This window comes from Ascaphus truei, chromosome 9 (genome assembly GCF_040206685.1).
Source record: "Ascaphus truei isolate aAscTru1 chromosome 9, aAscTru1.hap1, whole genome shotgun sequence".
Taxonomy (NCBI): Eukaryota; Metazoa; Chordata; class Amphibia; order Anura; family Ascaphidae; genus Ascaphus; species Ascaphus truei.
Genome location: NC_134491.1, coordinates 28,133,759 through 28,389,453, shown reverse-complemented (window position 1 = coordinate 28,389,453; position 255,695 = coordinate 28,133,759). Strand labels below are relative to the sequence as shown.

Below are 255,695 nucleotides of genomic sequence, written 5' to 3'. Positions count from 1 at the left end.
GCTGGAGGAGTGGGAGCAGGGGAACCTGGTTCAAATTCCAGTGTTGGCTCCTTGGGACTTTGGTCTCCCTGTGCCTCAGGCACCACAAACTTAGATTGTAAGCGCATCTGGGCAGGGACTGTCTGTAACAAATCTATGTTCTGCATACATGCGCTATATTCTATGATGTGTTTTGAGTCCTATTGGGAGAAAAGTACTATACTGTATCAAACAAAGTTATTATTATGGTAAAATCAGTGCAATTTGGATCAAACCATTGATCAATATATATCAAAGAAAAAAAAATCCTATTGAAATCAATAGAATGGTTTTCTTTGATACATAGGGTGCAATTGTTTTGCCCCAGAATTGCTCTATTTTTGCCTTGATACATATATCCCATTGCCTGTAAAATAACTGTACTTGCCTGATACTTTTAACAGAGCATCACATAGCTTTAACCTATCACTACCTTCATTCTTGCCCTACATGAAACTGCATCTTTAAATCTTGACCTCTCACTTCTTGTTCTCGGCAGCGATTAATGAAACAGTTTTAATTATTCTTTAACACAATACTAGGATGTTTCTCAGTCTAGATGTATGTGTGATATGTAGCACGGAAAGTGTAACTTTCCGCATTTCCCGCTTTTCATGGTGTGAGTCACGATGGCTGGGGTGGAAAGACCTGTGCTATGTTCTGCAGAGCACTGTAATGTTTTCAAAGCAGCCAGTTTTCATTTCATTCAGTTGACTGAATTAGGTATTTTCTCTCTTCCTCCCCTCTCTCCCCATCTTCTGTGTTTAGATATATGTTCATGGATGTTGTTATTACTATTTGTGTTATGATTATTTCCCAGGCACATGATTTATGCCCCTAATCAGCACAATCAGTACACCGCCTCCAGTTTCCCGGACTGGCTGCTGCACTGTTTGATATTGAAAATGATCCAAACCAGGGGAGATGCTGGCAGCAAGTCCAAAAGGATATTTCTATAATTTCCTGCACCATAACCTCCGCTGCCAGCCCCATACAGAACCCCAGAGACATTGGTGCAGTTAGAACACAACACTGAAGCCGACAGAAAAGCACTGGATCAACACTATCGCAGCTCACAGGAGAAGGGCCAATTAATAATGTCAATGATAAACAAGCAAAAAAATTGCAGGAAACAGGGCAAAGAAAAGTTCTATTGTATAAGTGGAAAATACAATGAAATGGTCTTGTATGAAAAATGTAATCTTTTCTGAAAATATTTATGTTTAGGTAAATCAAAATGAGGAAAGAGTGGAACAAATATCAAACAATGGGAGTTGGAGTTGCATTTCTTTTTTTTTGTTCTTTAGGTAGCAAAACACTGAATAGAAATGCAACACAATACACACATTACTTAATGATTTCTCTTTTGTTGCTTTACAAATGTGCCTGTTTTGATATTCCTCGTTTTACTCTGAGATCCCTATCCTATACATATGCCCACTAACATTTTTTGTCTTTCTATATGGTCCTCGCTGCAAACTTACTTCACTGCAAACTCTGACCGCACCTTTCCTTTGTAATCAATGGCATAGAAAAGATTTAGGCATTTTACATATAGTCTATGCACAACTTTACATTTTCACTCTAAGAAGCTTAATATATATCAGCTGAAGCGACCAATTGGGTAGTTTTTCGACCACAATTCCCCATTGAATTTTGTATGTAATCCTCCTGCCACTTTGGGTTATATAGCATGAGCGAAAATGAGTGAAAATGGAAAGAACAGGGAATGTCCCAACATATTCTGGTACACTTCCTTATGGAACACAATGATGACAGAAAGTACAATTTGCTTGCTTGTGTGTCTTTAATTCCCCCATGTATAATATTAAGGCACTGATTGTGCAGCCTGTTTTGTGCCCTAAAAATAGAAAAGATTTATGGATGGTACTGTTACCGAAACGCATTCAACCGATGTTACATTTATGTAAACCAGGATCCAGAGCGCAAATAAGTCCAGGATTATGTGAAAAAGAAAAGAGCAAAATATAGTGCAATAAAGAATAACAATTGGTGAAACTTGTATGTTTAAAAGTATCCCACTCACATTTATTGTGAGTAAATCAGGCGGTGCGGTTATTAGGAGTGACCAGCTCATAAGATCTTCAAGGCAACCTCGTCAATCATCCATCAGATCGAAAGGTAGGGAGGGGGGGGGGGGGGAGGGGATATCCACAGAGAATAGCAATAATAGTGCTGATGGCTTTATATCAATAAAAGTATCAAATATAAGCATCACACTCACAAACATAAGCAGTGTCAGGCATTTAGATCACCCAGGGTCAGAGGCAGAGAATGGCAGCATTCCCTCTCCAGCGGAGTTCCCGCCATCGCAAGTTTATTCCCCGGGTGACGTCACCACCGAGGAATATGAGGCTTCTAGCTGTAGAGTATTCCTGAGTGACTCTCTAATGCTGACCAGGTCCTATGCGTTTCGCTAAACGAGCTTCCTCAGGGGGATTCTTTTCCATGTTACTTTAGATCCATATCCTATTTATGTATTTACAGTATATTGATCGAGATGATCAATTATCCAATGCTGTCTCATAAGGAGAAACATTCCTTCCTGACTCCAGTAATGGCAATCAGATTTCTTTGTGGTCCATATTTTTCCTAGACAAATTTAGATTTGTTCTAGATTGTGATGATACAATTTCTTGGACCAATCTGAGGGTTCTTCGTAAATTAAATGTCAGTATATCTTTTTGCCTGTCTGTTTTGTCATGCCGCACAGACGCAGGCAACACAAAATTATTTGTTGGTGCTGGGTGTCTTGTTGCCCATTTTATTATCTTTATACATAGCTAGGAGATGGGAGGAGGAGTGGCTCAGTAAATAAAGACACAGAGTTTGAAGCAGGGAACCTGGTTCTAATTCCCTTGTGACCTTGGGCAAGTCACTTTATCTCCCTGTGCTTCAGGCATTAAAAAAACAGATTGTAAGCTCCACGGGGCAAGGACCTGTGCTTGCAAAATGTCTCTGTAAAGCGCTACGTAAAACTAGCAGCGCTATACAAGAACATGCTATTAATATTATTATTATTTATATCTCAGAGAGAGGGTTATTTCTCAAAATCTCTCAGCTGCAAAACGGGAAACAGAAAAAACTGCACCCAATTAATCAAGGAAAAACATTTCCATTAAAACTAATAGAATTTTCTGGTTTGATAAATCTGGTATTTTTTGCACAAGTTTTGTGTGTTTTACAGCCACGAGACTTTGAGAAATAGACACCACAATGTCCCTTTGCAATAATAGCTACATAAACACTGTATACATAGCACTCCTAATAAAAAAAAAGTACTGGGGTCTGTTTATCAAGATGTTTGGAATTAAAGGGTATGTTCAACTTAGCAGGTCAAAACATTTTTAAAATAACTTATCTGTGCAATTGGCTTCCTTAGAAAGATCCAATGACCCTTCAATAAAACTGTCTTACTTATTTCTTTCTTGTGTATAATAAAGATGTATCATTTCTTGTCAGAAACACTAGATTCAAGAATATCAGCTACTTACATCTGTTTTACCAAATGATGGCAACATAATTTCTTTGCAAACAAAGAAACAGTTAACAATTATTAGCTAACAATTTTGATGACAGAAGGACATTAGTAGAAGATTGGGAAAATTCTCTGACGCATCTGGTTACCATGGAAATGTTATACTTGTCAACACATAACCTAAGCTACTGTCCTTCGTTCACTGTAGTCCTAGGCAGATCTGCCCTTTAAATTGATGCTTACACACTGATTTGAACATTTATCTCTGTATTAAGGTATTTCCCCTTATTTTGACTCTTATGTCAATCATATAAACAGAGGGGAACCAGACCAAACAACCTCAATAGATCAGGGCTAAGAAATAGCGATTCCTAATGACTTCCTTCATGTCAGTTTAATGTTAGAAGACATGTTTTGAGATTACACACACATATCCATGGACTGTAAGTGGAAAATGACTTAAAGACCTAAAATGTATATAAGTACATCCCGAAACCTTCACCTAGTTTTTCAGAATAAGCCGGGAGCTGTTCGTCTCCGACTCCCACTATGGTCAGCAGCAATTACGTGAAATGTCACAGGTTAAAAGTAAAGATTGCAGTGCTATAAATAGCCAAGGGGAAGCAGCCTTTTATCTTCTGTAAAGGTGACAGCTCATACAGTAATTACTAGTGAGGGAGAACAATCAATTGGTGGATGAGTTAATAAAGAGATAGAAAGAGCTGTCCACTATTCCTTTTCGTGTGGGAGGAGCAACGTGTGAGACTGCTTTGCTTCATTGAGGAATGCACCAAATGATGCTAATTTACTGTAGAGAAGATGTCCTCATTAGCAAGAAGAAATAACCTTGTGGTTAGTTAAGACACTGGCTTTTGAGGCGGTGGTCTGTAACAGGGACTTACCTCTGTTAAGAAACTTGCCTCTAATCCAGCAGTGTGCTGGTTAATTGCATACCAGCAATTAACCAAATGCACCTGGCTAATTAGAGCTCTCTCAGAAATAGCCTGTTCTGAGACAGGAAGAGGGATTCCTGAGTCTCACAATTGGAGTCTGAACCAAGGAAGGACAGATGTCTTGAGCTGCATAGAGACTGCAGGCTGACAGCAAGATATAGGGGAGCAGACCTCTATACCTGGACAGACATTGCCTTAGCACACAAGGGTGCTGACCCAGGAGAGCCAAGAAGCCTTCCCCTACAGCTACAAGAAACAGACAAGACTTTCTTATGGGACCGTTGTATATATGTATATATGTATAAATGTATATATATTTGGGGCTGGTAATTAGCTTAGCTAACCACCCAGTTAGAGAGGGCTGGACTACATGTGTAGATATTCTCCAAAGTAGAGTAGGTTTTCTTTTGCTTCATTTAAATATTTGCTGTGTTAAAGGGACAGGCGCAATAAAGCCTAATTTTAGTTTCACTTTAAACGGTCTTCATTGCGTACCTCTGAACACGTCTCTAACAAGGTACATGAACCAATTCTGTGTAATATTGAGCAATGTCACTTTATCTATCTGTACCACAAATACTAAACCTGATATTGCAGGCTAAGGATGTGGCCAGAACATGCCCAGTGGTTGGCCTCCTAGGTGAAGCAGTGGGCTTGAGTGAAAAGTCCAACCACTGGCCATGTCTCTCACCTGCTTTCTAATAGTTTATTGGGGTAAGGGGAAAGTAATAAGTTTCAGTCATAAGGAGTCACAATAAACTGTGAGGCATGACTTTTCTAGGCTTGGCATATAGAGGCTGCCAATCACTGCCATGCCCATGAAAGCAGCATACCAAAATCAATGGCTGCACCACGCTACTTCAGGCAACGCGGAGATTGGACTCTGTGGGCCTTACTCTGTAATGTGCGATAGTCAATCGGGGGCTATCCTGGTGGTATCTTTCAATAACTCCTCACTTCTGCTGTTCCACTAACTATGTGGAGTGATGTTAGGTTAGATGTTATTTGACTAGGATTAGGATGACATGTTTCCAGCTATCTAAATTCTTTCTACATCATTAAATCTTTATCATAAATTGGCCTTCACATAAGTGCTTGTTTTTGGTTGCTGTACGGAGTTAATTTCAGAATTGCATATGCTGGGCCCCACCCTGTGTTGCCACAGAGATTCTGACGCCACAGGGGAGTATACAGAATAGGAGGAAGGTTCTGGAAGACAGGTTCATGGAGGACAAGAGAAGATGAGCCTTGGGGGGTGTAGATAGGGACAATACTCAATAAGTAATAGAAGAGATCAGCCGTATTGATTATGTTACAGAAAGGGATAATGCCCTTGTAGTGAGGATACCAATTATATGACCAATGGAAACACGCAGGTACCATACAGCGAGAAACAGACAAGCCACAGTGGGCGATATGCAGAGGGCCCCTTTTGTGTCACCAGATCAGCTCTACAGGCGAATCTGAGTTTCCAGTCTGGAATGGAGTATAAATGGTACCTGCTCAGAACTGGTTGGGATTACAGAAAGTGCTAACCGTAGATGGGGTACAAAGAATATTACTCCAAAGGGAAGCACGATCCAATTCATTAATGCAACCAAGTAAATACACCTCCCTATGAGTGTTAAGAGTGAGCACCTAAGGAAGCACTGTGTTCATGAGGAATCATGAGTGTATAAAATACCATACAACGTTGTCTAGTGTTTGATGTGTCCCAGTGTCTGGGGATGTGAATAAAGACTGAGTTGTAATATGAAAGTTTCTGGCGCCCATCATTTTTCACCCTTGTGAACTATGCTGAGTAGCCATTTACTCTGCACTGATGTAATCTCCCTAGAAGCCAGGCAGGGAGGGTTACATAAGGCATATTGATAAATGTTATCATTTCTCACCAGTAATGGAAAACCACTTCTGATATTGCATAACTGTCAAGTTGCCACGACCCAAATAGGTGAAATAGTTTGATTTGTGGACAAATTCCAATTCAATGTCAACTGCTTTTCTACTAGATGAGCCCCTGTGATGATAGTGGTAGCCAGACTTCATAATAAAGGTGAAGCCTGACTGGTTAACCCTGAAAACCAGGGGTTCCCGGTAGCTTAGAAGCACCATAAGCCTGTGTGTGTTATAAACCTGCCCTGTTGGTTATAACTTTTCCTGTTACTGTATGTAATAAACCTGGGATTTGAGAGTGGAAGTTTAAAGGTGGAAATATGATTAAAACATATGTACAAGTTCGGGGGGCAAAGTTACCAGTTGTCCCCCCATTCGACCTGCAGACATGTTTTGCTCAATCATATGATCACAGTAGTGTTGATAAACCTGGTCTCCAGTGACAAGGAACGCGTCTGCATATTGTCCCCCTTATATCTTCCCCTTAGAATATGGTATTTTCAGGCCGCAATGCTTATTGTAATACTTCTAGTCCCGAGCCCAGGTTAGAGTAAAAATGTTTCATATTAAAATGTGTATTCACTGTAGGGGCTGTAGCCAAAAAGGTGATATGCTGCATATTTGGTGGACTCTAGTCCAAACAATTATAGATACAACAGAATTGTCCATTCCGCTGGACCCTCTGACTTTTTTACTGGCAAAGCCAGTGGAGAATGTAGATTGCCCTATGAGATGTCCAATATCATTTATACTGACGGCGGCCAGATGCGCCGTTGCGGCCTCTTGGAAAAAGATTGCCCGCCCCATCCAGACTGGCTGTTGAGAGAAGGATAAACGAGGTGATGCTAATGGAAAAAATGACAGCTTTTCTAAAGCAATCAACAGATGAATTTGATAGAACCTGGGAACCATGGATACAGCAGTGAATTAAACCAAGCCGGTCTGACAACCAAAGACCAAAGTAGAAGCAAGATAAAAATAACACACCTTAACCATTAAGAACCCAACCAGACCCAAAGTCTACCAAAGGGAATGCCTGGGTACAATTCGCTAATGAGTAAAAGTGGAATCTCAAAATATTGAGAGGATTATACTTACCGACAGATGGGTTGGCCTTGGCGGGTGTAGGGAGTCGGGGGGGGGTCAGTACCCCTCCCTCCACCAGCCGATCCACTCGCTCCTTCCCCTCCTCTGCCCCTCCCCCCTTCTTCCTTCTCCAGTTCCCTTCTATCTCTCCTTCTCGTTTTGTCCTTCCTATAAGGACATCAACTAGACAGCGCTTTTAGATAAGCCCCCAAACCACATGACCGGAACTGACTTACAGTACTTACTTCTGAATATATGACAAGTGCTATGATACAATATGGTGTACAGAAAAGCAACCCACTGTTTTTTACAACCCCCCATGTATGTATCTGAAAGCATTATATTGTGTATCGCTCTGTTCAATGGTCATGGATGTGGTTTGTAACCCGCTATCCCAATAAAAATATTTGAAACAAAAAAAAGTGTATTCATCTCTATATAGACAGTCTTGGTAATCCGCAAGGTAGCCAGGATGTCTGCATAGAGATTGGGGATCAAAGAGGAGAAGGGAAGTCGAGAGGTGTTAGAACGTTTGGTGAGCGGGGAAGGGAAGAATACCAGGACTGGGAACAAGTACTCCCCGTGGGAGTGACACTTTGTTCGCCCAGACTCGGTGGAGCCTACCCAGCGGCCGGTATGGGGCTGGCATTGGGAATCCTTTGATAGTAGGCATTATTCCCATTGGCCAGTTGGAATTTCCCGCTGGCCGGCGTTCTGACATACTGTACCTCCTCCTCTGACACGTACAGCCAGGCGATCCCTCAGCTCTGATTGGCTGATACAGCTAAGATCCGTTCTCTGATTGGTCACCAGCCCAATAAGACCATGGAGACCATGTTGAACATAGAACAGCGAGGTCTATGTAAGGGTACTGGCCGATCAGAGAACCAGACAATCTTGGGCTTGTGTCGGTGAGGCACTGGCGGGCTTTACAAAAGTGCTGTGCTCTGAATAGCAAAGCACTCGGCATGGAGTTGCCGGAGGAGCCTGCCTAACTGAGACCAAGTTCTGAATATGCAGCCAAGTTCCAGCTTTTGCCTTGCTCACAGTTAGCGGGTATAGCCAGGTATCATCCTGGAGGAAGGTACAGTGAAGGTTCTGGACGTGGAGCGGACAGGGTAAGCCTTCCGAAGCAGGCGCCCTGCACCTAGTTTAGGCTAGAGACTCCCCCCAGACCTCCAGTTAAGTGTGTATTCTACTGTATTTTGTGTTTCATTGTGTGTCTGCTGGTGTCACCAGAATAAACCTCATTTTATTCCACTGCCTTGTTCTGCCTACTGAGTTAATCCCTGAAGGTAAAGGTGTTAAAAGTACTGGTCTCCCGTGACAGCCCCTTTGGCAAAAAAAGGTGTTTATGGAATAAATGTTTTTTCAATGCTTAATAATAACTAGATAACCTTTGAACTTGCTGAAGCTCTCAGCAGTTGCTAAATTGGCTAATGGTATTATGTGTACCCTCTAATATCACAGCATATGTATGAACAGACGTTTACAAATGCACGCTGTGCACACATATGAACAAGCACATTGTACACTGTCCAGATCTTTAACTGCAGTTGGCTTGCACTACCTTATGGTTTCCTGTTTCTCAGAGTTTTGTTTCCAGAGCAAGGAGGCATATCCTTCCAAGCCTTTCAGGAAACTGCATATCTAGCAAAGCAGAGAGACTTTTCTAAGTACAGTACGTGGCTGTAAAATGAGAGATATGCAGCCCCCCTGGGTACTGCTAGCTGTGGCTCTGTGCATGGCACCCATGTTTCTGGGGGAGGACATACTCTGCTTTGAATCGGGTAATTGTTACATGCTCTACTCCCAGTCACTGAACTTTTCTGCTGCGCTCACTGCCTGTGGATCTAAAGGATTTCTTGCTACCATGAAGGATGAGCAAGAAGAAAGGGAGATCATGCAGTTTCTGAGCCAGTTTCAAGACAAACTGGCTCTTGGCGTCTTCTGGATTGGCCTTTCCAAACAACCCAAATCATGTGCAGTTAAACAGAGTAAACTGTATGGCTTCAACTGGGTGACAGGGGGAGACAATTCAACAGTGAGTTACTGGGCAGAACCACCTAAAAAATCATGTACCAGCAAGCGCTGTGTTGGGATACAGAGCGGAAGTGGTCCCCTGAGTCCTGGACCGGGAAATCGCACCTGGGGTTGGAAGGATCACAGGTGTAGTAAGAGGTTTGCTTCAATTTGTCGATCTCATGCTCCCTGGAAGTTTTCTAATCTACAAGGGGCAGGATATGAGACAATACTTCATCTTTTCACAGACCATTATACATATATGTTCTTTCCAGAAGAGTCAGAAGTTACTATACTTTGTGGTGGGTTTGGAGGAAACATAACCCTTACATGTGGTGTTGTGAATGGCTCCCATACATGCATGAATTCCCAATGCACGTGTGTTGAAGTGGATGGTAAAGGAAGAGGCTCCGAGTCACGAAGATGTAGGGAACATGAGCAGGTGAGCTGCCTCCAACTATGTCTGAACCCCTACAGCAATGTCTCATGCACTTGCACTGCTGGACATAATCCGTGTGACAGCACTGGGACGGAATGTCCATTCACCATCTCCATCTCTCCACCACTCCAAACACCTAACAGCACTGTGAAGTATGATTTAGGCTTGACTACTGGTGTGTCGGAATATGGGGAAGAAAGTTTGTTTGATTCATTATTTATCCCTCTGATCCTGGGACTCGTAGCTCTGGGGATGCTGGCTATGCTCGTGTGGGGCGGAATCCATATGTGCTTGATTAGAAGGAAACCACGAAGGAAGAAATCAATAGTTCCTACTAATGAGCCAGAGGGTAGTGAAACTGACTTTACGGATCGGTCATCCAGTGACGAAGACGAAGAGGTAGAAGACGGGACAGAGATACCATGATTTCATCAGGCACAATGTTTTTTTGAGTATGCATCTTTATGTCTGAATGTGTGTGCACTTGCGAATGTGTTCAAGTCACAAATGATTGTCCAGATGTGTGTATGTGTACGCAGAAAAGTATGTACATGTATATGTGCAGATACTTTGTGTATACATGGGAATGTGTGTTCATGTATGCATGTACATACATATGTGCTTGCATGTTAATGTGTGTACATATAAATGTGTCTGTGTATCAGTGCATGTGTTAAAGTGTGTGTGTGTGTGTGTGTGTGTGTGTGTGTGTGTGTGTGTGTGTGTGTGTGTGTGTGTGTGTGTGTGTGTGTGTGTGTGTGTGTGTGTGTGTGTGTGTGTGTGTGTGTGTGTCTATGTGAATAAATACTTGCATGTACAGTAAATGTGACTTAGGTTTGTTTGTAGATTTATGTAGGTTTATTTAACACCAGATTATGTAAATAGTGATTATACAATAGGATCCTTGTATCAAGGCCAGACAAAAGCTAAATCGATCCAAAGAGAAATGTTTTCATCTTGTGTCTCAGAACGCCAGTGTATCCAAGTATTTTTCCAGGTCTGCTTTATTTGCTGCAGCTTGTGATTTGGCATCCGCAGAAGAATTTAGAGACAAGGGGGGTTATTTACTTTAGGCTGCAAAACTGGGTCTGAGCAAAAGAATTGCACCAGATTTATACCATGAAAACTCCCATTACTTTCCATGAGATTCATTTTCTTTGATTAAGATTGCTCTGATTTACGCACCGGCTTCGCCCTACTTTTGCAGACGGGAGACTTTAGTAAATATACCCCAAGGTATATGAGCCTCATATCACAATTGGATGTATACAATTCTCAGCCCAGTGAAAGACACTTGATTAAAACGTTTTGTACACATGATGCTGCCAATAGCTGAAAAAGTTGCAGAGCATCAAAGCAAACAGTGTTTCATTGCTACATCTAGTACCAGTGTATGTACAGTAAGTGTTTTTATTGCTGCTACCATGGGTGAAACAGCATATTATCCCCACCCTTTCCTTGCGTGCAGCTGATTTAAAACAATGACCGCTTCTCCAGCTGGCATATACAGCGGAGTTATGTCGCGCTGCAAACCGCCAGCGGGAGAAATAACGTTGGCTATATCTATACTCATTTTATCGTTTTTGAAAGATTTTTGGGCTATACTTACCAAGCAGAGCTGGCTGGGAGTTTTGCCGGGATCGGTGCAGGGGCCTCTTACCTTGTCCGACATGGCATCTCCTCTTCCAACGGCGCGGCGTCATGACGTGGTGTCACGTTGTCATGGCAATGCGACAATACGTGGCATCCCATTGTCATAGCAACACGGCACCATGTGGCATCACTGCACTGTGGCACTATACGACATTGCGGCGCCATGACAACGAGACGTTACAGTAGGAGATTCCACCGGACAAGGTAAGAGACACTTACAGAGGCCCCACGCTAACTGTGGTACTCAGTGCAGTGGCACCAATGGCACTGCATCAAGCCGGCCCTGTCTAAAGCTGTGCTAAACAATAAGATACCTTGCAGCTGCTTCCAGTAAAAGAGCTGTAAGGTGCTTATGGTTTAGCACTATTTGGTTTTATGGCCTTTTGTGTGTACAGATATTTAGGCCTATGACCAGATGCTTCAAACAGCTCCCCCACCCAAGATAAAATCCCCATGCTATGTTTGAAATGACAATTTAACTAAAGAAAGACATTGGGGCCTATGTACTAAGCTTTACATTTTTGGTAAAATATTGACACATGGAAGTCACAGATTATATTGTGCGTGCCTATATATTATGAAGAGAAAGCCCAACTTTTGCGTCAAATGCGTGGGAGAACATAATCTCTTTGGGACTACCACTTTCAAATATGTTCCAATAAAGCCTTCACTATTGTTTCTATACCTGGTTTCCTTGACTTTTTGAAATCGAAGATTTCGTTACGCGAGTGCCTGGATCTCCTGTTACGGATTTAGGGCCTATATACTAACCTTTTTTTCCTCAATGAGCACCTTAAGGGATGGGCATGACACACAGATGTGAATGGTATGTACTAAAAAAATATCAAAATTGTCTGTCAAAACCTGCTAAAAATCCTAAAATGGCTTTTCATATTGCTAGCGCACAATAATGTTGCTATGTATCAACCAAAAGTTTATTTGGCATAGTGAGTGTTTTGTTTTATAGGTTAACAAAATGTACTATTTTCACAGTATGGCTATTATAAGTAATATTACCATGCTAATATATATACATACATGTAGAGGTATCAGTACCGTGTTAGTCGAGCTTCAATAATCAAAAAATAAATAGATGATACCGTTCTGTGGCTAATGAAATGCTTTTATTTGTGCGAGCTTTCGAGATACACTGATCTCTTCTTCCGGCGATGTTACAATGAATGAAGCAAGCTTTTCGTTAGCCACAGAACGGTATCATCTATTTCTTTTTTGATTTTATATATATATATATATATATATATATATATAAATAAAAAAAATAAAAATTTAAGCATCTTTGTGTTTTAATTTAAAATTATATATCAATCTGGTATACATGACCCAAGAAAACATTTTAAAAAATCTAAGTAGATATGCACCTTTGAGTGGCAAAAAGAAAACCTTGGGTTCAGAATAACCACCTCCAAAATGAGTTTCAGCTGATGCAGAAGTAACTCAGTGGAGGAAAAATGGGCTGTGCTTTTCTTCCCAAGCAGGACTGTGATATGTTGATGCTATTGTATGTACTGTTGTTGTTATACCAGGGAACTAGAGATTGCTGGCACCGACACTGTGCTCATTTGCATGGCATTACCCAGAATCCCTGGCTGCAGTGGAAGCACTGTTTGTTAAGCAATAATAGTGAAAGTCAGGGTTTCAGACCTGAGACATGCTAATGCACCACAAGTTGTATTTGTTATTTACTGTATACTGTACGGTGGATGTTTTTTGTCACTTTTTTTTTTATACCCATCTAATCTTTTTTTTTTAATGTATGGGACTGATAAAAACTGTGAGCTGGACATAATAAAGCTTTGACTCACAGGACTGCACTATGAAAAGACGGTGATTCTGGAAGATTGTGATACAGGACTCAATTTATAAAGCCTCTTCAGCATCCAGTCATCACAGATATGTTACTTATCTACACCTGTTACTCCATGCTTTAAAAAATGGTCATCACTCCAATATTGTAATGCAGGCCTGCACAACTTGTAAAGCGAGAAGGGCCGAACTGCTCCAAGGAAAACAGATTCGGGCCGCACGTTTAAAATTATCATCATCATCATATCTCCCCCAGCACCTTTCATCATCATCATCATCCTCATATCTCCTCCAGCACCCCTCATCCTCATATCTCCTCCAGCACCCCTCAATCTCTCCCAGCACCCCTCATCATCCTCATGTCTCCCCCAGCACTCATCTTCATATATCTCCCCCTGCACCCCTCATCATCAACCTTTGCGAGACTCACCCTCTATCTCACACCCCATCTCTCCCCCTCACCCATACACAATACTCCCCCTTCACATAACACACAATACCCCCTGCAGACCACACACATTCCACCCCCCTGCACCTCACCTCACTCTCCCCCCTGCATCTCACATCACCCCCCTGCATCTCACATCACCCCCTGCATCTCACCTCCCTGCACCTCACCTCACCTCACACCTCCCCCCTGCACCTCACCTCACTCCCCTGCACCTCACCTCCCCCCCTACACCTCACCTCCCCCCCTGCACCTCACCTCCCCCTCCCCCCTGCACCTCACCTCACTCACTCCCCTGCACCTCACCCTCCCCCCCTGCACCTCACCTCCTGCACCTCACCTCCCCCTGCACCTCACCTAACTCACTCCCCTGCACCTCACCTCCCACCCGCACTTCACCTCCCCCCCCTGCACCTCCCCCCCCCTGCACCTCACATCACCTCCCACCCTTGCAACTCACCTCTCCCCCCTTGCACCTCACGGCGGCAGAGCAGGCAGGAGTAGCACACTCGTGCAGTCCTGAGAGCAGGCTCGCGGCTCCCGGGCGGGAGAGGAGGGGGCTCGCGGCTCCCGGGCGGGAGAGGTGGCTCCTGGGCGGGAGAGGAGGCGGCTCGCGGGCGGGAGAGGAGGGGGGAGAACAGCTCGCGGGTGGGAGAGGAGGGGGGGAGAGCGGCTCGTGGGCGGGAGAGCAGGCTCGGGAGGGAGGAGGACAACAAGATCAAACTGGAGCAAACAAAAGTTTTGAACAATCAGATCAGTCTCCAAAAAATATTAATAACCATCTTGTGTGTCATTCATCAAATACATAGGGCCTCATTCACTAAACAGTGATAAGTGGTTTATAGTACTACAAATGCACTTATAGCACGATATTGCCTGCTTTGCTATTCACTAAACAGTGATAACAGGCAGTATTATTACTTTTAACACTGAGCAAAAAAAGTCATCCGACAAGCCAAAAAAAGCCCAAAATCGCCTTTTTTTTTGCCAGTAATTGCTGGCCGTTATAAACTTATCGAACTTTAAAATCTTGCAATATTTTGCGCCAGCAAAAGGCTGGTGCTAAATATATGCAAGATCCATCAAAGCATTTTAGTTTATTTTTTACTGCATAGAATTGATACCAGAGGTCGGCAGGGACCCATGGTCCAGTGTGGGGTCCCCCCAGGTCTGGGGGGGGCATGTGGGTCTGGAGGGGTCCCCGTGGGTCTACGGGGGTGTCCGCGGCTAACCGCTAAGGTCATGAAAGGGTCAAAAAGCAGGCACTGCTTTGTTGTTGGTACAGGGGGTAGGTGAAGCTTGTATTTGCCACAGGGTGGTTGTTTAGGCCTTGCAGGAGGGTGGCAGTAGAAGTTAACTCCTTCATTACCTTAGTGGTTACAACTGCTGGGGTAATTAAGGGGTTAACCCCTTGCAACTACCACCTTCACCCATCCCCTGTACCAACAATAGGAATGGGTAAAAGTGCCATTAACCAAAGATGCGCTTTTACCAATAAAAAAAAATTACAGTGCAATACATAAATACAACCCCTCCCCCCTCCCCCTCCAACTCCACATACAGTACAGTAATGGGCAAAATTACTATTATCCAGACATGGATAATAGTGCATGTGCCCAGTAAAAATAAAACCAGCCAGCATAAAGTAAATAAAAGTTCTACTAACCACTGCCAGAATGAAGGCCGCTCTCGTCCTCATCACCATCCTTGTCCTCCGTTAGTAGCAACATTACAATAAAATATAAAATAAAATGGCCACTAACCCCTTAATCACCTTAGCGGTTAGCAACCGCTATAGTAATTAACGGGTTACATAGTTACATAGTAGATGAGGTTGAAAAAAGACATGGGTCCATCAAGTTCAAGCTATGCTAAATTTACACAACAGATACTTTATCCTATATCTATACTTACTTAACTCCTCATCTCAGCTACCCACCCGGGATGCCTAACCACCCACCCGAAGGCAACTTCCCCCACCCTCCATCCCCACTCCCCATTGATTACATATAATATGGGCATGATTTGCCACTATGGCAGTCAATGGGAAACCTAAAAGAAACAAGCACCAAAAATAAACAAGAATTGAAAAACCAATTGTAGCCCCTGTAAGTAAGAGCGAGCTACTTATCCTTCTCCTACTGGAGTAAGCCCTGGTAAGGGCAGGCGCCAGTAGTAACCATGGGTTTTCCCCCCTTCAAGCCCTGCCTGGAGTGATAGAGGAGGTCCTGCTGACAACATGAGGGGCAGGGCTGACTCTATTTAGTGGGCTGTCTTGTGTGTGTCTGAGTCAGTTGGTTTTGTCAGTTCGTGTGTGAGTTGAGTCAGAGCTGAGTGAAAGAGGTGGCAGTTCAGAATGCTCAGTTCTGTGAGGATGTCAGTCTGAGCTGGAGCAGAGTCTGGAGAGCAGAGTGTCAGGACTGGCAGTCTGTGGAGAGCCTGGAGGGAGTATGTGGAGTGATGTCCTGGAGCGGAGGAGAGTGCTGGTCTGAAGTGTAGTAAGACCGAGCAGAGCGCATGCCTGACCTGAGAGGCCATGTTCAACGTGAGAGTGATATTTGTAGGAGATACCTCAGAGCCCCTCTGAGTAGAGCGGACAGGACTATAGAGGTGGACCAATGCCCCTCACCCTGTTCAGGGGGTGAGGGGAAAGATTATAATAAAGTGCTTAATTCGACAAACTATTGAAGTTATTCAGGAACACCCTGTTGGAGTCTCAAGACCCAACCTACTTATCTACACAACATTAACCTCTTGTCACTATGGATTAAGGATATATGGACATATATTAAGTAGGATGTATATTAGATCATAATATTGCTATATATAATTCAGCTCATGTAATGATAAAGGTATTTCAAGTACTATTCTAGATGTTTTTATTGTTGATGGTGTATTTTTCAATAAATGTGTATTTCATACTATACTTGTTTTGAATGCTTCATCCTTAGGCACCTCGACGCAGTAGGCTCTGCATTCGTTAGAGATAATTGGGTTTATGCGCCAGAGTTTTTTCCTATTTGCCAGCTCAGGAGACCCCCTGCTCCCATACACTACTAGTAAAAATCACATTAAAGCAGCTTCATTACTTTAGCAGCTAGCCACTATGGTAATGAAGTTTTTATTATTTTTTGTGTTTTAATACTAGTGTGAAGGAGCAGGGGGTCTCCTGACCTGAACCAGATTGATTTCAGCCTCAGGGACCCCTAATTCCTGAGATACAGGCCCCGTTATAGGGTGCCGGTATCTCCTGCAGTATTTAAATTCCACGATCACGTGACGGAGGATTTAAAAATGGCGGGGATACCGGCACCCCATACCAGGGCCTGTATCTCGGGAAGCAGGGGGCCCCGAGGCTGAAATCAATGCGGTTCAGCTCAGGAGTCCCCCTGCTCCCGCACACTAGTATTAAAATCAATATTTAAACTGCACGATTGCCTGCAAGAGCCATGCACAGAGACGCAGCGTCTCTGTGCAACTCTTCCAAGCTGCAGTTTCAACAATTGTGACAGTGAGGGGGTAACCAGGCTCTTAATAAAGGTCAAGCCCTGTTTTGGTTACCTCTGATCTGAGTATAAGGGTTCGGGAGTATCAGCTCTTGAGCCCAGTACTGTTTAATGCATAAACTGTAATGTGTGTTAATAAAGAATGTATGTGTTTTTACCATTCCAGGGATGCCAGCAAGCAGGGATTGAGTTTCAGGGGGAGGGTGGGGGAGGTGAAATTATCAGAATGTGCCTAGGAGGTTGGGGTCCGAAGTTGCCGGTTCCCCTAAATATGTACCCAGGAATCATGTCTGATTCCCGGATACATGTAGGCACATTTTCACGGCAATATCTCCCCTTGAAAACACTTGCGCGACTCACCGCTAGGGTTCCCTGGTTCAGCATAGCCAGGAAAGGTAAATAGGGCAAATGGATGCAAAGAGTCCATGTAACTATGAGGAGCCCCTAGGTTAAGGGGGGTACCCAGTTAATGCCCAGGTAGCCCAGAACCTGTAATCCGGTTCATGGGCACTCCAACCATAACTATTCCTGTGAATACATTTACAGTTTATTTCATTATCTTGTTTTGCTCAATGAATGATCCTGGTAAAGGTGTACAATAAACCTGGTCTCCCATGACAACAATCAGTTGCCGATAGATAGAACTTATAGCGCAATTGAACTTAGAAAAAAAAAAAACAAGTCGTTCGATGCTGCACTTTTTACCAAACTTTAAAAACTTGTGTTTTTTCTTAGTGACCCTTTTGACCCACATATTTAATAGCGCGATAAAAAATGCAAAGTCTATTGGCGGTTCACTCATTTTATTGAAGTTTAGTGAATAGCCCCAGAGAATGAAATGTCTGACCGTGTGCATTTACAAACCGGTCATCACTCGTGTGTGTGTGTGTGTGTGTGTGTGTGTGTGTGTGTGTGTGTGTGTGTGTGTGTGTGTGTGTACATACACACATACTATACATACACACACACAAAAAAAAGAAAAAGAAGGTCTACATAAAGCACTCAAAATTGATGGAAAATTAGATTCATTTTATTAACAAAGAAAAAATAAAATATATAAAACACCAACCGCTAATCTCCTAAATAATAAAGCTGCAAAATATATCAACAGAAATATATAAATCCAAAAATAAACTAACTGAATATATAAACTAATAATGACTTAACCACCTAATGGACACATAAATACTGAGGAGAATACAAAATATCTACCAAGATATACATGGATACAGACCAGGGGAAAAGAGAATTCCCCTGGGGGTGTAACCGAGACCAAACAAATTTCTCCTAAGTAGAGTATATGGTGTTAACGTGATGAAGGGATATAACAATCCCAAGAACCCATTGAACGGAGGATTTGAAGAAATCAGTTAATCTGAAGAAACGCACAGAGTTATATGTGTTGCTAATACCAGGGTGGTTGTGAGCGGTGTACCCATATGAAAACATTAAGGGAATCCGCTGCCCCATTGAAAACGTTCCCTAACTGAATACAGTCAGGGCTGCCAAGAGGCGGGGGGGGGGGGGGGGGGACGACAGCCGGTGTTGGCGTCCCGGGCCCCGTGAGTCATATATATTTTTAAACTCAGTGTGGCTGCACCCGGCACCGGGTTCTCCGACGGCAGCGGCGGAAGTCAGCTGAGCTAAGCTTCCGGCGCGCCGGCATGAGAGGGAGGCCAGGCGCATGCGTGTGAGCAGCCTCAGCGTGGGACAGTTGATTGCAGTGGGGCAGGGCCGGTGGCAACTGCTGTGACCAGCCGCCGGGCGCCTGCAGTCACTGCCCCCCCTGCAGCACTGCCAGCCACTGGGCCTCGCCACCGCAGCACTGTCAGACGCCGGGCCTCCCCCCTTCATAGCACTGCTGGCCACCCCCGCCACAGCGCCTTACACCTGCTGTAAAGACCAAAGTTTCTGAATGTCTCTTTGCGATATCATGATTTATGGCCCTCCGCCAACTTAAACATGTCAATGACAGAGCTCCTCATATTTCATCCAAAACCTGACCCCACTACCTCCTAACACATTACTATTGGAAGTTCTGTCATGCACCCAGTAGCGCAAGCACACTGCCTAGTGGTCACATTCGACTCCTCTCACATTCAAAAAGTATCTAAAACCTGTCGCTTTTTCCTCCGCAATATTACAAAGCTACGCCCTTTCCTCTGTTGCTCGACTGCTAAAACGCTGACACAGACCCTCATTCTCTCCCGTCTCGATTACTGTAGCCTCCTGCTGTCCGGCCTTCCTGCCTCTCACCTGTCTCCCCTACAATCTATCCTAAATGGTGCTGCTGCCAGAATCACTCTAGTATTTCCTAAATCTGTCTCAGCGTCTCCCCTGCTGAAATCCCTCTCCTGGCTTCTTATCAAATCCCGCATCACACAGTCAATTCTCCGCCTCACTTTTAAAGCTTTATACTCCTCTACGCCTCCTTACATCTTAGTCCCAATTTCTCACTATACACCATCCCGACTCTTGTGTTCCGCTCAAGGATGTCTTCACTCTACCCCCTTTGTATCTAAAGCCCTCTCCCATCTTAAACCGGTCTCTCTGACTGCCCCACACCTCTGAAATGCTCTTGCCCTAAATACCTGACTAGCACCCTCTCTACCCACCTGCTTAACGAAACATATGAGTAGCTCCGTGACTAATACTATACACCCGATACATAAAGCTTGGCCCCTTGCAGATGCACTTACCAGAATGTCCTCCTACTGTTTCTGTACATTCTTACTGCCTACCAATTAGAGTGTAAGCTCTTCGGATCAGGGACTCCTTTAACCAAATGTTACTTTTATGTCTGAAGCACTTATTCCCATGATCTGTTATTTGTATTATGTTATTAATGATTGTCACGTGTATTACTACTGTGAAGCGCTATTTACATTAATGGCGCTATTTAAATAAAGATATACATTATCTACATGCATACACTTAACATTAGTGAAACCCTTGGGTAGTTGGCATGTTTAAAAACAAACATTGACTGAGATTAGCCAAAAGGGGTCTGCAATGCATTTCAGCGCAGTTTGGTCAGAGATGATAACTTTTAAGGACTGAAATCGGTGTGATTTGATGGTTCTGGACCAATAAATGTAAATTAAATGGGGAAAAAGTACTACATTTGTTTTAATGTACTGTAACTTCATTGCTGCCTGCAATGCATATGCAATATGCTGATTATCTGACACCGACTCAGTGAGACTCACAGAATCGGAGAGTCTTTATGTTGCAGCTCCCTGTGGCGAAAGAGTGGGTTACAAAATAGCTGAAAATGGTAATACCTTGTTTTTCTGTGTTTTATTCATCTTAATCTTTATTGGATGATACAGTATGTACATTCAAACCCTGAACAATACAATTTCCCACCTCAATAGCACAGAACAATTGTTCACAATCTTCATAGTCATTAATGCCTATCCCCCACTGAGAGACTTATGAAGTTACAGTATGAGTAACTACTTCCATGGCACTGGCAATGCTGTTTTACCATACTCCCTATATAAAAAGCACCAATTAACCCTTTGTTGAACACACACAGTGAAAGAGAACAGCCCCAGCCTGACCCACAATTAACCGTTGCTTGAAAAGGTTACAAAATATTAACCCCAAATGTGATTAACCCCGTCCTGTACCAAGTTAAAGCAACAACCAAATCGTATATTGGCACAGAAAGTAATGATGACGTTGGAGACCCATCAACAGCACAATTAACCCCACCCATTCATTTTATACCAGTGGTAGTCCCCTCCAGTCCTCAAGGGCCACCAACAGGTCAGGTTTTAAGGATATCCCTGCTTCAGCACAGTGGCTCTGTCATAATGACTGAGCTGTTAAACAAAAAGAACAACTACTGCTCAGCTAGAATGTAGATTGTATAAGGAGTGCATGCTGGGGTAAAGGACTGATAGCAAACACAGAAAAGTAACCCCTATGATGCGTTCACTCATTCTTTGTTTGCATAATGGCTGAGCTACCTGTGCTGAAGCAGGGATATCCTTAAAACCTGACTGGTTGGTGGCCCTTGAGGACTGGAGGTGACCACTCCTTCTCTATCCTATAATTAGTCAGGGCTCTTCATGAAAGACAAAGTGATGGTTAACCCCTTCTCAGCCATATACTTAGCAGAACTCTTGTTCCAGGCATGCAAAATAATTGGTACTCTTGCTCGTGAATCGGACAACAGTGATTAACCATTCAGTGCCAGGGTTAACCATTCAGTGCAAAGCGATGATTACCGCCTTCACCTTGTACGCACACCCAATTTAAATCCTTCATACACATAACGATTGGGCAACAATTGTTCTCTTGCATCGTAGCTAATTGGCACTATTATAGTGAACAGCAACTGATAAGCACCTTACCCACGGAATAGAACAGAAGCATAATTATATTTTCTGTGACCGTTCTACAGAGCAATATAATTAACCATTTTAATTTCTTTTGTAGAGCAACCTATACCGTGTTATTCACATCTGTCTGGTTGGAATTGGCAACAAGAAAAAGCTGCAATGTACTGGGTAACACTTTGAGTGCATGAGAGATTAAATAATTACCTGGCATGCTTTCAATGCACCGTTTAACCATTTCCCTGATTCAGAGCTCTACAGAGCATATCTCCCCCGGTTATTGAACCTTTAGAGTATTGATTAACCTCTTCCAATTCCTACAGGCACACTGTGTCCTTCCAGGGTTTTGCAATGTGATTGTTAATCTGTAACGCAGCATTATACATCTTGTCTTCGGTGAATTGCATAGCAGGGATTAACTCTACAGTCAGAGACCTGCAAAGCAACAATTAACCACTGCCTTCCAGAGAAATGTACAGGGCAGTGATTATTAACCCCTGTTAACACCAGTGAATTGAAAGAACCCTGTTAAGCACAGATTAGCATGGTACCAGCACAAAACCCTCAGCCATAATTACCCTTTTCTGAAAGATCTGCTAGGCAACAATTAACCCCATCATAGCCTTTGCAGAATAATGAAAACTTTTACATTGAAAGATACCTACAGAGCTATGATACGCACCACAATTAACCCCTTACTAAAAGACCTGCAACACAATAGCCAACCCCTGCCTTTCCTTAAAACAATATTTGTTTACCTCTTTACAGACTCTCCAGCATTGGGTACATGGAAATACTGTAGGTACACTCTATTTCCCCTTGACTTGCAGTGTCATTGTGGGATAAAGGAGCTTACACGCAAGTGAGCACCTCCTACGCTGCCACTATAGCACACGTAATAATTTACACGCAAAGATCATTTCAGGAATAACACTTGTATTTCTGGATTTATTTATACAAAAAATAAAAGTAGTGATAAAATCCCCAACAACCAGCAGATAATTTATCAAATCAGTCATTGTTATTCAAACTACAGTAATTAGCTGAAGGTTCTGAGCTTCAACCAATGGGAGACAGACAGTGGAGCACGACTTAGCTCTTGCACACAGGCAGACATTGGTACAAATCAGTACACCTGGTTTGAAGACACCAAATATAACTACAGTACTTGCTAAATAGGTACCGATTGAGAGTATCTCTTTCTAGTTTGAATTAGCCGCGGGGTGTGTTTAATACCAGAGAAAGCTGCAAAGCGATGGTAACCCCAATATCAAGGGAGAGCTGAATAATAATTAACCACTTCTTGGCATGTTAAACAGTGACACTTTGACCTTGACCGGAAGCACTTAATCAGTGCACCCTGAACCTGCAGCATACAGATTAAACCCGTCACTGACAGAGAGACCTGTAGTGCGACAGTTAATCTCTTTCACAAATACTTTCAGAGCAATAATAAAAGGGTATCATTTGACAGCAGTTAACCCCCTTAGCCTAGTACAGCAGTAATTAACCGGTTTAGATGGCGGATGGTTACCATAATTAACCAGTTTGGGATAAAGGACCTTACATGCAAGTGAGCACCTCCTACGCTGTCACTATAGCACACGTAATAAATTATAAGACCATAATAAAATCCTTCCCCATCAGCAATCTGAATAGTAATAACCCCTCCATTTTTCTCCAGAAAATGCATGCAAAATACCCTGTTACTGCGAGAGAAAACTGGACGTTTTACATATTGATACGAGCCAGAGAACACTTTACAGCAGGGATGCTCAACTCAAGACCCCCTTGACCCCCCTGCTTCAGCGCAGGTGGCTCAATCAGTGGCTCAGTCAAAGACTGAGCCATCTGTGCTGAAGCATGGATATCTTGAAAACCTGACCTGTAAGGGAGGTCTTGAGGACTGGAGTTGAGAACCCCTGCTGTACAGCATTGAGTCATTCTATTCTGCAGACATGATTAACACATTCCCTACCAGTGAGACTGTTTTAATTCTCTCTCTCTCCCCCCCCCCCCCTTTCTGCTCGGTATGCAATATATTCCCTTGTAGCAGAGAAACCGCTAACAGCATTTCAGATTACATATCATAAATCCATACTATGAATGGCACGGGGTCAAACAGCAAAGCACAGGCAATTACCCCTAATTTTGTAACGCAGGAAAATACGGGTACGCTGCAATTATTCACAAAGATCAACAGAAAGCAGCTGTGAGAAGACTTTAACCATCTTTAACGAGCTCCACAAATAAGACTTGACAGCACTTTTGCTTTGAGATATATATATATATGTGTGTATGTATATATATATATATATATATATATATATATATATATATATATATACATACATACATATATATATATATACACACATATACATATATATATATATATATATATACATATATATATATATATATATATAAACATATATATAATCATACGATACCATTCCACAGACAATCCGCAGTCAGGAAATCAGGAGACAGCACTCAGATGTAGAACAAAAATAAATGTATTAGTATATAATATAATACATCACGAAACCCTGAGGAAGTTCCCGTTGTGGAGGACCGAAACGTTGTGTTTCGTGATGCATTATATTATATACTAATACATTTATTTTTGTTCTACATCTGAGTGCTGTCTCCTGATTTCCTGACTGCGGATTGTCTGTGGAATGGTATCGTATGATTATATTATCAATATGGGACATGCACCTATAGCTTACCAACATATACAGGAGTGCCAACTGACTCTTTAACTATATATATATATATATACATACATATATATATATACATACATATATACATATATACATACAGTATACACACACACACAGATGCAGCGGCCATTATTTTAACAAATCACGAGGTGTATACCTCGGAATACCCATGTCATGGCGCAGGATTTCTTCCAACTGTACCGCCTTAAGATGCGAGTGCATAAAATGGCATTTTAGTGTTCTGGCTTTAAAACACCTGAAATTGACACAGTAACACAGTACTGTACAAATTACAAATTATTCATTTCATTGCATATAATTGCACACAATCCATGAAATTCAAACAAAGCAACCGCGATAAACACGTGTGCCTGGGGCGATTGGCGGCGTTAATGCCGCGTGGAGTACAGCAGCGCACACGAAAATGGCGCCGTGATCCCTTAAAATAACGTCCGCTGCATCTGTATATACACACACAAATATACATATAGTGTTTTCTGCATAATATTAAGCATTTTATATATTAAAAAGCTATCCCCAAATTGACCAAATTGTTGACAGATACAGAGAAATAAAGAAAGAACAATTGCTATGGAGGAGGGTGAAGGTATATGGGTTGGCATATTGTGATATTCACAGTAGTTCACTTAATATTTTTAATTCGAGGGGGGGTGGTATTTTTTTTACGCAAGAGAAAACTTAAATACATTGCAGACTCCTCTGGCAAGAGAATGGTAAATTAACTTTTTATTCAAATTAGTTTATTTTAATTGGCAATGCAGATCCATGTTAAAGAGCATTTTCTTTAACTCAATCCAGGGTTTAGGAGACAAAGCTGTAATCCCTTCCCAATGAAACACACATAGCACAAAGATTAATCCTTTGACTGGAAGATCCATGATGGATTATATCCATGTTGGCGAAACCCTCAGAAAAGCCAAGGATCAACAATACATCTATTTGCTCTTTCAGAGAACCAAATAAATATATATGTATCACACACCCCAAATGCACACACCTCTGACCTCCCTCCTGTTGTCATTTCAAAAGTATATGTGATTCTACCCACTTTAAGCAGTGGGAGTTAGTCTTCAAATAAGGGTGTCCTTCTGGTTAATAGGTAGTATTCCAGGTACTGTTGCCTATTTTATAGAAGATGATAGTCCAAAATGTGCCAGGGCATGAGTGTTAATGAGTTCTAGAAGTACAAGTCCCATTGTGGTACATGCTGCCAGTTGTCAGCATGCCATTCTGCAGGTCCTCAGCACTGTAGACCCTGGTTTTTAGAGCTGTAGCATAATAGTCCACTGGCTCCTCAGTTGCATTCTCCATCCAGCTGAGGCATAGCACCTTCTGAAAAGAGCGTTTAAAGTTGTCAGAGAGAAAGCCATATAGGAAGGGGTTGGCGCAGCTATTGGCATAACCAAGTGCGACAGAGAGCTGGCTGACTGTGGTGTCACCCTTCCTGGCAAAGACACCTACCAATTGCACCACGTAGAAAGGCATCCAGCAGACCACAAAAACTGTCACCACTACAGTCACCATGAGTGTGAGCTTACGCTCAGAGCGACGGCGTTGCTGCCAACCAGCCTTGAGTGCTACCACCCTCATCTTGGTGATAATAAGGATATAGCAGAGGCAGATGGCAGCCATGGGGAGGAGAAAGCCCATCAAAAAAGTGTAAAGCACAAAGACCACCACCCAACGTTGTGACGGTTCTGGCATCAGCACATTGCAAGCCACTGTACCATCACTGTTAGGTGCAGTGCTGGAGAAAACTACAATGGGCAGGATAATGAGAACTGAGAAGAGCCAAACTCCAACATTCACCATCTTAGCCACACTTGGTCGGCGGTAGCGGGCAGCACTGATAGGATGTACCACAGCCACATAGCGATCCAAGCTGAGCACTGCCAGGCAATAGACACTGGTAAACATGTTCATGGCATCCAAGCTGAGCACCAGTCTACAGAGCAATGAGCCAAATGGCCAGTGACGGAGAAGAGTAGATGTTACGAGAAAGGGGACACTCAGCATAAGGAGCTCATCGGCAATGGCCAGATTCAAAATATAGATGTTGGTGGCTGTCTTCATTTTGGCATAGCGCAGGATGACATATATGACCATAGAGTTTCCGCAAAGTCCTACAATGCAAACTAAGGAGTATACAAAAGAGATGAAGATAGCAATGCCCGGTGACTCGACCAAAGTGCTATTGTGAGAGACATTACCCCAGGTGGACTCTTGTGAATTAACTCGCAATCCCATTGTGTTTGTGGAAGTGTTTGGCAGAATTTTGTTGACAAGTGTTGGTGTCTACCACAACTGACCTCTTCTTATATATCATCTACTTTTGGTATCTCACCATTGACCTCTTAGCTATCGTTTCTGATTTTCAAAGATCGACAAATTACAGCTAATTAGATGATGTGCAATTATGAAATCCTGCGCCATCTTTGTAACACATCTGTGAGTTGTAGAATGAAACTTACTGCATTTGGTGCTGAAACTCTTCCTCCCAATGGAGATTTTCAATGTGACTTTAATTCTGTTGCCTTTAAACTATCTTCTTCCTCCATGCTTGTAAAGTCGCCCAGTTCTGTGTCCATCCCTTCTTGTTAATATGTTGATACAGTGATTATGCTGCTGAGCCACAGGAAAGACTGCCAACTCTTCCAGCCGGTCTAACCTGGAGCCTGAATATCACAATAACCTCTTATCCGACCTCAGATGATCAGGATCTGCAGGTTTCATTGCAGTCGGTGGCTGGAAAGCAGAAGCTGGAGGAGGAGCTGCATCTCTGGCTGAGTAATTCACTGATCTGAAAGCATCAGAAGCCGTTAATAAATAACAATAATACACACAAAACCTAAGAGAGTAGCTTTGGGGCCGTGATGACACCACTACTGCTGCAGGTTGAGACTAACAGGATGTGTTAGATGCTGAGGGAGAGAATGGGGAGGTCCTACATGTGCTGAATGGGGAGGGGAGAATAGCTCCTACCTAATTTATTGACCCCCTCCTTTGGAGCTCTCTATTTGTCTCCTTTTATATAATTTATTCTTCTTCTTTTTTTAACACTTTCACTGCCACTTAGTAGCAGCAAAATGGTTAATGTCTCAGTCCATATACTGTACATATTTTTTTTATTTTACCTATTGCTCCAATTTCTTTCAGCATCTTTCCAATTCCTTTGTCTCTTTTCTTGTCTTTTGTCTTTTGTCTCTTTTCTTGTCTTGTCTTTTGTCTGCGTGGTTTTCCTTTTTTTGTTTCATTAACATTTTCATTGATTGACTTCAATTAGAGAGACTCACTTGAAATATATGTAGAGAGTGATGGCGATGAGTACAATGTGCTGTTCACCACACGACTGAGACTTAGAATATTTGACTTAAAGGAGACTAAGGGCTGCACAGCTGGGACACAACCAGTGTTTCAATGGGTTTGCTTTTCTTTTATAAAGCTGGGCCTGTTTTGCACTGATTTTTGCCCCAGTTTAGCCGCTGGGAGTCTTTAGTGAATAGATCTATCAGGACATTACACATCTCCACTGCTTTTCATTTCCTCCCCCTGTCTGTGCAGTCTGCACACGATTATTCACAGATTTATAACACTGAGGATCAATTTTACTAAACCCAAGAGGATAGTAAAGCCCATTTGACTGAATAGGCTTGATGGTGCTCTGATGCTTAGCGTCACTTAGCAGATCTGGATTTAAATGGTTTACATTTGTGTATCACATGAGCACTTGCACTATTTGTGGTGGAGATTTGGTTTTATGTCATTTGAATTATTCACATATATATTCACATGTGATATCACTTGTTCACTTAGAGTTCACAATTTATTTACCTATAGTGTCACATTAATATTAGTGTATTTAGACACTCATTTTTGTTAGGAGCTATTACATTTTACATTTTCTTTAACAATTATATAATCAGAACAGAAATATACGGGAACCTAGGACCATGTTTGCTTTTTAAAAAAATGATAATCTCACCTTTTTCAGATGTTGGGAACCCTTATCTATCAAGGCAAAAATGGTACACTGTATAAAATCAATAGGTTTTTTCTTTGATACATCTGGTTCAGTTTGTTCTGCCCCAAAAATACACCACTTTTGCCTAGATACATGGGGGGTTATTTACTAAAGTCTCCCAGTGTAAAAAAATGTGCCATATTTATCAAAAGTAAAACTCCCATTGTTTTCAATAGGATTTCTTTCCTTTGAGTATGGCTGTTTTTTGCACTGGCTTTGCCCTACTTTTGATGCTGGGAAACTTTAATAAATAGACCCTATAGCCCTTTCAATAATCTGAATATTCCTACTTTTACATGATGATAAATCTTAACTTCCTTTTGCTCCTAATAGGTAACGTATTTTGCTGGAGCCGGTACTTTATTTTTACCTCTGTTAACTTTTTATTGAAACATAACATACTTTATTTCTCCATTCGTGCCGTTGTACCTCTCGGAAGCAGTCTTGCAGCCTTCTATCTGAAGGTCCAGGCACTCAAAAATCCATTGTGGTTGATCAGTCAGTGAAAGGATCCTCTAAATGTCAGAAAAGGCAATAGGGCAAGGGTGGCCAACTCTAGTCCTCAAGGGCCACTGTGGCAGGATAACCTTGTGGTAGGGTCAGTAAGAGTCCCAAACAGTGGGTAAGGCTTTTACCTTCAGTGGTTTATTTTCCATGATCAAATAAACATTATGTACACTGTCCCTTTAAGGAAAACAAACCATAAAAGAAAACTCTACTCCCTTAGGAGACTTAACAATACAGTAGGTCCCTAGCTATCCCCTGGGTAGCTAGCCTACTTCTAGTTTATACAAGATTATGCAGTGAAAGATATAAAGTCCTTAACTGTGTTTGGAAGTTTTGTCCTTAGAAAGTGTCCATGTAATCCCTTCTAGATACTGCGACAGCAGCTTTAATTTCCTCTGCAGGGTTGGAAGGTTGGTCCCTATTAGACAAGGCTGTGTCCAGCAGGCTTGTCAATGCTAGTGGCAATCTTCTGTCTCAAGGAGCAGAGCCTCTGGTGTACTTCCTGGTTTGGGAAAAATCTCTCTACTTCCTGCTCAGGTTGGTCACCTTATACAGCTGCCTTATCTCATCCCTGATTGCCAAGGTAGCTCCGGATGGTTAACTCTCTGACTGCTGGTTTCAGCAGTCAGAGATATGGTTCCCAGGCATAATTATCAGTGAATTCCTTCACCCTGTCACATACCACCTCCATTTAAACCCAACCCTCCAATCCTTCTTGCGACCAAAAATCCCCATTTCCATGCTCCTACTCCAGACTATGCTGGGTGTCAAACGAGAAGGGCTGGAGGGCCATATACCACGGGTTAACCTTGGGTTCGTGTGCTTTATAGTATTTAGTCATTTAAAGGGTGTGTGGTCAGTGACCAGTGTGAAGTGTACCCCTGCTACATAATGTCTTAATGCCCCAATTACCCATTTTACAGCGAGGCACTCTTTTTCGATGACAGAGTACCTCACCTCTCTTGGAAACAGCTTCCGGCTGATTAACAATATAGGGTGTTCTATGCCTTCAAATTGTTGGGTCTGCACTGATCCCAGTCCTACCTCTGAGGCATCCATATGGATTATAAAAAACTCCTTAAAGCTGCAGTTCAGTCTTTTTTTTATTATTATTTTTTTTACTTCAATAGTTTCATGTGGGCAATCTCTACTTACCTAAAGAACTGTATAGCTGCAGGTCAATTCGTTCTCCATGTATTGATCGGCGAAATTTGGTGACATCATTAGTGAAGGGATATCTTTTTCTTCTGCTTCTGTCACTCAGTGGAAGATCATGAATATTCATGAGCACTCCTGCACTGACATGTGCTAGAGGGAGGGCAGGGCTGACAAAGGGGTGTGCCAGGGCTTGTGACAGGACATGAAGGGGCAGTGCCTTAGCAAATGGGTGTTAAAATAGAATACAAGAAAATTGGTCTTTCAAAGTTGTTTTTTTTAAAACAGAAAATGCTAAAAGTATTTTTTCTTACTACAGAACTGATTTATTAAAAAAAAAAAAAACAAACATGCAGGATATTGACTGAACTGCAGCTTTAAGAAGTGACCTGTTCTGGTTTATATTATTCTCGAAAATTACAATATGTGGCTCAGTGGGAGGCAGACCTAGGTAAGGAGCTAGAGGAAGAAGATTGGGATGGGAGCTGCTAAGAGTTCAATTTGCACGAGGTTAAAGGAGAATGCATATAAAGTCCTAATTAGGTGGTATCCCACTCCACTTAAATTATCTCAATTTGTTCCAGGTTACTCCCCATTGTGTCCCAAACAATGTTGAGAGCCAGCTGACCTGTTACATATGCTGTGGTCCTGCCCTCGTCTTGCACCCTTATGGGAACAAATTAAAGATTGGCTACAGAGTATTTTGGGCCTCAATATTCCTTTGGACCCCTTGCTACTCCTATTAAATAGACCAATGCATGGGGTTAGCCAGAGTTGAAAACAAACTAGTTGCCCACTTTGCAACAGCAACGAGGTGTGAGATCACTGCATTATGGAAGAAGAAAAAAAAGAGATTCCTTCACTGGCCAAAATTAGGAACAGAATATGGTTTGTGTGTCAGATGGAAAAATTAACAAGTCTAGTTCATGAGACTGGCAATAAATTCCAAAAAGTCTGGTTGCCGTGGCTAGCTCACACAGAAATCCCAGAAGTGAACATCACCCCAGTGCTGCTATGATAGTTCTAAATGCGTTCTCCTCTCAGTAGATGTAGACTCACTGGAGATAGATAATAGGAAATCACCACCACTAAAGGAGAACGGGACCACACAGAAGATGGTGTATCGGGTTTGAGACAAAAAAGAGGACTTTCTATTCCACCCCCCCCCTCCCTCCCTGACCAACCTCCACTGCAAAGGTGTAAGGAACCAGGAGTCACGCCGCCCTCAGCACGCTCCCACCTTAGCGTCTCCATCCTCCATGCTCCACGCTCCCGACAGCACATCCTCGGGACCCGCGCTTCCCCCTCGCAGCGCTATGCACAGGCATGCACCCGGCTCCTTGCTGAAGACACTGACGGAGGTCCCACCTCTGGTTTGTGTTCACGCAACAGCAGCGCGTGCAGGTGATGCGTGCGCAACGCACACAAGCCCCGCTTCAACAGGTATAATCTGCTACCTAGCCTACACCTGTCTCCTGCATTTCTGCCTATCCCTGCTCCCGCTGAGGACGCACCTCCGTTCCTCCTCTTCTCCCATTGGTCCCTCACTTCCTTATATGCTCAACTGTGCCACTGGCACATCGGCTGAGCATAGTTAATGTTACTGCTCCCACACACTTATCAAAATACATATTTTTATTGCACGATCGCCTATAAGAGCCGAGCATGGAAACGCAGTGTTTCCAAGCAGCTCTTCCAGGCTGCAAATTTTTTTTTATCAGTTATCGAGCTATAGGATTAATAGCACGATAGCACTGAAACAAAAACTAGTCGGACGATAGAAAAAATGCACCATCGGCCTTAAAAAATGGCCTTCATTCTTAGTGAATACAATTATTGGCCTCATTCTTTTGTGCGCAATAAATCTATGCATAGTTGGGCACAAATGCACTGATTTTATCACTGCTTTGTAAATCACCCCTATAAAGTTCTTAACTGTGTTTGGGAAGTTTTGTCCTTAGAGAGAGAGTCCATGTAATCACTTCAGGATACTGCAACAGCAGCTTTAGTTTCATCTGCCGGTTTGGAAGGCTGATCACTGCAGGTGGCAATCTTCTGTCTGAGGGAGCAGAGCCTTCGGCATGCTTCCTGGTTTGGGAAATCTCTCTACTTCCTGCTTAGGTCTGGCACCTTTAACAGCTGCCTTAATTCAGCCCCGATTGCCCAGGTAGCTCTGATTGGGTTAACCTTCTGACTACTGGTTTCAGAAGTCAGATATGTTTCCCAGGTATAATTATTAGTGAATGCCTTCACCCTGTCACCGCCACCAACTGGTCCTGTTGGTGGCCCTTGAGGACTAGAGTTGAGCACCCCTGCACTATGGGTACCTGGAATCGAATCACCTACACAATGTCATTATCAGAGATAAATTAAAGAGAGATAATATTGACATGAATAAAGCAATCAGGTATGTTGTTTGTGAGAAAAACAGTGATGGAAGTCACTTCATATGATCCTATGCTTTGTGTAGAAATGTTATATCAACCCTTGGAGTGTCAAAGAAGCCGTGTAACCAGAGTGCCAGGATCCCGCCAGGAAAATCATGATCATATACCCGGAAATGGAAGAGGAGTCGTCCCATACAATTTCCCTTCACTCCAGATCACGTCCTGCACTCTATGGGAATGCAGGATGCAAACTAAGCTGAAAAAAAGGCTTTCCTTGGTCACATGACCAAGCCCCTGGAGTGCCAGATCCCATGGTGTAGAAACTACATCTTTGGGCACTCAAAGGGTTAAACTGAGTTGAGCTGCAGAGGCACAATCATTTTACTTTCATCCTCTATGGCAGTGGTTTCAACCTTTTCTTTGTTTTAAGAACCCTAAAATGAGATTATGATTCTGGGGATTCTGCCCCATAATTGTACCAGTCTTGCCTTGATAAATAGACACTGTTCTGTATTTTTTTTTCATGGCTCCAAATCTAGGGCAAAAACTGCAACAAATGTATCCAATGGACAATCCCATTTATGTCTGTCAGATTACTCTTCTTTAATACATCTGGTACAGAATCATTGCCCAGATTTTGCTGCTGGTAGACTTTGATAAATACACCTTAATGCAGGGATGGCTAACTCCAGTCCTCAAGGGCCACCAGCAGGTCAGATTTTAAGGATATCCCTGCTTCAGCACAAGTGATTCAATCAGTGGCTCAGTCTTAATGACTGAGCTCCCTGTGCTAAAGAATTAACTAATACCTGCCCTAGTGTACAGTATTAAAGAGGGTCTGCAGAAACACATGAAGCCATGAAGGCTTTTATCAAAGTCATACAGCTCCGAAACTGGTTCCATATTTAGCAAAGAAAGAAAATTACTTACAAATCAATGGCAATTTATTTCCTTTTATTATTCTGGTGCAGTTTTTGGGGGGCCTCTACATTGATAAGTATCCCTCTATTGTACAACGCCTTTTGACTGTAAAACTAGAGCAGAAATAGAACCAGATGTCTCATCGGAAAAAAATCTCACTGCTGATCAATGGGACTTTCTTCTTTGATAAATCTGCCATTTCAATTTCTTCACCAGTAATGCTCTGGTTCCCCAGCCTGATAAGTAACCACCCGGAGCAAATTCCTTATCTCGCCCTGGGTATGGAATAATGCTCCATGTTGGTGATGTCACTGTTGAATTATTATGCTTATTGTCAGGCTGGCTGATCAGATATATGATTTTCATGCTCTTTTCATGCTCCAATCTCCCTCTCTCCTTTGATGCTTTGCTTTTCTGAGCAGTGCGGGGGCAGCTGAGAGCTGAGTAAACACAGAGCCTGGTACATCTTATCTTGTTTGTTGAGATCAGCATTGTTCAGACCTAATGACTTCCTCTCTCCATCAGTGTGTGCTTGGGCTTCTCTCACAACACTAGTGCTGTACATGCAGCTTTCTATTATCGCTGCATTGTACACCTGCCATTAGAGGCCTTTCAAAGCCTTTTTATGTATGTTGCAGAGAGTCTCCCTTTTACATTCAGTGTATTTATCTGGTGATATCTGGTTATAAATGTGTAGGTGTACAACCATATGTAACCCCTTCAGTGCCAGAGGATTCTGCATTCTAACCTTCAATTTACCATGTTTGCAAACTACATTAAAAAAAATATATAAAATACTTGTCTTATTTTTTTTTAATGGTGTTAGTCACTTAGATGTAAACCATTTAGCATGTTATTGTCACGAATTGAATTTGTTTCTAAGTAGGACCTCCCCTTTTCAGCATAGTAGCAGATGTTTGGCTACTGTGGACCTTTAAATAAAAGGCCACACTATCACTTGTTGCCTAGAAAGTTTATCAATGTTGTTAACCAGCTGGTCAAACAATGTGCTGAAATGGGTTAACTCTTTCGCTCCCAAGAGCCACTTTAATGGCTCTGTTGACATAAACTGTGCTCTAACACAGCGGAGCGCAATTATTTTTTCCCTGCTTTTTTTACCTCAGCTCTGGCGTTTTGGGCATCATGATGTCACGTTGCCATTGTAATGTGACTTCACATGACCCCACAGCGCCATTTGACGTGGCGTTGCCATGGTGACGCATCTCCAGAAGCCGTCTGAGCCAATGTAAGTGCAGTTTAGTTTAGTTTATAGAGGCCTTTGCCGTTTCCCCGGCATTTAATTTAAGTGCCTTCAGGAAGTGCACGGGGCCTCAGTAAACCGCAGGGCCTCAGTAAACCGCGGGGCCCCCAGAAGCTAACCTAGCGTGCCCCGTGGCGGGTGCCCCCCCCCCCAGTTTGCACACCCCTGCTCTAACAAACCTAGGATCCTGCAACTTGTACAATATCTTACATTTTGATTTTATGGCATTTAGACATCCCTTTTTATTGTGCTGACTAATAATCATTTACTGGCAGCAAAATTACTTCTACACATTCTTTGTATTAGAAATGTCACCTAATGTATATTTTTTCCACTGTCAATAATTTAAATGTGGTTTTTGATCTCGTAACCCCTCACAGATTAAGATCAATAAAACTAGCTATTTCTGCTACAACAGAATTTCTGCTGAATTTTTTTAATGGATTTTCACAACTTTTCACAATGTACGCAAAACCTAGCCTGGCTATATACCGTACATTGCTGAATTAATTTCTGCAGAAAAATCCCATCTGTTAATTTTTTCCTCCGCTCATCCCAAATTCCTCAATATGTGTTGTTTTATCACTCAGCTGTCAAGGGTGCGTCACTCCGGAGTGAGACTGGGCTTCACACCTGCGTGAGATCTATCCGAGATTGCTCCTCCCCTCCAGAGCAAAGGAGGAGCGTCTGCCATGGGTGAGGTAGTGAAGAAAGGATGGCGGGGTGAAGATTAAACGGGCGCGTGGCAATGATAAAAGTGGATGGGTTGATGACAAACAGGGATGAGCAATGGCAAATAAAGGCAGGGCTGCCTCGGGCTCTCCTGGTACCATATGATATACCGTGAGCTAGTGCATAAGACATATAAATTGCATGAGACTTGAAGGGGCTGTTCTCACTAACTTTCTATGTATGCCTTAGTTTTTTGTCTTAAGCCCAACCAATTTCCTCTGTTTACACATTCAACATCATAATGTTTTGCCTGGCAGTTTTAAAAAACACACCATCTGCAATAGATACAACTGAATGCCCTGAAATAAGTAAATGAAAGGATATCCAACTTTCTGTGAATGTGCACTTAGTTGTAAATCTGCAATCTATATTTCTTTTTTTAATTTCCGTGCAGCTCCATCTCACCTACCGAAGGTTTGCTTTTCTTTCTTGTTTTTTTTTTTACGCCTACAGTACATACAGTAGAAGAGCACATTCTGAGTCCTGTTGTGGTCATCTAAAACATGCCTTTATATTGTCAGCTGTTCAGTCATCAGAGACCAAGAACAGAATAAAATTCCCACTGGCAACTTCTAGGTTCCCACATGGAATTCACAGCACTATTCTCAATAGACCAATGTGCTGCAGAGATGTCGGCCTACAAGCTCCGAAATTCCTAAGATTTGGAGGTTCTGTATCAAAAATATCGCATTATAATGGAAAGGTACTCATTTTTATCATTTTCACTGAATCAAGTCTATAAAAATGATTCTGCTCACAATCAGTGAGACTAACTCTAAATCAGCGAGATGCAGAACATCAGCGAGAGTTTACATAATTGGCCGCTATAAGATAGCCAAGCTAGAATAACTCTGGCAATCATGATATTTCAACAATTTGCTAATTATTTAAAATAAAAGATCTTAAAAAGTAAGCTTTTTAAGGATTGCAATGGCATGCAGGGCCTGCTCACTGTCACGGGATTGCCAGGTGTTGAAGATCATGTGGTACCTACGGAGCCAGGGAGGGAGAGGCCTAGACTGAGGGGAGGAGGAGAGAGGCGGATTGCATCTTGCCTGTAAAACAACAAAGAGGGGAGCAAAAAGGAAAAACACAAGTTCCAGCACAATAACTTTTATAAAAGGAACGAAATACACTTACATATAAAATAGGATCATGTAGATATAGTCATCCACATATCCAAAAAGACACATCCACAGAGTGGCAGATCCTGAAGAACCAGAACCCCGCAATCTCACAGTCCAATATCTGATCAGGAAAGCAGTCCAGACAGCAAGTTGTTAAAAGTGGAGAATGCAGTTTGGAGTTGGCATCCTCGTGGAGGTAGGGGGATGTCAGCTTCCAGGTGTCCAGCATCATGCAGCTGCATGGTGACCTCACAGTAACGCGTTTTGCGTCAAATGACGCTTCATCACCCCGATGAAACATAATTTGACGCAAAACGCATTGAGTTAAGGTCATCACACAGCTATTTGTCTCTCTCGCCCCTCTATCTCTCTCGCCCCTCTCTCCCCTCTCTCTGTCTCTCTCTCCCCTCTCTCTGTCTGTGTCTCTCTCTCCTGTCTGTCTGTCTCCCACACTCTGGATCTGGATATCTAAGTTTACCATATATATCTTAATTGAAATATACCTACACTCAAGCTTCACGCGGGAGACAATCGGAATCCCCCCTAAACCAGAAGACAGGTAGGGAACACCTCGAAACGAAACGCGTCGCGAAGTGTGTAACCAGCCTATCAATTGGTGGCTGGCATACACAAGTGTATTTGCTCCGGTCGTGACTCCGGAATCCATCCGGCTTCTGCGAACAGGGGGCCTTTTTTCCACGCATGCGCACTCGCATCACGCTTACATCCGCATACAGGCAGAAGTGATCAACAGTGAGTGCCCCGGAATCAGTCCCAGCACGCGGGACTGCTGCATAGGACACTATACCTTGCCCCCCTGCTTGATCTATTGCAAAGCTGATCCGATGAGGAGCTAATTTGACATGTACATGAATTAACTTTTACATACATGTAAGTTACTATATTGTCGTTGTTTTTACCTAAATATACCTTATCCTTACCTTGGTGCGCTCCTGTGCTTTCTTTCTTGGTTGTCTGGTTCACCGACTGAGTTCTCCAATGGTGTCCATCTCTGAAGTGGGGGGAAGCACTTCATGCCACAGGAGCTGCAAGAGGAAGGAGAGAAACTATCTACTTTCTACCATCTTAGGAAGCAAGAGCGTAGACTGAACACTGACGGGTTTCTCTTCTGTTTCTTTATTTTACTTATCGCTGTCTGCAGTTTCATCTCTTTCTCTGGAGACAAACTTTTCTTTCCTTTAGCTGCACTCCTCAGCAGCCTAAGGCCTCGGCCAGGCTTACCGCTGGCGTGCTGAGGCGCGCCGAGGCTCAGGGAAAGTGGGTGCTTTCCCTGGCCTTGCGGTTGCTTGCCCGGCGCGCCGTCAGGGGGCGGGCCGGGGGCGGGCCAATTGCGTCACGGAGCTGGTTCGCCCTCATTGGGCGAACCGCTCACGTGACCGGCCTGACGCGCCGGCAAGCGGAGGAATTTTAAATTCCCCTAAGACCTACGCTTCCGCGTACTTGTGGAATCGTAGGCGAGCCCCTACTAAAGTGGCTCTAATTGCCGCTGTAGGGGCTCAGTGCTGAGCGGGAGCGCGCCTCAGCGCGCTTCCGCAAGCAAGCGCTAAACATGGCCGAGGCCTTACTCCTCTCACTCCACCTGGGGCTGTGGCCATGATGGGTCTCAGACCCCTCCCACACACAGCTCTGTCACTGCACCTCCATCCTCTCTAACTCTCATGCAGTACCTGCTGTAACCGTTGCTAGTTATAAGACATCAGATTTAAAAGCAGGTTCTCCTTTCTCTTATTCGCCTACAATGTCTGAGGTCCCTTTGACTGTTTCTAAGGCTCTTGCCACAAAGTGTCCCATCATATCTGGTATATCTACTGTGGATTTTCAGAAACCCACTTCAGAGACAAACAGACCTTTCACTAATGTCCCCACATGGTTAAATATACCTAGTTCTGATTTTTCCAAGAAAAGTACCCCTACTGCTGGGTTCCATGCAATGTTGGATAGCCCCGTCTTTGTTTCTATGGTTCTTCCCATTAAATTCCCCACAGTATCTGGTATACTTATTGTTTCCCAGACTCCAAATTCAGAGACAAGCGTACCTTTCTTTAATCCATTTGCAGTACCTAGTGTAACTACTGCTGATCCTCAGAAACCCTCTTCAGAGACGAGCGTATATTTCTCTGATCCCTTTGTAGTACCAAGTGTACCCACTACTGATCCTCAGACACCAAGTTCAGAGACAAGCGTCTATTTCTCTGATCCCTTTGCAGTTCCCAGTGTAACCACTGCAGATTCTCAGACAATCATTTCAGAGACAAGCATATCTTTCACTGACTAAATGAACAATTGAACTAATTTATTAAAAAAATAATGAAAACTACTATATGTTCCATAAAAATAGAGATGGCTTGTTGAAGATGATCTGGTTATAAAACCAGAATCCTACTTACAACACAGCAGTTAAATACAAGCATGTGAGTCCAACTGTGGCAAAACAGCTCCTTCTCTCTCCTTAGTCACCACGTTTGAAATGCTGCGCACACTCCTGTCCATGATCGCCTTGACCTCTGACCCTACACATTTAGTTCCATCACTTCCTCAGGGGTATAATAATGTGTAATGGGTAAGAATACTTTCACCCATTCGGCGGCTATGATTGGTTCAATTCCAACCAATCGGCAGACAGTTCAATTGCTCATTAGCATATCAAAACAAACTACAAACGGACATGGCTAAACATCATTACAGAATAAGCATAACAAACAAATACATTGAACAACAAAAACTTGCCGAAGCAAGTGAAAAAGACCCCTTTAGGTACAGCACGCGCCAAAAAATGTGGGTAAATGAAGAAATTAAAACGTAATCTTTAATGGTCGATTGTTAAAATAATGTTGGACAAAACACTACTAAACAAACAGCACGAACACACACGATCTCACGATAAGTAATGATACAAGAATAAAAAACGACTAAATTAGTACTCTCGTTTGGTCTGTTTGAATGTACCTTGAACTAAGGTCCAGAAAATCGGGTTATGCTGATGAAAATTGAGCAATAGCGCCACCTAGCTATTGACTCGTTATCTAATACTGTATATATACTTTACATTAAGGAGTAAATACCATACATAAATATATGTTTGGAAATGTATATGTGAACTCCACCATATAATTGATATAGGTAGTGGAATCGGGCCCCTTATGACCCAGCTAGGTGGTTAATTAACCCCTCTAGAGAGAATAGTGGTAATTAAAATGAACAACGCAAATAATGTCTTGATATGATTCAAGACTTACTTCAATGTAGCTCAAAAACAACATTTACAGGTTTAATAACCATAGATTGAGACATCTAACTAAAAAAAATGATGTCTCTAGGCACCTTGATTAACCAGTTGTTGATTATACACAAAAACTGAATATCTAAAGTGCTAGTTGTGTGATCAGTTTGGTATATTCATGAACTCCTCTACGTAATGCTGAATCACATTTAAAAGGTATTGTCAATAATACTCTGTTGAGAACTCATTGCGTTTGAGATGGTGTATTCATGAACACCTATTGAGAGAACTGAAATCACATATATAACTATTCAATTAGCACAAAATAGAGGTTTAAATGCAGAAAAATTTCCCAGGCTTGTGTCTATAAAGCACTGCTAAGTAATGGCCGCACACACTATATAACAGCCCTTAGGGTTAGGCTGTAGAGGTTTGTGAATGGGACACTGAACCCCATAAGGAGCTGTGCAGCCAATCAGGAGCGGAGATTCCTAGCGCCAAACCAACAGTGGCAAATTCAAAGATGCTCTGTACTGAATAGACGCGAGCCGGCTTCAAAGATTTTGAGTGAGAACATTTTCTAAGTCCCACTTTTTGAGAACATAGCGGTCGCGGCTGTCATTGCATGCCGAAATCAGTTCCAGGATTTTGGGAGTACCTCCCGGTCATTGGAAAGGGCTCCTACAGAGGTTTTTCTGAATTTCATTTAAAGGACAAGTTTATTCGTTAGCCCCGTTCCCAGTAAGTGTGTTAACCGTGTAAATTCTGTTACATTGCGTGTATGTCTTTTCCTGAAATAAATTACAATTTATTTTACCTCCTTGCTTTGCTCAATCATAAGATCCCGGTATAAAAAGGTGTTGATAAACCTGGTCTCCCGTGACATGAACACCATCCTGGTAGTAGTGGATCGCTTCTCCAGGCAAGCTCACTTTGTTCCCCTGAAGGGTCTTCCCAATGCTCCCAAAGTATCAGACACGTTATCGCATCACGCCGCCAGGCGAACAACGCGTGAAGTGTCAATCGCCCTTGAGTAAACATCATATTCACCTGCGGTCTTCTCCGCCTCCGTCTCTCATTGGACAGCAGCTACCTTGTGGGCAGGTCTGCCCTAATTCATGCAAGCAACCAAGTGGTTCCTGGCCTCTTATATGCTCAGCTAGCCCTCTACCAAACTGGCTGCGCATAAGTCTTCTGATGGTTACGAAGTGCTTACTTCATCCTTGCCTCCCTCCCTCGGTCTGTGTTTATCTCTAGCTCTATCTCTGACCATTGGCTTTCACCCGAACTCTGACCCTCTCCGCTCCTGATCACGGCAATGTAGGACTCTACCGCTTTCCCCTTTTAATTTGTGACCTCATCTACGTCCATTTTTGAAAAAGGGAAAGGATTTGTTTCTTCTGTTACCTCTTTATGGTCCGCTGTTGAACACTGGGTGCTATTCTGACTGGAGGACCAAATTTTTAGAAAATGGAAAAAGTCGGTCCGTATTATTAAATCATGTGCCAGTTTGGGTACTATACCAACTCTGAAATTTATGGAACCAAACTCAGTTTCAATAAGAACATCAACAGTGGAATATTCACGATTATCTCCATGTACTGTATATCAAGTTTTAGTTATATCATTAAAAGTTTAGTTTTAGAGTTAGCTTTTGAATTAATGAAAATATTTCGGGGTTTGAGCGCATTAGAACAGTCACTTTGTTACACACACACACACACACACACACACACACACACACACACACACACACACACACACACACACACACACACACACACACACACACACACACACACACACACACACACACACACACACACACACACACACACACACACACACAATATCTGCCATGTAGAAAGAAAAAAAAAAGATTAAATAAACTCACAAAAATTCATTTGAAAAATAGGTTTTATTTGACCAGTGCTCGTTTATGGCATTGGATGTAGTTCCCCAAATTCAGCACACTGGGGACCAAGAGAAGGGACACAAAGATTTAAGTTTCAAACAAGACTTAACCCCGTTCCTTGTGCAAGAGGGCCACTTCACTTGGGCTAAAAAGTGCTGAAGATTGCTCCACTGTAAACCTTTAAATCTCCCACTGGGGACCTAAGTTACATGGTTAAAGGGTCAATCCCATGTAGGACCAAAGTGACCTACAGTAATGATAGTGATATGTTTAACGTGTTAAATCTCGATAAATGACACCATAAAATATATATATATTTGTATTTATAATGGATACCTTCTCATTTTAAACGAATTTATTTTACCAGTTTGATAAGGTTGTCCCAAGGGAAGCAAAGTGTTAAATGTTACTATTGGGTTACTTTGGTCCTACGTGGGACGGACCCTTAAAAATGTCACGGTCATTAGGTCACTTTGCACGTACATTGGACTGACCATGTAACCGTTTCACTGCCAAATGGGCCTGCTTCTCTATATATGCTCTACACACCTTTACATCCCCTCTGCAAAGCTGAATAAAGAGGGAGGCTTGCACAGAAGCTGTGTTTTGCTGCTTAAATATTCCTATCTGCTGATATTTTTTTCCCTCGAGATATACATTTATCAAGAGAAAAAAAATAAGATATAAGATTTTCGGGATAACAGCTAGAAGTATACAACATAAGTTGATATCAGGGAAATACCCCCATTACAGGGAAAAATACCCATCTCAAGGGCAAAATACCTCCCCCTCCCTGCAGCATTCAGCCCTCATAACCCATATGGGCCAAAGTTACTCGCGTGGGGTGTGGAATGACACTCTACAGACAGACTTTAGGATATACAGTAGGGGCAGCCAGTTCCCTGCTGCAGCAAACACTGATACCTATTAAATACATTCTCCAATAAAACCCTTTTGCTGATTCTTCCAAAGACAAGCGAGACAGGTGGAACATGGACCTCCCATCTACGCTGGGATGGGGAGAGAAAGAGGTCAACTGGGGAGCGCATGCAGCAGGAGTTACATAGATATCCTATATAAATAACTCTCCCCAGCACAGGAAAAAAAAAATATATATATATTTATATATAGAGAGAGAGATATGTATAAGTGTAAATCCCCAACACCGCGGCCCAAGATGCACTTTGTATGATAGCAGGAGGGGTCGGATAGTACCCCGGCCTTCACAGTGACTGACAGCACCTCAGGAGCAGTCCCTCAAGATTCCATCTCCTCTGTGTCCAGGGGAGGAGGCACGAAGCAGACCACCTCGTCATACGTCAGACCTGGAAAGGGCACCTTATGATGAGACCGAGTATGTGCACACTGCACTACACAATGACACTGAGTATCTCTAAACATTGATCATGAACCCACACTTCATAAAACCACTTCCCATAACTATTGTCGCCACCCATAACTACTCCTCCTGCAAGTAGTCAGTGTGGGTGGATTTGGGGGGGGGGGGGGGAGGTAATGGTGCTGTGCCCTGAGTAGTAGGGAGAAGAGACACTCACTCTTCCACTCCTCGATGTCCAGCTCGCGACTCTCGAAGCTCTGGTCATATGGATCAGCCACAGGCTCATCATCGGGGTCATGGTACTGAGCAAAGTAGGCATGGGCCAGAGCCTCGGCTGCAGTGATCCGCTTGTCTGTGTCTAGAACCAGCATCTTTTCCAGCAGGTCCACGGCTGAGGAGGCAGAGCAGGTAGAGTGTGTGACCGGGGGTAGCAGGAGCAGAAATTCGACTGCAGAGGGCAAGGGAAGGAGGAAATGAGAGACTGCAGAGGGTGAGGGAAGGAGGGAATGAGGGACTGCAGAGGGCGAGGGAAGGAGGGAATGAGAGACTGCAGAGGGCGAGGGAAGGAGGGAATGAGAGACTGCTGAGGTCAAGGGAAGGAGGGAATGAGAGACTGCAGAGGGCAAGGGAAAGGGGGAATGAGAGACTGCTGAGGGCAAGGGAAGGAGGGAATGAGACTGCTGAGGGCAAGGGAAAGAGGGAATGAGAGTCTGCAGAGGGCAAGGGAAAGAGGGAATGAGAGTCTGCAGAAGGCAAGGGAGGGAAGGAATGTGTGGAGACACCAGGAGAGGGAATAGAAAACTGCAGACGGTAAATGTGTGGATGAAGGAGGGAATGAGAGAGTGAACTGAATAAATGGAGAGGGAATGGGAGTTGCGCTTGATCAAGAAATTAAGTGTGATGTCTCTGTAGCAGAAGAATGTCCCACATTCCAAGACGACCCCCACTCTCTCCCGCGAACCTTGTGGGTTGGCTCCCAGAAACACATCCTCAAAATTCATCTTAGGCATGTATGGCAACGACTGTATGTAGTTCCTGGCCTGGAGGGAGAAGGGGGGGAGACAGAGAAAGATAGGGTAAGATTACAGAGAAATTAGTAAAGAGAGGATGAAGTGGTCCCTGGGAGGAGATACACTTTCAAATAAGTTTGGACTTGGCTAAAAAGATATTTGAAGATTCACCAATGATATCAGAAAATGTAGGCGATTTATCTTAACCCCTTAAATACAAGCTACACCCCAGCTACACCCCAATTAATAAACCCGTGAATGCAGCAACCCATCCCTGCACTTTTTTATTACCTAACATATATATTAATTTTCTTAACATTGAACCTGGGAGGTGATGTTCACCTGGAGATAAACAGCGCTATTAACAACTCCGGGGATCTCTCACTCCTTATTCCAGAGATATTTACCGGTGAAGTACCCGTGTAGAAATCTCTCTTCAGGGGAAACAAAATGACGGCCAATAAGAAGCCGTAACATCGGTTGTGGCTTCCTATTGGACAATTATTTAAATCCCTTTTAAAAACAAGGAAGCAGAACTGGGGTGTCCCGAGAGTTGATAATAGCATGGTTCTGCTCCAAAAGGACCCCTGTTTACTATTCTGGAAATAAAAGGGGGTAGGTTAGTTAGTAGGTATTGCTGTTTTCATCCTGTTTCCATGTCAGGTGATGTGCGTTTAATCTAGAAAGTCCTAAAATACCCTTAACATTGCTTCTTGGATGTTCTCTGTGTAGTGCAATGTTAATTGTTCTGCATGTCTCTGCTGTGCAATCGTCACCTCCTGATGGCATTATTGGTTCAGCCTGTGACAGGGACCATTTGGTGACAGCATGAGAGGGCGCATTTGAATAGAGCAGGATTTTAATATGCAGTTCAGTTTCTTTAGCAGTGATATATCCCCAGTCTAAGAACCATCTCTGCTACTAGATAATTGTTACATTGTATCCCACTGTTATGGAAAACTACAATGATCCCTGGAATTTCCTGTACTATAATTGACATCAAACTGACATTGTGATTTTGTTTTTATACAGTTATAATTAATGCACTTTGAACCACCCCCCTAAAAAAAAACAAAAAAAAACATGTTTTTAAATAATAGAAGAGACCTTAACATTTGTTAGGGTGTAGCCTGCTTTGGAGCAAAGGCAGCAAACATATTGGATTTATGATGTCACTGATGACTATGCAAGGCTACAGAGCATTGGGGTAGACCGGCCTTTAATACCAGTGAGGGTATCAGCTGCTAGAGAGGGAATGGGAGACTCCCTCGTTTGGTTCTAGCTGGGTAGTCACATGCTATGATGCTGCGGGTAAGAATGGCTAACACATGCGAACATGCAGTTAACATGCGAATAAGTAACTGCCTCCCTCCCGCCTCTCCCAGGTTCATGCAGGATATAGTGGGATAGAGGTGTTTGCCCACCTTCTCCTTGTGCGGCTCTCATTCAGTGCTGATAATGCATGGGGCACCTGGTGTACAAATGAGGGGCTGTGAATGAAGCTGCATGGGATGAATGAATAAATTGAGGAGGGACTGCCCAAGGTAAATGAATGCATGTACAAGGTGCTATGGGTGAATGAATGAATGAATGAATGAATGAATGAATGAGAGGCTGCTCCACGTAGAGGAAGAAACGTGATACTTGAGGTGAATGACTCAATGAGGCTGCTTTGGGTGAGTAAATTAATGGGTCTCTGCACTGGGTAAATGAAGGAGATGCTGCACCAGGTGAATAAAGAGAGACACGGTGAAGGTGAGTAAATGAATGTGGAACTCTGCCCAAGGTGAATAAATGAGTTACTCCATGCATGTGAGTGTGAATAAATGAATGACACAGGCTTATACAGGTGAATGAATGGAGCTATGCAAAGGTGAATGCATACATGTGAGTGTGAGCTGGGTAAATAAATTAAATCAATGATTGAGGCTGCACTGGGTGAACTGCATGAACTGGAGTCATAACTGGGTGACTGAAGAAATGGAGAGGCTGCATCAGGTGAGAATGAGAGGTAACATTCGCTGTGATGGGCTGAGCCTGACCCCAGCCATTGAGGGTTTAGTTGTCTCCCTGCCCACCCCAGCCCTGCTGTCTCACCTCGTGGCTGGGCATCCTGTTAATGAGATAAGAGGGAGGTGTTCCCGTCAGACGCATGATCTGCTGCAGCTGATTAATATCTTAGTAGCCTCGTCAAGGGCATGTTAACAACCGTGCAGAGACAGCAAGCGCAGACGCCTTACACACACAAATTACCCCACACGAGAGGTGAGCTCAGCTCAATTACCCTAGGGCATGCGAGATGGAGAACTCTCATGCTTAATACCTGCGCACACGCTAATTGCCCCAAGGTAGTATTATAACGTTTGTAAACAAAGGGAACCATAAATTATACTTCCCCAAGGGAATTTACAGACTTCAGGGGCATTCACGCAAATTATCCTCAAGAGTCCACATAAGAAAGTTGCCCCAAGGATACTTACACGACTGCACTTGCAGTTTAGTGGAACATACTACAGTACATACATGCTCAGAACTCATGCCTTAGGCCTGTCACACAGTGGGGCTCTCCCAAGTTCCCCCAATGTGGTGACACTGAGGACGATGGGCAGGTGGAGGGGGGTGAAAGGGGAAGAGGGAGTGGAGTTGGAGACATGCTGAGGTGAAGTGTTAACCATGCAGAGTACTGCATATTCAGGTTAGTCTATATGACAAGACCTAAAACACTTAGGGCACAGAGCTACTTTATGTAACCCATGCGGTGTCAGAGGAGCTTGCGGGGGTTATGGTAGCTCTGTTTAGTTATTCAGTAACTAATAATCATTAAAGGATTTCTGATCCTCCCCCCTACCTCATGTGAGATCCAAACACGTGTGTGTGTATAAGTATATAATGTGTGTGTGTATATATATATTTTTTTTTTTTGATGCATGCATATATTTATATGTATATATACATGCGTGTGTATCTATATATGTGTATACATATACAGTATACATAAACATAGTATATGTGAGCGTGAGGGTTCACAGTTTTAGTGTTAGGACCTGCATTTTTGGTTTACCTTGACGTTGGTATGGAGGCTTACGACGCTTTGGCCAAAGGGTTTAACTAAATAACCAAGTTATTACTATTATTATTCAAGTATTTATACTTTATACTCTTTACCATATATGTTTTGTCAATTTGATGTAGCATTGGGCACCCGTGTCTTCTGTTGTACGTATACATTTGCCACGATCAGTAGCACTCATTTTGGCATAAATATATATTTATGATGTGGTGGATGTAGGAGTTTGAGCTATCTGGGAATGTGTGTTAATTAAAAAAAAAAAAAAAAATATATATATATGTGTGTGTGTGTGTGTATGTGTATATATGTTGGTGTGTGTGTGTATACACACACACACACACACACACACACACACACACACACACACACACACACACACACACACACACACACACACATATATATTACTAGCTGAGAGACCCGGCGCTGCCCGGGACCAAAACCTCCCGCTCCTTCCTCTCGCCACCCCCCTCCCCCCCGTTCCTCTCGTCTCTCTCCGCCTCCCCCCACCCATGCGCAGCTGTGGTCCTTCCCCCTCCCCCTCTGCGCAGGTCCGGTCCTCCTCCCCCCCCCCCTGCGCTGCTCCGGTCCTCCCCCTCCCCGCGCAGCACACAGTACCACAAACACAGTGAGACACACAGTGCCACACACACAAACCCAGTGAGAGACACACACACAGTGTCAGACACATACACACACACAGTGTCAGACACATACACACACACAGTGTCAGAAACACACACACACACAGTGTCAGAAACACACACAGTGTCACACACAGTGTCACACACACACACAGTGTCAAACACATACACATATACACACACAGTGTCACACACACAGTGTCACACACACATACACCCAGTGTCACACACATACTCACACACACAAATGTCCTCGGGCACCCACAACTGCAGTGAGGACCCGCCCGTTCCCCCCACCTGCGAACACCAGCCACCTCCGTCCAGTCTCCGCGCTCCCACCGGTCCAGAAGGCGCCTCTCTCCTGTCCGGGCGCTCTGATCGGTGGGGGCGGAGCATGCAGCGCAGGCCACCGAGCGCACGGCAACCCGGAGCGGGTGCGAGGGAGGAGGCTGAAGTGCCCGATGAGGGGGAGCAGCCGCAGCGTGCGTGCACCACCAGGCCGCTGGAGCACACGTGCAATTGACAGGGGGGCACCGAGGAAAGGGGTGGGGGGCAGGGTCCGGGGTGGACCGACACAGGGGGCAGTAGGGGGGGTGACACCCGGGGGCATGGGGGTACGCTACCCGGGGGGGGGGAGGGCAGGTGGAGGTGATTCCCGGGGGCAGGGGGCCTCAGCGGGAGACAGGGACACAGAGTGGTGTGACCGGGGGGGGGTTGGTGGTGGGGGAGAGGTGAGGCCGGCGAAGAGGAGCGGCGGGTGGTAGTGTTGTGACCGGGGGGAGGGGGGTTGGTGGTGGGGGAGAGGTGAGGCTGGCACCGAGGAGCGGTGGGTGGTAGTGGTGTGGATGGTCCTGCCAAGTGAGATTCCTAATCCAAGTGAGGGCAAGAGGTGCAATGTGAGGGGTGGGGTGAGGGGGGCGGGGGGTGCGTCCATGGCCAATGACACAGGGGGAACACAGGGCCAATCACACAGGGAGAAGACACACACACACAAACATTATTTCAGACTTATAGATATACACACACTTATTGATCCAGAGGAAGGCAAACAAAAACCCCCAGTGTCATATCATCCAATGATATCTCATAAGGGGGGAAATAAATTCCTTCCTGACTCCAAGAATTGGCAATCGGATTAATCCCTGGATCAACATCCTTCCCATGTTTACTTATTTGGTATATCCCTGTATACCTTTCCTTTCTAAAAAGATGTCCAACCTTTTTTGAACAAATCTATTGTATCTGCCATCACAGTCTCCATGGGTAATGAATTCCAAATTTTAACTGCCCTTACTGTAAAGAACCTTTTCATTTGTTGCTGGTGAAATCTCCTTTCCTCCAACCTTAAGGGATGACCCCGAGTCCTTTGCACTGCTCTTGTGATGAAAAGTTCTTTTGAAAGCTCTTTGTACTGTCCTGAATATTTTTGTATATAGTTATCATATCCCCACTTAGATGTCTCTTTTTTAATGTAAATAAATCTAATTTAGCTAGCCTCTCTTCGTAAGTTAGATTGTCCATCCCCTTTATTAATTTGGTGGCTCTTCTCTGCACTCTCTCTCTAGTTCCATAATGTCTTTTCTAAAGAGTGGTGCCCAAAATTGCACGTTTCGGCCTCAAGGGCCTTTCTCAAAAGCAAATGGCATTATGCCATTTGCTTTTGAGAAAGGCCCTTGAGGACGAAACGTCAACTAATGGCTTATAATACATTTTATAGCAGAAATCCGCAGTGTCCAGGTCCTTCCTTTCATATACGATATTGCGGGTACCTACCAGAGATTCCTGAACCAGGAGCACCTGTATTTGTATCATATTTTCTTCCTTGAGAGAAGGAGTGGCTCAGTGAGTAAAGACACTGACTGGCACTAAGAGTTTGAAGCAGGGGAGCCTGTTCAGTTCCCGGTGTCGGCTTCTTGTGACCTTGGCAAGTCACTTTATCTCCCTGTGCCTCAGGCACCAAAACATAGATTGTAAGCTCCACGGGGCAGGGTCCTGTGCCTGCAAAATGTCTCTGTAAAGCGCTGCGTAAAACTAGTAGCGCTATACAAGAACATGCTATTATTATTATTCTTGGGGAGTGCAGCATTACCCTTCAAACTGCCCAAAATTGTACTCCATATTCAAGGTGTGGTCTTACTAATGCTTTGTAATGGGGCATAATTATGTTTACTTCCCTTCCATCCATTGCCCATTTAATGAAAGTTAAGATCTTGTTTGCCTTTGCAGCTACTGCATGACTTTGGGCACCATTGCTAAGCCTGCTGTCTACAAGCACTCCTATAGTACATCCTTTTCCATCAAGGATTCCCCCAATTTATCCCCATTTAATTTGTAAGTCGTCTGTTTATTCTTGCTTCCCAAATGCACAACCTTACATTTATCTGTATTAAACCAAATCTGCCATTTACCTGCCCAAGTTTCCAGTCTCTACAAGTCCTTCTAGAGAGAAATTACTGTACATTCTGCATTGATTCTACTACCTTACACAATTTAGTATCATCAGCAAAGATGGAGACTTTGCTCTCGATGCCAACCTCAAGGTCATTAATAAACAAGTTAAAAAGCAGGGGTCCCAGTTCCGATCCCTGAGGTACTCCACTCATGACCTTAGCCCAACCTGAAAAAGTGTAATTTATGACAACCCTCTGTTGTCTATCCTTCAACCAGTTTTCAATCCAGGTGCATATATTTTTACGGAGTCCAATTTGCTTTATTTTGTACACCAACCTCGTGTGGAACCGTATCAAAAGCCTTTGCAAAATCTAAGAAGACCACATCAACTGCATTACCCTGGTCTAAATTCCTACTTGCCTCCTCAAAGAAACAAATAGGGTTAGTTGGGCATGATCTATCCTTCATAAATCAATGCTGACAATTACTAATAATTTTGTTTTCCATTAGGTATTTCTGAATATTATCCCGTATTAAACCTTCAAGTAGTTTCCCGATAATTGAAGTCAGGCTTACAGGTCTGTAATTCCCCGGTTTGCGATCTAAAGTGGAAGCACTGTATGCTAGGTGATAATGGTGAAATTCAGGGTTGCAGACCTGTCTAAGACATGTGAATGTGCTCACAAGTGATCTTTTTATTTGCTATATGCTATACAGTGGAGGTTTCTTGTCGTCTTTTTTACCCACCATAACTTAAAATGTGTATGGTAAATCCTACCCAGCCTTGAAAATTGCAAAGCCAGTACAACCAAACGCACACTGATGAGACCCAAAAGGTCAAAACAGCTGTCTGTGAGTGGTTTCACTGGCTTTGTCTAATTGCATGCTGTACTTAAAAACTGTGTTAACAGCAAGCATTAGCTTATAAGGGTTCCGTATTTTACATATCAGGACATAATAACAATCATATGTTCCTTAGCAGGTCTTAAAATTGGGTAAATACAACCTCAGATGAACAACAACAAACAAAAATAAAGCCAAAATGGAGAAGCCATGACACGGTGTAATATGTCATGTGTTGTTCATCTGAGGTTGCATTTACCTAATTTTAAGACATGCTAAGGAACAGATGATTGTTATTATGTCCTGATATGTAAAACCATAGAATTCAAAGAGGGTGTACTTTCTTTTTCACACAAGTGTGTGTATAGAGATATATATATATACAAATATATATATATATATATATATATATATATATATATAAAGAACAAATATAGTAGCGCCAGGTTATTATAAACCCTAATAGTGACTCAAATCTAATAGTGAACTCTACTGTGTTTCATATAAGAAAATATATCTATATCTATAATAAACAATCAATAATAACAAAAATTATCTATAACACAGTGAACCTCACAAAAATAAATAAAATGTGTGTATGTGCAAAAAATGTGAAAAAAGAATTAAAAAGTCCAACCAGTCCTTTTGAATCAGTCCATGAATATGCTAGATAATTGGTGCTGGTATGGGGGTCTCCGGCTGCTCTCAAATTGGATGAACCACATCCAAGAGGTACCTAGAGGAAAAAAAGAAGAGAGAGCGCACGCCCCATAGCGTAAAATTGTACATTTAATATTGAAAAGGAAGGGATATTTAAATGTACAATATATATTAAATGTACAATTTAACGCTATGGGACGTGCGCTCTCTTTATATATATATATATATATATATATATATATATATATATATATATTCCCCAGATGAAGTCCTAGTACCAGGACGAAACGCGTAGGGTAGAGGCTTAAGAATATATCCATAAGCTCTCCCTATCCCCAGAATTGTCAAACTTTGACTTCCAGATATAGTATAGTCTATACTTCGGACATTACTCCCTGGCGCTCCGATACAAACACAAGCTGAGTGACGTCACGGTCGCTATCTCGCGAGACCTGAGGGGCAACACAGGAGAACTGGAAGGCAGCTGCAGACGGATCTGTTACAGCACGGAGAATCTTGGCGTTCCACGTGGTGACGAGGCAGACCGCCACCAGAGCAGCAGGAAGGAGAGGATTCTTTGTATCCTACATGCCTAAATCATCTGCTACTTTAGATTTCACCAAAGATATCAGCCATTGTTCCCAGTCTAAGTTATGCTCGATTTTTTATCATATAGCAATATTTGCGCCTGTGATAGAGATATATATATAAGATAGTGATAGAGATAATATATATATATATATATATATATATATATTTATATAGTACGTTACCATCCAGCAGGGCAGCAGAACAGCAAAGAGAGACAGCACTCAGAGGTAAGTCAGCAAAATAAAGGAAGAAGATCCCTCTGGGGATCGAAACGTCGGATTTTTGTGTCTGTTTCAATACATTATTTTGCTGACTTACCTCTGAGTGCTGTCTCTCTTTGCTGTTCTGCTGCCCTGCTGGATGGTAACGTACTCTTTACATTATTTATGGGACTAGCACCAGGCCTTTCTGGATATCTACATTTGAGTGCTTGCTGCTTTTTTTAATACACACACACACACACACACACACACACACACACACAACCGCGGTGAGACGAAATCAAAGGCAGCACTCCAAATGGTGGTCAAAAAATATATTGTGGTTAACAAGACACCATATTTCTCAAGGTGAAAGGTCACGCTTGCGGACTTAAACGTCGGTATGGTGTCTTGTTAACCACAATATATTTTTTGACCACCATTTGGAGTGCTGCCTTTGATTTCGTCTCACCGCGGTATCGTATTGCCTATTTTAACATACTGGATTTGCACCCACCTCATTGTCTTACTAGACGCAGTGCCTACTGTTCCATGTTATATGATATATACATATATATATACACAGTGGTCGACAAATCACCAAAAAATCTACTCGCCACCTAGTACCACACGTGTGCTGCTTGGGCCAATAGGAGCTCGCCACGATGTTAAATCCACTCGCCCGGGGCGTGCAAATGTATAGGTTTGTCGAACACTGCATATACACATATACATAACACACACACACACAACTACCAATACGCCTGTTGTGTTAGCCGGTTGGCGTATTGCCCCCCACCCCCCAAAAAGCTTTGCCCGTGTTTATGGAACTCTGTCAGGGCAGGGATTTCTGATTCCGGCCCCTGCAGTCCCAGAGCACAGATTCTCAGAAATAATACCCATCTCCTAGAACTCCAGGGAGAGATTACTGGCTCAGGCCCCTGGTTTTTCCGAGCCCAGCTTCTCAGAAATATTCCTTGCGCTTAGGGCTCTTTTTTCTACAAAATGTTTTCCAGTACACCTGTTGTGTTAGCCCTGTGTGTGCTCTTCCAGAGAGAATTACTTCCAAAGGGTGTGCCGTTACCTCTCTGCCGTTTTCTGCAATTTAAAGCTCCCGCGTCACGTGGACCAATAGGAAGATGCACTGTGACACCTCAAGGCTTCCTATTGGCCGAACAGGCCCGGGAGCTTTGAAAAGCGGACATAATGTGTGAGCTGGAGTGGCTACCAGCACTCACTTCAGGAGGTACGTATTTCCGGAAGAAAGGGGGCCCCGGAGAAGAAATTAATGGGATTCAACTCTGGAGACCTCCTGCTTCAATCAAATGTAAAAAGAAAATGAAACGATTAGATTGCCACTTTAACAAATTTTGAAGTTGAAGAAAAACAAAACCGACTATCATTAGAACAAGCAGTTTGTTTGTATTTCAACAGTTCATTCTTCGCCAATAGTGAAGCTCTCTTAATAGTTTCGCTCACTTCCCTTCTGTCAACCCCTTTCAATGAAGCGATTCCCTATCTGTCAAAGGGCTGGGGGTAACTCCGCCCTATCCCTACAGTAGTCGTTCTGCCCGCACAAGTAAATTGTGAATAGGGCCTACCCTAAGCCTCATTTGAGTGGTATGGGGTGAGGACTAGATGCCAAAAAAAAAAGTGTTACAGTTCATCAGTTCATGAAAAATCCTAGTTCCCAATTTGCCTGTATGTATTTATGTAGATGTATTTAAGAGTGTCTGTAGCAGGGATCCAGCCTTGCTCTATTGAATCTTCTTTTTTGTGAGCAGGCTGCTGTGCGGATCAAGGAGCGGACGACTTTGGGTGATATGGACACACTATTTTGCCTCTCAGCCACCCGCCAAGCGATTTGAGTGACATACACCTCTCACTCTCTGTGGCATATCCAGGACTTACATTTCAGCACATAGCTGGCGAATTGTCCCTTCACTGCTCTATGTGACACCCATTTCATATTTACATGGGGCATTTCCGCCACGCATTTAGAAGATTACATGTCCCCTGTTACTTCAGACATTAGTGGGACATCATCCTCTTTGTTTGTATATAGTGCTTCATATTTTAATACTTTATCAGCTATTACGGGTGGTGATATACTGCTCATTACCAGTACATACTGCTCTGTATTTCTCATGGACATTTAATTCTATTACTATTCATGGTCCTTATATTCATTATAGCAGTCTCTAGAGTTAGCTATGTCTATAATTTACTTGCTCTCTCTCTGCATCTTCAGGATTCCATTATTATGCTGTGGATCCTGACTTTGTGTATGCACTTTACCAGCTTGTTATTTCTGTTTAGTGGAGCATAGCTGTGTTTAATTCCACCAAGTTGTCACTATTGTCTTTGAGCATTTCACAGTTATGTGGACCAGCCGGTCATTACCTTCAGTGGGAACCATTGTGATCCCACTTTTTGTATAGAGATTTTCCCTTTCATTTTGCCGTTTACTTTATTTTAGCACTTTTCTGCAATTTGGTTGGTGTCTCTCATGTCTGTTTACTTTATTGACAGTGGGTTTTGTTTTACATTTTTTGAGTAGACCTTCCTTTGATCCCCGTTTAGTCTTAATCTTTTTTTATATTTTTTGCTCTTTTTGTTATATTGGTCTGATAAATAAACTTTTTCTATTTTCTCTATTTGATCAAAGTGCTTTAATTGGGGTTTCTTGTCTTCTGTGTTAGTCTCTCCCTCTCCTCTATACATACATACAGTGAGATATATATGCAAAAGCATACGCATACATATACACTGGTGTAGAAGTATTCACCCCCCCAAGCCAATTATTCACATTTTGTTGGCACCTGATCTACTCTACGACGTTTTTAAATTAGATTTTACATGTAGAATCTACAAAAATTACTCCAGTGGCAAAGTTAGAAAATTAATATAAAGAAATAAGATTTAGAGAAAAACAGATTAATTTTAGTTGCATAAGTATTCAACCTGTTTGCTACTACAGCCCTAAATCCGCTCAGGTGCAAATGAATTGTTTGAAAAGTCACAAAATGATTGAAATGGTATCAGCCGGTGTGGAATTAAAGTGGTTTAACTTGTAGATAATTTACTCAGGTATATAAAGACTTTGAAGCTGCAACTCACATACTGATCAAACAAAGCAACTATGAAGACCAAGGAGCTTTCAATACAAGTCAGGGATAAAGTGGTGGAGAGGCACAGAGTAGCAGAAGGGTACAAGAACATTTCAAAGTCGCTGATTATCCATTTCAGCACAGTGAAGTCCATCATTAAGAAGTGGAAGATACATCAGCTTGTGTATACTGATCTGTGTGTTTGATTTCAAGTGCTGGTTGTTTGAAGTGTACAGTTAGATCCAGAAGCCGTTGAACAAGGAAGCGATTAACCAAGGTATAGTATATTGGAGTAGTTTATTGTAATACTTATAAACTTCGTAGTTGCTATAATGAGCAGGATTGAAAATGCAAACTCAATGCACATCTTGCCACATGTATGTGCACTTGGAGCAGCTGTGCCAAGGAGCATACCGCTGTGGGAAGTGTGAGCGGGTTGTCTCTTTAGAGTCAGAGATTGCTGATCTGAAGAGGCAACTTGCAATATTGAGGGACATTGGCAATCTTGAAAGGGGTTTAGAGCTCACTGAGCAGACCCTTGCTTCGACTAGTGGTGCAGATGGTGGCACTGTTAGTGAGGAGCAGGTAGGAAGCTGGGTAACAGAAGGGGAAGCAGGGGCAATAGGGACAGACAGGTCATTTCTGAGCTGACCGATCCCAATAATTTGCCATATTGAGTGAAGATATTGGGAGTGTCAGGGCAGAAATGGCAAAGCTGGGGGAGACTAATTCCTCTAGCATCCAGGGGAATAGTTCCTCCAGCACAGTGGGGATTCGGGATGCTCAGATATCAAGAAAGATTGTGGTGGTAGGGGACTCCATTATTAGGAAGGTAGATAGGGCAATCTGTTGCCATGACCGCTCAAACCGAACAGTTTGTTGTCTCCCGGATGCACGGGTTCGGCACATTGCGGATCGGGTAGACAGATTGTTGGGGGGGGCAGGGGAGGTAAAAGTATAAAGAAAATGTTTGTAGGGATATGCTATAAACCACCAAATATCGGTGACATTGAGGAAGCTAAAATACTTTTGCAAATGGAGAAGGCATCAAAACTAGGTAATGTTTGCATAATGGGTGATTTTAATTCTTAAGACAGACTGGGGCAATGAGATTAGCATTACAGCAAAAGGAAACAGTTTCTTGGGGGTGCTTAAAGACAATTATATGAACCAAATTATTGAGGAACCAACCAGGAGAGGGGCAAAACTGGATTTGGTAATATCAAACAATGTAGAAGTTATAACAAATATTCAAGTCCTGGAACATTTGGATAACAGTGATCATAACATGGTCTCATTTAAAATAAATTATCACAAAACAGATTACTTGGGTTCAACAAAGACCGTAAAATTTAGAAAAGCAGATTTTAATAAACTGAGGTCTAATCTACAAGTAATACATTGGGATAATGTTTTTGCAGGGAAAAATGTAGACGATAAATGGTCAGTCTTTAAAACATTGTTAGAAAAGCACACTCATCAGTGTATACCCTTGGGTAATAAGTATAAAAGAAATAAGTCAAAACCAATGTGGCTAAATAAACAGGTAGGGGAGGAAATGGACAAGAAGAGGAAGGCGTTTACATTTTTTAAGTCAGAAGGGACGGAGACATCGTTTCAGAATTATAAGGAATGTTACAAAAACCCTACAGGGTTAGAGAACATATGCAAACCTTTTGTTTGCAGAATTTGAGGCCAATTCTTTTGTGTGCTTCTTCTAAAACATTTACCTACTACCTATATTTAAAATGGGAGCTAGATCGCAAACCGGGGAATTACAGACCTGTAAGCCTGACTTCAATAGTGGGTAAACTACTTGAAGGTTTAATACGGGATAATATTCAGGAATACCTAATGGAAAACAAAATCATTAGTAATAGTCAGCATGGATTTATGAAGGATAGATCATGCCAAACTAACCTTATTTGTTTCTTTGAGGAGGTAACTAGGAATTTAGACCAGGGTAATGCAGTTGATGTGGTCTACATTGAGGTTGGCATCGAGAGCAAAGTCTCCATCTTTGCTGATGATACTAAATTGTGTAAGGTAGTAGAATCAGAGCAGGATGTAATTTCTCTCCAGAAGGACTTGGAGATACTGGAAACTTGGCCAGGTAAATGGCAAATGAGGTTTAATACAGATAAATATAAGGTTATATAAATTGGGAGAATCCTTGATGGAGAAGGATTTAGGAGTGCTTGTAGACAGCATGCTTAGCAATAGTGCCCAAAGTCATGCAGTAGCTGCAAAGACAAACAAGATCTTAGCTTGCATTAACGGGCAATGGATGGAAGGGAAGTAAACATAATTATGCCCCTTTACAAAGCATAAGTAAGACCACACCTTGAATATGGAGTACAATTTTGGGCACCACTCATTAGAAAAGACATTCTGGAACTAGAGAGAGTGCAGAGAAGAGACACTAAAAATTAATAAAGGGGATGGACAATCTAACTTATTAGAAGAGGCTAGCTAAGTTAGATTTATTTACATTAGAAAAGAGGCGTCTAAGAGGGGATATGATAATTATATACAAATATATTCGGGGACAGTACATGGAGCTTTCAAATGAACTATATTCATCCCAAGGGCAGTACAAAGGAATCGGGGCATCCCTTTAGGTTGGAGGAAAGGAGATTTCACCAGCAACATAGGAAAGGGTTCTTTACAGTCAGGGCAGTTAAAATGTGGAATTCATTACCCATGTTGACTGTGATGGCAGATACAATAGATTTGTTCAAAAAAAGGTTGGACATCTTTTTAGAAAGGAAAGGTATACATGGATATACCAAATAAGTATACATGGGAAGGATGTTGATCCAGGGATTAATCCGATTGCCAATTCTTGGAGTCAGGAAGGAATTTATTTTTCCCCTTAATGGGGTTTTTTGTTTGCCTTCCTCTGGATCAATAAGTAAGTATAGATAAAGGGTAAAGTATCTGTTGTCTAAATTTAGCATAGGTTGACCTTGATGGACGTACGTCTTTTTTCAACCTCATCTACTATGTAACTATGTAACACCATCCCAACTGTCAAGCAGGGTGGTGACAACATCATATTATGGAGATGCTTCTTTTCAGCAGGGAGGGCGAAGCTTGTCAGGATAAAGGGGAGAATGGATGGTGCAAAATACTGGCAAATCCTTAAGGAAAACCTGTTTTGAGTCGGCCAAGACAGGGGTAGAAATTCACATATGAGCAGAACAATGACCCAAATCACAAAGTCAAAGCTACACTGGTGTGGTTGAACAAGAAGAGAATTAATGGTCTTGAGTGGCCCAGTCAAAGTTCTGACTTGAATCCAATTGAGCAGTTATGGCGAAACTTGAAGATTGCAGTCCATCGACTATCCCCAACAAACTTATCAGAACTGGATTAATTTTCCTGTGAAGAATGGGCAAACATGTCACCATCCTACTGTGCAAAGCTATTAGAGATCTATCCAAAAAGACTCAGCAGTAATTGTTGCAAAAGGTACTTCTACCAAGTATTGACTTAAGGGGCTGAATACTTATGCAACCTGCAAATTTCATTTTGCACATTTCCCTTGCTGACATTTAACCTCCTCCTCATATAACAGGGTTCCGTTTAACCGCTACAGCTTGGTAGTTTTGAAGTAAAAAAAAAAAGTTTGTATGAAAAAGTGCGCAGACATCATTTATAATGCAACAACATGTGACATTATTGGTAGGGGATGAATACTTCTGCAAACCACTGTATAAATATTATATATAATACACACACACACACACACACACACACACACACGTCTCCAATTAGATTTCCTGTAGTAGCTCAGGTTTTGGTTTGTGTACAGTATCTGTACATAAATACCAGACAAACTCTCGACCACAGAGATTTTCTGCAAGAACTCAGGTTTATACGTGTGAATGTCATGGACACAGTAACAGGCATACCTAGATTGTAAGCTCGTTGGGGCAGGACTACCTTTCCTATTGTTACTTTCATGTCTTAAGTGCTTATTCTCATTGTGTTATATTATTGTCACGTGTATTACTGCTGTGAAGCGCTATGTACCTGAATGGCGCTATATAAATATAAATATACACACATATACACATATACACATATTAACAGCCTCTGAGATTTCCTGCAGGAGCTCAGTTTTAGATCTGTGCTCGTGTCTGAATGTCACGATTAGGCACCTGAATGCCAGGTTAAGAAGCGTGAATGTCAGGGTAACAGTTACACGCAGACTCACAGCATTAGCTCAGTTGTACAGTAGGTGTGTGTAAAAGGCAGTGTGATGCGCATTGACAGGGACACCTAAACAGATTTCATACAGGAGCTCAGGTTTAGGTGTGTAAATGTCAGGGACACACAGTGACACGCAGACTCACAGCCTCCGAGGAGATTTTCTGCAGGAGCTCTGGCTCTGGGGTCCCGACCAGCCTCAAAATGAGCTTCAACTGATCAATATCTAAAGGTGGAGCATGAAGGAAAATGTGGGACGGGTGAGGAGGCTGCACTCAGGAGGAATGGGAAAGGAGGGTCAGCTGTCCTGGAACACAGACAAGATGTCAAGGAACACATACAAATGATAGAGGGGGAAGGGGGTATCCAGAGACAGGTGACTGTGGGATCAGACATGTGGGTGGGGGGGGGGGCAGCAAACAGGTCAAAGAGGGGGCTGCTGTCCAAAGACAAATGACAGAGGGGGAGAGGGACTCAGTCCCCAATCACAGAGATGAAAATAGGGAAAATCTGACCCCACTCAAACAGATGAAAGGAGGGGGGAGGGGGGGAGACACTTTCCCTTCACACAGAATAAACAAGTCAGACAGGGAACATGACCCTTACACTGACTGTCAAAACATATTGCCTGGTAACCTGCAGACACCACTCCTGCTCACCCTCCTCCTACTACATCAACCACAATCAGATAAAGGCAGGTCCCCAACTACTTAAACACCCCACATGGGGTCTAAGCCGTGTTCATTTGCATGTTTCGATGGCCTCGCTAGACAGAAAGAGGGGCAGGAGGTCATCCTGGATGAAGTCACAGACTCTAAATGTGCAGTCTTAGTTAATCTAGATCAAGTTATTTGATTAATTTTATAATAAAAAGGTAATACAATTAACCCATTAGATAAACATGTCAGTTATTACGTCATTCATTAAACATGTCATTGTCATCAGGACTTTGTTTTTTACGTGGGACTGACTGTTTAAGTAATTAAACATATCACTCATTAGATCACTGTTACCAATTGCATTGATTTTTGTTTAGACTTGCACGTTGCCTCTGAAGTAATAAAACTCATCAGAAGACTCTCCTACCAGGTGGGATCCACAGACACCGATTCAATTCCCCGACCCTACAGCCGAGTTCAGGAGAGGGAGAAAACCTACACTGGAGAAAACGAGAGAAGCAGACACGAGCGAAGAGCGCTTCAGGAGCCAGTGGATTCAGCAGAGAGCAGGGCGGACATATTGCCACGTCACACATGGGAAAACTAGCCACGTGGCACCCCCAGTCACATCCCACAGATACAGAGCATCGGCACGAGCGCTGCCATATGATCGCATTCAGCCGAAACTCCCACACAAGCTGTATCGCATGACACCATGATCTCTCCAGGTAAACAGCCACGTTGCACAGCACTACTGTAGCACATGCAGGTCAACAATTACCATGCCAAAGTGTAGCAAAGGAGTACATGGTCACGTCTCCCAAAGTCCCGGGAGGGGACACACAGTTGTATTACCTATGCAAACATGGGCACGTCATACAGAAGCCTGACTGCTATGCTACAAACTGACATGGCCATGCCCAGTGGCGGATTTCCCATCAGGCCCGGGATTAGGGCGGAAAATTTCTCTTCCCACCCCCCACCACCATATACAGAGGGCCCGCTCTCTTCCACACTGATTGCAGAGGGAGAGCGTGGGGCCTCTGTAAAGCCCTTACCTCCTCCTGCAGAGCCGCCCTCCTCCAGCGTCACGGCATCAAATTATACTGCGACGTCACATTACGTTGCGTTGCAATGGTAATTCAACATCAAACACGTTGCTAGGGCAACATGATGACATTTAACACTGGAGGAGGGTGGCGGTGCAGGAGGTGGCGGCGGCCCGGGCGGCACCACTGTAAGCTCCTATGCGAGACGGATTTTTAAATTCGCCATTGGTCACGTCCCCATCTCCTATGGATGCAATGAAGCAAAGGAAATATAAATGAGAGGGAGAGAGAAATCTATAAAGACAAGTGTGGCAGACAGGGAGGTGAACTGGTAGCAGACACGTCCCTCTGGCAATGTTGAAAGGATACGGTCTGTTCCCGGGAAAAGGGTCCGTCCAGTCAGCAGTTCAGCCATTATACATCCCACCGACCAGATATCCACTAAGGGAAACAAAGAGGCAAAATCAACCCCATGGGCCTTACACACATGGAGACACAGGGGTATAGGGCACAGGATATACAGCTGAATTTTGGGAGCAACTAAGCAGGGAGGGGGGAGATGGACGGAAGACTGGGGTTAATCCCTTGGGTGCTGGACCAGGCTTCTCAGGACGTGACAGCGTAAAGGTACAATTCTACATTAAAAAAATGACTTTGCAAACAATGTTATAATGCAAAGTCCTTAAACTGGTGCAAAAGGAAAAAGATTTGGCTACTTTTGTTTCTGTGAAAATGTATTACAAATTGCATATTGTAGTGGCCTCTGAATCAGGAAGTGTTTGTCAATCAAGTGTTTTTTTTACCCTTACCAGAAAGCCAATATAAGGGTGTGGGGGTGGGGGGGGGGGTTGCCTGCACAAACGCTTGTTGAACATATCGTGATAGCACACTAAAGGGAGCAGCCAGAATAAATTAAAGCTATCCCAAGTTTCAGCTCACCATGTTAATGTTAAAATACTTATAGGTGTTAAATTCTGGTAAAAGGGATAAATTACCCTGATTTACCGCCTTAAACATTTCACTGCCATTAGTACACTTTGGTCCTACAAGGGACTGACCCTCTAAGGGTTATGGGGTCATGGGTGAGAGGAAAGCAGAGCAGGGATAACAAGGGGTGAAGGAAGAAGACAGAGCAAAGAAATTGGGTAATAAACCATCATGATAGTAAAATCAGAATAAAATAAGTATGGCAAGTCAATATAAAAATTGCTATTATGCCTAGAAGAGTAACTGATGCTTTAGGGACAGCCGGTTACGATGTAAACGGGGTCTGTGCATCATTAATTCACCCAATACACCTCCAGGATTGTGGTACCCATCCTCCCCTTCCACCTTCTCTGATTTTCAGGGACAGAGACATAAGGGTGCTATATATACTGGAAAATTTACACCGACTGGGTGGAGCAAATGAGATTAAACAGCAGAGCCGTGTGAACATTACTGCAGGGGTTGGGCCTTTTCTAAATAAAAGTTAAGGTCAAGTAACCTGCTTTAAAGGACAAAGACTCAAAAGTAAGTTAGGGGGCTGCGGGATTGAACATGTGGAAGGCAGGATCTCTGTTCTTTATAAAGCAGTGTAACCTGTCTGGTTGTAATGCATCCAGTTCAGCATTATTTCTGGTGCCCGGTACCATCGTGTAGCCACATATCCAGTCATCTCTTCATCTGTGAGCCGTGCCAGCCCAAAATCCAGAATCTGATGTGGGTGAGAGAAGAGGTGCATTTTCCACATCGGTAAACTTAAATAATCCAAGAAGTGCAGAGAAGAGCCACCAATTTATAAAGGGAATGGAGAGTCTGACTTTTGAGGAAAGACTAATTACAGTAGGATTGCTTACATTTGAAAAGGGGAGTTTAAGAGAGGATAGGATTGTGATTTATAAATATATTCCAGATCATTACAGGGAATTTTCAAGTCAACTTTTCATCCCAATAACCGTTCAAATTATATAAGAGGTAAGGACAAGCAACAAAGGAAAAAGTGTTAGGGACAACAAGAGAAGGCCAGAAGCTGCATTTGTCGTATGCCTTCCATTTTGTCTGGTTATGCTAACTAAAATATATTTCTTCATGTAGTCAGTTTTTTACTAATATATATTCACTCATGAAGTTAGTTTTTACTGTCTTATCTGTAATAGGAGGTTAGCTTCCTGGGAAGCTAGATCACCCCACATAGCTGCCATGGGAACCAAGGTTGTAGATGACGAGGTGAGAATGTTATGTGTTCCGGACAGTGCCTGTCCTGGGAGATTTACGCCCTATCGATCACCCCACTAATATGTCTTGCCCCATAATCACGCCTTTAACATAAGTTACGTCTCTAACCAAATGTTTTCTTATTTCTGTGTAAATCTTTTTAGCCTATGCTTAATAAATAAGACAAAGGTTTTGAAACACTGCTTGCATGTCGTTTCATTCGTTTCCCGAGCTCGTACGTCTTTTCAGATCGGAGTTAGCAGTGCCAGGGCGTGGATCCAAAGCTTCCCGGGAAGTCAGCAGCGTGGTGCTGCGTGTGTGTGGACCCAGTCACAAAGGCCTCCAGCCCTTTTTCCAATTGGCAGGGCAACCCCATCAGAAAGGGATATGTACAGTTAGGGCAGTGACAACGTGGACTTTTGTACTCGTGGAGAGTGTTATAGTAGATAATGGGGACACGTTTAACAAGAGTATTTAGAAAAGAAGGGTATACAGTGATGTGCATAACAAGTTAAAAGATTGGCAGACTATTGACCTACTGTAGGAAGAGTTCTGACTCATCAGGATAATACACAGAGTTTTGATCAGGGAAAGATGCGATTGTTCGGGATAAAATATAGCCAGATAATTAACCAGGGAGAGATTTTTATGTATCAGGTTAAAACATAAGCAGAGCATTGAGCAAACAAATCTCTCCCTGATGCGTGTATTATCCTTCTCAAACAAATCTAGATCCCCAAAATGTATTTTAATTTTTAGCACTCTACTAAATGCACGTACACAACCTCTCGCTAACTCACCTTCAGCTCACAGTCCTCATTAACTGCCAAGTTACTAGGCTTCAGGTCCTGGAGACACAATGAAAACAAAATGTCATACTCATGTGACAAAGATGTCCTTTGTACAACACAGGTCCCCACATCACGCTGACTGAGCTTTACCCATATTCTGTGTCACACACAGCATGACTCCGCACTCCTGTCCACACACACACACGACGTGAGGACTCTGCCGTCTCTCACATATGTAATGTAGTTTGCAGGTGTCACACAAACACGTTTGACGTCATGCTCTCTGCAGGTCTCACATGATGATCCTACACTATCCCCAATACCCACATGATTGTGATCTTCTGTGCTACTCACCCTGTGAATAATGTCTGCTGAGTGAATATACTGCAGGGAGAAAAAAAACAGCATATATTAACAGCACAGCTGGTCAAAGAAGAGCAACAGAATGGGGGGAGTAGAGAAAGGCAAGGAGAGGAGATCGCAGGGGCAGAGGAATGACAAGACGGCACTCATTCTTGTGACTGATAAAGTGAGGGGGTGGGGTAGGGGAGAAGAGGTTGTGTCTTTTCCAAAGTAGAACACCCACGAGTGTCTCTGAATGTCTTCCACTTAACCCCAAAACTGCTTTTGCAACCTCATTGTCACGTCATACAGTGGGAAAGCTGCAGACAAGGGTTCCGGGAAACGACATGTAGACACTCAAAGCTTCACTGTCTATGCTGAACTCTATGATGGAAGGTCTTTTAAACCCACCATAACAATGCAGGTTTGGTTACCAAGCTCAAACCAAAGACATCCCCAGCAGCAAACTGCTGTTACTTGGTGGGTCGCCCGAGTCTGCACAACTAGTGGATCGGCCAAGTCTTCAGTGCCAGAGGGGCAAGCAACGCAACGGGTTACTTCGTTGCCTACTGTGCGCAATTCAACATCTTAACGGAGTACGTCACAAAATAGATAGAAAGGCAAAAGTGCCATGCCCAGTGTGTGGTCATTGACACGTCTACCCAGGATCCTTGTCTGTAGAGTAACCATGTGATAATGAGGTGAATAAATCAAGTTTAAGGACCAGCAGTCACACTCCTGCGTTCTCTGTAGCCCGAACAGTAAAGAGGTTGTTACTTCGTTACCTGCCATTAACTGTCTGCATTGACTAGATTCTGCATTGTACCTTCAGGCCTCGCAGGATCTGATAGATCAGGAACTGCACATGGTCGTCCGTCAGCTTCTGACACTTCACAATGTTATTGAGGTCGGCTCCCATGAGATGTGTTACCAGGTACCTGGAGGAGATGCAGCAGGTCATGAACAAAGCTGGAGAAAACACCTCACATCCAACTGCCATCCTTTACTAACTACATTACCCCATACTAAAGACAATTTCTCACCCCCTCCCCCCTAAATACCCTTGGTTGAGGAAGCTCTATAAAAGTGAAAGGTGTGTGCAGTTTACCAACCGCAGACAAAGGGTAGACATGTGCCTTTGGGAAAGTTGATGCACGGGCAAAGGGGAGATGGGTGCTATTGGGGGAAAAAATATAATAAAATTGTAGTCAACTTATTGTAATATTCTTTTCTCAGAATCCATTCATGGCTGTGACACTAGTGGGTGGCTCCGCTCTTCCTGATTGGAGTAAGAGGAAAAACCATCTGCAGGTGGCCCATAAAAGGCTCCTCCCTTGTGCTTTGGATTACCCCAAGCTCGAAATATATTATAGATACACTAAAGGGACTGGAAAATACCAACGGCTATGAACAGATTCTGGGAAAATAAAATTACAGTACGTGGACTATACATTTTCTAATTTTCTGTTCATGACGGTGACACTAGTGTGACAATACCAAAGCACTAAAACCAAAGGGGGAAGAAGAAAACAAAACAAAACTGAAGAATACAGAACAGTAAATTGAAATATTTATTATCGAATTACGCTTGCAACACCTTCCGTTAGCTCAGGACTAGACATCGGGTCTAATGTTTAATAAATGTGTTAAAGGATGACCACACAGCTACTTTGCATAACTCAACAGGTGATGTTTGGGCCATGAAAGCCCAAGACATGGCCACAGCTCTGGTTGAGTCTGCTCAGGAACATGAATCTCTGTGTCTGTATGCCGAGCAAATACAATTGGTGATACAGTGTGCCATCGTAGCCTTCAATGCTGCTCGTCCTTTTCTGGTACCTTGCGGGAGGACAAAAAGTCGGTCTTATTTCCTGAAGTCATGCACCCTTTGTAGATCATGTTTCACACATTTTACCTACATGCAAATAGGAAGATCTTCCCCACTCTGATTTTTCCGTTCCGGCACAAAAGAGGGAATGATTAACTGATACTAACTTAAGTAGAAAATCATATACTATTCTTAAGACTATCTTGTCTTCGAGCTCTTTACATAATCACACTTGTAGTTTGTCCACTCTCCTTGAGGAAGTAATGGCCACAAGGAACTGTTTTCTGTGTGAGAATGTTTAAAGATAAATCTTGTAACCGTTGAAATGGGGGCCTCTTCAATATCTGTAGGACTAGAGATTGGTCCCAAGATAGTAGAACTTTCCTGATGTGAGGTCTCCAAGTCTTCACTGCTTGCAAAAGCATGATGGCTAATTTTTCCGTGGCCACATCTCTTTATAGCAGTGCTGTTGAAGCAGATGCTTGTACTCTAAGGCCGTGATTATACCTAAAAAACGCCGGCGGTGTTACTTGGCATGGCCGAAAAACAAAATACAAAAAAAACAATTAAACAATTAAAGTAAACATAACTGTAGTGGCGTGCGCAGCAACATGGAGCTGCAGGGCGGACGACTGGTGAGGAGACAAAGGATTTTTTTCTCTGAAGGCGACGGTCGTGTAACGTGAGCGGTTCAGCCAATGAGAGCGAACCACTCACAGCCACACCTCCCCGTCTCCTCTTCTCTCCTGTATGTTCAAGATGCTGCTCGGCGGCAGCAAAAGGGTGACGTCACCAGATCGCGCTGCCACCCGGCGGCATCTGGTATAATCCAAGGCCTAATGGAATGGAGACTAATAGGCCGATACTAGGAGCTCTGAAGTGTACTTCAGAAGCGGATTAGCATTGTTTGCTAATAAGCCCTTCTCTTATGTCCAATTCGTGTCTAAAAGGTGTTTATAGAAGCGGTTTCACTCTGGCTCTACCAATTCGAAAGGTTTGTCAAAAAAAGCCTCCAACTTGTATTTAATTTACTACAACTGCTATTCTCGTAGCTCCATTATGCAAACCGCTTCCAAAAACTCACATTTTTTTACACGCCACCTCAAGGGTAGCAAGATTGGTATTACGAGTCACATCCAGGGCCTGAAAGGAGAAAATTTAAAACAACTTACCGTAATTTTCTTTTTCTGGAACCATGGCAGTGGGCACCTTTGGGTTAATCCCTTCTCACTCTAGGTAGGACAGGAAATAGACTTTTGCAGGTAGGCCATATAAGGCCCCTCTCTCTACCTGCACCGTAGTCTTACGATTCTTCCATAGCTGAAAAATATAACTGATAGGCATTAGACATTCATAGGGCGGGTAACAATGTGCCCACTGCCATGGTTCCAGGAAAAGAAAATTACGGTAAGTTGTTTTAAATTTTCTCCTTTCCTGATCACCCTGGCAGTGGGCACCTTTGGGACATACCCAAGCAGTGACAATTTTAGGGAGGGATACATCAGAAATAAACACCACCAGTTAATGCCTTTATCAGTTTGACCTTTATTAATACACTTTACACTTTATTTCACTACAGATTGTAACACTCTACGACCAAAGCTTGTGTCAGCTGATGATTGTACGTCTAGTCTGTAGTATTTCAAGAATGTATTGAATGAGGACCAGACTGCCGCTTTGCATATCTGTCCTGGTGAAGCCTGGGCTTTAAATGCCCATGATGTAGACATGGCCCTTGTAGAATGAGCTTTAATGTTCAAAGGTTTATCTTGTCCTTTGTTTTCATAAGCTTTTTAAATACAAGACACTATCCACTGAGAAATTGTTGTCTTTGATGCTGCTTGACCTTTCTTTGGTCCCTCTAGTATGATGAATAGTCTGTCTGACTTTCTGATATCTCGCATCCTTTCCATGTACACTTTTAGACATCTTACCACGTCTAATTTGTGTAGTCTTTCATCTTTCTTATTCTTTGTTTCTAGACAGAATGACGGAATCACAATTTCTTGATTCATATGGAACTGTGATACAACCTTTGGCAGGAATTGATGCACTGGTCTGAGAACTGCCTTGTCTTGATGTATGACTAGGAATGGTTCCTTGGCTGATAGAGCCTGTAGTTCTCCCACTCTCCTTGCTGAGGTGATTGCTATCAAAAACGCCATCTTCCATGATAACCATTTTAAGCCTATCTCCTGTATAGGTTCAAATGGAGCTATCGTTAGTACATCCAATACTAGAGACAAGTCCCATGTCGGTACTCTGTTCTTGATTTGAGGTCTTAATCTTTTAACTGCCTGCAAGAACCTGATGATTAATCTTTCCATTGCCAGATTTCTTTCCAATAAGGCTGATAGCTCATTGAAAGTACAGTTTTCTGCACTAAGACTGAGACCTTTCTCAAATCCCTTTTGCAGGAACTCTACTATTGACACAATTCTAGGTGAAAGGAAATGTTGTTTTTCTTTTTCACACCAATCGCGAAAGCAAAGCCAGATTCTATGGTATACTTTTGATGTGGAACATTTTGTTGTTTGTAAAAGGGTCTGGATTGTTTTGTCTGAACAACCCTTCAGTCTCAATGTTTCCCACTCAATCGCCATGCCGTCAAGGCCCATTGTTTGGCGTTCGGATGACATATTGGGCCCTGTCGCATCAGTCCTTTGCGATCTGGTATGTGCCATGGTGTATCTACTGCCATATTTACCAAGTGTGTGAACCAAAGCCTTCTTGGCCAGTATGGTGCTATAAATATCACCTCTGCTTGGTCTTCCCTGATTTTCCTGATTGCTTTCGGAATTAGGGGAATTGGAGGGAACAGGTATGCCAACTTGAAGTCCCATTTGAAACTGAGAGCATCTGTACTTTGTGCGCTTGGATGAAAACTGTCTGGCACAGTAGTTCCTTACCTTGCGGTTCTGATGTGTCGCCATGAGATCTATGTCTGGCTGACCCCATTGCTCTACCAGTTCTTGAAACACTTGTGGGTCCAATGACCATTCTCCTGGGTGTATGATGTTGCGACTTAGAAAGTCTGCTGTGACATTTTCCAGTCCTGGGGTATGTATGGCTGCAATTTCCGACAAGTGGCGCTCTGCCCAAAAAAGGATTTCTGCTGTGAAGTTCATCAGCTTTCTGCTCCTGGTTCCTCCTTGTTTGGCTATATACTTGACAACTGACCTGTTGTCTGATTCTATCTTTATATAGCCACCATTTATTTGGTCTTGGCAAACTTCTAGGGCCCTTTGTACTGCTTTTAGTTCCAGCAGATTTGATGGAAGATGCTTTTCCTGGTTTGTCCAGGTTCCTTGCACCAATGTTTCTCCCATTTGGGCACCCCAACCTGCGTTGCTCGCATCTGTTGTAATTCTTACCCACTGTACTGGGTGTAGTGTTTGTCCTTTTCCCAGGTTTTGGGTATCTTCCCACCACTTTAATTCCTGTTTTGTGTGTGGGTTTAACAAGATTCTTTGTCTTGTGTTTTTGTGATTCCCGTTCCATTATTGCAAAATTGTTTTGTAATGGTCTCATATGTACTGCTGCCCATTTTGTGACGCTTACTGTTGAAGCAAATTTTACTAGAAGCCTCATGCATTCTTCTGCTGAAGTTCTGGCAGCTTTCCTGAGCTTCTTTGTTTGCATGGCTATGTCTTGCCTCTTTGCGTCTGGCAGTCTCACTTCTCCTTTTACCGTATCGAATTCTACCGCCAGAAATCTTAACAGTTGAGTGGGCATGAGATGACTCTTGTCTCTGTTTATTAACCAACCGTGCTGTTCCAGGAAGGTTATGACCATCTTCTGATCTTGTTGTAGTTTCTTCAGACTTTTTGTTTTTAACCAGGATGTCGTCCAGGTATGGGTATATTTCTACCCCTCTTTCTCTCGTTTCTGCCACTAGAGGGGCTAGAACCTTTGTAAACGTCCTTGGGGAAGTCGCCAGACCAAATGGCAGTGCTGTGAACTGATAATGATCTTGATTTACTGCAAACCTTAGAAATCTTTGGTGTCCCTTTGCTATGGGCACATGTAGATAAGCGTCTTTTAAGTCTATCGCCACCATCCAGTCTCCTGGTTGTACTTCTTGAATAATCAGTGATACCATCTTGAATTTTCTTATTTTCAAGAATGAATTTACCTTTCTTAGGTCTAGGATTGCTCTGTAATCCCCTGTAGGTTTCTTTACTAGAAATATTCTGGAATAAATTCCACTTCCTCTGTCTTCCTGAGGTACCTTCTTTATTACTTCCGCTTGAAATAAATTCTTTAAAGCCAAATTCATTTGCCTTCTTTTTTCCTTGGACTGTATCCATGTTATTAGGCCCATATTTCTTCTTGGCATCTCTTTGAATTCTATACTGCACCCCTGACGAATGGTTTCTAATACCCAATTGTCCTGTATTGTTTGGGCCCATGTTGCAGAAAACTGCTTCAGTCGCACTCCTACTGGCAAATGCTGGGCCCTTTGACCTTCATGTGAACTTGTTCTTTGCAAATGATCCTCTTCCTCTGGCGCCACAAAAAAGCCGGTTCTGGCCGCCCCTCCATGTTGTTTGTCTTGGAAACGACCTGCCAGGTCTATATGCCTTCCTGAGGTAAAAAAGTGCTCTTACCTCCTGATGCTTTTGTTATTATGGCATCCAGTTTGTTGCCAAAGAGGAACTCACCTTCAAATGGTAATCCACATAAGCTGTTCTTTGATGCTGTGTCAGCCATCCACTGTCTGAGCCATAAAGCCCTTCTTGCTGATACCGCTAGCGCCATAGATTTAGCTGCTAATTTTACCGCATCCAACGAGGCATCTGCTATGTAGTCTGTTGCCCACTTTACTTCGGACAGTGTCTTAAGAATAACACTTCTTTTTATACCCTTGTCTATTGCCTCTTCTATGTTGGCAATCCACACTCGCATAGCCCTTGCTGCTGACGTTGTTGCTATGGCTGGTTTGTAGGATGTTCCTGCTGTAACGTATGCTTTTTTCAATACGTAATCCATCTTCCTATCCATAGTGTCCTTTAATGATGCAGCCTCTTCTATTGGGATTGTGGTCTTTTTTTACTATTCTGGATATAGCAGTATCCACCTTTGGGCTGACATCCCAAAATTTGACCTCTTCTTTGGAAACGGATACATTTTCCCAAATCTTCTAGATGTAATACTTTGGCGTCTGGCCGCACCAATTCGGATTGAATAAGGTCCTTGATCACCTGATGTATAGGAAAAACTCAACTTTTTTTTTTTTTTTTTGTCTTGACCCAAAACAGTTTATCTTTCCTGTGGGTCAATTCTTCAGTATCTTCCACTCTAAATGCAGTGTGTGCAGAGCGCACAGCAGAGAAATGAAGGAGAGCAGGTCTGGCAAACATAAACTCTTTAATGGAAAACCCTAGAGGGTTGCAACCCTTTGCACTTCATCAAGAAAGTTTAAATGCTAAAGCCTGTCTCATGGCTTTGATGAGCGGGTCCACCATTTCTACATCAAATTCAGATTCATCCTCCTAAATATCTTGATCTGATGAATCCAATTCACCTTCTGACACCTGACAGCATTCTATGTCTGATTCGTCAGATGAAAAGCCTTTTCCCTTATCCAAACTGGTTTAGGATCTTGACCTTTCCTGCGTAGGGTTAACTGTCTGTTGAACAGCAGCATCCACACTCTGCTTAACTGCCTCCTTAATTAGTACAAGGGAGGTGCTCATCTGCTCATTAGAATCCCCAGCTGCTGCCTTAAGACAATCTTCACACAGCTTCTTTCTTATGCTGCAGGATTCCCCTTAGCTATATTAACAAAACAAAATAAATACTAAATATACACCCTAAAGTAAATAGATCCTCTCTCTTTCCCATGTAGTACTAAAACTAAGGACTCACCTAGTCTTGGGAACTGAACTTTTTAGAAGTCTCCATATCCAGCACTTGGCTTCTCACTGCTGAGCGTTCCATGCTGCAGCTTTCTTTCACACACACACACACACACACACACACACACACAGTGTGTCCGTCACTTCCAGTGCTCGTGCACGGCTTGCGTGTCTGTGCACGCATCCGCCGGCCGGAACGTGACGCGCGCGCTCCCGTGCACTGTTCCCTCTACCGCAGCGTTCCAGACGCTAGCGCGGTCAATCTGAGCCTTTTTATGGCTCGCAGCTGTGGCTGCTTCCCCCCCGCTGTACCGGGCTCTTGGGGGTTTCTTTACCGCAGCGTACCAGACACTAGTGCGGCGAGTCTGAGCCTTCACGCGGCTCTCAGCTGCAGCTGCTATGCTCCCCTTCCCTTTGTCTGGTAATGGGGCTTCCTTTGCATGTAAGCCTCCACAGCCCACGGCTGCAGCTGCTCCCCACCCCACGAATGTACTGGGTTCCTGGGGCTCCCCCGACTCTTAGGGGTCTCCGTCTTGCGACCGCATGGGTGCGTCGTCCGGAGCTTCAGGGCAGAGAGGCTGAGGTCCCTGGATATCTGCACAAGGTGCAGTAGGTGAGTCCCTTTAGAAAATAAAAAAATCCTACTCCTAGCTGTGAGGACAGGAAAAAGACTAAGGTGCAGGTAGAGGGAGGGGCTTTATATGGCCTACCTGTAAAAGTCTATTTCCTGTCCTACCTAGAGTGAGAAGGGATTAACCCAAAGGTGCCCACTGCCAGGGTGATCAGGAAATATGGGTTTGGCCGAGAGAGCAAAACAGTAAGTAAGTTTGCTTCTAAAGCAAGTACAATCCATGCGTTATGGCTGTTAAACCACGGTTTGCCACATTTTTAAGAAGCGGTTTAGAAGAAGCGGGTTGCAAAAGAGTTTTTTTCTCACATTTCATTCTGCTACTTCTGTACATGCCAAACCATGTGCTTTGGCAATTACATCTTGAGAGTTACAGGCAGTCCTCGGTTATCCGACACAATGCGTTACTCAAAATGGCGTTGGATAGCGAAACGTCTTAAAGCGAAACACGTTTTCCCATAGGAATACTGTTTAAAAGAAAGGTTCCGTTCCTGAAGGCATTTTTAACACTAATATACACCAAATATTTTATGCAGGCAATACGATACGCAGCACACACAAATTATATATAGTGTATATACATATAATATAACATAAAATATAATAAAATATATTATATAGTATAATATATATATTATATACACATAAACAACTTTGCAAAGCGTTGTAAGCCGTTTTGGCGTTGTAAAAACTAACATAGGTATGCATTGCAAAGTGTTGGATAAGCCATTCGTTGTAAAAAGAGGACTGCCTGTACTGTACTAGAATAAGCCCAATAGCTCCTTTCCATATGCTATTTGTAGGAACTCTGCTGACGAAGAGGTATTATCCCAATTTAGGCAATTAACCATGCCCCACTTTAGACATTTTAACCAGATATGGTGGTAGACTCTAGACGTTGACCCTTTCCTGGCTGCCATTAGTACCGGTGGTTTTTTTTTAAGGACCTTTCCTTTCTAACAACTGCCAGGTCTTTAGTGCTATTACCTCTGCTTTCTCTACCTCTATTTTCCAAATACTTTCAGGATAAGAGGAATTGGTGGGAATATGTATGCAAGCTGAAATTCCCATCTAAATACTTAGAGCATCCGTATGAAACGCTTGTGGATGCTCCATCCTTGAGCAGAACAGATGTAATTTTCTAAATGTATACTATTAGATCCACATCTGTTCACCCCAACAATCCTGTATCTACTAAAATATTTTTGGCCAGCGACCATTTTCCTGGATGTAAATGTTGCCATCTTGAATAATCTGTAATCGACGTGGGAGATACTGCATACTGCATACAATTTGTCCAGGTAAACCTGAATCCAGCTCATTGCGGCTGTTACCTTCATTCATTTCCTGTTTTTTGTTCCTCCTTGTATATACTGGACTGCTGAACGACCGTATGATGTTTCTACTACATGCAACTGCAAGTGGTGTGAAGTCTTCTGTAGAATGCTGGCCAATTTCCCTGCACAGCCAATTTGTTTAGATGGGCTCCCCTATCCTGACATACTGGCATCAGTTGTAATAATTATATGGCTGGTGTCACACAGTGATAATCTGCTTTTTCACGATAACAATTCTGTTTTGGAGCTTCGAAAGAGTTATATCTTGATTTAAGTCTCCAGAGACCCAGTCCATTGGTTTCAGAAATTTGTTTGCAATGTCTCATGAAATCTTACCCATTTTATCACCTCCATGGTAAACATAATTTTCCCTAAAAGAGTCATACAAATCCTTTGCCGATGCCTTGTATGGTCTTCGGAATTTTCTTAGCCTCATATCTTGTGCTTTGTCCTGTGGCAATGAAACCACTACTCCGAAACTGACCCCCAAGAAACCTCAATGACTGCACAGGGGTCAGATGACTTATCGATTTATCAGCCATGGTTCTCTAGCAATTCAAATGCTGTCACCATATGAGATTGTAGTGGCGTCGTCATTGGCCAGTAAATCGTCTAGATACGAGTAGACCTGTGAGCCCTGTTTCAGCTATTAACATGAGTAGGAATTTGGCAAAATGTCCTGGGTGATTTTGCTAGCCTGAACCTGAACAGTAGTGCTGTATATTGGAAGTTCTCTCTTCCCACTGTGAACCTGAGAAACTGCTAATGTTCCTGTAATATGTAAATATGCATCTGCCTATTAAGCTCAACAAGTCGTCCTGTGGCACCGCTTGTATAACGGACCTTAGGGATTCCATCTTCAACTTTGTTAGGTGTAGGAATATATTGTCTCTTCTTAGACGGCTTAGAATTCTCCAGATGCTTCCTTTACCACAAAAATGTAATATATTTCCCCTCTTCTGAACAAATATCTTTGCTACCGCTTCTAACCAATAAAGTAATTTAAGGGTACATAACCACGCAAATAATTAATTTATTACTTTTGTCCTCAATGAACTTGGTGGTGCTCAAAAACTCCTAGGATAAAAGAGAACAAACACAGAAAACACAGAAGAGAAGACAGATTGAAAAAGAAAGGAGTCCCCCAAAAAATAATTCAAACAATTGCTAATACTATAAATTGATTGAAAAATTCATAAGCAGTCTTCAATTTCATACCTCAAAACATCAAATTTAATAAAACAGTAACTCATAACATTCCACTAATAAGGTACACTATAAAATACCCACTAGTACACATAGTACAATACAAATATCAAGTGATATTAATATGCAAATGTTGCATCTATTGCTGAAATGTCAAGCGAAAATATCAGTCAACACAATTCTTCCAAAAATGTCGACTAAGCAAAACATTGGACTAGTGTGGCGAGTTGAGAACTTTATAGAAGGGAGATATCTGATGTTTTGTAATCATATATGGGAATAGGAATTAACATACATTATTTTCCCTGTTCACTTCAACAGAATTCATACATAGTTACTGACAGAGTTTAGAGATAGTATCACTTCTGAGAATAAGTTTTTGCTCGCCAGACTTTGCGTGTCTGCTGGGAGGGCACATCCCGCCACGTGAGATTCATTAAAAATGTCATGGAAACATCATCCTTCCTCAGTTTATTTTAATCACAAGCCCTGTTCAGAAACCAAAACTTGTTAGCTCCTCTACGAAAGTCGCTGCATTTGTTATCCAACACGCTGCTTCAGCAACATCATAGTTTAGCAACCCACGTTTCGCCTTCTCAACCAGCAGGCTTCTTCTGGGTTGTTCACATGACTAAATCATCTTAAAAGGGGGAAAACCAGAAATGCTCTTGGTGAAACAAAACCAATAAAATCACAAATTTACATAATGTACCATATATTTAGAAGGAAAACGCTATACTTTTTGTGGGATGAGTAAACATTGCTTTGTTTGTGCATCGTCAGGGTTCTGTTTTATTTCAAACATCACAAGTCGGGTACGAACACAAAACCCAATAGGCAGCTTTTAGCAAACAAAACTAAATAAATCAATATTTTCAACATTCTGAATTTGGACAAATAAAAAAAAAACATTCTCCGTCACCGAAACACAATTAGTTAAATACAATTTATCATCCGCCATTTTATTATCACAGACACCTAGATGTCAAAGCAAATATACAGGTGGTTGTTGTACAGTGTTTATTACCGTGGTTACCAATTTATTTTCATTTTAAATATTTAACTTCTCTCAAACAGTTCAAGCAAATGGTCTGAAAATGTAGTTCAAGTTGCAAAATAATACATTTAATGTTTTGCGTCAAGAATGCGGGCGTTAAATTTTTTGAATCCCTTCCAAACAGAAAAATGTACTCAAGATGGGGGCTCCGTGATTTGGTTGAAACTTTTGGCAGATCAAAGTTAGAATGTCAGAAAGATACCCTCGAAATGTCATCAGAATCGGTCAAGGCGTTTGGCCTGTAGAGAGAACACAAAAAAAAAAAAAAAAACCCCAAAAGGGTTTTTACTAAATCTAGTTTATATTCTCGCATCCAACAAAAAACATTGAAAATAGCATTGTCATTTAGTCCACCTGCGTTAAGAGTCTCCAGATCAAAAATTCCTATTTCTTCTTTTTTTTTCCAGTTTTTGATCTAGGTCATAGATATAGATAGAGAAAACAAAGAAAAAGGGGGAACAAAAAAAAAAGCGCCCAATCCTAGTGCATTATTTATTAATTTAATCAATTCCAAAGCTCACAAATTACAACTCACAAACAGAAATGGTAGAGAGCGTTTTATGAGATAAATGCTCATGCCCCAATCCGATCGCTAGAACTCCGCTCCACTCCTCCGAGCGTCTGACTGTCAGTCACGAGCCTCCATCCAGCAGAAACTTGAAGTGACAGCAGCTGCAGATTCTTCCTCCAGGAACAAACTTCTGATGTCTTTAGTTCCGTGCAGGGAGCAAATTCAATGATACAGCGGTTATCCCTGGTACTTCAATGTAGGTGAACCGCACATAAAAACATCTCAACCTCAACAGCACATGTGACCCTACGCGTTTCCTCAGATATACTGATACTGAAGAAATCCTCCTATTAATTACTTTTTATCACTGGACATACAAGTGCGTGTATGTGTGTACTGGACATACAAGTGCGTGTATGTGTGTACTGGACATACAAGTGCGTGTATGTGTGTACTGGACATACAAGTGCGTATGTGCAAGAAAAATTACCCCTCAACGAGGTCAAATGTGTATCTCGCACAACATCACAGAGGAGGGTAGATGGATAACCTGTGTGATGACTGGAACTGCAATAAATAATATTAGGGTGGTGCTGACTGGGAATATATACTGTGATGAACAAAGAGAAGAAAGAAAGCTCCCTATAGTGTCGCACTAGAGAGCACCCTACACTTAAATTAAAAGTACTATTTATTAATGAATTAATTAAAATATATTTATTGCAGCAAAATATACAATGAACCAAATGATTAAAACAAATTAAAAATGAGGGAGGTGTCTGTGTGCTTATTGTCAAAGACGTCAGTGTATATAATGAAATAGCTATTGATTACTATTTATGTCCACGGTTATATGATTATACTAACCGTAGTAATAGCTATTAAATACAATTCTAGTTCGTCGACAACTATTCCTAAGTAGAGGAGTGTTGGTTTATTAAGAGGGTAATGAGCTCTGTGTATCAATGGCTTTGCTTGAAAATGGAGTACTGTGAATACAGTCACTATACACAGTGATACAAGACCACCAGGCTCAGAAATAGCTGAGCCTATAGGTCTGTCCTGGTGAACAGCTATAACACATGATAGCCAAATGCTCTTAAAAAAGAATGAACATAGCCCTCTCAGACCACACTCTGTGGGTCTAACACTCAAAATATAAACTAATTAGGAGATAGTCAGAGCGTTGTGCTTCCCGTGACGAAGGCTCCGAAACGCTCTGACAGTGAGGAAAGCACCAGACCTCTCCGACTAGCCTGCGCACCTGGTAGTAGCGCCTGGCCTGCCCTATGTATGTGTGTGGGTGTGTATATTGTGATGCCTTCACTGCCCTCTAAGGGCTAGAATGGGGCAGTTGTGGGACTTTACAGCTCTCATTCTGGAAAGGTCTGTTCAGCTGTGAGTTAATGAGCTAATTAGCCTAGCCTGTATAGTCAGGAAGTGATACAGAGATTAACCCCCCCATACTGCGAAACACACACTGCTGAGAGTTATACAGAGAGGGTGAGAGACGCTGCTGCTATACTGATCTGGGATGGCACACACAGACAGCCCTGTGAGAGACTGAAAGGGGACCTGCTGCAGGAACACTGGGTAAAGTGGGGAAAGAGTTTTGTTCTCCCACGATTAGTTAGGGACTAAGCAGTATTAGTCAGTACTCCTGGAAGGAGTTAGGTCTTTTGTTTCTGTTTTGTGTTATGAGTGAACCCTGTAAATAAACCCCTGCTTAGAAAGTACAGTGTTTCCTGCCTTTGATCTGGACAAAAGATCCGACGCCGGGACGTCACAATATATATATATATATATATATATATATATATATATATATATATATATATATATATATATATATATATATATATATAAACAGTAGGCACTCAACTAGCGAGGTAAGGTATGTGCATGTTCTATAGGCATAAGCAGAAAAAACGTAAACCCGCAAGGGAAACAAATAACTCGTTGTTCGAAACGCGTAGGAGGTATCCTCTATACTGTGCACACTCCAATAAAGAATTTTGTGTACTACTGGATACTCTCCTTGCTCCTGTTGGGCAGCGCTCTACTTTTTTTGCTTATATCTGGATTCCGTCAGCAGCAGCAAGTTTACCCAGACCAAGGAGGTGACTGTGAGTAATAACAACCATACCTTTATGCTATACGGACATTCCCAATGAAATTGAGTGGGTGGTCACTCCACTTAGCCCCAGTTTTCAGGGACTATTGTTCATGTTGATTGCTTTATGGATATACTCACTTTTTATACCAATTATTGATGCACCTATACCTATGGTTCTGGACTAATAATATCATTGCTAGCCTGGTACTTGAGCACTCTAGCCACGCTTCTCACCAGTACTCCAACCATAAAAGAAAAATCTCAATTTGGTCCGTGGCTTGCACTACCGCAACCTTTAAAAACACTCATATTTATTTCCTTCAAACGCCATTTTATTACAGGCTGCAGAACTTTTCCCTTTTTTGGTACCCTCGTTATGTATGGCTTCCATCACAAACTTCGAAGTTCCTTCCTCAGGCAGTCCTCTGGAGGTACGATTATAACACACACAAAAATTAGTCTCCTATGAATACACACTCTTTTTACTGACTACCATGCTAGTACTCACCTAAAAAGCTTAGGCAGTGACCCATGGCTATATTACTCTCCATTGTTGAGTCCACAGCCTCCAACATAAGGAGACAGCCACCCCCCAAACTCTGCATCAGATGGCCTAAGTACCTTCCAGCTGTGGGCTCTCTCTCCAGTTCTCACTTCTAGTTTCCAGTCGCCAGCCGAAACTTCTGATCTAGAGCACTTACAACCGACGGGCGGTTCCAACACACCAACTACTAGACTGTGTCTGGTCCTACCCTTATAACGCTGTGCTTGTGTAATGCTTATGCTGTCAGCCCCGGTCGTAGGGGGCACCCGAGTACCTATAAATGATGCAGCATCAGGGGGAGGCCTAGAACTACCCCTCGGCTGATCTACAACAAGCGAGTACCTGGTGAGTACCCCCCCAAAAAAAACAACAACAAACCTACTCTGCTGTAGGTCAAGGAGGATCCTTTTATGGCCCTACAGAAGGTTATTTTTTTTGTCCTACTTAGTCTGGAAGGTCCGAGCTACTCTAGCGTGACCGCCATGAATGGTAAAGTTCAGTGCGTACACAAAGGAGAAAGGTGCTGTTGGGAAAGCTCTTAAATTTTGAAGATGATTTATTGTGCTTTAGCTATAAAATAAAATGTTCTTAGCATAAAGTTTCAACAACCTTATCCCTACAAAAACATCACTTGTCAAACTTACACATCATTGAATTCCTCAAATGATTTTGCCGGCGTGAAAACATCCAAAAGTCCGATGACCTGCAAGAAGTATACAGAGGAAGATAGATATTTAATTCAAATGCAACTACAGTTCTAAAACTGCAGTTAAAAGGTGCAGTCCTAGTTAGGACAAACGTGACTTAATGGCAGTGACATGAACAAGGGTTAAATCTGGAAGTGGATTTTTCTGTACAAAAATCAGACACTGAGAATTATTTTTAAATCATTATTTAAAAACACGGGAAGCCAAAAATTGGGGGGGGGGGGGTGGTGGGTAATTTCCTTTGTCTGCTCCCTTCTGTACGAGATCACTATATGCTGAACAGGGGTGTGCAGGTCATCCCCCCACTTAGTCCTCATCTTTAACAGCTCTAACAGGGAAAGGAGGAGCTAGAGACACAGCTCCCTCCACCAGACCCAGATGAAAAGAACATCCTTAATATCCGAAGAAACAAAAACAATTAAATATTATCTTTAGGTCTGGTTACATTTGTTTACAGAAGATAATGACATTGATACGCTATCAATGTTCATTTAATCTACCATGACAAATACAATCAGGACTTTCTAAGCATTGGACATTGGCATAAGATGCTATCTTCAGCAAAAAAAAAAAAAGAATATAAGGCAGTATCCCCACATACTTCTCTGAATGCTGGGTCTCCAACTCATCTTCCATGCAATAACTCACTCAGCCTCTGTATACACTACAATGTCTACGCCAGATACAGTATTCAGAAGCTGCTAGACATACAGTCCCAGCTGCTGAGGCAAGCCGCGGGAAGGTTCAATACAGAAGTATGGACCCCTCACAGGTAGTCATCTTCCCTAGAGCTGCAGCACTTCGCTTTTTTGCTGCGGTTCCAGGGACAGCAAGTCTGGATACATCTGTATACCCTTCCTCAAAGAGCCGCACAATGACTCCCAAAGTCAAATTATATACCAATCTCGTTATGCATGCATGGCACAGTTCACTGTGCAGTGATGCACTCTCTCTAAGAATGTGCCCCCTGCCCTGCTAAATGACTTACTCACGTTCTCATGCTTCATGTGCTTGAGCAGGCGCATCTCACGGTATGTGCGCTTGGCATGGATAATGGACTGAAAGGGTCGGGAGAGCTTCTTCACTGCCACACGTAGCCCCGTCTTAGCGTCAAAGGATGAGCTGTGGGACAGGAGGGGGAGAGTGTCAGTGATTGAGTAAAGGCAGGCGAGAAAAGGAGGGTGGCACCGAGGGGGGAGGGAAGGTGGCGAAAAGGAGGGGGGGGGAGGGAAGGTGGCAAAAAGGAGGGGGGGGGAGGGAAGGTGGCAAAAAAGAGGGGGGGGAGGGAAGGTGGCAAAAAAGAGGGGGGGGAGGGAAGGTGGCAAAAAAGAGGGGGGGGAGGGAAGGTGGCAAAAAAGAGGGGGGGGGAGGGAAGGTGGCAAAAAGGAGGGGGGGAGGGAAGGTGGCAAAAAGGAGGGGGGGAGGGAAGGTGGCAAAAGGGGGGGGAGGGAAGGTGGCAAAAAGGAGGGGGGGAAGGGAAGGTGGCAAAAAGGAGGGGGGGAAGGGAAGGTGGCAAAAAGGAGCGGGGGAAGGGAAGGTGGCAAAAAGGAGCGGGGGAGGGAAGGTGGCGAAAAGGAGGGGGGAAGGGAAGGTGGCGAAAAGGAGGGGGGAGGGAGGGTGGCGAAAAGGAGGGGGGAGGGAAGGTGGCGAAAAGGAGGGGGGAGGGAAGGTGGCGAAAAGGAAGGAGGGGGAGGGAAGGTGGCGAAAAGGAGAGGGGGAGGGAAGGTGGCGAAAAGGAAGGAGGGGGAGGGAAGGTGGCGAAAAGGAAGGAGGGGGAGGGAAGGTGGCGAAAAGGAGGGAGGGGGAGGGAAGGTGGCGAAAAGGAGGGGGGGGAGGGAAGGTGGCGAAAAGGAGGGGGGAAGGGAAGGTGGCGAAAAGGAGGGGGGAAGGGAAGGTGGCGAAAAGGAGGGGGGGAGGGAAGGTGGGGAAAAGGAGGGGGGGAGGGAAGGTGGTGAAAAGGAGGGGGGGAGGGAAGGTGGCGAAAAGGAGGGGGGGAGGGAAGGTGGCGAAAAGGAGGGGGGGGAGGGAAGGTGGCGAAAAGGAGGGGGGAGGGAAGGTGGCGAAAAGGAGGGGGGGGAAGGTGGCGAAAAGGAGGGGGGGAAGGTGGCGAAAAGGAGGGGGGGAAGGTGGCGAAAAGGAGGGGGGGAGGGAAGGTGGCGAAAAGGAGGGGGGAGGGAAGGTGGCGAAAAGGAGGGGGGGAGGGAAGGTGGCGAAAAGGAGGGGGGGAGGGAAGGTGGCGAAAAGGAGGGGGGAGGGAAGGTGGCGAAAAGGAGGGGGGAGGGAAGGTGGCGAAAAGGAGGGAGGGAGGGAAGGTGGCGAAAAGGAGGGGGGAGGGAAGGTGGCGAAAAGGAGGGGGGAAGGGAAGGTGGAGAAAAGAAGGGGGAGGGAAGGTGGAGAAAAGGGAGAGGGAAGGTGGAGAAAAGGGGGGGGGGGAAGTGGGGTGTGGAGAAAATGAATCTCCCCTCAACCCACCCTAATGGGTTACATAGAATTGATAATCGTCACGAACAACACACTTGTGAGCACATGAAATATGCAACCAGGGTTAATACCCACAGTCAACTCACGGCCGCACCTTTCTCCTAATTCAAGTTAAGTTTATATTTACATTTACTTTGATAGATATAGATATAGATACATCTTTGACCCGCCACTACCAAAGATGACTATATTTGCCAAAGTCTTCGGTCCCTGTTTATTAAAGAAAAACTATGCACTTAACACACAATAATCTGTTGTATCAAAATGCGTCCATAAATGTAAATAACCATCAAGCGTGCAACAGTTCAATCAGAGCCCAAAGTATTCATTATAAAAGGTTATCTTTCATATACAAAAAAAAAAAAAGGGAATCCTTGAGATGGCATCCACACAAATCCCCCACAATTATGTTGCACTGAAACCTGAACTTCAGAACATAAGAGTTCAAATATCTATTGTTGTAAATAGCCACAGAAATCGTACTAAAAACTGAGTCAGAGGATGAAATAGTACCTCCCGCTTTATTGACGGTTCCCATACACCAAATAGGTTCTATATATTAAGTATATTAAAATATTTATTTAAAAATCAATAGAAATACCATATGGTATGCATATAAAGCAGAAGACAGTAAAATAGAGTATAAAAACATGGCAAGGAGATAGCGGACAACCCCACAGATGTAATCAACGTGAGAATAAACCAAAGTCTATAGTGAGGTGAAACTGCAGTATACTGGCCACATTTATCATCTGCCCAAGACTCAAACAAAACGCCTCCACCTGGCAGACCTATCATGTCCAGAATAAGAAACCTCAGAGGAGGCTAGTATATATGTGGATAAGATCTTACAACATTTCATCACCGCTTTACCATCTTATCGTCGTGATACAAAAAGATATCTAATTGAAACTAGAGAATATAGTGGTTGATAATCAGACTTTTCTAGTGGGCCTGTATACTAGTAATGAGGAAAGAAAAAAGGCACGCACAACTATTACTGTATTACAGATTTAGCATGAAATGCTTAAAAACGCATGTACAGAATAAATGATAAAACAAGCTTATAGTGTAGGATATCCACTGTATTGCTGGAAACTGTTGTCTGCTGAATACTTATTAGGCGCGCTCTCTCTCCAGCTCAGCTGCCACTCCGACTGCGCACCAAACCGCTGACCAGGGCATTTAATGGCATCAACAGCTCCGGTCACATAGTAAGCCCGAAATCTCACAGGGGAACCAGCAACAGCCGTAACAACTTTCAGCGCAGATGCTCGATCCACACTATCCACAAAACGGAGGATGGGGACACTCACCAATGACGTTGGCTGGCCCCGCAGATGGCAAGAGTGGATCTTAGAGTCAGACGCTCAATATAATAGCGTCTAAAGCTTGGCAGAACGGACAGTGGGGAAAAAAAGCCAAATCAAACGCGTTTCGTGGCTCTACGCCACTTCATCAGGGAAACCAATATACTAATATTCCACGAGATGTCATACTTTTTACGGTCTAGGGACATACACTAAAACATAACTGCTTTGTCCTTGATCGATTGGATTTTATTTTGATGAAAAACAATTTTCTCTTCAAAAACATACCTGTATCACCAAATACAGGGTACTGCATTGGGGACTACGTGCACTCCCACCTATGCCAATTTATATCTGGGCTGGTGGGAGGAAACCATAGTCCTCAGTGAGAACAATGAGAAATATACAGGCCATGTGGAACTCTGGGTCACATATATTGACTATGTTTTGATTTTATGGAGGGGGAACCACTGACCTCATGAAAGAATTCATCAATATCTTAAATCATAAATGACCATAACCTCAGACTGAAATACGAACCAAGCAAAGGAAGTATACATTTCCTAGACCTTACTATCTCAAAAAATATGCAAGGTACTCGATACCTCAAACTTTCGGAAGGAAAAGGCTACGAATAGTGAATATGTAGTTAAAGTGAAGCACTACCTTTTTTCCACTTATCAATGCATGTACTGTACTGCAATCGTCATATTCATGCATAACTGATGTAAATAAAGCATTTGCAACAGGCTCTTTAGTCTCCCCGCTTGTGCACAGCTTCGGTACAGGTAGGGAGTCGGTATTACTGTTCAGAACGTGCTGACAGGCGCATGCGCGAGCTGCCATTTTCCTATTGGGCGATATGTCCTTACTCGCGAGTGTACTTAAAGCGAGTGTCCTTAAACCGGGGTATGCCTGTATACCTTGTCAATATTGAAAACCTTTTTTTTTTTTTTTTTTTTTTTTTTAATGACATCCTTTGACAACAATGGAATGCAGTCTCTCATGCTAATACAGTATGATGGGCATAAAGAGAGTATAAGATAATCAGTGACGAGTATAGAGAGAGTATCAAAGACAGGGGCATCAAAAGCCAAACAGTGACCGTGGTAAAATAGGGGAAAGGAGGAAAATACAGGGGGAGGGAGGGCTGCTGGTGACAGTGTAACATCGATAGAGAGTAAAGAATGGCAGGGTTTGTCAGTCACTGCCATATACAGAAGAGAAAGTACCAGATAAGATTTGAATTATATGGAATCAAACATTTGAAAAATGTATTCAATTTTATAAAGGAAGAAAATATTTTCCTGGATCCTGGGAGTGACAGCACCCAGTCACAGAGGGCAGATTTCTCCAACAGATGCATGCGCCTTATATAAACGAGCCACCCCAGGACTGACCAAAACTCTCTGCACAGAACATTTGCTCGTGTTAAAAAGGTGTTATTTTTAGCTTGGGAGTTTATTCTCAACTAGCTGAAACCAACAAATACTCTCTCCTTTGTGAGCTGCACTTCCCTAAAAGAGTTTAGCCCACATTTACTAAGTTGTCTTCTGCCACACGGCACCTGCCATTAACTTGAATAGGCTGTAAGAGGTCTTCCAAAACCAAAATGTATCCTTATGGCAGATTGTTTAGTAAACATGAACAATATACCATAGCTAATCTAGAAACACCTTGTAGATTTGACAATTTTAAAAGTAACTGTGCTAAGAGCAAAGATTTGACTGTTTCTTTATAAAATTAAGCACAAGTCGATTTTGTGAACCAAGCGCTTCCTCGATCCGTATCTGAGCATGTAGATACGTGGAGGAGGGCCTGTTCAACACATAAGAAAATAATCACAAAGGCAGTGTCAAAAGAAAAAGTAAATGAAAAATCAAACCCCTCCAATATTTCAGCCTTCTGTATTAACAAATTGGCTTTAACATTATTTAAAAATACCCGTTAATGTCCGTTTGATAATAATTTTTTTTTTTTTTTGTAAGTGTAATTCACCCAGATATAATCCTTTAAATATATTATTATAAAAAGGCATTTGCACACTTGGGTCCTAGGACGGACTGACACCTTAAGGTGAGTCCAATGTAGAATCAAAGTGTCCTAGTGACATGTTTAATGGGTTAAAGTCAGCCCCATAACATAGTGTCCGTTTTTAACCATAAATTTAAAAACTGTCTGGGAGTTATTTATCAAATGTTTTACCAGGAAGTAATACATTGAGAGTTACTTCTCATTTTCAAGTATGTGGTTTCCTTTAGCTCCTCCCTTCTGTATCATAACACTGCAGGAAAAAGGTTTGCTGGCAGCCATGGCAATGCAGTGGTTAATACGAAACAGTGAAAGTCTAAGGCCGTGATTATACAGAAAAAACACGTGCATCCCCCCAAAACGTTTATTCCAACCGCAACTGTCACGCCGCTTGCTACTGCAATGCGGGCAACAGTTGAAGCGTTTTCAAAATCAGTTTTCTGGTTGCGACTGCCGCGTCCAATCAAAAAACAGATTTCAGCCTAGGTGTGGGAGCATTGCATCTTGCCAAGAACGCCAGGGCCTGGCCCTTCAATCATAAACTGCACCCTTTGCAAAGGTGGATTATGTAATCACGCTGCTGGTGACCGGGGATCTGAGGACTGTTCATTAAAAAGGCAATGCCTGTTTCCTTTAAAGCAACACACTTAAATTGAAAATCAGGTCCTTGCACCAGACCTTCCGTATCCTGCTATTGCAAAACCCTTAAAGGAACAGTAGCACTAAAAAGGTCAGTCCCATGTAGGAGCAAAGTAAACTGATGACAGTGACATGTTTGATGGGTTATTCTTTCAGGACCAGAATAAACAGTGACCCATCTGGGTGATTGACACCTTAATTACAAAAATGATACACCAACAAGTACAGTATTTTATATTTCCGAACTCCTCCCTTCTGTACATCATGTATGTGCTGAACAGGAGCTTGCACCGGCAAAGCCCCCTTCTCCTTTAACAAGGTCTAACAGGGACCTGGAGGGGTGGAGGTTGACAACCACCACCCACATTCAGAGGTCCCGATTAAAATAAAAAACTACATCACAATTTTTGCTACAAGTCTGGATACATTTAAGGAAGATCAGTATTGATAATTTTTCAAAAAAATGTTTTTTTGCGAAGTAACAGGGATTGAGCATAGAAAGTATCAGCTGTATGTAACAACGTAACCCAATCACTGCCATTAGGTCACTTTATTCCTACTGACCTTTTAGCTCATTATACATGGTGTAAACAAGACACCGAAGGAGAACATAAAGTGGACCTGAGGAGCAGACACAAGTAAGTCAGGCAGTATGTGGGGGTGAGGGGTACGTTAGTAGTAGTTTGGAGCGTAAATTATTATCCAAAGTAGTATATGGGTAACAGTTGTAGATTGGGGGGGGAGGAGCTCTCACCACACTGAGCCGTAGGCCCCTGAGCCCACGGGCGTCAGGTTCTGGTACCTCTCGGGCACCTCCCACAGCGTCTTGTTCAGCTCCTGCCGGTAGAAGCAGGGGGATGACATTTTCACAGCCCCCAGTGGGCGGGGAAACCTTCGGTTCCCGCTTCTCGTGCGCACGCGCGCACTCTCCCCGGTGGCGGTCCCGGGCAAAGGCAACGACTCCCGCGAGAATTGTGCACGAGAATTGTGTACGAGACCGTGACGCAAGAAACATGCGCGCGGGAGAGACACGGCGCGAGACGTGAAACACAGCGCGCGCAACCGGCTACGCATGCGCGTAGTAATAGGGGGCCGAAAAAAGGTCTCGCGAGGCTGAGGGGCGGAGATCCGTAGGTGTGTAAAAGGAGGAGAGAGTAGTGAATGTGGGCGCGCAGTGTAAATCACATGTTCGGGATTGCGGAAGACCCCCGGGGTGTAGGGGACCGGTTGATGTCATCCAGTTCTTTGCCGAGAACTCGGGTGACGTCACCGAGCATAACCTGTTCCAACGGATTTAGAATTGAAGGAAGCAGCGAATGAGGACCAGTGACATAAAGTACAGATCAGTATGCACAAGTACTAACCAGTATACACAATGACAATTAGTATAGAATGATGCCCAGTACAGACCACACTAATCTACTCAGTACCGAAAATACTCCAAAATATAGACCATTAATATCTAGTGTTAGCCAGTGGCCATACAAACAATAGTACACCACTGACTCTCCATGTAGACCACCATAGACTAGTGAGTATCAGTACTGAGCAGTAGAGACTGATCGCTACCAACATAGACCATTAACTATAAGTAACTACCACTAGGGTCAGAACCCCTACAGATTTGTAACTATAGTGAGAATCACGAAGTACATACCTGTAAGGACCAGTAACTCCCATAACTACCAGTGGCGACCAGCAAGATAAATTCTCAACCACATAGATACCTTAACCTACACACACCTTAGCCAAACACTGTAATCACACAGACACCTTAACCTCACATCCTTTAACCACTCAGAGAACTTAACATGTCTGAGAAACAGCTGTGCATCTGCAAATGACAAAGGAACCTGCAAACACTGAGCTAAACTGTGTGACAGTTTTAGTTTGTTCAAGTGCATTTGAAATAAGTGGAGTTATAACGAGGAGGTTTAATTATTGATAAAAACACAGGTTTGAAACAAGGTAATTAGAAAACGAAATTGTTAGTTTGGCACTTACTACTTCATAGTTGCAAGTAGCATAATGCACAAGATTGAGAATGCCACTAAATGCCCATCTTGCTATATGTATGTGCTCTTGGAGCAATCGTTCCAGGGAGCATATCACTGAATCCAAACAAAAAGGGTGATGAAAGAATCACCCAAAGATATCTATTTCCTGCACTCAGTTAAATCATATACACTATAGTGATAATTACTACATTTTCCAGTAGATATATTTATCAAGTGGTAGATAGTTACAGACTACTTGTAGTAACTGCTACCATCATTGTAGGACAGGTACTAATAAAAGTCAGCAAATGGGCTGAAAATAATAAAACTTGATTTCTATTTGGACATTGACGAAAGATCAATGACAGTGAATATATATACAGACATACCCCGCATTAACGTACGCAATGGGAACGGAGCATGTATGTAAAGCGAAAATGTACTTAAAGTGAAGCACTACCTTTATTCCACTTATTGATACATGTACTGTACTGCAATCGTTATATACGTGCATAACTGATGTAAATGACACATTTGTAACAGGCTCTATAGTCTCCCCGCTTGCGCACAGCTTCGGTAGAGGTAGGGAGCCAGTATTGCTGTTCAGCGGGCTGACAGGCACATGCGTGAGCTGCCGTTTGCCTATTGGGCGATATGTCCTTACTCGCGAGTGTACTTAAAGTGAGTGTCCTTAAACCGGGCTATGCCTGCACAGTGCTTGGGGTAAAAAATATCCCCAATAAAAAAGTGGGTGGGTGCTAATCATATATTGAGTACATCTATACTAATATCGTTATCAATAATCACAATTATATATGTATATTAGCAGACGCAAGATCAACAGTATCTAAGATAACCATGGGAAACCAAATCACCAAACGGTATGAGTGATGAAATATGGATATACAAATCCATCTAATCTCCTTGCCGATTGTTTTAAATACAATACATATAAATCCAATTCTAGCCAATTCGGACACAAAAAAGTCTAAGCAAGTCAGTCTTGAGTATTGAATATCCAGCGCACATCCAAATACACTATTGTGCAGCATTCAACTCGCATCTGTGTACCTGTCAGTGCTTAGTTTATACAGAGTAACAAATGTTGCTAAACATGTATTTTTAACATACCGCCTAACACATTATCAGCATTAGTTATTAGTAGTTATTAGTAGTCAGTGCTAACCCAGGCTGTCATGTATACATAGTTATACTTAACCTATAAATCAGAATTAATTCTTACTGATAAATTATAAGCTAATAAACCATAAGTGGAATACTCCTATGTCCTCTCGTGAGTCCACAGTTACTTTACACTGACGCGTAGCCAAAAGTATACTAAGAAAATACGTTTGAGTCAATCCCCATCCAACCCGTTACTCAGCAGTTGATCCATCCTACTTCCTCCAGGACATCAGCGTAGTGACGTCACAGCCCGACGTACGTTTTGCACGGTGGGTACGTGCTTTCTCAAGGGAAATCGGGATTATGTTTTACCCCGAGCACTATATATATATTCACTGTCATTGTTCTTTCGTTGATGTCCAAATAGAAATAAAGTTTTATTATTTTTGGCCCATTTGCTGACTTTTATTAGTACCTGTCCTACAGTGATGGGAGCAGTTACTACAAGTAGTTTGTACCTATCTACCACTTGATAAATATATCTACTGGACAATTTAGTCAATATCACTATATATGATTTATCTGAGTGCAGGAAATAGGGATCTTTGGGTGATTCTTTCATCACTCTTTTTGTTTGGATTCATGTTATATGCCTTCCCTATATGCGCCAGTTTTATACAATAATTGAATTTAATGAGGTTGTGCTAACATAACACTGTGTCAAGTGTGAGCAGATGGTCTCTTTGGAGTTTAATGCCGCGTCCATGGTCATCAAAATGCCATAAGGCAATGAGTGTGGCTATAGACCTCGCGTGCGTGGGCACGCGGTTCGAGAAGAATCAAATAGATATGCTTTTGCCTCATGGTTCAACCAATCAGGGCGAACCACTCACGTGATGTCACAGGAATGCCCTCCGTCACGCAATCCTACAGGCTGTGGATCGCTCCACCTACAGGCGACCGTAACACCGCACACACGCGAGCGGGCACAATGGACGCAGCCTAAGGCCGTGGATATAGTAGGCGCGCGACAGAGCGCATAACTTCACATGCCTGTCGCTAGAGTGATCCAAGCCTTTGGGATGCGAAGGTGGAGGCATGGCTGTGATGTCACAAAGCTGGTTCGCCCTCATTTGCTGAACCACTCATGTGACTTGTCCGTCGCGCAACCAAAACAAAATCTTTTGTCTGCTTGAAAATCAGCTGCGCTGTCACGCTTCATCGCACGCTCTATGGCCTGCCTCATAGAGCTACGACCTTTTGTTTGTGCCATAGTGCGCAGTATGGACATAGCATAAGGTTCTTGATCTGAAGAGGCAACTTGCAACACTGAGGGACATTGGCAATCTTGAAACAAGTTTGTTGTTCACTGAGCAGGCTCTGACTGGGTATAGTAGTGCAGTGGGTGGGGCTATGACTGAGGTCCAGGAAGAGGTAGGTAGCTGTGTGACAGCAGAGGAATAGGCCACGTCTGAGCTGATCCATCTGTGACGGGGCAGAGGCAATGCAGCTCATATTAATAATGTTTAAGCCCAGCCATTACCCCTACCTGTTTGTTTGACGGATATTCAGGATTACCCTGCACATCCATCTGCCTGCGACTCATTTGGCCCAAATCCTATATGTTGAAGCATAATATTGTACAGGGAAGGCTTTTTGGATGTTAATGTGCTGTATTTAAACTCGAAGTCCAAGGTGATCAGGGAGCGCAAAGACCATGAAAAATAAAAAACATCCAACATAGTGCAATATGTCTGATGCTAATGTTGAAACATCCAGACCATAAACATCCAATGATTTATATACTCACACAGTGACCTGTGTTAAGGTGTATGTAAAGGTATCTTTAGGTGGGGATGAACTCCCAAATGGAAATAGCCTCTGCATGAGTCTTATGGTGTTATCATCGCTTCCATAAGATTAAAAAAGAAGAACAGGCATAGTGTAGACTGCACCCAAACAAGTTTATATGCAGTAGAATGATAAAAAATACACTCACATGGTTTTTCATATAAAGATAGCGGTTAGATCATACGATCATGAGGTCTGCACCCACAATGGAGGTCCCTGAGCCGTCTCTCCGCTCGATACACAAAACAATCGCGTCTTCCCTTTCCTGCACTTCCGGGCTGGTAACTCATTCAGGGGGCTCTCGCGGTGTCTCGGGACTGGTAGCTGTACGTCTATGGAGCCTCCCTCTTTGATCTGACTGAGATTTCCGTCTCTGGCAAACACTCTACGCGTTTCTCCTCATCCGAACTGGAGATACAGAAATGCACTTTAAAACATCTTTAAAATACAGGATTATAATGAAACATGGGAACAGGGGAACATACATTTTCATGACATGACAAGGTGTAAACCACATTCCTGGACCGCAGTCCATTTAACCCCTTGCCTCCCTGTGAAGTACCCTTTAATACCGGGCCAACCCCCTCTCCCTCTACACCTCCCCTTCTTAATGGGGGACCTGTGGCCCACTGGCCCTAACGGGGAGTGGGGCACTGCTGGCACCCTTAACGAACTCAGTCTCAGAGGGATAGTCCTGTCGTGAAAGTCCATCAGCATTGCTGTTTTCACTACCCTTTTTGTGCTGAATAGTAAACTCGAATTCTTGTAAGGCCAAGCTCCATCTTAGCAACTTGGCATTCTCCCCTGATGCCCTCTGCAGCCAACTCAGGGGGTTGTGGTCTGTGAGGATCGTGAAAGCCCTTCCATACACATAGGGCTGGAGTTTTTTGAGTGCCCACACAATGGCCAAGCACTCTTTCTCAATGTTGGGCATAGGCCACCTCTCTGGGGAGTAGTTTTCGGCTGAGGTACACCACAGGTTGCTCTCTGCCGTCGTCCCCCACTTGGCTCAACACAGCCCCAATGCCATAGTCCGAGGCATCAGTCTGTATGAGGAAATTTTTGGTATAGTCCGGGGCAGCCAGTATGGGGGCCCCAGCAAGCGCAGTTTTCAGTGCCTGGAATGCAGTCTTACAGGCAGGAGTCCAGGTGATAAGCACAGGCAGTTGCTTCTTAGTCAAATCAGTCAGGTTTTTTGCCATGGCGCTGTACTGTGGGACAAACTTCCTATAGTACCCTGCGGTGCCCAAAAATGCCATGACCTGTTTCTTGGTTTTTGGAACAGACCACTGAACTATGGCTTCTACCTTGGCTGGCTCTGGTTTGAGGTGCCCTCCACCCACCCTGTGCCCCAAGTACAGGACCTCTGCCATCCCTACCATACACTTAGTGGGTTTCAAGGTAAACCCAGCCTCCCTGATCCTATCCAGCACCGCAGCTACATGTCCTAAGTGGGAGTCCCAGGAATGACTAAAGACAGCAATGTCATCTAAGTAAGCCCTGGCATAGCTCTGCATCCCTTCCAGTAACCTATTGACCAGGTGTTGGAAGGTAGCCGGGGCATTCTTCATCCCAAATGGCATCACCAAAAACTCATAGAGGCCACTTCGAGTGATGAATGCTGACTTCTCCCTAGCTTCCAGGGTCAGTGGGATTTGCCAATAGCCTTTGCTCAAATCCATAGTGGTCAGATACTTTGCCCCCCGCGAGTTCATCCAGTAACTCATCCATGCGGGGCATGGGGTAGGCATCTGACACCGTCCCAGCGTTGAGCAAGCGGTAGTCCACACAAAACCGGGTGGTCTTGTCCTTAGGGACTAGAACTACCGGGCTTGCTCAAGGACTCTGGGACGGAGTAATTACCCCTAGGGTCAGCATCTCCTATATCTCCCTTTCTATACTGGTCTTGATCTCTGCTGACACTCTATAGGCGTGCTTATGCAGAGGCTGCAGATCCCCTGTGTGCACTGGGTGTTTTGTGAGATGTGTGGTCCCTGGCATGTCAGTGAAGAGGGCCCTAAACTTATCTAGCATGTCCCTGGCTTCTACCTGCTGCCTAGCACTCAACTGTGCCCCTATCTCTACCTGCTCCACAGTGTTTCCCTGCCTAGCCTCCCCTAGGAGATCAGGCAGAGCATTGCTCGCCGGATCCTCCAGCAGTGGGCTACAAATGGCCATTACTGCTCCCATACTCGGTGCTCTGTATTCTTTCAGCATATTGACGTGATACTGTATGTCTTATGCCTCTCAGGCTCTACCTGTACAACGTAGTTGTACTCATTCACCTTTCGGATGACCGGGTACGGTCCCGACCAGGCAGCCATCAACTTGTTCTCCCGAGTGGGTTTGAGAACAAGCACCTGCTGTCCTGGGATGCATTCCCTGCTACGGGCATTCCGGTCATACCATTGCTTTTGCTTGGTCTGAGCGGCCCTGAGGTGGTCCTGGGCCACCCCCATGAGCATCTCTAACCGGTCTCGGAGATCTACTACATACTGGATCACTGAAGCATCAGTAGCAGTAGCCTTCCCATCCCTCACGGAATAGGTCCAGAGGTCCGTGTACCATGTGGCCATATAGTAGCTCGAAAGGGGAGAAGCCTGTAGATTCCTGCGGTACCTCTCGGTAGGCAAACAGCAAGTGCTGTAAATGAATCTCCCAGTCTTTCCCCTCCGCCTCTATAAAGGTCCGAAGCATCTGCTTCAGGGTACCGTTAAACCTCTCACATAATCCGTTTGTCTGGGGATGGTAAGGGGTAGTGCGCCGGTGCTGTACACCGCATGCATCCCAGAGACAATGTAACAGTTCACTCATGAACTGCGACTACTGATCGGTTAGGACCTCACTAGGGAAACCTACCCTAGAAAAAATGTTCAGCAAAGCTGCTGCCACTGTCTTGGCATCAATGGTGCCAAGCGCTACCGCCTCAGGGTACCGGGTGGCAAAATCCACCACCGTGAGGATGTAGCGCTTCCCTGACCTGCTAGGAATCATAAGGGGTCCTACAAGATCCATCGCTACTTTCTGGAAGGGTTCCCCTATTATCGGTAGGGGTTTCAGGGGTGCCTTCACATGGTCGCCTGCCTTACCCACTCGCTGGCAGGCATCACAAGAGCGGCAGAAAGTGCCTACATCTCGAGATGCCTCCGGCCAGTAGTAACGCTGTAATAACCGGGCTCGCGTTCTGTTGACCCCCTGATGTCCCACTAACGGAATAGAGTGAGCTACCCGTAACAGTTGCTGCCGGTACCCCTGGGGCACTACTAGCTGTCGCTTACCGGTCAATCCCTCCTCTATCCCTGGGTTCCCTTCATCTCTATACAGGAGTCCCTTATACCATAGGCAGTGCTCAGTGCCTTCCCCTGCCTGAGATTCGGACGCCCGAAGTCTCACGCCAGCCAGGGTAGGGTCTGTCGTCACTGCCTCCCTAAACTGGGCTCCTAATTCTGCCCCCCCCCCCAGTCATGTCATTGTCCGGAGAATGGGGAAGGGTGAAGGGGAACAGTAAGTCAGTCTCTGGTTGCAACTGATCCTGGCTTACCTCCCCAGGCTCCTCTGTGCCCTCCGCTAACGTTGGTCCCAAAGGCTGGGGGACTGGCGCCGCCGCCATTGCCGCTGTCTGGCTCCGGGTAACCGCTGCCACTGCAGCGGGCTTGGGCACTCGGTCATAGGTGCAGGTCATCGGTCCCAGATCATTGCCAAGAAGAACATCGGCATCCAAACCGGGTAAATCCCCCACCTCCCGCACACCCTGGCCCTCCCCCCAATCCAAAAAGATTCTGGCCACTTGCAGGAAACGTGGCTCTCCGTCGGCCACAGTGATCTATATCCCAGGGCCTGGAAGTAATTCCTCTGGCCGGACCATATCAGGTCGGACCAGGGTCATTGCAGCTTCTGAATCCAGCAAGCCGACTGCTTGCCGGTCACCGACTGTGACCGGGGTGAGATGTCTGCTCCGGCCGTCCGTCTGCTGCAGGTCCGCGCTTAGATGTCCTCCGCTCCTCACCGATGAAACCGGGACAGGTGTGGCATGGGACGTCTCGCTGGGAGTTGGTTCCATGACCGGTCCGAAGTCTTTGGTGGAAGCCACCCGCACGCGGGCTACCGGCTTCGCAGCTGGGGTGCGTTGCCCCTGATGGGGTCCGCCAGAACGCAGGGGTTCCGGGCAATCTGGTCTGATGTGACCAGGGCGGTTGCAGTTGTAGCACCGGTGCTCGTGCCGGAGCTCCCCCTCCTTCGGTGGACTGCTGCCCGCAGGCGGCCTCTGAGCCCATTGGGGGGTATTGGCAGACTTTCTGGCCGGTGCCGCCGCCACCGCTGCCTTGGCTACTGTTTTGGCGGTCATCAGGGCTCGGCTGACCACATAGTCGTCTGCAAGCCTCGCCGCCTCCTGGTAAGTCTTGGGCTTCTTGTCGTACACCCAAGCCCTCACCGCCGGCGGGCACTGCTGCATGAGCTGCTCCTGAAAGATGAGGTCCAGCAGGCGTTGGTAAGTCCGTGCCTCATAGCCCTCCACCCAGCGCATCCCGTACAAAGCCATGCGGGTCACGTAGGTAACATAGGACTCCTGGGGCTTCCTCTCTTCCTGCCGGAATTTACCCCGATAGGCTTCAGGGGTAAAACCGTACTGAAACAATAACAGTTCTTTCAGGTGTTCATAGTCATCAGCATACTCATCTGGAAGCGCCATCATCGTCTGCTTAGCCATGCCGGACAGTAAGGGGTCCAAACATGCAACCCTATGCTGGGGAAGCACTTTGTACCGCCGACACTGTGTCTCAAAGTTCTTTAAAAAACTGTCGATCTGATCAGTACCTTCCACGAACTTGGTGAGACTGTGCTGATCCAGTTTGAGTTCATCGTTGTTGGGTTGGACAGGGGGGCAATAAGCGGGTCTGTTCACTGCCATAGTGATAAACTGCAGCCGCTCCTCGGGTGTCCCTCTGTCTCCCCACGCAGTAATCAGTGCCAACATTTCAGGGGTGAACGGACTGGTAGCCGCAGCAACCAGTACCCCTCCTGTTAAACTGCTCCCGGGAGGTGCACTCGTTCCCTCCCCGGGATTCCGCCGCCCCGGCACTGGGTTCCTTCCCTGATCTCCGGGTGGCTGTATAAGGGCAAGCTGAGCCATATCCTGAGGCTCTGCAAGCCGGGCTTCATAGTCACCGATTGCGTCAACCATGTCTGCGACCTCCTGGTTCTCATAGGGCAGTCCATATTCACGGCACTTGTCCTTCAGCTGTGCTCGGGTCCTCATGTTGGATGAGCCTTCCGCCTCGCTCATGGTTCACGGTTGCAGCAGTGAGGTGGTGTTACAACTTGTGTTAACTGTTGCACTACTGTGTGTTCAATATCTTTAGTCCCAGGAACTCGCAATTACTCTCGAGTTCCCACTATATTACAGGGTCCCACCGAACACTATAATATAATATAATATAGGTTCAGTTCAATCCCACCGCTTGCCACCAGTTAATTATAGAGCTTGTCACGGTAGTTTATGACAAGATATAATGAACACCAAATATCTGGGTTGAACTGAACGAGGCTTAGATATAATAAAATATATTTATTCCTTAAAAAGGTGAACACAGCAATATAGTACAATTAACAGACAAGAAGGTAACACTTACTTAGGGTTGGGGATGGAGAAGTATCAGCTAGCAATTCTCCAGCAATCCGGTGACATTCCAGGTGGAATCAGAAGCACAACTAAAAACTGTAGGATTGACACAGTTTATATACCTGTGTAACCCTATTCTTAACATTGAATACAGACTATTGGTGAACAATTATCTGTATCCAATCCCTAACGTGGAGACACAGATTAACCCATGCCCACCAGCTAATTAGCCCATGTGTACTGGGACTCTATGGGTAGCCCCATAATTAAATCAGGGGCAACGACCAATCTACCAAATGAAGTATCTGCATTGTTTGTAGGTGTAGACATAACACTTACAAACCACTCCAGTTTGATGATTCTACGCCCTCAGGTAACAATTAGAGTGGCAGAGTCTTGTTGATTAGTACTTGGTCTGTTGATTAGTACTTAGTGTAAACAATCAGGGCAGTTACCTTTTGATCACAGTGCTTAGGCTCAATCAGCCGGCTGCCCTTCATGACCTATTAGCATAGCAGATGGCGTCTGCATTTTCAGAACAGATCCAAAATACCATACATATACATTTTAATATCTACACATATTAATAAGTTCCATTCTGGTGGGCTCAGTGGGTCGAAATTTGCCAGTTTTTAATGCCTACAGTGACTCCACATATTGGCCAATTATCAACTCTCTGCGACCTCCAGAACTGGAGATACAGAAATGCACTTTAAACATCTTTAAAATACAGGATTATAATGAAACATGGGAACAGGGGAACATACATTTTCATGACATGACAAGGTGTAAACCACATTCCTGGACCGCAGTCCAGTTAACCCCTTGCCTCCCTGGTGAGGTCAGGGGGTGGCCATATGGGGTGCAACCCCTTTAATACCGGGCCAACCCCCTCTCCCTCTACACATGGTCTTTGCGCTCCCTGATCACCTTGGACTACGACTTCTCCTGGATTAAAGAAAGTAATCCTATCTTGGGTTGAGCTGCATTCCAACCGATTTGTTTGTATCCACTTTATTTATTTATTCACATATTCACTGTGTATTCACTTAGACTTGATTCAAAGTCATTTCACATTGTGTTTCACTAATTAATGTGTTTAGATATAAGCGCTATTAGATAACACCCCCCTTCCTTTCTATATTTAAACTATAATGTGCATTTCTTGTTCCCTTGGAGTGCTAGATTGGTAATACACTTACCCAGCCTGCATCCAAATGGATCTGGGTTTCGCTGATTCCACAAGGGGGTTGAGAATAAGGGCGAGTGGGGGTGGGCGGTTCTCCTATCTGGGAGCCATTGGTTCGATAAACAGAGCCATTGTCTGCCCCAGACAGTGAGGTGCCTATATCATCAGGAGTCGAAAACCAGCACTGAGAACAGTGGCAAGTAAGCGCTGTTCTCATTGGTTGATTCATAATTCCCACTCGCCTTGCCCCAGCCCGGGTTGGCGAATACAGCCGAGCCCTCGCGCTGTGATTGGTCTAACACAGTATCGGCGCTGTGGTCTGCAAAGTGATGGAAATGAAGATGCAGGCAATTGTATTGTATGTCATTATTTATATAGCGCCATTAATGTACATAGTGCTTCACAATAGTAATACACGTGACAATCATAAATAACAAATACAGATAACGGGTCATGGGAATAAGTGCTTCAGACATAAACGTAACATTTAGGAAGAGGAGTTCCTGTTCCAAGGAGCTTACAATCTAATTGGTATGTAGGAGGAACGTACACAGACAGTAGGAGGGCATTTTGGTCATTGCTTCTGCAGGGGGCCAAGCTTTATGTGTCATGTGTCTAGTAATATCTACGGTGCTACTCATATGCTTCTTTAAGCAAGTGTGTCTTAAGGTAGGTCTTAAATGAGGATAGAGAGGGTGCTAGTCGGGTATTGAGGGGAAGGGCATTCCAGAGGTGTGGGGCAGTCAGTGAGAAAGGTTTAAGGCAGGAGAGGGCTTTAGATACAAAGGGGGTAGAGAGAAGACATCCTTGAGCAGAACGCAAGAGTCGGATGGTGCATAGCGAGAAATTAGGGCTGAGATGTAAGTAGGGGCAAGAGTGTAAAGCTTTAAAAGTGAGGAGGAGAATTGAGTGCAAGATTCCGGGATTTGATAGGAAGCCAGGAGAGGGATTTCAGCAGGGGAGACGCTGAGACAGATTTAGGAAAGAGTAGAGTGATTCTGGCAGCAGCGTTTAGGATAGATTGTAGGGGAGACAGGTGAAAGACAGGAAGGCCGGACAGCAGGAGGTTACAGTAATCGAGACGGGAGAGAATGAGGGCCTGAGTCATAGTTTTAGCAGTTGAGCAACAGAGGAAAGGGTGTATCTTTGTAATATTGCGGAGGAAAAAGCGACAGGTTTTAGAGATGTTTTGAATGTGAGAGAGGAGTCGAGTGTGACCCCTAGGCAGCGTGCTTGTGCTACTGGGTGAATGATAGTACTTCAAACAGTAATGTGGAAGGAGGTAATAAGGGCAGGTTTTGGAGGAAGTATGAGGAGCTCTGTTTTTGTCATGTTAAGTTTAAGTCGGCGGAGGGCCATCCAGGATGATATAGCAGAGAGACATTCAGAAACTTTGGTCTGTACAGCAGGTGTAAGGTCAGGGGTTGAAAAGTAAATTTGTGTGTCGTCAGCATAGAGGTGATATTTAAACCCAAGAGATGTGATTAGGTCACCTAGAGAAAGTGTGTACAGGGAAAAGAGAAGAGGTCCCAGGACAGAGCCCTGTGGTACCCCCACAGAGAGATCGTTAGAGGAGGAGGCGGTGTTAGCAGAAGAGACACTGAAAGTACGATGGGATAGGTAAGAGGAGATCCAGGATAGAGCTTTGTTACGAATACCAAGAGTATGGAGAATGTGGACGAGAAGAGGGTGGTCCACGGTGTCAAATGCTGCAGAGAGGTCGAGTAATATGAGCAGAGTGTAATGACCTCTGTCTTTGGCAGCATGGAGGTCATTAGTTATTTTAGTGAGGGCTGTTTCCGTCGAGTGAGCCGTGCGGAAGCCAGATTGTAGAGGGTCTAGGAGAGAATGGGTGTTGAGAAAGTGGAGCGAGAGAATACATGACGTTCAAGGAGTTTAGAGGCAAAAGGCAGGAGGAAGACAGGTCGATAGTTAGAAAGACAGGTGGGGTGAAGCTTGCTGTTTTTGAGTAATGGTATAAAGGTTGCGTGCTTGAAGGAGGAGGGAAAGGTACCAGAGTAGAGGGAGGTGTTAAATATCTGTGTGAGCGTAGGGGTTATAGTAGAAACAAGATGTTTTAGGCGATGGGAGGGAATGGGGTCAAGAGGGCAAGTGGTAGAGGGAGAAGAGTTGATCAGCAGTGACACATCCTCCTCTGCGACAGTGGAAAAAGAGTCAAGGAAGGCAGGAGGAGAGTTAGGAAGCAGTGTATTATGGGAGGAGGAAACAGAGAAGATGTTCTGACGAATGGACTCCACCTTTTCCTTGAAATAGTCAGCAAAGTCCTGAGGTGAAATGGAGGAAGAAGAGGCAGCTGGGTGTGGTTTGAGTAGAGAGTCAAAGACAGAGAAGAGTTGGCATGGGTTAGATTTGTGTGTGTTGATTAGTGAAGAAAAGTAGGTTTGTTTAGCCTGAGAGAGGGCAGAGTTGAAACAGAGTAGTATAAATTTGTAGTGAAGGAAGTCTGCAAGAGTGTGAGATTTCCTCCAGAGGCGTTCAGAGGAACGAGTGGAGGAGCGCAGCATGCGCGTGTGTGAATTTAGCCAGGGTCTGGGGTTAGAAGGGCGAGGGCGGCAGAGAGAAAGCGGGGCATGTAGATCAAGAGAGGAGGATAAGGCAGAGTTGTAGTTCCTGACCAGCTTATCAGGGTCTGGAGTAGAACTGAGAGAGGAGAGGGAGGAGCGTAAAGTGGAATCAAAGGCTGGTAGGTTAATAGAGCACAGGTTTCCGCAGAAGCGAGGGGTAGATGGAGAAGGGAGAAACGAGAGAGAGAGAAAATGAGATGAGGTGATGGTCAGAGATAGGAAATGGAGAAATCGGAAAGAGAAAAGTTTTTTGTGAAAACCAGGTCTTGGTCGTGGCTAGCCTTGTGGGTGCTAGCTGCAGTCCACTGTTAAAGGCCAAAAGAAGAGGTTAGAGACAGAAAGCAGGAAGCCCAAGGGAAAGAGGGGTCATCAATGTGGCAGTTGAAGTCCCCAAGGAGAAGAATAGGGGAATCTGAGGAGAGAAAGAAAGAAAGAGAGCCAGGATTCAAAGTGAGAGTGAAAGGCAGAGTAGAGGTAGGTGGGCGATAGATTACCGCCACATGGATAGGAAGAGGAGAGGAGATCTGGACAGTGTGAGCCTCAAAGGAGGGAAAAGCAAGAGAGGGAGGAATAGGAAGGGTATGGTAACGACAGAGAGAGGAGAGGAGTAGCCCCATGCCTCCACCCCTGCCATCAGGACGCGGAGTGTGGGAGAAGGAAAGGCCACCGTAAGAGAGGGCAGCTTCCAGAGCAGAGTCAGACTGAGTGAGCCAGGTCTCAGTTATAGCAAATAGGAGCAGAGAGTGAGAGAGAAAGAAGTAATGTACAGAGTGGAACTTGTTAGAAAAGGAGCGAGCATTCCAAAGGGCACAAGAGAAAAAGAGAGGGGAGGGTGGCAGGGGATGGGTATGAGGTTGGAGGGGTTAACACCAGAAGGAGTAGAAGTTGCATTTTGCAGATGAGGGCAAGTAGAAATAACGCAGGGACCGGGATTGGGAGAGATATCCCCAGAAGCCAGGAGGAGAAGCATGGAAATAAAGAGAATATGTGAGGAGGATTTGTAGGGGTGTGTTTTAGTGCAGGGGGAATAGCTGTGTAGTGTCAGAGGGCACAGGTAAGAAAGGAGTTCATGTGAACTGAGAAGTGGTGAAAGAAGGAAGGGTGGATATATATGAATAGGGTTGGAGACATGGGATTGGTAGAAAGAAGTGCGTATTTTGAAAAGGAGAGGTCAGAGCAAATATAAAGAGTAGCAGCGGCATGACAGTAATAGTTTAGTGCTGAAGTGTGTGGTCTGGGATAGCAAATGTCCACCTTTCCAACGTAGTTCAAATCCAGGATTGAGGGCCAGTAGGTGTTTTGTAGTCCACTTGTTTTCACTCCTGTTGAACTCCCTGTTAAACTCCACACTGCTTGCCACTTAGAACATGGGCCACTTTGAATTCATGGGCTGCATTCACAGCTAGGGCTGCTCTGTCTGCACTTATAAAAGGCCTAATAAGTCACCTGACAGAGCTTAATTCAGCCCATCCACCTTAATTAGCACATGTGAGGCATATTAACACAGATGTTTTCTCAACAGAATGTTGTCATGCCTAAGTGTCAGAGCTGAATTTAATTAAGACTAAACTAAAAACTACACCTAAAATACACAGCAGGGGCTGGTTTGCAGGCAGACAATTGAAATATGTTTTTTACCTGAGAAGAGTAGAAAAAGATGATCAGTAATTCAATAGCAAAGTTACCTAGGATGCATCAACAATCTGTCTATCTCAGGATATTCCAGTAACTCGGGATCACTGCCTCTTGGTTCACAGTTCGTATTTCCAGTTAGTCTCTGGTCACTGAGACATAAACACAAACAACTCCGAATAACTACTGTATGGAACTCAGATCAACGTCAACTTGCATAGAACCGTGGCCTCCATCTGAAAACAATGGTGCTGACCAATCAGCAAAGATATTGTCTTTGCTTAGCCAATCAGAGACAGGTCTTGCCCCAAGGAGAAGGAAATAAGAACTGACCAATAGGGAATGAACCAATGAGGCTAGGACCCAGGTATCGTTCCCTGGTTTTAGCTTCACAGCTTCCGCAGAGTGAGATGCCTCACTGCCGGAGAGAAAACAATGCTCCGACCTTGGAGTGTGCATCTCCTTTCGCCCCGCAGAACATCGCTTCTCACTCCTGCTCCTCTCACTCCCATAGGGGCAGGATGGCGCAGGAGGAAGATCTTGTTGCCATGCGCACGGACTGTGTGTACGAGGTGAGGAGGCCAGTGTATAATGAAGGGGATTTCCAGCGAGTGTACAGCAAGATCCCCCAACCCCCCATAACCATCCGGGAATCTCTGAAAAAGACCTTCAGGTGGGATCAAGAGACACCTCCCTCTAACCCCTAACAGTTATTGGACGGCACCTCAAAATCCAGTGCTTATAACTACTTCCTTATTAGAAGTCCCATATATTCCCTGTATCTTTCTACTTGCTCCATATAACCCCTCCCTTCAACTTCTATTGCTCTATATAACCGCTCCCTGTTACTCCCACTATTGCTCCATATTATCTCTTCCTATCGATCCATATAACCACTCTCTATAACGCCTATTGCCCCTTTTAACCGCACCCTATAACGCCTATGGCTCCTTGTAGTTTACCGCTATTACTCCATGTAACAGCTCCCTGTGATTTTTCCTATTGCCCCTTAGACATTCCACTATATAACCAGTTCTTTCTCCCTCCAGCGGGCTGCATCCTAGAGTTGTCTGCATGTCTCTGTGCCCTATCATAAACTGGATACGTTTGTATCAGATTCGCCGCTGGATCGTCCCTGACATTATCTCTGGGATGTCATCAGGTGTCATTCAGATCCTGCAAGGTGAGTGGTGGGTGACATCCTAGTGATACTCCCAGACCCTGATAAATACCCCTCACAAGTGCCCATGCAACCACTGACAGTGTTATCAACTAACCCACCCAAACACTGGCCATTCTATCTACCAACCCACACAACCACCCACTGATCATATTAGCTACCTACTGACCAACCCATTTTATCAGACAATATTAACTACTGACCAACCCACTGAACCACTGACCACACTAACTACCTACCTAGCCACATACCCAACCTCTGACTATACTAATTACCTACAGGATCATTCACCCAACCACTGATTATACTGACTAGCTATTGACCCACCCAACCACTGATTATACTAACTACCTACTGAAACGCACACCCAACCAATTACCATAGTAACTACCTAATGACCAACTTATCCAACTACTAGCCCTACTAACTACCTTCTAACCCACCAACCCAGCCATTAACAATGATATGATAGTAATATTGTGATAATAAAAGATGACGATAAGTCAATATTTAAGTTTTTCATTGTGATATTAATATCGGTCATCCTTGGATTGCATTGACATTTTAGACACAGCTAGTGACATGCAGTTTAACCTTTTCCCTGCTGGAGGCCCGTTAGCACCCAACTGCCACCAGAGTTCTGACATTTACGGGCATGTGGTCACGTTGCTGAGACCATCTTCTGCTAAAGTAAACAGAAGGGGAAGTTCAGGAAAAGGGTTAAAACAAACTTCAAAGAAGGCAGAATGGGCAATGTAAACAGGATCTAAGCACTCCTTGAACCTAAATAAATCTCTTGACATTGTGTTTGCCCCCTTCCTTTTATCCCATTCCTATCCTTATCTTTGATATTTAGGAATAAGCGGCAGTACAGATAGTGGTTTTTTTTTTTTACATTTTAAATTGTATTTATTTCAAGACACATAACTAAAGAAATTGGAAGATATTCAGTTTTATTTTTATTGATTTTGATTCTCTCAGTCTCTGGCTGTTTCCCTCATTTCCAGGCGATTCTTCCCACTCACAGTCGGTATGTCTCAGATCCAGGTTGTCTCCTCTCTGTAGGTTTTGCTGGTATTTCTCTATTTCATTACCTGTCTGTCTCTTCTCTGTAAATCTTGCTTGTATCGCTCTGTCTCTGTCTGTCACTCAACCTTTGGCTGTCTCTTCATTGTCTGTCTCACGGATATCGCTCTTTCTCAGTCCCTGGCAGCCTCTTTCTGCTCAAGGCAATCTTTCTCAGTACCTGGTTGTCTCTCCTCTTTAGGTCTCACTGGCGCCATTCTCTCTCAGATCCCCCCGACTCAAGGAATCTGTTCTGGTTTTTCCACCTCTCTGATCTATGTGTTGATGGGAACCTCGCAGCATGTGACTATTGGTGAGCGTGCTCCACAAGACTGCTAGGAACAATGTGAGACTGCCAGGGGTTGCAGGAGACCACCAGTAACATAATGAGACTGTGCAATAGTGTCACGCTGTGCTATTAATCTCACAGGAAGTTTAAGATACTTAAAATGATGATGTCACACTTTGCACACTGTCTAACAGGAAGTTACAGCATACAGGGAGTGATGAGGGAACACTGCTCTTTCACAGGGTGTTACAGTATCTTGCATGTGATGATGTCACACTGACCTCTCACAGCAAGTTACAGTATCTTCTACGTGACGATGCCGCACTTCTCTCACATTAAACTACAGTATCTAGCACGTGATGATGTCAAGAGAAATTTAGCAGGAAACCAAGAGGCGCCGCACCACAAAAATCATCCAGCAAAGGAGGGTGAACTAAAAACGATTTATTCACGAATGGTAGATCACACTGATATGTTTCGCTCGGGATAGCTTTATCAAAGTGTGGTGATTAATCTCAAACACTGGGTATATGTGTACTTGGCGAACCCGGAAGTAAATCCGTATTTCACGCCATACACTGAGACGCGATGACATCATAGGCGTTATCACGTCTTACCCCATATCTAAAAACAGCAATAACTTTATTAGCAACAAAATGCAAAAAATAAAAATGAACAAATTATTCTTTAAAAAAAATGATAATAAAAACAATGTGGAACAAGTGATTGTAATGATCCAAATGGATTCCTGTTCACACAATATCTAAATATTGACAAAGTAAGATTAAATTCTATATATAGATATTAATATAGCAAACATATAAATAAGCATATACAGTACTAACATGAAGACTATAATTAGAGTCATCCTAAATGTATATACCCATTAAAAGATCCGTGAAAGAATCCATATTGGATTATTAACAACTTCACTAAGTATATTAAAATACATAGGCCAGGTTATATAACGCTGGTCCATATATATGTGAAGTTAATTAAAGAATAACATTTATATCAAACATATAACCTTATTCATATATTGCTAGGATCACAATTAATGGGTATACTATTGAATCTAGAGTATCAAAAAAACATGTGTAAAATGAACAATAAATCTATTCTTACACTATTAGAATGAATGTAATTTAAACATAATGATGTTTCATATGAATAATATGGCTGGAAAATTGTCCATAAACAAACTAATCACATGGTAGGAACCTAAAAACTATATACCTATGGAAAAGTCTGCTTCTGCATAGTAACAATCGAATATCCATTCAGAGCACAGATAATACATTCAGTGATCTAAATATATATATGAATATAAATAAACTTCCCTATCAGAAAAAACAAACTGTTCCACAACCGTGTACAATACCAAACTCAATCTGACGATATGGATTAAGAATCAGTGTGAGGCGAATACTTTAAATAAGGATATCGGAAAATGTACACCTTAGCAAAATAAGATGATAATGCATTGGAAAAAAGAATGAAGAGGGAGGGGGAAGGGTACTGAGAGGTGGAGGTGAAGGGTAGGGGGGAGGGAAAAAGAAAGGAAAAAACAGTACAACCGGGAACAAAACAATAAAGCAATATAAATTAAATGTTTATAAAAAATTGCTTAAGTCCCAATCGGTATTGAGTCCAAGAGGAACTCTGGTCCGTAAAGTAAAAATTCAATGCATCTCCCTTTAATTGAGTTTATTAACCCTATCCCCTCTTCTGATTAGAGGGGGGACATGCTCAATACCCTTAAAGGTAAACAAATTTGCCTGACCTCTAGGACAAGTCGCTGCATTCTTTGAAACAGGGTGATTAAGATCACCCTTTTTAATAAGTCTAAGATATTCTTGAATTCTTTGTTTTAGAAGATGTATAGTCCGTCCTATGTAATGTTTACCACAGCCACATGTAAGAAGGTAAACCACAAAATGGGTATCACAATGAATGAATGAGTTAATACCATAACTTCTACCTGTGACGTTGGAAACAAAACGGGCGGGCATTTGCATAGTGGAACACGTGATACAATGATTGCATCGAAAGGTGCCTTTAGGTCTGTTGACCAGAATTTATTCTTCTTTTGGAACATACTGGGTAACAAATAGTTAGTGTAAAAAACAAGAGAATGGGACGTCGCTCAAACCGTAATATCAAAATAATATATAGAAAACCTGGTGCATGGGGAAAAGGCAATAATATCATGAAAGAAAGTGACAGAGGTCACTAAAGTCCCCTATTAGTTGCACTCATGGCAAAAACAAATTGCATAATTAAAAGATATAAATATCCTCAGTATGGACTCAAAGTCCCAGATGAAATGAAAAAATTGCTAGAGGATACAATATCCACAGAAAGACTAATGTCTGAAAGAAAAATAAACATAATCCATAAAGGACCATATGTCCACAGAAAATGTCTAATGGCCTAAAGTATAACAATGACATCCACTATTAAAATCCAAAAAATAAAAAAAACTTTAATGAACCATATATAACGCCGAAAAGCAAGTGACATAGAAATAAAACAAATTGTGATGTTAAAATACCCCTGTAGGGGAGCGGTGGGAAGGGGGTAGCAACCAATATAGTGAGGAATACCAAATCAATAATGATTAATAATGTATATATATATCTCTCTCGTGGTATCCCTAGTGTTGCAAGCTCTGTGGGTAGGTCAAGGTAAACACTTGAACAATAAGGAGCCTAAATAGGTAAGTATACAGTGATCAGTTCGTCAGGTACCAGATGTATCTATGTATATACATAGTGGTCCGCCTTAGGGAGGTACAAATAACTGCGATCCCCAGTCAAAGAGCTCCTTATATGCCCAACGGTATAAATAACATAAGTAGTAGGCAAACGAAAATGATACAACCGTGCTCCTAATGTTGCTGTGTATGCACAGACCAGAGGTAACTCCCAACAGATGCTGCTCATCTCCACGAGTATTCCCGCTCTCAGACGCCCACGAGTGACGTCACACCCCGACGCACGTTTCGTGTGATGCTTCACACTTCATCAAGGGGGGAGGAGCTAATACTGTGAATGCCTCGATCACAGTTATACCTGTGGCCAGAAGGGAGGCTGGGCTAGAGTGCCCAATAGATGTGCACGCTGCTGCTGTGAATTAATCTACCAGTCAGCGTGTACACCAGGAGAAACGAAAATCAATAATTAAATAGATAAGAGGTACATAAAAGTATGTGTATTACCATGTCCGTGTATGTACTCAGCACAGCAGAATTACGAATATATATACTGTTATATATATATGCACAAATGGCACCATGTCACTAGTATCCATGATTAAAGGCATACACACACACACACAAGTATATTTAATGTATACACTGTGTGTGTGTATATGCAAGTATACTCAGAGGGAGATAGATATGTATAATCACCCCTGACACTCACCAAAAAGTGTGTAAATATTAGATAGTGAACCATGGGCTGCAAATCGTGATCACAAATTATATCATGAAGTGCGGTGCAGGATTGTACTACACTGTATGACCCGCCCCATAGGACAAAACGGGTCTTCTAATTTTAATGCTGTATTCCCATGGATCCCTTGTGGTGTAGGAATGTGCTAACCTAGACGACCCGCTCCGAAGGACAAAACGGGTCTCTAAAATTAAGCTATATCCCTGGATCCCACTAATAACATTTAGAACCCATATCACGAAGCAGCCCAATGGAACACTATGGTGAGTCTAAATGAATGAATTATAAATAAAACCTTCATTCAAGCCATTAGGTGCAAGTGTTCCTAAGGTATGAATCCACCTACACTCCCTCTGTAGTAAATTGCGGTCCCAGTCACCACGTCTCGGGCCCCACGGGACATGTTCTATGCCTATGAAGCTAAGCACGTGTGTTACCCCCATGTTCGTTGTTCACATGCCTGGCAACAGGTGTATCGCGATGGTTGCGTATTGAACCCAGATGTTCAAGAACCCTAACTTTCAGGGGTCTGGGTTTTACCAATGTATTGTTTTTTACACGTACATGTAATTTGGTAAATTACACCCTTTGTCAGGCAGTTAATGAATGCTTTGATCTCAAAAGGGGATGTCCCACTCATTCCCAAAAATTCTTTAGTGGCTGTCATTGATTCACATGCCTTACATCGGCCACAGGTGTAACACCCTTTTGGTTTAGGGCCCAACCATGTTCGTTTAGTATTTTCTATAAAGTGACTTTGAACCAGACGGTCCCTCAGATTACGAGGTCGTCTACTCACCATTTTAGGTGAGGACTTTAAAACTTTAGATAGGGTTGGGTTAGGATGGGCCAGTGCTTTTGAAGACTCTGGTGTATGAATCCCCACTGTTCATTAAAGGTGCTAATAAATCTGATGGTCTTCTCTGCAGGGATATCAGTCTCTTGTTTTTGTGTGAGAAGATGAGGTCTGCGTGTATGGAGTGCATTTTGATAGGCTCGTTTCACTGTACATCTACTGTGTCCTCATGCCAGAAAACGGTTTGTCATATCTGCTGATTGTGACTTAAACTCATGAATACTAGAACAATTTCGTCGTAAACGTAGAAATTGGCCTGTGGCTATATAGTTGATCATATGTAACGGATGATGGCTAGTAGCCATAAGTAGACTATTCGTCAAGGATATTTATATCTTTTAGTTATGCAATTTGTTTTTGCCGTGAGTGCAACTAATAGGGGACTTTAGTGACCTCTGTCACTTTCTTTCATTATATGACAAATAGTTAGCCAAGGTTTTGGCTTCTTTTTAAGACAAACCTAGGTCCATCTTTAACAAATGAACCAATAGAGGAATCAAGCTGGAGAATCTTCCAGTGCTTTCTTACAATAGATTTTATTTGTTCTGACTGAGCACTAAATTGTGTTATGAACAGAGATAGATCCTCTTCAGCCTGTTCTCTTCTTTTTCTCCTCAATATGCTTGCCCTGTCGATATGTTGAACCTCGCTGAAGGCACTCTCAAGGTCCTCTACTTTGTACCAATGAACCTGACAAATAGATGGCGGGATTGTGCAAGAAGGTTCTCATGGCTCTAACAATTCCTCTTCAATTGGAGGAATTGTTTTTACTGTGAGGGGGTAACCAGGCTTTATAATAAAGGTTAAGCCCACTTGGCTGCCCCTGAACTGTGTTTTGGGACCGTAGAGTGTCAGCTCTTGGACCCGTGTATTGTGCATGCATTACTGTACCATGTAATAAAATATGCGACAATTGCAATTTTTTTATGTTTTACCCTTTCCAGGAGTGCTAGCAAGTGGAGACAACCAGGCTGTGAGTTTCAGGGTAGGTTTGACAGTGAAACTTCTTTCATATTGCGTCTATTTAGCGGGGTTCCAAAGTTACTGGAGACCCCAAAAATGTACCCGGGATTCAGGTTAGATTCCCAGCTACATTGAAGCGCAGTGCTCCAGTCAAAACCCTACCATGAAAGCATTCTTGCGGCTCACCACTAGTCTGCCTGCTTCAGCACAGACCAGAGGGTAAAACGGGACACCAGTGGGTAAGGTACCCCTAGACCTGTACCGGTGTCCCCCAGTGTTTGCCCAGACCCCCTAAACCTAGTATAAAGGTTTGGGGATTACTCCAGCCAGGGATAAGGCTGTGAAAGTTTTAAAAGTAAAGTTAAAATATTTAAAAGTCTAGTTTGCTGTGTGTAAGGGATAAAGGCTAGTGTAAAGGGGCAGTTTTAGTTTTACACTCTAGCTCATACACCAAAGGACTATAACACATTTTAGCAGCAGAATTTATGAACGTATATTTTATTAAGCAGCAGTGTTTTAAAATATGTTTAAACTTTATACATTAAACCAGGCAGGGTCTTTCATCCTAGGGACAGAGGGGGGGAGCTCCTGGCCACCTGAGCTTTGGTGCCAGTGAGTCTAATCCCAGGTCCGTAGATCATAATCACACTAGCTGCCAGGGGTGTGAAAGCCATCTAAACAGGATAGCTGAGTTAAGTGTTCAAGTCCAGTTGTCACCTTCCTAGACTTGGAGGCACTGAGCCTGCGGGGGGGCTTTGAATAGTAAGTGGGCAAGATGGCAGTTTGTGCACATGCCCTCACTTTTCTGAAGCCATAGGTGCCAGCTTTCACAATAGGTCAGAGGAACCCGGGCGCTACCTGGAACTAAATAGGAGTTGGATTGGGGTATATTATCCACCTTGGGAGTGGGCAAAGTGTCCCTCTGTTGCTGTTCCTCCTGCGACTCAAACCCCAAAGGAGGATCTACCCAGGATCCTTCAAAGATAGAGGAGACAGAAAAAGGGGGATGGGGGAGCACAGGTGGAATGGTATACAATCTGAATTCAGGTGTGTAAGACTTTGAACTGCTGGTGTGGGTGATGTGAATCTATAAAAAGTCTCAAACACTCACACGGCCTTGTGCGAATGCGTACGCATCAAGGTATCTTTACGTCCTATGTTCTTTTCTTTAAGGATCTCGTCTGTGCGTTTCTTTCTTTGTTGGTGTTGATTCGCCTGTTTTGTTCTGTAGTACTCCACCTCTCGTCCGGGCTGGTTCTTCTGTTTCTTGTACTTGTCGTTACCACGGCCAAGTGTGAGTGCACACTTGGAAAGGTATCTTGAATTGTTCCTGGTGTCCTGTGCTGTAGAGTTTCTAGCCGCTCCTGTCCTGGATTCCTTGCTCCCAGGTAGGTAAATGAGGATATGAGCCCAAGGTATGTATAGATCTAGAAAGGATTTTTCTGCCCAGCTGGACCACGTTACTTTATCGGGAGAACATGCCTTTTCTAAGATCATTAAGTGGTACAGCCTAGTCGCGAGCTGCCCTCAAGCGCTGATCGGTGATGTCGAGTTGTATTGTATTGTATGTCTTTATTCTGAGTTGGCTGCAGTTGTCCGATTCTGTTTTTGTATGGCTTAATTTAAGGCGTTAAAAAAAGAAATAGAAAAACAACTAAAATGAGTCAGTAAAGCTGATTCTAAGAAAGGTACATGAATATTGTAAATGACAACTGCCCAACCTCCTCTCTCTTCCAGATACTCTGTCTCCTTGTTCATTCAGAATCAAGAAGCATGAGGTCACGTGGGAATTCCCCTCCTCCTGCTTCTTGATTCTGAATGAACAAGGAGACAGAGTATCTGGAAGAGAGAGGAGGTTGGGCAGTTGTCATTTACAATATTCATGTACCTTTCTTAGAATCAGCTTTACTGACTCATTTTAGTTGTTTTTCTATTTCTTTTTTTAACGCCTTAAATTAAGCCATACAAAAACAGAATCGGACAACTGCAGCCAACTCAGAATAAAGACATACAATACAATACAACTCGACATCACCGATCAGCGCCTGAGGGCAGCTCGCGACTAGGCTGTACCACTTAATGATCTTAGAAAAGGCATGTTCTCCCGATAAAGTAACGTGGTCCAGCTGGGCAGAAAAATCCTTTCTAGATCTATACATACCTTGGGCTCATATCCTCATTTACCTACCTGGGAGCAAGGAATCCAGGACAGGAGCGGCTAGAAACTCTACAGCACAGGACACCAGGAACAATTCAAGATACCTTTCCAAGTGTGCACTCACACTTGGCCGTGGTAACGACAAGTACAAGAAACAGAAGAACCAGCCCGGACGAGAGGTGGAGTACTACAGAACAAAACAGGCGAATCAACACCAACAAAGAAAGAAACGCACAGACGAGATCCTTAAAGAAAAGAACATAGGACGTAAAGATACCTTGATGCGTACGCATTCGCACAAGGCCGTGTGAGTGTTTGAGACTTTTTATAGATTCACATCACCCACACCAGCAGTTCAAAGTCTTACACACCTGAATTCAGATTGTATACCATTCCACCTGTGCTCCCCCATCCCCCTTTTTCTGCCAGCTTTCACAAACCTGGCAAAGTGTGTGAGTGGCTAGAGATGAAGTTCCCACACTTGTGGGTTGGCTGTAATGCTGTGGGACTGACTTTGCAAATGTTATAAAAAAATGTTAGTAGCCAGCCCAGAGAGCAGTTTTTCCTCAGAGATTCCTAAGAGATCAGAACACAGATCCGACCTGTGATTCCAAGGTCCAAAAGTACGTAACCTTCACTGAGGGGTTGGACCGACCCAAAGAAGCCTTGCAGTGACAGCAAAGAAACAGCTACAGGACTTTAAGCAGAAAAGTTTCTAAGTCACACTTTCAGTACCATTTGGAGTGGAAAGTGCGGGAGCTGCTGGAGGCTCATGCCGATTTGAGCTCCAGAACTTTTCGGGCTAAGACCGGTCAACCAACGGACTATTTAAAGACTTTGTTTCAATCAGAAAAGTTAGTTTTTCAACCCCAAACCCCCAGTACGTGTATTTTCTTCTGCCTATTGTAATCCAATGTGTGTTTGCCGGTTACTACGGAATAAATCACAATTTATTTTACTTATTGGCTTTGCTCAGTGATATGATCCCGGTATAAATGTGTAAGTACCTGGTCCCCCGTGACAATTGTCCCTTAGGTATACCCCTCAGTTGCGTTTTGGGATGAAAGCTGTCAGCATGTAAAAAAGTGTTACATTAATTAGGTTTTCTCTATACATCTGTGTGAATATTAAGCCCCAAATCAACATATAAATCTAAATATTGAATGTGTTGAAAGTGAGAATTGTGAGTGAATTTTAATTGCAAAGTATTAACATTAAGAATTGCAATAAAAGATAAAAGTGTAGTGACATCACCATCCCAAATAAAAATTAAATCGCCAATATACCTCTTGTAAAAAATTATATGTTTTCTGAAAAGATTTGTATCTCCAAACACGTGGAATGACTCCCACTAACCCATGTACAGGTTGGCAAAGTAAGGGACAAAACTAGTACCCATTGCCGTTCCACGCGTTTGGAGATAAAATACCCCATCATACAAAAAATAATTGTGCTTTAATAAAAAGTGAATTGCATCTAAAATAAAAGTGCTCTGTGCTGGTGAAATAGATGATTCCAAAAAGTATCTGACAGCTGCCATCCCTTGAGAATGTTCGATAACAGTATAAAGGGACGTAACGTCCAACATCACCCAAAGGTAACTGCTTTTCCATTGAATATTGTCAACCCTTTGATCAGATCACCGCTATCCAGAATAAATTATGGCAGTTCATGTACCAGGGGCTGGAGGTAACAATCAACATAACGAGATAAACCATCTCCCAAAGATCCAATACTAGACACTATGGGTCTCCCAGGAGGGGAGACCAGTGTCTTGTTTATCTTTGGGAGATGGTGGAAAATAGGAATAATGGGGTGAAGGCAATAAAGAAAATCAATTTCCTTATCGCTCAATTCACCCAATATTTTGCCCCTTCAAGAAGATCTCAGAGATCTCTGAGGAAGAGAAGGATGGGGTCAGATCGGAGCACAGCATAAGGAGAGTCATCACCAAGCTGGCGTAAAGCCTCTTTACGATAATCATCCCTATGCTGTACCACGATGGCCCCACCCTTGTCCGACCCCTTGATAATCAAGGATTTGTTGGCCTTTAAAAATGAAAGCGACAGTTTTTCTTCATTGATAAGGTTACTCCTTACAAAATTCCCATATTGTAATGGAGACACATTGAAGCTAAATCCATTAGAGAGTAAGATTAAATCCCTCGACTCATTTTTCAAAGGTTGAGATAAAGTTACCCTTAACAAAAGTGGGATAGAAAATAGGCTTCTGTGAGACTTGCAGGGGTTGCAGGAGACCACCAGTAACATACTGAGACTGTGCAATAGTGTCACGCTTTGCTATTAATCTCACAGGAAGTTGAATATACTTAAAATGATGATGTCACTTTGCACACTGTCTAACAGGAAGTTACAGCATACAGGGAGTGATGAGGTAACACTGCTCTTTCACAGGGTGTTACAGTATCTTGCATGTGATGATGTCACACTGATCTCTCACAGCAAGTTACAGTATCTTCTACGTAATGATGCCACGCTGCTCTCACATGAAACTACAGTATCCTGCACGTGATGATGCCACACTGTCCTCTTTCTCACAGGAAGTTACAGTATCCTGCATGTGATGATGTCAGACGTCCTAAGGACTGTGAACTCGAGGACTCTGAATGCGACATCCCCTTTACAGACATCAAATTTCACCTCTAGTGAGGACATCCTCACACGCACTGCATCCACCACACTGTGTGTTGGAAGCCTGCAGGTACAGCCACTTACACTCACCACCTCCACCCCATTATGTGTGGGAATATGCAGGTACACTTACTGTACTCACTGCCTCCAGCACACTGTGTGCAGAGATCGTGTACGTGCCACCATTAACACTCAGTCTGCTCACACTCACTTACTGGTAGTGTGCCTTACACAGCATGTTGAATGTTTGTCTCTGCACATCCCCTCTCCCCTTCTCTAGCCCTCTTTCTAAACACCCTCTCCCCCCTCTTTCTTTCTATCCTCTTTTTCCCCACTGTCTCTCTCACCTCTCTCTAACCCTCTCTCCCTCTCACTTCCTGCTCCCATCTTTCTCTCACCCCTCTCTCTGCTTCCCCTATTTCCCCATTTTCACTCTCCCCCTCCCTTTCTCTCCCCTCTCTCTTTTCCCTTCTCTTCCCCTCCCCCCTCCATCTCTCTCTCCAATTTGTCCCTCCCCTTTTTTTATCCTACCTCTCTCCCCTCTTATTCCCCTTTAGTGTGGTCTGGCTGTCCTGCAGTTTGGTCTGCTCTCCCCCTACATGTCAGATCCTCTGCTCAGCGCTTTTCTCTTCTCCACCGCCATACTCCTCATCGTTTCTCAGATCTCCTACATCTTTGGAATCGTCCACAGCTTCTACAGCGGGCCAATGGGCATCTTCTACGTGAGTGGGGGAGGGGTTTGTGTGTGACATCACTGGAAGTCATCTTAGTGAAGATGTGACATCAAAATAAGTAATTTCACTGGGGATATGACATCATGAAAACTCATCTCACTAGGCACATGGCATAACAAGAATTAATTGACATGACATGACATTGCAGGAAGTCATCTCAATGGGGATGTACAGATGCAGTGGCTGTTATTCAAACATTTCACGGGTTGTATTCCTGGGCATACCCAGGTCGTGCTGCGTGATTTCCTCAAATTTTACCACGTTAAGACGCGTGTTTACTGGTGTTTTTATCAAGTGCAGAAAATGGCATTTTAACGTTGTCTGCAATACTGTCGAGAAACTCATGTGGGCGATCGCGAGTTGTAGTCTTAAAAATCTAATTGCAATTCAACCTGTCTTTTATTGCCGTACAGTACAGTACTTCAAGTGTGTGTAATTGTAATTTGAAGATTAACTTTACGAGTTCATACTGTATACAGTACATGGGAAAGAAGTCCTTTACGAGGCTCCTTGACTATACACAAATCCTCTAACTGTAGAAGTATAAAAATATGATGTTACGGTGAAGGGGTACCCAGGCCATGAAATAAAGGCATTCTGCTCGGCTGGGTTCCCCTTAGTCACACAAAGTGTCTGTAAAGTGTCAGTTCTGCAGCCCAGGTCTGGATGCAGTCCTATTAATATGTAAGAATATGTCTAAAATGCGCCGGCTAGGAATAAGGGGCCTCTAGCGCTGTTTAAAGGGTTAATTGGGTAAGCGTGCCTGTGGTTTTGTGGTCGTGCCCGACATTACAACACTGTATCACTGTAACCGCAGACAAGCAAGGGAAGCCTTAACCGCAAGTTACATTGGTTAAGTGGTCTGCGGTCAGGATGTGTTTCCCCCATTCAATTAAGGTCAATTGGTAAAGTACGTCTGCGGTTATCGATTGCGGCCGGGGATTGTAACATTGCATCCCGACCTCAAACCGCAGACCGGGGAAAAGTTTAACCACAAACCACATCATTGCCCTCACATAATCCTAGCTTTCTAATTTTTGGTGTGCAGAGTCCTAGGGGACTGTGACAGAGTGAAGTCAACTCCTATCAGTTACGCCTGGGAGACATATGTCTGAGTGCTTCATCCAGCACTCATATGGGTTAACTCAGGTGGAAGTTAGGAAATCAGAACTCTTTAGCTGACACCTGAGAGCCATCAAGGTAGATAAAGGATCATGTGACTGGCAGTAGCTGCCAGAGAGAGAGAGAGAGAGAAGCACACTGCTGCGTGAGCCCTTAGCCAGAGGGATTTCACCAAAGACTACTTCAACTAAAGTAAGGATTATTCATTTGCTTACTGACTGCTTAAAGTACCCTTATGGTTTGGTTCTGGTTTAGCCAGCCAACCTGCTAGATAGGTCTGCTGTGTTATTAGTCAGTTTTTCTCCCAAAGTGGAGCAGGATTTATTTTGTTAAAGGGACAGTGTACCCGCATGTTATGTTACTGTGGAGAAATAAAGCCACTGAACGTTTTTATTTATCCTGAAACTATACATGTGGACTGTTCCCTGACCTCGGCTACAGGCCGTCCTGCCACAGGTGGTGTCAGAAGTGGGATGTCGGACGGCCCCTGTATCTGAAGGGCCACACAAATGGAAAAAATGGAGATTTTTTTTTCTCAGTTCCTTGAGCAACAGCTCCAGCTAGCAGAGAAGCAAGCAGAGCGACAAGCCCAGCAAGATGAGCAACAAGCCCAGCAAGATGAGCAACAGGCCCGGAGAGAGGAAAAGCTACTCCAACTGCTGGTCGAAGGCCCAACCCCAGGCAGACCAGGGATTCCAAATAACCCACCGGTGATGCTGCCTAAAATGAAGCCAAACGAAGACCCAGAGGCATTTCTCCTCACTTTTGAAAGGGTAGCCACGGCCCACGGCTGGACAGTTGATCGCTGGGTAACGACTCTGGCTCCACTCCTCATAGGGGAAGCTCAGGCAGCCTACCAGGCTCTTCCAGCGGACGAGGCCATGGACTATCAGAAACTAAAGGCTGCTACTCTGGATCGCCTAGGCCTCACGCCAGAGACCTACCGACAGCGGTTCCGGACAGTCAAATATACAAACCGAGACAGACCCCGGGTCGTAGCCCACCGCTTAGTAGACTTATGTGCCAGGTGGATACAACCGGAAAAACATGACAAGGCAGAGATCCTTGAACAATTTGTGCTCGAGCAGTTCATACAGATACTGCCCCCCTCCTCCCGCTCCTGGGTAAAAAGACACGCTGCATTTTCCCTGGATTCAGTGGTCCGCTTGGTGGAAAACTTCCTGGGCGACGACACCCAACAGGATAGCTGGGAACGGCCGGTGCAAACACCAGTTGCTTCCGGTGATACTAGAGGCAGGAGAGCAGACAATCGAGGGGTCTACAACCCGCCAGCTCAGGAGATCCAGTCAACCCGATCGGAAGACCCTTTCCCATCTCGGAGGGTTCCTGGTACAAACTCCCGCAGAGACGCCCATCCTGGGTCTGAGGCCACTGGATCACTCAAGGGAGGCCGCCACCCACAGTATTCCCCGAGAACCTGGACTCCTGTCACCCACCCGGTGGAGAGGATAACCCCACCAACCAGAAGGGAGGACCCCATCCAACAGCGGAGAGGTCCAAACCCCGAGCCCCGTCGAGAGCTTCCGCGGACGACCAAGTTTGCGGACTCAGGAGATGAGGAAATGGACTGTTCATATGGCAGAACCACTGCCACAGCTTGTCTCCGAGGGGACCACAATCCGTGGTTAGTCCCAGCATCTCTGGAGGGGACAAAAGTAAACGCCATGCTGGACTCGGGCTCTGGAAAAACCCTGATCCTAGAGGGCCTAATTCCAAGCAATAGACTATCTTATGACTCTCCTTGGAATATCGAGTGTATCCATGGGGATACAAAGAGATACCCGACGGCGACCGTTACACTGCGTATCCAGGATCAAGAGGCTAGCCTACTAGTGGGAGTTGCTCCCTGGCTACCTGCTCCTGTTCTACTTGGCCGAGACTGGCCCTACCTCGAAACATTGTTGGCCCCTACTCCTACGGAGCCTACTTCTCTGGTACCGGAGAAGCCCGGAGACTTGTTCCCTTTTTCCCCAGAGATTTTCCCCCGTAGACACCATGTCCCAAAGACACGTAAACAGAGACGTGCGGAAAAAGAGGACTGGTTAAGAAAGGCTGGGACTTTTGGTAACATTAGTCAGCCCAAAGGACTGCAGGTCATGGCCGGGGATGACCAGGGTGGGGAACAGATAGATACGGGAGTGTTGCTAGACCTGGATCTTCCTGACTTCCGTCAGAGGCAGAGGGAGGACCCAGCTCTGGCTAGACAATATGAGAAGGTGGTACAGGTCAACAGCAAGATAATAGATGAACAGGGTGTAAAAGTGTTTCCACATTTTGAACTGTTGAATGACATACTATATCGTGTGAATAAGGTTACACAAACAGGGGAGGTCATTCGACAGATGCTAGTCCCTAAAGGGTTGATTAAAACAGTGTTTACCCCAGCCCATACTCTCCCATGGGGTGGTCATTTGGGCAGAGATAAGACCACGGACCGCATCTCGTCCCGGGTTTTACTGGCCAGGCATACATGGTGACATCATGAAACTATGTGAGACATGTCCTGAATGCCAGTTAACTAGCCAAAAAGGACAGAAGCCGGCTCCTTTGGTTCCTCTGCCCTTGGTAGCCGTCCCATTCGAGAGACTTGGGGTAGATCTGGTCGGACCTTTAGAACCCTTTGCGAAGGGACATAAATTTATACTCGTTGTTGTTGATTATGCCACCAGGTATCCTGAGGCCTTCCCTCTGAGATCAGCCACTGCTAAACAGGTTGCTCACAGGCTGTTAGAACTGTTTTCTAGGGTAAGACTTCCCCAAGTAATGTTAACTGACCAGGGAACAAATTTCATGGCAAAGTTAATGCAGGATGTCCTGAAGTTATTGGAGGTAAAATCCATCCGGACCTCAGTCTACCATCCTCAGACTGATGGATTGGTAGAGAGGTTTAACCGTACTTTAAAAACTATGCTTAGGAAGTTTGTGGACACTGAAAAGCGAGCTTGGGATGAACTTCTCCCTTTCCAGTTGTTTGCGGTACGAGAAGTTCCCCAATCATCCACAGGCTTCTCCCCGTTTGAGCTCCTATATGGACGCCAACCTCGGGGTATTCTCGACCTACTGAAGGAATCCTGGGAGGAGGAGCCCTCCCCCTCCAAGAATACCCTTCAGTATGTCATAGACCTTAGAAACCGCCTAGACATGATAGGTCGGTTTGCGAAGGAAAACCTCAAATCTGCTCAAGAACCTCAAGAGAGGCAGTACAACCAAAATGCTCGCTTGAGGGTCTTCCAACCTGGGGACCAAGTGATGCTACTACTACCGACATCAGAGAGTAAACTCCTTGCGAAGTGGCAGGGTCCTTTCCAAGTTCTCCGCCGCACCGGGGAGGTGAACTATGAGATCTCTCAACCAGGGTCCAGGAAGGGTAAACAAATCTACCACGTGAACCTCCTGAGACCCTGGAAAACGATGAGATCGCTGTTCATTTACCCTCGGGAAGGAGAGACGGATTTGGGTCCAAAGCTTCCAAAGGGTAGTACGTACACTGACCATCAGGTTCCCATGGGAGAGGTTAACAACGGAACAAAGGTCAGACCTACTTAATGTATGTGACCAGTTCCCAGATGTTTTTTCTGAGCTGCCAGGGCAGACTGATTTAGTGTCCCATAGGATTGAGACAGAACCTGGCGTAAAAGTACGGTCCCGTCCCTATAGATTGCCAGAGGGCCGAAAAGACCTGGTAGAGAGGGAGATAATAGACATGTTGGAATTGGGCGTGATCGAGGAGTCCCACAGCGAATGGTGTAGCCCTATCGTGTTGGTCCCTTAACCAGATGGGAACGTGAGGTTTTGCGTGGATCTGCGAAAGGTAAATGCTGTATCCAGATTTGATGCATATCCAATGCCTAGGGTGGATGAATTGCTTGATTCGCTTGGTAAAGCAGAGTATATCTCCACCCTAGATCTCACGAAAGGATATTGGCAGATACCACTAGCGGAAGAAGCCAAATGCAAAACTGCCTTCGCCGCCCCTCTCGGTTTATACCAATTCGTCACTATGCCATTTGGGTTACATGGGGCTCCAGCCACGTTCCAAAGGTTAATGGACAAGGTACTACGACCCCATAGGGCATATGCCGCGGCCTACTTGGATGACATTGTCATCTATAGCAGACACTGGCAGTCTCATATAAAAAGGTTAAGGGCAGTCCTAACGTCCTTAAGAGAAGCAGGGCTCACTGCAAATCCAAAAAAATGTGCCCTGGGTAAATCCACTACAAAGTACTTGGGCTATGCCGTTGGGGGAGGGATAGTAAGGCCACTAGCTAGCAAGGTGGCCGCCATAAAGGAAGTCCCCACCCCACAGACAAAGACACAGGTCCGCTCCCTTTTGGGGTTAGCAGGGTATTACCGGCAGTTTATCCCCAATTTTTCAGAAATATCTGCACCCCTAACAGATCTGACAAAAAAGAGTGCCCCGACCCAAGTTAAATGGTCTTGGGAGTGCCAAGACGCCTTTGACGTGCTAAAAAAGTGCCTGTCAGAGGGCCCCGCTCTTCGGAGCCCAGATTTTAAAGAGCCCTTCATCATCCAGACGGGTGCCTCAGAGATAGGACTGGGAGCAGTGCTGTCTCAGCAATTTGATGGTGTTGAACACCCCATACTGTTCATCAGCCGGAAGCTGTTCCCAAGGGAAGTGAGGTATTCCGTTATTGAGAAGGAGTGCCTCGCTGTAAAATGGGCAATTGAGGCCTTGAGACATTATGTCACCGGAGTACACTTCACCCTGGTCACTGACCATGCGCCCTTGAAGTGGTTAAACACCATGAAGGACACAAATCCAAGGTTGACCAGGTGGTATATTGCCCTCCAACCCTTCTCTTTTGATATTCAGCATAGACCTGGAAAGGACCATGGAAATGCTGATTTTTTGTCAAGGGAAGGAGTGGAGGGTCGGGCTTCAGCCGTGTGGGACACTAGCCACACACAAACAGGGGAGGTATGTGACAGAGTGAAGTCAACTCCTATCAGTTACGCCTGGGAGACATATGTCTGAATGCTTCATCCAGCACTCATATGGGTCAACTCAGGTGGAAGTTAGGAAATCAGAACTCTTTAGCTGACACCTGAGAGCCAGCAAGGTAGATAAAGGATCATGTGACTGGCAGTAGCTGCCAGAGAGAGAGAGAGAGAGAAGCACACTGCTGCGTGAGCCCTTAGCCAGAGGGATTTCACCAAAGACTACTTCAACTAAAGTAAGGATTATTCATTTGTTTACTGACTGCTTAAAGTACCCTTATGGTTTGGTTCTGGTTTAGCCAGCCAGCCAGCCTGCTAGATAGGTCTGCTGTGTTATTAGTCAGTTTTTCTCCCAAAGTGGAGCAGGATTTATTTTGTTAAAGGGACAGTGTACCCGCATGTTATGTTACTGTGGAGAAATAAAGCCACTGAACGTTTTTATTTATCCTGAAACTATACATGTGGACTGTTCCCTGACCTCGGCTACAGGCCGTCCTGCCACAGGGACATATAACATAATATAGTTATTAGAACTGTAATATTTATTTAAAAGCCTAAATGAGAAATAGCTTGGAGTTTAGTGCTTTAAAGCTATAGGAACAAAACAGAGTTCCCCCATCCTCCCCCCACACCCCCCCCAGTATGTCTTCCCCCCCTCCCCCCTTAGACCTTCCCCCCCCCCCCCACCAACTGAAAAATACCCATTTTGGGACAACATGTTGTTTAACTCAGTTGAAAAATGTTGTCATGTGCCTATGACATTGTCGTTATCATTTGGATGTATGTTGTTCTCAATAAAAAAAAAGTGCAATAAAAAAAAAGCTATAGGAACCGGGACATTTACATTTCAGTCAGGAAGGACAGCGGATACATTAAGCATTCACCATTGTCATTTATGATCAGGGATGTGTCATGTATAATGTCAGTAAGGACTTCTGAGACTCCCTGTGGAGCAGGCTCCAGAGTGTCTGCAAAAGTCCATGGCTTCAAAAGACACCGACCTGGGGAAAGTGCTAAATGTCATGAAAGTATATAAACAGTTTGCCTAGCAGATGTCCGGGCATCCTGGAGAAAGGGTGCTTGGTCAGGTATGCTAAGCGGGTTAAGTGTGAAGTTAGCACCTGACCCATAGCATGCCATGAGGGCCTTTGCCCGATTGCAGGAACTACTGGCTAACTTGCCATTGGGTGGGAATTTGATTCCCACGCCAAGATTGGCTGTGTATTACCCAGATAGGCTTTGGAGGGTGTTATAAGCCCGTGCAGGCTATTGGGTGGGTGTTCTACATCGTTCATCTGTATGTCATCGGAAAGGACAGCGTGCGGTACAAAGACGTTTCATTGCAACCAAGGATTGTACCCCGCTGTAAAAGTTCGTTAGAACTAAGGACTTGGAAACGAATTCTGCTAGCGCAGAACGAAGATACTTCATATGGTAGAGAAACAGGGGTTGCAAGTGGCGCCCCTAGCCAAAGACGGTTTCGAGTCTCTTGTTCACGTATTAACACCGCTCCTGTGAATTAATACCTAGAGACTGCATTTCATGGACTTTCATTCTGGAAACCAATTATTTAGTTTTACCTCATTCCTGTAAGTGTTATTTCGTTTTATCTTGTAAATCAAGCTGTGCGTGTTTCTCGTGTGAATAAATACAATTTATTTCATCTCACATTTTGCCAATTTAAGGATCCAGGTATTTTTTCGTCAGGTAAGCACTGGTCTCCCGTGACATATGAGCACACACAACAAAAAGTATTTTTAACTAATTAAATCTTGGATTTGTACAGGATAATAAAGGAAAAGGAATAATACTAAAATCCAACGTCGCTATCGCTTCTTCTTCCGAATGTAAAATGTCAATTTTTTTTGTCTAATGGGAACTTGTTGAAAGACATAATGTACAGTACAGAATGTGTGTCATCACATTTCTGCGCATGCGTGTATGGCTAATTGGAACCTGATTGAAACGCATATGAGTGTCCGCACATTTCTGCGCATGCGTGTATGTCTAATTGGAACTTGTCGAAACGCATATGCGTGTCATAACATTTCTGAACATGCGTCTATGTCTAATTGGAACTTGTTGAAACGCATATGCGTGTCATCACATTTCTGTGCATACGTGTATGGCTAATTGGAACCTGATTGAAACACATATGCGTGCCAGCACATTTCTGCGCATGCGTGTAGGTCTAATTGGAACTTGTTGAAACACATATGCGTGTCATAACATTTATGCACATGCGTCTTATTGGAAGTTGTTGAAACGCATATGCGTTTCATCACAGTAGTACAGTTCTGCTGGTAGTGTACTGTATACACTGTAAGGCTGAGTCCCCGCTGGCGCTGAGCGCATTTGGCGCGCTTACCTTAGTCAATGTGAATCATCACATCCATGCTCACGCTGTGTGCGCGTGCTTATGCGCGGGCACACATGCTCATCCACGCTTGGCGCTTGGGTAAACAAAAAAATGTAACTTTAGAGTAAGCTCAATTTGCCCACAATGCTGCCCCCCCACCTCCCCCCGCGCGTGCTTCCGAAATAGCGAGGACTCCTGGCGCTCATGCTTGGAGAGCTGGTGACGTCACCGCTCTCAAGCATGAGCGCGGTCAGCGCCAGCCGGGCCGCAGCCTAACTAGTAAAAACAACGTTTATTTTCTAGATTTTTATAGTATAGTGTAGATACTGTAAGCACTAAAAGCAATTTAATTTCATTACTGTAAGTAAGATACAGCACAGTGCATTTCCTCATGGAGTCGTTACAGTAAATACTGTATCTGCTAGACAGTAGTACAGTACTGCGGTTAGTGTATCTAGATAGTAAATACCACTTTTATTTTTTAGATTTATATATTATTTTGTACAGTACTGTATTCTGTACAGTTCATCAATTACACATTTTTATATATGGAAATGCCCAAAGAACTTTAGGTATAGTACTACTACTGTAAGTGTATAGACAGTAAAAACATGAACACACCAAAAAGTATATTTAAAGAATGAACATTTTTATTTGTACAGGATAATAAAGAAAAAAGGAATAATACAAAAATACGTCGCCTCTTCTTCAAAATGTACAATCTTGTCTTTTTCTTCTTCGTAATGGCTGCTGCTTCTTGGACATCTGGGTCTGGAAAGAAATAAACGTTGCCCCCCTTATTACCCTCCCCCCATCATTTTTTGTCTATGGTCTATCCCACTCCCTGTGTTCTTTTACCCCCACCACCTTGTCTGTAGGGTCCACTGTTTACCCGCTTGTGTGACATCGCTTCAAATATTATCTTGTGCTTACATTAAATTATCTACGCTTTTGGCTCATACCCAGCTTTGTTTATTTTTCCCGAAGTCAGTGAGTGCTGGAACTCTAGTTAATTTTTGACTATTGGTTTTGGGGGAATTTAGGTCCCCCTGGTTCCCCGAGCACCCTGCGCATTACTACTTATACTGATAAAGTGAGTGCTGTCTATCATCTTTGTTTTGGTTTACAATACTGTATAAGGTTTTGTATAAAGCTTACAATTATAGTGTGTTGTCCAAAAGAATAGTGTGGCAAAGTTTTAAAAGGGTGAAGCTGGTAATACTGATGGTATAAGTAAAAAAGCAATGTTTTAGAAAGCGATATTAGAGTTCCATCGAACATCCTCCTTACAATATCTTTTGACACTCGATGTTTCTTTTCTGAAAAAATTTTTGCTGCTATTTCCGGTATTGCGCATGCGTCAAGTCGTGCTGTAGTGTTAATGAGTACAGTACAAGCATTGATACTGAATGGCAGGCATACACTACTGTAGTGTCATTGGGAATTAAAGTTAATACTGTACTGTATAGTGTGATACAGTATACTGTAGTACATTATATTTAACTTCATTATAAACTGTGCCAAACGTGTGGAGATGAGCCAATGTCAGAGGTGTATTGTGCGTACAAGCTTGGGTCACTCCTGTTGTCTGCATTATAGTTGACAGGTGCCTGCTGAAGCGGTGGAAGCTGCTGAAGCTGGTAATAATGTTGTGAATCAGGCAGGAAATCTTGCTGGTAATCTGGCGGGGTCAGGTAGCAAGGATTGTGATTCACCAGGTTTTCACTGATGGTAGGACTGTTATTGTAAGCCAGTGCTGGTAGTACATTGCTGGAATCTGGCTGGAAATCTTGCCGGTAATATGGTGGGGCCAGGTGGCAAGGATTGTGGTTCAACAGGTTTTCACTGACAGTCGGACCATTATTGTAAGCCGGTGCTGGTAGTACATTGCTGGAATCAGGCTGGAAATCTTGCTGGTAATCTGGCGGGGCCAGGTAGCAAGGATTGTGGTTCGCCAGGTTTTCACTGACGGTCGGACCGGTATTGTAAGCCGGTGCTGGTACATTGCTGGGTCAGGACAGATGAATCTTACATGGATTAAACCCGACCTTTCTCCTTTTATAGTTGCCATGAGCAAACATACTGTCAAAAAGTGGGATCACAGACCAATACCCTCTTCTATCTCCCTGAGGAGGGGCAGTGCGAAAAAAGCAATCATCATTAGTTAAGGTTTGCCTTACCGAACGCTTTCATCCACGAACTTTCGGTGAAAATTTGAAAAAATCATAGTTCAAAATGAAATATTCATATATTTCTGATAAAGTCGCCCTCTTATCTGTTCCAGCATTAATTGCAGAAAATTTTAAAATGTATAACTAAGGTCAGGTTTGGTATACATGTACGGAGTTGACATGGTGTCCATTCAACAATTGTGCAGGGATAACAATGTAGAAAAAAGCCCACAGCATTGTGTTTTAGAGCTTTTTATTATGAAACGCCTAAATTTGATAGTGTCTTCAAGGACCAAGGTCGATTCACAATGGATCACTATGGTAGACTTGGTTTTTATCTGTTTTTTTAAACACCTGTAAATTGCAGTACATAACTGGACAGTGCTATCCACTGGATAGTGCAAAGGGAATTCATTCATTTCTGCCATCTGGCGGATACACGAAGAACTGCACCCAAAGAAATCAGAATTTGGGTAATTCAAAGAAATCAACAACGGTAAACACAGGTGTGATTGGTGGCATTCATGGCAGCGTTCATGGAAGAATGCCGCGTGGAATACAGCAGAGTTCACAAAAATGGCTCCGTGAAAGGTTCGAATAACAGCCACTGCATCTGTAACATCACAGGAAGGCATATTACGTGACATGTAGGCATGACAAGAAGTTATTTCAGGAACTTATCTCACTGGGGAAATCACATCACAGGAACTTATCTCACTGGGGATGTGACATTACAGGAGGTAATCTCACTTGGGCCATGAACACACAGAATCGTCTCACTGGGGATGTGACATCACAGAAAGTGATTTTAGTGGGATCATGACAGCACAGGAAGTCACCATCTCTGTCATGTCAGTGGGATGGGGACACGACATCAGATGAAATTATTTTCTTGGTTGAGTGATTGAAGCACAGGAAGGTATCATCTCAGTTGGGTTCCAAAGTTCAGGGAAATAGTTTCAGACAAGGAGAATCCTGCTTGTGCAGCCAACACAACATAGACAAACATATTCTTCAAAATGCATGTCTCCTCTAGGACAGAGGTACAAAGTACATCTCTACTCACAAGTTCATATGCAATTCTCCTTTTAATGTGACAGCCAAGAACAGAGGAGGAACAATGTTTCAGGTCCCATATGGACCTTTCAGATGAAAGGTCCACATGGGACCTGAAACGTTGTTCCTCCTCTGTTCTTGGCTGTCACATTAAATGGGGTATTGCATTACGAACTTGTGAGTAGAGATGTACTTTGTATCTCTGTCCTAGAAGAGACCTGAATTTTGAAGAATTTGATCTTCTCAGTTCGGCTATGACATCCCAGATGTTATGATGTCATATTGATGTGAGTTCTGGAAGTCATTTCACGAAAACCATCATCTCACATGAAGTCACTCACTGGGATTATGATCTCACAGAGGCCATGACATCACAGTAGGTTATCTCACTGGGGCTATGAAGTAACAGGAAGTCAATTTACTGGGACCATGATATCACAGATAGTCACTCACCAGGGCCAAAACATAACAGGATATTAATTTAGTGGGGATATGACATCAAAGGAATTCACCATAGCTTGTCATGTCATTGGTAGGGTAGTCATGTCATAGGGTCATGACAGCAGAGGAACTCCATGTGTCTGTGGCATGAATGCCATCAAACGAAATTAGTTTCTTTGTTTGGTAATTGCATCACAGAAAGTCATCTAAGTTAGGCCATGATATCACAGGTTGTGATCTCATATGGATATGTTTGAGTTCTGTACATTTTTGTTGCATGTCACATTCCTAGAAGCTCTCTGTGTGTGTCTCAGTCCTGGATGCTACAGTATTTATTTCAGTTGCCAGTTTCAGCCTGATACCCCCTGCAGAGATAGATGCCTTAGAGTCCAGGATGAAAATGGCTCTGCTATTAGACACAGTTCCCCAGACCTGAGTAAACACCCCTTCCCACTCTAACAGTGTCCCAAGCACTTCACCCACCCACATTTACATAGCAGGCCCTGATTCCTTTGTATGTTGGCTGGCTACGTGAAGTACCTACAGCAGCACACAAAGGAGTAATTTGAAGACAATACATTATATATACATAGAGAAAGAAGCTGTTACAGGGCACACAGTATCACAAACGTCAACCATTTTGGCCACAAGATTATTATTATAGTTTATTTGTGAAGCACTAACATAATCGGCAATGGGGTACAGAGTTAGGTATATTACAAAAACATAAACAATTACATACAAGTCAGGACAAACATGAACAAACAGATGGTACAATTAGCCATATACTTGGGATCCATCTTGACTGGTAGGAGCAATGGCTGGGCTTAAGCTATAATATGCTGGCCATATTGCCCCTACACTTTTTCTGTGTCTCTGTCCTGTAAGCTTTCATTGTGTAGCTGTCCAAAATGTTCTTAGTGTGTCTCAGTTGTGGACACTTTTAGTATGTCAGTCCTGGATGCTTTCGGTGTGTTCCAGACCTGTACAATGTGTCTAAGTCCTGGATGCTCTGTCTCTCCTCTCCCAGAACCTGCAATCGCACATCTCTCACATCCACCAAACTAACCCCACAAGCAGTCTCATCTTCCTGGTTACTGTCATACTTCTCTGGGCAGGGAAGTACCTGAGGTTCAACTACCGCTCTGTTTCCTACCACATACCTATGGAATTCTTGCTGGTGAGCTCAGCAGGACACCTGGGGTCCTGCCTTGAGGCAGGGATGCTCTATCTCACCACTCTGACTGTTCTACACTCCTCTCTGTTGCTCTCTTTCTCACTTTCACCGCTGTCTTTCATTCTCTCTCTTTCTTCCCTGTCTCTTCCTCCCTGCTATCTCTGTTTCTCCACCTATCCTCGTTCTCATTTAAGCTCTTTCCTGCACTTCTCAACATTTGTCTCTCACCTGCCTTCTCTCCACACCTCAGTCGCACCCTCTTTTTTTCTCCCTGTCACTTTATCTTTCCTTTTCTACCTCTCCACACAACACTCTTTCCTCGCTCTCTGTCTACACATAGCTTACGCTCTCTTTTTCTCCACACTTTACAGTCTCCCCTTTCTCTCTCCATCTTACTCTTTCCCTCCATCTTTATAACTTCACACCTTACTATCTTTCTCCCTTCCTCTTTATCTCTCAACATCTCATTTTTATTTTACTTCCTCATCCTCTTTACTTCTCAACTCACTTTCTATCTCTCTCCTCTTTATCTCTGCCTCACTATCTCTCTCCCTTCCTCTTTATCTCTCCACTCTTCACCATCTCACTCCCTCCCTCTTTATCTCTCCGTACTTCACTCTCCCACTCCCTCTTTGTCTCTCCTATCTCACTATCCCTCTCCCTCCCTGTCTCTCTCCCTCTATCTCTTCACACCTTTCTATATCTCCCCCTCTTCCCCTTTTTCTCTCTCTCTTTATCTCTCCACACCTCACTAGCTCTCCATCCCTCTCTCTTTATTAATCTCTCCCTCCCTCTCTCTGTCTTTTCTGCTTCCAGGTAATCATTTTCACCGCTATATCCAACAACATCGATCTAGTGAAGAATTCTAACGTGAGAGTAATCGGACTGGTTTCCTCTGGGTGTGTAGCGATGCAGTGTCCTCCCCAAACTTTACTTCTGTCCTTGGTGACTACCCAACCCTCTCTATGTGTCCCCCTTTCTTTCTTTCAGTGTCCCTCAATCTCTCCCTGTTACCCCTTCTCTCCCTAATCCTAGTGTCTCCCCATCTCTCTTCCCCACCTCGCTCTCTATCCCTTCTCCCTGTGCTCCCCCCCTCACTTTTCCACACCCTCCCTTTTTCTCTCTTCCCCCCCACCACTTCTCTGTGTCCTCCTTCTCCACATCTCACAGTGCCCCTTGTCTCCCCCCAGGTTGCCCTGGCCTGTAGTTCCACGTGTGGACATCATGCCCCTGGTCATCAGCGATGCTCTGTCTCTTGCTGTTGTTAGCTACTGCATCCTCCTGGCTACTGCCAAAATATATGCTGAGAGATATGGCTACAGTGTGAGCGGGAACCAGGTGAGATGAGCTACTAAGAATGTCTGCACAGTGTCAGGAGGAAACAGAGCAGACGGTCAGACCAGGATCACAGTGTGTACATAAGTATTTGTATGAAAAGCATGTATTTTAAGAATACAAGTAAAAATATCAGCGTGGATTGTCACAGGAATGTGTCCCTGGAAGGGAATGTCTGATGTGTTATGTCTGCAGTCAGGGTGTGCGATGTTGCCTTGTGTTGTGTAATGTTGTGTTTTGTAACATTGTGTTATGTAATGTTTTTTCTCAAGGAACTGAAAAGACTCAGGCCGCGCTTATAGTGCGCGCGATGGCGACGCGACGGATGACGTCCCCCGTCGCCGTCGCCACTAGCAAAAGTTGTAATTCGCTTTCCAGCGACCCGGTCTTTGATTGGTTCAGAGGCTGTCACATGTGGTGACAGACTGAAAAATCAAATTTGACTGGATACAGAAATTCGCACTGCCAGCGTTGCTCCGTTGCGTCGCACTTATTATAAGTGCACGCGACGGCGGCAATACATTTGTTTTGCCGCAACGTCGCCGTCACTATAAGTGTGTTATGTTGTGTTGAGTAACATTGTGTCATGATGCATATACTTACATTGTGTAATTACATTGTGTAATGTTGCAATGTGTAACAATTAACAGTTTGTTGTGTAATTTCTTCTTATGTAACATTGTGTTCTGTCTCCAGGTGCTGACCACAGTTGTGGGATGCAGTATTGTGTTACATTGTGTTGTGTCTCTAGGACAGTGTTTTTCAACCGGGGTTCCGCGGGCATCCCTAAAGGGTTCCGTGCAATGTTCAGGTCATTTGAAAATTGTACAGAACAGCATACAGGCTGGTTTAAGGACACTCACTTTAAGTACACTCGCGAGTAATTACATATCGCTCAATAGGCAAACGGCAGCTCGCGCATGCGCCTGTCAGCACGTCCTGAACAGCAATACCAGCTCCCTACCTGTACCGAAGCTGTGCGCAAGCGGGAAGACTATAGAGCCTGTTACAAATGCGTTATTTACATCAGTTATGCCCGTATATGACGATTGCAGTACAGTACATGCATCAATAAGTAGGGGAAAGGTAGTGCTTCACTTTAAGTACATTTTCGCTTTACATACATGCTCCAGTCCCATTGCGTACGTTAATGCGGGGTATGCCTGTAATCCAAAGTGCAAATATTCCAGGGTATAAAAGAGAAAACAAAGAGAGATATAGCGGAATATGTAAAATACTAAAAATGTATTGAGAAGGGAAGGGGTTAATCTTGCTCACGTGGCATTGGTTTTAAACGAGCATGTTCATGTGAATGTAGAAGAGACTCAGGATCTTCAAGACATCTTCAGTGTATCAAATGAAGACCTGCCACGTATGTACAATGAAGAAGAAAGCAGAGAATAGTATAATAATGTTTATATTCAGTGTAGATGGAAAGGTGGAAATACAGTCACAGTTTCCACAAAAAAGGCACTTGTAGACCACTCAGTCAAACTAGACAAAGCACTGCAACTGTAATGCGATGCCAATTCCTCGCCCCGACAACCTCCACACGTGATCTCACTTTCGCATTGTGACGTCACAGCGGCGGGCGGGTTAGATCTCCTTCGGTGTCCGGGATGCACAGAGATCCTCTGTACTATTCACCCTATGCATTTCACACAGGATGAGCTTCCTCAGGGATTCTATCTAGTGTGGTCCTCAGGCCTTCTTATACTGTTTTATTGCAGTGACGCCACAGCGAACTGGCGCCAGAGTCCAATAAAAGGGCTAATATGTATATGAAGTGCAAACTTAACACAGTATAAAAATATTTTTATAAAGTGATTCTAAAAGAAACATTTGAAAATGATACCGAATACAGAATAATTTACAATGCATCTGATCAAATGAAGACCTCCCATGTATGTACAATGAAGAAGAAAGCAGAGAATAGTATAATAATGTTTATATTCAGTGTAGATGGAAAGGTGGAAATACTCGCTATTAGAGAGGGTTGGAATCTTCAGAATTTCACAATATAATTATAGGGTTACTTAACCTAAATAAGGTTGAAAACCACTGCTCTAGGAGCTGATCGCAGTCGGGGAGTGTAATGTTATGTTGTGTAACATTGTGTTGTGTCCCTAGCAGTTGATCATAGCCGGTATGTTGTGTCTCTAGGAGCTTAGCGCAGTCAGGTTGATGTATAATGTTGTGTTATGTGTGTTGTATAACGTTGTGTTGTGTCATCAGGAGCTGATCACCCTCGGAGTGTGTAACATTGTTGGCTCTTTTTTCCGCACCTTCACTGTGAGCTGCGCCATTTCTAGTAGCATCGTCCAGGAGAAGTTTGGGGGGAGGACCCAGGTAAGGACAGGTTGTGACAGACCCAGCACTAGAGTTCAGCTCTCCGCCACATGGCACAGAACATCATAAAGCTCAGAATCAGAGGCTAGAATTGGATCTATATCTGGATCTGGATCAGATCTGGATCTCAATCTGTGTCAGAATCAGAATTTAAAACATTGTCATAATCTGTATTGTAATGTAGAACTGTATCATAATTTGGGTCAGAACCCCAACCTAGTACAGGATCATAGCCTGGGTCAGACTGAATTTAGAGCATGATCTTAGTCTGTGTCTAAATCAGAACCTAAAACAGGGTCATACTATGGACCAGAATCAGAACCTAGAATAGGAATCTAGTTTGGGTCACATTCAAAACCTAGAACTAGATATTTGTCTGAGTCAGAATCATATACTGCCTGGCTCATGCTGAAATCAGAGCCAGTCTGCTGGGTGCTGAGTTCAGTGCCTGACTGCTAAGTGCTGAAATAAAAAATCAGAGCTCGTCCGCTGAGTGCTTAGGTTTAGTGCTGTGGTCAGGACCTGTCTTCTGAGTGCAGAGCATATCGAGCTAATACTGAAATCAGAGCCTGTCTGCTGAGTGTTGATATCATGCCCACTGAGTACTGAATTCATAGCTTGTTGACTGCGATCATGCACCCCTCTCCTCTACTCTCAGGTTGCAAGTCTTATCTCTGCCTGCATTATGCTCGGAGTCGTCCTGAGTCTCGGACATTTCTTCAGTACGCTGCCTGACGTGAGAGACATCTCAGAGCAGAGACCCAGATACCTGCACACCTCCTCGTCTCTATTCTCTTTCTCTACCTCTCATATGCTTCATTCTCTCTATCTCTCTATTTCTCTTCTGCTCCATTGTCTCTCTACCTTTTCTCTGCTCCATTCACTTTCTCTACCTCTCCCCTGCTCCATTCTCTCTTTCTCCCAGTTTACTCACACATCTATCCTTCCCTTTAACTACCTCCTTTTCTCTCTCTCCCACTCTATTTCCTCCCTTACTCGCAACTATCCTTCCCTCTCCCTCTTCCTCTCTCTCCTTCTCCATCACCACCTATACTCCTACCCCTTTAACTATCTGCCGCTCTCCATCTCATCTCCTTCTCAATCTCTTCACCCCCAGTCCATCTTTAACTTTCTCTCTATTTCCATTTCTCTCTTCTCTGAGTCCATTCTCTCTCTCTATCTCACTTTTGTTTAATTCTTTATCCTTTATTGTCTTTCTCTTTCTCACCCTCTCTTTTTCTCCCCCCTCTATTTATTCCTCCTCTCCGTCTCTATTCTCTCTGAACTTGTACCTCATTATCTCCCACCCTCTTTCTTCTCTCTCCCTCTCTGTTATTATCCTTTCAGTTCTCCATTACTCCCTTTCTTATCTTCTCTCTCAGCATCTACATCTCACCACCTATTTTTTTTCTATCTATTAATCTCTCTCCCACTATTTTTTCCCTCTTCACTCTAACATTCATTCCCTTTTATCCTCCTCCTATAATTCTCTCCGCCTCTTTCCATCTCTTCCCCTCTCCATCCCCATTTATCTCTTTCTCTTTCCATCTTCCCCACCTCTCACCCTCTCTCCATTTCTCACCATCTCTCTTTCTCTCACTCCTACCCCACACTTTCCTAACTCTTACTCCCTCTCCATCTCCCCTACCCCCCTTAGGCTGTGCTTTCTGCTATGGTGTGCGTAAATATGGAGCCTCTATTATTGAACTTTCTGGACATTCCCCATCTCTGGAGACAGGATAAATATGACTTTGTGAGTATCTTGTGGGTTATTGGGTCAGTCCCACGTAGGAGCAAAGTGACCCAATGACATTGATGTGTTTAATAGGTTCAATGGTAAGTTCCATGTAAAACCAAAGTGACCTAATGACAGTGGCATGTTAAAGGGTTATTCCCACATAGGAGGGTGACCCATTAAACACGTCACTGTCATTATGCCTCTTTGCTCACACGTGGGTGACCCTTTAAAGCAGGCGTGTCAAACTCACTTCATATAATGGGCCTATTCAGATTTCATTGTACATTTGAGCCATACGTACCATAAGCAGTGCCAGCGCAACGTATCACGCCAACCACACAGGCCCTTCACTCACGCCGCGCCTCACATCACCTCCATTCCCGGTAAGGACAGATGTGGCGGGGCTGCAACGCCAGTTTTTCTGTTGCCAGAAGCTACCGCCTTGTACTGCACTCCCGTTCACGGTGGCTATAGTCTGCCGGCAGGATGAAAGCGTTCGGTGGGCACATGTTTTACACCCCTCCTTTAAACTACTGTATTAAACACATCACTCCCATTACGTCACTTGCTCCTACATAGGATCGACTCTTGAAGCAGCCCCCCCCTAGAAGAGTACATGAGGTTAACTCAAATGTTAATATAACTAAAATGTTAGTATCTTGCCTCATGAGCTTGTTCTGCTCTTTTTTGTATTTATAAAAAAAAAATGTTTTTCATTGTTAAAAATCATGAATTTTAAAATTCGAACAGCGTCAGAAATAGCGAGAAGAAAATTGCATAATTGTCATTATGTTACCTTGCTCCTACATGGGACTGACCCTTTAACTCAAACATATTGTCAATAGGCCACTTTTGTCCCATGTGTGATAGACCCTTTAACCCATTAAACATGTCCCTGTCAGTAGGTCACTTTGCCTTAACATGGAATTGATCCTGTAACCCATTAACCTTTTCAGTGCCCTTATGATGTACCTGGTACGGAAATGCCTGTTTGCCAGTGACTGAATTGGCAAATGCTTCAAACTGAATGATTGGCCTGATCGAAATGGAAGTGAAACCACCTTCACTTAAGTTTCTGTCAGCCAGGGTGTGTGGCAGTCATGTGATCGCTGCTGAAGAGATCACATGACTGAAAATGCCAAAGGTCAGATCGCACAGTGGTGCTACCTGACCTCCGGCACTAAAAAGGTTATTTTTAGTGGGTTACTTTAAACAGTTAAACATATCACTGTTATTAGGTCACTTTGGTCCTATGTGGGACTGGCCCTTTAATCCATTAACTATATAGAGGTAATTAGGTCACTTTCAGCCTACAGTACCTTCAACCAACCCTCTCCCTTTCTCTCTCACCGCAGGCTGTCTGGGTCTTCACCTGTGTGTCCTGTATTCTCCTTGGGCTGGACAAAGGTCTGGTCTTGTCCCTATGTCTCTCTCTCTTCATCAATACCTTGAGAACACGCAGGTGACACTGTGGCATTTTGGGAGTGGGGGAGGGGGCATGGGGCCTTGGCCTAATCCTTCCCCCCCCCCCCCATGTTTCAGGGTGCTGATTCTGCCTCTCGGACAGATTCCCAACACCAATATTTATCAAGATTTTGCGGAGTGCAAACAGGTAACTAAAGGAGGTAGAATGACCACCTTAAGAACATTGGTAAGATCTCTGGATTCCAGTGTCCACTTCTAAAGGTCACATCTCAAGGACCCAGAACGGAGGAGTTATAGGGAGCAGTTAGAGGAGGAATTTTAGAGAGAAAATAGAGGAGGGTTTATAGGAGCAGTTGTAGGGAGAGGTTTTAGGAGGAATTATAGGCATCAGTTATATGGAGCAAATTGAGAATGTTTTTTAGGAGCAGTTAAAGCTGCCATTTTTAAAAACAAAAACAAAACATGTTTTCCCTTTAATAAGGGCATCAGTAGAATCCACACAATGATAAGTAATTAGCTAAATTGCCGATCAATCTGTGACGATTTGGCTCGGGGGTTCACTAAATTGCTGTCAGTGCAGCAGAAGAGGACCAAAGATGCAAAGTTTTGTGGGGAAGATCATGTGATCAGGCAGTCATTAGATACAATTGATGCACTGCTAGAGAGAGGGCAGGGCTCAAAAAGGGGTGTGCCAGAGCCTCTTTCAAAAGAGGAAGGGGATGTGACTTTGTAAATCGTTGCTATAGAAACAAAAAATGCTTGTTACATTATAATACATTAACAATGTCATTCACCGTTGTTTAAAAAAAAAGGATTTTCTCAGTACAGAACTGATTTATTTAAAAGAAAACACATATGTAGGATATTGCTTTGTCGTTGGCTTGAAAGGAGGGGTTATAGGGAGCAGTTTGGGGAGAAATTATATGGAGTGTTTATAGGAGCAAATGATTTCTAATGAGCAATGAATAGGATCAGGGGAGGTCAGCACAATTGTATTATGGGATGTATTCATGTTTTTGTCTTCTAGCAGGTTTGAGGTTTTGTTAATCTCAGGGTCACCAAGAGACTCAATACAAGTATTATAATGTAACCCACAAGAATATTCGTGTACTGGATCAAGAAGCGAACTGGGTGATATTGATATGTCTCCGCATGTGTTTCAGGCTCAGGACATTGAGGGTGTGAAGATTTTCCAGTGCTGCTCTTCTCTCTACTTTGGCAATATAGAGAATTTCAGGAAAAGTCTGTTTGAAAAGGTCCCTAAAACATAATTGTTCCCTATAACTTGTCCTTTTGCTATATATAACCACTCCTTATGTCTCATCCTATTTGCCCATATAACTGCTTCCTATAACTCCTCCTATCGCTTCATATAACCGCACCCTATATTTCATCCTATTGCTCTATATAACTTCTCCCTATAACTCATCCTATTGTCCCATAATCATTGCTCCCTATTACTTAGGTTAACATCCAGCCAGAGGCTCTGTCAGCAGCCAGACGAAGAGTTCTGGTGAAACAGAAGCTATCCAGACATCTGCTGTATGAGGAACAGAGAGAGAGAGTAGGGTGGTGCAGTCTTTACAGAGTGAGTGAGGGAGGGTTGTGGGAGAGTTGACAGGGAAAGGGTGAGAGGAGGGATAGGGGTGTGTGGACAGGTAGGGGGATAAGAAAGAAAGGAGGGAGAGGGAACGGTGAAAGGAGAGAGAAGGGGATGCAGGGTTGATGGAAGAGGGGGATAAGAGAGAGAAAGGAGAGAGTGAAGATGTAAGAGGGTGAAGTGTACGAATGGAGGAAGAGTGGTATGAGAGAAAATGGATGAAGGATAGAGAATCTTGAGAAAGGAGGAAGAGTGGTGTGATGGGGCAGGGGGTGTGAGAAAAAGAACAGGGAGGTGAGTGAAGGAGGGCGACAGGGACATGAGAGAGGGAAGTGAGAAGAGAATAAGGGACAGGACAGAAAAAGTAGAGGAGAGAGAAAGAAGAGGTGAGAGAAAGGAAGGGTAGGTGAGAGAAAATCAGAGGGGGTGAGAAATGAGGTGAGAAGGGGTTGAAGTGAGAAGGTGGTTGGAGAAGGGTTTGAGAGAGAAGTATGAGATTGTGTGAGTTGCAGTTATTAGATGTTTAGTTTCCAACCCTGTGATGTTTAGGATCGATATGTAAGGAGAAGACCCCCTTCAGAGCCCGAGACCTCGTCTTATTATTTTGGTCTCCGACCCTACAATTATGGGGTCTGGGACTACCGAAGCAGATATGATGACCCTTCGCAGCCCCAACTGGAGCTGGACCAAGAATTTGATTATTGTTCCCCCAGCATGTGCACCGCACAACCTGAAAAATACTCAGATGCTCACCTGGGATCCCCCGTGGAGTCTGATCCCTCGCTCCTCATACACACCATTATCCTGGACCTGTCCATGGTCCACTTTATGGACTGTAGAGCTGTGTGCAATTTCAGAGAGGCAAGGACTGTGCAACTGCTCCCTATTACTAATCCTATAACCCCATATACATTGTCTCTATAACTAATTTTATAACTCACTCTATACAGTGATTCCATTTATCTCTTTCCTATAATTAATTCTACAACTCCATATATACTCCATATAACTCCCTACATTGCTTTATATAATCCCAAAGACCGGCTTTATATAACTCATAATATATCTCCATATAACCACTCCTTATAACTCATATGGTACTCTATATAACCACTCCCTATAATCCCATATACCCCACCTTCTACCTATAACTCACCCTATAAAATCTATTTAACTGCTCCTTATATCTCCTCTTGCTCTACATAACTACTTCCTGTACTGTAAATTGTATTGCTCCATAAAATCTCTACCTGTAACTCCTGCTATTGCTTGATATAACCACACCCTGTAATTCCTCCTATTGCTCCATATAACCACGCCCTATAACTTCCGCTATTAATTACTGTTCTACAGATCTGGCTGATGATTAATGAACTGGAGATTACTGTCTTATTGGCCGGGTGTCAGTGTACGTATAAACCTCTTTAAAACATATCAGTATCTCATATATGTACAATATAGGATGGAGATACCCAGAGATATGTGGCCTCAGTTGCCCCAGCAATTTTATCCCATATGGCAAGTGGGGCATTCTCCAATTGTCCCAGGATCTAATGTTCCCTGGAGTATATATGTGTACATCTCTATATGAGAGCCCTCTTTTTTACTCTGTTGCCCCATGGTATATATAAAGATACCACCGCAGCAAGTATCAATGTGAGAGCTGATACCCCCTTAATGTGGGGAAACTGCGAGGAAGGGGATATCAGACAGGTAATGCCCCATCCCACTCTTTGCAGCCTCCCTCCTTGATGACCTGGAGCGCAATCACTTCTTCAGTGCTGGGATCCCACGTTCCGCGCTCTTCATCAGTTTGCATGATGCGGTTTCGTTCACTAGCAGTTGGAAACTACGGCCCCGGAGGGAGATCTCAGTGGAGGTAAGGGAGCACTGCGTGCAAGTAGAATGTGAGAGAACCCTCTGACATGCTGGTGAGAGCACTGAGTGAGGCGGAGGTGAGAGAGCAATGTGTGCAAGGTGGAGGAGAGAATGCTACGTGGAAGGTGAGAGAATGAGACTTGGAAGGCGAATGTGAGAGAAGGCTACATGCTAGGCGAATGTGAGAGAGCTGTGTGTGATGCAGATATTGTAGCGCTGTCAGGTGCTGTTGAGAGCACTGTGTGCGGGGCACAGATGAGAGAGTACAAGTTCAAAGCAAAGTCCCATGGGGGAGATACGGACTGTAAATAAAACATGATCCCGGTGAATGGAGCTATCCTCCTGTGTTTGCTTTCTGTGAGGTATGTTCATAATTTAAAAAGCAGTCTCGCCCTCTGCAGGGCAGTCTGTATTATCACAAGTCATAATGTTCGGTTTTTTTCAGTCTCTCTCCAGATCAAACAGGGAGAACCTGGGCCTCAGGAGGTCAGTCAGCGATCTGGACATCCGCCCCCGACGTTACCAGCCCTATTTCCGGGCCAGTGGCAGTGACATTTGGGACCCACGAGCCACCCTGGACTTGGGGCCACACACGGGCCATGCATCCCACCCTAAATTATACCCTAAATTATACCCTAAATTATAGGGCCGTCTTGAGAGACACCTCAAAAACAGCGTCAGTGGGAGGCTACCTCTCCCCAATATTTTAGCAAAGGGTTATTAATAAAGTTTGTTGAGATCAATATGGGTCATTGGCTGCAAAGAAGTTTGGGAACTGTGTAATAGAACAATTATAAAGTCCGAAATATATAACTGCCTGTAGCAGGGTTGCCTTCTAGGTAGGGTCAGTGAGGAGTCCACACAGCAATTTCTCTCCAAAGCAAAGTCCTTTATTTCCCAGATGGTGAAAACTGGTTACAATACACTTTTGTACAGGAGTGTAATTCCATAAACAAAAATAGCAAACGCCTGCAAAGAACTCAAATCATCCTTGACTTGGATGCAGGGAGAGAGTCCCAGCTATTCCCCAGGTCAGCTCTCTGGGAACCTGCTCTCTTGCAGGTTGTGGAACTCTGGACAGGAAGATGCCTACTGTATCTTTTAAACCCTAGTTCCAATGAGGAGTTGATTGGAACCACCTAGCAGCCTTAGAAGCTAGGGTGTGGTCTCCTGGGCCTGAAAGAGTGCAAGAGTTTAACCTCTTCACTCCCTATCTTATACACTCCCTCACATACCTCCTCCCTTAGTGCTGCTTCCCGCACACTCGCCATTTGAGACATCCCTACCTTCACGGGACAAAAAAATTGAGGTGGAGTCTCTCTGCCTTATACAGAACTCTAAAGGAAAAGAGTTGAAGGGTGAGGTACCACCGTGTGAAGTGTTGGGTGTCCTTCGTGCTATGGGGCCATTTAAAGGGGGCATGATCCGTTACTATGGTAAATGTAGCCCCCAGGAGATACTACCTGAATGCAATCACTGCCCATTTTACGACTAAGCACTCCTCTGAGTAGGCCTGTTCTCTTTTTAACAGTTTCCTACTCAGTAGGATAGGAAACTTCCCCATTTATCTCCTGGGACAAGAGAAGGTGTACCTGTTCCGGTTTGGAAGGGGTGTTTCAGCGGGCACCACGAGGCAGAAAAAACATAGCAACTGCTGGACTGTGCTGTGAAGTGTCCTTTATTAGAGCATGGTTAAAAAGAGGGGGGAAGACAGGTACCTAACTAGTTTGGGGCACCTTTTTTCTCTCATACAAACCCTTACTACCTCAGGTGCACCTTTTCTTGTTTCCAACTTGTGCTGCCTTTTGGGTTTTCTAGGGCAGAACCGGGAAGGAAACAACACTGAATCCATGAAAAGGAACACTTCCCGGAGTGTTTCGTACGTAGCTTTCATTCCCTGCTACTTAAAGCTGCAGATCAAGCAATATCCTACATGTGTATTGTTTTTAAATAAATCAATTCTGTACTATGAGAAAATACTTGTAGTATTTAAATGTTCTCAATTACAATATAACAAGCATTTTTGTTTCTAGCAACCATTTACAAAGTCACATCCCGTTCGTCTTCTGAAACAGGTTCTGGCACACCCCTTTTTGTGCCCTGTCCTCTCTCTAGCAGTTCACTCATTGTATATAGTGACTGCCTGGTCACATGATCTTCACAACAGAACTTTGCATCTTTGGTCCTCTTCTGCTGCACTGACAGCAATTTAGTGAACCCCCGAGCCGAATCTTCGCCAACTTGTTAACACGGGTGAAAGGATCAATCGGCAACTTAGCTAATTACTTATGATTGTGTGGATTGTATTGATGCACATTGTTCTGACTCAAGCTCACTGTGGCAAGTGAGTAGAGGCAGGCACCTTAACTCAACCCCATATACCAAGCAAGGGAATCTTCTTATTTGCTGAAGTGTTTATTTTGGGCAACAACAATACAAATAAAAAGGTACTGAGCTAAAACACTGGGGCATGGGAGCAATGGAGGGGAAAGAGAGCTAGGATGGCAGTGGGATAATTCTAGGTAAATAGGGTGGCTACGGTATCAGGGATAGGTAAATTACAATGGCTTTACCAGAGGAGTAGGAGAGGTGACTGCTCCAAGATGACTGCTGAATGTAAAAGGAAGCATGCTAGCCTGGGTAAGCAGGAAATACAGTCAAGCACTGCCAACTAGCAGGGGGAGCAAGCAACAGCTCAACTAACTATAGTGCACGGGGGTTGCCAGGGCAACAGGCTGGGAAGCCAAGGGAAAGTTACATTTGTAGCAACATTACATTGAGGAGTGATGAATTAAACAGGTTCCAGGACACTTCCCATCTGGTATCGGTAGATACCACTATATCACAAACATATATGTGAAACATCTAAAATACATAAACATATATAAAAGTCCATGTCCACATAACATGTGGTAATGGCCAGTACCACTGGGGCTCCAAAGTCCTTTGAGGCCACAGGTACCAAGGTAGGTGCATCAGTCCAGGATGGCTGGGAGTTCCTCAATGTCTCTTAGGAGTCCATAGAATGGGCAGGACCCATAAGTGATAATAGGGAGACGCAGGTGGTGGTATCCCAAATCCTTAAAGTCCTGGTAAAAGTTCTGGTCCTGAAAACTGCAACCATGAATGTTGTTGGTGCTTATGGGAGAGTCAAGCTGAATTTGCCTCCAGGATCATGAAGTCTTGTCTGTTGGATAATTCCAACCGTGTTTTCCCAGCACACTTGAGGATTGGAAAGGCGACCACCTGTTCTTGTGGGGTTGCCCTTGTTGATTAGAGGATTCAACTTCCAGAAGGAACTCTGTAAGAGACGTGTTCAGAGGTATGCAATGCAGACTGTTTTAAGGTGAAATTAAAATAAGGCTTTATTGCGCCTGTTGCTTTAAACACAGCAAACATGTAAATCAGCAAACAAAATCCACTCCACTCTGGAGTATATATACACTTTTGATCCAGCTCTAACTGCATGGTTAGCCCAGCGATTCACCAGCCCAAATCATAGAGACATTCATATACTTAGATAGACATAGATAATAGTCTTAAAAGAAAAGTCTTATCTGTTAACTGCGTTGCTGTAGGGGAAGGCTTCTTTGTTCTCCTGGTGTCCACAACCGTCTGTGATAAGGCAATGTCAGGATCCAGGTATAGAAGTATTCTCCCCTTTGTCTTGTTGTCCGCTTGCAGTCTCTTTTGGCAGGCTCAAGATGTCTGTCTCCTTGTTCAGCTCAGTTGTTGACTAAGGAGTCTCTCTTCCTGTCTCAAAGGCAGGCTTTTTCTAACCACTATAATCAGCCAGGTGGTGTTAGTTAATTGCCTACCAGCAGTTAACCACCACACTGCTGGATTAGAGGCACATTTGTGAACAGGGATAAGTCCCCTGTTACATACCTCCCCTGTTTGTGGGAAGCTTGGGCTTGCCACGGCCAAAGCCCATCCTTCCACTCTCATTCGAGATCTTTCTGTGACTTGAATGAGAGTGGATGGAGGAAGAGAACCCTCAGTCCCACTGGGATTGGAGCCCTTTCTCCAGTTTATTCGTGTCTCCTCCCGAAGGTGCTTGAGATCATCACTCCTCAGTCGCTCGAGGAGGACTTTTTCCAAGAATAGTCTTTTTACTGCATGGGTAGTCATGAGATTTCCCTTGCGTCGGGTGCTCCTCTTATTGTAGGCAGACTGTATGGCAAAAGTTGCAGAGTGTTTAAGAATAGCCATTTGAGTTTTCCGCTCTTGAAGCTGTCTCTCTGCACTTTTTCCACTCAATGGAGTTGCTAGTTCAGCTTCTTTGGGAATGAGTTGCAATTCCAGATCCACTTCCAGAGAATGTCCCATCTTTTCAGCTTCATCAGCTAAGGATTCTTCTGGTTTTGATTCTGCACGTATACCTTTTTTTGTTGCCTATTCAGTGGCTGAAAGTTTAGCTAGTGCTTGTTTAGGTGGTTCAGACTTTGCAACCTTGTTTTTTAGGCGAGCGGTGCTCCCAGCTCTCACTGTACCCTTTTTCCTTTGGGTTTTTGTGGCTGTGGGATACTGATGCTTGTTCATGATCAATACTTGTCCTTGTAGTACTGTAATCTCATCCGCGAGAGATCCCTGTTTTTTGAGTGCATCTTGCAAGTTTCTTCTCGGGGAATTTATCTGCGCACTTTGCTTTCTCTGAGCTTGCTTCTACATTTTCATTGTATTGTAAAGCCCTGTGAATTTCTTTGCTTGGGCCACAGTTACTTGTCTCAGTTTCTGGACCTTCTTGTGCTCCCTCTTGTGTCGAGTGACCTGGGCTCTAAGCTTGGCCTCTAGCGATGCTTTGGTGATACTCAGGGTAGCCTTCAGTTTCTCATGCTGCTTTGCGGGGACATACTGGGTAATCAGACGTTCCTGCAGCACTTTTATTTCTTTTTCAGCCTGCAGATTGTCTTCCTGCAGAGTTTGCTGCTTCTCCTCAACATTCTGGAGGTGCGTACGCAGACCTTGCAGTTGGTTCTGCAGTCGGTGCTCTACTTCAAACTTTTCCTCTTCCAAAAGTTCATTTATTTCTTTAAGCTCATGCAGCTTTTCATTCTTTTCCTTGACGTGGTCTGTCAAATGAGAATTCTCTTCTTTCAGTCTTAAATTTTCTCTTTTTGCAGTCTCTGTAATTTTCAGGGCCTCCATATAGTCCTCCTTCCATTTACGCACATCTGCTTTGAGAATGACAATCTCCTGGCGTGAGATTTACTTCTCTAGGTTGAGGGTCTGAAGCTCCTTCTGAGAGACTTTGAAATTTGTATTAAGATTGACAATAGTTTCTTTAGAATTGTCCAGCTCCTCAGCGAGACTGTGTAGTTCCTTTCTGGAGACTTCCAGTTTTGTGTGGCCGCTGTTGATCTCATGCTGTGAGGCATCCAGTGCTGCGCGAAGATTGTGAACATCTTGCTGAAAGACTGTAATCTCCTTCAGTGCCTCCTCATACTTCCGCTTCAGCTTAGCCATCATTTTATCAGATTGGCTAAGCTTTTCATCCATGGCGGTAATAGTAGCATTTGCAGTATCTAGCTCAGTCTTTAGATCGTCCAATTCTATCCTGGCCAATGAGTACATCGTGAGCACATTCTTCTGTAGCTCCACGTTATTTTTCAGTAGCTCTGCGTAACCATCTTTCTTCAGTTTCAATTGTTCCTGCAGCAGATCACAGTCACGCTTGGCAATTTTCAGGGCATCTTCAGGGCTGGTCAAGGGATCGTCACTCACTGGTTCCGGCTCCGCTTCCCTGGGATGGTTGATTGAGGGTTTCTCACTGTTGGCACCGGACAGACACTTCTTTGGGTCACCCGACTTATGCCTTGGGCCTTCTGGATATTTGGTCATTCGCATGACGAATCCTCCATTTTCTCTAGGCTGCAGGGCATCTCGGTCCCCATTTTTCTCCGTGGGATCTGCGGCCATGTCTGTTCCTTCCACGGTACGTGAAGAACTGCTTTTCTTTTTTCGCCTTTTTGTTTTTGATGACTCTGTGCCCTCAGGGATACTGGGGTCTCCATCTTCATTTGAAATTTTAGCAGCTTCACTGGATCCACCATGCTTTTCTTGCAACTGCATTAGTTGATGGAAATATTCGGTGATCCGCTGCTCATGCTCGTTCTCCTGCCGATCATATTCGTCAACATAGGGAGCGGTCTTTTCAGTTCATACCGAGTTCAGGCACCCCCACCATTCTTTGGGTGTTTTGTGGGTGTGACTCGGTTTGGGTTCCCCGTAAGAGATGTCTTCCTCCTCATCGGACTGGAAGGGCCACTCTTCCGTGGGGTAGGGTTCATTACAGGAACGCCGCATCTTGTCCTCCATTTTGGGGCTATCAGGTATATTTTTATTCCTGACCTCTGGAGGCGCTATTGCAGCTTTTGCCAGTGTATTTTCTAGAACCGCAGCTTGTGATAGTCCTACCGGTGGGCATATTTTGCTTGTAGAGGTCGTAGCTCTTATAGGCATCTCCGTAGACTTTTTCTTTCCTTTTGTAAATTTTAAAACATCAGCAGTGCTGTGCACGCATTCTTTCTCATTAGGTATACTGGATGTGCAGTTGCTAAGTAAAAACTTATATTTGCTTTACACCATCTACTTGCTAGGTGCAATCCCTCCGCTTCAGCAAAATAATGTGGTTTTCTGCTTGAGTTCAGTAATTTACTGTCTCATCTTTGGGTATTATGGCATTCACTCTTCACACTTTGGGTGCCTGTTTTACTCCCAAGATACATAGGCAGACTTTACTTGCAGAAAAAAATATATATATTCTTTGCAGTGGAATTTTTTTTCACTCCCGGCAGGGCGACTCAACACTCAGCAATTGGCTTTGGGATACCTTTTACACAGTTCAGCAATCCCTTTTTACCTGGTAGGGCAATTTTACACTCAGCACTTGTTTGCTTAAAATTCCCCTGCTTCAGCACAGTCTTGCATCAATTTTCACACTTTTCTGCATATACTCCATTCACAGCTGGTAGTCCTATGCGGTGTGGCAGCCTTTACTTGCAGAATCAGTACTGCTCGTGGGTCACCATCTGTATTCACTGCTTCAGCGAAACATTTGAAAACAACAAACACCTATCCTTTTTAAGGGCTAACTTACTTCTTGAACTCTGACTATGGCTGGAAGGCAAACCCCCTATTTCAATGACCATATTACACATTGTGATAGGCAAGTAAGGTTTACCTGCTTCAGCAGTCTCTCTCTCCTCTTGGGATTGGGGAAAAAAGTCCATCTGTGGTTTTGTGGCTTTCTTCAGTGCAGTGTAGATTTCCTGCCTGGATGTGTATCCCTTTAATTCTGGTCTCTGTATGGAGGCATGAGTTCAAATCCCACTTCTGACACCATATGTAAGAGACGTGTTCAGAGGTATGCAATGGAGACTGTTTTAAGGTGAAATTAAAATAAGGCTTTATTGCGCCTGTTGCTTTAAACACAGCAAACATGTAAATCAGCAAACAAAATCCGCTCCACTCTGGAGTATATATACACTTTTGATCCAGCTCTCTAACTGCATGGTTAGCCCAGCGATTCACCCGCCCAAATCATAGAGACATTCATATACTTAGATAGACATAGATAATAGTCTTAAAAGAAAAATCTTATCTGTTAGCTGCGTTGCTGTAGGGGAAGGCTTCTTTGTTCTCCTGGTGTCCACAACCGTCTGTGATAAGGCAATGTCAGGATCCAGGTATAGAAGTATTATCCCCTTTGTCTTGTTGTCCGCTTGCAGTCTCTTTTGGCAGGCTCAAGATGTCTGTCTCCTTGTTCAGCCCAGTTGTGGACTAAGGAGTCTCTCTTCCTGTCTCAAAGGCAGGGTTTTTCTAACCCCTGTAATCAGCCAGGTGGTGTTAGTTAATTGCCACCCAGCAGTTAACCACCACACTGCTGGATTAGAGGCACATTTGTGACCAGGGATAAGTCCCCTGTTACAAACTCCCTTTAGAGAGGTCCCTTTGTGGAATTTATTTTAAGTCATAATTACTTCCAATTTCAAGATGATTTCTATCTGCAAAAAACAGGAACGGCCATGAGAACGACCTTTGCCCCAAGCTTTGCAAATATTATGATGGGCTACTGGGAACATCTGTATATTTGGGCTAATAATCCCTTTTTAAAATACGTAGTATTCTTTTATCGTTTCATAGATGATATTTTAATAATTTGGCAGGGCAATACAGAAGACTTAATATGTTTTATGGGATATATGAATAAGAACCCTTTTAATTTAAAATTTACTTATAACTCTGACGCAACCAGTATCTAATTTTTAGATTTAATTATTTTTATTACTGAGTATATGAGTATTCAAACGAGGACATTCTATAAAGAAGTTGACTGTAACAAATATTTAGAAGCCACTAGTAACCATCACCGACAGTGGATTAGGAATATACCTTTTGGACAATTCCAAAGATTGAGGAGGAATTGTTCAGGAATGAAAGATTTTGAAAGTCAAGCTACCTCCCTGAAGAACAAACTGTTACAGAAAGGACATCAGGAGTCAACTATAGAGAAAGCATAAAAGAGGGCCTTAGAACAAGAGAGGTCCCAAACACTAATAGGTAGAAAACAGAATAATGATACAGCCAAGAATATCAATAAAGAGGTGTTATTCATTACCAAATTTAATGGGGCTTCCAGTCGGATTAACCAAATAGTGGCACAACATTGGGGGATCCTGCAATGTGACCCCATTCTTAAAAAGGCAATCACTGAGCACCCAAGAGTAGTCTACTGAAAAGCTGATTCCTTTAAAAATATATTAGCACCAACATTGCTTAGGAATCAATCTGACACTAAGAGTTTAGGTACTAGATGCAATAAAGGGTTTTACAGGTGCGGGGGCCGGTGTCTGACATGTAAATACACTGTGGATAGACAAAAATCCTTTACATCAGATAGAAATAACAAAACATATACGATCAAGAATTTTATTAACTGTAACAGTAGGTTTGTAGTGTACATTTTGTCCTGTGGCTGTGGACTTAAGTATGTTGGGAGAACCAAGCGTCCTCTGAAACAGCGCTTCTTAGAGCATAGGGGGAATATTTTAAAAGGTGTACTTACGCATGGAGTTTCCAGACACTTTAAATATAGGCATAATATGGATCCAAGCAGTTTACGTGTCATAGGTATAGAGATTGTTGAGTTGGGCCTTAAAGGGGGTGACAAATTCCTTAGGTTACGTCAAAGGGAAACCTTCTGGATCCATGAACTAGGTATGCTCTCACCGGAAGGTCTCAATGAAGAGGTAGATTTAATTTCATTTTTATGCTAGGGGGAGGTAATACTAATTTTATTTATGTAGGGTGAGAGGATGTTTATTAAAGAATGTGCATTTTAGGTTGTGTATAATGTATTTGTAAGTATATATTGGAAGTTTTATATTGTAATATTTCTTCGCTATGTGTATAATATGTCTTATATATTGGATTATAAATTATAGTACATTGAGATCTTTTAATTTTTATTCAGTGGATATATATATTTTTTAATATTTCTAATGTTTTTAATATTTATATATTTTTTGGTTATGGTTTATTATTATTGATAGGGTATGGAACTGTGTGTAGTGTTCTGCCTGTTAGTGTTCTGATCCTCAGCGAATTTATATGTATTAACCTCAATTATATTGCATTGTTTTGTTTTGGTAATGTGTTTTAGATTTGATATGGCTAGCAAGTAGTATTTAGGGATATTCACCAGTAGGGGGAGGCAGGAAGCCTTAAGATGAACCTTGTAGATACTGAGTATATAAGGAAGCACGCCACCATAGCAAGCCACACCCCTGATGAAGTGGCCACGCCTCAAAACGCGTAAGGCGACTTGTATGGTGCAAGAGAGTTTGTGACCGAAAGAGTACTGCAGAGCTGAATGGCGTGAGGGAGAAGGCAGGGAGCGGGCTGACTTGTTAGTCCGGGCTGTGGTGAGATCATCCCTGAACTGCCAAGTTGTTGCGAAGCCTTACGGAGGAGGAGGTCACGTGGTGACGCATCAGGAAGGCGTCACGTGATACGGAAGGAGACTCCTGCTACTGGAAGGGCGGAAGCAGGCAGCGGACGCGCTGTAGCAGCTGGCACAGTATCCCCACGTGAAGACGGCTCTGCACATCTCCAGCACGAATCTGGATTACCACATACTGCCTGATTTTACTGGATGTTTGTGAGTGTATTCTGTTATGTGTTTGTCTCTTTTATTGAGTAAAAACGTTATTTGCACCAGGAAGTGTGCGCTTTCTGTTCTTCTCATCCTTTATAGAAGTATTATCCCCTGTGTCTTGTTGTCAGCTTGCAGTCTCTTTTGGCAGGCTCAAGATGTCTGTCTCCTTGTTCAACTCAGTTATGGACTAAGGAGTCTCTCTTCCTGTCTCAGAGGCAGGCTTTTTCTAAACCCTGTAATCAGCCAGGTGGTGTTAGTTAATTGCCTACCAGCAGTTAACCACCACACTGCTGGATTAGAGGCACATTTGTGACCAGGGATAAGTCCCCTGTTACAAACTCCCTTTAGAGAGGTCCCTTTGTCCGCTGACACAACTGGTCTTGTCTGCATGCGTTTCCTTCTGAACGCTACTGGGGACAATCTTCTTTGCCTCTGTTATTGCGCGGATGGTGCTGATGGTCCCTTGCAGAGATGCCAACCATGACAGCTGTCTACTTTACCACCAGGTGTGTGGCTGAAAGCAGTGGTAGCATGATTGAGATGTGCAAACGCTCGCTGGAGCATTGTCCATTTAGAGGAATGATGGGATCCTTGCGTACTTTCAGGTGTCACGTTTGTGACCACAGCACAGACTTGAGAGTGGATCTCTGTGGCTGCTTCCGGGATTATTAATTCAAATGTGTCTGCTGGAACCGATGGGATCTCATCAGGTTGTGTCAGAGACTTTGGTTCTGTTGGCAATTTGGCTCTTTGGGTGAACTGTAGACACTAACCCAGTAGCGTAGTCTTCAGGGTTCTAGTCTGTAGGCACATTGTGCCACTGATCTGTTTGTGTGGACTTCTCGATTCCTTCTACTTTGTTTAAAAGATGCCCACTGGGTGGATTGAATGGAGGCAGAGCTGTCCAACTGTTTATCTGAGGGAATTTGTAGATATACTGAATTCGAATCTACATAACCTTAGACTTACCTTGGTCTCAAGTGTATCCAAACTTGACTTTCTTGATATCACAATAACTAAAGATATCGACGATAAACTGGACACTACGATTTTTAGGAAACAGACCGCAACGAACAGTCTATTGAGGGCCGACAGTCAGCACCCTAAACACGTAATTAAAGCCATTCCTACAGGCCAATATCTCCGCCTTAGGCGTAACTGTTCAACCTTAAGCGAATTTAAGGACAAGGCCAAAGATATGACCCAACGATTCATCGAACGTGGACACTCAAGGACGAATCTGAAAAAAGCATATAATCGAGCCAATGACACAAGTAGGACACAACTCTTAGTGGACAAATCTCACAATGACAACACCAATGAGTACAAACCGATCAGCTTTATTGGTACTTTCAGTGACCAGTGGGGCTCAATTTACAGGATATATAATAAATACTGGCATATATTACTTGATGATAAAGATCTGCAGGGGGCCATATCCAATACACCCAAGCTCACCAGTAGAAGAAGCCGTAATTTAAAGGACATCCTGGTCAAGAGCCACTATCAAGTGAAATCACATACTACTTGGCTTGATAAGAAACCTACTGGTTCACATGCATGCGGACGTTGTAGGGCTTGCAGATATGTACCCAAAAGAACAGATTTCATGGACTCTAGTAAACAGCGGACATCCAAAATCAATGAATTCATTAATTGTGTCACAGAGGGAGTGATCTACCTGATAGTTTGCGCTTGCGGCAAGTTATACGTAGGAAAAACTTTCAGACAATTTAAAAAGAATCCTTGAGCACCTGGGTTCCATTCGAAATGCCACAGATACTCCGGTGGCACGCCACGTAATAAACGAACACAATGGCAACAGTGACCAATTAATCTTTATTGGTATCCAACATATTCCTTGGGGCCAACGGAAAGGCGACTGGGACAAGTTATTGTTGCAGACTGAGTGTAAGTGGATCTACACACTTGACACACTTAGCCCCATTGGTCTCAATGAGGGGTTTATTTATAAGTCCTTCCTATAGAATATAACACCACCAAGGAGGACATGTACTATTCAATATATTGAATTGGAGGGGGATCCGGGTATACAGTTAACTTTAGAGTCCGTTTTGACCTACTGGGCGGACGACATAGGTTAGCACAGTCCTACACTGCCTATATCTACCTATTGCAATCATATGTGGTCCCTATATATACCTGTGACCTCTGTATTTGGATACATGCACCTCAATGGCCTCTGTACCCATATTTACGCATTCTGATATTGGCCCCAAGGTATTATGTACGGAGAGATCTGTGGTTATAATGTTCTGGCCGTACCCCTTAAACACACACTATCATATATGTTTCCTACTAGGTATGCTTATCTAGCCCATTTAGGTGTACTCATCTGTTCTAAACCTTGGATCCTAATTATCCGTGTATTTGACTCTCTGTACACCATAAAAATTCATGTGTATATAGCCAATAACCTGGCCACAGCACATCAAGGGTTAAGTCAGTGATATTTTCCTCACTACCCCTCGAGCAATTTGATTCATCCCCTAGGCTGTCTATCACCGCATCGGCGCGTGATTGGGGAGATTTTGTGTTCCGCCCAGTCCTACGGGTATTTAGAGTGACATTGGTAGTCAGTAGGTACCTCCTACCTTGAGAAAGCACCAGCCCCAGAGCGCGAAACGTACGTCGGGATGACGTCATCGCGTTGACGTCGGAGGTCACGGGTGAGACTGCTCTGATACCGGGGAGGGAGAGGGTGTATACCGGAGCCTGTGTTGCAGTCAGCCTTTACGTTTGGCACTGTTGTGCTAGGACAACTGCTGTTATGTGCTGGATTATCAATGTGGGATGTTGATGATTCATATGATGGTGATATTATTATAAGAACGTCACTACACTGATTACGGTGCTTCCAGTATTGCTGAATTGTTGATACACGCTGATTTATTAGACTCTGGATTCATTTTGACGAATACACACCCTATTATTACACCCTCTCATCCGATTTAGGAGGGGGATATTGCTTTTGTTTATGCTATGATTATTAACTATACGTATACTCAGAGGTAATCCTAACCCCCTTCATATCCTTCCCCCTGTATTTGAGCAGCATATCAGGAGGGTTCTACTTAAGAACCAGATACACTGTTATATACTTACCATTTAGCCTCCTGCAAACACCCACACCTGAGTTTTAAATGTTTTTATCACCTACTGATTTAGCGTTGTTATAGTGTGTTAATATATGTTTAATAAAAGTTTATTGTTTTGCCTTATTAGGCTTTTTTAGGTAATTGTTCACTCCTAGTACTGGGTGCGATTGCAAGTTTTCTCCCCTACAGACCTATCTGATATATGTCAGGGAGTATTATACCCCTGTTACTACTTACTATTAGCCTGTTTGTGCAGTGGTAAAAGGGATCTGTGGGAGACCTCTCTTTTGTCTTCCTAATTACTTGCTATGCCAGTACCATCCCTTTGCACCGGCTACTCTATTGCTATCTGGCGAGCGGTTTACTATCAGTTATTTTCATATATATATATATATATATATTTTGATTATTGAAGCTCGGCTAACACGGTACTGATACCTCTACATGTGTATATATATATATATATAAAACATAATACTGAGTTAAGTTATGGTGAGTAAAAAAAGTGACAAAAACCCTCCACAGGAAAGCAAATATGCAAATATAACTGTATGCTCATCTGCATGTCTTAGGCAGGTCTGCAACCCCGCCTTTCCCCATTATCACCCAGCATACAGCACTTCCACTGCAGCAAGGGATTCTGGGAAATGACATGCAAATGAGCACACAGTGTCACTTTTTGCCTCCATAACCATTTTTAACATGGTTCCCTATAGGCTTAAGCTTGCTGCAGCATATATATATATATATATATATTGTGGGGGCTCAGGGGTTCCCAAAAAGAGCTTGCTGGGGTTTTCTGTTTTGTTAACCTATTCTCAGCTGTTTCAGCTGTTGGAGGTTAGTGGCTCCTCCTTCCCAGGTTTTAAGCCCGCCCCTCCCCACTTCCCAAGTTAGTAGGTCCTTTCACTCTACTGGATATAGATCCAATGTGGTCTTTCTCCCTCCTAATAGAGGTAAATGAGAATTTTAATCCTAACAGAGGTATATTAGTATTTTATCTGGTAGTGATAGGACTTGCGAACAGGGTCTACCTTGTCGTGGCTCGCAAGCTTACAATGCTTTGGTCAAAGGGTTAAACTAAATGACCCTTTTTCAAGAGAATATATAAGTATTTTACTGTGTATTTTTGTCATGTTGGATGTAGCATTGGGCTTCTCTGTCGTCTGTTGTATACATATGCCACGCTCAATAGCACTCCTTTTTGACACTTATATACATATATATATTTTGTCGGGGCTCAGGGGTTCCCAAAAAGAGCTTGCTGGGGTTTTGTGTTTTGTTAACCTATTCTCAGGAGGTATATAACAACAAAAACGGTTTATTATCTTCTGTACAACACAGTTACACGGCAGGCTTCTGCCTGATGCAGTACTCTCAGCTCTCACTGAAGGCTGGTCCACTACAGGCCAAGGGCATCCCCAGCCATCCTAGCTCTTCCCCACTTCCCTAGCAGAGGCAGAGGTATGGTCCACACTCACTCTCCCCCGGAGGAAAGAGGATTGGAGAAGGCCCAATCTCACCCTTTCCACTGTGCGACCTGCCTTCCTCAGAGGGGGAAGCACACTTCTAAATTTGGGGCGGTACTGCCCTTAAGTACAGCCAGGCCTGATGTCACCGCCACCCACTGTCACTCAAGTGCAGCTCCAAGGAGGGGGAAAACCCCATATCAACTACTGGCAACTTGATTTTACCAGGGTTTACTGCCAGCCCAAGGGCAGAATAGTAGCCATCAGGTGACCTGACTACACTCTCCCTCTGGTGGAATCCCAACGACCCCACTTGGGTCCTAAATTTGAAATGAAACCTGAACATAACAAAATAACAACTTCAAATAATTAATATCACATTATTATGCATGATATACATTCTCTTGTGAAGACAGTACAGGACAGTTTATTTGAATACACATCCATGATGACTGTCATACTGAAACATAGGTTCCTCTCAACATGGAGAACCCTTTTATCAATAATAATGTTCTAGGTCAGGCTTTCTTATTAGGGCTCCTGTCTCACCAGTGACTGTAATGGAGTACACCCTCTTAGGGTTCCGTTCTGAAATGTACTCCACCCTATCCATATACACTGATCTGCTTACCTTCCAGACACGCACCAAGTAAGCTGTCCTCTCCTGCATGTTATGGAAAGTGCTCCGGCTGTGTTCTAGCACATAAGCCTTTACAGCCTCTATTAGCCACTGTTAGCGTCAATTTCCCTCATTAACGGCTCGGAGACATACAGGTACCCGAACCCATGGGAGTTCTGGTACTTCTGTACTACTGTCTCTAACAAGAACCTTGTGTGGTCCATAAAGGAGACGTATCTCCTGAATCTAGGGTGCCACCACGGTAAGGATCCGGCTGGTTCTACTACAGCAGACCCTGTGTTGGATGTGGTGCTTGAGAACCCTGCAACATCGGACACAACAGACATGGCATAATGACTAACCCCACTGTTGAAAATACACACATCTTCTATACATTTGTCATCTAGTAACATCTCATTCCCATAGGACCAGTCCTTCCAATCCGAAGAGGGAACAAGAGACTTAGAGGCCCACAGACTCCTCTTTTTAGAGTAACATTCTCGTGCGGCTCGATCAGCTTCCCCAGGCGGTAACCCACCCTGAGATATTCTGGTAGAAGGGATTCCATGATTAGAAGTCCCGGCAAAAGAAGGGCGGCAAGACATTTGAAGACCAGTTGTACGGTACATTACCCAGACCCGACACTACTGTGATTTGAGCCACGTGAGGTGTAGGGGCTGGTGTGGGCCTATGGGCCCACAAATAGTCCAGGGACTGGGCCAGAAATGCAGGGGTCTGACATCCAGACACACTGGAGGCCTATCTTCCTCTTTGGCCACTTCTGCAAATTTTTGTTGAGCCTTACGCTCATACATGAGACTGGATAAAGGCAAATAATTTGTTTAACACCTCTGCATTTCCTTATCTCTAATAATTTACCTGCCCATCTCATACTGAAAGGGTCCTATATTTTCATTTCTAATTTTTTGGTTAAGGGGTGTGTGACAGGGTAAATAAAAGCCACCATCTATATGCCTGGAAAATCTATGTCTAGTCTGCAGTGCAGCAGTGACTAGGTTAACTTCAGCTGGGAACCTCAGGACAATTAGTTGGATCCCAGCTGCCTAATCAAGGTGTGTTAAAACCCCAGGCTGTAGACACATGGGTGCTGGCTGTTGAGGAGGAGTAAGCTACTGAAGAGATTACTGAAACAAGGTCTGTTATAAAAGTACATGAATTATGAACTGTCTGTCTCCTGCATAGAAAAGGGTAGCTACCTGATTTTTAGACTGTCTGCTAAAGAGAAACTGTTTTGTTTGGTCTGCTGAAGAAAAGCCATTTTTTTCTTTTGTTTGCTGATGAAAAGCTATTTTTGTTTTTGTGTGCTGTATATCTTTTAAGGCTAAATAAATAAGCCTTGTCAAGAAACCCGTGTGTGTAGTTGCATGTACCCTGCAACATATGGTGTTCAGAAGTGAGATTTTTAAAAGGCTCCTGCAGTTAAAGGGCCACACACACACACACACAAGAATGGAAGAAATGTTGAAAGAGTTTCTGTGCGAGCAGACCAAACAGCAGGGACAGTTAATGCAGGAGCAGGCCCGGCTGCAAGCGGAGAGAGATGAAAGACTACAGGCAGCACAAGATGAGCGGATTGCCAAGCTGCTGACCCATTTCCAAGAGTCTGCCAGTCCAGAACTTGCAAACAGACCCCCGATACTCCTGAGGAAAATGGCGCCGAATGAGGATCCAGAGGCTTTTTTACTGACATTTGAAAGAGTTGCCGAAGCTCAGGGCTGGGCTACAGATAGCTGGGCAACTGCTTTGGCCCCGCTCCTCATAGGAGAGGCCCAGGCCTCATATCAGGGTCTCCCAGCAGATCAGGCAATGGACTACCGACAAGTAAAAGCCGCCATACTGGATCGCTTAGGTCTGACCCCAGAGACCTACCGGCAGCAGTTCTGGAACATGAAGTACACCGCTAAGATGAGACCCTGGGTCCTCGCTCAGCGATTATTGGACTTGTGTACGCGCTGGATACAACCCGAGGAGTGTACTAAGGAGGTAATTCTGGAGCAGGTGGTTTTGGAACAATTTCTACAAATAATACCCCCTTCCGCACGCTCATGGGTAAAACACCACGCTGCTGAAACCCTAGCTTTGGCGGTCCGACTCGTGGAGAACTTCCTTGGGGCTGAGCAGCAGGCGAGTGTCCTGGACCCGACTCCACCGGCACTTGCGGACGCTCAAAGAGGGAGGGCGGATCAATGGGGAACCTACGGCCCGTCCATACGCAACCGCCAAGTCCAACGGAAGGAGCAATCGTTCCAGCAAGGACGGAGTCCAAATGCTGTTCCCCGCCGAGACCCTCATCCCCTTCCGGATGTCGGCTCGTCGCAAAATGAGAGGAACTTCCGAGGACGTCGCCCACAGGACCCACCAGATGCCTGGTCTCCAGTAACCGGTCCAGCGGAGCGCTATCCACAGCCCCCTCCTGCGAGGGAACCCTCTCCATGTTCTGCCTGCGGAGAACAAGGCCACCGGTATGTGGACTGTCCACAGATGGATTGTTCATTCAGCAGAACCTTCGCCTCGGCCTTTACTGGGGAAAATTACAAGCCCTGGCTACTTTCAGCCCTGATTGGGGGAAAAACCGTCCAGGCCCTTGTAGATTCGGGCTCTGGGAAAACTCTGGTCCTCCAGGAACTGTTACCGCCTAACGTGTGTTCTTTTGACTCCCCATGGAGCATAGAATGTATACACGGCGATGTAAAACGCTATCCGACGGCCAAAATCCGGCTACAGGTAAAAGGTGAGGAGGCTTACCTCGAAGTAGGAGTCGCTCCTTGGCTCCCTGCCCCCGTTGTGCTCGGTCGGGACTGGCCTTTCTTTTTGGACCTAATGGCCCCAGTCTTTCACGAGGAGCCTCCTTCTAGGGCTCAGGAGAACCCTGGCAAACTGTTCCCCTTCTCGGCAGACCTTTTTCCCAGTAGACACCGGGTTCAAAAGACTCGGAAGCAAAGACGCTCGGACAAACAGGACTGGTTGCAGAAATCTGGGTCTCAAGGTGACCATTCTAGTAGTCAGAGGTCACAAGTGATGGCTGGGGATGGCCAGAGGGAGGGGGATATGGGCCCTGGAGATTTACCAGACCTGTACCTCCCTGACTTTCGCCAGAAGCAAAGGGAAGACCCAGTTGCTAGACAGTATGACAAGGTGGTGAAAATTGATGAGCAGATTGTAGATGCACAGGGGGTGATAGTGTTCCCCCATTTTGAGCTATCAAATGATATCCTATATAGGGTGAATAAGCAGACACAAACAGGGGAGGTCACCAGACAGATATTGGTTCCCAAGGAGTTTGTTAAATCTGTGTTCACTCTAGCCCATACTGTCACTTGGGGTGGTCACCTGGGCAGAGATAAAACATTGGATCATATTTCATCCCGATTCTATTGGCCAGGGATGCATAGTGATATTGCTAAGCTATTTGCGGCATGTCCGGAGTGCCAGCTAACTAGTCCAAAAGGACAAAAACCAGCCCCTTTGGTTCCTCTACCCTTGGTGTCAGTTCCCTTTGAGAGGATTGGGGTAGACTTGGTAGGACCTCTAGAACCTTCTGTGAAAGGACACAGGTTTATCCTTGTAATAGTTGATTATGCAACAAGATATCCTGAGGCGTTTCCCCTGAGAACAGCAACGGCGAAGCAAGTAGCCAACAAGTTGTTGGAACTGTTCTCACGGGTTGGACTTCCCCAGGTTTGTTGACAGACCAAGGTACAAATTTCATGGCTAACTGATGCAGGATGTCTTAAAGTTACTAGAGGTCAAGTCTGTTCGGACATCGGTCTAATCCACAGACTGACGGATTGGTGGAAAGATTTAACCGAACTCTAAAAGGGATGCTGAGGAAATTTGTAGATTCAGAGAAGAGAGGCTGGGATGAACTTCTCCCTTTTCTGCTGTTTGCAGTGCGGGAAGTTCCCCAGGCCTCCACAGGATTCTCTCCATTTGAATTGCTCTATGGCCGCCAACCCCGGGGTATCCTAGACCTCCTAAAGGAGTCCTGGGAGGAACAGCGGTCCCCTTCTAAGAATACCCTACAATATGTACTAGACCTTAGGAAGCGCCTAGATGTGGTCGGCCATTTTGCCAGGGAGAATCTTAGATCAGCCCAGGACAGTTAGGAGAGACATTACAATCAGAATGCTCGCATGAGAGTGTTTCACCCAGGAGACCAGGTGATGTTATTGTTACCCAGTTGCGAGAGTAAACTCCTGGCCAAATGGCAGGGCCCATTCGAAGTACTCCGCCATACGGGTGATGTGGATTACGAGATCGCTCAACCAGGGTCCAGGAAGGGTAAACAAATTTACCATGTGAACTTGCTGAAACCCTGGAAGATGCAGCGGTCTCTATTCATCCACCCGGTGGAGGAGGAAACGGACTTGGGTCCTCAGCCTCCACGGGAGAACATCGTGAGGGACGATAAAATCCCAATGGGTAAACAGTTGTCCTCTGAACAAAAAGGGGACTTGTTAGCAATAATTACATAATTCCATGATGTTTTTTCTGACTTACCAGGACAAACTAACTTAATTTCCCATGCAATCGAGACAACACCTGGGGTAAAAGTACGTTCCCGTCCTTATAGGTTGCCTGAAAGTCGTAGGGCTCTGGTAGAGAAGGAGGTACAAGAAATGTTACACTTAGGAGTGATTGAGGAATGATGCAGTGAGTGGTGTAGTCCACAAATTATGGTCCCTAAACCCGATGGGAAGGTAAGATTTTGTGTGGACCTCCGAAAGGTCGATGCGGTATCCAAATTTGACGCATATCCGATGCCAAGGGTGGACAAATTAATTGACGCCCTTGGTAACGCGGAATATATATCCACACTGGACTTGACAAAAGGATACTGGCAAATACCCTTAGAGGAAAAGTCCAAATGCAAAACAGCCTTTGCCACTCCCATGGGTTTATACCAGTTTGTGACAATGCCATTTGAACTGCATGGAGCCCCAGCCACATTTCAGAGACTCATGGATAAGGTACTGAGGCCCCATAGGAATTATACCGCAGCCTACCTAAATGACATTGTCATTTATAGTAAACACTGGCAGGCCCATCTAAATAGGCTGAAAGCGGTCCTCAAATCTCTAAGAGAGGCAGGGCTCACAGCCAACCCTAAGAAATGTGTCCTGGGTAAGGCGGAAACTAAATACTTAGGGTATGCAGTAGGAGGTGGAAAAGTAAGGCCACTAGCCGACAAGGTAGTTGCCCTGAAAGAAGTTCCGACCCCCCAAACAAAAACGCAGGTACGCTCTCTGCTGGGTTTAGCAGGGTACTACCGGCGGTTCATCCCCAACTATTTGGAAGTGGCAGCCCCTTTAACGGACCTCACAAAAAAGTGTGCCCCTACACAAGTGGTATGGTCAAGGGATTGTCAGAGAGCCTTTGAGGACATAAAAAGGTGTCAATCAGAGGGTCCCATCCTTAGAAGCCCGGACTTCAACAGCCCTTTTATAGTGCAAACAGATGCATCAGAGATAGGGCTAGGGGCAGTATTGTCACAACAGTTTGAGGGAGTTGAACACCCTATCCTTTTCCTGAGTAGGAAATTGTTCCCGAGGGAAAAAAACTACTCAGTGATTGAGAAAGAGTGCCTCGCAGTAAAGTGGGCAATCGAGGCTTTGAGGCATTACCTGTCAGGAGTCCATTTTACTTTGGTGACGGATCATGCTCCACTGAAGTGGTTAAATAGTATGAAGGATTCCAATGCTAGATTGACTAGGTGGTATATGGCCCTCCAACCCTTCTCATTTGAGATTCAGCACAGGCCGGGAAAAGAGAACGCAAATGTTGACTTCTTTTCTAGAGAAGGGGTGGATGGTCGGGCTTCAGCCATGCGTAGCCCCAGCCACACACTAACAGGGGAGGAATGTGACAGGGTAAATAAAAGCCACCAGCTATATGTCTGGAAAACCTATGTCTAGTCTGCAGTGCAGCAGTGACTAGGTTAACTTCAGCTGGGAACCTTAGGACAATTAGTTGGATCCCAGCTGCATAATCAAGGTGTGTTAAAACCCCAGGCTGTAGACACATGGGTGCTGGCTGTTGAGGAGAGAGGAGTAAGCTACTGAAGAGATTACTGTAACAAGGTCTGTTATCAAAGTACATGAATTATGAACTGTCTGTCTCCTGCATTGAAAATGGTAGCTACCTGATTTTTAGACTGTCTGCTAAAGAGAAACTGTTTTGTTTGGTCTGTGAAGAAAAGCCATTTTTTCTTTTGTTTGCTGATGAAAAGCTATTTTTGTTTTTGTGTGCTGTAGATCTTTTAAGGCAAAATACATAAGCCTTGTCAAGAAACCCGCGTGTGTAGTTGCATGTACCCTGCAACAGGGTGTCTATGCTGGAACACATGAAATCTCAATTTGCACTCAAGACCCTTTGGGAAAAGATCTAATCAATGTTATATGATATCATAAGTTAGATTCTGTTTGTTTGATCTTTTTATTTGATTAAACTGTTTACCTTTATTTTATTGTATGTTTCTTGTAATAATATTTGTCTGTAATCTAAGTACTGTGCTATTTTGTATACTAAATATTAACCTTAATATGTAATTCTTTGGGCTCTGGTTTTAACTGTTGCACGCCTTCTAGAGTAAATTACATTTTCGCACAGATTTTGCTACAACAGATTTGTGTGTGTTAAGTGTATACACACATTGCTTTTGTGTATACCTGGGTATATTGTGACTATTCAGGGAGTTCCTACCTCGAGACTTTGCACTGTCATTAATTCAGGTCGTTTTAGCATTTGGGGAGTCCAACAGCTGTTTTTAATTGTTTTTAGTGAGAAGTGTCTATTTAGTAGTGTTTTCTGATGTATTGTATAACAAATTGATATTTTTGGACTTATTGCCACTGTGCCGTATTTTAGGAGATTTCTTGGCTCCTGCTGGTGAGGGATCCATTTTTGTTATTGTTCAGTTTTTTATCTTCTTTGTGAGCACCATACTCCGTTATAGTTCTCATCTGAGATATATCATTTTTCAGATGATGTTTTGAGGTACTGTAAGTCTTATGTTTTTGAGTGCTACTGGTTTTTGTTGTCTTCTTTTCTACATTAGTCTTACCCTCCAGTAATGTTGTTCTATCTATGGCAAATGCTCTTTTATGCTTATTATCCAATGAAGCAGGTTCATAACCCCTCATCTCAAATCTTCTCTGTGTGTTAACTAGCCTATCCTGGGTATATTTCTCCTTGCTCACAATTCTTTTAACCCATAAAAATTGGCTATAGGGTAGCCCTACTTCATGCTCTTTGCATGGTAGCTTTTGGATTTCAGTAACATTCTTCTGTCAGTGGGTTTAAAAATATGTCACTTTCAAGACGCCCATTAGCTATATAGACTGTAGTGTCAAGAAAACAAATTGTTTCCTAAAACCATTCCCTGGTAAATCTTATTGTGGTGTGACTTAAGACGCTTTAGCCAAAGGGTTAAACTAAATGACCCTTTTTTCAAGAGAATATATAGGTATTTCACTGTGTATTTTTGTCACATTGGAAGTAGCTTTGGGCATCTTTGTCTGTTTTTTGTTGTATACAAATGTGTGGTATCCTTTATAAAAGAGGGTGATGTGGCAATCAGGAATCTCAGGCATGTGTCAAGAAAGACAGCTAGGGATTGAAAAACTAATTCGGTACCGGCAACTATCGGTCTCCCAGGGGCATTTTCCAGATCTTTATGCCCTTTGGGCAAGAATGTAGAAAACAGGGGTGATTTGTTTTTATTGATGATGAATTGTTGTTGTTTGTTAGTGATGAGTGTTGACAAGCGCTTCACTAACCACATTTCCTATCTTTTTCTCAATTAAATTAAGTGTATTGTATACAACTCTTCTATAATTGGTAATTACATTCAACTGTCTCAATATTTCTTGCCTGCACTTAAGTTTCTCTATAATAACCACAGCATCCTCTTTATCAGCAGGTGTTGGTGGGGGTTGATACAATGAGAATAGTGAAGAGTTCCCCCTCCCACCCCACATTCATAGGGGCAAGCAGTTTGTGAGAAAGAAAGGCTGCCACATGATAGAACTACTTCCAGGATAGAGTCCCTGCCCCGAAGAGTTTACAATCTAATTGAGGCACAGAAGTGTAGAATATTTGTGGTAGAGGAAACACACACATCTTGCTGCCCCTTACAGCCCCTCCTGTGGACCTATATAACTGCCCCATGTGATCAATGTTAATGTCGTATATAACTGCCCTGTATAATCCCTCCTGCCAAATAGAATATATTGCCCTGTATAACTACTCCATATGATACTAAAACACCTCTTAGCCTCAGTAAGAAAATACTGACAAGTGACTTGTTATGTCACCAGGTTGCCCACGTGCTTCCTCCGTCCTCGTTCCACGCCCCCTAACCGAGATGGACGGGGCCTGGTTGGCAGTTGACGGCGTCGCGCAAAGATGACGTATCGTGATGTTCTCGTGCAGGGGGCGGGGCCTAAGTGTCTACGGATTCCGCGTTTAGGGTCTCGGGGGGGCTAGTTTTACGGTGCGTGCCTGTGTGACGTAGGAGAGTGGGCGCGGCCTGAAGGCGGTTCGTGAGGTTACGGCGCAGGCGCGGAGAGTACCGGCCGATCATGGAGAGAAAAGGTGAGAAGGGGGGAAATGGAACGGCGGGTGAGAACGCGTGGGAGTGGGAGTGGGAGTGGGAGAGGGAGTGGGAGTGGTGTGAGAACAGGAAGGCGAGAGACGGGTGGACGCGAGAGGGGTGGGGGTGAGAACAGGAGGGCGAGAGAGGGGTGGGGGTGAGAACAGGAGGGCGAGAGAGGGGTGGGGGTGAGAACAGGATGGCGAGAGAGGGGTGGGGGTGAGAACAGGAGGGCGAGAGAGGGGTGGGGGTGAGAACAGGAGGACGAGAGAGGGGTAGGGGTGAGAACAGGAGGGCGAGAGAGGGGTGGGGGTGAGAACAGGAGGGGTGGGGGTGAGAACAGGAGGGCGAGAGAGGGGTGGGGGTGAGAACAGGAGGGGTGGGGGTGAGAACAGGAGGGCGAGAGAGGGTTGGGGGTGAGAACAGGAGGGCGAGAGGGGTGGGGGTGAGAACAGGAGGGCGAGAGAGGGGTGGGGGTGAGAACAGTAGGGCGAAAGAGGGGTGGGGGTGAAAACAGGAGGGCGAGAGATGGGTGGGGGTGAGAACAGGAGGGCCAGAGATGGGTGGGGGTGAGAACAGGAGGGCCAGAGATGGGTGGGGGTGAGAACAGGAGGGCGAGAGAGGGGTGGGGGTGAGAACAGGAGGGCGAGAGAGGGGAGGGGTGAGAACATGAGGGTGAGAGAGGGGAGGGGGTGAGAACAGGAGAGCGAGAGGTGTGCGGGTGAGAATAGGAGGGCGAGAGAGGGGTGGGGGTGAGAGCAGAAGGGCGAGGGGGTGAGAACAGGCAAGCAAGGGGAAAACTGGAGGGTGAGCTGGGTGAAGGGGGTAACTGGAGAAGAGGGGGTGGGGGGAACTGGAGATGAGGGGTGGAGAACAGGACGAGTGCAAGAGATTGGGTGGGGGAGAAAACGGACTAGGATATTTGGTTGCAGCCGTTGTAAGGCCCCGCTAGGAGGAAAGGAGTTAAACTTCGCTTTCTATTATCATTGTCCCATGAAAGATGAAAGTATGTGTATGTATCTCTGTCCTCTCCTGCAGTTCTGGCCCTCCAAGCTCGCAAGAAGCGTACAAAGGCAAAGAAAACTCACAAAAAGCAAGTATATATAAAAGGGGATTTCGTTATGTTATCTTCCCCAAATGAGGTCGGGATGCTGCAGCGAAGGCTAAAGTTTTAAGGTAGCTTTGTATAGGGTTCACAATGGCGGTTATATTTGTGACAAAGTAAAAAAAAATTGTTAATCCTTTTCTGGGGTTGAAATCATGAAGGATCCTTGTGGATCTTGTGGATCATGAAGTTTGAGATTAGGGCGGAAAAGAGGAAGTAAAGTGGATTTTTGTAGGGACAGGCTGAAGAGAAGTATTGGGGGTTTATATAGGGATTGGGTCCTTGAGGGAAGTGAGGCCAGTAATACTGGGGCTGTAGGGGAAGGAAATTGGATTTCTATAGCGACTGGAGCTATATGAGAAGTAAAGAGAATTTCTTTGGGGGACCCCCCTCCTGTATATACCTGTGACACTGTGTGGGTCTTACAGGCCGGAGCCCCCCCAACGCAGCTCCGCCCGGGAGTCAGAATGTGACCTTGACGAGGAGGAGGAGATTTTGGGCTCAGATGATGATGAGCAGGAGGATCCCAACGATTACTGCAAAGGTGGGAGGGGCGGGTCACTTTGGATAACTTTTTGGTGGTGGGGGAGTAGTATGGTGACTGGTACACAGTTGCTAAGGATGTGTGGGAGGGCTGCTATGGAGATGGGGGTATGTTTAGATTGTGCCTGTGGTTACTGGGCGTGTGGTTGTCATGGAGATAGGATAGGTTGTTGCCAGAGAGCAGTTGCTGTGAAAACAAGGTACGTGGTGGCAATGGAGATGGGTCCGGCGGTTCAAGGGTCATGCTGTTGCCACGGTGATGCATTTCTCTGCCCTCCTCCATTGATGTTCCCCTCTATTTCAGGCGGATATCACCACGTGAAAATTGGGGACCTATTCAACGGCCGGTACCATGTGATCAGGAAGCTGGGGTGGGGACATTTCTCCACTGTGTGGCTGTCCTGGGACCTGCAGTAAGTGGGGTGATATTAGATGGGAATAGGGTTGTTGGGGAATGGGGTTGCTATGGCAGGGGGAATTCGGGGGGTCTTGGGAGGGCAAAGAGTATCAGAGATACCGTGGGAGAGCTGAGGGTTTGGGGTTAAGGGGTAAGAGATCAGGATAATGCATAGAAGATTGGGGGGCAGACTAGTGGGAGAAGGAGGTATCTGTTATGGTGATACTATGACACTGGAGTGAAACCTCGGTTAGAGGTGAAAGGACAAAGGAGGGGAGGCAGTGTTGGGGTATTTGGTGGGCGGGTGTGTTGTGTTCTCTCTGTAACTTGGTGTCGCTCTCAGGGGGAAACGTTTCGTGGCCATGAAAGTGGTGAAGAGTGCAGAGCATTATACAGAGACAGCGCTAGATGAAATCCGATTACTGAGAGCTGTAAGAACACACACACTGCCCCCTGTGTACATGCAAGGGAAAGACTGGTACACACACAAGATCAGACTGCTGTGGGGAAACGCCTTTTATACAAAGAGACCTCAAATGCATAGTTATTTTTATACACACACACACTCAGACTGGTGGGAGTGATTGAGACTACTATACCCAGGAGAGATCAAACTGCTGAGAGCTGTAAGAAGACCACTACTATATACAGACAAACCGCCCACCATACACTCACTCACTGTATACAGAGCGAGAGACTACCATACAGACCAGGGCTGTGTGTGTACACGTGCACACCTGCTTTGAGTAGTAGATACCACAATGCACAGACTATATATAACTACACGAGAGATCACATACCCGTTTTTAAATGTATATGTTTTGATCACCTCAGGTGCGGAACACTGATCCCAATGATCCAAGCCGGGAGAAGGTGGTCCAGCTTCTGGATGACTTCAAGATATCTGGAGTCAACGGGACCCGTATCCTTATATGTAAATGTATGGAAGGGGGTGGGGGGGGGTTGGTGTGACTGTGGGGGGAGAGAGAGAGAAAGAGAAGGTTGAGGTTGATTGTAGGATGGGTTATTCTGGGTGGTGGGGTTAGCGGGGGGAGTTGATTGCAGGTGGGGGGGGGGGGTGACTGTATGGAAGTGTGCGTGAATGAAGGTACAGGACAGACGTATACTCTTATTCCCTGACTCACCCACCTGTCTAGATGTCTGCATGGTGTTTGAGGTTCTAGGACACCACTTGCTGAAGTGGATCATAAAGTCTAATTACCAGGGGCTCCCACTGCCCTGTGTGAAGAGCATCATCAGACAGGTACCTGTGAATGCAGTTCACACTAGGGTCTGGACGCACTATTTCTTTGCATTATTTGCCAGACTCCTACCTCCTTCGCCCCCCATGGATGGGGAGCCTGTTCTCAAATATCATATTGTACCCTCGCCTGCAGCGGCGGCTCTCCCCGCCCCTGTCATGGCTCTTTCTCACCCCCCTCTGTCGCAACTCTTGCTCCCTGTTGCGGCTTTTCCGCCCCCCCTTGTTTTCCCTCCCCCCTTGCTTTCCCTCCCTCAACTGCCTTTCCATGCAGGTTCTGCAGGGCCTGGACTACATGCACGCCAAGTGTCAAATAATTCACACGGACATCAAGCCTGAGAACATCCTCCTGTGCGTCAACGAGCCGTATGTGCGCAGGCTGGCAGCTGAAGCCACAGAGTGGCAACGCTCCGGGGCCCCACCCCCCTCAGGCTCCGCAGGTATTGAAGGGTGATGCTCCACCACACTTATTGGTGTGAGTGTTGTCTGCTTCCCCCTTATTGGGCTAAAACTCTGGGAATTTGGGTCACCCTGCCCTAATGGATGCTCTTTAAGTAGATGTGGACGTGGCTTGTGATGGCGTTAATATGTCTCCATCTCACACATTGCTCTCTCTTCTCTCTGCAGTGAGTACGGCACCGCAGCCCAAACCCGTGAGTAATTCGTCCTTGTAGAATTAGGGGATGGGGCCACAATGCTCTTAACACATTGTAGATTCATTAGGATGGGTTAAGAGGTTCTGAGAATCCCAGCATTGGGTAGTGTGGGGCTTTGCATGTGCGATATTCTGATGGGACCGTTTGTATTGGTGGATGTGCGCTACACGGTGAGTGTTCATTGCATGGTGATGTTCCATCCAAGTTTTCATGACATGGAGTTGTGAGATTCTTCCTCTGATCATGACGCGATTTAGGTATGCTGCTTGCGATGTTCATGGCATGTTGGAGGCGCTGCTGTCTGCTTCTTCTTTCCCGCCTCCCCTTCCCCCCCTCCCCCCCCAATTGCTGGAGGTGCTTTGCTCTGCTCGGCCAACAAGGGATGTAGGAGGGACGCGCTGCTGCCCGGCGGTCCTCACTGATGTGGCCATGTTCTGCATCCCTTTCATTGGGGCTGGGAAAAGGCTCTGTGGAGTACATGGAATGATGCTCTGCGTGGCCCTCCCCTCCCACCATTCCTGTAGTTGCAGGCTGTGCGGCCCCTCCCCTCCCTCATTCCTGTAGGTGCAGGCTGTGCGGCCCCTCCCCCCATTCCTGTAGGTGCAGGCTGTGCGGCCCCTCACTTCTCCCCCTTCTCTCTTTTCAGTTGGCTAAAATGTCAAAGAACAAGAAGAAAAAGCTAAAGAAGAAGCAGAAGCGCCAGGCGGAGCTTCTGGAGAGACGGGTTCAGGAGATTGAGGAAATGGAGCGAGGGGGAGAGAACCCGGAGGAGAACCAGAGAGAGGACAGCCCTCCTGCACACCACCAGGAACCCTGGGTGGAGCCAGGTACCGAATTGCCGCAAGCACATGCGCCTGGGCACCCTGTCGCCCTTTCTGTCTTTCCTTTCCCCTCTCTCTCTCGCCTTCCCTCTCACTTTCTGTCTTTCCTTTTCTCTCTCTCTCTCTCTCGCCTTCCCTCTCTCGCCTTCCCTCTCTCGCCTTCCCTCTCTCGCCTTCCCCCTCTCGCCTTCCCTCTCTCGCCTTCCCTCTCTCGCCTTCCCTCTCTCGCCTTCCCTCTCACTTTCTGTCTTTTTCTCTTAGACAGTGAGTCACTCTCCGGCAGGGCAGAGTTGAGATGTAATGGTCACTCTGAGACCCTCCCCTCAGAAATCAGCAACACTATGCACAACGAGGACCATCACAACGCCCCCCCCATCTCTTCCTCGGAACTCAACACCCCGTCCATCCTGGACAGCCCCAGCGAGCAAACAAGTGTGTCTGAAGGGTCAGACCCCCAGGTGACCCTCGAGCCCAGCATAGTGGAAGCCATGTTGTGCCAGCCGTCCTGCAGTGAGAGCAAGGAGATCAGCCAGCTTCAGGAGAGCATCCGGAGGGAGATGTCCCCCGACGAAAGGGGGGACTCGCCACAAGGAGGTGTGGTTGGAATGGGGTTGTGGCAGGAATTGGGGGGGGGGGGCGCAAGGGTGGGAAAATTCAGGCATGGATTGTGGAGGGAGTGACCAGGGACCAGGGAGCCTAAGAAAAGGTCTGGGGGCAGGGGGGAACATGGAGGAAAGATGTCAGGGTATGATTGAGGCCACATAGGCTGAGGAAAGACCTGAAGAGGACAAGACAACATCCAGAGAGGGGGACTTGCCCTTGGGGTGAGAGGTGGGAAATGGAAAAGCGGGTTTGGGATGGGCTAACGGAAGTATTCGAGCCCAGGGTGAAAGGAGAGGCATTCGGGGGGGAACCAAAAGGGCTGGAGGGTGAGAGGAGCCTGGAAAAAGTTGCCCAAAGTCAATGAAGGTCTATGGATAGAGATGTCATTGCTCACTCCAGGGGGATCAGATTTACAACAAGGGGCCCCCTGGGGGCACAACAGCAGCAGGGTTATTAAGCCCCTCCTGACCTGTCATTCTCTTGCTTCCACGCAGTGAAATCCACGGCTGGCAGCCTCCTGCTGAATCCTCTGGAACGCCAGAATGCAGATCAGCTAAAAGTCAAGATCGCGGACCTGGGCAACGCCTGCTGGGTGGTGAGACATGGAATAGAGGGGGGAGGAGGGGCTGTCCTGTGGTTGAGGCATCCATTGTGTTGGTTCTTTTGGGAGAGGGGATCCTGTGTTTGGCAAAAGATTCCCTTGGTTGGGAGAAGGGTCTTTTGGTTTAGTGGGGGCTTCCTGTGTTTTTTGGGGGGTGGTGTTTCATTTGTGGGGGTTCCTCTGCTTTGGGGGGGTTGTGATCTCTTTACACTCCTCTTGGGGTGGTCCCTTGACTTTGGGGTATTGCTTAAGTTTGTGAGACAGTTCTTTGTTTTGGAGAGGTCCCATGATTCTGAGGCTATGATCTTTTGCTCCCCTCTCTTGGTGGGATGTGTGTACTGATCATGTGACCCCATCCCTCAGCACAAACACTTCACAGAGGACATCCAGACCCGGCAATACCGTTCCCTGGAAGTACTCATGGGTTCCGGCTACAGCACCCCTGCGGACATCTGGAGCACAGCCTGCATGGTGAGAGGGGAACCACCAAGACATTAATAACCAGAGAGGGGAAGCCTTCCAGGGGAAGGAGCAGACCTCCTACTAATTACCAAATATGGTCAATTTGAAGGGAAGGAGTGGAAGGCCTCCTACTTATAACCACAAATTGACTATTCCAAAGGAGTTGCAGGTGGCCACATACTAATACCCAGAGGGAGGGATCATTCCAAGGGAAGGGAGGTTACAGGTACTATTCCTTGATAACTTGGGGGATGAGGGTACAAGGAATGTACAGTACCATGGCAGGGATGAGCTGTTCCATTCCTCGATTACCCTGATATACATGAAAGGTTCCATTCGTTAATTTTGGGGGAGCAGGGGGATGAGATGCAGTATAATTTTTTTTTGACAATTTTCCTGTGTTTGGGAGCTACTATTCACTGGTAAAACCAGGACAGGCTTGGCTAGAATATCCAGGACAGGCTTGGCTAGAATATACAATTCCCGTAGAGTCCTGATTATCCAACCTTTTTTGTTTTATCTAACATCTGCCCACGCCCCGCTCCCGCCGCTCGCTGCACAACTAATTTCTTTAAGCAATAACTGTTGAATAATTATGTACTGTATTAATACACCTAATACATATGTGTATGTATTATACAAACTTATACTGTACTGCATTTAATATATTACATACTTATACTACATTAATTTGTTTGTTTCACTCCCCCCCCTCACGTTTCCTAATTATCCAACATGGTCTTGGTCCCGTTTTAGGTTGGATAACCGAGACTACTGTACTTTATAACCCTGGGTGCTGCCTGGGATATTCCATTACTTAATAACCTGTGACCTCTGACCCTTCCCCCCCCCCCCAGGCCTTTGAGTTGGCAACTGGAGATTACCTGTTCGAGCCTCACTCCGGGGAGGACTACTCGCGGGATGAAGGTGAGACTGGGCATAGGGGTGAACATACAGGGCAGATAATGAGCAACAGGCTCGGGTGAAATTGAGGGGCGATGCGATGGACTCCCAGAAAAATAGAAGGGGGAGATGAATACCCAGGTGTGATATTTGAAGGGCGTGCTTCCATCCCCGCTATTCTGCATGACAACCCTCCCTAGGCCACGCTTATAGTTCCGGCAATGCAACGTCACATCAAAACAAATGTATTGCATCCGTTATGTGCGCTTATAGTAGGAGCGACGGCTTGGTCGCAGTCGCTGGAATTGAATTTGATTATTTTCAGCGACTGTCACCTTAGCAAGGATTATAAGCGCGGCCTTAGTAGTGTCACGCAACCCCTATGATGTATCCTCTCTCTGCTCTGATACTCTGCCACCTGTCTGCTGTGCCCAGCTCCCCTCCCCATGCTGTGCCCAGCTCCCCTCCCCTTGCTGTGCCCAGCTCCCCTCCCCTTGCTGTGCCCAGCTCCCCTCCCCTTGCTGTGCCCAGCTCCCCTCCCCTTGCTGTGCCCAGCTCCCCTCCCCTTGCTGTGCCCAGCTCCCCTCGATGTACCCAGCTCCCCTCCCCTTGCTGTGCCCAGCTCCCCTCCCCTTGCTGTGCCCAGCTCCCCTCGATGTGCCCAGCTCCTCTCCCCCTAGCTCTCCCCGTCCCCCCTTCTAGACCACATTGCGCACATTATAGAGCTGCTAGGCAGGATCCCGATACACATGGCACTCTGTAGCAAACACTCTAAGGATTTCTTTACCCGAAGAGATAGCGTCTTCTCTTCCCCCTCCCCATCTCACCATCTGAGCCACAGGCAGGCAGTTGGGACGGGTGTGTTCAGGGCATCTCCTTTACCGTACTCTTGTGTTCTTCACCGGCTCTCACAGACCACATAGCACTGATCATCGAGTTGCTGGGCCGGATCCCGCGCAAGCTCATTGCGGTTGGAAAATACTCCAAGGAGTTCTTCACCAAGAAAGGTAACAGTGAGAAGTGATAGCAGCTTGTACGTGCTGCAACAGAGGAGACTTCACCCCATAGAAATTCAGACTAATGCCACGCAGGTCTGATTCTGCCCTTGAGGAGGTGACCCCCCAGAAGAGATCAATCTAACCAAGCCCAGGGTCACACTGTCACTAAGGAAATAAGACTAATAAAGTTCTGATCAGAAACACCCTTCTATTGGATATTACGGCCAAATCCGCAGAAACCAGATTAATGCTACTCCGATTATAAACTATCCCTGAGATCAGACTTGCCCAGGTCACAAGCTTCGATCCAGACAAGGTCAGACTAATACAGTTCATATCAGAAATGCCACTGCAATCAGCTCACTGTCTTATCTGTGGAAACCAGACCAATGAAGCGAAGATAAGACTCCTCCCCTGTGGAGATTACTGATACAGCTCCGTTTATAGGATCCCCTCCTAAGGAAGTCAGACTAATTCAGCCTCTAATACTAATAAGGTCTACCCCCCAAAGGGATCACGTCATACTGCAAATACAGCCGAGGTGTCGGATTAATACGCCTCTTAAGTACCTTGCTCCCTAATCATATTAAGATCATTTGTTCCGCCCCAAGATCTGATTTATTCAGCCTGGATCATAAATAGCCCCCCTGTACACCTGTTCAATCTGAGAGCAGACTACTACAGTTTAGATTCCAATCTTCCTAAATTGCCTGATATAGCCCCTAAGGAGCTCACACCTTAAAACACCCTACCTCCTAGACTCTGCTCCTGAGAAGCTCACACCCTAACAAAACCCACTTCTCAGACTCCATCCCCCAGGAGTCAACAGCCTTAACACTGTGAAGTTCTCAGGGGCGGAGTTGAACACAGCCTACCTCTCCACCAAGGACCTTAGAACTTCAATGTTCCTGTACCTGCTACTCTCATTTTAATTGCTTAACCAGCCTTGGCTGTATATTCCATGGCACATGCTGTGGTTTGGCGCTAACCAGCATTAAAAAAAAAAAAGCGTACATGTGCTATACAAGTCTTACAATCCTAACATTAACGTCTTAAATGTGGTTGTGCGACCGTCCTTGAATTTGTGATGTCATAGATGGTGCTAGCTGCTGCTTCACCATGGCACAAACCTTTACCCACATTCCTGCCATCCACAAGCGGGAGGGGGTTAGGCTGTGCTGTTGCAGGAGAAGCCGAGGGATCATCAGTGACATTACAAATTCAAGGTGGGACATCCTCGGGTCAATAGTGTATTGGTTATTTAGTGCGCTCAAAACGGATACACATAGTTCTGTATAGCACCTCACATAGTAACCCAAAATAAGTACACCTATTAGAGAGATGGATATACATACAGTTACACGTGCGCACATCCTCACCCTCACTATGTACACACTGTTGCGCGCACATACACGATACGCGCGTACACACCCTCACCCTCATTATGTACACACTGTTACGTGCGCTCGCTTGTTGCGCACATATCCGTATCCCCTCATTGCATACATGCACAAACGCGCCCTTGTTACATACAGTAATATACACACCTTTCTATGGCCACATTCACCTTATATGCACACACATACTGTTTACACATGCATACACATGACCACACCCACAAACTCAACAACCTTGTACAGTCACACACTAACATTTTATACTCCCGACCCCGCAAGTCACACACTTTATGCACACACCCCATACATACACACATACAACTCCAGCCACACCGTGCACACACAGTAGTCTTACCTTCACTAGTATGAGTTGTTTTTTTTGTTTTTTATGCAGTTTATATTTTTTTGATGAACTTTTCTTCCACCAGCTTCTTATTACCCACAGCGTGATTAGGTTGGCAGTGGGAGAGACAACTGGTCCGGCCCTTTGAATTCACACCTTGAAATCTGGGAATTGTAGTACATTCAGGACTCCACAGTACCCTTAGAATTATAGTATTTTTATTCCTAGATAGAAAGCAGGGACTACGAATCCCTGAATTCTAAGGGATGCAAGGTTATTTCTGTCCTGTATGCTTATCACCCCCTTTCATTTTACAATTGGGAAATCGGGGCTACGAATCACACAATCCAAACACGTGAGTTTGGTGCGATACTATGTGCTCCCCCCATGCCGTGTGCATCTTGGGATTCGTAGTCCTATTTTTCATATTTATACAGGACTGCAACTCCCGGAATCCTTTTGGGACGGAAACTCTGCTCCCTTTCCCTTGGTATTCTGGGAGTTGTAGTCTGGCTTTCCTTAAATACAATTCACAGAATCCTAAGATATGCAGGTCTGGTTTAGTCCTGTTCTGCACCTCTTTCGTCCTGGGGTATGTAGTCCTCCCTTAATTACAAAATAACAGGATTACATCTCCCCCAATGTTTGGCTTAGTCCTGGGAAGTTTGGCTTAGTCCTGCAAGTCTGCTTCCTTCCCCCTGTGTGTCATGAGTTTTAGTCCTGGTCTTCATATCTAAGGACTACATACCCCAGAGTCCTCTACAGAGACCATTTCGGAAATGCCATACGTCCATGTAGCATGCTTGGATGCGACCTCTGGTATCCTTTGGGGCAGTAGGGTCGGCTCGGCTTCTAACCTTCGTTTCCTCCCCTCACTAGGAGACCTGAAACACATCTCCAAGCTGAAACCATGGGGCTTGTTCGAGGTCCTGATGGAAAAGTACGAGTGGGCAGAGGAAGAAGCTGTTGGATTTACTGACTTCCTGCTCCCCATGCTGGAATTGGTCCCTGAGAAGCGGGCAACAGCTGGCCATTGCATCAATCATCCTTGGCTGGAATCCTAGAGGGGACAGGGGGTAGGGGGTCCACTTCCCCTTATTTCTCCCTCCTCTGCCCTCCCATTTTCCCCCTGAAGAGGTGGGGTCTAGGGTTGAGGTGGAAACAGGAGGGCATTTATTTTATTTCTACCCAGTTATTCTTGCTGGGCTGCTGAATGGGACATTCCAGAGAGCCCTAGTGCAGGCTGTGGGTGTCTGTGTCTATGGCAACAGCAGGAGCCTCTAGGAGTGAAGCCCTCCCAGTCATAGGTCTTATTCACTCCCAATTAATTCCTGCTGTTGTGACTCATACACCGAACCTTCCCACTTGCCCCTCCACACTGCTGCTTGTGACTCCCACCATCTGCAAGATGTAAAGAGGTGGGTTCTTTCCAATGGGGGGTGCGGGGGTTCTGTGTCAGTGGCAAAGTCCTGAGCCATTCAGGACCATGTGTGTGTCTGAAGATACCACAAGTGAGAATCTTTAGGAGTACTATGTAGCTTTCGCTGTAAGGTTTGCTCCCATTCTGATTTGCAAGTGTGTGAAATAGTCCATGCTCTCATCAAGGGCCCCTGAGTTCTGATTTGCTCCCTATGTTGTCATGGATACCAAACGTCCTCACTTTCTCTGGAATGTTCCATTTATTTTCAGTTCATGATGGGGTGGGGTGGGGGCCCTAATATCTTTCCACTTAGTAATCCATTTTTAGGATATTGGGTCAAGCCAAGCCCTCCCCCACTCATCTGCTGACACCCGTTAAGAATATACCATTCACCCACTGTTAATGGGGGGATTACATTTAGATTTGATGTGTATGGAATGTGTAAATTTGTGAGGCACCCCCCCCCTCCCCCCAATCATATGGTGAGATAGTCTCTCACGAGATTCCCATTATAACTTCTGGGGAAGCTGCTGCTAACCCTATTAACTCAACATTTTGCAATAATGCAGATCTGCAGCGGGAAGGGGGGCATATACAATTAGGTCTATTGAATTTTTGAAGGAGATCAGTCATGCGGCCCCTTCCTGGCCGTGTTCAACATTGTAACCTCTTTAATAGGTTTACGTTAAAATTCAAAACCCTATAATGGCCCAAGGACAAATGCCATAGAATATACAGCTCCTGCTGCCCTAATTAGGGGTTGATTAGGAAATCGGCTCCATATGAGGTAAGAATTCTGCTGCGATCCCATGCATATATAATTTTTTAACTCCTTGGGACTTTTTTTATTCAGGAATAAAGAGTTTGGGACCTATATTGTTTTTTTTTTTTTTTTTAATTTCTATTTTTTTAAATCCGAAATCATTTCTCTGTCCCATAATCTGCATGTCCTTTAATTCTGAATTTTATATTTTTCTTTGCAGTGTTACATGGTTTCAAAACAAATGGCTTTAATTTAGAATTATTTTTTTTTCCCCCTGCCAAATCTTGTTTCTCCAGCCCCCGATACCAGTTAACCCCTTGGCTGCCAGGCAGCCAACAACGCGTTACTTAAACCGTCCTCCACAGGAGGATGCCACTGATTTTTATACTTCTAGGACCAAACCGGGTTTTGCATTCGACAGGAACATTTCATAGCAAAACCTGCACCTGAAACACTGCTGTAGCCTGAGTATATAGGGCCATTTTAATGTCACCGTACGTCCCTCCATTTCAAATAACGCATGTGACCAAACCCTATTGCTTCAGATTTTAACACACATGAATCCACTTAGGAGCAAAGTGACCTAATGACCGTGACTTGTTTAATGGGCTAAAGGTCAGTCCATATAAGGACGAACTGACCTAATCACACAGTATGTTTAATGGCATAAGGGTCTTCTAACTGACACGGTCACTTTGCTTCTACTTTGGATTGACTAACCCATTCAACACGTCACTGTCATCGGGTTACACTTCTCCCATTCTTGTTACCTTTGTTCTGTGTCAAATTTCTGTCCTCCCTGTTATTTTCATTTGCGGTTAGTTTGGAAAGTTAAAAAAATATTTAATTTTTATTCTTTTTGGAGGGGTGTTTTGCGTTGATACTCTGTAAATGCAGTACAATAAAGTAATTTAATAATAACCTTGGCCCCCTTCCCTCTCTCACATGGATCGTAAAAGGGGAAATTTATGTAGCTTAAAACAAAAAGAAAAACTGCAAATTGCTTTAAAGCCATTTTCTTCTGGGTTCATTAATGATGGCTGCCATCGTGATCCCCTCTAAACTGCGTGATATTTTAGCCCTGATCACTGATGTTGGAATGTTTGCTGTGTTATTTCCTCTGTGCGAGCTCCTACTACTGCTTGGGAAAACCAGCATTAGTCTGGCAACACGTTTAATAACGTTAATGCTAATGTTTGCATGTCAGGTAATAAATAACAAGTCTTTTAAGCACCAATCCATAAAACATGAAAATTGAACATGGAACCAGAGACACAAAAGGTTAAACGCTCTAATTTTAGTAGTCTGGTGCCACGGCCCCTCTGACACTCAAAGGGGCTATTCTAGTAGCTTTGGATTGTGCAGAAAGCCCTTTCCGATTGGATTTTCATGCTTTGCTATTCTCCAAGCCGTTCTCGCATGTTCAAACAGCGTGGAAAAGTTTATTTGTATTATTATTACGGTAATGTCATTCTGGGTCTGTGGCCGGAATGAGCGCAAACACATTTTTTGACATCTTGCGGAATTCTAATAGTTCATTTTTTAAGTGCAAAAAGCTAAACCGCTTCAAACAATTCACAATTTTTTCTCTACCTCAGAAGGCAGAGGACGACGATAACTTAAATTTGTGTGTGTTTCTGTGTCTCCATCTCTGCTCAAACCTACCTCTAAATAACATAGGGGAGACCTCTGTGCTCAAAAGAGCACTTGAGGTACCTGGGATATATATGTATGCTAATGAGATATACAAAGTATATTTTAATGAGTCCCCCCACACCCCCCGCCTCCTTATTCTCAAAGCATACTTTGAGCTCTACTGCTCACCCCTGTAGCTTCCTTTTTAAAAGAGGTTGTGGGTTCTGATCCTGTTGGGTCTGACACCAGTGCCCCCTTCATCACAAGCGCCTTAGATTTGTTAGTATTGGTCCTATGTAAATACTTTAGGAGCTGTGACTCCTATAAATATACTTTGCAAGTCTCTAATATATATCCCAGGTACCTCAGATGTGCTTTTTTTTTTTTTTGTCCCATAAAACAATCTTATCAAATGATCCCATTTAACGGGCTTTGTGGTTTTGCTCTGTGTTGCCATATTCAATGTTCTGCATTTCTCTGCTGTCCATCCATCACCTACCTGTGACGTTTATGGATCTGCCTGGGACTGACCATTTGGTGACAATATGAGAGGATGTTGAGGGGGAAGCGAGATTTTAATATGTCGTTCTGATTCTAGACTGAGGTTCTGTAGTAGCGAGGTATACCCAATCTCGCAAGTATCTCTTGCTAGATCGTTTAGTTTCATTGGTCTATAGGAAATTACATTGATGTGTATGACACCTGGAACTTCCTGTGCCACAAGTGACTACTAAAGTAGCAACAAGGTGACTTCTTTCTCTGCTTATTTCAAATGTTTAGAATGCAAACACTTTTATAATATAAAGATGCAATTCCTACTAGGACCAAAGTGAATTAATGCCAGTGACATGTTTACGTGGGTCTTGTGGGTAATTGATACACTTTTTTTTTTTTATCCCAAACGCCTACCTCCGGTATGTTTTTAATTCCACTCCCCCTTTACTCCCAGATTTTCAGAGCTTGGTACTCAGGAAGATGCATCCAAGGTTGATCAGATTGGACAACATATAAAGAAAAATTGATGCATCTTTTTTGTCCTCTACATAGACTTATCTATTGGAAATATACATCGCAAATGTAGCTAGTCTTCACAGCTCTGTATATATGTCCACTTTCACAAAACATTGGTCGATGTTGTGGTTGCGTTTTAGAACTTCACTGTGGTCATAGGAAGTTAATCAAGTGGTTGGTGTGGAAACTGGTCCCCTAGGCTTGTAATATCTGTGGTGGTGGGCTGGGCTGGACAAAGAGGGGAAACCAAGGGCTTTGAAGGGGGCCATTTGGAGATGGGAATGTTATGTGGTGGTGACCACGTCAAAGTGGGATCACCAAAACATCTTGAGGCCATGTCAACTGAAAGGAGTTCACGTGTGGTGGAAGTGAACAGTAGACATGTCAGTCAGAGGAGAACATGGGCAAATGACCATGTGATGTTCCAACACCTTTCTCAGCCTGCTGTGGCCACATCACAATCATGAGAACGGCATTAGAACTGATATTCACACATTTCTGTTTAAATATATTTGTGTATATTTTATGCATACACACACTTTCATATCCTCGGCGTACACAGGAAGAGGAAATGTTGGGTTGTGATCATATTTGGAACGATTCCTTCAGCTGCTCTCATCTTCTGAAAAAGTTATTTAAAAAAAAAAAAGTCAGTACAGGGGGAAATGATATATGTGAAATCGAAATGTATCCAATAAGCAAGTGTGCCTTTATCTCAAACAATCTTGAAACATAAAGGAAAGAGTGACTTGGTAATGAAATGATGGGTGCCGGGAACTTTATTCATGCAACAGCATCTTCATTAATCACTATTGGTACAGTCTTTCTTATATTGTACACTTTACTTTGTGTATAGTTTCACCACTGTTCTCTATCGGTGCTGTCTGTATGCTTTTCCCTAGGTGCCCCCTAAACCTCATTTCCCATGTAACTTTAAAACATGCGAGTCCTCGGGGGTGACCTTTGTAATGGGACAAGAAATGTCTCTCAACAGAGGTAATCTGTTTGCTCCTTTTGCCAAATTATGATTATCAACACATGTTCAAGTAATCTCAATCTAAGGGCCTTAGTAGTTATTCCTATATTCACATGTTGCATTCCACCTGCTATATTTTAATTGCAGCATTAAAAGTTACAGTAAGTTTGACGCTATTTCGTTTTGTGTTCTCCAGTAATCTTTATAGGATCTGCGAGCAGGACCGCCGACAGCTTGCCCAGGACTGGAGTTTCCACCTGGGCTCCCTGTTTTGGCAGCCTTGCGAGCCCTCCCTCTTACACTCCACTTGTACACCTCGCCTTCTCACCCCTCACCCCCCTCTATTTCTCTCCACCTTCTCACACTTTGCCTTCTCCCCATGTATTTCTCTTTCCCGTCTGTCTCTGCCTCTCTCACTCCTCACTTACCTCTCTCTGTCACACTCCCTTTTCCTCCTGCCAATTCATTTCTCCCCCCTTGCTTGTTCACTCCTCCCTCTCCCCCTATTGCTCACCCACTCCCTCTCACTTACATTGCCTCTCCCCCAATCCTACACCCCCTCTCCTGCTCTCTCACTCCACCTTAGCTCCATCATTACTCTTCCCCTGTTACACTCTTTTCCCCCCCATCGCTCCACCTTTCCCCCTCTCTCCCCTCTCACAATGTCCCACTCCTCTCACTTAATCCTCAATCCCCCCACCACAATTCCCTGCCTCCTTGCATACAATTCCCCCCCTCCCACGGTAAAATGGGGGGGGGGGGGTGGGCGGATGTGGAAGTTGGGTCTGACTTCTGGCTCCAACCAGTGGGGTGGTTGCAGTGAAGGCTGGGTCGCAGCTGGGGACTGACCGCCAGATGCAAAAGTTAAGCCTCACTGCTGGCCAGGCAGCCACGGCCCAGGACAGTTGTCAGCACCTAACTCCTGTCGGCGGCCCTGTCAGCGAGTACTATATCGTCGGTGTAGAGGTAAAAGTCATTAACTTAATTCTTTGAGTACTGAAGAAAAGGCAATTAAATGTTCTTTTTGACAGGAAAAATTCTGTATTAAAAAAAGGAAGGTATTTTGATATGACATGTTCTGAAGAATAGGTGTCTAATGAGTTTTTGCCTAAAATGCAGTAAATGAGTTTTACCTCTAGAAAAATGATCTAGAGGTTCTTGCCTGGTTTTTGTGTTATTTACTATGCACATTATATCCAAAATCTGGCAGTCAAGAAGAGTAATACAGTAAGACTTGGAAAGGTGCAGTGGCACTGCAGATGTGTATTGTAAGTAATGCAGTGTGTAGGTGACAGTGGCCGGTGCTGACCTTTGTTCTGGATCTTGAAGTCCTCGGGCAGCAGACTGTCCTGCCGGTTCCCCAGCACGAAGGCGAGAAAGGATAGGATGAGGGCATCCATGATGGCAATGATAGCAAGGATGTAGGCCCATCGCACGGTGCAGGCTCCAAGCGTGTACTTATCAGTTTTATCCCCACACATGCGCCGGACCTCGGGAGAGTCCCAACCATCAGGGTAAATCAGGCACCCGATCATCAGGCTGGCTGCTGCAGGGAGGGGAAGCCAAAAGTAAGGGGAAACCACTAGTGGTGAAGCTGGAGAAGAATTAGAAGGAAGAACAGAAGCAGGGGATCAATAAGAACCATGAGAGATTAGTGAAAAAGGAAATTGGGGGCAAAAGAGCAAATACCCACTACAAGTGGAGCCAAAGAGAACTACAAGCAAAGTAGAACCAGGAAAGAAGGAGCAATATAGAACCATGCAGGGTCCGTCCCACTCCTCAGTGATCCAGGGACAGACATAACTGACCTCCACACCACAAACCACCTTACCGGCGGCCAGCTGCATCCATGCGCAGACCTTGTACACCGTTGCCGAGTTGCAGAAGAAGAAGAGGCTGAAGCTCAGCATAGAGCCCACCACCAGGAACATGGAGATGCCCACAAAAAACATGGCTGTCTTGAAGGCTCCCGAGGGGATGCTCTCGAAGTCCAAAGCGCTGCCCTTGCAGATGAGCTCTGAAGTCAGGGCATTACCGATGCAGTAGCTGAACAGACCGAAGTATCCAGCCTGGGGAGTGTTGAGACTGTCCCCAATCCAATAGGGCTGGATGAAGACTTCCACCATGATAATGGAGAAGCAGATGGTGAACACAGCCCACAGAACACCGATGGCACGGGCATTTCGCACATAATTGGTGTGGTAGATCTTGGCTGCTTCCTGTGCCGGCAACAGCTGGACCATGCTTGTTTGGAGTTTGTTTTTTCAAGTGATGAACCTGGAAGGTGATACATTAGGTGACCATAGCAAACGGAGGTGATCAATTAACCACATCAAGCTGGGATAAACCATGTGAAGCATGGGGAGAGGTGTGGATCACTTGAAGTTATCATGTCAAACTGGGCGGACAATGAAATGATTGTGAACTTGAGCCTAGTATGAATAAGTCATATTTGATGTATGTGCCCGCCCTACGATTTACAGATAACATTGATATTTCTGCCAGAAATGCAGATCTCATGCAACAAATCGGAGAACTCACCGAAGCAAGTAAGAAAGTGGACTTACTTGTAAATCTCAGCAAGACCAAACCAAACTGATGTTCAATAAATGTGTCAACTCTGCAAAGATTGAAATAAATGGAATAGAACAAGGAGAGAAAATAGAAAAATGTCCCTATTCACATGAACTCTAAATCCATATAATGATTACAACTTAACGTTTACTTCCCATAAATTAAATGACACTGCAAAAAATATATACAGGACGATACAAAGCACAAATGTAAAAAAAATAAAGTCCTACTGGTATGTAAGCTATAGTAGGTGAAGTATGAAGGGGGAGGCAACAGGGAAGTAGATGCGGTCACTACATAAAATCGACAGTGAGTGACCCTCAAAACACGAGGGTATAGGGGTTTGAGTGTTGTATTACTTTCAATTCTAATCCCCAATGAGGGCCTCACTTCTCCTCCAGATACTCTCCACCGCAATTTTTCCTACACTAACTTCTCTTTAGCCTCTTTCTGAGCACAGACTCATGTCCAACATCCTTCAAGCATGCTTCTGTCACACCCATTCTGAAGAAACCTCTCGATCCAGCCTCCCATCCCAGCTACCGTCCTACAGTTTCTGCCTTCTATTTGCATGTAAACGTCTTGAAAAACAACTGCTTGCTGGACTTTCTCTCTCGACTCTCCTTGACCCACTACAGTTTGAATTTTGTACTCACCACTCCACTGAAACTGCCCTAATAAAAGTTCCCAATGATCTACTCAAGGCCAAATAACAAGAACAGTTGGCCTTAGTTATTTTTTGGGATATTTCTGCTGCTTTTGATACTGTTTATCAGCCCTTCCTTCTGCAGAACCTCTAATTTATTAGCCTCCATAATGGTGCCCATTCCTGGATTTACATCTGACCGCACTTTTAGTGTTTCCTTTGATGACACTTCCTCCTTTTTACTCCACCTCACAGTTCGTGTACCGCAGGGCTCTGTTCTAGGACCTCCTACTTTTTTTCCATTGACACCTTCTTTCTTGGAAAACTAATAGAGTAATTTGGTTTTCCCTACCACCTCTATGCTGACGATACCAAAATCTACCACTCCTCACTTCTTCCCTGCTCTCCAGTCTCGTGTCATTAACTGACTTTCTGCTATCTCGATCTTAAACTTAACGTGTAAAAAACGAAACATATAATTTCCCCTCCTAACTACACCTATACCGGATTTCTCCCTTGCAGTCAGATACCACGAGTTAGATGCCTAGGAGTGAATTGACTCCTCCCTCTCCTTCATTCCATACATTCAGTATTTCTCCAAATCATGCCATTTCCACCTCTGCAACATTGCTAAAATATGTCCATTCCTCACGGAACAATCATTATTCTTACTTGAGCCAAGGACACACTTGAAAACGAGAGGTAACTCTCAATGTCTTATTTCATGGTTAAATATTTTATAAATAAATGATATCCCGACTGGACTACTGCAACCTGCTTCTAGTTGGTCTCCTCTCTGCCACCACTCCAGTCCATTCCAAAGGCCGCTGTGACGCTCATTTACCTTATTAACCTCTCTGTTGGCTGCACCATTATGCAAGTTACCACATTGGCTACCCATACAGAGTCAAATGCAAATCACTTGTGTTCACCTACAAAGCTATACACAACACCGCTCCTCTCTACATCTCTCGTCTAATTTCTAAATACTCTAGCACACGGCTGTCTATGTTTTGCCCATGATCTAAATCGTTCAACCTCACCTATTGTTTTCTCTCAATTCCCCAATGGGACTGAAATTACAATAAACGTTAAAAAAGAATAAAACAACTCTTTTTGCCACTTTAATGAAGAGCCTGGGAGTGTCTCTATTCATATATATGTGTATATATATATATATATATATATATATATATATATATATATATAAAATCATATAAAAATATTACTTGTGAGCACATTTACATGTCTTAGACAGGTCTGCAACCCTGCTTTTCACCATTATCACCTAGCATACAGCGCTTCTACTGCAGCAAGGGATACTGGGAAATGACATGCAAATGAGCACACTGCCACCTTTTCTCTTAAGATCACATTAAATGGTTAAACCCGTAAGCCAATGCATGCTGCTTTAAACACAGCTTTTAAACATAGCCTCATCCCAGGCTATCTATCTCCCCCCACCCTCTTTAAACAGGGAAGTAAAAATGTGTGTGCATAGTTAAAAAATAATATATCAAACTGCAATATAAGATGAGAGGGAGAAGTGAAGAGATATTTTCAGGTAACATACTGACCTTAGAAGTAGGTGATCGGATTTGAAAAAAACTCCTCGTATGACAAATAAGCTTGTGCGTTGAGGAATGAAGTGGGGGGGGGGTGAGAAATATATATAATTAGGGATCGTAAAAAAGCTTCTGCCGCCCAGGGAAGTGGCTCAAGTGCCAGCCCTAGAAAGCGTAATAGACACCTGGATGGGATCTCGTAATCTTATTCCTGTTACATTATTCATCTTTGGCAGGTGTACCATGGCCTTTTACAATGTAAGTATGTGAGGAGAGGCTTACACATGCACCCCCCCCCCCCCCAATAAGAAAACTGCACTTGTGCATGATGGGAATGCGAGTAATCCTTTTATAAGTGAGTCACTTGGAGTAATCTGGGGGATTAACCCCCTCCCTGCCAGATGAACTGAACACATCTCAATATGACATACAGTAGAAGTCCATGTATATATGCATGTATGGGTATGAGTGTGTGTGTAATGTGTACAGTATATGTAAATATATGAATATATCTACGTTTCTATATATAAAATAATGGTTTTCAGGCAAAATGTGACATGGTGTGCTCATTTGCATGTCATTTCCCAGAATCCCTTGCTGCAGTGGAAGCACTGTATGCTAGGTGATAATTGTGAAAGGCAGGGTTGAAGACCTGTCTATGACGTGAATGTGCTCACAAGTGATCTTATTATTTGCTCTATGCTATATGGTGGAGGTTTCTTGTCGCCTTTTTCACCCACCATAACTTAAAATGTGTATGGTGTACGTATATTTTTGTCTTTATATGCATATATTTGTATATATTGTCGTTGTAGAAGTAAAACTCATTAAGTGCATTTTTGGCAAAAACTCACTAAATGCACTCCCTGACTTGGAATTTCTTGATATTTCTAGGGAACAACTCATTAAGTATCTATTTAGTCATAGTTCAGAGTTACCAAAACCTAAAACTTATTAAGTACTAGCTGATATACCCGGCGTTGCCCGTGATTTACCCCCCTTCACAGCTGGCTGGCCCCCACGTTCACAACTCCGTTCCCCTTCACAGCTCCGCCCCCCCCTCCTTCACATCTGCGTTCTCCCCTTCCTGCACCCCACATCACTCTCCACCCCTCCTGGCCCCCACATCAGTGTCCCCCGCCTTGCACATCACATCACTCTCCGCCCCTTGCACCTCACATTACTGCCCCCCCCCCTGCATCACCCCCCGGCCCCCACCACATCAGCCCTGGACCCCCACCACAGACTGTCACACACACACACACACACAGTGTCACACACACAGACAGGAGTAAGAGGCAGTGTAACACACACACAGTGTAATACACACACACACAGTGTAACACACACACACAGTGTCCCCCCCCCCCCCACACACACACACACACACAAACAGTGTTACACACACACAGTGTCCCCCCCCACTCACAGTGTCACACACACACACACACATGTCACCTCTCCTTCCGTCCGCCGCCATCTTACTCCGCGAGGGAGGAAGGGGGTCCTTCCGGGCACCGTCATCTTAGGCGCCACGTGTCCACTGCCTGTCGGAGCACTGGGGGGGAGGTGAGTGGAGCACCGGGGGGGAGGCGAGCGGAGCACCGGGGGGGAGGTGAGCGGAGCACCGGGGGGGAGCTGAGTGGAGCTCCGGGGGGGAGAGCTGAGCGGAGCACCGGTGGGGAGCTGACACGGGGAGAGGAGGAGAGTGCGGGGGCGCGCGGCGCGTGCTTGAGAGCCGTGGGGGGTGTCCCGGGCGCTCGCTCCGCTCCACCGCTGACTGTAGCGGCGCCGGGGGGGTGAAAGCGGGGGAAACAGGGAGGCATGGGGAGAGGAGGTGCGCGCGGGTCACGATGGTGTGTGTGTGTGCGTGCGTGTGTGTGTCGTCACTCCGCCACAGGCCAATGAGAGGTGCGTGGGCGGGCGGCCCAAGGGACCAATGAGATTTCCCCTAGGGACACAGGAAGATGCAGACAGGCATACAGTGCTTTCACTAATATATAATAAGATGATATTGAAATTGTTAAATAAATAAATAAAAGAACATTTAATTGCCTTTTCCTCCGTACTCAAAGAATGTAGTTAATGACGTTTACCTCTACAATGACGATATATTTGCATGTATATGTGTGTGTGTGTATATATATATATATATGTAATAGTGCTGTGTGCTGGGTGATAATGGTGAAAGGTGGGGTTGCAGACCTGTCTAAGACATGCAAATGAGCATAAAGTAATATTTCCATTTGATATATATATATATATTTGTATGAAGGGGCGGATCTATTCACCATTGCATGTAAGAAATAAAAAAGGTCCCTCCCTCCAGGGCCCTACCTGTGGTGCGGGTCCTTACACGGCTTTGGCGACAGAGGGAGCCCACCCAGGCAGTGATTGCGGAAGTTTGGCCCGACTTCCGGTGGAGCCTAACCTTTGTGATAGGACCATCTGGGTGTAGGGTTGCCAGGTGGCTTCTCCAAAAATACTGGACACAATGGTGAAACATGCGACACGCTCGAAAAGTTGGTGGGGAAGTATGTTATTTATGAATGATCAGACCGTTATGTAATATTTTCTAAATTTCACTCCAAGTATGCACCAATTTGCACCATTTCATATTTTATTTAATTAAAAAATTCTGGGGAGGGGTTTGGTGATTGAGTGCCCTCCCAGCATTTTTTACGAAATAGAATATGAAATGGTGCAAAACACACACCCCCATACATATAAAAACACACCCACCCCCTAATACATGTAAAAATACACCATCCCCAATACACATAAAAACACACCAACCCCCTAATACATGTAAAAATACACCACCCCCAATATATATAAAAAAAGACCACCCAATGCATGTAAAAATACACCCCCAATACATATTAAAAATACAACACAAAATACATCCATATAAAAACACACCCACACCCACCCCCAAAACATATAAAAATACACCCCCTCAATGCATATAAAAATACGCCCACCCTTCCAATACATATAAAATACACCCCCCCCGATACATATAAAATACATCCACCCCTCCAATGCATATAAAAATACATCCCCCAATACATATGTAACTCCGAGGTCTTTTCTGACTCACTGACCCCCCTCCGCGAGTGCCGAGTGGTCGCGGGTGCCGCCGGAGGCAGCGACGCACCCGCCGACACTTCGCGAGGGTGGGGGCCAGTGCAGGGAGCGCTCGGCATCCCTGGAGCTCCGGCGGCGCACCCGGCTAGCGGGGGCCGCCATGACATGTTGCGCGAGCGTGCGCGGGATCGCGCATGCGCAGATAGGGGTAGGAAGCTAAGGCAGCTCTTAGGAGGTCGCGCGAGGGTAGGGAAGCAGGGAAAAAGGTTGCGACGGCCATTAGTAGTTCGCGCATGCGCAGGGCAAGTGCGCACGCGGCCCCAATACACAGACAGCCCCCTGGGAACTACAACTCCCAGGAGGCATAGGGAGACAGGCACCAGGTACCTGATAAGAGCCAATAGGGCTGGAGGATTCCCACCCAGGAGAAAGGATACATTTCGCGGGCTTAGTGTCACGTCAGTCAGGCTGAGGAGGAGGAAGGGGAAGGAAGGGTGCAGGGAGCGAGTGGCTCCTGCACCAGGTAAGGTTTCCCCAAGTCCCAGGCAGGCCCCAAATCCCTGTTAGGGCAGGGGGTAACTGAAGAGGGACGGCCCTAGATAGGGAGGTCACCCTTAGGTGTGTGAGGGTGCAGGTTTGGCAGTGCCACAGCGGGTAGTGATGTGAGCACTGACAAATAAGCACAGGGTGTGCAGCGGATGCTGAGTGTACGTAGTGTGTTATTGCTGCGAGTTCCAGGTGCGGTGTATTGTTGTTGTGTGTTGTCGCTGCATGTACTGAGTGCAGTGTCTGCAGGCTGACTGTGTGAGCAGTGTGTCTGCTGCAGGCGCTGTTAGTACTAGCGAGTTAGTAGCTAGAGTTAGGACTGGGACGAGCGAGGGGAGTGGGGCAGGTTATTAACCCCGCAGGCCCTAGGAGTTTCTCCAAGCCCCACAGGTTGCGGTACTACAGGGACAGGCCCTAGGTTAGGGTTCCTGTCACGATAGTGCGTCACTTAGATAGTTAGGGAATCAGCGGCTGCTGCAGTTCCGTGACGGAGTTCGGACCCACGTTGGGGTCCACAGAGACTGTGTTCCAGAGCGGGACCGCCCTAGCGGTCCGCAAGTGCAGGAGTTCGGTTGGAGGAGTCATCGCCGACTGAGCCTTTGCGACGACTGCTGACCCGAGCATCGGAGTGCTCGGAAGGTATCATATATATATGTGCACCACCGGGCCCTAGCTTAACTGTGACTGCGCAGTCACCCATTGATTCTCCGTAGGAGTACGGGACATTCTAAGGGGTTCGTTGGACACTGGGTGGGGATTCACCGGGTGTTGGGAAAGCGTCCGGCGGGACGTCACGGTTGGTGTCTCCTCGTGCGAGGGACACAGGATATAATGTTGTGTTATGTTTTATATGTGTGTTAGTAAAGTGTTAGTTATTATTCCTACTGTGTATGTGTTTATTAAGTGTCCTGCGAGGAACCACTCCCCCTTCGGTGGGAGCCATCGCAGGTGGAGGCGCTGCGCTGTGTAAGTATGTAAGTGTTACCCCAGGCTCCCAGCTAGCGGAGGCTCAGATCCCCTGGAGCCGCAGGTGTTATACAGCTACCAGTAGTCCCTTAGGTAGGTGGTTCAGAAAAAGGGCTACACATATAAAGATACACCCCCAATACATATAAAAATACATCCCCCAATACATATAATAATACACCCACCCTCCAAATACATATAAAAATACACCCTCCACCCCCCAATACATATAAAATACAGACTTACCATGGGGATGGTCTCAGGCCAGCCCTGGCGGCTGCTGGGGGGCCTCAGCTCTCTCCCAACTGCAGGCCTCCCTTACACTGTTCCACACTGAGCTGCTGGTGCATGCTGGGCCTCCCTCTCATGCCGGCACCTGCCGGGAGCTGGGCCGGCTTGCAACAACGTCAGAGAGGCCCGGTGCGTGCTAGCCTCAGAAGCTCGGCGTGGGACAGAGTGAGGGAGGCCTGCAGCTGTTGGAGAGCCGGCGTCTGGCGTCAACTACTTTGTCCAGTAGCCGGGCCCGGGACATCTATACCGCCTCTCCCCCCTGTCGGTGACCCTGCTCGCCTTGCCTACCGCACATTCAGAGAGGTAATACCGGACACATGTATTACCTCTCTTTTTTTGCCAGATCCAGAGGCAAAATTCCGATCTGTCCTTTTCAAAACCAGACACCTGATAACCTTACCTGGGTGGGCTCCCTCTGCCGCAGAGTAAGGCCCCACACCACAGGTAGGGCCCCGGGAAGGTTTCCTTTAGAAATGCGTGAAAATTGTTCTGGCTGCTAAAGTAATTGCCGGAACAACGTTCCAGCAAGTGAAGGATGGGCCCCTAAAGGTGGTGAGCCCTGGTGGCACATATTGTAGTTCCGCCACTGATTTATATATATATATATATATATATATATATACAATGTAGCCAGGTCCCCAAAGAGTCCTCCCGGTGGCGTCAGAGGCACGGTGCCGCCATCTTTGTTATGTCCGCACGGGCGCGGAGGCTCGCGCATGCGCGGACGCGACGCGGCGCCCAATATAGTGAGCGCGAAGGGGCAGAGATGGCACTCCGTAGTGCAGGGACTCCCCAAGGTCGCGCAGGTGCAGTTAAGCATAGCGGCGGCCATTACAGCTTCGCACAGGCGCAGTAAAGATAGCGCACGCGGTCCCAATGCTAAAGAGGTCCTGAGTGGACTACGATTCACAGCAGCCTCTGGGGACTGCCCTTTCACCCACATCATGTACAGCCAGCCAGCAAATAGGGTTTGCAGCTTCTCCTGTTGGAGAAGGATACAATGTTGCAGAGACCACGCTAGTCAGTTGGAGCTGGGAGAAGGAAGGGGGAGGAAGTGTGTAAGGAGCAAGTGGCTTCTTACACTAGGCCAGGTTACCCCCAGGCCCCAGGTAGGCTCCACTCCCCACTAGGTTAGTGGGTAAGTCATAGGGAAGGCCCCTTAGATAGGGACCCTGCCCTTAGGTGAGTGTAAGTCTTGTTAGTGACACAGCTGCAGTGCTGTGTGCTCTGACAAGAAGAGACAGTGTTGTGTGCAGTGCAGCTAGAGGAGTTGCTTTGGCTGTGTCAGGGAAAGGCCCCTCATAGGAAGAAGGGGGGGTTGCTTTCTAAGTATACAGTGTGTGTAATATCACCAGTGCCAGTTGCATGTGGTGAGCTGCCTGAGTCTGGGATCAGACAGAATCTACAGCAAGAGATCTTCTGCATGCAGGGGCTAGGGTAGAGGTATACCCCCAGGGCCCAGTAAGTCCCCTGAGACACTAGAGGAATACAGTATGTGATAGGGACTGCCTTAAGACAGGGACTCCTTCACCATACTCAGAGAGGAAGAGACATGCTGCAGGACAGTGCCTGAATGCCCGTGCAGCCTGAGTGCAGAAAGAGTATCTGACTCCATAGCAAAGACTGTGGTAAAGGATCATTCCGGCTGGGGATCCCTTCCCTGTGGAGTCAGCGTGTGTATCCATTCCTGCAGAGAGCAGCGCAGTGCAGCGTGGGATCACTGTGCGGTGTTGCTGAGTTCCAAGGATTTTCCGGATCAGGACTGATCAGGGAGGTAGTATATATTAAGTGCACCACCGGGCCCCAACACAGGGAAGCGCTATCCCTCACACTCACATTCACCTTATTGTTGTGGACACTCAAGGGACTGAGGGTGATGTGATGATGGACATGTGGGTGAGGGGATGGTATGCATTCAGGTTGATGCAATGTTATTTCTATGATGTATTGATGTTATGCAAAGAGAGTTTCATTGAAGTTATCGTTCATGCTCAGTAAATACTGTTTATTCACATGGTGTGTATTTACTGTATGGTTCTGGTGAGGGCACACTCCCACCACGTTGGGATCCCTCATCAGTGGAGGCGCTGCACCGAGTGTAAGTATATACCCCAGGTTCCCCGTGGCGGAAGCTCAGCCCTCCTGGTTGCCAAACAGGTACAGCACCACACTGATAAGTAGTCAGATACACCTACCCACCTCAATCTCACTTAGGGTGGAGGAAAGAGGTCTACATATATATATAAATGTATATAAATACGGGTGTATGTATATACACAAAAGCTTGGCTTATCAATGCTTTAGACGGCTAATGTTTGAGTGCTGGTGTTCTCTAATCTGTAATCAATGCAAGTTTCTGAGGGCTGGTTAATAAAACCCTTTGTGCACCTGATCTACAACAGCTGCCACATTCCCACCCAATAACCCTGACCCCAAAACCAGAAATAAGCAGCCTGAGGTGGAAGCGAGTATAAGGAGTGTAGCTATATGTAGCAATAGGAGTAGTTCTAGGTAGCAAGTGGTTATGTGGAGCAACAGGAGGCGTTATAGGGAGAGGTTATATGGTGCAATAGGGGAAGCTATACTGAGCAGTTAAATAGAGCAGTAGAAGGAGTTGTAGAGAGTGGTTATATTAAGGAATAGGAGAAGTTACAGGGGCCATTATAAGGGGCAAATAGAGGAGTTATAGGGAGCAGTTAGAAAGCAATAGGAGCAGTTATAGGTGATGGTTATATTAATTAAAAGGGGGAGTTATAGCGAGCAGTTACCAGAAACAATAGGAGAAGTTACAGGGAGTGGTTATATGAGACGATAGGCGAGATATAGGAAGAGGTTATATAGAGCAAGAGGAGTAGATATAGAGAGTGATTTTATGGAACTATAGGGAGTGGTTATAGGGAAGAGGAAGATGGAGCGGTATAACGAGCAGTTATATGGAGCAATAGGAGGAGTTATAGGGATCGGTTAAGTGAACAATAGGAGAAGTGAAGTGATGTCCATTATAATGGGATGTAGTTAAAATACAAGATATTTGAATTTCCTAGCATATGAATATTTAAATTGAATCTATGTAAACATGCAATATTGCTTATTTTTAACCCTTTTGTGCAGCTGGACCTTCCCGAGCTGAAAAGTTTCAAGTGCATTTTGGGATATCTCCTGTATAAGGAGCTATCTCTCACCCCACACCTGCCCCGTTCACACCAGCACCTCCATATCGCTGGTTTAATCCCCGCCTACCCTCTCGAATGGGATTGGTTAAAGCTTACTTACGTGCCCTTTGAGATAAGGGTTATATTTGTAGGTATAAGGGTGGTACATCCTTATTTGGGACTTTTCACTCAAAGCAATAAAGTATTGCAGGATTTGTGCCATGCTGCCTATTTCCTCACTACTGCTGATTTTGGGTTTCACCCTCTCTGTCCCAGCTCAGAAGGGACTTATCTTTAATCTGGTAAGAGTTTTTCTTAGTGTTAATGTCTTAGCAGACAGAAAAACAGCACTGTAAGACAGTCCCAGAGGAAAGATATAGTGACGTAAAGACACAGTGTGTATATGTGTGTGTGTGTGTGTGTGTGTGTATAACCCATACATACAGAGTGTGCATGTGTATATATGTATATCTCGGAGATGGGATAGGGATGAGAGGGTTGAAGACTAAGAGAGGGAAGAAGAGGGGGGTGTAAGCAAGGGATGGAGAGAATAAGAAGGGGGACGGGAAGGGGTGAAGAGTGAGGGTTAGGGGGAGAGAAACGGGGGAAGGGGGAGAGTAAGTTGGGAGAGTAAGAGAGAGAGAGTAAGAGGGGAAGGGGAAAAGAGTGGCAGTGGATATTCAGAGTTGAGTGCAAATAGCCGCACGGCTATTCACAGTTGAGTGCAAATAGCCGCACGGCTATTCGCACTCAGTAGAAAATAAAATGAAAAAATAAACATCCCTGCCAGGAATCGAACCCTGGTCCACTCTGCTAATGGCCTGCAGCATAATCACTGAGCTATAAGAGTTTCTGATTGTTTTCTAGTGAATAAAGGCATAGAAACCTGTTCATAACAGCTCGGCTATTCGCACTCAGTTAAGTTCTACTGAGTGCGAATAGCCGTGCGGCTATTTGCACTCAACTGTGAATATCCACTGCCGAAAAGGGGCTGTGAATATCCACTGCCGAAAAGAGTGAGGGAGGAGAGTAAGAGTGAAACGGGAAGAGTAAGGGGGAGAGAGGGAGGGGTACAGGAAGTGGTGGAGAGGGGGAATAGAGAGAGGGGGAAGAGTAAGACAGAGAGAAAGGAGAGAGAAAGGGGGACATGTACTGGAGAAGTTGGAGAAGGGAGAGGCAGGTGAGAAGAAGAGCATGTGGTGGATATGCTGGGGATGATGGGACCATGTTGAAGACAATCAGGAGAGAAAGGCAGCATGTGGGGAAGAAGCAGGAGAGGAGGGGTTTTGTACTTGTACTTTTGTACTTATGTGTATCGCATTTTCCAAGTTGTTGACTTGCTGCTTCTTTTGATTTATTCATTTATTAAATCCTCTTTGGCATATCCTCTTTTTCGTTTATCTCCATTCGTCAGTGAGTGCTGGGAACTCCAACCCCCCTTTTCCATTCTGTTTATTGTGTTTATTTTATTGTACGATGAAAATGAAAACAAGGGAATTTTTTTATTGCTGTGCTTAAAATGGTGTTGTGGGGAAAAAGAGAGTTCCTACAACTAAATTTCCTCTCGTATGATGCCGCTCAGGGTCTATGGTCCCACACCGGATTCACAGAGAAGAAAGTACAAATTCAAAGATGACCTAAGCGCAAACAAACAGGGAAAAAGAGGGGGGGTGGGAATCTACCCTGGTGTAGTATATAAATCAATTTGGAAGGTGATAGATCAGGATAAGTGTTCAACGGACAGATTTTCCCCTTGAGTTTTGTGCGTTTCAATCTACTATGGGTGCGGGTGTTTTTTTTCTATTGGTCTTCTTATGTAAATACCTCTAATGGAATAGGAGGACATAGTATAGATCTGATATAACATTGAATATGAAAAAACAGAAAATAACACTCTTGTAGATAATTAAAGCATTTCCTGGGTACACAGCCCAGCTCGGTATACACTTCTTGTGTCTAATATTTTTTATAAAATTGTTCTATATACCTGTACAATGGTGTTCTCCTCTTTTTTGAAATAACCCACATCAGTCCACCACCCATCTGCATTTGCCACAGATTGTCATATGCCTACTGACACTCACTAGGATGTGAGTATAATAATTGGAGGCTCACTCCCATAGTTCTGACAATACTATTTTATGGTCTATTTTTGTTTAGTTTACATAATTGATGTCACCCGCGCCCTCATCTTGCTGGGTATCTGTGTGTTTATTAACAGCACGGGATAGTAATAAAGAGAAAGAATATATGACAAAGAATACATGAGTAACAAATTCAGAGAGTGAACATCCAGAAATTTCTTAACTTGGAAAAAACAAAACAAGTCTATAATAGTAATCTAAGTTAAAGTGTTTAAGACCTAATAAGTCAGTTACTTTCTTGCCAAAAAAAGAACCCAGATACTGTAGATGTCTACATCAAGTCATCTAGGGACCAATGTTTTGAGCGTACAGTATGGATCCAGCAGCATTCGTGCTGTGAAATTCTCGTGATCGTGTCTCTCCCACTCCAACTTAACTTTCATCTTTCAATTCCAATACATTTCAGTCCTGTTCGGTCTTGTGTGTGAAATTCTTTAAAGTCTTTTGACAAATTGTGTTGTTGGAAACCTTTTTGAATATTTGTGATATGTTCGGCCAATCGCTTTGAAACGTCTTTTTAACAAGCATTAGCACTCTGACTCTGACAAGCTGTGCGGTAGCGCAAAAAATGCCCAAACGCACATTTTTTTGCCAGTAACTGCTATTCAGGTAGCTTCGATATGAACATGGAGGCTTAAACTCACATATTCAGATCTTGCCACCTAAGGGCCGTTCTATACAGTTTGTGGCCGTGCACGCGCATGTGCGAACGCGCGTGCACGTGCCGCATGCTTTTCGTGTGTATGCTGTGAGTGAAGGTAGTGTGTGTGTGTGTGTGTGTGTGTGTGTGTGTGTGTGTGTGTGTGTGTGTGTGTGTGTGTGTGTGTGTGTGTGTGTGTGTGTGTGTGTGTGTGTGTGTGTGTGTGTGTGTGTGTGTGTGTGTGTAGAGATTGTGAATTATGTATGAAATAATATATATTTTTAAAAAAAGTTGTAATAAAAATATTTATTTATTTATTTAACTTTGACACATGCACATTGTGACAGAGTCACTGACTCAGTAGGCTGTGACAGTGAATGGAGAGATGCTGCAGCCAGATCACTGAGTGTTAATCTCCTCAGACAGAGAAAGTACAGCTGCAGCCTAATTAAACAGGGGCTGAACTATCAGTGAAACAAGTGCTTTAAAAAGCAGGAAGTTGCTCACACAAGGTGAGCTTGTTTTTCCACAGGAAGGTGGAGAGAACTCTCCCGGCTTGGAAGCCGTAGCAGCTGCTGCTGCTCTGGTCCCGCAGTCCTGCGAGGAGCTCTGCTGCTCGGACCCCAACCCAGGGTAAAGATAAAGATACAGATTTCTGCGAGGCTGGACAAAGCCTGCTCCCCGGAACCGTGTTCCTGTTTGCTGCTGGAGCTGCTATACAGATAAGACTTTATTCTTATACGTATCGGTTAACCTTTGTGTAGCATGTTTTGGGCATGACCAGATTAGCTGGCTGTCCTGTTAGTAAGGGCTCAAGAAGTGAGTTAGTGTCCCTAACGGGACTAGGATTTAATTTTCAAGAAAGTAGTTTCTTAAAGGGACAGTGCACCCGTACTTATTTTGGTTGTGGCTAATAAACCACTAGTGTTTAAAGTTTCCCATCGTGTCTAGCGTCTTACTGACCCCGCCGCGAGGCCGTCCTGCCACAGGTGGTGTCAGAAGTGGGATGCTACGCCTCTGGGGGTCAGTAGATGAAGATGTGTTGAGACACTGAACTCAAGCGAAAAAAAAAAAATGATTTTTTGCTGAAGCATGGAAGTTACAGCTAGCAAGCGCTGAGTGTAAATTTTGCCCCGTCGGGTATGAAAGGATTGCTGTGTAAAGCTAATGCCTTTTGCTGAAGTGAGTGAATTTGCAGCTAGCAAGTGCTGTGAGCAAAGTTTGCCCTGTCTGGTAAAAAAGAAAGTGAAAATGAATTTTGGCAAAGATGTTGCCCTAAGAAGAACCCAGAAGGTTCAAATATTGTAAAGCAAGAACAACTTACGTGTGTTGTGCAAAGTCTGCCTCGTCGGGTGTGAAAAAAATAAATTAAAAAAAAAACGGGGTTTTAAAATGGCCGCCGTCAAGTGTCAGTTTTGCAATGTACATAACCATACAAAACAGTGTCCCTTCAGGCCATATGATGATTATGATGATGACTCATGTGTGGCCCCGAGAAGAGAGACGTACCCGCAGATGAAAGCTGCAAAAGTGTCCAGTGTGTGTGTGTGCCCAGTACCACTGACGTCTCTGGAACGAATAAAACAAAGAGAAAGAAGAAAAATAAAAATATTTTTCAAGTCACAGAGGAAGTGACCAAACCACTTGAGCCTGCGATATCAGGACAACAGGTGTCAGCAAGCCACCGAGATGTGCTGCAGACCGGAGTGATGGGCAGAATTGTCACAGGAACGGTGGCAAAGGAAAAGGAGAAGCAAAGGGAAGCTGAATCCTTGAGCCAGGAAAAAGAGGCCTTAATTTCTGCACTCCAAACTGCCCACCGTGATTATGATGCCTTGCAGGAACAATTGAATAGGGAGCGAGAAGCGAACGCCGAGGTAAAGAGGTGTATACTCCCAGCTATACTTGAGTATGAGGAGTTAAAGAAAACAGAGCATCTCTTACGGAGTGAGTTGGAGGAGCTGAAGACAAGTTTGAATAAGGCCAACACCGCAATTGCTAACATGGAATCAGAGAGAACAAGTCCTGACTGGAGACTATGCTATCAGATGTCCCAGAGAGATGTGCAAAACTTCATCAAAGACTTAGAAGTTTCTCACCAAGAAGCTAGCACGCTCAAAACAGAGCTGGAGCTCTCACGCCAGGAGGGCCACAGTCTAAACACAGAGCTGGGTATGTTGAAGGAAACCCATGAGAATGCCCTGAGGGATTTAGAGACTGTAAAGAAGGAGAATGTAAGTCTGATGCAGAAAAATTCAGACTTGACTGATCAAATCAGTAAAGGTGATAAGAAGCTCCACCAAGCAGGAAAAGTGGAGAAGCAATTGATCCAGGAAAAGCTAGAGGTGCAGGAAGCACTGCAGAATGCAGAGAGGATGCAACGTGTCTCCCTGCAGCAGCACACACAGGCAACGCACTTATGGCAGAGCCAGCTGCAAGAGCTACATGCAAGTCTGCAAGCAGCCAAGGAGAAGCAGCGAGTGCTACAGGAACGGCTGAGTACCCAGTATGTCCCCACAGAACAGCATGAGGAACTGAGGGCCACGCTGTACGCCACAAGAGCATCGCTAGGGGCAGAGCTGGGTACTTTGAAGAAAGCCAATGAGACGGTCCTAAGGGATATAGAGACTGTGAAAATGGAGAATATAAACATGAAGGAAGAGGTTTTAAACCTGACTGGTTTAATGCAAACCCAGAGTAAGCACCGGGAAGAGGTGAAGGCCCTGAGAGGGGACTGGTAGCATCAGATTGAAGAGCTGCAAACGCAGATGGCTGAGCACGAGACGCAGCGCGCCAAGACGGAGGAGGTGTCCGTCCGTCAGGTGGCCTGCCTGATGTTGCACCATGAAACTGAGATGGCTGATATCCACAAGCGGCTGGACTACACGACCAATGAGGGGGCCCGGCTACAGCTGGAGCTAGACAAGGTCCGGGAGGAGCACCAGCAGCTGCAGGTCCAGAATAAAGAAAGAGAGACAGATTTAAGCCTTGCTCTGAGTCTGCTAGGAGACATAGAATCGCGACTCAATTCTAACGAAGATGAACTAGCAGCCGCACTGAGTGAAAGAAGAAAGGCAGAAGGACTGCTTCAAGACCTGAGGAAGGACCTGGAGTCTGAGCGGGCTGGCTGCAGTATGGCGGAGAAACAAAAGTGTGACCTAGGCAAGGAGCTCGAATCTCTAAAGTCTGAGCGGGACGCTACGTTGGACTCTACTGCTGCCCAGCAGGAGGTTTCTCAGATGAAGCTGGAGGAAAAGCTTACAAGCCCAAGACAGACGTTTGGGTCACTGAAGCAGTCCAAGGAAAAGGTGGCGGTAGAGATAAAGTCAAAGGATGATGAAGGGGAGGCTGCACTGGAACATGTTTTACCAGAGCCCGCTGTCTATGCAGACTATCTCTTAAGTTATCTTCAAAACCCTGCTGTTCTCACAGAAGAACAAAAAGCGGATATGACACAAATTGAAGCCATGCTGATTAAAGAATTTATAGGTCAGCAGCTGATTCTTATAGTCGGCTGTCTAGATACCAGTGAAGAAGGAGGCAGGAAACGCCTTCTTGCTGTCCTACAAGAGATGCTTGTGATACCTCATACACCAACTTCCCTTATAACGTGTCTAGTGGAATTATTGCTCCGTATTGTTAAAGATGATGACCGGAGAATTCAGATTGTGGAGGAAATAGTCTCTGAGCTGCGAGAGCCAATTGTTAGCGTGGATATACCAGCGGATGCCGCGAAATCAAGGAAATTACAGTTAAAGATTGCAGATTTAAGAGTGCAGCTTAACGAAGCCAAACAAGCCTTGGAGGACTCCATAGTTTTACAAGATTTCAGTCTTGCATCTGAATTAAAGGAGATAGTGAGGTACCAGTCCTCAGGCCCAGATGGCCTGGTAATTACCCCAAAAAGAAAATGCCTAAATTGGAAGGCAAGAAAAAAAAAAGGGGAGGGAAGGGCCGACGTCAGACATTGGCGACGAAGATGCTGGTGCACGGGAATGGTGCACGGGCCGCTCCACAGGACAATGTTTCGCTGGGGAGAGGGATATGTGACAGAGTCACTGACTCAGTAGACTGTGACAGTGAATGGAGAGATGCTGCAGCCAGATCACTGAGTGTTAATCTCCTCAGACAGAGAAAGCACAGCTGCAGCCTAATTAAACAGGGGCTGAACTATCAGTGAAACAAGTGCTTTAAAAAGCAGGAAGTTGCTCACACAAGGTGAGCTTGTTTTTCCACAGGAAGGTGGAGAGAACTCTCCCGGCTTGGAAGCCGTAGCAGCTGCTGCTGCTCTGGTCCCGCAGTCCTGCGAGGAGCTCTGATGCTGGGACCAGCAGGGACCCCAACCCAGGGTAAAGATAAAGATACAGATTGCTGCGAGGCTGGACAAAGCCTGCTCCCCGGAACCATGTTCCTGTTTGCTGCTGGAGCTGCTATACAGATAAGACTTTATTCTTATACGTATCGGTTAACCTTTGTGTAGCATGTTTTGGGCATGACCAGATTAGCTGGCTGTCCTGTTAGTAAGGGCTCAAGAAGTGAGTTAGTGTCCCTAACGGGACTAGGATTTAATTTTCAAGAAAGTAGTTTCTTAAAGGGACAGTGCACCCGTACTTATTTTGGTTGTGGCTAATAAACCACTAGTGTTTAAAGTTTCCCATCGTGTCTAGCGTCTTACTGACCCCGCCATGAGGCCGTCCTGCCACAACATATACACACGCACAAACATACACACATACACACATTACAGCGCCGGTAGCGGCGCAAAATCATTAATTTCTTCATGTTCTCCCTCGTTGGTCCGCTCCAAGCCCCCTGCCGTGCGGCACCATTATAGAAAGGCTGACTAACGTCAGGCAACTAAAATAGCGCACGCCCGGCACAATAGAACGGGCCTAAAGGGTGGCAAGATCGGATTCATGATGTTCATATTAAGGAGCAAAATGTATTGTTACTACATAGAATTGAAGCCGGGTGTCCCCAACGTTGACCCGCACTAATTTCAGCTCTGGCGACACCCGGCTTCAATCCTATGGAGTAAAAATACATTTACAGCCCAGCTTAATTACCTTAGTGCCTAACCATTAAGCTAATGAAGGGATTAAATAGCAGTACCCTGTTTTTTGGCGGTAGAGGGGGTGGGTGAAGCTTGTAGTTGCCCCAGGTGGGTGTTTTGGCCTCCCGGGAGGGTTGCAGGATCGGTTAACCCAATTAATTACTTAAGTGGTTACTATCGCTAACGTAATGAAGGGGTTAACCCCTCCCGCTACCCACCATGTAGGCCTAATCACCCACCATGGGCCATATACCACCTTCATAGTTGCCCCAGGGTGGGTGCTTAGGTCTCCCGGGAGGATTTAACCCCTCCCTTACCTTAGCAGTTACTACTGCTAAGGAAATGAAGGGTTAAGCCCTCCCGCGAGGCCTAAACTCCCACCCTGGGGCAACACTTCCTTCTACCCACCCCCTCTACCACCAATTCCACACACAGTAATGTGCAAAAGGGACAATATCCAAAGATGGTTAATTGCATTTTATTGACATACAATACAAAATACATTACTATAAAAAAAAAAAAAGCTATTTAATCCAGTAATTATCACTGTGGTCATCCATGCCCTCAATGGGGCATAGATAGCAACATTGACAACCAACGGACACTCTACTACCCACCCCTTCTACTCCAAACCCCCCACCCACAACACATCAGGTAATGATTATCCATATTTGGATAATAGCACATTTTCCCATTAAAAGAAGAACATTAGCCAGCCAACATGTAGTAAATAAAAGTAATACTTACCCCTGCCAGGATAAAGAACACCCTCACCCTCCTCTTCCGAGGCACCAACAATAAAACAAAAAAACTAGCTGCTGACCTGTAACCTCTTAATCACCTTAGTGGTTATTAACTGCTATTGTAATTAAGGGTTTGACCGCCCCCCTGCCCACTACCCACATGGGAGGCCTAACCACCCTCCCCAGGGAAACTAACCCTGTCCCCCACCCCCTCTACCCCCATCACCACGCATTCAAATGGGCAAAAGCACTAGTAGCCAAATATGACTAATACCACTTTTGCCAATTTGTGTTGAAATAAATAAAAAATTAATCACACAATAAATTAAAAAGGACATTTCAATACATTAAAATAAATATTAGTTAATAAACCCATTGTTTGTCACTGTGATTATCTATGCCCTCAAAGGAGCACAGATAGCCACATGGGCAACCTTAAAAAACAAACATTACAAAATAATAAAAACAAACATTACAAAGAAAAGCATTGATTGCCACTGTGGTTATCTATAACTGCAACGGGCAAATATAACCCCATTGACAAGTAATGGGCAAAATAAAAAAAATGAAATTAAATCAAATACAATCAATGTGTAACCTACCTTTGCTGGTATGAAGGATTACATCCGCTCAACCAACTGCGGCACCAACAACTCTCGACCCACGAAGCAATGATCCTCATGGTTGTTCTTCTTTTGATAGTTAATTAGATCTTTTCTATCAATTATTTTGACTTTATTGTAGACATCTTTAATGATTTCCGTCATAAGTTTTGCATAATATCAATCGCTTGTTGTTCGAAGATTTGTACCCTAGAGCAATTGCGTTTTGCTCTCAACTCCCCAAAAGGAAAATTCTTTAGCCATTTATAATAATCATAATAATAACTTTATTTATATAGCCATTTTCTTCCAATAAGACCCAAAGCACTTCACAGTTACAACAAGGAAAAAAGAAAAAAACATTGGATGATATAAAAGAGACCAAACACAAGGAAAGATGCAATGGTTCTGTAGCTATTAAATGCTGGACAGGTTGTGGTTCATGCATTAAATGCCTGGGTAATCAGGTAGGTATTGAGCCGGTTTTTATAGATTCCCAGAGAGGGTGCCTCTTAAACTGTACGAGGCAAACTGTTCCAAAGAGTGGGAGCAGCGTAGCTAAAAGGTTGGGCCCCAAAGGATAATATAGTAATGGTTGCTAGTAGCCTCTATATACTGTATTTAGTACAGCTTAGTGATTTGTTATAGGTTTTGGTGTGAAACCCTACAATGTATATATATGCAAGTCTCGGAACCCCAAATCAGTTTTGCTGAATTTGTAAGTGAAATTCAAATTATTTACATTCAGATATTTCATAAATCTTACTAATGTTTCCTCATCTTCCCATAAAACCAACAGATCGTCATCTCTATAACGATGCCAGAGCACCAGGTTTGCGCCAACTTCGTGGTTAGCCAAGATGTATTGTTCTTCCCACATGCCCATCCACAGATTGGCATAACTCAACGCAAACCTGGTGCCCATGTTTGTGCTTTTAATCTACAAATAACGTCTTCATCGAACCAAAAATAATTATGTTATTATAAACAAAATACTTTAATAAAAAAATCTATTTGAGCAGTGTCTAAAGTGTCATCTTTCTCCTAAAAATATTATGCTGCCTCCTACCCTTTATAGTGATCTATGACTGTGTATAGTGAGGTTACATCACATCATGTAACTAGTGTAAAAACTTAAAGGTAGAAATCCATGGAAGGAAAACAATGGAGCACAGCCAGGATCCAATCAAAAATAAAATTAAAGTGGGAGCAACAATCCAAAGTAGTAAATTAAAAAGGGTTTATTATACTTGGTAGACACATGGTAAAGAGCAGGTACAAAAACACCCCTCTAACGCATTTCGCGCTGCAACAGCGCTTTGTCAAAGAGATATTGTTTTGTTTAGAAAAAAGCTATATAAGCTAGGTTGGATGCTCATGACTGAATGACTGACACTATACACTGTAGGTTGGCCTGGGAGATTTATTGGATCTTTATGTACAGTAGTGTGGGAAGATAGTAGGAGATTAGTAATGTAGGACTCCTGATAAGAATACAATCTAGTTCTTCCTTACTTAGAATATTAATAATCTTTTGTTAGGTCTCTTTCTAACCTAATATAGGTTGTAGTGTATTTTAATATGTAACAGGTTGTGTCACTTTTAACTGATTGGTATAATTTCCATGCAATGCATTGCCATTGGCTCCAAGGGGCTATATCAAATACGATTGCAATCTCTATATGTGATTCCCTGATGAAGAATAGAAAAATAACAAATGCTGCACACTAAAATATCAAAATCAAAAAAGGGGATACAACCACCGGTGCTCCTGGTTCAGGATTCTCTGTGTCAATCCAGGGTATAACGAAAAGAAGAAAATCAGGGAGTTTGAATTTTCATCTGGCTTGCAGTGTTCGTGGTCCAGATCCACTGACTTGCTGCACACACCAAATTTCCTTCAAACATCTCCCGCTCGGCTATCAGCACCACATTGTACAATTCTGTATGTTTTGTGGCTGGCACCTACAGTGTTTTCATGGGAAGAATGTCTTGCCTTGTAAGAAAAACCGTCACAAAAGTGACATCACGCTACTAATGGGCGCGTGCCCATCGTGCGCTCATGCGCATAAATGCAGCATTCTAGCACACATGGTGGTTAGAAGACCTCCGGCAAGCATGCGCAGAGACCTCCGGCGCAGCAGCAACAAGACATAGGAGACTGGGAGACGGAGACCGTGACCACACACAGTCACACTCAGACACACACAGACACACAGACACACAGTCACATACAAACACAGACACACACAGACACACACACACACACACACACAGACACAGTCACACACAGACACACTCACACGAGGAATTCACAGTTAGTATACATATAGAACTGCAAATTGCTAAAACGGTGTGTGTGAAGTCAAACGTCTTTGTGTTTTGTCACTGAAATTGTTTATTTATTAATTAAAAACATCACAAATACAATTTCTGTGACAAAACAGTGACAAAAGACAAAGAAAAAACGTGACATCACGCTACTAATGGGCCGCACCCATCACGTGCGCATGCGCATAAACTCAGTATTCTAGCCCGCACGGAGGTTATAAGACCTTTGGCGTGCATGCGCAGGGACCTCTGCCGCACAATGCGCAGAGACCTCGGGCAAAGCAGCAACAACACTTGAGAGACTGGGAGATGGAGACCAAGACCACACACAGTCACACACACACACTCAGACACACAGTCACAGACACACGCAAACACAGACACACACACAGACATACTCAAACACACATACACAGTCACATACAGTCACACACACACACACACACACACATGCAACACACAACACAGAGACACACAGACACATTCACACACAGACTCACTATTATACACACAGACACATTCACACACACAGTCACACAGACACGCGCACACACACACACACACAGTCAAACACTGTAACACTCTTCACACATACAGTCACACACAGTCACCCTCACACACACAGAGACAAACACACACAGACACACACAGAGGCAGACACACACACACACACACACACACACAGGAGGAATTCAGTTAGTATACTGTACATATAAAAATTTAAATAGCTAAAACGGGGTGTGTGCCGAGCACGTGCATTCTAAGTCAAACAGCTTATTCAAATAGTGCCTTCAAAACTTTCTGGGCAAGCTACCCGTCTATCTGAACAATCTCCTCGCCCCTACCACATGCAGCACTTATCATATGAGATCTGACTCCAAAAGACTGTTCATGGTCCCAAGGTTCAGAAAACTGGAACAATCTACCGGAGACTCTCACAGCTGCCACCAGTCTAAATTCTTTCAAAACTAAAGCTGTCTCACATTTTAATCTGGTCTGTAACTGTTACAGACGCCTATAAAATATATTATCTGTAACTGTAAATGTCTTGTATATAATGTATACCCTGTTCACTTATGTAACTATGTATTTGTAACCATGTACTCTTTGTCATCTTAACTCTATGCCCAGGACATACATGAAAACGAGAGGTAACTCTCAATGTATTACTTAATGGTAAAACATTTTATAAATAAATATTCTATATTAGCTGAAGCAGCTGATTGGGCTGTTTTCAAACAAAATTTAAGTCAATGGGGAATTTCGGTCGAAAACAACCCGATTGTTCACTTTTGCTGATATAGAATAATCCCCTTAATGTGTGCAATGCGATGATGAAGTACTGCAGATTAAACACCAGAGGGAGCTCATGTTTCTGTGTGTTTCAGGACAATGGGGAACTTTGTCTGCAAAGCGCCCAGTGCAAAAGTAGCTGCTGCCACAGGGACAGTGGGGTGAGCCTGGCACGCTGTTCCCCCAAAGCTGCTGAGACCCAGCGCTGCTCCCCTCTGGTGAGTACAGGAGAAGTTATAGGGAATGCTTATATGGAGCAATAAAAACTGTTATAGAGAGTTGTCATAATAATGTCATGAAATATTAGGTATTTTAATCCCTCTGATGCTTAAGGGGTTAATGAGTTACAGTTTGCATTTAAAATACAAAATGTGTGGTCTGTCTTGTCAGAAATCTGTGGGGGCTTCAAAAGGCCTTGATTGAAGTTGGGTGTGAAAAGTACAAAGAGTGGGTTTATTGTATGTTAACACCTTTTTGCAGGCCTAGTGTATATGGCTGGTAGAGTCGAGTTAAGGGCCATGTCTGGAGACTTGAGTGTCACTGTGACAACTTTCTGTACACAGGAGACCGAGCTTCAAAGCATTTCTCGGCAGGGGGTGTATGGATAGCCAGGGGCGTGCCTGCAGAAGGTATCAAACCAAGAGTGACCTTATTAAATATGAGAATATCATGTGACGTCCTCTGCTGAACAGGCTAAAAATTACATGTGTGTATCTGTGGAACCGAGTCGCACATAATGATTACAGGCACGTCAGGACTAGCAGGTACCTAGAGACAGATGTTAATATTTATCTTAACTTTAGGATTACACTGTTCACATTTAGTCTCATTGCGTCTGCAGTGAGTGCCTGAATGTATCTCACGTTTGTGTAAGTCTTACAGAGGTAAAGTTGTGAGTATATATTAGATATTGCAGGCTTTAGGTAAATGTCATTTGGTGGGAGATGTTTTGCTCTGTCGTAAAACTGTCAATCTCACAGCTAATTTACGAAAGGGGCTGGGTTTAGGTTGTGTTCAATGGAAAAGAATGTATTTAAGACCGAGTAAAAATGATGACGTTTAGATGTCTACCGAGGTGTGTTTGAGACCAGTTACGGGATATGTCATCATTTCTTACCAGTGACCTCTCAAGGGGAAAATCTATGGCATTTGGTAAATTATAGTTTTTTTTATGTTTTCCCCTTTTATTTTAAGAAGCTGTTCTGCATTTTATTGTAACTGTATGTTTTTTGTAATACCATTTCTGTAACCTAAGCACTGTATTTTTATATATATATATTAAAACATTTAATAAGTAATGATTTGGGCTCTGAATGAACTGGTGCACTCTCTGGAGAGACTAATTTAACATTCGGACACATGTTGCTTCAACTGATTTTGTTGTGTTAATGTGCATAGTTTTTTCTATAATAAAAAGGGACCTGGGGCCCTGGCAAATATTAATTTTACATCTTATTGTATTTGCATAACCCCAGGTGGGGGCAGTGTATAGTTATGATTTGCAATTACGAAGACCAAATCCTTCACAGGGAACAAAAAAAAGAAACATTTGAAGTACTGCAGATATTAATATTAGTACAGGCATACCCCGCATTAACGTACGCAATGGGACCAGAGCATGTATGTAAAGCGAAAATGTACTTAAAGTGAAGCACTACCTTTTTTCCCACTTATCAATGCATATACTGTAATGCAATCATCATATACGTGCATAACTGATGTAAATAACGCATGTGTAACAGGCTCTATAGTCTCCCCGCTTGCGCACAGCTTCGGTACAGGTATTTAGCTGGTATTGCTGTTCAGGACGTGCTGACAGGCGCATGCGTGAGCTGACATTTGCCTATTGGGCGATATGTACTTACTCGCGAGTGTACTTAAAGTGAGTATCCTTAAACCGGGGTATGCTTGTACTGCAGAGTTAATATTAACTCACTGGTTCCTTGCGGAGGCGAAAGGTGCGTTGGCTAGAGTAGCCATGTGTATTAACCCTGGTTGCATATCTAAGTCACGTGCTCACTTGTGTGCTGTTCGTGGCGGGGGTATATTGGAACGGATTGAGGAGAGATATAACTCATTTGAGAGACCTTTGCGAAGGTGAAGAGTGGGGCAGCTTGTGAGCTGTGTATTAATCCTGGATCCTGTAGAAGAGATATTGTCCATTTGATGGACCTTTGCGGAGGTGAAAAGTGGAAGCGCTTGCAGGCGTGAGTATTAACCCTTGTCCCGTATGCAGGTTGCGTGCTAGCAGGGTGCTGTACGTGATAAGAGTGGTTACTTGAGGCACTAGGAGGAGTTATAGGGACCGATTATATGCAGGCGTTATAAAGAACAGTTTGTTATATGGTGTGACAGGAGAAGTTATAGGGAGTGGTTATAATGAACAATAGGAGGAGGTATATGGAGGGGTTATAACGTATAAGGAGTAATAGGAGGAGTTGGAGAAGTAATTTTTTATAAAATCATAATGACTGCCAGTTCCTACAAAAATATATTTTTGGTTACTATATCTTGGAAATGTCACTGTCTCTTAATGCTGTTCCCATGTCTCCATAGCACTTGTATGGTGTGTATTATTACTGCCCCTGCGAGAGCGGCCTGTGGTGTGAAGTAGACAGGACGATTGGAGGCACCATCACCAACACGGACTTCGGAATCTGCGAGGACCCCAATGACAGAGCAAAATAAATCCAACCTTGTCCTGTTTTGATTAACAGAGGGATTCACATGATCCTATAGCAATAGTACCACTTATTTCCCCCAAAACATCAGTATATGTATTTTTTGCCTGTAAACTACCCCACCCTCTAAACACACGGTCTCAATCCATAAATGGGAATATGTCTTATATACCACACTACATAACTTTGCTCTATCCCACATATTGGCCTGTCCTATACCACAAATACAATTCCACCCTGTTGACACACTGCCCCTACACTTCATGATATTCCTTATATATCCCAAAATGAACGGTACCTTATATAAACACTGCACCATACTAGATATTCCATATCCCTTATATTTCCCTGGAAACAAAAATGCTAACTATATACACTGGGGTGCTTTACTAAATGCACATAAATAATATACTGCTTTCACACATCGTAATGTTTCCATACAGTATAACACACACCATCCCACTGATACCATATATACATCCCGCAACTCGTTATACCCTACACAGATCAATATACTCCTATTGTCATTCATGTACCTACACATTTTATTCTTTACCTTAATGTTTGCCTCGAAATGTACATTTCCCATAAGAAAATTACTGAATACAGAATATCCTAAATCTTATAAATCCCCCATAAACCTCCCCTCTATATTTTCCCTTATACACTCGCTGCCCTCACTGATTCACATATCTGACCTGATTAAAAAAAATGGTTTATTCAATTATTGTAATGAGGTGGAACATGTTTCGGTGTCAGGGGGTGTACAAGTTATTTGGGGTCAGGACAAAATATTAGTCGCAGACAAAATTCCTATTCCTATTCTAAGAACTTCCCACTAAAGGGGATGGGAGGAATACAAAGAAGACCTATTAACACTTTCTCTACTCTGTGCCATTTTCTTCTCCTGTCCATTCTCCATATAAGAGAATCCACAGAATAGAGGAAGTCACTAATATCCCTACCTCTATCCTCACTATTGGAATTACCCCTAAGGGTTTAATATATAAGGTGAACTGTTTTGGTTGAGTATGGACATCATAGCTTATATGATAAGTTGCATAGGTTGATTATAGAGCTCATGTTTATTACGATAAGGGGGTTGGATGAGTGCAGACAGTGTTTATTAGGATGACAGGTTAGTTGAGAACAAAGCTCATGTTTATCAACTGCAATTGTTAGGTGCTGTGGGTAGTAAACTGGTGGAGGTCGCAGAGCTGTCTCTTCTGAGTTGGAATGCCCTCAGACTCTTGGAGTGCTGCAAGGTGACGATGATCTTGCTGACCTCTATCTGAACGTCCTCATCAGTGTGCATGATAAGGGATAGCAGGTTGTCTGCCAGGTGGCTGACCTCTCCAAACAGAGCCTCACACAGAGAGTCATCATTGTATGTCCAGCTCAGTGCTTGGTATATGGGGCTACTGCACCCCGCACACAGGGTCTGCAGCAGATGCAGCATCTCTCGGGTCATGTCAGCGGGGAGTGAAGTGTTAAAGAGGTTCAGGAAGTCTGGGAACACCTGGAGAGGGTGACAAGTGGATGTGCTCCAATTCTTAATGCATTGGGTGCTATTTTTAAGTCTTTCGGTTCCATAATAGTTAATGAGATGTCTCACGTGCCACAATATAAGGCAGTTGCCCTACCTGGCAGTTCAGAACGTCATAAAGTAATTCTTCCTTTCGGGACAGTCGGATCAGAAGCCTGGCAGCCTCGATCTGAAAAAATGGGGGGATAACAGGGGTTGGTGGAGAGGTAAAGGGGCTAGAACTACATGGTTTAAGCTACAAACATTAAGTAGGGGAGACAACGAGAGAAAGAGAGTGAGAGACTGATAGAATGAGAGAGGAAAGAAAGGAAGAACAAAAATAATATGAAGAAATATTCTATATTATACTATAACAAAAAAGAAAGAGAAAACGTAAGTAAAGATATACAGTATAGTAGTTAAAAAGAGAAAGAACATAGGAAGAAGAAAATTGTGAAAGTAGAGTTACAATTTCATGGGAAAATTGAACCCACTCCGGCTATTAACCCTTTTTTTTGCAGCAGAAATTGGATGATCTTCACACCTGTGCTTGGCTGCAATGTGATTGCAGGATCTTCATGATGCAGGGAATGCTCTTCCTTAGGAGCGGGAAGCAGGAGCTGCGCAGGGGAAGCTTGTTCAGCAACTTCAGGGTGGCCACGTGCAACTCTGAGTCCCACACGCTAGTCATTAGCTCGGTAACACGGGGGACATATTCCTGATGACACGGGGACACAGCTGTCACTACTTCTAAAACGAATGCTGTCACTACTGTATGTCTGTCGCTGTGTCGGTCAATCTGGCACTCTTTCTGTCACTGTGTCTGTCACAGATGTAGTGACACAGTGACAGACACAGTCACTATGTCTATTACTGTGTATGTCACTACGTACTGCTTGTGTATCAATGTATCATCTGTCACTGCAGAACAGCGACAGAGAAAAAGAGCAATTACAGTGAGGCTGTCAAATGTGGAGATGACACATTAGATCCTAGGCACCTGCATCTTTTCTCTCTTGGTCTTGTGTTTCGCGAAAGCTCTCAGCGTGTTTAACACCTGGATCTTGATCCCTTTCTCCTCATCCTGTAGCATTGAAGCCACCAAGTCAATTAGGTCATCGGGGCAGGAGGCGGTCTATGAACAGAGAGGGGTCAGATGACAGGGAGGGGGCATGCACTGCAGAGCTGTGTGTGTGTAATGTGCAGAGTAGTTATATAGAGCAATAGGAGGAGATAGGGAGTGGTTGTAAGGAGCAATAAGTGGAGTTGTATGGTGTTATAGGAGGAGGTACTGTAAAGCATCCGTTTATATGGGGAAAAAAGTCGGATTTATCGTTTTGTAGACAAGAATTGGAGTGCAACTCCCAGGAACCACAAGTGGGGTAGAAAAAACCCACAAGTAGTGAAATTGTGCATGATACAGTATGTACACTAACTAGTAGGAGGGTAATGGACTCACAAGGTGGATGAATAAAACACCACAAACAAAGGAGCACACAGAGCCCCAATAAATGTGAATGTTAGTATTCAATAATAATACACTGGTATAACGATACCATCCTCTTCCAAATGGATAATGGGACCTTCTCAGTAAATGAGTGCCCTTGAGCAGTGACAAAAAGAATAAAAAGAGGCAAACATAGCGTAACCATGCTGTAAAATGGCTGCAGTCATCTCTCCTGCTGACAGTAAGGCCTGGTAAGTTATGGGCATGCCAGCAGTAATTATGGAGGTTTGCCCTCACGCCCTGGTGAGGTGCCCTATGTATGGATGGGAGTGGTCACATGCTCTGAATCCATGATTAGTAATGTCAGAGTTGTGCCAGCCCCCAGAGGATACATAAGGCACAGCACTGTTCAAAAGTTAGTGGTTGCTGAGTTGTTAGAGGAGGAGTTCAGAAGCTGTTGGAAGGTTATGTAAGAGACTATGAGACAAGGAGCAAGTCTGAGTGCAGGCTTGGGAGGAGACAGCTTATAAGACTGTGACCAGGGACCTGGCACAGGGAGTATCTCCCTGAGGGGAGATAGGGAATCCCCAATTAGGGAAAGGACACCTTTCAAAGGGAAGTGCGGTGAACATGAGAGGCTAAGTACACCCACTGTGAGGGGCAGCTGGCCGCCGCAAGTCAATAAAGATGATCCTGTTAAACCATACCCTTGTGTGTAAGTGTGGAGTGATTACACAGAGGAGTGCACCACAGAGGAGTTCCTCACCAGGACCATCCACAAGCGGATGCTGGGATCCTGATGAGGTGGAGGCGCTGCACTGGATCTAGGTAGGACTCAAGCACACTACCCCCCACACAACATCATACGGGAGACTCAAAAGTCCTGTTGCCAACAGGTGCACCACCAGACACTACACTGTAATGGGGACTGGTTAGACCACAGGGGCCAATGTGAGATTGGGTGGGTCAGGCTAGGCCAGAAAATCCGTTACAAGAGTGTAACATTATAATTGTATTATACACGCAGGCAATCACAATTGCACTCACAGAATTTCCAGTGAAATCAAGTCTTGTGTGTTATTGACGGGACACTCGCACCTTTCTTTCAAGCAAATGCTGCTCCCTCAGAACAGCTGATAGGCTCCACCGATCCTGACGCCTGGAGGGTGTGTGCGCACCGCGTCCCATGTGCATGCAACTGGAATCTAAGCTCTTGGAAAGTGCAGGCATTGCTAGCTATGAAGGGCACAATAGTCCGAAAAGGCTGTCCAAACTGAGCAATCATCTGCAGAACTTCTTGGAAACACAACACCCAACTTCAAAGTGGGGTAAAGTTTCTTGAACCCATTGGTGTTAATGGGATACCTAGGGGGGCTGTGTGCTTGTGGATTTATCAGATACTCTCCAATGTTTTATAGAGAAGAAAATGGAGATCGTGCAAATAATGTTTTAATAGAAGTATAAAAAGTAAACATATGCGATTGAACTCACATGCGACATGAAGGGAAATCGCTTTTAGGCCACCCATGGTCAGAATGATTATGATAGAAATATGTCAGAATGCTTCAGACCTCTGCCGACATTCACTCCAAAGCTCCACCTACGCAACAGCAAACGTTCCATGCGGTCAGCACTATCTCACAATGGAGCAAGGAGAATTACAGTCCGACGTCCGAATTGTCAAAGGAGATCTCAGCGCTTGGGGTCCAGCACTACACGTTTCACAGAAAATCTGCTTCCTCAGCGGAATCAGTATTCTTTTACTCCAGAAGCTCCAGACTTTAAATAGCCTGCCGTCCAATTACGTCATCATGTTTGGTAATACAAAATTGTAAAACTTTATTCAATACAAATGCTGGGACAACCTTCCAAATATAGCTTCAAAGAAAAGCAGCAACATAAGTAGAAATGTACTAAGTATTATAATACACATCGACATATTAAGCCCACCAAAATAACAGATCAAGGCTCTACACCAGTGGTGTCAAATACATTCGCCACTCGCTACATGTGGCAAATAGGACACTGCGTTGTGGCAAACAGGGACACAGGTAGGACACCTGCCTGGCAGCTGTGTGGGGGGGGGGGGGCTCGGCTAGCTAGCGCCTTCATTTACAACAACACCCCTGTGCGTCGGAAGTTGGTCCCACTTCTGCATTTGCTGTGTGATACTGGAGTCCTCAGTACAGGTAAGGTGTAGGGGTGTTATGTGTATTCGGGGTGTGGGTATGTGTTTTCGGCGTGGGGGGCTTATGTGTTTTTGGTGTGGGGGTATGTGTTTTTGGGGTGTGGGTATGTGTTTTTGGGGTGGGGGGCTTATGTGTTTTTGGTGTGGGGGGGGTATGTGTTTTTGGGGTGTGAGTATGTGTTTTTGGGGTGGGGGTATGTGTTTTTGGGGTGTGGGGGTTATGTGTATGAGTTGTGGGGGGTTGTGTGTATTAGGGATGTGGGGGGTTATGTGTATTGGGGTGGGGAGGCTTGGTGTGTTTATTGGGAGAAGGGGAGAGAGGGGAGGGTGTCGGGACAGAGGAGTGGGTGAGGGGGAGAGGATGAGGGAGGAGGGATAGGTGGGGGTGTGAGAGAGGGAGGGGGGGGGTCTCACAAGGCCAACAACACAGGCGACTGACATGAGAATATGGCGAATATACTGTAGAAAGACGACAACCACACGTCGCTATCTTTGAATTCCTATTGGACACTGCTACTCTACACCATCAATAAAAAAACAAGACTACAAAGAGAGCGCTAATCTAAAATGTACATAAATTGAGTCCTATATATTCCAAAACTAAACATCTCCATAATACAACATCAATAGTGAATATCCTATTGTCTTCCATACTAATAAACAATGTCCTAACAATGACCTAATATACAGGACCAGTAAAAATGTCAAAATCATGATGTTAATAAGTACCAAATAAAATGTAAAAAAAAAAATATGAAGTGATGTTTCAATATTAAAACCAGTTCAAAACCAAAATGTAAATATAATATATGAAAAATATATAAAAACAACTATATAAGAACAACTTAGATTAGACATCAAGCATAAACATATCATTTTTATTAAAAACAGTATTAACATTTAATAAAATCAGGAAAAAGTCTAAAGTGCCTAGAAGGAGACGTTGGAGACATGGATGGGACAGTTATTGCAATATAGAAACATAACATATCAAGCTTAATCATTAGATAATACATGAATTGATATCTATATCCACATTTAAACCTTTAAGTTGAGGTGTGTCTAATTTAAAAACCCAGAGGGTTTCTCTCTGGAATTACATCTATACTCGATTGCCTCCTGTTACGTACGACACACCTGCGAGCACATGACCTGCATACGGGACAAGGGTTAATTCACAGCTCGCAAGTTGCCCCACTCTTCACCTTCGCAAATGTCCCTCAAATGAATAATATCTCCCCTCAATCCGTCCCCATATACCATCTGTCATGAATAGCAGACAAGTGAGCATGTGACTTAGATATGCAACCAGGATTAATACAACCAGCCACTCTAGCCAACTCACCTTATGCCTACGTATGGTACCTTCAATGAGTTAATATTAACCCCTTACTCACTTGCAATCATATCTATCCACTTTCACCACCCGAGAAATTATGCAAATAAAAGATGTAAAATTAATTCATTTACCAGGGTTTCAGGTCCCTGTTTATAATCGAAAAGAACTACACAACCAACTAATCGTCCCCTCTGCATACAGTGGTGAGCTTCTACGCTTGTCCCACGAGATCTTGCTAGCTGACAATCAATCTGGTCATTCATACAGAAGCCCATCTAACGCAGAATTTTTACTGACTGGGGGTTGTACAGTTGATGGTAAACTTTCTGCCAGGCTTGTGACATCTGCCAGCGAGTTGGCAGACACAGCGATTGGGCAAAGGCACGCCTGAGGCCACTGCATGTGATTGGGGAATGCTTCCAGCAGGTAGCGGTAAATATAGTGGAACCCCTGATGATCACGAGAAGCTCTAGGAAAAGGTATATTCTCAGAGTTGGACTTAGCCAATTGATATATTTGCTATGCTAGGCTTCTCAAGTGCAATCCTAACCGATATGGGGCATATTCATGTCGTTACTGCTCCAGTGTCTCTGGGCTAAAAGTGGGGTTAAGCAACTCCGCACTGGCCCTTACTATTCCCAGATGAACAGACGGTGTGAATGGTTCAATTGCACCTTAAAGCAGATGCTGCAAGCGTTCGTGGAAGCTGAAAGAGGGGACTGGGAATCTCACTTGCAGCGCGTCACGTTTGCCTACATGGAGGTTCCACAGAAGTCGACCGGTTTCTTTCCTTTTGAGGTTCTTTACGGATGCCGCAAGCATGGACAGCTTGACCAGTTACATGAGAAATGGAAGGGGAAGACCGCCACTATAGCTATCTTGGTGATGAGGTATGTGGTGGAGCTTAGAGAGTGGTTAGAGGGTCTCAAGGGGTTGGCACAGGCACAGGCAAAAGTGCTGGTATGACTGCAATGCCCATAGCAGAGAGTGTATCCCTGGGCAGCAGATCTTGGTTCTGAAGCTCATTCGCCAGAACAAGCTGATGGCTGCCTGATCCGGCCCATACATGGTCAATCATGAGGTGGGTCTAAATGATGATCAGACTAGGAAGTGGACTGACCACATTAATATGCTGAAAAGATACATTGCAACTGACCTGGTGGCAATGGCTGTGTGTACCCCGGCACTGAGAGATCAGGTGAGCCAGACTCTGCCCAAAAAGATGGAATCACCCGGTTCTGTATGGACTACCAGTAGCTCAATGTCCAGACAGTCACGGATGCCTTCCCCATGCCCCGCATGGTTGAGCTCCTGGACGAGCTCCCGGGGCAAGGTACCTATCCACCATGGATCTTAGCAGGGGCTATTGGGAAAATCTCATTGACCGCTGAGGCTAGGGAGAACTCGGTGTTCATCACACCGAATGGCTTTTATGAGTTTTCCATGATGCCATTCGGGATGAAGAATGCTCCGGATAACTTCCAATAACTGGCCAACTGATAGCTAAAATGGATGGAGGGATATGTTCGGGCGTATTTGGATGATCTGGTGAATTTTAGCAGGACATGGTACGTGTACTGGCATTGATGAATGAACGGATCAACGCGGCATACTGGGTAACCTTGCTCCATCGGTACCCAGCACCTAGCAAGCTAGGAGTTCCCTGTACCATGAGTTTGTGGCAAGCTATTACCTTGCTTTTACTGTGTTGCTCCCTGTTGCCTCCGGTCAAAATAAACTATTGTTTATTTAATTCTGTCATTCTGCTTGGTCTTTGCGATCTCAGTTAAATGTCAGATCTACTGTGACAGTTATATAGGATAAGTTATAGGGAGTTATGTGGTGTTATATGGAACAATAGGAGGAGCTATTGGGAGCGGTTATATGGGGTAAAAGGAGGAGCTAAAGGATTCCTTTATTTGGGGCAATAAGAGGAGTTTTTGGGAGCAACTATTTGGGGCAATAAGATTAGCTAAATGGGGGAGGTTATATAGAGTAATAGGAAAAGTAATACATGTAGTTATATGGGACAATAGGAATAGTTACAGCGAGCGGTTACATGGTGTGACGGTAGGGAGTAACTAGGCTCTCAAATAAAGGTTAACCCCGTTTTGGTTACCCCTGATCCGTGTATAAGCGTCCAGGAGCGTTAACTCTTGGGCCCAGAAACATTGCATCTTTACCATGTGTTACCTGTAATAAAAGTATTTTTTGTGTTTTTACCTTTCCGGGCATGCAATCAAGCAGGGATAATAATAATATAATAGCATGTTCTTTTATAGCACTGCTAGTTATACGTAGCGCTTTACAGAGACATTTTGCAGACACAGGTCCCTGCCCCGTGGAGCTTACAATCTATGTTTTTTTTTTTGGTGCCTGAGGCACAAGGAGATAAAGTGACTTGCCCAAGTTTACAAGGAGCCGATACCGGGACTTGAACCAGGCTCCCCTGGTTCAAACTCAGTGCCAGTCAGTGTATTTTACTCACTGAGCGTTACGCCGGTGCTGCCCGCAGACCAGACCCGCCCCCTTTGCTGAGGTGGGACGTAGGGATACACGCACCCGCAGCAAAGGGAGCGCGTCCGGAGTGTGGTGTTAGTGTTGCCAGGCCAGGTATAGTAAGGAAGACAATACTTGCCGGTACCGGTAGTAGAGGAAGAGTAGTTATTGCCGTTGCCAAGGTCAGGGATCGGAGAGTTGCGGAAGGTCGAAGGTATTAGCCGTGTATCAGGGATGCCAGAAGTCACGAAGTCCAAGTAGAGCAGAAGTCGAGAGCCAGAGGGGGTAGTCGTCCAATCCGCGTCAATACCTGAGGAGTCACTGAGAGAGTAGTCAAATGCTTCCATACAGAACTATGTCGAGCGACGAGTGATGGTAAGCACAGGCATAATAAAGCTGAGCAGGCCAATGGGAAAAGGGGGCAGGCCTGGAGGACTGCAAGGAGTCCTCCCTGATAGGAGGGAGGTGTTACAGCCCAGCTGAGTGTAGTCATTGATTTGCATGGAACTGTGTGAAGCTTGGGGGCGACGCCTCACTGCAGGAGCAGTGGTTAAAAGTGCTCTGTTAGGCGTGTGCTCTGTAAGCTGGGAATGCATGCACATAACGTCTGGGTGCGTGTGTGCGTGGATTCGGTGACTGACACGCGCGTATGCGCATGGGGTCAGTGACAGACGCACGTATGCGCATAGAGCGCGGAGCCGGAGAGACACGCAGAGGCTGCGGTTCAACAGGCACCTCTTCGGTTGGTGCAATCCTGTGATGGCGAGGAGCCAGAATGCCAGTGGCAGACAACGGAGGTATGTGGGAGTTGCGCTGCAGGCGCTTGGACGCCTGAGTACCGACGGGAGGTGAGTAATGGTCGCGCTGACGGCGCTGAGACACCAGATTCCTTACACTGAGCCACTCCTTCTCCCTACTCATACCAGATTGCTAGGGGATGAGTTTCAAGTTTTTTTTTGCGGAGGAACCGTTGATAGAATGTGCCTAGGAGGTTGGGTTCCAGAGTTGTCGGTTCCCCCATAAATGTACCCGGGAAACATGCCTGATTCTCGTATACATGTAGGCACATTGTCCCGGCAATATCTCCCCTTGAAAACGCAAGCACGACTCACCACTAGGGTACCCTGCTTCAGCATAGCTCAGAAAAGTGTACAATCTTTAAGGGATATGATCCCAGTAGTCAGGGCTCAGCCGCAAAGTGGAACATATATATATAATCCAGAAAGCAATGATATTGGGCAAAGATGACAGAGCTATAATGAAAGCTATGTGAGACTCAATGAACCTGTATAGGTATAGCAGTATAAGAGTTAATACTATAGAGGTAATAGCAGATCTAAATATATACCATAAAGGTCATGCTAAAGCTCCTAGTAAAACAAGCTGTACATACCATAATAAGCAGTCCTGGCTTAAACAGGTGAGAACTCACTCATGTAGCAGCTCAACCTTTGCCTGTTGCGTGCATCACGCCGATGTATGCATAGAAAAGATAGTCCCGTGGGGTCCAATGGCGGAGCACAGCTGTTGTAGCCCCCATTCTTCTACAGCTGTGCTCCGCCATTGGAACCCACGGGACTATCTTTTCTAGCTCAGAAAAGTGAATGAGGCACAGGGATGAACAGGTATCCCTGTAGCTGAGTAAATCCTTAGATTAAAGGGGGTACCCCAGTTAGTGTCAAGGTGTCCCAGAAATTGTATTGGGGGTATGGGTGCCCCAACCATAAATATAAGGTTCCCCAAGGTTTATACGTTATTAAAGTATAGTTTATATGGTGTTATACTGTATGTATAAAAATCCATGCAGTCAGCCTAAGCATTTGCATAAGAGCCAGGATATCTGCCTAACCATCTGGGCTCAAAGGAGACCCAAGATGCCAGTGGTGTCTGGCCATTTGGTAGCAAGGAGGGGCAGAAGAACAGGCCTCAAAAGCCCTTTTGGTTCTCTCAGACTCTGTGGAGCCTGCCCCCGCAGCTAGCCATGAGTAAGATTTGGGTTGGCCCGCCCCTTTCCCTGGACATTATCAGCCAGGTGGGCCCTGCTCTGATTGGCTGTTGGGAAAGGTTCCCACGCTTGAGTCCATGTTAAAACATAGGACACGGTAGTCTTTAAAAGGGGCAGCCGCAGATCAGAGATCTCTCTCTCTCCGTCTTTTCAGACTTATAGATAGTCTTCGTACTAGTCCAGTGGAGCGCCGGTAAGGTTTCCCAGGGGCATTGCGATGCCAGGGTCTCCTAGCCAAAGCTGAGGACTGGTTCTGAGGAGTAAGGTTATAGTCCAGTGACAGTCCAGTGACGTGGCGTTAACAAGGTAAGTCTTTGCTAAAGCAGGCGCCTTGCACCTAGGAAAGCCTAGTTTTTACCCCCAGACCCAAAGTAAGTGTGTATATTCTCTGTATTTTGTATTTCTGTGTGTTTCCAAGGTCTTATCCAAATAAACCTCATTTTATTACCCTGCCTTGTTTTGCCTTGTAAACGATCCCTTAAATATAAATGGTGTTAAAAGAGTTGGTCTACCGTGACACATGGTGTAATAGGAATTATGGTAAAAGGTTATATGGAGCAATAAGAGGAGTTACAGGTAGTGTTTATGGATATATACATATATACATATACAGGCATACCCCGCATTAACGTACGCAATGGGACCGGAGCATGTATGTAAAGCGAAAATGTACTTAAAGTGAAGCACTCCCTTTTCCCACTTATCGATGCATGTACTGTACGGCAATCGTCATATATGTGCCTAACTGATGTAAATAACGCATGTGTAACAGGCTCTATAGTCTCCCCGCTTGCGCAAGGCTTCGGTACAGGTAGGGAGCCGGTATTGCTGTTCAGGACGTGCTGACAGGCGCATGCGTGAGCTGCCGTTTGCCTATTGAGAGATATGTACTTACTCGCGAGTGTACTTAAAGTGAGTGTCCTTAAACCGGGGTATGCATGTATATATAATTAAAAATAGCCAGTGGTTGACAAATCACCAAAAAATCTACTCGCCACACAAAAAAATCTACTCGCCACCTAGTACCAAACGTGTGCTGCTTGGGCCAATATTTACTCGCCCGGGGGTTAAATCCACTCGCCCGGGGCGAGCAAATGTATAGGTTTGTCGAACACTGAAAATAGCCATCCGTCTGCTTTGTCTCAATTGAGGCCTGTTGGTAACCACTGGTGTGGCAGGTCACGCTGCATCACCTGTGGTCATCTGTTAACATCTAACCAGTTTGTCTCTTTTGTCAGGGGCAACACACAGTGTCTTAGGGTCTATTACTTGTCTAAGCATGTATATTATTTACATACTGACGTGTGGTTGCGGCAAACAATACGTGGGCCGCACCACGCGTCCCTTGAGTGCTCGCTTTTTAGAGCACCGAAGAAACATCATTAACGGTGTTAGCAGTCATGGGATCTATAGACATTTTGAAATGGTTCATAAAAAGGATCCAAAATCATTAAAAATTATAGGATTGGAGTATATATCTCCTCTGTCATTAGGGGGTGATCGATTCAAAATGTTGTGTAAAACGTGAGACTTATAGGATCTACCAGCTTGCGACATTAGCGCCCGGTGGATTCAATTTGCCCATTGACACAAGTGCTATTGTTTAATATTGGCTCCTGTATCCTATTTGCTCCGGATTTATTATATTTCTCTGCTCTGTTGGTTCTTGGTTCTATTCCTCTCCTCTCCTGTCGGATTGGTGTTTCACAGTGACCAATATGGCGGAGCGGGAGAAGCAAGCATAGATACAAGGCACATTTATGTTTATTTATTGTGATCAGACATGTATTCAAATTATAATGATATATTCAGATCTATTGTTTTTTAATGTGCAAGTGCTGGCATTTCTCCTGCTGCTGCCACTGTTTGGCCCAAACACTCCACCGTAACTACCCTGCTAAAAGTTTGCAATGAAATCCAGTGTGGAATGGAACGGGGACAACTCACTGGTGCAGTATTCCTAGATTTTGCAAAGGCTTTTGACACAGTTGATCATGCTATCCTGCTTAACAAACTCCAGAGCTCTGGAATAGGGAAACATGCTTTAAACTGGTTTCAGTCCTACCTATCAGGAAGATCCCAACATGTGTCCATCTCAGGCTCTAACTCCAACCCCCTGGATATCACCTGTGGTGTCCCGCAAGGCTCTGTTCTGGGGCCCCTACTCTTCTCAGTGTTCATTAATGATCTTCCCACAGCTTGTAAGGAAGCCTCAATACACATGTATGCAGATGACACAATCCTGTATGCACACAGCCATAGCCTCTCTGACCTTCAACACATACTTCAGTCTGACTTTTTGAGACTCGAAAACTGGATTTCCCAAAACAAACTGTTTTTAAACACTGACAAGACTGTAACAATGGTATTTGGGACCAAGACTAAATTTGTAAAGCTTCCAGTGACTGAGCTCCTGATTAGAACCAACGCTAAAACCACCCTAACACCTGTCACTAGTTTTAAATACCTGGGCTTATGGTTTGACTCCCACTTAACATTCGGGATGCACATTGATACCCTGACAACCAAGACCTATGCCAAACTAGGGGTACTTTACAGGAACAAATCCTCCCTAAGTCTCCTGGTCAGAAAGCGTATTGCACAGCAGATGCTAATGCCAATTATTGACTATGGAGACATAGTATATGGCTCGGCTCCTCAAACCCACCTTAGCAAACTTGACACCCTCTACAATTCAATTTGTCGTTTTGTTCTCCAATGCAACTACAACACACATCACTGCGAAATGCTCAAAGAACTAGATTGGTCATCACTAGAGTCTAGGCGCAAAGTTCACCTTTCCTGTCTCACCCTCAAATACTTTCTGGGCAAGCTACCCAGCTACCTGAACAAGCTCCTCACCCCTACCACATGCAGTACCTATCACCTGAGATCAGACTCCAAAAGACTATTCATGGTCCCAAGACTCAACAAAGTATCCGGACGTTCCTCCTTCTCCTTCCGTGCACCCCAAAACTGGAACAACCTACCAGAGACTCTCATATCCACCACCAGCTTAAGTTCTTTCAAATCTAAGGCTGTCTCACACTTTAATCTGGTCTGTAACTGTTTCATACGCTCATAATATATATTTTCTTTAACTGTGCATGCAATGTCTTGTATATAAATGTATACCTTGTTCATTTATGTAACTGTATTTGTAACCATGTATTATTTGTTTTACTCTGTGCCCAGGACATACTTGAAAACGAGAGGTAACTCTCAATGTATTACTTCCTGGTAAAATATTTTATAAATAAATAAATAAATAAAATTGTTCACACTAATAATATGCATTAGAACATCTTATTGCATTTAGTCATCACTATCTATATCGTAATTCCTGCATTGGTTATATTATATATACATTTTTTACCTATAGATTTTTTTATATATCTATTGTATAACACAACTAACATTTGTTTTCTTTTTCCTATAGCTCTAACAGCAGATTTATGTGAATCCAATTAAACTGCTTTTGCGACTAATTGGGAGAGATACCTTTTTAGGTATATATGTTTGTCTAGGTTGAGGTTTGATTATCCTTTGAAAAAGTCAGAGTGTCTGACGAAACGCGTCAGGACAGCAGCGCCGACATTACGTCATCATCAAGGGTCGGAAGGAGTGGCAAGCTTCCAGCCCTGCTGCACACAGCCCCAGAATTGGCGCGGATCTGGTCTGGAGGGACTGATTACCTAGGACTTCCGCAATTATCAGTTCTAATACCATCCATGAGGTCTGAAGCATTGGAATACCAGCTGGCAGCGTCTGATACATCTGATGCTGTAGGATATCTTGCCGTGCTGGTCCCGTGGTGTGTCCGTGGCCCGTTGCGGCTGAAACGCGTTAGAGTTGCGGGGGGTGCCTTCCTCTCTCTCTTTTTTTTAAAATATCCATGGCACAATAAAGATTTTTTTACAGCCCAGTCCAGCCTTTGTCCACTTGCTGCGCGGCCGTGACCGCTGTCTTTCCTCCTTGGTGAGGTTACTTTGCCTGATATATATATATATATATATATATATATATATATATTTTACATACACACATATATATACATACACACACACACACATACACACACACACACAAACACACAGAGTCCTGATATCTCTTACCTCTGAAGTCAGCAGATAAGCGCAGGTGGTGATCGCGTAAAGTTTCATCCTTCGTTCAAAAGCATCCTTCTCCTCTCCCAAAGACTCTATAAGTCTCCTCAACTTCCCCGTGTCCTTCACATTTCCCTCCTGCCCCTCAGCGATACCTGTGACAGGGATTATAGGGATATGGTTTGTAACTAACCCTAACAGTGACCCCAACATACATTCATGCATTTTTAACGGAGTCACCAACCATGGATAGTTTAAAAGTACAGTACTGTACTACTTATTTTTCATTTTCAAACTTCCACACTCCCTTCTTTTTCTCAATGCACAGTTTCTATGAGAATTAGTCTGTATTAATGCTAAGTAACGCTGTTTCTAAACTTCCACACTCCCTTCTTTATAAACAGACATATCTTAGTGAATACTGTTGCATTAATTACACACAGTTGTGCTACTTTTTCATTTGCAAACTTACACACTCCTTTCTTCCTCTAAATGGACGTATCTATGACAATTCATCTGTGTTAATTACACACAGTAGTGGTATTCCTACTTTTCCAAACTTCCACATTCCCTTCTTTCTTTAAACAATCGTTTCTATGAGATTTAGGCCCAGACTCAGAACTCTGTTCTTGACTTAACCATACTTCACTTCAGTTGACTTATCGTTAAGTGATAACAGGGATCTTCAAAGCTCTGTAACGCAGAGTTTAGTGCAGTGTTGGTGGAGATAGGGCATTGTGTTACTGTAGCTATAATGGACATGAGTAATAATCACATGCTAAGGAGGTGTTCCCCTTAACATCACAAATCCACAGGCCTCTGTTGCAGTTGACACAGCTTTTTACTGATGCGCTGGCTGCAGTCATCCCTTATTTGGAGGGCTAAGTAGCACACATGGTGGCATTGCAAAAACTGATGGTAATTCAGACTTTATGACTACAGCTTGGGCAGCAGTTTGGTGAAGCCACAGGTGCAGCCAGAGAGGCCACAAGAGCAGCTGGAGGAGTGACGACAGGAGCAGATGACGATCCAGCATCAGTCAGAATGGCAACAGCTGGATCATCCACCTATGGGAGGTTTAAGATAAAAATAAGGCCTCACTTTCTGTCACCTGCAATGTTTCTATCTCAGAAGCTTTACTCTCTGACACTGGTGGTTGTCTGTGAGGTGGCCCTATGAAGAAAATGACAACAAAAAAATGCCAATTAAACACATTATTCACAATAAACAATTATTTTAAATGATGTGTTAAATGTCGTTCCCCTAATGTAAATATATATATATATATATATAGTGCCTTACGTAGCGCTGCCATCTGTCCGGGCTCTTTATGACACAGACTTCTAGGGTTGCTAAACAGACAAAGGGGTAACATGTAGCACAATAGCGTATCATTCAGGCATCTGCCTGTTTTTATTCCGTCCCAGTAGGGGACTGCAACTTTAATGGATATACATCTGAGGAAAGCTGTCCTTAACCTTCAGTGGTTTATGCTTCATAGCAATGACAGACACTATAACTCAGGCACACTGTCCCTTGAAGATAAAAACAAAGCATAAAATGAAAGCCTACTCTGCAGTGTCTAACTACCACACTGGCTGGCTATCTCCAGTTTTAAACAGAACACATTGTAACGTACAATAGGAATAACAAATTGTCCTAATCTGTAGTTGTGGGAACTCGGCCCCAAGAGAGTCAAGGCAATCCTTCTGGATACTGCAATACTTGAAGGGGGTGTCCTGCCCGAACTGGATGCAAGGAGCAGCGGTGCCCTAGGAGAGAGACTGGTGCAGCAAACCTAACTGCCATAAATACCTGTTCCTCAATTAGGAGAGCAGGTGAGGGAAATTAGAACCATTGTGAACTCTGGTCTGGATTTCCCATCCACTAGCCTCAGTAACTGTGAAGCTGTGGGATGGATCACATTTACACTACGGCTAAACTTTCTGATCTAAATTGGACAGAAAGCTGCCTAATATCCTGGGATTATGCCACAATATACTGTATGAATATAAATGAAGGCTAGAGACATAAGAGCACTTTTACCACAAGGAGCCCTCCTGGTAGCCGACAGTGGGTAAATTCCATCTCGCTTGACACGGTCAGCCTTTTCTGTAAGCACGGGCACAAGAGCAACGGGTAGCTCACTCCTTTCGCTCGCCAGGCTCCAAAGAACTGAGGGTGCAGTTCGCTACATCCGGTACCTCTCTTGTTCTCCAAAGTCTGTAGGCATTGGCTGTCAGCTTGTCCCCTCCCTCTGGTGGAGATTAGAGGGGCACCCGATGATGTGGATGGGGCGTGACTCTAACTCCTGGTTGAGCCAGTCACGACTCTTGGGTGGGGTCCTGGCTTTCGCGCCAGACCCTTACAGAACTTTGCAAATAGTTCACATGCAGCCTGTTTGCAGACAACATGTGCGCTCTCCAGCCTTGGCGGGAGATGCCATTTTAGCTCATGTAACTCACGTGGCGCATTCCCGGACAGGAGAACCTCCATTTTGGGCACAATCCCTTCACAGACCATGCAGTGACCGCGATTCCGACAGGAATCCATTCCTTGTGGGTCCTCACAGCACATAGATTAGCAGTCTACCAAGAGTAGGATGTACCCCAGGCTAGCAAAGCTCCATCTCGATACGTTGCACACGATTATAGTCAATTACAAGCACTCTGTGGTTTCATGATTTGGCTACTAGCTAGTGGTACACTGAGCTTCTTCCAACAGAGGGGTCTAGACACCTTGTACTTCAGGCACCGCTCCTAAGATACTCCCTACCCAGTACCCTTACGGCACACCGCTTGGCAGCCAGTATCGCGGACCCTGTCCAGAGATCCCTGGGACTCAGTTAACCAGAGCACCCCCTTTAGGCATCCCGACTACACGCCTCAGGGCAACTTAGAACAGCAATAGCCTTTGTGTCTCCAGATCATTCACCCGATAGGGCAGTCTAAGCCATAGTTCATTGTGAGGAGCTATATCCCCCTGACACTACACCTAGTCTCCCTTCTTCATTAGCACTTGTTCTGGAAACGTACCTTGTTACTTCCAGCTCACTCATTCTCCCCCGGAGGGAAGAGAATTGGAGAAGGCCCAATAATCAGCCTTTCTAATGTGTAACCTGCCTTCCTCAAGTGGGAAAAGGCGCTACTGAATTTGGGGCGGCACTGCCCTTAAGTACAGCCAGGAGGAGGGCACCAGGTCTGCCTCATGATTGGTCATGCCCAGGCCTGATGTCACCGCCTCCCGCTGTCACTCAAGTGCAGCACCAAGGAGGGAAAACCCCCATATCAATGTCAGGGTTGTGCTCGCCACAAACCTGGGTCGGACCGCGTGGCTGAGGAGGGGTTGTAAAAGCACCGACCTTAGACCGCGCAGGCTGATCCGGATTGCGCAGTTCGTAGTCGTACGTAGCAGGGTCGGGACTGGAGAAGGCAGCATCGTCAGTGGACAAGCCAGGGTCAGGATCGGAGACATCAGGGTTTACATTGTTCAAGCAGGAGTTCGGGAACAGGTAGTCAGGAGTTCCCCGCTTCAGCTTAGGAGTGTGAGCGCGGGAGTGGCCTCTGCGCGTGCGGCGACCATGGCCCATGGTACTGGTCTCAGGAAAGGATAGGCAGACCAGAGTGGGCACACCGCCTGGCTGCACTGGTAAACCAGTGCTTCAGCGCAAGAGTCCTGAGTGGGCTGGAGAATCCTCCACTTCAGCGCAGGAACCAGGACACGGCCTCTGCAATAGAGAATGAGCAGCAGGCCCCAGGAACCAGGGAGCTGAAGACAACACTGGGGAAACCTCCGCTTCAGCACAGGAGACAGGAACAGACCGCTGCGTGACACTAGCAGACGGTCTCAGGAAACAAGGAGCTGAAGTAAACAAGGAGAGTACTCCGCTTCAGCACAGGAGACAGGAACAGACCGCTGCGTGACACTAGCAGCCGGTCTCAGGAAACAAGGAGCTGAAGTAAACAAGGAGAGTACTCCGCTTCAGCACAGGAGACAGGAACAGAACTCTGCGTGAACTAGTGCATAGAACTAGAGAGATTGGTACACAACAGAGCCAAGCCTTCGGGCTTGTGGCAGAACACTTGTGACATCCAGGAAGGACTATGCTCGGCAGGGAGCATTGTGGGAAGGCAGTACTTAAAGGTCAGTGAACCAATAGCAGAAGAGGCGTGTGACAGTATTGCTTTAATGAGTGAATCCAGGCTGCAGTAAATATCAGGGGAAGTGTTCCAGGACTGCCCAGGTCTGTAAGGCAAGGTAAACAGTAAACTGAGGAGTGGATTCCTTACAATCAACTACTAGCAGCCTGATTGTACCAGGGCTTACTGCCAGGAGGGAAGCAGACTAGTAGCCACAGGTGGCATGGCTACACTGGCTTTGGCCAGCTTTTAATTGCACTACTCACAAAACCCTAATTTAACCCCTTCAGGGCTTTCTCACATGTTTCACCAGTCCATGGGACAATAATTACATATATCCAGTGTAGGTACCTGCACACTTGGTTATGCCTATAACGTTTTAGCCAAAGGGTTTAACTAAATAACCCTTATTCATGAGCTCACCATTTTATTTTAGCCTCATTTGGTAGAAGCGCAGGAATCGTTCTTTTTGTTTTTCTATATGTAAGGCCTATCTTTTACCAGCAGCAAACTTCTATAGGGAGGAGTGCGGTAATATGTACAGATGAAGTGGTGCAACATCTTTTGGGCCCCCCTTCAAAAAAAATGGCAAGGGTCCCCTAAATAAAAAAAAATAGTTTCCACCGGTGTCCCCATGTCAGTGGCCTTGCAAGCACCTCCCCCCTCCCACACACGACCTTGCTCTCACATCCTGACTCCCCCCCCACGTATTTCTCTCCCTAACCCCATATATTTCTCCCCCTCCCCCACCGTGTATTTCCCTCCCTCCCACCACATATATTTCTCCCCCACACCCCCTTGTATTTCTCTCCCTCCCACTCCCCCCATATATTTCTCCCCCTCCCTCACCGTGTATTTCTCTCCCTCACCCCCATGTATTTCTCCCCCACTCCCCCCTTGTATTTCTCTCCCTCCCACTCCCCCCATGTATTTCTCTCCCTCCCAGCGCACACACTTTCCGCCCTCTAAGAATTTTACCGGGGGTGGGGGAAGGGTGTCAGGGAAACAGACATGGGGGGGAATTGCCTGTGTAGCAGAGAGCAGCAGCCACCAAGCCCAATATCCAACGCCGGCCAGCAGGGCCCGCCTGTGCTATCAAGCCCCTCGCATTGCGGGGTTTAGCGATACAGTGGTTACGCCACTGCGCAGATGTCTATACACAATATGGCTGTGCTGATTCTCTTACTAGCTGTTGTGGCTGACTCCTGCAGGCAACGGGTGTTACTTATCACAACCCAGATAGTCTTGAGTACCAGGAAGGCTGCGCTAGCAATGGTGACTGCGCAGACCATGCTCCGCAGGTTGGGGTCAAGGGCATCTTCCATTATCTGTGGTTCTGCTCACAATATCCCCACCAGTTATGTTCTGGAACCCTGGAATTCCTGTATCCTGGTAACAGTCTCAGCCAATCAAGAGGCTCATTGTCATTGCTGGAACCACTCTCTTATCTCGCATTGCAGGGGCCTGGTTAGGAGTAGGGAGCATTCTAATTGGTTAAGATGTTTTTCATAGATACTGTCTTGACATGCCTATGTAAATGTTACGTTTGTGTGTGGGTGCATAATGGCAACCTGGGGGCAGGTTTAACTACTAGGCGGTTCCATAGAGCATCAAAATTTGGGGGGTGGAAAAAACTGGGGATTCCATGTAGCAGCAGGGCCACCAACAGGGGGCGGGGAACAGAGGGGACTACTGTCCCAGGCCCAGTGAGTCAGGGAGCCAAGGCACCCGAACATGTACCAGATCTGCAGTGGTGCCTCTCAGAGGGGGCTGCTGGAAGTAAAATGTACTTCTGGACAACCTCTGGCAGGCTCACTCTGACAGGCCCCTCTGCGGTGCGGGTCCCCTCTAACCGGTTCTCTAACAGGCCCTCTCTATCCTCCAAGGCTGCAGGTAAAAACACTCTGATCCACCCCCTTCTTCTGTTATTGTTCTCCCTTCCCCCCAGGCCCATACCACCTACCTCCTCTTTCCTTCCAGACACATAACCACCCCTGCCCCCCAGGGCACAACTATACTCCCCACCCTCCCCCCACGTACAATGAGAATATACAAATCAGTATCATATTCTCCTTTTTAAGGTAAAATAAATCTGTAATTCTAAATGCAGAATTTGTATTCATACTAATGCACAGTATTAATGTTCTAAAGTTACTTTAATTTTGGGGGCACAAGGCTGCCAGGGGGTTTACATTTTTTCACATTCCTGCCAGGGGGTTTACATTTTTGCGGTATGCTTTAAATGACACGTAATTAAACTATTAAGGAAATACTTTGTGAAACTCTTTGGAGGTATTCACTAAACTCGTTTAAATAAGGAACAATAACTAGTTTAACACCTGGGGCTAAAAGGGAGTTTTTATTCTGTAATTTTATTCTGTAACTCAACCTATACCTACTTGCATACCAAAGAGGATGGGGGGTGGGGGGTGTGTGAGAGAAGTGATATGGGAGAGGGCAAAGACGGTGAGAGATGGGAGGGGGCAGGGTGTGTGAGACAAATACGGCCGTTGCAGCTGTATTTAAATGGTCGCTTTATTGTAATCTTTCTCTGCGTTGTTGGGAGTGAGTCAGACAGAGCTAGGCGTTTGGAGGATTTGGGATTTGTTGTGAATTTTGATAGGCTTGTCTTTTGTTGTTTTGTTTTCTTTACATATTTTTTGTCTTGTGAGTTTTAAAGTTTTTTGTAAGTGTGTCATTTAATTTCTTTCTTCATTATTTATGAGTGGTCGAGGTATGGATAGGAGACGTGGGAGTCAGGGGAGTGATGGTGGGGTGACTGCTTCAAACGAGAAACAAATCCAGATTTTATTCCAATCATTGCACCGTCCGTTGTAATAGAAGCGTGTTTTATCAGATCTAGGTCACATTGTTTTGAAGCTGCAATAACATGTTCGAGTATATCAGTTCCACAAGTATGAACTCGCAATCCACAAAGTACAAGGATTTCTTCACGAATTGTAAAATCGGGAAGCACAAACTGAACCCAAAATGTTAATTGTGCCGTGTCAGTACAATCGGTTGACTCGTTCAGCGCTAGGGAAAAACACAAACAGTCTTTCAATTGTTCAAGCAGTTACCGCCTGACGAAGCGCCAGCGTGTGTGAAACGCGTAGCGGAACATTTGTGTCTGACATTAGGACTCCTGGCCATCTGCCACTCTGTGTGCTTGCTGCACACTTGGACATGTTTTCCTTCCTTTGTGTCGGATTGTGATGTGTGACGGAGACGCAAGGACGCGGGGACTCTCTGCTCCCTGTGTGCAACATACGGGCATCGCGCTGACGCGCAAACCCGGAAGTAGGGGAGTTACTTGCTGCCACCGGTAGATCCCAGCGCGCGGGACAGACTTACGCCAGCACAACATCCCTTACCATCTCCTGCACTAACCGAGTCGGTTACACGGAGCCCTTGTCGGCTATTCATTGGACTGTGCATTATATCTATGCAAGTTACTATTTACATTGTTTTTGTATTGTTTCATACATACCTTTTACCTTGGTGCGCTCCTGTGTTATATATATATATATAAAATACGATACCGTTGTTTAGACGAAATCACACGGGCAGCACTCAATTGTTAGGTCAAAAAAGAGTATCTTGTGAAACGAAGACACAGAACCAACGTTTCGGTCCACCAGAGGGACCTTTGTCAAGGTGGTGCAGCAAAGGTCCCTCTGGTGGACCGAAACGTTGGTTCTGTGTCTTCGTTTCACAAGATAATCTTTTTTGACCTAACAATTGAGTGCTGCCCGTGAGATTTCGTCCAAACAACGGTATCGTATTTCCTATTATTACCTTATGGGAATAGCACCTACATTATTTTCTAGTGGAGTGCCTGCTGTTCGCTGTGTTCTCTCTCTCTCTATATATAGAGAGAGTGTTGGCAGGGCATCGCATACCACAAGTGCAGTATAGGTGATGTGCAGCGGTTAGAGGAACTCATCAATCAGGATATGAACCAGCACACTCTGAATAAATGAATTTAAAGTGATTTATTTGCAGGATCAACATTTTGGTCCCCAATGGGATCTTTCTCCAGATCTTAAAAAAAGGAACGAACATTGATCATTTGGATAAATCAACTTGAATTCATTTAGAGTGTGCTGACACATACTGTACGCACACAAATTTTGTAATGGTTAGTGATGCATAAAGTTACAACTTATCCAATTGAAGTTAATATATCGTTAACTGCTACTTTATCCCACTTCCTAGAAGTGTAACCCATTCACTGTCAGATGGACCAGCAGCACCAAGTCCACTGGGGCAGCGAAAGGGTTAACTGGATCCTTAGAGGTTAACAGAAACACGAGATATGTTCCTGCCATGGCATCCTTGTGCCTCTGTGATGTGGTACCCATGTCCTTGTTATGGGACCCTTCTGCCTCTGGCTCCCTTTTTGTCAGGTCCCTCTGCCCCTGCTAAGGGATCTTTCTGTCTCCCGGAGACCCCCACTGTCTTCGTAATGGGTATTTCCTTATCAGTGGGGTCCTTTTGTCACCCACGGGAACATTTGTCCTAATTGTGAGGTTCCCCCACCCCCGATCCCTGTTATGGAATCCTTTCGTCTCCCTGAGATCCACCTGTCTTTGTTGTGCGATTCTCCCGCTTTTGTGGGGTCCCTCCGAAACTATGGTATCCCCGAATTCCTCCCTGTCTCTTCCGCCTTTGCAACCAATGCTCACTATAGAGCTGCTTCTCTGGAGCTATCCCCGCCCACCTCCATGTGTAACCACGCCCACCACAAATAAGTCACGCCCTCTCCATAAAGCAAGCGTGACTTTCTGAAACCCCCTCTACCAATCAACTGGTAACCCCCCCTCTTCCCCCCATAGTGCGTCATCCCAGTTGGGCAGCCCCGCCCCTCTCACCTGCAAGCGCCGCCCCTCCCACCTGAGGAACTTATTTTCCGGACACTTACAAAATCTGCAGCGAGGCCCGATAGGCCAACGGGAGTCTGTGCGAGTGGACAGTGGCCGATAGGAGCCCCAAAAAAGTGTGGCGTTTGAAAGCCTGGGAGAGTAAGTGACTCCCAGGAGTTTTGATCTGGTGTTTCTGACCACCAGGCTTGTGTGTTTCACTAAGAGTTTAAGTGGGAGGTGCGTGGCTCCCGGGAGTCTCTGCGTGGTCTTTGGCACCGAATCCTGTTTGGGCTGTACGGTCTTCAAGAGCCTTTGGGCAAGCTGTGTGGCCCCCAGAAGCTGTGTGGCACTTATGAGTCTGAGTGCTCAGTACAACTTTTGTGTGGGGTGTGTATCCCCAGGAGCTTGTGAGCAGTGTCCCTCCCCCCAGGAGCTTGTGAAAAGTGTGTGGCCCTCAGGAGCCAGATAGAAATTTGTTGGACTTAGGAGCCAGCAAACATGAGCTCCTCCAAACGGACCTTCCGCAGGGAGGAGGTGAATAAGACCATGTGGGAGCTGCCCCCCAGATACGGGACACTGAGCCCTGTGGGAAGTGGAGCATATGGATCTGTGTGGTAAGTAAGGGTGGGGTGTGGTAAGCAAGGGTGGGGTGTGGTAAGCAAGGGTGGGGTGTGGTAAGCTGAGCCCTGTGGGAAGTGGAGCATATGGATCTGTGTGGTAAGTAAGGGTGGGATGGGGGATGGGGTGTGGTAAGATAGGGTGGGATGGGGTGTGGTAAGCAAGGGTGGGATGGGGTGTGGTAAGCAAGGGTGGGATGGGGTGTGGTAAGCAAGGGTGGGATGGGGTGTGGTAAGCAAGGGTGGGATGGGGTGGGGTAAGCAAGGGTGGGGTAAGCAAGGGTGGGTTGGGCTAAGAGGTCACTGTCATCAGCACTCTTTGGACCTACTTGGAACTGACCCGTAACCCATTACACATGTCGCTGACCTTCATACAACCCATTAGACATGTCGCTGACCTTCATACAACCCATTAGACATGTCAGAGTCATGGTGGAGTTTTTGGGAAATAGAAGACTATGGCCCCATTTTTGGGGGGAGGTATTATACTTGACACATTTTATACAAATAGCAAATTATATAATTTAAACAAAAAAATGTTTTAAACAATGAGACATTCTACTAATCCTCTCCTCACAGAATTTTATAAGATTAGAGACTTTCAGTCATTTTTCATACTTTGGTCAGCAAATCCTGATATATGTAATTTTGACATGTTCACATACAATAAAGAAAGGGGGGGAAATGTCACTGTTATTAGGTCACTTTACTCCTACGTGGAACTGACCTTTTAACCCATTTAATGTTACTCTAATGTAATGTCCGCTGTTACTGTCTGGCAGCTCGGCCATCGATCTGAATACAGGGGAGAAAATCGCAATCAAGAAGCTGTGCCGACCCTTTCAATCAGAAATCTTCTCCAAGAGAGCGTTCCGGGAGCTCGCTCTCCTCAAGCACATGAATCATGAAAATGTGAGTGATGTCCCAGGGAGAGGAGGCCCAAGTGCCAGAGGCTGGGAGCTAACAATCTTAAGTGTATTTATATAGTGGGTGTGTTAAATCTTTATACTGTAGGGACGAGGGATTGCTAGATAGATGTATTTGCTAAATAAATTTGTACTGCTTGGTTAACCGAATAAGTGATTAAATATATATATATATATATATCAGAACCTTTTTTTTCCTTAGTACTGTATTTAAAGATCAATTAAAGTGCATATAATAGGAAGTCAATTTTATATATAACCAAATAGTCAAGATGTGCAAATAATCAGTTCCAAAAAGGATATGATATAATTGTGTAATAAGGAATTTCACAAAGAAGCGAATGCTCCATAGTATAGTACAGTTTGAATAAAAATGGTTTAAAAATAGAGGGCTATAAGAATCACACTCACAACCAACAGTAGATATTTGCGCATTTGTGTGTAGGCAACAGTTCGGGTGGTTAGTGTTTAATCCAATGTTGCTGATGCACTGTCATGCAGTTAACTGGCAGCAATGATGTTCGTGATTTCCCCCACAAATGGTAATCACTCGGTTGAAAGCTTCCGCTCTAATCTTCCCCATGCGCAAATCTGCGTTCTCTCGGAGGTAACAGCAGTGCTGTCCCATGATTGCGCTCGTGATATTTGCAAGCATGACCTGGCTGGGAATAACGTGATCTATGACCACACTGGATCTGCTCCAATAGCATCGTCCCAAAGCGTTTCGTCGCTCTGGACGACTTCCTCAGTCGACCTCCGTTATATTAGAAAGATGATATTGACCAGACATTTTTAGTTGCAGAAAGATAAATATAATATCCATGTAAATATCAATAGCCTATTTTGAGATGCCAGTCCGATTTGTAAAATCTTTACTATTGGAATCTGACCCCATGGCTGTGTTGTGTATTCATCATAGTTTAGTAATTTAGACCACGGCTGTTCAACTCCAGTCCTCAAGCTGCCGCTCCCCCTCCCCTCCCCCCCCAACAGTTCAAGTTTTCAGGATATCCCAGCTGCAGCACAGGTGGCGCATTTGGTACTGTGGACCACCCTCTTCTCCTTCACATTCTCCATACTCTTGGCATTCATAACAAAGCTCTATCCTGGATCTCCTCTTACCTCTCCCAACCTACGTTCAGTGTCTCTTTTGCCAACACCACCTCCTCCATTGATCTCTGTGGGGGTACCCCATGGTCTGTCCTGTGACCCCTTCTCTTTTCTCTTTACCCACTCTCTAGGTGACCTAATCACATCTCTTGGCTCCAAATTGGAGCGCTGGTTCTTTCCTTTCTCTTGAGATATATATATATATTTTTTTTGTGTAGTGGAAAACCATCACAAACACTGGCAGTTGTGAACACAAAAAAGAACAAAAAACTAGGCGCTTACCCCAAGTCACGAACCAGAGATAAAGGAATGCTAAAATACAAAATAGAAAATATAATAGATAGTCTCCAAAATAAACAAAGACAACCTTCGATCCCCTCTGCTTCAACCCGGTATAGGGATCATCCAAATCCCTTAAGATAACATAAAAAACAGAGAAAACAGGGGAGCACAACAATACAACGTTACTCGACACCGCATCTCCCAAAAAGTAAAATCTTCTATTTAAAAAAAAAAAATACAAAAGTTTTTTTTGTTTTTTTACAAAACTATATAATTGGAGATATCCAAACAGGCAAAGCTCATAACTTAACTTATTTCTTCCTCAGTGCTTTCTCAAGGTCTGTTAAGACCTAACCCTATTACTCCCATTAAGTACCAGGGGATAACTGTCACATGATCAAACTCTGCCTGTTATCTCATTTGCAGTAACATTGTCCATCATGAGTCAAGTTTTTAGCTAAACTGCATTTTTTCGCCAAAATAATAAAGTAAAATAAGCGGTCTACACAAACTCAATTAAATACCAAATTATTATACCCTAAGGTACATTATAAGTTCACTTGTGAATTAAAACCATTACGTTCTAGAGTGTCTAATGTTCATATCCAGAAAGCTTCTTTCTCTAAAGGTTTCCTCAATCTGTACCGCCCCTCAGGCCCATAGTTACTAATTCAATAACTTTAAAGGTTAGATGTTTTATCACCTTGATGATTTTCAAGAACATGAGAAGCCTGGGGCATAGGCCATATTCTTTTTATCCAGTGCATGGATCTGCACCTATATCCCTTGTTTAAAACTACAAATTCTACACCCTATTAATTTAATATTACACATGTGTTTGACCAAACATACCACATATTTGGCACGACAATTTACAAATTGGTTAACTTGAAAGCTTTTAGGTAATTATTCTATACCCGCCGACGCGTCTGATCAGGCCATTTTCTGCCGAAATTCCCAATTGAAGTCACAGGCATTTCGAATGACCGACCCAATCGTGGGTGGTGGTTGGGGGTGCAGTGATAATTCTTTGGGTGAAGTATTTCTCAAGATTGATTTCTTATGATGCGTGTACGTGCTTTTATATATGAGGAGGTGTGACTGCTATTTTGTATCTATGTATTTATGTATATATATTTTGGACCTTGGATTCGGTGACCTTTTTGTGGGTTTTTGCACAGCGTACATACTCCACCCTGCTATATATAACATACTTGTGCTTCATTATTAGCTGCCCTCTCCTCCATCTCTGAATCGCTAATAAAAACCCAGCCCTGAAAATATTGGATTTTCTCTCATTTGGTACTTTTAGGTCCAATTTAGTTTACCAATGTTGAGGGGATCAGCACAGTGGGTAAGGTTAATGACACCATCAGTAGTGTCACTGAGCACAGGGCGGGATGGGGTGATTCAGTGCTTGGGGCTTCTTGCTGGTTTTGGCGTAACGGGGGTAGGAGGGCTGCGTCATGCAGGTGACAGGGTGAACTGAAACCGGTATCTGAAGCCTCATGTCCCTCCCACAGGTCATCGGGCTCCTGAACGTCTTCACATCGGCCGTGTCGCTGAACAACTTTCACGACTTGTGAGTGAAAGACCCTCAGATTAACACTGTGGATACAGAGCGGGGGATGTCTATATGTGACCTGCTGAGAGGTGTCTCTCTCATTCCACTCTCTCACTTTCTTTCTCTTGATTTATGTAATCTGTTGATCTCATTTCTTTTATCACTCTTTCTGTCACTTGATTATTCACCTTTCTTTAATCTGTTTATAGATCTTTCCCTCTGTCTTTCTCTTTCTTTCTGTCTCTCTTGGTGTTCTCTCTCCTCTCTGTCTTCTGTCTCAACTCCCTTTCTCTCTCCCCCCTCTCTGTGTTCTCTCTCTCTCTCTCTCTCTGTCTGTCTGTGTTCTCTCTCTCTCTCTCTCTGTGTGTGTGTTCTTTCTCTCTCTCTCTGTGTTCTCTCTCTCTCTCTGTGTTCTCTCTCTCTCCACTCTCTCTCTGTGTTCTCTCTCTCTCTCTCTCTGTCTCTGTGTGTGTGTTCTCTCTCTCTCTCTCTGTGTTCTCTCTCTCTCTGTGTGTTCTCTCTCTCTCTCTCTCTCTCTCTCTCTCTCTCTCTCTCTCTCTCTCTCTCTCTCTGTGTGTTCTCTGAGAAGAGGGAGATTGATTCTTATCATATAGATTTTGCACATATTATTCTCTTTCCGACTTGGCAGGTTATAGCTTTCTCGCCTCTGCCCTCTCCGAGTTGGTAATTGCTTTCTCCCCATCCTAGTTAACTAATTCTAGCTCTCCCCCCCAATTCTAGTTGGCTGGTGTTCTAACTCTCCTGGTTATAGTTAGCTTAATCCAACTCTTTCTCCTGATCCTAGTTACATGGTAATTACTTTTCCAATTCTAGCTTGCTCTCCTTTCTGGTTTTAGCTCTATCTCACAATTCTAGCTCCCTGTTTTCCAGTTAACTGGCTATAGATTTCTCTCAATCGTAGTTGGCTGGTTATATTCCTCGCTCTCTCTGTCCTAGTTTATTGGTTATATACTGTATCACTCTCAGTCCTAGTTAGCTGGTTATATCCCGCACTCTTTCCGTTATAGTTACCTGGTGATGCCATACATGCAGATTGATTTACAGAAGATAATGGGTCATCACCTGTCTGAAGATAAGGTTCAGTACCTGGTGTATCAGATGCTGTGTGGTCTTAAGGTGAGCTGAAGATTACACGCCACTTAATATAATGCTGAGTATCACTATACACTGATAATGAACGTGCTGCACTGTATAATGACAATAAATATCTATACTGATCATTTTCTGCAATGGATAATGATACTGGGTTTTCTCTCTTATTCCAGTATATTCATGCAGCCGGGATAATCCACAGGGTGAGTATCGGGACAAATCCTTAAAGGGTCAGTCCCATGTAGGAGCAAAGTGACATAACGACAGTGACATGTTTAATGGGTTGAAGCAGAGGTAGGCAACATGACATAGCTCAAGGACAGAGACGTTCCATGTGTGCTAACCTCTTCACAATACTGTCGATCAAAGATCCAAACTAATCAATGCAGTTCCCCTTTTGCAGCCTTGACTTGTGCAAATGTTTCCCCAGAAACAGGAAGACAAAAAAAGACAAGGCGCACCAGGGGTCAATGTATAGAAAAGCAAATTTAATACATACTGTATTATCCAGACTTGCAATTAAAACCAATAGATGGAGCTCCGCAACAGGATCCTGCAATGCGTGGATGGAATGTCCTCTGAAGCCGGGTGCACCAGGCTCATGGACAAATCGGAATGCAGGGGACTCTAGTGGCATCTGTCAGTACATGCATCTGAACCGACGTGTGTGACGTAACCTCGATGCTTTTCACACACGACTGTGCTTCATCAAGGGGAACGTCAATAAGAAACTTCCATCTATTTATATCCACCACTGCCTGTGGATAGGGTACTTTTCTCACATGATACCAGGAGCTTTACAAAGTGTAAAAAAAATGCAAAACTCACTCATTCTAGCGTAATAAAATTCAAGAAATTGAAACTATAGATCAATATACTGTATAAAATAAATCGATAATCAAATTTAAAATGTTGATTGATTTTTATTAACGATTAATCCAAACATAGGCACTGTCTAGTGTTTATGACAATGACCTATATTTGAATATAAACAAATGGAAACTGGATCATATACTTCCTCCATAAAATATGAGATCATAAAGATCAAATGGATATGTAGGTGACTACAAGTAGGATGGGGTAAAAAAAAAAAAAAAACTAACAAAATGGGGTCCTAATACAAAGTATAGAAATATCACAAATAACAAGAACAATCACAACTCTGTAACGACACAAAACATACAATGTAGATACATAAAAACACATAATGAACACTAATGGAGGCATGGACCGTAAAAGATGACAGATAAAAGAAAAAACGTGGCACTACTTTAAAAAAGGGGTGACGTCAATAATATCATTAAATCCCCAAGGGTGTTTGGTATGTAATTTAAAAATCCAATATTGTTCCCTGCATAATAATCTTAAATCTTTGATGTTGGATCGGACATCATCACTCAATGGCCATAAAATGCCGAGCTCGCAGATTACAATGATGAACCTTCAAGAAATGTTCCAGAAGGTAAGTGAGCGGTTTACCTTTGCCGACAAAGTGTTTTGTTGTTTTTTGGATATTCTTCATGACCGAGGCAAACCTCTCACCTTCTGAGACATTCCTTGAAGGTTCATCATTGTGATCCGCGTGCTCTGCATTTTTGGCCATTGAGTCCTTGGTTGATGTTCGATCCAACAGCAAACATTTGAGATTATTATGGTCATGAGCAAAACGCGTCAAGGTTACGTCACTGCGTCATACACAGCGGTTCAGACGCATGTACTGACAGATGCCCCTAGAGTTCTATGCGGATCCTGGGCCTCCTGTTGCCCACCAATGGGTTAAAGTGTCAGTCCACATAGGACTGAATGATGGTGACATACTTATTGGGCTAAAGGGTCAGTCCCATGAATTGGAAGTAAGTGTTTTTCCAAGACAGAAATGTCTAAACAAGAATATGAATATAATTTCATATATGAGAGAGGTAAGAATATGAATATAATTTCATATATGAGGTATTGCCTCCACACACGTGAACCTCTTCTAGATCTGACTGAGTCGCTCTCTGTTCTAGGATTTGAAACCTGGGAACCTGGCAGTTAATGAGGATTGTGAGTTAAAGGTACGGACAGTGGGTCTGTAACTCCTTTTTTTTTTTCCATTGAAATGTGTAATATATGTTCGTGTGTGTACATACATAGAGGTATGTATGTATATACACACTGCTCTGCTTTGGTGTCCCACAGATCTTAGACTTCGGACTGGCGCGACACGCAGATGCCGAGATGACTGGATACGTGGTAACACGGTGGTACAGGGCCCCTGAGGTCATACTTAGCTGGATGCATTATAATAAAACAGGTGAGGTGTGTGTGTGTGTTTATTTCTTAAAGATGGAAGTAGGGACTCCAGGACTTAGTTTTGCAATAAACGTTATTTCTTTTTCTATCAACATTTTGATTTTTGAGAAAAGCTCCGGTAGAGAGCCGAAATGTTGATAGTTTTTCACTAAACTTTGTTTATTTATTCTTCTAAGTCCTGGAATGCCTGCTTCCATCTTTCCGGTATTTCATTTCCCAGCGGTGTGCACCCAAGATAACATTTTGAGTGGAATCTCCCTCTATATACACACATACAGTACATACACATTATATGTGTGTGTGTGTGTGTGTATATATATATATATATATATATATATATATATATATATATATATATATATATATATATATTATTATTTTTTTGTGTGTATATAGAGGGAGACTCCACTGAAATTGGTATCTTGGGTGTATGTGTGTTATGTAGAGGTATTGGTACCGTGTTAGCAGAGCTTTATGAATCAAAAATGAATAGACGATACCGTTCTGTGGCTAACGAAATGCTTTTATTTGTGCGAGCTTTCGAGATACACTGATCTCTTCTTTCAGCGATGGTACATTGAATAAAGCAGCAAAGTTAAACATAAAAACAGTGCATATACTGTAGGAATGTTATCTGTGACTGAAACCTAACACACACCCCCCCTGTGTGGTATACGATTTATGACTTGAGGTGTTAAATAGTCCCTATTATATGATATGTATTATATATATTACACACATACATATATATGTATATGTATGTACAAAAGACGCAAATCAGAGACACAGGTGCATGGATACACAACACCTGTAGGATAAATACGTGAACAAGTCCTATATTCGAATTCCACAACGAGATGTACCTATAGATGAAAAAGAGACCAATATTGTGAAGTATGTTTATGAATAAAATGATTGCGCAAGCAACAAAGGCTACTTACAATGTAGCAGAAATAACAGGCATATCAGTAAAATGCTTTCAGATCGCTGCATCAAAGGGGCTGATAATCTCAGGAACCGCTCACTCCGTCTGTGTGCTCGGACGCAGAAGCTTCACTGCTCAGTTGTAATCAGCATTTGCGCGGGTCCTCTGATGGTGACGTCACTCCCCTAATCGGAGATACCGCTGGCTCCGTTCACTCGGTGAGATTAGCCACAGGGCTCAATTCCGAAATTGATATAACAGTCCCAATAGCCTTTAAATAAGGCTTTGCAGCAAATAGAAAGACAGTTAAAAGTCATGAATATAACAGAAAATAGGGAGATCTACTGAGAGACCATTTTGGCTTTATTTTTGTTAAATAAATCATGACACAGTGTAATATGTCATGTGTTGTTGTTCATCTGAGGTTGTATTTGCCTAATTTTAAGACCTGCTAAGGAACAGATGATTGTTATTATGTCCTGATATGTAAAACCATAGAATTCAAAGAGGGTGTACTTTCTTTTTCACGTGTGTGTGTGTGTGTGTGTGTGTGTGTGTGTGCAGATGTATATGTATATTATATTTTACAGGCGCTCCAAGTCTTATGCAGGTTCTCAAATATGAGTGGAGCGCTGTGTGACTCGTTGATATGAAAAAGAAAATGAATACAATAGTGCAGATGGTACAACAATAATGATCTGAATATAAATGTTCTCTGTGATGGTTGTACTCACAAGTTAAAATAACAAATAAGGCGTATCAGAGACCCTTCTCTCTCTGATGGGAGCCCTTTAATGGAAATCCCTCAGAGTGGTATCGTGATACTTGAAGCTCGGATTGTAGATATTCAATGATTCTCCCAGGGGTATAGGAAATAAAGAGAGAGCATACAATAGAGTAGTATAGTCTAATTATATTGGCAGCAATCGATTAATATATGTAATAATACACTCACATTTTAAAAAGTATTACTGTTCGAGGGAGAGGACAGCTGTGGATGGTGAACGCTGGTTTCTCCTGGAGCGGTGAAGCCCTTCCGCATACGTCACGGATCCCCTCGTCACGTCCTGTGTCGTCTTGGATTCGGGCGGAAGAGGCTATCTGGTGTGTCCGTCTCCTGATAATTTGCCAGCAGTTCTCTCCAGTGATCTCCTCAGCACAGTCACCTCCCACAGTGGCTCCAAGTCTTAGTCAAAAAAGAGCATATCAACATTTTGCCTCATTGCAGAACCTTTCGCAAGAATACATTGACCTGTTCTAAATAAAAGTTTTCATTTCTTGTAGGATTTAATGGTAAATGGTAAATAAGTCCCTGCTTTAAACCCTAAGATTCGAAGTCCTTTTATAAGCTTCCTAGATTAAAAATAAACAAAAACACAGCCCTGTAATGGTAGAGAAGAGACTAAAGCGTTTTGGAGTGAAAGTTTAGAAACTCAAAATCTGACAAATGTTCTGGAAAGTGATCCTAAAGACTTTTTAAATTAATATATTACATGAGCTGGGAGTGGAAAAGGTGCAAGAGAGAGATGTCGTCCGACAGACGGACAGACACTTGTTAATTGTGTGTGTGTCGGAAGAGTATACTGCCCCTGCACTGCCTTTGAATCCTATAAACCTATGTAAACTCTGTGACATAATGAGATATGTTGTATTATCTGCGGGAACCTCCTTCCTCCACTCTCCTCAGTGGACATCTGGTCAGTTGGCTGCATCATGGGGGAGATGTTGACCGGGAAGCCCCTCTTCAAAGGCAAAGACTGTATCCTTGATATGATGGGCAACAGGTGCCACCCCGTGTGATGGGCACACCTCTCCATAGGGGTCTGTATACAGGGAGGTGCTCAGCTGTCGGGTGTATAGTTTTACCCTTGACTTCAAACCCAGATTTGGACCAACTGACACAGATCCTGAAAGTTACTGGAGTTCCGGGGCCAGAGTTTGTGCAGAAATTGGAAGACCTGGCAGTGAGTGTGTGTGTATATATAGATGTGAAGAAAACATGTACAGAACTTTCCAAACCACATAGTTCTCTTCATGTGTACTGAGCTCTCCCAACCTCGCATGTCTCCTGTTCACATACATGGAGCTTTCCCAACCTCACAGGTCTCCACACGTATACAGAGCTTTCCGTACCCTATATGTCCCTTTTTACATGTACAAAGCATAACCTTTCCCAACCTCACAGGTCTCTTCACGTGTACATGGCTTTCCAACATAAGAAATCTTCTCCAAGTCCTACAGAGCTTTCCAAACCTCACAGGTCTCTTCCGCACATGTACTCTCACTGGAAGAGGTCAATCACTTGTATTAAACCTATTTTACACTGCGTCTGTATTTTCCCCAAGGCAAAGAAATACATCCAGTCGCTGCCGAAAATTCCCAAGAAGGATTTCTCAGTGCTGTTCCCCAACGCCAGTAGCCTGGGTATGTTTGAATCCCATGAATGGTTAATTCCTACGTAATGGGCACAACATTTCAGTTTTACTAACCCATTTGCCAGAAGATAGAATTCCCCCTTAAATTTTCAGATTTTTACTTATTTGCTTTGCATGTAAAAATGGGCTAGATTCTATTTTCTCCAGGCCCTGTGTTACCCCTGCTCCCCCGTTATCTCGCTGGTTAATGTCTTTGTTAGTAAGTTAATTGCTTAATTAGAGAGGAAGGATGCAGACAATCTGTATCAACAAATGCCCTGTATATACAAGAGTTTAGAAACGGTCTTATCACAAAATAGATTTGGTAAAGATTTTAAAATCCCTCCATATTGTTTGCTTACTAAAAAAAACCATGAAATATTTCTCAAATATTATATTTGCATATTCTTACAATTTCTATATTGGATGGCAAAATACACACACCATGTATGTATGCTAAACACACACACACACACACACACACACACACACACACACACACACACACACTCTTCCTCAAATACTTATCTCACTGCCTCAAATTGTCGGGAAGGTGGCAACATGTATTCAGGAAGATGTATAGTGGCACTTGTGCTGATAGGTTTACCCATGCTTGAAGAATATTCCCGGCTACAGTGGGAAAGATAATTGCCAACATGCAAGTAAGGTCTCAACCTCCCAAATATGGAACATGCCAAAAAGCAATGGCCCTCATTTTAGGGAGGCTGGATTGTCACTGGGCTTGACATCGTTCAGGAAGAAGGCGTGAAGGCAAGCTGGGCAAAGAATCCCTGGAGGTTACACAAAAGCTGTGATTCAAACCTAAATCTGGCTACCTACAACTGCTGGACTCTTCAGTGAAACAGCACTGCAAGAACTAGAAGACGAATTTGAAAAGATTAAATAAGGTCTTGTTGGCCTTAGTAGTGTGAGAAGATGAAGGCCTCATTGAGCTCAAAAGCAGACATTATTGTATTACAGAGGTACAGTAAATGGAAGAATCCGTGGCATAGGCTTCATCGTTGACAAAAGATGAAGAAACAACGTAGTGAAGTATGAAAGCTCATCTGAAAGAGCAGCCAGAATCATCCTTCAGTTGACTTCATAAAATTCAAGTGTATGTCCAACCATCATGTCAGACAGGCAATGAAGTGGAAGACTTCTACCATGAAATCTACCAATTTAGCAACAAAGGACATTTTCACCTCAAGATCGTTATGGGAGATTTCAGTGCATTTTTTTTGCAGAATATTAAAACATCTATAGTACATCATGAATTAATTCCTCAATATTAACCCAAATAGGACATGGAATGGACCCAATGGAAGGAAGGATGAAGTTGACTATATGCTAGCTAAAAGAAACAAAACTGAAGACTGCACAGTCCTTAACCGTTTTGGCACGAGGAGTGATAACCGACTCGTTCGCTGAAAATTACGTCTGAGTGCAAAGATGGAAAAAAGAAAACTGATAAAAACAAGTACAGCAGATAATTTCAACTAGAACTGAAAAATCACTTCATCTTGCTCAAAATGTATGGAAACACTTTAACAAACAATCATGAAGAACTCATGAAGACTGTAGTTAAAAATGCAGAAAAACAAATAACAAACTGGATAAAAAAATAAATATCTGAGACAAAGCAATGAGGAGACAACAAGAAATGAAGCAATCCCAAGATGGAAGGATAAGAATTTAATATGCAGAGCTGTGCAAGATGATTCGCAAATGTACAACTGAAGATATAAGAAAATGTAACTGTGATATGGGGAAGAAGACTATTAAAGATCACAAAAGCTTATTAAAGAAGACGAAGCAGCGACTTATGATTAGGAAGAAACAAATCATCGCAGCCAATCAAGACGATGGATCAACAGTAAAAGACTGCACTTATAAAGAGAGTTGAGGACTTTTACATGAAATTATATGAGAATACAGCTAACACAGTTAATAATTCAGTAGAGGACGAGCGACCACAAACCACCAATGATATACTATGCGTCCTGCTAGAAGTGGCTGCAAAAGTGATTAAAATCCACGAAGAATGGGAAGGCTCCCGGGGAAGATGTAATTACAACTGAAATCTTGAACGAAGCTTAGGAAGAAATAGAGAAATCTTTGCAAAGCTATTTACATGTGGCTTGAAGAACAGGAAAATTCTGGAACAATGCCATAGTTATCCTCATCCACAAGAAAGGAGATAAAAAGAAGATTTCAAGAACCAATCACTTACAATATTTTTAGGAAGATACTCGCTAATCGGCTGAAATAGACCCTAGACGTTGTCCAGTCTAGAGAACAAAGTGGGATATTGCGGATACAACACAAAGAACCACATCCAAGTTGTATAAGAAGTGATTTCTGAAGGTAATGAATACGATCTATCACTTGGCTTAGAATGCGTAGTTTACAAAACAGCATTTGATTTGGTCTACACCTCAGTGGTTGTAAATGCATTAAGAAGACAGTGTTAAACTGTACATTTCTATTATAAAGAACATTTCCGAGTGCCACATCAACACCATAAGATTACATGAATACACAAGCAAGATAAGGATCCGCAAAGGGAGTGCGGCAGGGAGACCCCATGTCACCAAAACTTTTCACAGCAACACTTGAAGAATTGTTCAAGACATTGAATTAGGAATAAAAAGAAATCAAAATCAATGGCGCACACACACCGAGTGACACACACAGACACACGTACACTGCAACATGTCAGAGAGATGTTACATGGTGGGACCAGGTTGAGGGCAGATGGGCACCTGCCTATTCGGTTTTATAGTGAAGGAGGCAGATGGCTTATAAGTAGACTTCTTATGAGAAGTCCGCAACCAACCTCAAACCATTTGCCCAGTAGGGGGTCACATTCTGGCACTGTATTTTCAAGCTGTAAAGTGCTTCTGACACTACTGGAGAATCCCTCATTTAAAATAATTTGGACGTTTAACTGTAAGGAAGGACAAGAGGCTGCAATGCTTTGAGATTCCCAACTAACCCTTTCTAGGGCCTGCTTCTGATTGAATAGGTGAGTGAGACCGCAATCACCTTGTATATAGGTTGGTTTATACTGTAGATGACAGGTGCTAAAAGGGGTATAATACAACAGTAGTATCAGTGTTGATCAAAGAGATTTGATCAGAAAGAAACCCCTTAAATTAAGCACTTAGTTGTCACATTTATTATAATGGACACAATGGTCCTGCAGTTATGTACTGCTTGTCAGTAAGGTATATTCCAAACACCGAGGATGATCCAAAAAAATAATAAAATTTTATTACTTCTACATAGAGAATTAAAAACACAGATACATTGTTAAAAATCCCTTATAGTTTGTGGCTGATATGTACAGGTATTATAAGGTAAGTGCTATTGACTATTTAATACTGACTATATCAAGTGCAATGCTATGGCATCGTCTAGCATAGTGCCAATGGGGAGAGCTGCGTGTGTTTGGGTATAAGAGAGAGTATTGAGTAGCTAGCTGTGTGTATGATACAAGCCTGCTCGTAGGTAGAACTGCTGGATGTCGCCACTCGATGACGTCACTAACGTGACGTCCTACGTCCCGACGCATGTTTTACGTGTCCACCACGCTATAGCATTGCACTTGATATAGTCCTGGTTAATATATATGTTATATATGACGATAGTTATTTTCCTTACCTTACCCATTCTGCTACAATTGCCCACTGTTTAGATCTAACGGATAGATGGTCAAAGCGGTAGCCATGACAGAGTGAGAGATATATACACTAACGTGATTCAATGTGTTTTGCTGCTCTGTCTCTACCAGCATTTAGACAATTTGGGTTCATTCCGTATACATGATCTGTGGGACGAACCAAGTCATTTCAGTGACGTCATCGCGGGGCGACATCCCTCAGGGCTAACTACGAGCTTTGCCCATGTAATACATTAGCCAGGCACGTCCTTATAATCAAGTAACGAGCTGTTCTAGAGAGACTGTGTTACACTACCATACCAGTCTGAGCTCAGGATATGATATATGTCATTGCGCAGTTTATACCTCAATAACAAGGCACGAATTGTCCTGAGTTACTAGGGTATTTTAGGCCACAGGGCACAATTGGTAGCTATGCATCAGAGAGAGATATATACTATGTGATATAGTGTGATATACTGTCTTGTCTATACCTCCGCCAATACAACTGGTTACTTAGATATATGCACCCTACAGGCATTTATCCTGGAATCCTATATAGGGACTAGTGGTATATAGATGTTGCACAGATCCGCTATACCACACTGCTGTGTATCACCTTGTCACTGGATATATACTCTATACCATTAGAAAGAGTAAACACCTGCTATACGATAGAGTCAATAGTACTTATAACCACTGTGATTTTTGGATGTCAAGATAAGTCAGAGTATTAAATAGTCAATAGCACTTACCTTATAATACCTGTACATATCAGCCACAAACTATAAGGGATTTTTAACAATGTATCTGTGTTTTTAATTCTCTATGTAGAAGTAATAAAATTTTATTATTTTTTTGGATCATCCTCGGTGTTTGGAATATACCTTACTGACAAGCAGTACATAACTGCAGGACCATTGTGTCCATTATAATATATGTGACAACTGAGTGCTTAATTTAAGGGGTTTCTTTCTGATCAAATCTCTTTGATCAACACTGATACTACTAGGGCCTGCTTCTCCCAGAAGCTGACCAAATATGTTCATGTCTGCGTTCTTACGGGAGAAGCATAAAGTTGGACAGTTTGGGTTAGGAATCTCTGAGCATCATAGGTCCTGGGGTGGGATTCTAAGCATGGCTTCTTGTGTCCCAAAGCTGTGGACCTGCTGGAAAAGATGCTGGAACTGGACGTGGATAAGCGTCTCACAGCCACAGACGCACTGGCGCACCCCTACTTTGATGAGTATCGAGACGTAGAGGAGGAGACAGAGGCCCCGCCGTACGATGACTCCTTGGAGGGCACAAAGTTATGTGTGGATGAGTGGAAAAGTAAGAGACACAAAATCTGGGGACTCTTGGTGAAACCATGAGAGAAGGGACCCATGATTATTACTGACACTCCCACTCTAATGTGACATGGGCAGAAGGGAGCTAGGGATCTGCCCCTCTCACTTCAGAGGGACACAGTCAATAAATAGGCATCTATGGGTCAAGGAGTCTGTTCCTCCCACCGCAGGGTAACACAGGCAAAAGAGAACGATTAGTTTGTCCTTTCCAGCGGAATCACACTGATAAAAGCGACTTAAGTAACCTGAAGTCTGTCCATCCCACTACAGTGACAGACAGAAGGGAGCTATGAGTCAAATCTTTCTCACTGCAGGGTGACACAATGGCATAGACCGCAGGGACCTATGAGTTTGGCCCTCTCACAACAGGGTGACGGACAAAAAGGAGGTATGAGCCTGTCCTTCCCACTGCAGGGTGACACAAGTAGAAGGCAGCCAATGGGCGTTGAGTCTTTCCCTCCCACTGTGATTGTGAGACAAGCAGATGGGGGAACTAGGTGTCTGTAGATCCCACTGCAGGGTGACAGAGGTACTGGTCTCTTCCATCACAAGGTGACAGAAGAGATCTAGGAGTCTGTCCCTCCAACCTTATGGTTTCCCAGCTACCTGTGTCCTTGTGTCATACTAACCCTGCGTTATCTCATTCTTTCTCTACTCCCAGAGTATACGTATGAGGAGATCGTTAACTTCACCCCTATCGTGAGGAAGGACTCCAAGCGCAGGAGTGGCATGTCCATCAAAAAGTGACGAAGTGACACGTGGACCAAGACGGATGGAATTTGGGAGAGGAATCTATTCTGTGCTATATTTCAAACCTGCTCTGTTAAGACATTAATTTACTGTCCTCTCATTACAGGTTTAGTCCCATGTAGGAGTAATTACAGTGACATGTTTAATGGGAAAAATGGTGACCCAAGTGACCATGTTGTTTTAATGGGTTAAAAGGACAGTGCCATGTAGACCCAAAGTGACCTAATGAGTGACCTTTTTTAACGAGTTAAAGGGTCAGTCCCAAATGTAGAACCAATGACCGTGATGTGCTTAATGGATTAAATGGTCACTCCCATGTAGGACAAAGTGACCTAATGACAGTCCTATATTTAGTGGGGTAAATCTTTGTGCCATACGGTCCTACATGGCTCTTGCTCTTTAATGCTCTTTTATATCTGCATAAATAAGATAACTGGATACCCCCTTGCTGCTCTCTGTGTAAAGCTGTATCCCACATATTTAATAAAATCCCTTTGCTACTGAAGACACTGCTCAGTGCATCTGTAATGCAGCACTACACTCCCAGATTATACTATGATATATACCGTATTTCCTCGATTGTAAGATGCCATCAATTTGTAAGACGCACCATCCATTTGGCACTTACAATCGAGGAAAACAACTTCTCACCATATTTAGGAGCGGTCCCATGTCAGCGGAGGATGACGCAGGTGGCGGCCAAAGAGGTCTCACGTCTGCAGAGGATTGAAGATGGACAGCGGGCGGATGTGCGGCGGGAGAAGATCACCAAAGAGCAGGAGACCTGAGCAGGAAAAGAGTGGCATAGCGGAACGGCTGGGGACGGGAGAGAGCTGTAACATCGGAAGTCGACCGGTGGCTTACTTCCGGTGATACAGCTATCTCCTCCCAGCCGTTCCGCTATGCCACTCTACCCCTGCTCAGGTCTCCTGCTCTATGGTGATCTCCCACCGCCGCCCGCTGTCCATCTTCAATCCTCTGCAGATGTCTTTTTAATATAACATTGATTCTAAGACGCACCCCGATTTCAGGCATGTGAAAATCGGGAAAAAAAGGTGCGTCTTAGAATCAAGGAAATACGGTATGTATGTATGAATATATTTGTTTCGAGCTCCAACACACGGTCACGTCGCTCTAGGCCAGTTATTCCCAACCTTTTTTGTTTGGAGGAACCCTTGAAGATTTTTTTTTTAAATCTCGGGGAACCCCTATCTGACTGACACATATTAGGTTAATTTCCCACCTCACGAGCCCCCTCTATTTCCCACCCTCTACCCATGTATTTCTCTCCCCTCCATCTCACTCACTCTTCCCTCCCGCCTCGCATGTATTTATCTCCGAGTCTCACTCTTACTCCCTCTTTTTTTTCCTCACTCACCCCCTCTTCTCTCACTCGCCCCTACCTTCCGTCAATTACCCCACTCTCACTCAATCCCCCTCCACAAAATACATACCAAAAAACTCACCCCCCTAAATACATGTAACCCCACCCCGCAATACATAATAAAAATACCTGCCCCCACCAATACATATTAAAAATGCCCGTGCCAATACATATTAAAAATACCCGCGCTGCTCCAATACATTTTAAAAAGACCCCCGCTGCATTAATACATTTTTAAAAGACTCCCTCGGCCCCCCTCAATACATATTTAAAAAAATTGGGCCGCGCGGGTAAAATCATCATCATCTCCCCTAGCACCCCTCATCATCCTCACATACCCACCCCATGCATCTGACAATCCCCCCCCTGCATGTCACATCACTCGCCGCCCTGCATGTCACATCAATCCCCCGCCCTGCATGTCGCATCACTCTCCCCCGCCCTGCATGTCGCATCACTCTCCCCCACCCTGCATGTTGCATCACTCTCCCCCGCCCTGCATGTCGCATCACTCTCCCCCGCCCTGCATGTCGCATCACTCTCCCCCTGTATTTTACCCATTCAGTATGAGCAATGTGTGGCAGGCTACGGCCCCGCTGTCTGCGCTGCACATGCTCCTACTGACGGTGCGTGCAGCCAAGTTCCCCGGTCTGCAGTGAGCTGCAGGGGGAAAGACAGAGGGGGCGTGGCCATGATGTCACCCAGCAGGTTCACCCTCATTGGCTGAACCACCAGGGGGTGTGGCCTAGCACCATGTCGCTAGAGCTGATCACAATTTCCCTGTCTGCCTGAAAAACGGATCGCGCAGCGCGGCAGCCACCTCATGCTGCGGGCCCGGCCCCATTGAGGGGTGGCTCTAAGCCAAGCCTAAGGTTGTGAGTGCGAGCCCCCTCGCCCCCACCACCAGGGATCATCTCACCTCAGGCGGCAGCAGCGGGCAGAAGCGTGGTTGAGGCGGGAAGACTGCACACGCTCTATAGCAGCAGGCACCGGACTGCTAGAGTGCGCTCCTAGGGAGGAAAGCCGTCGCCGGGCCGCAGTGAATACGGGCGCCTCGTCGGAACCCCTGGGACCGTTCCGCGGAACCCTGGTTGAGAAACACTGCTCTAGGCTCTGCCAGACCTGCTTCGGAACTCTAAGGTCTCGGCCATGTTACTTGCTTGCTGGCGGAGGCGCGCTCCCGCTCAGCACTGAGCCCCTACAGCCGCAATTATAGCGGCTTTAGTAGGGGCTCGCCTACGCTTCCGCAAGCGCGCGGAAGCATAGGTCTTAGGGAATTTTAAAATTCCCCCGCTTGCCGGCGTGACAGACCGGTCACGTGAGCTGTTCGCCCAATGAGGGCGAACCAGCTCCGTGACGCCCCCTGACGGCGCGCAGGGCAAGCATCCGCAAGGCCAGGGAAAGCACATGCTTTCCCTGAGCCTCAGCACGCCAGCGGGGAGCCTGGCCGAGGCCTTAGAGACAACAAATTCCTCATACACGTTTTGCACCCCTAAGGTCACTTTGTCGGGGTGTAAGCACCTCAAGCTAATGTTGGTCTATTTAAAGCAGATATAGCTCTGCCCTCTCCATCTTTGTTATATTCAAAACATTATTTCATATATTAAAGAACAGTATTTAGCATAGTTCCTCGAAGGGGAATTGCATATTAATATTAAACCCAAAATATAATACATAAATTGTATTAGGTGAAAATAATGATTTCAATAAGGGAAGAGATTCTCAATGTATTTCTTTTATATGGAGCAAAGGAAGGGGTAACCAGAACCAGAGGGTCACTCCTGAGGGGGAGTAGGCTTAGGTTAACAGCCCCCAATTACATGCACTCGCTAATTAGTCGTGGAACTCTGGCTATGAGCCAAGGAAATGGTGATTAACTGTATATGTACCTCTTTATGGTTGTGTGAGTGACCATAGGTAAATAGTAGTCCCAAATTCATTATAGATAAACTGCCAGTGAGATTATGAATTAATTCAAACAACTTTTAATAGGGTCCTATGGACTATTATAGATCAAATAACATGTAGATAGAGCTAAGGCCTTATACAGATCATCACCATTTCCTTGGCCCATAGCCAGAGTTCCACTACTAACTAGTTACCCCTTCCTTTGCTCTAAGTATCCATACCCCCTACTGCAGAACAACACAATATAACCAGTGCCTAGATAGTTAAACCCATAAACCCACACCTAAAGTGATCTCTAACCAAATGTCAGTCCAGTCCTTAGTGTCCAATCAATGTCCAGATAGATCTTGATTGATGTCTCATAACATGTGGAAGCATAAAGAAAAATCATAGTGCAACACTGACATGCATACCACTGTCAATCAAACAAAACAACACATAAACACACACACACACACACAACACAGAATAGCTAAAAAACTGCTCCGATCGCAGACCCGCTGGTCTCGCCGCACTCAGATGACGTCACTCACATACGCACTGTCGCTGGAAGTCACAGTAGCTGCCTGCAATTTCGGCACTTATCCGAAACACCTCCCCATGCCAAACAATGCTCGGTATAGGGATGAGGCTGCAGATAACCAGCACCGATGCTCTGAATAGCCACCCTGATTGGTTCTGTGACTATTCAGAGCATTGGTGCTGGTTTTCTGCAGCCTCATCCCTATACCAAGCATTGTTTGGCCAGGGGAGGTGTTTCGTATAAGTGTAGATTTGTTTGATTGACAGTGGTATGTATGTCAGTGTTGCACTATGATTTTTCTTTATGCTTACTACCACGTTATGAGACATCAATCAAGATCTGGACATTGATTGGACATTAAGGACTGGACTGACATTTGGTCAGAGATCACTTTAGGTGTTGTATGGGTTTATCTAGCTAGGCGCCGGTTATATTTTGTTGTTCTGTGTTTTATTGTAGATTTGTATCGGTCAGTTTCCAGGCAGCCTAGTCCTTACTGTATATGTAAAGGTTTTTTGTAATCACTTTAGTAATATATTTTACTATATTTGTTTAAGCATTAGCGCTGCAAACACATTTCTTTTTTCACATACCCCTAGTGCACCCACATATTTACTTTTTTGAGCTGGGCGGTTGTACCCCCCCTTGTTTATGTTATTGTTATATGTAGTAAATTATAAAGTTGGGACTATGAAAAAATAGACGAACCGACAAACCAATAACACTGAACACTTACAACCAGTGGAAACACCGAAGCAAGGATCGTAAAAGTATTGCTATCTGAATAAACAAAAAAGTATATATGCATTAGACCATTGGAACATAAAAAAGGTTAAAAAGCACATAAAATCAATACAATAAAACAACGTATAAATGTTATTTGTGCAAAAACTGTTGAAATAGTTTAAATTACTTATTTTAAAAAGTCCTTTAGGACGAAAAAAATTGTAATAAGCTTGAAAAGTAAGATGATATAAAATATAATAAAAAGCAAACCCAATTATTCTTTAAAAGAAAAAAAAAGCGACCTATCGTAGTTTGCCTAAATTGAGGCGCCTCGACTTCAGAAGAGTATCTTATTGGTGTATCCAAAATGTTTCTCTATGTCTTAGGGCCATTCTATAGTTTGCGGCCGTCCGCGTGCGTGCACATGTGCAAACGCGCGTGCACGTGCCGCATGCTTTTTGTGTGTATGCTGTGAGTGAAGGTACTGTGTTTGTATGTATGTGTGTGTGTGTAGAGATTGTGAATTATGTATGAAATATTATTTTTTAAATAAAAAAAAGTTGTAATAAAAATATTTATTTAACTTTGACACTTACACACACATACTGTACATACTTTACAGCGCCGGTAGCGGCGCAAAATCATTAATTTCTTCATGTTCTCCCTCGTCGGTCCGCTCCAAGCTCCCTGCCGTGCGCGCACGCGGCGCCATTAGAGAAAGGCTAACTAACGTCAGCCAACTAAAATTCCGCGTGAACGGGCCTTAGACTCAGGAGTCTGTCCACATCACAATTATTGCTGCACCCATTCAATCCCTTTAATAGAGAGACCTGTTATCTCTCTACTGTGTACTTCTTTGAAGTGTTTTGATAGGACATGCTGCTTATATCCCTGTTGGATGTTGTGTTTGTATTCCAAGAATCAGATCCTCTTTTTGTTCTGCCTACATATTGTTTCCTACATGGACAGGTGATTAAGTAGACAACATAGGTGATGTTACAGTTTATATCAGGGGTGCACAAACATTTGTCTGCGCCCCTTGTCTCCGGCATCAAACTTTTTCACATTTGAAAGAAATTACTATCTACAGCTCATGGGTACAACAATGGGCTCAAATATGGCACCCTCCTATGCTAATTTGTTCATGGATGTACAGGTATATGAACACACGCACTTACTTCATGATGCCCCCCATGCACAGTGCATCAAACAACATACACGCTGTATTGATGACGTGTTCATCATTTGGAATGACGTGGAAGCAGAATTGCTAGAATTTGTCAACTATCTCAACCAAATTCCTTCCACTATCAGATTGACTCTGAATTACAGCACACAGGAGATTACATTCCTGGACACAGTGGTGTATAAGTGTAATGGGGCATTAGCCACTAAGCTCTTCCATAAACCTAGACAAAAATACCCTTTTATATGCAACCAGTCACCATCCCATGCCACTACAATGCAGGCTTCCATACTCACAATTCCTTTGAGTCAAAAGAATCACTAGTGATCCTGAACAAATGGAAGTAGCTCTGGGCTCCCTTTGTGTTTTGTTTTTTGTAGTATACAGTGCCACGCACTGTAGCACTCCTTTTGACACTATGTATATCTAAATGTATGTGTGTGTGTGTGTATGTATATCTAAATGTGTGTGTATGTATATATATCTAAATGTGTGTGTGTGTATGTATATCCAGGTGTGTGTGTGTGCAAAGTGAGGGGGTGCAGCGGTTAGAGGCCCTGCACTTCCCTGAAGGCACTAAAATTAAATGCCGGG

At 44.3% G+C, this 255,695-nt stretch overlaps 8 protein-coding genes and 1 long non-coding RNA gene across 17 annotated transcripts; 4 read left to right on the top strand and 5 right to left on the bottom strand.

Annotated features, from left to right (window-relative positions):
* Positions 1–24,375: 24,375 nt before the first annotated feature.
* Positions 24,376–37,794, bottom strand: LOC142502741 (somatostatin receptor type 1-like). 2 transcript variants are annotated; one of them, XM_075614141.1, is made up of 2 exons: positions 37,496–37,794; positions 24,376–27,243 (listed from the first exon to the last, which is right to left on the bottom strand). In XM_075614141.1, exon 2 carries the CDS (start codon positions 26,688–26,690, stop codon positions 25,611–25,613), a length of 1,080 nt encoding a protein of 359 aa, XP_075470256.1. In that variant the 5' UTR covers positions 26,691–27,243; positions 37,496–37,794; the 3' UTR covers positions 24,376–25,610. The 2 variants fall into 2 exon arrangements, with proteins under 2 accessions (XP_075470256.1, XP_075470257.1); XM_075614142.1 differs by lacking the exon at positions 37,496–37,794 and adding an exon at positions 27,578–28,368.
* Positions 37,795–41,694: 3,900 nt separating this feature from the next.
* Positions 41,695–88,127, bottom strand: MAPK14 (mitogen-activated protein kinase 14). Of its 4 annotated transcripts, none has more exons than XM_075614138.1 (12): positions 87,831–88,127; positions 81,608–81,737; positions 80,553–80,611; positions 65,647–65,758; positions 64,833–64,862; positions 64,488–64,535; positions 63,073–63,187; positions 61,861–61,932; positions 46,157–46,236; positions 43,978–44,089; positions 43,267–43,440; positions 41,695–43,035 (listed from the first exon to the last, which is right to left on the bottom strand). In XM_075614138.1, exons 1-12 carry the CDS (start codon positions 87,938–87,940, stop codon positions 42,968–42,970), a joined length of 1,110 nt encoding a protein of 369 aa, XP_075470253.1. In that variant the 5' UTR covers positions 87,941–88,127; the 3' UTR covers positions 41,695–42,967. The 4 variants fall into 4 exon arrangements, with proteins under 4 accessions (XP_075470253.1, XP_075470252.1, XP_075470255.1 ...); XM_075614137.1 differs by lacking the exon at positions 46,157–46,236 and adding an exon at positions 59,930–60,009 and having other exon boundaries at positions 87,831–88,126; XM_075614140.1 differs by having other exon boundaries at positions 44,011–44,089; positions 87,831–88,124.
* Positions 87,593–140,803, top strand: SLC26A8 (solute carrier family 26 member 8). The gene is made up of 22 exons (XM_075614136.1): positions 87,593–87,714; positions 103,590–103,748; positions 104,125–104,258; positions 105,237–105,285; positions 105,523–105,633; positions 110,865–110,905; positions 115,602–115,762; positions 116,250–116,414; positions 129,589–129,738; positions 130,552–130,634; positions 130,926–131,073; positions 133,306–133,419; positions 134,078–134,155; positions 135,077–135,172; positions 136,513–136,619; positions 136,700–136,769; positions 137,746–137,838; positions 138,048–138,170; positions 138,732–139,043; positions 139,536–139,590; positions 139,922–140,061; positions 140,506–140,803. The coding sequence occupies exons 2-22, from the start codon at positions 103,597–103,599 to the stop codon at positions 140,704–140,706; spliced, it is 2,583 nt and encodes an 860-aa protein (XP_075470251.1). The 5' UTR covers positions 87,593–87,714; positions 103,590–103,596; the 3' UTR covers positions 140,707–140,803.
* A 23,057-nt stretch (positions 140,804–163,860) lies between these two features.
* Positions 163,861–177,234, top strand: SRPK1 (SRSF protein kinase 1). Its single transcript, XM_075614128.1, has 16 exons — positions 163,861–164,042; positions 165,079–165,133; positions 165,574–165,689; positions 165,993–166,101; positions 166,429–166,516; positions 166,920–167,007; positions 167,243–167,349; positions 167,621–167,786; positions 167,974–167,999; positions 168,649–168,829; positions 169,085–169,417; positions 169,921–170,021; positions 170,391–170,498; positions 171,347–171,416; positions 172,307–172,399; positions 175,010–177,234. Exons 1-16 carry the CDS (start codon positions 164,030–164,032, stop codon positions 175,192–175,194), a joined length of 1,839 nt encoding a protein of 612 aa, XP_075470243.1. The 5' UTR covers positions 163,861–164,029; the 3' UTR covers positions 175,195–177,234.
* LHFPL5 (LHFPL tetraspan subfamily member 5) lies at positions 176,488–185,032 on the bottom strand. Of its 3 annotated transcripts, XM_075614132.1 has the most exons (5): positions 184,733–185,031; positions 182,503–182,555; positions 181,767–182,212; positions 181,245–181,481; positions 176,489–179,581 (listed from the first exon to the last, which is right to left on the bottom strand). In XM_075614132.1, the coding sequence occupies exons 3-5, from the start codon at positions 182,176–182,178 to the stop codon at positions 179,565–179,567; spliced, it is 666 nt and encodes a 221-aa protein (XP_075470247.1). In that variant the 5' UTR covers positions 182,179–182,212; positions 182,503–182,555; positions 184,733–185,031; the 3' UTR covers positions 176,489–179,564. The 3 variants fall into 3 exon arrangements, with proteins under 3 accessions (XP_075470248.1, XP_075470247.1, XP_075470246.1); XM_075614133.1 differs by lacking the exon at positions 182,503–182,555 and having other exon boundaries at positions 176,488–179,581; positions 181,245–181,478; positions 184,733–185,032; XM_075614131.1 differs by lacking the exon at positions 182,503–182,555 and having other exon boundaries at positions 176,491–179,581; positions 184,733–185,030.
* CLPS (colipase) lies at positions 184,892–208,976 on the top strand. Of its 2 annotated transcripts, none has more exons than XM_075614135.1 (3): positions 184,892–184,978; positions 205,667–205,789; positions 208,128–208,976. In XM_075614135.1, the coding sequence occupies exons 1-3, from the start codon at positions 184,910–184,912 to the stop codon at positions 208,257–208,259; spliced, it is 324 nt and encodes a 107-aa protein (XP_075470250.1). In that variant the 5' UTR covers positions 184,892–184,909; the 3' UTR covers positions 208,260–208,976. The 2 variants fall into 2 exon arrangements, with proteins under 2 accessions (XP_075470250.1, XP_075470249.1); XM_075614134.1 differs by lacking the exon at positions 184,892–184,978 and adding an exon at positions 192,952–193,067.
* Positions 208,367–229,382, bottom strand: ARMC12 (armadillo repeat containing 12). The gene is made up of 7 exons (XM_075614129.1): positions 228,687–229,382; positions 224,463–224,534; positions 223,371–223,516; positions 210,778–210,912; positions 210,322–210,495; positions 209,896–209,967; positions 208,367–209,771 (listed from the first exon to the last, which is right to left on the bottom strand). Exons 1-7 carry the CDS (start codon positions 228,823–228,825, stop codon positions 209,418–209,420), a joined length of 1,092 nt encoding a protein of 363 aa, XP_075470244.1. The 5' UTR covers positions 228,826–229,382; the 3' UTR covers positions 208,367–209,417.
* Positions 229,383–232,359: 2,977 nt separating this feature from the next.
* MAPK13 (mitogen-activated protein kinase 13) lies at positions 232,360–249,879 on the top strand. Of its 2 annotated transcripts, none has more exons than XM_075614126.1 (12): positions 232,360–232,979; positions 233,765–233,894; positions 236,824–236,882; positions 237,893–238,001; positions 238,151–238,180; positions 239,987–240,034; positions 240,159–240,273; positions 242,885–242,956; positions 243,082–243,161; positions 243,543–243,621; positions 248,434–248,607; positions 249,286–249,879. In XM_075614126.1, the coding sequence occupies exons 1-12, from the start codon at positions 232,864–232,866 to the stop codon at positions 249,369–249,371; spliced, it is 1,098 nt and encodes a 365-aa protein (XP_075470241.1). In that variant the 5' UTR covers positions 232,360–232,863; the 3' UTR covers positions 249,372–249,879. The 2 variants fall into 2 exon arrangements, with proteins under 2 accessions (XP_075470241.1, XP_075470242.1); XM_075614127.1 differs by lacking the exon at positions 232,360–232,979 and adding an exon at positions 233,044–233,082.
* On the bottom strand, positions 241,160–253,970 carry LOC142502733 (uncharacterized). The gene is made up of 3 exons (XR_012803841.1): positions 253,926–253,970; positions 241,932–242,383; positions 241,160–241,480 (listed from the first exon to the last, which is right to left on the bottom strand). It is a non-coding gene; the product is annotated as an uncharacterized LOC142502733 (long non-coding RNA).
* Between the last annotated feature and the right edge of the window lie 1,725 nt (positions 253,971–255,695).

Bases quoted from the DNA above. Each gene is read 5' to 3' on its own strand.
- ARMC12 (XM_075614129.1), bottom strand. From the start codon at position 228,825: ATGGAAGATGCCCTTGACCCCAACCTGCGGAGCATGGTCTGCGCAGTC. The intron at 209,968-210,321 runs GTGTGAAGATCA...CCATTTTTTCAG, and splicing joins CACATTGCAGCCAAGCACAG to ATCGAGGCTGCCAGGCTTCT. The intron at 209,772-209,895 runs GTAGGGCAACTG...CACCCTCTCCAG, and splicing joins ATGACGTTCTGAACTGCCAG to GTGTTCCCAGACTTCCTGAA.
- MAPK14 (XM_075614138.1), bottom strand. From the start codon at position 87,940: ATGTCATCCCCCTGCTTCTACCGGCAGGAGCTGAACAAGACGCTGTGG. The intron at 46,237-61,860 runs GTATCCTTTCAA...GAGGCTACTAAG, and splicing joins CCTTTTCCCGGGAACAGACC to ATATTAATCAGCTGCAGCAG. The intron at 44,090-46,156 runs GTGAGACAGCAG...TTCTCCCTCCAG, and splicing joins ACAGGATGCCCAGCCACGAG to GCCAGGAACTACATACAGTC.
- CLPS (XM_075614134.1), top strand. From the start codon at position 192,987: ATGCTGCCTATTTCCTCACTACTGCTGATTTTGGGTTTCACCCTCTCT. The intron at 193,068-205,666 runs GTAAGAGTTTTT...TGTGTGTTTCAG, and splicing joins AGGGACTTATCTTTAATCTG to GACAATGGGGAACTTTGTCT. The intron at 205,790-208,127 runs GTGAGTACAGGA...ATGTCTCCATAG, and splicing joins CCCAGCGCTGCTCCCCTCTG to CACTTGTATGGTGTGTATTA.
- SRPK1 (XM_075614128.1), top strand. The intron at 167,350-167,620 runs GTACCTGTGAAT...CTTTCCATGCAG, and splicing joins TGAAGAGCATCATCAGACAG to GTTCTGCAGGGCCTGGACTA. The intron at 171,417-172,306 runs GTGAGACTGGGC...CGGCTCTCACAG, and splicing joins GGACTACTCGCGGGATGAAG to ACCACATAGCACTGATCATC.
- MAPK13 (XM_075614126.1), top strand. From the start codon at position 232,864: ATGAGCTCCTCCAAACGGACCTTCCGCAGGGAGGAGGTGAATAAGACC. The intron at 236,883-237,892 runs GTGAGTGAAAGA...TTTCCGTTATAG, and splicing joins CTGAACAACTTTCACGACTT to TTACCTGGTGATGCCATACA. The intron at 240,035-240,158 runs GTACGGACAGTG...GGTGTCCCACAG, and splicing joins ATGAGGATTGTGAGTTAAAG to ATCTTAGACTTCGGACTGGC.
- LOC142502741 (XM_075614141.1), bottom strand. From the start codon at position 26,690: ATGGGATTGCGAGTTAATTCACAAGAGTCCACCTGGGGTAATGTCTCT.
- LHFPL5 (XM_075614132.1), bottom strand. From the start codon at position 182,178: ATGGTCCAGCTGTTGCCGGCACAGGAAGCAGCCAAGATCTACCACACC. The intron at 181,482-181,766 runs GTAAGGTGGTTT...CCCTCCCTGCAG, and splicing joins ATGGATGCAGCTGGCCGCCG to CAGCCAGCCTGATGATCGGG.
- SLC26A8 (XM_075614136.1), top strand. From the start codon at position 103,597: ATGGCGCAGGAGGAAGATCTTGTTGCCATGCGCACGGACTGTGTGTAC. The intron at 104,259-105,236 runs GTGAGTGGTGGG...TGATTCTCTCAG, and splicing joins TGTCATTCAGATCCTGCAAG to TCTCTGGCTGTTTCCCTCAT. The intron at 136,620-136,699 runs GTGACACTGTGG...CCCATGTTTCAG, and splicing joins AATACCTTGAGAACACGCAG to GGTGCTGATTCTGCCTCTCG.